The sequence below is a fragment of the Pelodiscus sinensis genome, chromosome 6 (genome assembly GCF_052426305.1).
Source record: "Pelodiscus sinensis isolate ZL-2025 chromosome 6, ASM5242630v1, whole genome shotgun sequence".
In the NCBI taxonomy this organism is placed as follows: Eukaryota; Metazoa; Chordata; order Testudines; family Trionychidae; genus Pelodiscus; species Pelodiscus sinensis.
In genome coordinates this window covers 48,116,053-48,404,410 of record NC_143057.1, presented here as the reverse complement: position 1 = coordinate 48,404,410, position 288,358 = coordinate 48,116,053, and the positions used below count along the sequence as shown (strand labels likewise).

At 41.3% G+C, this 288,358-nt stretch overlaps 4 protein-coding genes and 1 long non-coding RNA gene across 11 annotated transcripts in view; 3 read left to right on the top strand and 2 right to left on the bottom strand.

Moving 5' to 3' along the window:
• The window catches only part of LOC142830054 (uncharacterized), a 14,504-nt gene extending 13,799 nt beyond the window's left edge, over nt 1-705 (top strand). Inside the window, exon 3 of the long non-coding RNA XR_012905080.2 lies at nt 1-705. This exon is cut by the window's left edge and continues 2,186 nt beyond it. This is a non-coding gene — a long non-coding RNA (uncharacterized LOC142830054).
• Nucleotides 706-23,267: 22,562 nt separating this feature from the next.
• On the bottom strand, nt 23,268-25,141 carry GADD45G (growth arrest and DNA damage inducible gamma). Its single transcript, XM_006131884.5, has 4 exons — nt 24,972-25,141; nt 24,688-24,789; nt 24,348-24,561; nt 23,268-23,992 (listed from the first exon to the last, which is right to left on the bottom strand). The coding sequence occupies exons 1-4, from the start codon at nt 25,022-25,024 to the stop codon at nt 23,882-23,884; spliced, it is 480 nt and encodes a 159-aa protein (XP_006131946.1). The 5' UTR covers nt 25,025-25,141; the 3' UTR covers nt 23,268-23,881.
• Nucleotides 25,142-90,753: 65,612 nt separating this feature from the next.
• On the top strand, nt 90,754-212,471 carry LOC102448748 (semaphorin-4D). Of its 6 annotated transcripts, none has more exons than XM_014577956.3 (15): nt 90,754-90,959; nt 176,614-177,008; nt 183,683-183,828; nt 184,532-184,594; nt 192,056-192,154; nt 193,668-193,761; nt 195,470-195,583; nt 197,630-197,781; nt 199,476-199,651; nt 199,746-199,902; nt 200,921-201,143; nt 204,584-204,699; nt 208,870-209,042; nt 209,427-209,470; nt 211,181-212,471. In XM_014577956.3, the coding sequence occupies exons 2-15, from the start codon at nt 176,915-176,917 to the stop codon at nt 212,101-212,103; spliced, it is 2,574 nt and encodes an 857-aa protein (XP_014433442.1). In that variant the 5' UTR covers nt 90,754-90,959; nt 176,614-176,914; the 3' UTR covers nt 212,104-212,471. The 6 variants fall into 6 exon arrangements, with proteins under 6 accessions (XP_014433442.1, XP_075787998.1, XP_075787999.1 ...); XM_075931883.2 differs by lacking the exon at nt 90,754-90,959 and adding an exon at nt 91,041-91,065; XM_075931884.2 differs by lacking the exon at nt 90,754-90,959 and adding an exon at nt 137,746-137,770.
• Nucleotides 212,472-213,636: 1,165 nt separating this feature from the next.
• On the top strand, nt 213,637-238,507 carry LOC149524145 (uncharacterized). Of its 2 annotated transcripts, XM_089779273.1 has the most exons (4): nt 213,641-214,205; nt 229,163-229,372; nt 231,864-231,961; nt 232,848-238,507. In XM_089779273.1, exons 1-4 carry the CDS (start codon nt 214,085-214,087, stop codon nt 232,875-232,877), a joined length of 459 nt encoding a protein of 152 aa, XP_089635399.1. In that variant the 5' UTR covers nt 213,641-214,084; the 3' UTR covers nt 232,878-238,507. The 2 variants fall into 2 exon arrangements, with proteins under 2 accessions (XP_089635398.1, XP_089635399.1); XM_089779272.1 differs by lacking the exon at nt 232,848-238,507 and having other exon boundaries at nt 213,637-214,205; nt 231,864-232,062.
• Nucleotides 238,508-242,480: 3,973 nt separating this feature from the next.
• SECISBP2 (SECIS binding protein 2) lies at nt 242,481-287,464 on the bottom strand. Its single transcript, XM_075931874.2, is given in 19 exon segments — nt 242,481-242,642; nt 242,645-242,728; nt 244,592-244,802; nt 245,466-245,620; nt 245,893-246,113; nt 249,893-250,052; nt 254,773-254,911; nt 256,730-256,899; nt 259,974-260,106; nt 263,333-263,446; nt 264,813-264,917; nt 269,033-269,182; nt 270,077-270,243; nt 275,228-275,309; nt 277,174-277,409; nt 277,840-277,966; nt 280,680-280,938; nt 284,558-284,694; nt 287,315-287,464. Coding segments are annotated over 19 exon segments (2,709 nt in total). The 5' UTR covers nt 287,351-287,464; the 3' UTR covers nt 242,481-242,619.
• Nucleotides 287,465-288,358: the final 894 nt, after the last annotated feature.

The window sequence follows — 288,358 nt, the reverse complement described above, 5'->3', positions numbered from 1 at the left end:
GTTTGCCGTGTGCAGACACAACATCTTCCTACTAGATTAGACCTCTCATCTGACATTTATTGGACTTGGCCACTAAGGGGTACCAGTCTCTACCAGCTTACTCTGAAAGACTTTGATTTTCTGACAGTGGCTGCTTCCACAGCCTTCAGATTAAGAGGTGACAAAATGTTCAACATGGACCAATCTTTCAACTGGCAAACACCACTTACCCAGATTGAACTAACCAGTTCTGCAAAAAAGGTCACATTGCCTTTGGCTTCATTTCAGATCAGAGAAAATATTGTCAATGTTTTAGGTCTACAGTACCTCAGCTTCATGAAAAAGGTTGTAGTGACCCAGACACTTGCCCAGAATATACAAAAAGCCAAAGTCAACTTAAAAGAAATGTCCTAGCCTTTCTCCAACCCTATTCACTTTTAGGCAAGCTTCACGTGTATTACTGAAGAATACATCATGTTCAGACTCTTACAAGAAAAAATACAGACATCTCCTTAGTTAAGCCGTACTGGAATTAAAAATTATCTGCATTTTATTCACATTTTCCAAAATGTCCCATTTGCCAATTCTCTTGAGCTCTTGGAAAACAAAATCCTTTCTGTGTCAAAACATATTTTTCTCTTTCTCTACTCAACTAATAAATACACTGCAGCCAGGAATTTAAATCTGGGGAATACAAGGAGCAAATGGATGAATTCTGAAGTAGTAGTAAAATAAATATCACTGAATTATTGCATTATGTTTTATGCATCGTTTCCAGATTCAAAGCTGTACAATTTTACGTAAATATATGTCAGATATGAACAACTGGTCCTGCATTTCATTAGTCTAACATTTTCAAAATGACAAATGGCAAGGATAGATTAAGACAAAGGTACTATGTGTAAAATTTTCAGAAGTGTCTAAATGATTTAGAAGCCTACATTCCATTTTTCCAAAGAGACACATTTAGAACACTTAGGTATATCTACATAGCAAAAACTATGCACAAGCCAGCCTACACACGCTAGCTTCAATCCAAGACAATGGAACAGAGGTTTCTGCAAGGTTTGTACTAGCCTATACTGGACCCTGAGTACATATACCCAGCTCACTCTGAAGCTCCCCACTGCAATGTCTTCACTACTATTGTTACCTGCATTTGCTATATTTCAGGTTAACTCTGGTAGGCAGGCTAGTCTGTGCATGGCTTTTGCTGTGCGTAGACATACCTTTTGCCTCATTGAAAGTCAATGGGACTTAAATTAGACTCCAGAAAGCCTAAGTTACTTTTGAAAATGGGTGTTCAGCCAAACCTGCACTTCTATGCCAAAGTGCTTTTGCTGATAGTGTTTATTTCTCTTGCCAACAGCAGGTGCAATTATTTGTTGGTGTAAACACTCCAGCTCATCTGAGGAAGTGGGGTTTACCCACAAAAGTTCGTGATTCTATGTATTTGGATTAGTCTTTCAGGTGCCACAGGACCACTCGTTACATGAAGAGAGTTTGCCACCATCACCAATAGACTGACAACACTTTACTAGTCTTAACATGGACATAGGTGCTTTTCACAGTTTTATCCTGTAGGCTCATGCCTTGGACCCCAGTTTCTGGAGTCTTGTTTTAAACTAGACTGAAATCTCCATGTGTATGTCTGTACTGTAGCTGGGAGTGGAAGCAAGCCTCCCAGCCCTGGTACATAAATTCATGCTTGTGGGCCTTCAGCTAGCATACTAAAATCATTGTGTGAACATTGCAGCTTCTGTGGTGCAATGGGTTCTCAAGCCTGCTCAAGCCCACGGATCAGAGCTTGGGTGGCTATCCTGAGCATCAGCGGAAACCAAAACATCGACACTGCTCATTTTAGCACACTAGCTAGCACACCTCTGCCTACCCGGCCTGGGATACTCAATCCCAGTTGCAGTGTATCCATACCCATTTATTTTTGCAGGCCTTCTGCATGGCTCACTGACAGGATCCAGCGTGGGTTTATATTTTATGAATGCATAGGTGGCAAATAACTAATCTAAATATGAAGAATTAATGTGTGGAATGGCTATTTTATAATTATGCTGGGGAAAAGATCACAGCTCATTTGACTATATTTTCTAACGGGGAAATGACTGCACAGTACAGAATGCAAAAGCAGAGTTCACTTCTGCTCAGTTAAGCAGATTTGTTTACATTTCTAGTGCATGTCACACTCAGCAAAGCATTCCCGGGAGGGGGTAAGTATTTCCCGGGAGTAGTATGTCTGAGATTGACAGTATATGCCACATTTTCAGAAATTTGTATGCTCAATTACTGTGACTGCATATGCAAATCTAGTGACTGTGCATGCATATAGCAAGTTAGGTGCTTAAATAACCATTTGCCCATGGGATCATCTGATCCGCATGTACTGTCAAAGTAATTATACATGCAGTTGTAGGCAGCATGCACTTTGGTACATGGACCTTGTGCAACCTTTTACAGAAATGTCTCCCTTTGTATCAGTCTCATTCATATTCCTCCTCTCTGATCCTAGGAATGCATTACTGAGAATTTGTATTCTTGGTAAATAGGAACCAGGAATATACATCTAATTCAGTCATGTTAGTCCCACTCTGGCTTTCAAAGCAAACCTGAACAATTTGCTGAACTGGGGAGAACTAAACCCTGCACTTTGTATTTCTGAAGTTATTTCCCTTCAGTAAGCCCCCAGCTCAGTTGTTGCACAGAGGAATGAGAATGGTATTGAGAATATGCACATGGAAATAAATATGGCTTTGCTTCATACCTCACAACATAGCATGTTTCACTTTCTCATACAATACTTACCACTAGTAATTGATCTCCATGAAGGACAAACTGTACCCAGAGCAGTCTTTTAGACCATACTAAGATTTATCTGGCATTGTTCAGGTCCTTAACTCAAATAAGTTTTGTTTTCCTTCATTTAAATCATTGCTCTGGGGTGGGAGAGGGAATGAGGGGTTCAACGTGCAGGCTGCCCTGTGAAGAAAGGACAACCCCAGCCTTCTCTCACCACAGTAACTTGGGGCCAGGTGAGAAGCACCTGTCCACGGCCACTCCTGCTGCAGTGGGCACTGCTGAAGAGGGGTGCATGTCCCCCGACTGGGGGACAATCAGACACACACACAAACAGACACATTAATAGGTAAGCTCTCTGAAATATATAATAAATACTGTCCTGGTCCCCATCTCTGACCCCTTGCTGCTCCCTGTGGTCATTCTGCAGTATAACTATCCCTCCTGTAGATTCTTCTCTTTCCATTTTATGAGAAACAATCAAATTTCAGGCACCTCCTGTTGTCCAGGCATAATCAAATCCTTGCCGTGCTTTAAGTTAGAATAAGAGGAAGCTGCATACCAAATTTGGTAACCCTAGCTCTTATTTTTTTAAGAAGCTGGAGGTTACAGTTGCATTCTGAGACTCAAACACTGCACTGTCTCTGCAAAAATGTAATCCAAGATTATATATTGGAACCTAAAGCACTCCCCATTAGGAAATAATTTTGAGTGAGTAAAATGGGAGAAAGACGTTATAATGGTCCCCTCTTTCAACTACTCTAGCTCCACAGAGAGAGAGAGAGATTCGGTCCAAAGTACAACTTTTTTCATTGCTACTATATGTGATGTTGTAGTTTTCATGCATGTAACTATATGTTTATCTGCCAGGTCCCAGTTTTGCAAACCTGCTACAATACAAATAAAATTTCCTCTGAAATAGAAGCCTAAGATAGGCAGAACTATCCTAGTGTTTCCCTTTTACTGGGGTCCTTTTAGAATTCTGTCCATTTTCACTCACAAAGAATAGAACACCATCTCACATCTCCTTGTTAATTTTTCCAGTTTTATGGCCTTTTATGTGGTGATGCTTAGAGCCTCATGGGGATACAATCTGCAGACCTGATATACGGATGCAGATATCTGCTGATGTGTAAGGCTCTAGTGATGTTGACTTTTTTCAGATTCTCTCCTGCTACTAGAAAAAGTAGTTACCAGCTGCTCCACATACAGTTCAGCAATAGCACTTGGAAATCTCAAAGGATTTACTTGCAGTTGCAAAAAGGAAGCCCGGTAATGGTCAGTGTAGAGAAAGTGCTGCACATAACTCATTGCTACTTCCAGTAAGAGTGCTCTTAGTACAAGGAAAGGGGAAAGAATAACCGAGAACAAATGAGAAATAGAAAAAGAACAAAGTAGGGGGGCAAAAAGGAGGAAAAAGAGAAGGTATAAGTGGAAGGAAGGAAGGAAGGAAGGAAGGAAGGAAGGAAGGAAGGAAGGAAGGAAGGAAGGAAGGAAGGAAGGAAGGAAAGAAAGAAAGAAAGAAAGAAAGAAAGAAAGAAAGAAAGAAAGAAAGAAAGAAAGAAAGAAAGAAGGTATCCCCTAGATTTCATAATAGTAGGCATTTTAGAAACATGATACAGGAGAGAGAGGAACTCAGGGTTGAGAGTCACAAAGGGGACTTAGACACTGAACTGTTCAGCATTGCAGCACCTATGTTTTAGGAGGTGTACCATCTGGTGGAATTCATAGTCCTGAGTTAGGGGCCCAGACTGCCTGTACAAGACATGGGAAGAATTAGGCACCCATGGAGGGGATTCACCAAAGTCAGCAAGACAATCAGGGAGCCACTTAAGCCAGCCAATAAGAAAGGCCAGGAGAGAGGTGTGACCTGAGCCCCATGGGTCAAATGTATTCAGGCACCTATCTCCAGCCCTGAGGAACACACCTCCCTCCATTCCGGATTCATAGCCATGAGTCCTTTCCTAGAGTTAAGTGCCTAAACCAGGTCAGTTTTTTCAGCAAAAATGGGGGTGGAAAACATGGTATGGTCGTGCCTCTGTCACCCCTTCTTACACTCAATAGTCCACTCATTCAAAACAGAGGGAAAAGGGGCTCTTTTCTCTGTATATGGAACTAGAGGTATGAAGGATGAATATTCCCTATTAAACTTTGAAGTGTAGATATTCAGATTTTTCATACTCATCAAAACAGGTACCCCCTGAAGTTTTAGTCATAATGGCTTTTTTTTATTTCAATACATGTATAGCGTTTTAGCCTCAGCAAAGAAAATGTGTGATTAGGGCAACGTGCACACTGGCTATTTGTTTTTAATTTTTGTAACCATTTTATATTTTTAATTTTTGCTACCAGGCCTCTTCTTTGTCCTTTTCTGGCTTGCATACAAGACAGAAAGAGAGAAAGAGAACATAGCTGGAGTAGCATTAGCATGCTAACATATACATGCCTGTTGCTTATTCTTCCATTTTGAGGTGAGGAAGTGAGGGAGGACAGTGATGAAGGTAACTCTGTAGAGTTTTCAGCATGGGTTTCATTCTAAGGGCTCAGTTCCACAAAAATTTACCACTGATTGTAATAGTATGCACTGCGTTCAAAGGTCAGGCCCTGTACATTTCCTGTCCTATCTTTTAAAAAGTGAGCCCCCCCTTCCCTCACTCTTTCCTTCCATCAACAATTCCAAAGAAATATTTTATCAACAGGTGTCCCTGATCTTGTTCCTAAATATAACATTTCCATAAAGGGAAAAATCTAATAATATTTCAACATCTAGACTGAGGTACCGTCTCTAATTAAAAACACACAGAAAAGGTAAACTGACAGTTCCTGGGAGGAGTTGCAGCTGGATAAAACTCAAGGAAACTAAACCAGGAGATAAAATTCTATGACCCATGTTTTAATACTATTTGATTAACAGAGACAATCTCAGTTTATAACTACTATCTACTGCCACATACTAGCACAACTATGCTTAGATGTCAAGTGTTTTAACTCCCGTGAAATGGACTGCATTGACACAATGGTTACATTTACAATGCAATTAAGAGGCCACACTCCTCATAGGTTACTAATGTTTTACTTGTCATCATACACACAGTAGGGAAAGCCATGCAAGCTATAAATCTTATTGGACTCAGAAGCATTCCATCCTTGCAGACTTCTATGGGAAACAGTCACAATGAACCTAATTCACTTCTGGTGTAACTCTGCTGACTTCATCAGAATTGACCCAGGTTGAGTTTCGCCCAGTATCTTAAGTTAACTATAAAGACCAAGTACAATGTATTTTCTTTTTCAGTAACCACACAGCTCACTGCGTAAGTTGTAAAAGGGTCACAATTTGCAAAACTTCATTCAGTGACTGTTTCTTTTCCCCCAAGGTCTCACTCAGTAATAATATCCCATTATATAAATACAGCCATAAAGGAATTTCTAATCAAGGCTCCAAGAATCCATCAACTCTGACAAAATTTAATATTTCTTCCACATCATTCTATCTTTGCAGTAATTAGCACCTCTATAAATGGTAGTGCGAAATCTTGAGGGTTTTCTAGTCCTTAGATTTTTCTGTTCATTCCATAAGGATGCAGGATTCCATATTTTCAACATGTAGTCAGCTTATGTTGAAAAATAATAATCCACCATGGAAAAAGTAAGGGGTCTTTTTCTTAGTGGAAAGTTTTGATAAGAAGAGACTTGCCCTGAACATATAAAAAATAAGGGCCCCTTCAGAATTAATTCCATGTAGTTTTGTTTGCATCTCTCTTTGAACCACATGATGATGACTAATGTTACTAGTGTTTGTGGAGATTTGTAAAATGATAAGGCCCAGAATAACCTTGACTCTCTTGTATGTTTTAGTAGGAGAAAGAAGCAGTTGAACTCCAGTAAATATACCTCTCCCACCACTAATCACAAAGCATCTAACTGACCTCTTTTGAACATTTGTGTACATAGAACACATTAGCACATATTGGCTTTCACATTAAACATTTCTACTGTTGAACTATTTTCTTTTTGACACAAAATGTGCAATATTTCACTTTCTCACGATGCAAAGAACATCATCTCAACCCACCCTCACACAACTACACTGATTAGTTCCTATCCATTCAATTCAGGATCTAGTTTAAAAGTACAGTGAGCCCTCGCTACTTCGCGGTTCGACCATCGCGGATTCACGACTTCGCGGACTTTTTTCATTACGTATGTATATATTATAAAAGAAATATATCGCGGATTTTCCGGAAATTTCGAAAATAGCCGCGATATATGAAGACCCCAAATATTTCGTTAATTCCATTAATAATTAGTAATATCTGCTAATTATTGTAGTAATATCTGCTAACTGGTTTGTTAACAGTACTACGTAAAGGGAGGGTTTTAAAAGTCTGAATATACATGTTAAATAAATACGTAAATATGGTGTCCCTACTTCACGGATTTTCAGCTATCGCGGTCGGGTTTGGAACCTATCTACCGCGATAAACGAGGGTTCACTGTACCCTCCTTGCTTTTAAAACCAAACATATACTTAGCACAACTAATTCAACATGGTCCAGCTCCTCCTTTGAGTTATTGAGTCAAAATGGTCCAGCTCCTCCTTTGAGTTATATGAGTCAAAATGGTCCAAAAGCCACTGTGGCTGGCCATGGGAGAATTATCCCAATGGAGGAGATCCACAAAGAGTATAAAGCTTATCATCCATCTCCTCCATCCTCGCTGCTGGTATGAGGTCATGGCTGGTGGAAAAGATGGCCAGTAAATCCTACCTTGTTTGACAGTTCCTTGGAGGTATTGGCAACCAATATAATAGCCTTCATGCTGATAAAACTTGCATCAGGGGACTGGACTGACACATTGCCACCTTGAGACCAGAGGGTCAAAACGGTAGGTTATTGCCTGATTTATATCACCTTGTTTTGAGCTTCCCTGTGCACTCCTTAGTCAATAGCCTCCAAGAACAGAAAGTAAATTTCATCACTCCCCCACCCCCCATTTTCAATTTGTTTCATTTTTCCACTGACATTTCAAAGTTCAAAAAATTCCAACTAACATTAAAACTCATCTCTTCTCTGTCCATTACACAACTCTGGCCATCAGTGACAGGAGAGCCTTCTCTTACCAGCACCTGGCACCTAGAATGCCCTTTCTATTTCTCTCTGTGTTCTCTTTACATTTTCAATTTTTACATGAAACCAAATCTTTTTGCCCATGCACAGACTTCTTCACTTCCTCTCTCCCCTTGACCAGTGTTTAATTCTGCAAAGTGTTTCAAGACACAATTTCTATTGGCATGGAAGATGCTATTCAAAATAAAGTTGTATTCTACTATGGCACTATGTATTTGAAGTTAATAATAAAGTGTGACTGACTTATGCTGAGAGCATCAAATTTCACTGCTTTTCCTTGGCAGTAATAAGGCTGCTAAATTTAGCTTTGTTTGCCTCAGTGGTAATAATAAGCATTACACACTACAGATTTAGCCAAAGTTATTACCATGAAAATACACATATTGAAATGCAAACATTGTTATTGAATGAGCAATCCCATACTCCTAGATTCCTAAAATGTGACCTTTATCAAACTAATCTGAAGGTCTTGAATTCTTGGGAGGAAATCTTTATTTTGGGGCAGATGTAAAAGATTAATTTTCCTGAGGGTCCCTTTTAGGGCCCCACATAAGATCTGAGACTGGGCCCTTGTTGTCTATTCATAAGGATCACATAGCATTATTAGTTGGCTTTAAATAAAACAAGCAGGAAACTAAGCATTAAAAATTGATCAGTGAGAAAAAATAACTGGGTAACTCCCATCTGTAGTCAGAGCAAGAATCCAATGACAGAAGCAAAAGATAAAGGAAAAGGAGTTGATTGTTTCCCTTTAAGCTGCTGTGCAAATACAACAATAAATACCAATGGTAAATGTTATTTAAAATCAACAAGCTGTATTAATCATGGCTGTAACTGAAATCAATAGAATTACACCAGGGATGCATTTTGTCCCAGTGGCTGTTGCACATTGCTCAGTCAAAATTCAAGAGATGATTGAAATCATTTTGCCCATCAAAACTACCTATAAGAGATATACTTTTGAGAGGTTTGTGATTATATACTGCTGCAATCACAACTGTTTTGAAGCTAAGACAGCTATATTTTAACTAAAAGCAATAGAATGAAAATACCTATTCACTCATCTCATACAGCTCCTGCCCATGCACAGTTGTACCTTACCATATTGTTCACTGTCCAGTTTAGTTCTGAATATTTCTAAAGACAAGTCATACAAGGCATATCTTTGGTACCTCTCATATGTTGGCTTGAAGAAAAAATATTAAAAGTAAAGACAAACAAAATAATAGTGCAGCCAAACAGCAATGCTTAATTGGAGTGATAACATTCTAGCAGATGACTCTTTCCAGAACAGGCACATTTCATAAATCTTTTTTTTTCTTCTGAAACTGCAATGTCATTTTATAAACTTTTATTTAAGGATCTGCTACTTCAGGAATTAGGTGCCAGCAATGACAGCAGTGGTTGTGGTACTACAGTAAGTCAAATGCTATGATGTCTTGCTCAAAGTTGCCTGGATTTCTTAAAATTTGGTATCTAGTACTTGGGAGCCAAAAGTGCATAAAGAAACATTCTTTTTAAAAACTATAAGTGCCAGCAACAGCATACTCTTAACAGGGATGATTATTACAGGCAATTAGACTGCATAATTGCCCTAAGGGAAGAAATCATCTGCTGCTGAGAAACAAAGAAACCTTAGTTTCTAGTACCAGCCCTGCCAGCTGACGCACATTGTACTGAAAAGCTTTCTCAATGGTTTATGTAAGTATATTTGGTAACTTCCATTGAAGCTAGATTCAGTTTTCATTTCAGTAAACAAAGTGCCTGTGGCAGATTAAAATATTACAGCAAAAGCTGAATCAGGTGGCAACTTTCTCCTGCACTTGCCCAGAAAAACAAATGTATAGCCAGCTCATGGAAAAATTGCATCCTTTTCAACCTTCTCTTATTCTTCAGATGTGCCCCATAGCTTCAGGGACTATTTGGGTTTTCAACCATCTTATGTTTTTAAGGGGCAAAGCCTGTTCCAAAGTATAACAAAATATCAGCTGGAGGAATAGGGAGGATTTGTGGATTTCCATGTGGTCAGAACAGGATCTCTTCAGGAGGTGGACTGAGAGGAGATCAGATCAGTGGCAATTCTGCAGTCTTAGGGCTGGAGTAGCCTGCACAACCCTTATATATCTTCTCTTCAAAGAGCATTGACTATTGATGCATTTGCCAGCTTCTGCCATTCTCTCTTTTGCCCTCTCAAACAGCTATTGTGTGTATTCATGCAGGGTGCCTCCGTTAAGCTGGAGGTACAACTCCTAGGCAAGCTATTGGAATCCTGAGACACCTTCTCCTTGCTTGTCTAGTATGATGGAACTCCACTGATTCCACTGCACCTGAGACTCTGCAGCTGAAGAAGTGACATGTTCGGAATTTTTGCCTATAGGAATCCAGAGAAGGAAAACAGCACTCACCAATTATCCTAAACAACAAAGAACTGGCAGTAACACCACTGTATAACACTAAATTCTGATGGACTGTTGCCCTCAAGCATCATCTCTCCTCTGTAGGGTCCTGGTGGGTCTGGCACATGTGATTTTATTACCATCATTAATCCATTGCAGCCTCGTTTAAAGGACACACCAGAGGCTAAGGCAATTAGTAGGTTATTAGTGATGAAGATGAAAGTACAGGGGGGAACCACGAAATATTTACTCTGATAAGCAAAATATCTTGATGGCTTCAGTTCCATATGGATGTGCATCCTACCTGAGTTTGCAGCCGAACTGTAAAAAAATATGAAAGTCTATCAGGGTATGTCTACACTACCCCGCTAGTTCGAACTAGCGGGGGTAATGTAGTCATCCGCAATTGCAAATGAAGCCCGGGATTTGAATTTTCCAGGCTTCATTTGCATAAAGCCGGCCGGCGCCATTTTTAAATGCCGGCTAGTTCGAACCCCGTGCCGCGTAGCTAGTTCGGATTAGGCTTCTAATCCGAACTAGCTGTACTCGTGGAATGAGGAGTACAGCTAGTTCGGATTAGGAAGCCTAATCTGAACTAGCTACTCCGTGCCGCGTGTAGCCGCGCGGCACGGGGTTCGACCTAGCCGGCATTTAAAAATGGCGCCGGCCGGCTTTATGCAAATGAAGCCCGGGAAATTCAAATCCTGGGCTTCATTTGCAATTGCGGATGACTACATTACCCCCGCTAGTTCGAACTAGAGGGGTAGTGTAGACATACCCTCAGAGATCTTCATTGCAGCAGTTACTGATTGCTTTTTAGATATATATCCTGCTATAACCAAGGCCCCAAGTGATATAAACAATAAGGAGTCCAGTGGCACTTCAGAGAATAACAAATTGATTAGGTTATTAAAGCATAAGCTTTTGTGAGATACAACTCACTTCCTCAGATGCTGAAAAGGAAAGAAAAAAAGAAAGGATACAGAGATGGGGGTGTTAATTAAATCGTAGTGAATGTGGCTCATCTCCAACAGTGTATCTTTTCTACTCCTACATAGCATGAGCATGGCATAAGGAGCTAGTTGCTTCCACATTTTGTCATGCCCAACTACAGCACCATTTAAATGCTGTGGTTGTTCAGGCACAGGACACACTGTAAATGTTAGCACCCTTTTAGATTCTGCATTTAGACATAAAATGGCTATGTAGGAAGTCAAAAATATATTATGTTATTCTAAAATGTAGCAAAATGGGTCACCTTTAAGTGCTCTGCATGAAATATTCTTGCACTGATGCAGAAATTGGGACAATGCCTTTCTCCCATGAGTAGATTCTTTGCTACCCCATCTGTTGCAGTATGTCAAATACTAAATCATGGTCTCTAGTTGCAAATAAATTACAGATTATTGAGGAGCACAGCATGACACATAAATTCTGCTAAACTGGAGTCTAGATCCCATGAGCAAAGATAAAAGTGGGGTAAAGGAAGGTACAAGGATTTAATAACCCTTCTTGTATTTTCCATGTACCACTATAATTTATTATGATGTGCTCAAGAAGGAATTAGTTATGGAGCTAGCATATCAAAACACAATTTCATGTTTTTTAATCTAGCAAAAGATAGATTGGGAAAAGTGGCAACTCAGGGAATTTCATTCTGTAGCAGTTTTTCACCAGTAATTTTTCTTTGTCAAAGGACAGGGTGGGTATTTGCAGTGGAAAAACACCAAATGCTTCTCTGTCTGCAAATTGGGTAATACTGTATCTACTTCCCATGTGCATATGCTGTTATCCATTATGTACAAATCTCTGCTTGCTTTCACAAAAGCTGATTTTTGTATTCATAGTGGGCACACATGCATTTCATTTAGGTGATTGCATTGCATCCTCTGAAAAAATTGTCTGAAATGTGTTTAGCATTATTTAAAAAATATGAAGGTCTATATATGAACTACTGTCATTGTTAATATTATCTATTGTATTAAAACATTTTAACAAAGAGATTTCCCTGTCACTTCTCAGCAACAGGTCCTATATTAGGTAGGAATTTTTTAACAGATTGCATGGTAGTTTTGCAGAACAGACCAGCTGAAACCAGGAAAGACCTACAAAATTCTGAAGAGTTATAAAAATGAAATGTGCGTATGTGATAGAAACATGTAAAATATTGCACCTAACCATTTCAATCAAGTTTCTGCCTGCACTCCAGTGCAGGCCACATGAAAATTCAATACATTTCAAAGACTTTTTGAAATTTCAAAAAGAAGAAGAACAGTATTTTGCTAAAATGATGTTGGTTAAAGAGACCAGATTGTGTGTTGAATCATAGAATAGTATAACTGGAAATAAATTCAAGAGGTCATCAAGTCCAGTCCCCTGCCCTCATGGCAGGACCAAGCACCATCTAGACCATCCCTGACAACTGTTTGTCAAACCTGCTCTTAAAAATCCCCAATGATGGAGATTCCACAACATCCCTAAGCAATTTATTCCAGTGTTTAATCACCCTGACAGTTAGGAAGTTTTTTCTTAATATCCAACCTAAACCTCCCTTTTTCCAATTTAAACCCACTGCTTCTATTGCTTCTATCATCAGAGGCTAAGGAGAATATTTTTTCTCCCACCATTTAGATTCTTGAAAGTTGTTATCATGTCTCCTCTCAGTCTTCTCTTTTCCAAACTAAATAAACCCAATTCTTTCAATCTTCCCTCATAAGTCATGGTTTCTAGACCTTTAATCATTTTTGTTGCTCTTCTCTGGAACTTCACCAATTTGTCCAGATCTTTCCTGAAATGTGGTACCCAGAACTGGACACACTACTCCTGTTGAGGCCTAATCAGTTCAGAGAAGAACAGAAGAATTACTTCTTATGTCTTGCTTACAACATTCCTGCAAGTGCATCCTAGAATGAATGTTTGCTTTCCCCTTTCCCCCAACAGTGTCATACTGTTGACTCATATTTAGTTTGTGGTCCTCTAAGATCCCTAGTTCTTTTTCTGCAGTACTCCTTCCTAGTTAGTCATTTCCTATTTTGTATGTGTGCAACTGATTGTTCTTTCCTAAGCAGAGTATTTTGTATTGGTCCATTTTGATTTTCATCTTATTTAGCTCAGACCATTTCTCTAGTTTCTCCAGATCATTTTGAATTATGATGTCCTATGAAAGATGGTCGCTTTCATAGACGCTGGCTCTAGCCATATGGCCTAATCCAGGGCTGGGCAAGATGCAGCCTAGCGGTGGGACTCATACCACCTAATACTTTGATCAAGGCCATGGACTGCATCTGACCACTTTCTATTTATCCTGCTACCTGTGCCACTGAATTTCCAGGCAGTGACTCAGGCAGCAGGATCCTATTTAAATGTCTCCTGGCTTATGGTCACTGTGCTACCCTGGAAGGGGCCGGAGCCACGAGCCCTTTAAATAGCTGCAACAACTCCAGGTGGCTGCCAGGCAATGCGGTAGTGGCAGAACTGTGAGCCGTGAACCCTTTGCTGTGTTTGTAATTCAAAGCCTCCCACCCCAGACAACTCTAGAGGTAGGCTAGTCCCCAGTCCCGCACCTTCCACCTCAGCCCCCGTCCCTTCCAGGAGTGGGGGAGGGGATCTGACCCATAACCACATAGCAAAATTCATCAATTTGCCCTCCAGTGAAAATTATTACCCACCCTGGTCTAATCCCTGTTTTGACCACATTCATAAACCAGGTGGTTCTGAACCCTGACACAGTTCCTATAATCATATTTAATAGTCAGACAGCATCCTTCTACTAAACAGGCCACTTAAGCACAATAAAGGGCCTGTTTTAAACCTGGGTAGGAGGCTTCAGTTTAACTCAGTGAGCCTATGTAAAGCTAAGCAACTAGTGAAATGAGGCGATTGATTCTTAGAGAAGACTGTGCACTGTTGATCTATCATTTCTCTCCAGCATTCCATAAAATGTAATGTTCCAATAACGTAATAATTTAGTACAAAACATGCAGCCCTAGTTATTATTTTTTCTTGGCAATTTATTTGAAGTACTTTGTAATTCTGCAAAAATGAAACAGTGTGACAAACAGAACATTTGCATTAATGGAGCTTAATACTGACCTTTTGGAAAAAGTGAAACACTCTAGCATCCTTACCCTTCAAATGTATCCAACTTATCCAAATATACATACTACCATTAGCAAATATCGGACATTCAGAGACATAAAAATCTCTACGATGATAGTTTCTATCTTTTTTAGAAAAAAATATAATGATTTGTAACTAATGATATCAAAACAATAGTTTGACATGCATTTAAATCACAGAAATGAACTTGAGAAATTGTAAGGGAGAAAATAGAGATAAACTAGATTTTGCAGCATAATTTAAGTTGTGTTTCTCCTATATACTTACTTTTAATAAGCAAATAATTAGAATATATATGACGCCCAATAAATGCTTATGGCACACATTTCACATTGGGACACCTAATATTGGACCCATACGTTTATATCCTAATCTTTAGGGATCTAGACTTTTAGTGTTTATATATATACACATCTAAATATGGATGGAGGTGCAACTTAAGGTGGCCATATTTGAAAATACCAGTCTTAATTCTTCATTTAAACACTTGGCCTGATGTTCAGTGGTGCTGAGCATCCTTAGTTCACACAGACTTCAATGAGAATTGTGGCTGTTGAGTAACTGAAAAACAGACAATTTTCCTGGTACCTAAATGTGGATTTAGTAAACTAATTTTAGATACCTAAATCTGAAAATTATGGCCTAATCTTCTTGAAACAGAACCCTAATTTCAAAGTATAATCAGGCAATAAGATTTTTTTCCCGATAATGTAATGCTTCCATATTGGGTTTTATTTATTGAGTATTTTATCACATTTACCTGCTTTACAATTTAGGATGTGGAAGTTTCTCCAGAAGCAAACAGAACTTGTTCTCTCATTATCTCTGGGATACAGACCCATAGTCTTCTATAGACAACCATCTAAACTCAGGATGATTCTTACCAACAACCATAGGACATACCACACTAATACCAACCCTGGAACTTTCCCTTGCAACAAACCTCGTTGCCAGCTTTGTCCACATATTTACTCTGCTGACACCATCGTTGGACCTAACCATTCCAGTTATAAGATCAAGAACACATATTTCTGCTCATCCAGAAATAAAATTTATGCCATCATGTGCCAACAGTATCTGTCTGCTATGTATATTGGACAAATTTCTCAGACACTTTGCCAAAGAATCAATGCACACAAAACAGACATCAGACAGACAGTTTCACAAAGAAAAAACAGTTTCTTGCCATTTCAACCAGCCTGGGCATTGTCTCAACAACCTTACTACCTGCATCCTGCTTCAAAGAGGCTTTAACACAAGACTTCAAAGAGAAGCCTCTGAACTGTCATTCATGCTTAAACTTGACACTTTACGAATGGGCCTTAACAAAGATGCTAATTATCTCACCCATTACAAAGATAGCTTCTCCAATTATCACCTCTAATATCATTACCCCAAAGACATTAACCTCCTTCCTCATCCCCCCTCTGTTCTAAAATCTGATTTGTCTATTTTATATGTGTTCACTTTTTTTTGTTTGTATCCCTTTGGTATATATGGTCATGCCAATTTTCTTCCACAATTTGATCTGAGGAAGTGGGTCTGTACGAAAACTCATCACCTAATAAACCATCTTGTTAGTCTTTAAAGTGCTGCATAGTCCTGTCTTTTGTTACCCTTTCAAAGTTCTCTCCCAGAATACAGAAAGTGTATTTACCTGTTCCTGTTTCAGTCCTCTTTTTATAGGTAATATTATAATGTCTTTTAATAAAGCCCTCTCTATGCTTCTAAAATAACCACACTTACACATGAAAGAATATTGTGGCCCAACTGTGTTATACAAAACAGTTTCTAATTGCCAGTGTGTCTGTATCATGTCCCAAAAGTAGATCTTCAGTCTGTCTATAAAGAAGCATTGTCACACTGGGAATATTTAATTCCTTTTCTCATCAGTAAAATTCAGCAATGTGGGTAGGCAAATTAGCCTATGCCAGTACAGGATGAAAGTTTGGGATTTCTTACCAGAGCATATTTATTATGTCTATGAGAATATCCGCATGGAAACCATGTTCCTATTATTATATAAAGACAACACATCCCTAATAAACACTCCATATACACTCTAATACAGCGGGCAATAAAATGGCAGTGATTCTCCAGGGTTAGCCCCTGGTAGGCTGCTGCCACTATATTTACCTGCATGGCCACAGGTACGTAGCTCCCATTGGCCGTGGATCACCATTCGTGGCCAATGGGACTTACGGGAAGTGTTTCCTGCAGCCCCCATTGGTCAGGCACAGCAATCCACAGCCAACAAAAGCTGTAATTGCTCATATCTGATGAGATGCAGGTAAATAAAGCAGCAGTGACCCACCCTGGGAAATCAGATCCAGCTCGTAGGCTGGTATTTGCTCACCCTTGCTCGAAAATCTCAAAAATACTTGCACATGTATTTTGCTGCAGGACATTTCAGAAATAGTAACTGTATTTACCCAGAACTTCCAATATCCTGTCATCTCTTGTCCACATTTTAGCAAACAAGCAAGCAAATCATTTCTGTAATGATGAAGGGGACGGGGAAATGAGCAGGAGTCGCAAAGTCCAATCTTTGATTATAGTCTGCAGAAGGGATGTCACTCATTATATCTCCTCTTGGGATTTTATACCAGCTCTGTATGTCTATGATTTTATCACCCCTGATTTAACATATGCAGTGGATTTGGGATTCCCCGGGCATTTGTAACTGTATATCTGTTCAAGGAGTAGAATATTGCTGTATCCCTTCCCTTTACCTCCTTCCCCCACAACTAATTACTGATGACATGTGATTGCACTTGTTTCCAGTGATGTACATTCTGTACACTTGACACTGTGTAACCTTGCACTTTCTGCTGTTTTCATTTACCAGGAGGATTTGTGGACTGGCAGGTAATGGATTTGCTGAAATGCATCTGGTCTTCATGTCCTGACCTCTGGACATTTTTGCACTTAATATTTCCACAGTGACTGGCTCCTGTCAGAGTATAAGTTAATAAAAATAGCCCCCAACTAGAGTAGTTTAACACCACACCAGTTTTAAAGACTGAAGACAGCAGGATACCCATCTTTGCCTTTTCTCCCAATTGCGTGTCTTTGTACCATAGGCATAACTACAGGTCTAATAGCATCGGCACAGATGGAACAATACACTACACTTCCACAGCAATGTGATTCTATGCTGATCTCTAAGTATATCTCTCATGAGGCAGTTCAATTCAGCCCTGCAAAACTGCCCATTCAATTGCAGAATTAGGAACATTACCTTCAACAACTTAATCCTAAATGCATGTCTGTGTACATGTTCTATATATTTTGATTAGGATATAAAGGTAGTTTAAAGAATTAAGTACCATACATGTAAGAACTGACATACACTAAGGACTATACACATACAGACATACACACACCAGCTGAGCCTCTAAGGCTCTGTCTAGACTACAGGCTTCTTTCAGAAGAAGTTTTCTGGAAGAGATCTTCTGAAAAAACTTCTTCCAAAAGAGAGCGTCCACACAGCAAAAGCACATAGAAAAAGCGATCTGCTTTTTCGAAAGAGAGCATCCAGGCTGAATGGATGCTACCTCACATATAAGCTGTGATTACTATGGCAGAATGGCCACCAAGGCACCTGTGCTTTTTCCTCTTTCGTCTTCTTGCGAAAGAACTCCCTCTTCCCTGTACACACATGTCTTTTTCCGAAAGAGCTCTTCGGAAAAAATACTTCTTCCTCATAAAAAGAGGTTTACCGGTGTTGGGAAAAACCCTCTGTTCTTTCCTTTTCCTTCGAAAGAATGCGATTGCAGTGTGGACGTAATTGAAGTTTTTTTTTCTGAAAAACTCTGTAGTGTAGACATACCCTAAGACAGAAGAGGATGACCATCAATAATTAAATGAGAAGTGTAAACACAAGAAAGAGAACTATTTAGAGTGATGCATAGCACAGATAAGTGTAAAGTGAATGTAGTTAAGGAAAGGAAAACATAAAATATCAGGGAAATTTCCCTGACAGGAAGCACTGGTAGGTGGAGAAACAGATGCCCAAAGGAAGTAAAGAACCCCCATTGCTTTTAAAATCAGACACACAGTATCAAGTGCAAAATTGCACAAGCAGCGAAATGGACTAGATGCTTCTGAGGATGCCCAGAACTGTGAGCCATTGTTACCTCTTTCTGCCTAGCAAGATTTTTACTACTGATTAGCAGGGCTCAACAAACCCATGTATCTACTCGCCTGTGGCAAGTTGATATCAGCCAGTTGCCCCGTTCACCGGCGGCACGTGCATGCACAGTGTGGGTCTGGCGCATGCGCGGTGCGGGGCTGGCAAGTGGATTTTGCCGCAGTTTGTCGAGCCCTGCTGATTAGAATGTGTCAGCTCTGACACACAAGTCTGTGTTACTCACCAGCAAACTCCCGGAGGCCATCCTGGCCCAGGCTTCTGCTAGCAAGTAACAGTCAGTGAACTCTGTTCCCCGAGCTTCTTACAGCTATTTCTCTCCAATACAGTGTCATGGCCACTGTGCATCCTCAAAAGACAAAGTTTGTTGCTTTGTTAAAGAGTCAATACTCTACAGTTCACAAATTTTAACTTCAAACACAGCATTGAACAGGTCTATAGTAAAACTAACACAAGTCTATTAACAAAAGACCATGGATTAAATGATTCCAAGCAGGGCCATCCCTATAATGGCCCACTGCCCAGGACCCAGGGCAATTCCCTGCCCAAGCATAGGGATCAAGGCAACTTCCTCTTGCCCCAGGCCCTGACCTACCCCTTCCTTCTCTGTTCTACCCCACCCTCACTCCACCCCTTACTAATAACCAGAGTTCTACTAGCTTTCATATGATACCTCAAAAGGCATAATTCATACAAATATTATGTCAGGAGCATGTAGGCTGCCAATACATTTTAGTATAATGAAACAATAATACTTATCTATCTTTAATGTTTATGATTATACAATAATATATGTGGATTTGATCATCTTGCAGCACTCAGGGGAGGAGAATTGAAAAAAAAAGTGCAAGGAGAGATTCTCTTCTCTGCCTTCATCTCTTAGCTCAAAACTTCACCTAATACTCAGAACCCCACCTTTTTCATACTGAACCTCCCTCGGGTCAGAACTTTTGGTGCCAAAACCTATCCTTCTCCCCCCTGGAATTTAGTAAATGCCTCCCAAATGTGCTCTCCTCATTAACCCCCTTTTTGTTCCACCCAACACCCCCAGCTCAGCCTATTCATCCAAGCTACCCCAGCCCCCAATGATAGACCAAAGGAGCAAAGACATCAGGAAACTGATTTTACCTCCAAGGCACATGCACAAGGGTCCCCAAATTCAGCCATTGTGGGAGTAACTTGTTGCCCATGTTCTGCAGGGGCTCTCGGGTTTCCAACATATTGAGAGTCCCTCTGTCACAGGCAGATGTACTGGAGTCTCCAAGGATTGAAGCAGCGCCAGACCTCCCTGGAGTTACCCAGTGGCAATAGCAACAAGGAGTCCTATGGCATCTCATAGACTAACAGATTTATTGGAGCATAAGCTTTCGTGGGCAAAGACCCACTTCATCAATTATGCTCCAATAAATCTGTTAGTTTATAAGGTGCCACGGGACTCCTCGTCACTTTTGCAGATTCAGTCTAACAGGGCTACCCCTCTGATATTTGACACCACTGGCAATAAGTGTTACTTAATGCTGCCCTACAGTAAGCCATATTGTGGATACTACTTTGTGACTGACAGATGTATTGTTATTGAGGGGTCTTAGGCCCCCCAACATCTAAGAATATATATACATTGTATCTTTAGAACTATAGTTTCTTCTCGCAGATTGACATATTTGAGTATGTAAAGATGATTACTCAGTCATTACTCAGGCAATTGGTACCAGTTGATGAGGTTTTGCCATGTTAAGTAATGTCCAGTGTGTATTTCATAAGGTGCATATGTTTGATTCCTTTGCAATAAATATTGTTCACTACAGACTATTATTAGCATGCCCATTACCATTTTAACTTACTGCTATTTTGCACTCCAGCTAAATGTAGTAAACCAGAAAGATTTTCAGTAACATACGGGTCAAAACAATGAATTGACATACTTTTTATGAGGCACAAATTGCAGTTTTCTAGACATATAGATAAGGCCATCCCTATGGAGGTGGGGACCCAAGAAAACAACTTCTTCCACCTCAGGCCCAACCTGCTGCTCATCTTTTCCTGTCTCTCCCACTCCATTGCAACCTTTCCCCAAGCCTCCTTCCTCCCCCTCAATAATGCCACTCCAGGGGATTACCAGAGGATGCCTGGTGACAGCAGCAGGGGTTCCCCTCCCGCATTTACCACAGCAACAGGAAGCAGAACTGAAAGAGGGCAGAGCAGAGCAGGCTGCTGGGTAGCTCTACTTCCTGCAGCTGGTGAGTGTGGAGGCGAGCCTGACTCCTGCTACTGAACTCAGGCTCTCCCTATAAACCCCCAGGCTACCCTGGACCTCACAGGACCCCCCAAACTGCAGGGCCAAGGGTGGCTTCCCCAAACTGACGTAGGAACAGGACAGCTCTGCATATAGAGAAGCCAGGGGCAGCCTCTCAATTATAATGAAAGTTAGCATGAAATCATGTAACACTTTTTTCCAAGTGTGCACTTCAAAATTAGAGTACGGATTTGGGCTTGTTTCATTATTGTCCAAGGCTGAGTAATTTTCACCATACCTACTGGCGTACAGTTACAGTTGATTGAATTAGTTTTAAGAATGTTGTTTTGCTTTTCTACCTATAGCAAGATAAACTTTTTTCCTAATAAATACAATCACTTATATACAGTCCCAAACATCAAATTGGTCAAATTACTTCTTCGTTGTAATGCAGTGTCATGTATAACATGAAAGGACTTTGTTCAGTTTTATCTGCTCAACAGCTTGTTTAAACTATTCAAGGTCGTTATTTACTGCTCACACTTTGAATAAAAGTTGATGTCAGGACAGTTCATTTTTAGCTGTTCAAAGCCACAAGCTGATTATATAAGAGATTGCAAAGTGCTATTTCTTAGAAAGCTAACAGACTTGCAAGATTCTCAAAAATGAAAGAGTATGTATTCATCAGAGCAGAAAAACTGACTTGATATTTCATACATATCAAGGTAACTTCTTTAGAAGCAATCTTTGCACTAACGCTGTATGAGCAGGTTTTCTTAACTAATGGGAAAGACACCACTCAGTAAATTTAAGAAAGCCTTAGGTAAAAAAAAAAAATAACTTTTTAAGTGAGAACATGCACAAGTGGATGAATTTAAAATTTCCACCCCCTCAACACTTATTTTTGTCTTTTGTATTTTTAATGCACCACAGTATTTAAATACCAGACATTTACAACTGTGTCCCAAGAGTAAAATGCTTAACAGATGTAGCAGCCTGTAGATGTAACCATAGCTATTCTATTTATAAAGAAGTTACTCCATATTATGGGAAATGAATAAAACCATCAATAGGGAAGAGTAGCACAGAAATAAAAATATTTAACTTGAGTGCTAATGTACACTAGAGTAATTCCTTGCAACATAAAATATGTAGTCTATTTCTTTCCCTGCCAGTCATGCCAGGGATGGGAGTTAGTCTATTTGCATTGCTACTATATTCCCTGAAGCTTATGACAATGATGGTAAGGCATAGCAATGAATACACAGAACATGTTCCGCCATAGGAATAGTGAAGCCACAGAGAATTAGAACTTCCATTACCAAGAACAATGGAATCAACAGCAGATGATGCAATAAAATCCTCAAATACAAGAGCACATGAACTATTCTACTTAGAAATGCCCATCTAATCAAACACTAGTCACTTGCAAAGCAACTAATAGAAGAACTATGCAGATACCTGTGCATTTATTTTCCTGTTACATTTCAGCCTTGTTCTCTCCTTCACATTCTGCCACAGGATTCATTGGCCTACTTAAATGCTATTAGTGTGGCTTGTGTGTCATTTTCCTGTACTCATCTAATATTATCCAGAAACTTCACAGCTGTCTTTTGCAAACATGTAGTAGGAATATCCCCCTAGATATTCACTGTATATTAGAAGCTCCCTGCTGAATGTCAGACAATAGTGTGCATCTGAGTAATGCTTTTACATCACGTAATAGTGTAACAAATTCACATGCACATTTTCCTAGATTGCCTCAAAACAAAATCAAGGTCTGTGAGCTATTGGGTTTAGGATCCTCAGCTTCTATTGTTCCAAACATCTGGCAGACAGCCAAGTCAAATGACAGCTTGAAGCAGATGCAAGCTATTATCTAAAATATGTATGCAACAATAGTTGTGTCTGCAATCTTTTAGGTTTATTTACTTGTAGTCTAAAAGTGTGAAATGCACCTGAAATCTGAAGGGCATGTAGGCTTTCATTATATTTTGTTTCTGTAAAACTCAGGCATGGCTACTGCCAGCTAGTAACTTTTTTGATGGATTCCAGTTATTACTGGCATTTTAAATTGTAACTAAATCTTTTGTATTTTAAAAACCCAGAGGTATGAAACTTAAATTATCTTGGAACACGTGTGGTATGCCTCTAATGGACTACAAAGGCTGCCTACTACAATAACTCAGCTCATTAAGCATGCAGCTCCTCGCATTGCAAGCTGTTGAAATCAGCAGCTGTTGCAAAGGAGTGAAAGGTCAAATTATCAGTGACTAGAAAGCATGGCTATATCCCTCAGAAATAAAAATAAGTATTTTCAAGTAAGGGCACATTACCATGGTCTAGTTGATTATAGCACTTCATAGGAGCACAGGGATATGAAAGAAAATGCAAGTTCTGAACTTTAAAAAGGACAATGAGGTTTTCCCCACACAGTAAGCAAAACACAAGAGTTATTTATATTAAAAAGTTTATTATAAACATTAGAGCTTTCATAGCAGCATAAAGAGTATTATTGCATTAGTAAACCAATGTTTTCTAAACAGCCCAAAGGCCTTTGATAAATTGTGTCTGCATAAGAGTCTTTGCAGAAAAGTCTTTGTATATTGTCACAGTAACAAATCTCTAACAGACCATCAAAGTGTTTTCCTCTTAAAGTTTTGTAGTGCCAACAGTTCCTAGTTACAATATTTTGTCCAGTCTTTCCAAGTTATTTTTGTCCAATTTCCCAACCTTCTGTCCAGCTTTCTTAAACTTCCACTTGACCTGAAAACTTGCAATATTTCTTCAGCTCCTGGAAACTTGCAATACTCATTCAGCTCCTTGGCACGCCAGCCATTCCACTACTGCAAGGTAGTAGGGACTCACTCCTGGCATGAGACATTCCCTTCCTCCCTCACATCTTCCTTCTCCACAAGAGCCCACTGCTTGCCAGTCTGAGCGACTTAATCCGATCTCTTGACCAGGCTAATCCACAGAATCAGCAATGTGTTGGTTCACCCAGGCGTGCAACACCATGACGAGAATGCAACAAAGGTTTCAACCTCTCCAGTGCAATGAATCTTCATCACTCAGGCAGGGTGATAGTGGGCACCCAATCATTGACATGCCGGCTTTCCTCACAAAACAAGTTGAGCTTTTCCAGCGCAGGGTCTTTCCAAGCATCCTCATCTGGATTCTGTGATAAACAAGGACAAAAAAAACCCAAAACACTTCATGAGTTGGTATTACCAAGCTAGAATGCCAAGAGATAGGTACTTTGGGGAAAGGTTTGGTGAAGGGGCTAGCACAGAAAGCAGGACTAGTCTCTTTAAATGAGCAGGTATCTCTTGCCTAGAAACAAGGCACCGTTGGCACTGGGGTGGCAGGGAAACGTGTGGTCTTAGCTGAAGATCAGCAATCAGTCCCTGTACCAGCCATGCTCTGAGACTCCAGGGGGCATGGCATTTGGACATCTTAAGTCCCTGTGGCAGCAGGGGCAGCTGCAGCGGGGCAGGTCCGGGCTGCCCGCAGGCCTGGCAGAGGGCACTCACCGTGATGAGGATGCAGTGCAGGTCACGGGGCTCGCCCGACTCCTCGCTGGCCCCCACAATGTCGGCCAGCTTTGGGATGTCGTGCAGGCGCACAATGTCGATGTCGTTGTCGCAGCAGAAGGCCTGGATGAGGGTGAAGTGGATCTGCAGGGCAATGTCCCCCTCGTCCTCCTCGGCCGCTGCCAGCACACAGAACGCCACCTTGTCGGGATCACTGTGGGGACAGAGCAGCTGTCAGCCCGGGGACAGAGGGTGGTACAGCCCCCGCCGGGCCGCCCCTACCACCCTCCCTCATCCCCCCACCCACCCAGCCACCCAGCCACACAGCTCGGATACTCACACGTTCATCAGCTTGGCGGACTCGTACACCCCGGCGGTGAGGCCACCGCGCCGCTGCGCCGACACCAGCAGCTCGTGGAGGGCTTTGCCCGCGCCCTGCATCCTGCAACACACAACGGGGAGGCGGCTCAGTCCCGGGTCCAGCGCGAGACCCCCAGGTCAGCCTCCCCTCCGGGCTACCCCCTGCACGCGCCCGCGCCCCGGCCGGCATCTCCGAGCCCCGCCACCACCCTCTCCACCGGGGCTCAGTCCCGGGGCCCGCCGCACGCTCCGGCGGCCACGCACCTGTCGCTGCTCTCGGCCACTGGCTCCTGTCCGTGAATCTCCTCCAGAGTCATGTCGCGTCTCACACGCTGTATCCGTATCCACGCGGAGCGGCTCGGCGCTAAGATTCCCCCGATCCGCTTCCCTCCAACTTGCTCTGCTCTTGTCCCCAGCGAGAATGGAGCGAACTGGCGGCGGCGGCCGTATTTATAAGCAGCCTGGCTGCGGGGCCGGCAGCTGGCGGAGTCTCTGCAGCCCTCATTGGCCAGCCTAAGGGAGTATTATTATGATAATCAGGAGGTAGGCTGGGCCGGCTCGTGCCAGGAGGCCACGTGGAGGGGTAGTGGAGAGGGGTAAGGGGGGGCGGGGGATTACATTGCCTTCAGTTTGCTGCTGCTTTTGTTATATTTTGTTGCCAGGCAGACTGCAGATTTAATTGTAAAAAAAAAAAAGTAATAAAAGGGGAATACATTACGTTGAGTTGTCTGGTTTCATTGCTTCCTTAATATAAATGATGCAAAATGCACTAAAATATTACATAGACTAATGCAACTCTTACCGGTTCATTTAGAGAACACTAAAAAATAACTAAGGCAGATATCGCAAAAAGAAGTAAACGGTGAAGAGAGTGTTTTGCATTACAAATACACCCTACATTTACACGTGGGTCATTGTATATCTCGCTCCCTAAGTTTGCATCTTTTGTGTTGCATGTTTTGTGTTCCTATCCCAGCTAACTAGTTATCTTTGCTTTGCAAACTTACTAGCTCCGTAGATGGCTGCAGAAATGTTCTTGCAAACTTTACCAAAATGAGGGCACAAGCCCTGCATAAATAATGAGTCGTTGTGTGGAGCAGATTGTGGATGGCACACGCTGCTACTTTGCATTTCAATAGAAAGCGCACAATAGTGGAGGTCTGGCGTGTGGCAGTTTGGAGTTCAAACAATTGATTCTTTTTCTTCATAGCAACACTGTCCACCTGCCACTGGGGTGGGGATTTGCTGCTGGGGTGGAGGGCAAGAGAGGACAATTGCATTACTCTCCTATCGTCCAATCTGCCTCTGCAGATGAATGTCTCCATTTGCACACGCTTCTGGAGTGCAATTGAATGCCAGGCATTTTGAGCACGCGATCATTAAATAGTTAAATACTTTATTATAGTTCTTTGTTTTAATCTTTCATACACAATACATTTCAGAAAATTACATATGCACAGTTTGCAAGTAAGCATCCAGTATTTCAATACAAACTTGGAAAAGGTAATGCAGAGCCTGCTTTTGTAATTAATTAAAAACAACCCATTAGATATGTATCTATTTCCTCAAGTGTAACTGTTCAATAGTTTTAATAGAAACTAAAAAGTTGACACAGTTTGTAGCATATTATGAACTCACTGTATATTCCACGCACTCGCCCTGAAAACTATCAAGAGTTTCATTTTACTAAGTATCCAAATCAGTGTACTTCATGCACTTGAACCCATTTCTCCAGAAATCCCTGTTGCTTTCTTTCACTCTAAAAAGTCATCTTGATTAGTAGCGCTATCTGCTGGATGTTGAAGCAGCTGCTGCTAAAATGTATCCTCTACTGTCGCCTTGCCCTAGATACAAGTTACTGTGCAGACACTAAAAGGATTTGCTGGGGGAGGGAAGAACCAATACAGGCAAACCAAAAAGGGGACAACACATATTATAAGCCATGATCCATATGTAAATTATCCAAAAGCCTGATGTATAATTCCCTGTACTTGTTCTAGAGTACAGAAACTGATGCCTCTGTACACTTACAATAAGGTTTGCATTTTCTAGCAGAATGGTAATCAGGAATAAAATAGAATTGCACCACCTTGTGGGCTTAATGATTTAGACACTACCTAACAAATAAATGATATAAAATTTTCTTTAGAATGAAGAAAAACCCTGAGATAAAGTATTAAATGCACAATATACAGTATTTATAAAATAAGTGTATGCTAACTGTGTCACTAGACTACATTGACTACAAATAACATAATGCTGATTTAGATTTTTCAAAAGACATTCTAGAAAAACCTCCATCTAAATCAGAATGCAACCCCCATAACATTTCTCTATCTATATTACTGTGCATACACAATATCGCTAATATTACCATAGCCTTAGAATACTCTGTTTAGAGTATTTTTGCCATTTTGCTTTTGGCACCTCTCACAGGCTACGTCTACACTGGCCCCTATTACGGAATAGGCATGCTAATGTAGCACTTTGGAAAAGGCAAATGCGTGGGGGATTTAAATATCCCCTGCGGCATTTGCATTTTCATGGCCGCCGCTTTTTTCCGGCTTGGAGATAAGCCGGAGAAAAGCATCCAGACTGGTGCGATCCTCCGGAATAAAGCCCTATTCCGGAGGATCTCTTATTCCTACTTGCAAAATGCTACATTAGCATGCCTATTCCGTAATAGGGGCCAGTGTAGACGTAGCCTCAGGGTATGTCTACACTAGCCCCCTAGTTTGAACTAGGGTAGCTAATGTAGGCATTCGAACTTGCAAATGAAGCCCGGGATTTAAATATCCCGGGCTTCATTTGCATGTTCCTGGGCGAGTGCCATTTTTAAACCCCGTTAGTTCGAACTGACTGCCCGCGACTACATGTGGCAGTCAGAAGTTAATCCAAACTAAATCCTTAGTTTGGATTAACTGTTACACCTCATTTCAGGAGGAGTAACAGTTAATCCGAACTAAGGATTTAGTTCGGATTAACTTCTGACTGCTGTGTATAGCCGCGGGCAGTCAGTTCGAACTAAAGGGATTTAAAAATGGCGCTCGCCCGGGAACATGCAAATGAAGCCCGGGATATTTAAATCATGGGCTTCATTTGTAAGTTCGAATGCCTACATTTGCCACCCTAGTTCGAACTAGGGAGCTAGTGTAGACATACCCTCACTTAGTAAAAACCAATTATGTCCATTTACTTGTCAAGTTCTCTGGGCTACAATAGTTTGCAAGCCCTGACAGGGAATATCTAGTTTGTTTTTAAAAGTTGTTTCAAATAAGCAGAAATGTTCCAGTTGGGCCAACGTTTATAGAAACTTGATTTTAGAAAATCTAATTTGGGATCAAATTTGCGGATATAGTACCCTTTTAAGTGAATTTAGAGTGAAAGGAGCAGGATTTAATTAACTGAAAACTGAAGTTTTCTATTTAACCCTCCCCCCCCCCCAAGAAGAGCTAGCAGTAATACAGGATTCCCCACAACAATGGCATCAGTGCCAGATGAACCAAGATGAGGGTATTTTCAGTTTCTATATCTATTAAATTAACTGGTATCAATGCTGAGGCTAACAGGGAGTGTTTGTTACATGGAGAGCTGTCCCATAAAAAGTCTGGGGGCGAGGGGAGCTGAGGGCTGAGACCAGTACCAGCTTGTTTCACACAGGCCACTAGAAAGTCATCATGAAGTAATGATATATGATTGCTACTAACTTAGGCAGGATTTTCTCCAGCAACCTATAGACAAAGGAGTCTGTAGCCTCTTACCAAATCTCCTGGGGGCATATAGTCCATCTTTAAATATAATTTGAGTCCAGAACACTGCAAGTGTCCTTTTCAATACTTCACTGCTTCATTTAGGAATCTTAGATCAAGAAGCATCTGGACTAGAAACTCCTGCCTCTGTTGTGGCAATGTATGCTAAATGTATTATTTTATCCAAAGAAAAGTTTCAGCCTTTTAAAATACTGTACTGTAATTTCTGTTCAGTTTGGACAGACTTCCAATGTAACACTTTGTATTATTTCTTTTTATGTTTATTTTTAGTTACTTCATGAACACTAATATTGCTATATCAATGACAAAATCACAATTAAAGTCTAATGGCTGCAATATATTCAGGTTTTGTAAGCAAAAAATAAGCTGTTTAATTTCAGGTCCCAAAAATAATTTCCTATGGAATCTCCATTTAATTTGGGTGTCCAGGAGAATATACTAGATAAACCAACTCTTTCCTGATAGCATTTCTCAGATTACATCTAGTGTGGAATACAGTTCACTAAAGAGACTGCCTGGAATAGTGCTTTGTCTGTATTCTCAAATATTAAATTTAGCCACATTTACTGTAGTAGAATGCTGGCTTTTAGGCACATGCACAATGCCTACAATATAATTCTGCCTCTGCAATGGACTTGCTTGAGAACATCATAACCTCTTAATTTATTTAATTGTAAAAGGAACATAATCATATCTGGTTCACAGAGGGTTTGAGAGAATAAATGGGCAATATTCAGTCCTAATGTAAACAGAGAATTCCAGGTAAGTCAGTACAGTAGTGCCAATTTACACCAGGATCAAATTTTCCCAAGTGTATTCACTCCTTTCCAAATGTCAAATGCTATACATGTGCTAAGTATTGAAAATTATTTGTCTAGCCTATTATAAGAATACATAATCATAGAGAGAAATGCATGTACTGTTTAGAAGAATAATCTGTGATATGAATGACAGCTGCAAGTCTCATATTGAATTAATGTGAATGGGGCAATAAACAATGCTCACAAATACTTCTCATATGTATACTCTGGGATTCACTACCACTAGGCTTCAGTGTCATAGAATCATAGAATAATAGGACTGGAAGGGACCTCAAGAGGTCATTGAGTCCAGCCCCCCGCCCTCAAGGCAGGAATACACATGCAAATACTGTATCATCTAAGTATCCCTTGACATAGAAATTTCCAACTCGGTAGATTTTAAGACTGTCATTGAATATGATAAAATGTCAAAACATATTTTGACCGCCAGGCACTTCAGAGTTAGGGATTCTTAGCCTTACGGCTTCTAGGTTCATTCCATTGTTCACAGGGATTGTAGCACATATGGTTCATAAAAACAAACACATTGCTTCTGTTGCCTGTGTGAGGGAGGAAACTGTGAAAGCCAAGACCTCTAATTTTTGCATTGTTTCCTTTCCACACTGATCTCTATGTGGCATTAGATGTAAACTGAAATGAACCAAGAGCATTTGTTATGAGGGATTTGGGTCAGTGGTTGAGAGATACGAGATTCCAGCTACTTTCTGTCCACAGCCAGCTCATGTGCTCAACCTAAAGCAATGTGGAAGTGCAATGCAAAAGCCAGATGGAGAGGAAGGGAGCAACAGCATGAAAGGGGTGGAGAAAGAAAGGCAACACAAGGGGAAAGAGGGACAATATCATGAATGAAGGGTGAAAGGGTTATGCCTCATTAGGATTCCTATCCAGGTTGAATAATTTTAGAGGGGCATATGCACCAGCAGCATGATGCCTTAATGTATAATGAAAAATATTCCAACTTCATGAGACCTACCCACAAGCCCTCATTTGTTATTCTACCATTTTCTTGTAGAACATTTTTTCCCTTATATGGTATTGCTATAAAAGATTGCATATCATATTCACACTTTAGCTTTATCAAGTCAGTGTGAGTTATGGACCACACAAAGAATCTGAAATTTTACATTTGTGAATTTTAAGTCAAATCTTCCAAGTTATCTTTGTGGGCATTTCTAAATTTTTGGGGGACAGGGAATATGTTCTATGTCTTGTGCAGCACTGACCATTCTTAGCACCTAATACAGTAGACTTCCGATAATCCAGCACCTATGGGACCCAGGGGGTGCCAGATTATCGGATATGCCAGAGTATCAGGAGGTACTCTGGGGGGGGGGGGGCTGTGACGGGTCTGCCGGGACCCGCACTGCGACTGGCTGGGGGGAGGGGCAAGGTCGGCAGGGAAGGGCACAGCAAGGAGCTGCAGGACCTGAGCAGTGCTGCAGGACCAACCCTGCAGCACCCCAGCTGCTGTGCTCCGCCGCTTCCCCAAGTCCGCCACCACCGTTTGTCGCCTGCCTGCAAGCAGTGGCAGCAGACTTGGGGATGCGGCAGGGCAGAGCAGCTGGGGCACTGGCGAGTTGGTTCCGCAGTGCCACCCCTCGCCTTGCTCCCTCTCCTCTGCCGCCACTTGCAGCTCCAGCTGGCCTGTAGCAGGCAGCTGCACGGGGCTTCCCCTGCCTCCCTACAAAATGGTAGAGGGTTTGCCCCTCACCGTGCCATTCCCCGCCGACCCTGCCCCCCCGGCCGGACACAGTGCGGGTCCCGGCAGACACATCACAGGGGTATAACCCCCTTCCCCTCTCCTCTCTTTCCCTTTCCCGGCCTGTGAGCGCACGTGGGGCTCACAGGAGCTCCAGTTGTCTGGCTGGCTGTAGCACTTCCAGGTTCCAGTTGGTGCCGGACTATCAGGAGTGCTGGACCACCGGATGCCAAACAATTGAAGTTTTACTGTACATAGCACTTTTCAATTTCATAAAACTCTGGAAACAATCTTCAATGCATTTGTGTAGTAATTGTTCCCGGATACAAGAAATTACAAATGTAAGTACAATTTAACAATATTAATTTGACTATATTTAATAGTGTTAAGTTAGAACCAATTTCACCAAAGTATTATTTCAACAGCATAAAAGGCTACTTATTCTAAGAATTATTTGATTAAAGCTTTGTTCATTTCACTAATTTTTCTACATTATACTAAACACTGCTTGTGTCAAAGTGCAGTGTTCAAAACGATAGGGTGACCTCTTGTGGTTAGAGAATTTTTTTTGTACTGTACAACATAACCAAACCAAAATACTACACTTAAAAATTCAATTCTGATTCTCACACTGAAAGTTTTAAAATTAAAAATTGACATATATTATAAGCACAATTATTTCTTACAATAAGAGAACTTATACTAAAAAAAGATGGATAATTGATACAGCAATATGCTGTGACCAGGAAAATATATTATGATAATTTCAACCATGATTAGAAGTTACCTGCATTAATTTTTTTTCCTTCTCCCTCCCCACCTTACAGCATTTTGTAAGCCACAAATACAGAAGTAAATGTTTTAGTTTGTGATTTTGGCCTAAGTCAAATGTGAGAAGTGCCTGGTGTCTGCCAAATGAAACACAACCACAATAAACTAAGTTTTTTGGGGTTTCATAATACAAAGTTGGGTAGAAGCCTGGCTCTATCACATTGCCTATTCCTTCCTAAGTCCATATCTAAGAATAATTCTGTTGTGGTAAATTTGAAGGGAATTAGGAAGCCTGTTAATCATAGTGTAAATGGCCAAATTCATAAAAGTTATAACAATAATCAGAAAACATGAGAACATCTCAGAATTCTAAATTAATCCATGAATTGTATTCTCATGGCTGACAAATGACAGTGAAGTTGTTTCCCCTACTAGTACCATTTGTTGCTGCATCTTCATCATACCACATCTCATCTATTGGTTAGACTCCTGTGTGATGCAGCTTGCAATTTCAACCCTCCCCAAGTTTGTTCAACTAAGCACTCTCCTTTCAGCCACACACTCAACATGTGACTTCACTGTACTAAATGGAAAGCATGGGCTCTCCTATTTGCTTAGGGTGTGTCTAGACTACAGAGTTTTGTCGACAAAAGTGGACTTTTGTCGACAAAACTATACCTGCGTCTACACTACCGCTGAGTCCTGTTTTGTCGACGCTGGTAAACCTAATTTTACGAGGCATAATGCCTTCTGTTGACAGAGTTCTGTTGACAGAAGGCGTTATTGAATGTAAACTGTCCTTGCGTCTACACTGCCATGTCGACAAAGCAGCTTGCTTTGTCGACAGAACTGAATGCAGTGTAGACGCTCTTTGTCGACAGAAGCTTTGTCAACAGTATCTGTCGACAAAACTTCTGTCGACAAAACTCTGTAGTCTAGACGTATCCATAGTAGACACAGAAGTGCATCTACCTAAACAATGTTTACATCTACCTAAACATTTATTCTAAATTATGAGCAAGTATGCATCACAATTATCTCATGGAATCATCCCAGGGGGATTAAATAATTACATTCTGCAAATGTCTTGTTACTTAAGAAAGAAGAGGGCATGCTGAATAATCTCTCATATAAAAGTTAGGGGGAAATTACTAATGGAATATAAATAAAGGCTAGAAATGCTGTTATTTACATCCAGAACTGACAGTCAGGTTCTTGGGGGACACCTACTAAGTAGTAAAATGCTAATTTTAGAGTCCAGTCCTGTTTTGCCATTTACTTAAAAGGGAGTCGAATCAGATCTTTATAGAGCAGAAATATTAAGTAGGAAGCAAATGTAACTCAAAATGCAAAGGGTAGCCAGGCTTACCCCATGCTAGCTTCAGGCCCTGCCATGGCCTCAGTATTGTCTACTGCCATGCCAACACAATCACATTCTCTCTATATTGCACCTTTGGGGTGATTTACTGCCATAAGCCTGCCAGCCCATTTTGCCAGGTGCCATTAGTCCTTTCATTTATAAGGGCTTTAGTAGCTTGGGAGTTCTGAAGAACTGAGCCTTGTGCCTTTTGCACTACATTTCCTAGCTCAACGTCTGAAGGAACTCAGGCCATGATTTTGTCTCCCACCAGTCCTTGTTCTTAATCCCATGGGGAGCTGAGCCCCACTCCTTTAAAGTGCTAGCTGACCGTTTGACAGTGTATTGTAATGACCAATGGTACCAACTACAGATACCAAAAAACAAAGGTCCAATACATACCAATAGAAGATAGAGACTTAAATACAAGAAAGGATTCTGGTGAATCAAAGCACTTTTTCTAGAATCATATTCCTTTAATAAAAGCTGTTATGAAAACTGCAAGCAATATTCCTCCAAATAAAACAAAAAGAAAAGCTGTGCAAACAAAAGCAAGGGTTCTTCTTAAAAAATGTTTCCTTGTTTTGTTAAAAATGGAATTCTTACACAAGTACAAAATCCAGGGTTTGTATTTAATTGAAACAATGTTGGATAGTTTTAATTAGATGCATAGAGACATAAAAAAGGGGCAGTACTGCAGCTGAGAAAAAGATGGAGCCTTTGTTTCTGTCATCCCTTTCGTGTCTTAGACCTGTAAAGACAGAATTATCTCCTGAATTATAATGTATGTTTCAACTCATCATGAAGAGCGCTATTATCAATACTTGAAGTAGCTGAACCAACACAGTTACTATGTTCTCCTTCCTGAAGATACTGTTTTTTAAGAGGACAGAGAGAAACTGGTCTGAAAATACTTAAAAAATAACAAATAGTCTCTAAAGTACTGCAAGACTAACAAAAATGTAGATGGTATCATGAGCTTTTGTGGGCACAACCACTTCATAGCTGAGCACCTTTCCTTTAAGATGAGAAATGACATCCTCGAAGATTTGAAAGATGATGGCTATTAATTAGCAACACTTTATCCTTTTTAGATGTGAGAGGTTTGAAAGAGAACTAGTGTTGAAAACCCAGATCAAAAGTAAACAAGATCTTTCTAAGGCTATATTCTTTTCAGAGGGGTGGCCCAGTATAGCAAAGGCTAATAAAGAGGTGAGAAAACACTGGGGTAAGAGGCATACAATGGAGACTCTGATGAATGAGCGTCAACTGAAGTGTTTTGTAACATCTGCATTATGATCTTTATCTGATGCTGTAAAGAGTAATCTTTTGTCAATTTCACTTAGGACAATCAGCTAAGGGTACATCACAGAGTACCATCCTGTTAATAGAATGTAACAGGGAGAACCCCAGTGACAAGCCCTCCTACCAGTCAACTGAGGTGACTCCTTCACTTTCTCCTCACATCTGTGTGCAGGCTAACTATCTTCCACTTCCCCCATCAAATCTGCACTGAGAGGACTGCTGAACACAGGCTGTGGGCTGGTTCAGGCAGTTCCTCCTCTTTATAGATGTTTGTACATACAGCTTGCTACTAGGTGGGTAATACTAGGTGGGTACATAGCATCAGTCAGGCATTAATTGTCCACGTGGGCATGCATGAATCTGATATTTGCATATAATAAAGCGTGCATGTATTTGCTCATGTCAAACACAACACTGACAATTTGGCCCCCCAGGTCACATTCAGTGCCTAAGTCAGCGTGGGCAAAAAGGCCTCTGAAGGCTAGATCCGACCTGCCAAGTGAGTTGATCTGGCCCACAGAACTCTGCTGCTCCCCTGCCCCCAGACCAATCAGGGCCTGGGGACGGGGAAGTATGCAAAGTCTCCTACCTCGCTAGAGGCGCACAGCGCTTAGAGTCAACCACCAGGGGTAACTAAGGGTACGAAAAAGCCTCTTTCAAAAAAGAGCATCTAGACTACAACCAGTACTTTTGAAAAAGAAAGCCGCTTTTTCAAAAGAGAGCACCCCAGCCAGTCTGGATGCTCTCTTTCGAAAAAGCACAGTTTGCATTACATAGCGCCTTTTTTCGAAAGAACTCTTTCGAAAAAAGGCGTTATTCCTTATAAAACAAGGTTTTCCGTGGTAAAAAAAACTGCCGCGTTCTTTCAATTTACTTTCGAAAGAATGCGGCAGCAGTCTAGACTCAGGGGAAGTTTTTCAAAAAAGGCCACTTTTTAAAAAAAAAAAACTGTAGTCTAGACACACTGCACACCCCTTGCAGGGCAGGAGTAGGGTGGGGGCAGGGAGGGTGAAAACGTCACACACTCCCCCTGCTCCCAAGCCCTGACAGACCTGGGGGTGGGGCGAGCGAGCAAAGTCTCCTTCTGCCCTGCAAGGGGCATGGAGTGCTTCCCTAGAGTCAACCACCAGCTGCTGTTCAGCTGGCGGTTGACTCTAAGCGTGGCACCCCTTGCAAGGCAGGGGCAGGAGGCGAGACACTTCTTTTGCTCCCTCTTCCGCAAGGCCCTGATTGACCTGGGAGCAGTGTTTTACTTCAGTGGCTGGCTAGTCAGACTCTGCTCTCAGGTTCGGCGTGTAACCAAGAAGACACAAATCACGTAATGCGAATAAATGCAAAGTTTATTAGATATTACAAGAGATACAAAAAGAAAAGGCAAGAGAAGGCTTATAACCTCCCTTTGGCTTGCTGGGGACTCTGACTCAGCAAAGGATGGACTCCTCGGCCAGGAGCACCTCTGTACAGTTCCAGGTCCTTTGGGAAGTCCAAAGAGCGTTGGCAACACTAAACGATACGTAGCCTGTACACAAAATTCTAGAAGCGGTAACTATCTACGTGCAGAGGGAAAAAAAACCAAAAAACCCACCTGCCTGTGAAAAGATTCCCACAGACAGGCTGTTTACTCCAAAGCTTATCTAAGCTACGTGATGAGCTCAACCACACTGGGCACGGCCTTTCTCTCTAACGAGCGAGGTAGCTGGGAATTTTCCTTGCTAACAGCAGGCCAAAGCCTGTTTTCTAGTTTGCAGACCTGAGAACGGGGAAGATTCACTAGCTCCTCGAAATACAATGGTCTTCTAGTTTTCCAACCACAAAAGGTGGGGGGAAGGGGAGGTCACATGAAGTCTCCTCCCACGTATCTAGAGGGAACTGCCAGCTCTTCAGAACAGCTGTCTGTTCTCTCTGCGGGGGGGGGGGGAGGGGGGAATAACTCCATGCACTCTCCCCACCCCCAGGCCAGTCAGGGTCTGTGGGCAGGGAAGCACAAAAGTGTCCTGGCCCTACCCCTTCTGCAGCAGCCCTGGGACACGTCAAACATTTCTGAAGTGGTCCCTAGGTCTAAAATTATTGCCTACCCCTGGCTTACGTGATGCTTCTCGCTATCTCTCTCCACCAGCTACATACCTGCAAAATTATTGGTATTTGAAATTTCTGCAGTATAAAAGTCTACAGCAGCACATAGTCTTAATATGGCATACCTCTCTGGGAAAGTAACTTAATGGAGAGGTACATTCTAAAACCTGAAAACTCAAGAGCTAATTTTATGGATGGCATTAAGTGAGCTGGGAATGAGGAAATAGCAATTAAAGAGAACCATGTTCTGGAAGGGGAGAGTGATTTTAACAGATAAAACAAGTCAATTATTATTTCAATGAAAGGTCGGCAGGGGGAGGGGGTATTGGGAAAAGACAGTTTTCATGACGACACTATCACCCCATATTACATGGAATTGAGTGCATTGCTTGAAGAAGCCAAGTGTGAAATTGCTGACTTAAATGATTTGCCTTCCAGCACACTACAAGTCAGTAGCAGAGGTAGGACTCAGTTTCTGCAAGTGTCTCAACTCAAGCTCCAGCTTACTGGAAACACAGAAATTCAAGAGTTAGCATTTTTTCTTTGGGGTTGGATTGTTGTTTCTTAAGGGCAAGACCTCAGCCTGAAGCTGGCAAAGAGCCAACAAGGACTCCCCCACCCCGTGCTCCCACGCATGGAAGTGCAATGTTGCTAGAGCACCTCCCTTCCTTGTTTTCACTTGTGGTGGGGGGAGGATGCTCTGATAACAGAGGGATTGTGGCCATAGGCTGGTTTGCTTCCTGTTCCCCTTCGAGAAGCTAGTATCACTAGCTTTACATCACCTTTGCACTAACAGAAGGAAATGTACAGTACAATAGAGTAACCCACTACTAAGAACATACAAATCCAAGCATCAGAACCTGTAAAGGATTAATCTAAAAGGTATTGTATTAAAGATTCACTGAAGCGATAAAAAGGGCACAGAGGAAAGGAAGGAAAACCAATTAGAGCATACATGCTGCAGAGCCAGTTCCTTCCTTCCTAAGTCTTTCTTTTCTTATACTACAATTAGGAGAAGCCTGAGCACTTTTACCTTTGAGCACTAGCTTCTTACCTGGGCATTTTCTCCTAGAACCAGATGAGCCCAATAGTAGTGCTGTGCTGATGAAGTTCAGTTTTTGATCATGTGATGGACTTGTTAGTGCTGTTTATATCTTCACGACACCATCTGGTGCTAAGAAAGCAACATTGCAACTTCCAATTGATGGTGGTAAGGAGGGGATTTTTATTGTTTTGTATGAATTTGGTTGTTGATAGTGGCCTCTTCTTTCTCCCTGACCACACAGGAGATGAAATGAAAAATTGTTAGTTGGGTTTTATTAAATTTTATCACAACAGCAAAAAAAACAAACAGCCCTCTCTTTCAAAAGGAACATTTAAAAATGTACTAGTAGCAGGGCCAATTTGCTGATACCAAAATGAGTACAGGGTGATACTACTAAGTTGGTCTCTAGGGCCAAGAAGCTCAAGCCAGGTTAGAGTTTGCTAGAGATTTTGTCATAGAATAGTTGTTTATGATGGGGGTGATTATGTTATGTCATTTTTGTAAATCCAGTTAATATACTTTCAGGGAGAGGGCTTTGTTGAAGTGCCACACTTTTGATAACAAAAGACAGGACTATGCAGCACTTTAAAGACTAACATGATGGTTTATTAGGTGATGAGCTCTCGTGGGCCAGACCCACTTCCTCAGATCAAATTGTGGAAGAAAATTGGTGTGACCATATATACCAAAGTGATACAATCAGAAAAAGTGAACACATATAAAATAGATAAATCAGATTTTAGAATGGGGGGGGGGGTGAGGCTTTTCTGAACTGTCATTCATGTTTAAATTTGATACTTTACGAATAGGCCTTAACAAAGATGCTAATTATCTTACCCATTACAAAAATAGCTTCCCCAATTATCACCTCTAATATCATTACCTCATAGATATTAACCTCCTCCCCTCATCAGTGTGAGGAAGCAGGGCACGAGCCAGAGGGCAGGACACTGTCAGACGCCAGGTCGCTGGTGTGACATGGCCCCGCTGATTTTAAAGAGCCGCGACAGCTCGGCTCTGTCTGTGTGGCCCTGGGAGCTGGCTGCGGTGCAACCAGGCCCCACCCCTCCAGCTCCAGTCCTGCCGTGTCCCCAACCCCCTCACCGGTGAGAGACCGCTCCCGGCCGACCACCCGGCTCGCTGAACCCGCCCTGCGCCCCTTTGTCTCCACGCTGCCCATTCTCCACGCTGCCCCTGCTCCCCTGTACCCTGGATCCCCTGCTCTCCCTCTTCCCTGCGACTCTCTGGCTCTGCACCGCCCTTGCATCCTGCTCCCCTCTGATCCCTGCCCCCCCAGCTCTGTGCTGCCCATTCCCTGCACTGTCCCTAGATCCCAATCCCTCTGCACCTCCTGTTCCCCGCGTCCTATTCCTTGTGCCTCCACCGCACCCTGCGTCACTCTTGTTCTGTGCCTCCCATTCCCCGCGCCACTCCTGTACCTCCCACACTGTTTCCTACACCCCTCTGGCTCTGTGCTGTACCCTGTTTCCCCTATGAGTCGGGAGTGAGGGGTGCTTGTCCATAGGGCAGGGCTGGACAGGCCAGGGAAAAGGCTGCTGTGATCCAGCAGGGAGTGAAAGGGGGAGTTCACTTGAAGCGCCTTTGCCTTTATGGAAAAAAAAACAAATGAAAATGCTATTTGCTATTTATAGGGCTAAAATGCTGGGACAAAAATAAAGAAAAAAACTCACTGCAAAATGAAAACATGTGTAAAACACAACAAAAGGGGGGGGCAAAAATGTTTTGTTTGGGGCAGCAAAAAACCTAGAGCTGGCCCTGGGGGAGAGGAAGGGGCTGGACTGGACTGTGGGGAGGGGAGGGGAAAAATATGGGGAAGGGGCTTGTGTGGAGGGGAGAGGAGAAGGTAAGAAGAAGATGATAGGGGAAGGCACCAAGGGACAGGGGTGCAGGACAGACAAATCCCACGGGGCCAAGTGCAGACAGTGAGGTAAAGGGCAGGAGGGGAGGTGTCAGTGGTAGGGGAGGCAGGGTGATGCCGGGAGAGGAGAGAGTAAGGGCATTGGGGGCTAGAGGCGGAGGGGGAGGTGCTGGGAGAAGGCTAGAAAGAAGAGGTGGCATGAGGAAGGCGGGGATGGAGCAAGTCATGAGTGAGGGCCCAGGGGTATGAGGGGAATGGGGGCAGAGGGTGGTGAGTGGCTGGGCATCAGGGGAAAAGATGGCAAAGGGGTCAGGGACAGTGAGGGAAGGGGGAGGCACCAGGAGGGTGCAGTGTCCACTCAGCAGCAGCTGGGGCTCCCTGGTTAAGCAGGCCCATCTAACCCTCACCTGATAGGCCCTACTCCCCTAAACCTGGACTCATCCAACAAGCTCCCCACACCCAGACCCCCAGCCAGTTGCACATGGGCCCCCTTCCTATGAAGTCCCACTTCCTCAGCACCTGGGCCTCACACCGAGCCCCACCTCCCCCTGACTCCTCTACTGAATTCACACCCAGAGTCCCCCATTGCCCTACACCAGAACCCCCCCAACGAGCCCCGGTACACCCAGATTTCCCACTGAGCCATTCACACCCAGATCCCCCCACAATAACTCTCTCCACATATGGATCATGCTGGGCTGAGCCTGCCCAGTCACACCTAGTACGCCTGGCACAGTGGGGCAGGGCCAGCCCTTACACCGTGTTAGGGTCAGGTGCGGCCTTACCACGGAGTTCCTATACTGGGGGAAGCTGGGATTTAAGGGTGATCTCCATACCTCAGTGCAGCCGGTGGCCTGTGCTGCTCTCTGCTAGAAATGTGAAGATGAGGAGTTTTCTTAATGGCCTCCTGTCACAGACTTCCAGTATGACATTAAGACTAGGTCTCAAGGGGAGTTTTTCCACCGATTTAAAAAAAAAACCGAACAGTGGATAAAGAACTTAATTATCCTATGCCTCAGTTTTTCCATCTGAGAAAATGGATGATAATAATACTTTCCTGCCTTATAGGAGTTTGTGTAAATTCATTGGGTGTAGTTGGGTGTTTTGATGTCATCAGATGGAAAGTACTGAGAAGTGCAGTTTTGCAAACTGTTTATTACAGTTTCAGAATCTTTCTGCGTTATTCATGCAGTAGCTGCTGCTCTTGGATTACAGGAACATTTCCATTTGGGACTTTATGGGATGCTTCCTCCTTCCATTGTGTGATGCTAGAGCAATTTGCCCCAATATAGTGCTAGGTACCTAATTACCTAGGTAGTAATTAGGTACCTTCTGTATGTCTGGCACATGGTACAAAACATGCTCTGTTTTGCTGAGAAAGAAGTTGCAGAAAAGTGTGTGCACCAGGGTCAAAAATAATTTGCTTGGGTTCAGGGATTTGGCTGGAAGGGACAAGCACACAGTGGGCAGGGACACAGGATGCACGGGGAAGAGAGGAGGGAGACAGTGGGAAAGGGGTGGGGCCTGGGCTGGGAAGGGGCAGGGCCTGGGCTGGAAAGCTACTACATCCTCAAGTGAAAACTTCATCCACTGCCCATGATCGCAGTTGGCAGACTCCATACTTGCTCTTGCCCCATGCTGCTGTCCATTCCCAGGAGTGGCCAGTGTGGAGCCTTGTGGAGAGAAGTGGGCAGGCAGGAGTCCTGGCGGCAAGCATCATCTTTCCCCCGCCCCGCCGTCCTGCCCCCCACTGCAGCCTCTATTGGCTGGGAAACTGTGGCCAATGGGAATGGAAGGGGTAGTTAAATTGCATTTAACAATTGAAATTGAAGAAAAATCTACAATTATTTTCAGTTACATAGGTTACTTTGCAGTTCCCAAGTTTTGAACAAATCATTAAACTGTAGGAAGCATCCCAACAGCCCTTTCTTATCTTAACTTGTTAAACACTCTATTTTTAATCAAAATTCTGACTCCCTGCCTCAAGTGCAAACATTATAGCCTGAGAAAGGTTCACACTAGTATTTTACGGCGCTGTGACTTGTTGCACTCAGGCAGGTGTTTTTTCACACCCCTGTGCATGAAAGTTACAGCACTGTAATGTGCCAGTGCAGACTTGACCTAAGATTTTAACAGATGGCATAACTAAATTAAAGGATCCTGTGTAAATTAAGTGAAATCTTTCTCTTAGGGAAACATACATAATAAAAAAAATAGATCCTTTAAAGCTAAAATCAATCACTTAAAGGTTTTAAAGCATTGCTAGGACATGTTTTCTGAACAGCTTCCTTCTGACTACAATGAAACAAGAACACATTTCTTCTATTCCCCATCTGGTGCAAGTATTGCCCACAAACCATAAACACAGAAGACAGGCTTTTCACAGTTTAAAACTTATCCTTTATCTCAGGGCGATACTCTCTAATGGAACTTTTATTAGCAGAGATGTGCCAGCTGAGCAAAAATAATCTGACCCCTCCTCACAAGATCTATCTTCTGGCATCTGTTCTAGGTCCAACAAAGCAGATAGATAATTTCAGAATAAACTGCTAACTCATCAATGTAAAACTTAAGTATACTTTATGTTTGAGTTGCCCCCGTTATATTTTATTGCTTCTAAAATGATTGAGATGTGTTACATCTGAACAGCTAAAATTATATATGAGATCAGATGCTTTTTATTTGATTTTTTTTCAAATAGAAATTGGGCAAAAATTTGCAAAAATCAAGAAAGAACTTGATTATTCAGAAAGATGCCCAGCAGTTAACTTTGTTCTGTTCATAGTCCACACAAATAGAACATTCCTACTTTCCTTCCTTTTTTAGTAGTAAAATAAAACCTTGATAAAAGCTGGCTCTGACGGGGAGCATACCCCCCACTAAACCAGGCAGGGTTAAAACCCGGTGGGCGGAGGAAGTCCTGCCCCTCCACCCAGACTGGAGAGACTCCAAATGCTGGAGCAGTATAAAAGAGAGCTGCCCAATTCATTCTGGGCTGGCCACCAGGGGAGAACAATCTCCAGCAGGAGCCCCAGAGTTGTGCCAGAAACTGGTGACAACGGCCAGCACCAGAGACGCTCAAGAGAGAAGCAGCTGCAAGAGAACCTGAGGATCCAGAAATTACATAGGACACTGCCCCAACAGTGCTGGTAGGAAGTGACCCAGGGAGGGTGCTGGAATGGTATCTCCCACCTGAGTGAACTCGGCGTGATTCCCCACCAAGCGAGTAGTAGAATGCTCTGCCATTCACAGGGCCCTATGTCAGGACCTGGTGGAGTAGGCTGGGCCTGGTAGAGTAGGGTGGGCTGTTGCCCCCAACTTATTGACTCCGGCCATTAGACCGCATTGCCCTGCGTTAAAAGGCCACTCCCTATTGACTCTGGCTAGTAAGCCACGCTTCCCTGAATGAAGGGCCATTCCCCTTTATTGACCCTGGTTGGTAGTCCGTGCTGCCAGAGCTAAGGGCTCCCCAGTCATTGACTCTAGCTGTTAGGCTGTACTGCCCTGAGATAAGGGCTAACCGCATTGACTTTAGCTATATGGCTATACTACCCTAGAACAAGGGTGGTTGTTTACAGACTAAAAGAGCCCGCTGATGATCAGGCAACTGACTAGGCAGTGTCCACACACCTGAGTCCCCTCAACCCCAGAGTCAAGGTGTGCATACGCCGCAATACTAGCAAATGGGTGTTCTTCCCCTTTCCTCATTCATCCAACCACAATAACTGGATGTTTTCTTGCTGACTAATTAAGTAAATCAAAACATCCAGTTACTGTGGATTGCACAAGAATTATGAGCTCTGGTGTCTCTTCCATTTCATTAGTTATGTGCTCACATACTATGTTGGTATATACAGTATAAAATGCCTAGATTAAGAGAATCCAAATCAGACTTATAAATATTATAAGGTTCCAGAAAGAAAGCTCAGATTGGTTACAAGATTGCAGAAATACATGTTAATGATGTGGTGAGACAGATTTGAGAGTGCTAATGGTAATCTCACTAGAATTTGTGATTGATTTTTAATTATGTGTATTGTGGTAGCATGTAGAGGAGCCTATCATGGATCTACTCCCCCCTGTGTCAGGCACTAGAATTGTTGTTCTATACATGTTTGTCTGATCCATCAGATGTAATAAACAGCCCACGTATCAGAATCACCTTCTTTTCTTTTGGATATAGTCAACAACATGAGTACTGCAAATAAACTGATCTATTCTCCTAAATTCTATACATCCACAGCCTCCTAAACTAGATGTGTTATACACATGAACTCTCAAATCACTGGTACAGTTAGACAGAGAGGCCTATTCAAAATAAGCTAGATAAGGAACAAAACAAAATCTCATAGGCTCCCACTCCATGGGTGCTCCAGTGTTCTATGGTAGCCCTCCCCTGCTTCCTTAAATATGGAATAAGTCCCTCAGAGCCTTCCACCTGCTGGGAGAGAGGGGTCCTGTATACTGACACTCCTGGGGAAGAACAGCCCTTACATTCCTACCTCTCTAGCAAGGAGGAAGCCCCTGACTCTCTAGTAGAGATATGGGGCTACAGCCACCTTCCATCGTGGTGTGCTTAGACCTTCCAGATTGCCTTACTATAACCACAGCTGTATCTCTAATTTTTATTTGGGCATTTATTATATTTATTTGATATTTATAATCATGTCGACAGAATCCATTGCCATAGGATCTTACCAACACTAGTGAATTTAGATTTACAACCCCAACAAGAATGATTATCCTCCTTTCACAGAGGAAGAAGAGGGAGGATAAATAATTTTGCTTACGGCCACAGGAAAAGTCAGGGGTAGGAAGAGCTGGGAACAGAACTAAGATCTGATTCTCAAGCAGTTGCCTTAGCCACAAGACCGTCCTTTCCTTCAGTGTACTTCAAACAGTCATTCAGCAATGAAACAACAAGACAATAGTTTTCCAGAAAGAAAGAGACCAAAATAATTTCCTCCTCTAAAGAAAAAAACCTGAAGTTCCCATCAGAATAGAGGGAAGTAGCACTCTGTATTTCAGAAAGTAGGGAAAGTCCTCAGAACGTAGTGGCAACAGTGATGGGGAACCTCTCCTCCCTAACAACATAATGGCCTGGGCCTTTTCCTGGTGAGCTATGAGAGATTCCTAAATCTCTCCTGTTTTACTGTGGCTATAAAACGAAAGTCACTGCAACAGGAGGACTGGTGGACCTTAGGTCCTAATACAGAATTGTTCTGTCTCGGCCCCTTATATGGCGCTGTCTACACAGCACTTATTTCTAAATAAATCACTAATTCAGTGTCTTCCTTAATCCTTGTGTAAGGAGGTTTACAGGAAGCCAGAATAACAAGTCTGTTATTTTGAATGTATTTTGAAATAATGGGTGTGCTGTTAATTTATTTATTTAAAATATTTTTACTCCGCCTCTCTATTTAAAATACTCAAGGCGGCTTACAACATTTTTTAAAACACAATGCATATATATATATATATAAATTAAAATTCGAGACCCCAGAGGGACATAAAACCTGCTAAAAATGTCTCGAAACATCAGCCTTCAGATAGAAAAATACTAATATATATATATATATATTCTTAAATGTGAATAGAAACTGGCAATTCTGCTACTTTACATCGGAAAGCAAAATTATGCAATCCTCCTGAACATTTTTACTGACAACTCAGACATTTGTTTATGATGCTCCCTCTGGTTGTGCCATGCCCATAAACCTGCAACTCTGACATGGGTCTTAGCATATAACAAGAACTTATATGTACATCCAATAACATCTTGCATACACTCTCTCTGGGTGTGGTACTCAACTAGCCTTAATTACTAGGAACAGTTCAAAGCTATGGAAGATGTACACTTCCTTAGTCTTTTCAAAACTGAAGAGAACGGTTTTGCATCTCAAACTACTCTAAGCAGAGGGTTCCATAGAAATACACAAAAATGCCCTAAATTCCCATTAACACTAAGTTATAGCTGGTGCAAACCAAATAACAATGTGACCATAATAGATGGCTTGGAACATTAAAAGAGAAAATTGGCTACAGAAGTTGACTACAGTCCTCTAATTTCCTTAAAGAGAGGAAGGTTACATTTATGGTTAAGCCTGGGACACAATTCAGGAAATCTGGTTTTCTAGCTCTACCACTGACTTCCTGCACAAATCTGATAGTATGGGATGTCTTTTTCACAGTCACAACTCCTGGAGTCATGTTATATTAGATCCATGGTGTCCAACACATTAGCCACTAGCCATATGTGGCTATTTGGCCAGATGAGTGTGTCTAGTTGTCTACTATAGCAGTAACTACGATATTTACATTTTCAGAATAATGTGGCTAATTCACTAAAGCAGAAGCCACTATATTTTGTTAGGGCAGGAACTCTCTCTTCGTATATATTTGTATATGGCCTAGCACAGTACGATTTTGATGTTGGTCAAAGCCTACTGTAATAATAACAGAAGAAATGATAGCAGAAGAAATAATTCAAAGTAAGGGAGCCAAATGCAAAGATTTCTAAATACTAATAGTGCTTAAACAACTGCAAAACTATAAGGATGTTGGCTAAATTCTGAATGAGAAGCCTCTGTCATATGTTGGCCCCAGTTCCTCAGTCAATGGTTAGCCGTCTAGTCACATGACTGACATGGGGCTAATAACAAGAACAAGTGCTCAGCAACATGAGTGTGGTTGCACGGGGGGGTGGAGGGCTGGATGTTTCCAGTTCTTTAAAATAATGAATTGCTGTAATCTACTCTGTAAAAGAGTCCTCTGAAAGTGGTATTTTGGGGCTCCCTATTTATTGTCTCTCTAATCCTAGATCAAGTTTGTTTTGATTTGAAATAAAAGGATGGGGAGGGGTTATGCCTTTCAGCCATACACATGAAACGCAAATAGAGTTCTCCTTCCTTTTCACATGTCACCACTTATGGCTGCAGGACAAATCATCTTCTTGATCACACCTGTGCACCCTCATTGATGGCATAATAATTGAGAAACAAACATACCAAATAAATCAAGACAGTAGATGAGGCTAAATTTAACCCAGGGCAAATCCACTGACGTCCATTGAATAACAACAGGGTTGAATATGGGTTATGCGATAAAACTAATGGATGCATTTGTATTGTATCAGGATTTTTTCAGTCCTGATTAATGCCAAAGATCAGAGAGCAACAGTACTGAACGTGCTTTCTTAATTTCATTCCATCAGCTTCATCTTTCAAAGCATCTCTCACAATGGTGTGAAACTGACACTACCAAACTAAACTCTATTTTTGTAGTATTTCATTATGTTCAAAACTTTGCTCATTAATAAAAAAGTACAAATTATACTGGACAATCTCAAGTTCTGAAAAAAAAATCAGGGGTATATATTTTTTATTCTAAATTGCTCTTGCTGAGTGTTACTGTCAGCCTGATACTATCCTGTGCGTGTCAAAATGATCTTTTAGGAACAGAATGGAGAGGCATATTCATCATTGAAAACAGAGCATAATTCTGTATGACACAAAACAGGCTTTGTCATCCCTGAAGATGGACTCACAGCGATACCGTAATCGGTGGGATCACCAGGGTGTGGGAATCACTCAACAACAGATGATCACAACTTCTCAAAGCTTCTGTTTTGCTTGGATTTCATTTGATAAAGCTGTGGGAAGTTTGTTACTGAACAGAGACCAGATTAATCTACTGCAGCGGCTCTGTCCATTGCAAGCAGGGGTACAAATGCTTCATTAGAAGAAAGAATCGCTAGTTCTGCGTGCAAGAGAGCAGATGCGCACCCTGCCGTAAGCGGCACATGGGAGTTCAAGGGGCAGAGCTGAAGAGGAGTAATGTGGGTAGATAGCAGATTAGGCCATTGCTAAGTGGAATGCCTGGGAAAGGGACAGTGCAACAGAGCACAAGGAGGATTACTGCATTAGGAAACTCACGTATGAGGGTTCCATCATGCCTAGTCCTAGAGGAGTGCAAGGTGGGAGCCTTCCTCCGTTGTGTATTCCTGCACAAAGGACAGTGGCAATCCTTGCATTCTCCTGAGCACCAGGATCACAGCAGGCTAGTTTCCACCAGCCATGTTAGCTTTTCCAGAGTGGGAATAGTAGGACATATTCATAACACCATGTCCCACTCCTCCCCCAGCCCAAATTGCTCCTTCTAGGTAGGAAAAAATCACCATGCTTACTAATGTCACTGCAACTGCACTCATCCTGTGCTCCCATTAATGTTGTGCTTGCCTGAGGTGCAATTCTTTCTACAGCTCCTGCTGGAATGATGCACCTCCTCACTGTACCCTTTGGAGGCTATGTCGCCATTAGTCCTTAGACTGAACAAAGCCCCAGCAAGTCATGTCTATGATCCTAAACCTATAGTGAACTCAGCACAGGCACACTCCTGTATGGAGCCATACTGACTTCACTGGGACCTGAACCTGCTCACAAAAAGCTCATTCTAGCATCGGAACCTAAATTCTGACTAAGACCAGGTCTAAACTTGGGGGCAAAATTGTACTAAGGTACGCAACTCAGAGTAGCTGGAGTTGATATACCTTAGATCGACTTACCACAGCGTCCAAACTGCGGGAGGTCGATGGAAGAATCTTACCTTACTCCTTGTGACCAAGTGGAGTACTGGAGTCAGCGAGAGCCCAATAGGCAGTTGATTTAGTGCATCTTTACTAGACTCACTACATTGACCCTGGGAGATCAATCTCTGTAGCTTCATTCTCCCAATAAGTGAAGACAAGACCTTAGTTACTATCTTTGGAGTATGGATGAATAAATCATTGTACTCCTTAAAAAAATGCTGTAAGAAGGAAAGTGCATAATAACCATTAGGTGGTGCTATAGCTTCAGGGTCCATCTTCCCAAGAAGCACAGCCATGCTGAAACAATGTACAGTATGTATGCAGACCTAAAAATTAAATCCACAGCGTCAGGTTTAAATTCTGTTTAAAAACATTTATCCTTAGCTGCTCTACCAACACCACCAAAGGATATTAATGCTGAATTAAATGTTTCATATTCTTTCACTTTTCACTATTAGAGCAATTGTCTACTTCACATTTGACAGACCACAGGCAGTGAAAACAGACTTGTCTGTTTCCTGTTCATCTGAATCATCTTCACTTCGGTTCCCAAAGTGACAGGTTATTTCAGTGTTTGAATTGCAGCCACGTTTGTTTAGAGCCAAGAAAACAAATGGTTTTTAAACTTTGAAAAGATACTAAAGTATTTCTATTAACATGTTTTGAGCTTTGAAGTACAGACTAAAAAGCTCAGTCTGATGTCAGGGCTCTGTTATACTAGTCACTAAAACAAGTTCTTACATTATGTGGCTCTACGAATATAGGTTTATGATCATTTATTACACCAAGCTCACAAAAACATCCAGCAATAGATCCTCCCAACTCTTTCTGAATTTAAACATGAATAGAATCATTTTAAACACTTAGCATCCATATATGGAAAGTCCCAAATATGATGGATTTTATATTAGAGAGAGTCAGATATTTGTGGTGCTTCATAAACCAAAACAACACAAAGAGTTGGATTTTCAAAAATGAACAGCATTAGCCTAATTCCGGTAAACCTCTTAATGACTTCAATAAGAACAACGTTAGGCCAGCATTGAGAACACTTCTAGGCTAGAACCAACTAGTCCTGCCTAGAAAAGTGTCTATAGAAGAGGATCTGGGAATTATCGTGGATCTGGGGGTGGGCTGGCAAAAGGGGCTAGCTTATGCCTTCTGCCGGAGCCTTATCCTTCCCTCCCCTGATGGGGGCCAGAAGACCTCCATCACTGCCAGTTACAGGCCACCCAAGTACCCACTCCCTCCCCTGTCCCCAGAGTGACAGGCAGGTGGGGCAGCATAGCTTCCTGTCCATTCCTCAGATAGGCAGGTGGGCAGGCAGCAGAGCACCTCAGGCCACCTGGATCATCAGGCAGACAGACAGCTGACCAAAGTCCCCATCCCCAGTGTGGCAGGCTAGCTGGCAAGCAATATGGCCTTGAGTGCTGGATAGGTAAGCAGTACAGACTCCAGTGCCCTCTGCCAAGTGGCTGGACAGCTTGAGCACCTATTCCAGCCTCCCAGAGTTCCTGGTTGCATGCCAGCTCCCAATAGCCCCTGCCCTAGCCCAGGGCAAAATTGCCAGAGCACTGCCCAAAGTGGAGGGGGCATCTGGGGGCACCCACCAGCCTGAGGTAGAGACAAAAAGTAGCTCACTGCCCAATTCCAGGCAGCTGCCCATGGGAGGCACAGTGGAGGTACCCAGGCTCCCCTTAGCTGCCAGTGAAGCTCTCCCTTACCTAGCTCCGGCCGAGAGGGAAGGGGGGAGAAAGGCTTGGAACCTCAGTCCGGCCACGAGAAGAGACAGGAGGGCAGCTGTGGCAAACCCTCCTGCCTCATAGTCTCTGGCCTGGCCTGCCCCCCTTCCAGGCGCCCCACCTGCCCAAAGCAGGTGGAGGGTCCACGGCTTCTCACAACTACTCATGCAGCTCTTTCTGTGGCTGGATTGTGGCTCTAAAGTTCTCCCCCCACAGCAAGAACCAAGTCTGGGAGAGCTGCATGGGTAGCTGGGAGGAGCCAACATGGAGTCACACACCCTCCACCTGCCCTAGGTAGGTGGAGGGTCTGCCATGGCTCCCTGCAGCTGCTTGGGCTTCCTGGCTAGGCTCCACGCATGCTGGCCTGACTGGGGCCATCAGAGGGAAAGAGGATGGGAATGGGATAGGAGTGCTATGGGGCCCCAGCCACAAGGGAAGGAAGAGCCAAAACAGGAAGCAGAAGGGGATGTGGGGGTAGCGCATGGGCAGACCCCTGAAGGCCATTTGTGGAGGCCCAGGCTTCCCCTGCCTGTGATACTTACCATCTATGAGTGGATCATAAAATTAAATATGAGTTAACTGTGTAATACTGTTGCAATAAAAGCAAATATCATTCTGGGATATATTAGCAGAAGTATGGTCAGCAAAATAAGAACTAATCCTTCCATTCTACTCAGCTGGTCTGAATATATGACCTTCAAGGGAAGATTGAAAAAAAGAGGGGGAGGGGCTAGTGTCTGGAAAAGAGAAGACAGAGCAGAGATGTTAATTAAGTGGAAGGAAATAAAAGGTTACAAAGAGGAAGAGGTTTAATTATTTTCTGTAATAACCACTGAAAAAAAGAGAAGTGATAATGGCCTTAAATTGCAGCAAGGAAGATTTAGGTTAGAAATTAGGAAAAAACTTCCTAATTGTTAGGGTAGTTAAGCACTGGAACAAATGATCAAGAGAGTTTATGGAATCTCCATTCGTGGAGGTTTTTAAGATCTGGTTATATCAGAGATTATCAAGAACAATGATAGTCAGACTGAGGCTTGGGAGCCCCAAGTGGCTCTTTAATGTGTCTCCTGTAGCTCTTTACAGAACATGATCATTAGAACACTGTGTGATTTAATTATTAAATAGTCTAAGTTATTAAAATTGTAATTGATAAATAATAATACTTCTTAGTCATTTTGGTGTGAGAATAATATATTATATATAAATAGTAAATGAACAACAAATTCACACTCCTGTGGCTCTTTTGAGTAATGTTAATTGTTAATTTCACTCCTGAATCATGGAGGTCTAAGTATCACTGTCTAGATAATACTTCATCCTCAATTCATGGCACAGTATTAGAGGACCTACTGAGGTCCCTTCGGGTGTGTCTACACAGCAGGGCTTAACTCAAAATAAGCTATACTAATTGAGCTACGTCAATTGCGTAGCTTATTTCGAAATTGGAAGCATCTACATAGCACTTATTTCAAAATAGAGCACTCTTCCTCCGACTTCCTTTATTCCTCATACAATGAGGGTTAGAGGAGTCAGAGTAGGAAGTGCTCCAGCTTGACACTATTTTGACACTATTTAGAAATACCTGCCCGCTGTGTAGATGCAGACTAAGTTATTTCAGAATAGAGATAGTTATTTTAAAATAATGTTGCAGTGTAGACGTACCCTTCCAGACCTCCAATTCTATGATTCTAAGATATCTTGAGTCCTAAATATAAGTATTTCATAAAGATATGTGACCAAAAAATAATGGCTCAAAAAGTGTATCAGATGCCCCAGTGATGAATGAGGCATAAACAGATATCAGCCTGAACTAAACAGTAATACTGAATATACTGTAATAATAGAGGATTATTAAAGTAATTTAAACTTGTTACAATATAGGACCTTGATCCTGCAATGATTTATGCACATGCTTAACTTTATGCACAGTGAGTATTAACTTCAATGGGCATAAAATTAAATACAGGTCTATGTACTTGCATACTCAAGACCTAAGCTAAAACCTTGTTCCGTCCCATAGTCTTTTAAATTATGTTTTGATTTCTGACGCGTCCATATCATAGACATAAAAAGGTTAATGGCATCCCAGCTGCAGTCAGAAAGTCTCAGATCCCTACAATTAGATGTTATTGTCATCCAGATTAGGCTCATAAAAATATTCAAAGGATTCTATGATTGCATTCATTTGTTCTTGCAATCCCACCAGTGTGGTTAAATTTATACCATGGTAAGAGTATAAATGAGCTGGATACATGTTCCTAACCTCTCCCAAGTGCTACGGGGTTTTTTGTTTTTTAAAGAGAGATGTGTGTTTAATACATCATCCTTTCCCAGGGTCAAAGTGGCCAGAAAAAAAGAGATACATATTATTTGAAAGTTTTAACAGAAAAGATAATTTAGATATTGTTTGATTTATGTCTCCCCCATACGCACTCCCTCAGGCCTCCGCCTCCTCTTCCTTCCTGCCCTGATAGTAGTTATTTTTCCACTTTGCTTGTCTCTAGTCTGTTTCAGATGTTACCATATTTTCACTGGAGAAACACATTCCCTAGAGAAACAGTGCAATCCTCTTCCTTCTGATTTCCTTGGTAACTCCAGCACATATTTACTTCTCTTTATAGAGCTAACTTGACATGCTGAAAGCACTCCACTTGCAAGAAACAGACCTTATACCAGGAAACTGAAAACACAGCTATAGCTTGACTTGAAAAAACCTGAGAAAGATATTTGATGTAAGTAATTGTGCAGACCTATGCTCCATTTTCTGTTGCAACATCCAGGATTCTTAGCCACATACAAACTAAACCAAAACACTCTGGATTCTGGTTTTTCACATTTGAATCAGCAGTTTCACAGAATAGCTTTACTCTGGCTAGAGTATGATATGGCCCTGCAATCTGTTCCGTGCATGCAGATCCTTGTGTCTATATGGAATCTTACTGCCTTGAATGAATCATCCATCCATGTCGCTCCAACTGAAAGACCCAGGCCTAAAACTGCAAAATATTATTAATACACTAAAACGTAGTGGGGTCTCATATTATGTCATAAAAGACCATGCTGATGTTTATAATTGAATTATCACACACTCTTTAAGCCAAGTTTTCTGACCCATTCTGGTTTTTTTGCACTGTGCCAGCAATGTAAAGGGAAAGGAATCTGATCCTTACTACTGGATTGAGAATTCTCCTGGCATAGGAAAGTCCCCTTATCTGTACAGATTTGCCCTCTTCTTCTATTATAGGCCAGCAGGAGAGTTTTGAGGACAGTGAATGGTGTGTCAGGGTTAGGAAGGAGGCATAGTCTGGTTATACACAGCTGACAGACAGACCCTGGAGACTGCTGCCATCTGTGGCTGGGCAGAGAGTCAGGTAGATGTTGCTGCAAAATCTTTATTTTAATAAATGGATTTCTTGGGACAGTTTTAAAATCTGCCCACCTAAATTACACCTACAAATTTGTGTGTCTGACCATTCTGGGCTGCAAAATGAGCACTTAAACACACAAAGCAATTGTTCTTAATATACAGATGTGGATTTTAAAGCCACACAATGAGGGTAAATATATACTTTGAAAGTACAAAGCTTGCAGTGAAAGTTTGGCCTCTTGTTTCATAGGTCTATGAACAAGCCTCTTGGTTTCTATGGGTTAACAACAATGCAGCCTGCATGGAATACAGCACTTTTGGGGAGGAGGGGGCTATTCATGGTGCCATGATCTTAAATAACTGTTTTAAAAGAAAATTGCAGACCAGCAGTATTTTATGAGATATTAAATCTGAAAATAACAGCATTGCAAAAATCTGACTCATCTTTGATTACAGTAGCCACACCAGCTTCATGACACCATGCAGGAAAAACATACTTGCCTAAGGCAGAAAGGCAATTATTGGGAACAGAAAGATTTATTACCAAGCCAGTGAGGATCCAGCTTTTAGAATTAAAAGCATTTCCTATCACCCATTCTTCCACAATAAGATGATGTGCAATTAAAAACTGCCTGTAGAATTAGCCACTTGTTGACTGAGTCACACAATCTTCCCCTCCCCATTAGCTGCTGCTTTTTACAGGCCCATTAACAGAGTGGGAAAAGGGAGGAATTGCCCTGGGACCCAGAGATTCAAAGGGGCCCAGAGCTCCCACCCACTGCTACTGTTAGAGAAGCGGTGGTTGGAGTCCCAGACCCCTTTAGGGTTGCCAGATTATTTCAACAAAAATACTGGACACACTTAACATTACATCACAATCTACATGACATCCTATTTAGAAAATACCAGACATTTATATTGTCTCATTTATATCCTCTCAATTTGTTTCCCAAACAGAAAGCTCAAATACTGGACTGTCCAGTTCAAAACTGGACACTTGGCAACCCTATACCCCTTTGAATTGCCACCAGAATGCAGCTCCACATGGCTCTGAGGGCTTGGGGTAGCCCACACCGCAGTCTGGGCGATGTTAAGGGCTGGCTGCATGAGGCCCCACTCCTTCATCCTATAGCCCCACCCTTTCTGGGGGCATGGAGCTGTTCCCCCTCCCCGACCATTCCCTCCACCTTGCCCAGGGCCCACAATGGCAGCTGACCCCACTGCACTTTTAGATCTATTTCAATAGTTGCAAGTACATGAGAGTATGCAAATCAGTTTTTTAATCCTATTTAAAATTGTAGTTTGGGTCCCATTGACCAGATAGCAGTGTTTACACTGTATTATCAGAAGCCATTTTCTAGATCTAGAAACAAGCACAAACCACAAAGTTAGGATCTGCTGGAACTTCCCCAACGTTTAAGTATGGTCTGATTTAGGATTTCAGCTATGTTAGAGATAGGTGAAGCTCCAAACTGTACATGATGTTTTCCAAAGTTTGGGGGTGTCTGCAATTGAAGTTTGGTTCAGGTCCTTCTCTCTTAAAATTACTATTTTTTAGCATGGGTAAAGCTTCCATGTGAATACTACTACTCATACGGAGGTGTAAAAACAAAGCTCTTGCTGCACTTTTAATTAAACTGCCAATTAGTCAACAGGCAACTTATTTCAGTCAATAGGTGATGTAGGAGCAGAATATAAAATAGTTAATGATGGGGGAGCTCATTTAGCCAGGAAAAGAATTTCACAGGAGAGAATCTGATCCAACATTTTTTGTGATTTTGCATTCATTATTTGATGCAGACTGGTTCAGTAGATAAATCACTGGGCTGGGACCTCCATTGCCCCTCTCAATCTCATTTATCTGATCTATTTAGATCACGCTACGTTCTTGCTAGAAATACTAATATGCTGTACCAGTGTAGACACTTACTAGTAACCGAAGGGATTCTTCTGTGGCAAATCCACCCCTCTCGGAGGCAGTAGCTATCTATTGTCCACAGTGGTACTCAGATTATTTTAACAATGTCTGTCAGAGGTGTGAGCTTTGTCACTCCCCTGAGTGAAGTAGCTGGATCAACCTAGCTTTCTAGTGTAGGCCACCCCTCAGATCGTTAGGAGTGGCCTACTCTAGAAAGCACAGTCCAGATATGATAAGGTTGATGTACTTTATCCAACGTCAGGTCACACAACTATGCTTCCCCCAGACTATTCATGCAAGTGGGCACTTTGGCTGGAAGGCCAAGTGTTCAACACATCAAATCAAAAGTCAGCCCTCTTGGAGCACCAAAGGCTACATGCAAGCTCTAAAACAGACAACTTCAAATGTTGAAGGCTAGAAGAGACCATTCCAGTCACACAGTCTGACCTCCTGAATATTAGCCCAAAGAATTTTACCCAATAAACTCTGCATCAAGCCCATAATTTCCGCTGCTCTTATTAACTTAGTGCTGTCCACAACAGCCCATTTGTCAGTGAATTTTATGTCATTTGGCTGGGGGGAGGTTCCACATCCCTGACCAACAAAAGTTTTATGAACAAAAGTGATAGTGCAAATAAACCCTAAGTGATAGAGACCCTGCTACATCCCCTGGTAAGGTATTCCAGTGTACCTGTATCTGTACCTTGGTAAGATATAGCAAGGTTAATTACTCTTATAAAATTTGCACTTTATTTCTAGTCTGAACTATCTAGTTTAGCTTCAATCCACTGCATCTCTTTGTCTTTATTTTAGCTAGATTAAAGAGCAATCTACTGTCAGAAATCTCTTTCTGCTTGAGCCCTTATAAACCATGATTAAATTACTTCTTAAGCTTTTCTTGGATAAAATAAGTTGAGCTTCTTTAGTCTTTCACCATAAGTCATATTTTTTCAGACCTTAAATGATTCTTGTAGGTCTTTTACAGTTTGTCAACTCGTTTTTGAAATGCTAACTCTGGCATTGCACAAAGAATTCCAGTAATGGTCTGTTAGTGTCCTATATAGTGGTAGATAGTTAATGTCTAGTCTGTACTGAGTAATATTTTGTTGTTTGATGATTAATGATCACACAAATGGTGGTAAATGATACACAAATAGAGGAAATCACTTTGTTTTCAAAATCCTATTTACCATATTTTTGTTTTTCTGACTCTCATGTTTACAAGATCTACCCAGACCACATTTGATAGATCATACTTTTACCCAGCTCTGTTCCCAGTGCAAGCAACACCTGCTTAATCAGTTAGACCCTGCTTTCAACATGCTGGGTTTTCCAGCTGTGCCTGACTATCCATTTTGCTACCTTTACTCATTAAACTAGGCTCAGCTGCTCCTCTTAATTGCATTAAGTGACTGAAATAGAAAGCTTGAATAGTACACTTTCTCCAGTTAACCTTTGGCAAAAAAAAGCCCTCAGTGTGGCCCCATCAGTAGGAACTGTCAAATATTGCTAAAATACAGTATGATGGGCTGGGAATGGTAAAGTGCATTTGTTCCTGCAAAGGAGCACTAAGATTGATTCATAAATACCTTTACCATGTAATGTCCCTCATTTATATCATTACTGCTCATGAATGCTTTATATCCAAGCTAATCCACAGTATTCTCTTTTAAGCATACAAAAGAAATATCCATGTCTGAAGAGCAGGTCTTTGTGTTCCCAGGGATGACTAATTACACTGCAAATAACTCACCAGAAGTCAGTCTGCTAGTCACATGTGCTGGTTTAGGGTGTGTCTACACAGCTGATGTTATTTTGAAATAACAATGCGAGCATCTACACATCAATTCCGTTATTTCAAAATAATTTCAAAATAATTGATGGCTTATCCTGACTTCTGTAAATCTCATTTCATGAGGAGTAACTCCTGCTCTGAAATAGCTATTTCAGAATAGCAGTAGTGTGGTTCGAAAAAACTGCTGTTTTTTCGAAATAGCTCCTCCCCAGGGCCATTCGAAGAAATTGCTCCCCAGTACCTCCTGGGGCTCTAAATCGAGGTAGCATGTCCACATTAGAGAAGCCTGCCTCGGGCTAATTTTGCAGTGTCAGAAGAAAATTCTGAAATATCTTATTTCAAAATAAGTGTGCAGTGTAGACATACCCTTACTAAAAAGTAGGCTAATTTAACCCTAAATCATTCACGAAGGTCAGAAAACATAAGCAATGAAATAGCAAGAGAAATAAAGCTTTGCCTACAAGTTTGAGACCCTTTAAAAAGGCTGCAGAGCAATCTTGTAGCTCTTAGAGCAAATTTTCCTTTTATTACATAGCACTCTCCCCATTTCTCCTGGCAGGCTTGGGCTCCCCAACTTCTGCACCCTGTGTCTTGTGCCGCTTTTTTGCATTAACCCCTTTGCCTCAACCTCTGCACAGTGCTGTCTTCACCCCAACCCTGCACTTTCCTTCTGCCTTTGCCCTCATCCTAGCCTTGCACTGGCAGTGTGCAACACGCCACCACCCTGCCCAGTACCACCCAACCCTGTAAGCCCAGCGGCCCCTGACATAGAGATCTTCACCACACATCTCTATGCCCAGCATCCTCCCATCCACAGACCTTCCTACTGCCCTAGGATAGGGACTTGGCAATGAGATGCCTCTGTGTGCATGGCAGGCAAAAGGCCACAGGGGACCATGTTACAAATGATGGCTGGGATGTCAGCTATGACCCAAAATCTATTTGAATGACTAAAAAGAAATAGCTGATACCAGTGGTTGAGTCCAGCCCTCAGGCCCTTGCCTGCCACTGCTGTGGGCCATTACCTCCCAAATGGCTTCTCATTCTCCCTAAAATAGAGTGTTTCCCTCTAAACCTGAAAAGTAAACAGTTGCTTGGGATGCACAGTTTGATAAGAAAAGGAAGAATTCACCCATACTAAAGAGAAATTAAGCAATGAACCCTCACTGTTTCCATCCTCCTTTTTCATGCCTTTTCCTCCCCCTCCAGCCAGCCCAGCCTATCCCAATCCAGTTCCTCCTCTGCCCCTCGCCGGCTGCCTAGAGAGCCCAGAAGGTGGGTGTAGCATGTGGAAGACTTCTTTAAAAAGATAAAGCAGAAGCTCGGGAATGAAGGCCTGTATTCTGCCTCAGACTGGGAAGGAAGATTCTTGAGGGGGTTGTGTTGGTTGGACTTTAAGACCCTGGAAGATAGAATGTTCTATTTCTTCAGCTGGTAGGCTGAGTCACTTCAGCAACCAAACTATGCTGGACGGCTGGTAAACCAACCTCTATAGAAGGAAACTAAGATGGTGGCTCTCTTGGAGCCAAAGTGCAGAAGGCATGGTTATCACTCCATTGTTGGAGATGGTTATTCAGCCCCATGGTCTTACACAGGTTCCAGTGGTGGCCTTTACTGTTACAGCACTATTCCCAGCTCCATGGCACCTCCTAGGAAACATTGAGCATGCCCAAACACAAGGTCGGGGGCACACCGGATGTGGGGCAGCTGTACGTTGGGTTCCAGTGGGAGAGGCTAAGAACCCCTATAATAAAGTGTCTAATGGCTGCACTGGCGTAATCCAAGACCCTATAATTTACACATAACATGCAAAGTATATTATAACGTTTAAAAAAATAGATTTGTTTTGCAATCTGGCCTTGAGTTCTATGACATTAATGAGTGGCACACTCATGGGATGAGTCATGCTTACTAAATAAAAAAAATGAGGCAGATGTTTCCAGTGAGCTCTATCAAATAATTATATAGTACACTTTGGAGCCAAGGGATCAGATTTAACTTATACATTAGCCTCTCTCTAACACTCAGTATTGATGTTTTGCTGTCTTGTCAAGCTCCCTTGTTTGGTGTTTTGAGGCCTCATTCAGTCCTGATGTAAGCAGCTGCAATTTCACAGCTGAAAGTCAACAGAGTTATTGCAAGGCTCAACTTAACCCTGGAACCATTTTACTTAAAATGCCTTTTCTTTTCTAGAACTCAATGGTGTAAAGCACCTTGACTTTCATGGAAGTTCAGGACATTCAACACCTTGCAGCTCAGATTGGTTTGTTCATTCCACTTTCAGGCTTGGAGTTATTTAACACTCCTACTCAGCTAGTGAGGGTAAACAGCACCTAGATTTAAAAACTGCAGATCTGAAATTAGGCGGCTCTGTAGACACTCAGCAAGGAGCACAGAAAAATAAAGCCATAGGATCTGGACAAATTAGAAATAGATTAAATACACAGGTACAAGGACAGATGCTTGGACCTTCATTCAGGCACTCTGTACTACTAATGAAGTGTAAAAATTCTGGAAAGCTGCCCAAAAGAGGGAGCTGGGAATTCTGTGAGTTGTGTACAGCTGCATCTACACTACCTGCTTCCCTGAACTTCTGTGGTGACGGCAGGAATAGTAGAGGAGTATCAGGCATACAGAAAGGTGGCATAGAGCTGCCTCTTCTTTCCCCTTCAGCTGCATGGTATACAGTGCGCCATGGACACATTGTAATATAGCAATAGTGAAAGAAGAGACACTCAATAATGACAAAAATATCCTCCGGAGATTGCTGCAGATTCTTAACCAGAAATGCAGAAAGCCAAAGCAGAGCCTGCCCCTGGAGAGTCCTTCTCCCATTTTCTCTCCACTGAGTTGAGTGCTTGCTAGGACTGGACTTTAGGAGCCTCAGCTGATGCATTTTAGTAATTCAATTAATTTCCATGTAGCAAAGCTGATTTACACAAGCTAAGGATTGCACCCTATATGCTAGGAGGATATTCAGAGGATGAAACTCACTCCCATGCTGTGGTACCAGGGCTCACATCCTAGCCACTTTACTATCAGACCACTGAGCAATATTGAGTTTAAGTGGAGATGGCATAATGCAGAGGATCTGAACAGATTTTTCTGCTCCAGCATGAAGGCCACTCAGAATGTCAGCATAAGCTTCAGACCTTCATGATAAGAAGCTCCCAGTCACATCACAGTGGAGAGAAAATGGGAGAACCTTAAACTTGAAATGTAACGTGACAGGAAAGAAAGTGAATACTATTAAGTTGTACATCTGAAGTGACTAGATCAAGACCAGGGAAGTGTCAGTTTTGCCTACGTGACAATGGTGAAACAACATCTAGAATGCTGAGCTAGAGTCAGACCTTCAGAGCTTTATTGAAGTGACTGACTACATCATCCCAAACATCTTCATCCCACTGTATGCAGAGTCATTGTATAGACAGCACAGTAGACAGAGAAAGATGACTAAGCAAGGAGTGGGCAATAATTTTCAATGGTGGGGAGCACACCAAGAATTTGGTAAGTGGTCAAGGGCCACACTCTTCCATGATATTAACAGAGGAAGTGCAGAGTCTGAGATGAAGGTTGGGTGCACAAGGGAGCTTGGAGTAGAGAATTGGAGAGGCAGGAGTGGGTGGGGAGTATGGGAGGAAGTACAGACAAAGGAGGAGGTTGTGATTTGAGGCAAGAAACTGGAGTGCAGGGTCCAGGAGGGGATATGGGTATGTATGCAGGAGAGGATACTGACCTAGAGGACAGGTGTAGGAGGGAGTGCAAGGGTTTAGGTTGTGACCTAGGGCAGGGGTATAGGAGGGGTTTGGATTGTGATCTGGGGCAGGAAATTTAGGATACAGGGTCTGGGAGGGGTGTGGGTGCCAGAGCAGGGGTACAGAGGATTTGGGTGGTAACCAGGAGAAGGAGTGCGGGGGGGGGGGGGGGGACAGACTGTGTGGGGGTGGGGTGCACTGGGGAGCCAGGTGCAGGCCCTGGCCGGGAGGTGCTTCCTAGGCAGCTCCTGGACAACAACCGAACAGGACCCTCAGGCAGGCTCCCTGCCTTCCGTGCCCCCTCATGCTGCTCAAAGCAGCCAGCTGAAGGGGCCATGTGCTCTCTCTCGGGGTTATTTCATGCATTGCCCAGGTAGCTCCCATTGGCTGGTTTGCTGCCAATGGGAGCTGCACAATTGTGCTGAGAGCAGGGGTAGCATACAAAGCATAAGTGGCATATAGAGAGTACATGGCCCCCATTGCTAGCCGCTTTGAGCAGCGTGCAAGACATGGAAGGCAGGGAGCCTCCCCAAGGCTCCTGCTGGGCCAGAGCATAGTGGCAGGCCATATTTCCCCCACACATACTCTGAGCTCTGACGCCAGTGGTACAACTGTTTACACCAGCTGACCCCTCCATTTGTTTTAGTGTACCCCAGCACCAGGAAAGGATTGATAAATGGAGAAAATTCAGAGACAACCAACAAAAACAATGGAGGGGAGAGACTGATGTGTAAGGCAATGGTAGAAGAATGAAGTGCCTGATCCTGCTCTGTTTGAAGTGCATTGTCTTGTTCCCATTATCTTCACTAGGACCACGTCCTACTTATATTGTCCTATCCACAGCCTTTCAAAATAACAATTCAAAATATGAAATCCATTAAAAGTATTCAGAGCCTTTGAACAATATTCGAGGGAGGAGAGGGAGGGAAAGAGATTGTATAAAATAGGATAAACAGGTATAGCTAGATGATAGGAATAGAACTCTTCAATCTAAAGGAAAATTTAGACTGAAAATCAAGAAGGAAATCTAAATAGTGAGGAACATGGAATCCCTCACCTCCACCACTGTTGCTTGAGTCATTTCAAACTAGTGGTGGTCATATACTGTTGAAAACTATTCTACCCTGACAAGGGATAGGGAAGATGGATTACTAGATCTTTTTCATCTTGACATTTTGTGATTTAGTGATTTCTTTGTAGGCAAAACTAGATGTCAGCATATGCATAGTGTGGGACCAACATACATTTTTTTCATGGTAGCTAATAGACTTCAAAATGCTGAAATATGTATTTTCACTGCTCCAAAAAGAGAGTGGAATAACTATAAGTATTCAGTGCTAAAGACCATTTTCTAATATTTCATTTTTCATCATAAACCTTCAATCATTGTTTATCTGATAGCTTATAAATGACATCACACAAAATCCATCTCATAATGAAAGGAAATTATTAAGAAACAGGGAGAAGAAAAGGGGTAAGTTTGGCAGATGGATTAGCAATTCTGTAGTGGGCTTTACCCATAAAAGCTCTTGATATATTTGTTAGTCTCTAAGGTGCCATAGGACTGCTTATTTCTTTTAAGTTACAGCCTAACACAGTTATGCCTTTGAGACTTTCTACCTTCCAATAAGAGCTTTTTTTTAAAGTAGAGCATTATTAATTTATAACATTCTTAATATCACAACAAAATCAGGGATGGCATAAAACAGTGATGCTATACTCCTCTCACAGTTAATTCTCCTCCAGGAGGCTGCAGAAACACAACTGACCTTCATGTAAAGCAGACTTTGTGTTTCACCCAGGTTCTCACTATTTCTACCACACCCTTATGGGAAAGGGTGACTGGAACAGATATTTGTATCAGTGCTATTAGAAGCCATAGGAAAGGAAGGTCTGTATCCGGGTTAACGCTTCAAAACAAAGGGCCAGATCTTACACACCTTAGGCTTGACCCAAAAAGGCTATCCCTGACCTCATTAGGGTTTGAATGAGGCTCTTTGTGTAGCCCAGCTGACTTCAGTAGCTTGCATAGGTATGTCAGTACAAAACCTGTGCTTTCAGGAATTTTAAATAACTTCCCCAATGCTGAGTGTCCTCAGTAAAACAAACGGCATAAGTACACCAGCCATCATCTCCACTTCCCTCTTTCCTAAAAAGAAGCACTCTAATCCTCCCAACAGCTACTTAGCTATCCAATGTACCTTTGGGTTCTCCTCAGCTCCACAGTAGAGACCAGCTATTCTCCTTTGGTGCCTTGCCTTCCTGAAGAACCCTCCAGAAGTCTCCACCTGACTCCTCTGTCTGGTGCTGGTCTCACTCTATGCTCATCTCCCTGCTGTCTCCTAATTGTCCTTCACTCCCCTCTAGCCCTGTGTAAGAGGCTACCTCCATCCAATTGCAAGTTCCTGACTGACAGAAGCACAAATCATGTTTGGGAAGTATAGTGTGTAGGTGACTTTTCTCCAGATGTGCCCTTTTCCTGAGGCTGTGCCCCATTTTTCCATGATTGTCAGAGGCTGGAGAATTGTTCATCTCCTTGGTCACCCATTGTCACAATTCCCTGTGCCTCCCAATCCCTCTGCCACCAAGGATGGAAAATGAGGAAGCTAGTTTCCTGTTTCTTTGGGAAATGGTCAGTTTTTAAAAGATTAAAATAGATCCTAAAGGTCTGATTCTAAGTTTGGTGTAAATGAGCATAGCGGCATTCAGTGAAGCAATGCTAATCTGTCCTTAAAATGATTGGAATAATGCAATCATAGAAGTTAGAGACAGAAAAGAACTATTAAGTCATCTCATCCATCCCCTGGGGCCAGTGTTATACTTTGTGCTTTGGCCAGTCTAAAGTTAGCTGTTTCAGACTCTGCTAAGACATTCCATTTCTGTTGTGCTAGCACTTCTGTTCTGTAATAAATGTATTTTGAGTGAATAATTTATGCCTGTGATATTTAAAGCACAGAGACTAAAACTCCATTTAGTGAATTCACAAACTGAAAACTTGGGTAGTGCAAACAGCTGCAATGCTTTATTACCTATTTCCCTCCATTATACTGACCTGGGAAAGGCTTAATCCATACCTAGAAAGTAGCTATGTCAGAACTAATCACATTATTAATTAACAGACTGTTAAAGCATGATATTTAACAGCTGTTAGTCCTGTATGTGTATTATAACCAAGCTAAAAAAAGCTCCAAACCACTACAGTCCTAGGAAAAAACAGGGTTTACTCTTCATGTTGCCCTATTCCTTCCACACACTTGAGCAGACTTCAAATTATGCTGTATGGTGCCATCTGGTGAATTCACAGGGGATGAGCTAACAATATCTAATTCATTTCCCCACTTACTGATAGAATTTGGCTTGTATTCACATTTCTTTGGAAGTCAATGATTGGTATTCTGAGGAAGGAGGAAAATAAAGGAATTGCAAGTTGTAGCATTGACCCTATGGATGTCACCGAGGCAAGATACAAAATAAAAGAAACAACATGATCCATTTGCCTGTGCTCCTGAATTACTCGCCTTGGGTAATGTGAAGAGGTCTGCATAGGCTTTACAGATAAATAAAAGAAATCTCTAAAAGAATGGGTATTACAGAAAATTGGCATTAAACAAAGATACTTTTCCTACTGTGGATTTAAGTGATCATAAAGCTACCACATTGTTTTATTTCAATAAGGTGTAGGCCACCTTCTTTTAACAGTGATACCATATCTGTCTTTCAGCAAGGTTGTGTTTATTTACATTTGCTTTGAAGGTAGCATTTTTATAGCTTCCTCACCCTGAAAAGTTTGCCAGTTGTCTCACCAGATTGTGGATTTTATTCTTCAAAGAACATTTGTCAACTGCTTTCCAAGTGACTTTTTAAACTCTCTTTTGTTGTGCTGGTCTCTTTAAAGGTGGAAAGTGAAATGTGTGCAGATTCCCAATGTAAGGCCTGCCAAGCCACACTGACTTGAAAGAGGCTACCCCATTTTGTCTTAATTTTTAGGTGGTTTTAAAACTACCAGTTTCTGCTGACGAAGACTTTGGATGAGTGAGTTAATAAAACTTGAGACCCTTCTGAATTTCAGTAGCCACAGTTGGACAGCCAGTAGTTTCTGTCATATCTATTTTCTTAACAAATCAGCTGTTTTTAGTACAGCAGAAGTCAAAAGGCTTACTTTTTATTTCTCTAATATCAGCCAGTACATGACTGTACATGGTGCTAAGAAGCCATATGTGACCTGATCCTCTACTCTGTACTCTTGTAAAACTGGGCAAATGTTGCAAAAAAAATTCCCATAGTCAGGATTCACCAAAGTTTAAAAATGACTTACCTTCAGCTGTTCTTACTTCCTTTGGCATTTTTTTGCAAAAATTTGAACAAATTGAGTTTTTCTTAAGGAAGCACTTGTGAAAAGCAAATTTTGTTTCTACATTTGGACCAAAGGAAAATACTTTATATGAGCTGAGAGGCAAGATTCTTCAAAGGCTAGATCACTTGGATTCTGTTCCCTGCTCTGCCACAGAGTTCCTGTGTGACCCTTGGCCACAAAGATATTTATTGGAAGTTTAATAAAACAAGAAGATAGCATTCTATAGCCTGGCATAGAGAAATTAAACTGGACAGACAAGAATCCTATCTGGTCCTTCACAGGTAGGACTATCTGCACACATGCATCTAGTCTGAGGAACAGGATTCCAGAGGAAAACCTATTAAGAACAGTGGTGAAGAGGAAGCTCCAGCTGAGGACTGGAAGTAATTTGGTGGGAGGTGGGGCCAGAGAAGAAACCCTTATTAGGGAGTGGGGCAGAGTCTTTTGAGAAGAAGATAGGGCCTCACAGACAGGCCCAACTGGGGGCAGCACCACCAGGAAGGAGGGGAAGAAATCTTCAGAAGCAATTAGGAACAGGTGCTGTACTGTGTGAGGGAACCCAGTAAAGGCCATTGGTGGGGCAGATGACCATTTCATGGGGCCCTGGGCAGCACAATTTTGCAGGGCACCCATTGGCTGTGCAGTAGCGCCACGGCGCATACGCGGGCCTTCTTGAAGCATAGGCCCCGAGGTGGCCACCCCACTCAACCTGCCCTATATCCGCCCCTGGCCATTGGTTACAGCTGGAGTGGCTCAGGAACAAGAAAAGACCAGGAAGTGAGAGGCAGGGAGAAAAAGACACTAACTGTGCCACCCTCCCAAGTATCCCTTTTCTTCTTGTATGTCACCAGGTGGGGGTGTAAGAAAAATGGGCATTTAAAAGATGTAATCATTGGCCAGGCCAAGAGAGCTTTAGGGATGGAGGTTCAGCACCACTTCCTGTTGCTTGTTCCTTGTGTGCAGTAGTGAAGAATAGGAGTAGAAATTTTCTCTCTCTGCCTCACTGTGGCTATGTCTAGACTGCATCTCACTCTTTGAGGAATACAGAATCTGTCAAAAAAGGGTTTATTTTTCAACAGATCCATGTCTAGACTGCTGTTTTTTTGAAAAAGTTCTGTTTTGGAAAAAAAAGTGGTGACCATGTTTATGCTAATGAAGTGCAGGATATTTAAATTCCTGCTTCATTAGCAATTTCAACGTGCTTGATTTGCATCCCTCTGTCGACGGAGGGATTCAGTCTAGATGTAGCCTGTGTGAGAGGCGATTGTGAACACATGTTTTGCAGCCAGTGGCAACTAGCCTTGCAAAGGGAACTACTTTTTTCATGTTTAAGATTTGATTAAAATGAGACTTGGCTTCTCCAGTGGTTGTACTTCTGTTTATATTCAGCACCAAAATCTCATGCAGTGTTTGCTACAGAATTCATGGATGATTAATTCCTCTAGGAATAATTTCATCAGGCAAACCCTTCCATTGCTCAGAGATATTTAGATTGTACAGTTTATTGTAGAAATTCTCCATGCATTTTCCCATTTCTCTCCCCTGCCCTCTCCCAGTTTTTGTGAACCATTTTCTGTTTGTGGAGGTTGTGTTTAGAGTTTTGAATTACTGTTTGGTTGTAATAAAGATGTGTATTTTTGTGACTCTCTTATATGGCATTCAAAAGACCAGGTGAAATACAAAACAAAGAGGAAGAAATCTGCAGTTTCTTGCTAACATGTCACCAAGCCCTACTGCAGATGTGTATTGATTTTTGAGGGATGGGGAAGTAATCCCTGCAGATTTTTACTTTTGAAGAAAAAAATTCACCAGTTAAACATGAAATTTAAAATGCTAGCAAATTAGCAGCATTAAAGGTGTCACGAGGGAGATGCATTAAAAAGATGTTGCTGGTAGTTAACCTTATGGTCCATTTCTAGAAATAAGAATGACCAATTACCCTGTGTTTAAAACAAAACTGCCTTTGTCCCTTTTGTCCACATTACGGTATAACTGTATGTGGCAATTTGTTAAAACATTTTGATTAACATGTTTTTTAAAATGATGCTTTCCCTTAATATAAATGAGGCCATATTGGCATCATACTGATTATAAAGCATTTAAAAGGTTAGAGCTAAACCTTGAAGTTAACTCTCTAACAAGATGAATGAAAAAAGCTTGATTTTTCTCATAATGCTATTATATTGGTTCAGCTTATCTGGCCACAGAACAAATGAGATAGCAGGCCCACTGTGTAAAAATAAATTGCAGACAGGCATAGTTAAAATAGACAGGTGACCTTTCCTCTTGATTTCTTTCCTTTCTCTGATCCATGTTTTCCTATGTGCTCACAGGCCTTCAAACCAGTCTGTGCAGTTTTCTTCCCATTTTGTTCTCCATCATGCTGCGGAGGGTGGAGAGAGGTTGAAAATAAATCCCCATGTCAGTCCCAGGATATTAGAGAGACAAGGTGGAAGAGGTAATTTCTCTTATTGGACCCACTTCTGTTGGAGAGAGAGAGAAGCTTTTGAGCTTTCATAGAGCTCTTCTTCAGGCTCTGTGTAAGCTTGAAAGCCTGTCTCCTTCCCCAGTAGAAGTAGGTCCAATGAGAGAGATTACTTCTTCCACCTTGTCTCTTCAATTCAGAAAAGCATGTAAGCCTATTTAGGGCAGCTCTTGGGTAAGTGCTTAAGGCAGGCAGGCACACGCTTATTTTTTTTCCTGAGCAGGGAGTTGCTTGTGTGATTTAGGATTAGAGTGAAGCAACAGGGAAGGAGAATAGAGTCTTGCAGTTGTCTGCCTGCAGCCAGAGGTGCTGGAACAATTTGTACAGTAAGGGTGCTGAGAGCCATTGAACCAAACTGTAAACTCAGTGTATAATGGAAATCACTTCAAGCTAGGGGGTGCGGCAGCAGCACTTCTAGTTCCAGACACCTGTGCCTGCAGCTGTATAATGCAAATTAAATACCTTCCTCCCCCTCTTTCCTCCAAACTGCCATGTTCTGATGCCTCCGTACGGGAGCAAACTGTGTTTTCATCAGTTTGTAGACTGATTTTTAATGTAGACAATTAGGTAGGGTGGCCAACTTTCTACTTGGGCAAAAGCAAACACCCTTGCCCTGCCCCTGCACAACCCACCTCTCTGAGGCCCTGCCCCTGCTTGCTCTATCCATCCACTCTCCCTGCTCACCCATCACTCCCTCTCCCCCACCCTCACTAACTTGCTCATTGTCACTGGTCTGTTTCAGGAGACTGGGGGTTCAGGTTCTGGGATGGGGGAGGGGATGATGGATTCAGAGCACAGGAGGGGGCCCCAGGCTGAAACAGTGGGTAGGGATGCTAGAGTGGGGGTGAGGGCTCTGGCTGGGGGTGTGGACTTTGGGGTGTGGCCAGGGAGGAAGGACTTGGGGAGCAGGAGAAGGCTCCAAGCTGGGACTGAGCTCTGGTCACCCAAATTTAGGACCTGACTTCTTAAAAAACTCGTGTTGAATTTTCATGATCATTTATTACAAGTATGCATACAACTTGTATATTTTCACATGCACATTGCCTATTCACCATCACCAGCCAAGATTTTTTTATACTCCTTTTTATATAGAACAGTTGGGTGCTAAAGCTTAAATGAGCTGCGTCTGCATCAGTTCCTCAGCCATTTAAACCTTGCTACTTTTGCTGTCTACCCTAGGAACCTAGTGAGAAAACTGTGTTCTGAGTTGGGGTTTGGCCATACCTGAGCCTCCTGTAACTGCTGACTGAAAACCTCATAAGAACCAGACAGTAGTAATCCCAGTCATACTAGTAAACTTTTGCTATTATTTATGTTTGTAGACTTTGCCTTTCTGACCAACCAAGACCTGAAGCAGACGTGCTAAAACCAAACAAATGAAAAATCAAGAAAAGCTGATCTGACCATGCACTCCAGAAAGCAGGAGTATCAGAAATCTGCCAAGAAAGTTTGTTCTTACACAATTTAATTTGTTGGCAGGAAAATGTAGGACTCAATATGAATTTTCATAAGCTATACTCCTGTACAGGACCAATAGATCAATTTTTTTTCAGAATAAGAGAATGAAGCATAATATTCAGGATAGATGTGCCAAGTTTTTTTTTCTTTACCTTTATAACTTTCACAAATCATGATTATTTTTCACCAGACCACTGGCTTATGGACTATGCCCTGCTAACTTCAAGTTCCCACATCAAACTGCTGGCTTTAGAGCTGTTTGCTACAAAAAGAAATAGCAACTTTTTTTTATGATAAGTGTCCTTGTCGCTCGTCTTTCTTTGAAATGATTAAATCAATCTAATCATTTTATTGGTATTTTCTGGCTCTTTCATTGCAGCTATTCATTTGAGAGCACAAACAGAGGCTGTGTTGTTCCTGTTTTGCACTGCACTAGCCACACTATCAGCATTTAACAAGCAGAAATTATTTGTTAATAATAAATGACATAAGGAACATTGATTTCATGCACCTACTATGGCAAGTGAGAAGTGAAGCGCATTTTAGCCAAACATTTTAGCTGCTTTCCTTTACACATTGCTGACATTGGACACCTTTTCTAACTGGTGCATTACATTATGTGCAGCATAGATCTACAATGGAAGCATGACTTACTGCAAAAAAAACAAGTGCAGCGGACAGTCTCAGATCCCAAGTCAACTGAGTTTAGCCTCATGGGACCTGCGCGGTAGCAGTGTAGATGTCCTCTTTGAGCGAAAGTCTAGGCTCTTTGAGCCCTGACAAGAGGCATGGGCTCCTGCCCAAGTGGGAGCATCTGTGTAGCTATTTCTAGCCCTGTAGTGCAAGCCCCCTTCTGCCTTGAGCCTGAGCCTGACCAGGACTTAAAAACTCACTGTCACAGAGTTGGTTGCTTCGGGGGTTTTTTGCGATTTTTGACACTCCTTTTGTTTAAAGTAAAGGTGTTGATATGTATTGCCTATGAAATGTAAGAACTGTGCTCTGTTTATTTCCAGCGCTCTTTCATGAATCAGGAATTAACTGCTGGGTCATGGTCTGTCATCCCCTCAGCAAGTATTATAGCCTCTGCCATGGCAGACGAGCAATAAGTAGAGCATTCTGTAATGTTAATTAAGGTTCAAGAAGTAATTGTTCACATATGCATGGTGTGGTACAATTAGATTTTACCATAATCCTTGTGGCAGGGACCAGTCATTTTAATTTTTCTATGGTTCTGCAGTGTTGCATAAATAATATCTTAATATAGCTTGTTTTTACGTAAATTGATCTTATTTCCTCTCCTGAACCATAGGCCTGTGCTGTTTCAGATTACCCATAAAAGAGCAATGTACTTGTTGATGGATTCATCCACTGTGCACAATGCTGATTTTTTCATCTTCCTTCTATCACATTCATTTTAGACATGAAAACATTCTCGAAAGCTGGAACAGCAAAGGAGCTCATCAACTATCAGGCAGCCAGTCTGGTTACAAAGTTCTCTCATGTGGGAGCTTATTCCTATTAATGACTGAAACAGGACCCCACAAGGCAGGTCCAAACTCTTCAGGAAACATGAAGAGTGCCCAGGCTGTGAAGAGCTGCAAGTATTTGCAGCTCATGAACCCTAGTAACTTCAGCACTGTGCTATTTACAACTCTTACTTTCCCACCTCCTTTCAATGTCCACAATAGAACTACATGCAAAAGTGAAATTATGTCCATAAAAGTATTTGCAGGATTGGTCCCATCTATCACAAGTTATTTGAAGAAGAAACAGACTTTATTTTGCATAAAGATACTGAGCACAGTGTTGGCACTAAACAACTAATAATAGTAATAACATTTCCAGAAAAGATAGGTTTGCGTCGTCTTAGATCAGTAGACCATCCAGTACCCCTGACACCTTTGTACCAAAGGATTTATTTTAGTTCCTTCCTTTTTTTTTTTTTTTTTTTTAAACTCTCAAGCTTGATTGGTATTTCTGTCTGCTAGGTTAGAGTCAACTATGTATTAGCAACTATATTGGCCCTTTACTCTGATTACGTTAATACACTGACATTTTGGCTTTGTAAGGCACTTTACCTAATGAAAAAGGAAATAAGCCTTTTTATATTACTATAAAGTTTAGCCGGAGAGAGGAGCTGGTATTATCAAGCTTTGCTATACTACAGAGCACAGTTGCTTTCAAGAAAATTATTTTTTTTCAAATGGTGGTAAATGACGCTGACCATGGTAAACAGAATTATGACAAGTAATTCCACTACATTTGACTGAGTCAAGACTGCCTGTGTGTACTGATAGCCTCAAAAACAAGCAAGTATGTTGGCTTTTAATACTATGGTACTGCAGTGGAAGAATTTGAAAAGCTTTGTGTGTGATTGCAATTTTTCTCAAGCTCCATAAAAGAGATATCAATTGTTCTTTAGTCAGTCACACCACAGTTTAAATAGATGATGTGCTACTGTGAGTCTGAAAATACATTAATTATCACTTGGGGCAACGCTGCCCACTGGAAGCTCTTGAAGAATTAACATATATATCGAAAATCTATTTGGTTCCCATATGTTTGGCTTTCAGACTTGCTGGCTCCATGAAAAAACACATAGTTCCCTTGAGGTTTGTGATGCACTATTTTAATGCAGGCAGCCTCTTTTGCCTATCAAGCTGTATATTTTAGTATGTGATTTCTCATGTATTCTAATACTTTGAAAGTAACAGATTTTAATATCAGAGGTGAATGATAATCACACATGAGTGAGTGTGCATGTGTAGACATTTGTATGTCACTGTGCTCATGAATGGAGCTGAACTGATAGCAATGAACGCTAGCTACATCCTTTGCCTTGCAGAGGTATTTTGTGAATCAATTAATGCCCATAAAAGCACTTCATACATCCAAATCACTAAGCATTTGGACTGACGAGTTGCACAGCAGCAGTGTAAGCTTCCCTAGATTACCTAGCCATTGTGCCTCAATTATGACCTAGAGGAAGATTCACCACTGATAGCGGTGACCTAGCAGTTCAGTCGCCAGATCCATTCAATCCTTGGTAACGCTGTTCAGACTGTGAAAATAAGATTTTCGTTACTTGTATTTAGTGGAAAATATAAATACATAAAGTGTAATAAGTGCTTTTCAGATTTACTAAAGGTAATTAAGAGCTGCTAATTGGGCTAGCTTGCAGAAACTGGACATTTCTAGGCCCATGTTATGCAAGAGGATAGACTAAATGATACAATAAGTTATTTCTGGCCTTCAAATCTATGAATCTGTGACTAAAAAGGCAGGAGCTGCTCACTAAATAAGAGACATCCCAGTGCTAGTAATGATGTAAATGCTGGCAGGGCTGCCCATGTGGGACAGAGGGAACAAAAGGAGCAGATGTCCTGGGGGCCCAGCAATTTAAAAGGGCGCACAGCTCCTGGATAGACCCATTGCTACTGCAGCTGTGGCAGCGACTTGACCTCTGGGGCTTTTAAATTGTCACCGGCGCCTCAGTGCAGTCTGGGCAGTGCTGAAGGGCTGGGTGAGAGAGGCTAACTCCCACCCCTGCCCTTTCATGTCTCTTCCCTGCAAGGCCCTGTCTCCATTTCTACCCACATGGCTTCTCCTGTCACTAGCCCTTGAGGCTTTTAAAAGTGAAGTGATAGGGCCAGAGGTGGACGAATTCCCCATAAAAATGGGTGCCCATGGCCACCTGCCAGATGCTTACCAGGAAGTGGGGTTAGGAAGCTCTTGCTGAGGGGCGTGGCTGGGACACACATGCTTTTCCTGCTCCACCCTGCATAGGCTTACCGGGGAGCTGAGGTGGGGGCTAAGGAGCATGGCTGGGAGAAGGGTTGCTTGTCCCACTCCACCCTGCTTGGTGCTTACTGGGGAGCAGGGTCAAGGCATGTGTGCTTATCCCACTCCCCAGGAAGCACCTAATGGGATGAAGCAGAGCAAGAACCCCTAGGGGACACATGCACATGCTCCTCCTGGGAGCGAGACACTGCAAGACCACTTGCTGCTGCAGAGATGCAGATGCAGATGTGGATACACATGAACGGTGGGGAGCAAATTGCAGTTTGGATGCACGTTGTTTCCAGTGAGGTGGATAAGATGTGGGTCCACATTTTTATATCCATGTAGGGCTCCCCAACTATGCAATAGCCTATACCATACTGAACTGTCATTCACAGAATTTGGGGGCCCCCAATATATCAGTTGGTGACTTTTTAAAAAAAAAATCTGAGATTTTTTCTGAAATGAACTTGGGGTTCAAGGATATTTTTATCTATACTCCAAAGCTGCCTTTATCATGTCTTTTGTAACATACTAATTGCTATAACTAAGTCATAAGAGTTTCATGTATAGCACAGTGAAAAGTGTCTGCTTCAATTTATTAGTTTGTTTGATTGGTTCTAGAACATGAAAAAACACCCTTAAAAACTTGGGCCAGATTCTGAGCTGATGTAAATCAGCATTTTATATTGATTGATATCATCTGAGGATTTTAACGCTATCACTTTCATTTTTGTCCACTAGAATTTTGCAAGACATTAAGGGGACTGACAGTATTCCTTATTAACTCAATAGCACAACTACAGCTGGTTTCCAATAGTGCAGACTGGGAGCCAATAAGCACAACATTTGAAAAAAAGAGGGAGGGAATAAGCAGACACATAAAAATTATGGAACAAAATGAGCCAACCTATATATTTGGCTAGATTGCCACCACCTGTGGAAAAAACATGAGGAAAGGGGGCTTTGCTGAGGGAGGAAAAATATGAACGTTACCCAACTTATGCAAAATTTTTGCAAAGCCATTTTGTTGGGAAGTTGGAGTTCATCTAAAAAGTATACATGATCTCAAAAGTGCAGGAGACAAAGGTACCCCAGGGAAACCTTGTGCTTCAGTACCAGCTCTGCATCCTCCTGGAATTGCTTTGAAATAGGAATTGAGATACTAGGGCTTTGACCAGTGGCGGCTGCCCAAAAGCCTCCATGAAGAGGATCCATAGGATCCTGCAATATTTAGGTCATACATAGTGATTACAGCTCCAGGCTATAATTTTTTTTGTCTAGGAGACAATATGTATTCACTAGGTCTGACCCCTGGTCTCACACAAAATCTCCAGATGCACAGTGAGCTTTTTTCAGGGCCTCAGGCAGGTAAGAGAGTGTTGTGGAGGTGGTTGACTGGTCATCTCCCACCCTGCTTCAATCCAGGGGGATGAATCATAGAATCATAGAATCATAGAATAATAGGACTGGAAGGGACCTCGAGAGGTCATCGAGTCCAGCCCCCCGCCCTCAAGGCAGGACCAAGCTCCGTCTACAATGGAGTTTTCCTTTCCATTCTTTTGTGAAATTATGAAGCCTAGAAAAGGCCAGATTGGCCCTTTTCCCTTTCAGTGGTTAACCAGTTAGTCAACATTTCAGCCAAGACTCAATAAAGGCCTGTCAGAAAAAATACTGACAGACTGTAAATCTACAATTGAATAGCAATTATTATGTTAAAATCTATTCTAGCAAAACCTGGATATCTGTAAAAGACCCAGCCAATCCAGTTTTTGAGAATGTTAAATGGTTTCAATCAGATAATGCTGCATTATAAAAGCTCTATAAGTGAATATTTTCCCATCAATCCATCATGCCTAAGCCTCAGGTAATCTAGCCTCTCTTTCAAATCCAATACAGCTTCAGGACTGTTTTCGTGATATAATAACATTTTAGTAATGTATCACATAAATTTGCATTCAAAGTTTGCTGTTGCATCTTACTTTCTCTACAAATATTTGTCACATAATTTTATTTCAAGAGTTTGTTGGTGTTTCATATCTTTGCATTTGAGCTTGGTTGTTTGGCAGAGAACGTGGTTTGGTTCATAGAGAATGAATTAACAAATGTGTTCCTTTTATCATTTCCAGTCGTCAGCAATCCGACATGCTCTGACATAGATAACTCAGTTTCAGAACAGACCTGATCTTGAATCTCCTGGCAGCAGGTAAGGTTGTGTAGGCAATGCCTCTGGGCTTTAGAGGTGAGTGTGCCAGCCTGAAATTCACACTGTTTGCAGACTGACCCTGCCATAGCATAACTTCAGCTTCAGAGGAGGCTGCTTGCCTACCCCCCTTTTGAGTGCACATATGTCTGAAGTGAGGCAGAAACTGAATGGAATTGATATGATGAAGACCCTTAAATCTTCATTCATCCTAGATTTTGAATCATGCATAAGGTCACAGGAAAAACTGAGTATAGACAGAAATAATGACCACATTATTCCTCTATTGGAAAGGTCATTTATTTTCTTTCTTTCAACAAAGAAAAAAAATGTAATAATTAAGATAGACTGGGCATATAGATATTCATTGACTCAAAAAGATCTCAGTTTGAAACTGTTAGACTCTAGGCATGTCATATAACAAATCACAAGCAGGTTTTGGGAAGCTGAATCATATTGCACATGTTTTTGTTGCATTAGGAAAATGTACCAAGCTAATGTGCCAAAATGATATTTTTGAAAATCTAAGGTTGTCACATGGCCAAATTCTAGCTCAAGTAATTACATTCTGTTTACCTGGTTTCCTCCTGTGCACTTATTATACACCTTTGACTAACTGTTATGCACCTCTCTGCCCCCAATTCATTGTATAGGGAGGTTTGTGTCCACTATTCCTTTAGGCTAGCATCCCAGACCTCTAAGCAGCTTAAAACAGATGCCAACCATCTGTTCCCTTACAAAGCCAAACTCAACACATTTCTCTCAAATGTGGAATTTTTTCACCAAATGGTGACACAAAATTTAAGAAGAGGTCCAAAACATTCACATATTACCTCTCACTTAAACAGAATTGGACTCATTCTCCAGCATACAATTTATTATTTCCTTTCCTTTCTCCTCCTCTCATTGGGCAATACAAACATCATTAATGGGATGGTGCCTCCTTTATGGATTAATAAGTTTATATTAAAGGGATCGGTGTTGACATCAACAAGTGCTAGTGACCTTTTCTTTGGAAACAAAAGAAATTTAGCTCTCTTTCCCCGCTCATTTTTTTCTTCTGCTGGAGACAAACAATCATCTGGAGAAACATAACCCCTTTTTATCAGAAATAATCTGATCACACGCAAACTCTGGAGAAGCCAGAAAGGTCTCTCTCTATGCCAGGCAGCAGACACATTTAAATTATTTCAAACTGTGCAAGACACATGGCAGCTTCAGAAATCATGATCTCAGTATTAAAGCATTTATTGGAACATTCATTCAGCCTTAATGTTTGGGCTGCTCCAGAATTGCTAGACTTCTTAAAACTGAAAGGCAAACACCAGAGGCCAAAAGTCAGTATTGTCCAGATCCACATAGGGAACCAGCTCTTCTCTTAGGGTATATCTACACAGCAAAGTTAATTCAAAATAACAGCCGTTATTTTGAATTAGCTTTAATAGTGTCTACACAGCAAACCATTATTTCAAATTAAATAGAGGAGAGCTTATTTCGAATTTGGTAAACCTCATTGTATGAGGAGTAACACCAAACTCAAATTAGCTAATTCGAAATAAGTGTTGTATAGACCCTCAAATCAAAATAGGGGGCCTCCAGCCTTCCCAAGGTGTTCCGGTGGCCACTCCGGCCTCAACCAAGAACACGTCTCTTCGTCCCCTCGCTCCCCGGAGCCCTTAAAGGGGCAGACTCTGGCCACAGTGCCTGTGCCAGCTGCAAGCCTGCCAGCCCAGAGCCAGCAGTCACTGCCCCTGACCCAGTGGCCCCAAAACATGAGCCAGCAAGCCACTGGCAGCCAGCGCTCCACCGCTCCCTAGGAGCAGTCTGCCAGCTCCCAGGAGCCTGCCAGGGCCCAGAGAAGGTGGGCACCTTCCTGGTGGCGGAGATCAGGGTGGACCTCACTCAGGTTGGGGGGGGGATACCCCCAACGTCCATGATCTCTGTACTAGATGGAGGAACACGGCCGTCTATGGCAGGACAGCTGGCAGCCTGGCCCCCAAAGGCCACATGCGATCCCAGAAACAGGTTCGCATGAAAATCAAGATGGTCTAGCGAGATCCTCAACCCTGAGCCCTTAGCTTCCCCTCCCCCTTTTTCCCCTTGTTTCCCCCTCCCCTCTCCCGCCTCCTTTCCCCAGTCTCACCAGAGTTTCATCTCTCCCCACAGTTTTGATAAATAGAGTTTGTGTTCATGAAAATATATGTATTTTATTTGACATCAGGAAGCGGGGTGGGGAGGGGGAGGGTAAGTGGAAGGACATGAGGGAGGAATGAGGTACAAGCCTCCAGTGGGGCAGACCAGGGAGGCTCTGAGTGCTCCTCAGGGTGGATGCTCTCCCGCAGGGCCTTCTGGATACTGACAGCCCCCCAATGGACCTCCCAGATGGCAGCCAGCAGAAAGTGCAGCCAGCCTCGCAGCAACATGTTCACAAGAAGCACCAGAGTGCCCAGGGGCAGCTCTGGTTCCATGTTGCAGAGTGCTGTGGTGTCCCGAGTGAGGGCAACCAGAGCACTCCAAGACACAAATGCTTTTCTGTCCCTCAGCGAGGTAGGCAAGCAAGCAGGGACACCTGGGAACCGGCTGCCCGGGTTGTGTGTGTGTGTCTCTTTAAACACAAGCCTCAGATAGCCTCAGGCAACAGTGACACAAAGACACTCCTGACTTGATGCCCTACCCCTGATGTGGTTCCAGCCAGCCTGAAATCAGAATCAGTGCCAATCAGTGTGGATGCAGTATTTCGAATTAACAAAATGCTAATTCAAATTGCAATTTGTGTGTAGATGCGTTAATTCAAATTAGCTTAATTCGGATTAACTATTTCAAATTAAGATAACTCGAATTAATGCTATAGTGTAGACATACCCTTACAGAGAAGCAGAGTTTAGGACACAATCCTCTCATTGGTATCTCCTATTAGCTAGTTTAGACATTTCCCCAAATAGTATGCTTTTGTGGATCACATTCTTAGGGACTTCTCTTCCCCATGTTCATTATATAGGGAGCTTTGGTGCCTAACACAGGCTTTATGGATTCCAATGATTTTTCAAACACTGAGCATTAGTTTTTTGATATATGCTCTAAGACAGCCCTGGGGTGAAATATTTTTGGAGAGATGTGTGTGACAGAATACATTTTATTTTATTTATCAATATTCACTTTAACACTTCAAACTTTCAATTGAGGACTCGTACAGGTAAAATTAGAGCTTATTAATGCTTACAAACCCTATTCCTTCAGGCTAGTTTTTTAGTCAAACCATTTATCCCACAAAGGTGGAAACCTTGCTCCTCTCTCTAGACTAGAGACTGATACAGTCACCAGAAATGGCAGCCCTTAAAACATTCATATATAAATGATTACAAGAACATGGAGGTTTTGGGTCAATTGGTCTCTGTTGCTCCTAGTTATAGATTAAAAATTAGCTTTCTTTGCATAACATTAGAAAAAAATTATTTTAGGTATAAGCAGCTGGTAACCAATATTCCTACTGGGTAATTATGATTTTTTAACATCTATCCCTTTGCTTTCCCCCCCCTTTCCACCACCCGCAGAATTCACAAAAGAGGCACTCTCCTCTGCTTGTCACACATTTCCTGACCTCTAGAACTTTCTGTTTCAGTTCATCTTCATTCTTACTACAAAACGTACACCAGTGATTACTCCAGGTTGAATCTCTCTAGTCTGGCATTCTCTGGTCTGGCAACATCCATGGCCTGGCATGATTTTAGTAAGCTGGATATCCTCTTATCATGGGTGTGGCCAAGTTCCCACGGTCCCATAAAGCTTGTTTACAGCCACCAGTCCTGGCTCTCTGTGTTCTGTACTGTGATTTAGCTCTAATTTACTCCCAAATATCTTCTAAGGGTATGTCTACATAGCAAAGTTATTTTAGAATAACAGCTGTTTTTACAAAATAACTATGCAAACGTTTACACAGCAGTAGCATTATTTTAAAATAATATTGAAATAATGGATGGCTTATTCCGAAATCTGTAAATCTCATTCTACAAGGAATAACATGTCTTCCAAAAGAGTTATTTTGAAATAGGAACTGTGTAGACAGGGCAGCTCAAATTATTTTGAAATCAGTGGCCTCAGGCCCTTCCCAAGGTGCCCTGCTGGCCACTCTATCTACACTTAGGAAAACTCTATATTCCTCCCTTTCCCATGGAGCCCTTATAGCTGTAGCCTCAGGGGAAAGGGTTTGTGGCAGACAGGAGACCACGACAGCCCTGAGCCTCACAGCAGCTGCCACTGCCTCGATTTTTTGAAAAATGAGCTAGTCTGCTGATCCCAGTCAGCCCTCTACTGCTCCCAGGGTACAGTCAGGCTCCTCACAGGAGCCTGCCTGGGCCCAAAAGAGGCATGAGCCTTCCTGGTGTTGAGCAGAGATCCTGGACCTTACTGAGGTTTGGAGTGAGGAGACGAAACCTCCAGGATTTCCACACTATGAATATAAGTGACTAGTTGCTTCCCTCCCCCTTGCTACCTCTATCACAGAGAGGCAGCAAGGGTGGGGAGCAAGATATGGGGGAGAGAAGGGGCAGGAATGCAGCAGGAAACTGGTGGAGCTGTCACCTTTGAAATGGAGCACACAACACACGTCCACCACATGAGGGATGTTACAGTCCCCGAGGTCCAGCCAGGTGAGGAGGCATCTGAACTGCACCTTCAAATGCTCGAAGGTGCCCTCCACCACCATGTGGGCCCTGCTGAGCCTGGCAGTGTAGCATTCCCAAGAGTGGTTGAAGTGGCCAGTATATGGCTTCATGAGCCAAGGCAAGAGAGGATAGGCTGCATCCCCCACCATGCAGATGGGCATGTCCACATCCCTGACCCTCATGGTGTGGTGGGGGAAAAAAGTTCCAGCATGCAGCTTCTTGAAGATGCTCGAGTTGTGGAAGACGCAGGAATTGTGCACCTTCCCTGACCATCCAACATAGATGTCTGTAAACTAGTCCCGGTGGTCTGTGACAGCCTGAAGTACCATCAAAAAGTATCCCTTCTGATTGATAGAGATGCCAGGTTGTTGGGGGCTCAGATAGGGATGTGGTACCATCAATGGCCCTCCTGCAGTTGCGAAAGCCCATGTCAGCAAAGCTGGTGACAGTGGCATCCACGTTGCTGAGGTGAATGACTTTGCGCAACAGGATGGTGCTGATGGCCCACACCAACTGCAGAAGGAGACAAAAAAAAACAGAGATTCCCAGAGTACCAGGGCCCTTGGGAGGTACCCCAGTCCACCTCCCTGTTCTCTGCTCACACACCAGAACTAATCCCACTTACCCCATCTCCCAGCAAGGCTTTGTGAGGGCAGGACTGAAAAAAACCGCCTGGGGAGGGGGCTTCAACCCCCACCCACACTTTCCGTAGGGAACCCCATTCGAGTAGTCCACCCCCTCCCAGCCAGAGTATGCCATACTTGCATGAGTAAGGCCCGGTGGTCCACCTCCCCACACTGAACTGGTTCCCAGCAGATTGGTAGCTATCTGGCATGGTGAGCTTCCAGAGGGTGATGGCGACAGACTTCTGGAGGGGGATGGCAGGGTCTCATGTGCATGTCCCATCACCTGAGGGCAGAGATGAGCCATTCACGGAGTTCCAGAAATGTGTCCTTTCTTATCCTGAGATTCTGGAGCCACTGCTGGTTTCCCTTCCGCTCCATAAGGATCCGGTTCCACCAGTCTGCACTGGTGTCCAGATGCCAGAGGCGGTGGTGCATGGTGTGAAGAGGAGGCCGGGTGAGATCCAGCTGCTTGAGTCATGCCCGCAGAATTCCAAGAAGGGACTCCGAGAGGAACCGGGGGGGTTGGTTTCCTGCAGAGTCTGGGCTGCAGCCTGCAGAAACTACTGTATGAGTTGCAGCACAAGCTGCAATAGCCGTAGACTGCCCAGCAGCATCTCTGGTTCCACAGTTGGAAAGCTGAGGTTTCTGCAAGGGCAACTGCAGCAGGCAGAAGAAAAGGCTTTGATGTCCTTCGAGGAGGTGGAAAAAGGTAAAAAGCCTGAGACATTGCTGTACAGGGGGGTCCCTTTAAGCAAGAGTCTCAGACAGCCTCAAGCAGCAGCCACACAAAGTAACTGCTGACCTGATACCCTGCCCAAAGTGGTTCCGGGAGACCTAAAATGCGAGTTGGCATCCAATCAGTGTGAGCACTCTATTTTGAAATAGCAAAGCAGCGTTGATAATGCTGCTAGATAGTATTGACCTCCTGTGATTCGGCAAATTCTCTGGTTCAGCTCTGGTCAGGTCCCAAAGGTGCTGGATAAGAGAGGTTCAACTTGCAGTTGATGTCACTGGATATATCTTTGGTTCTCTTCTTTGGAGTTCCTTCCTTATTTTTATTCTAAAATGATCAGAAAATAATACATATTTAATCAATTAAAAGAAGCAGCTCTAGCCATACTGTTCCCCTTCTCCCCACAACTCTATTTAAGTAACAACTCAGAAGAGTCAGATTGGGTCTGTCTCTGCAACCTAATCTAATTTGTCACATTATCATGAAACATTCATCATTAATTCTTCTTATCCCATGACTACCCCCCTTTTTTGCAACATACATGTTTGGGTCTGGGTGGTTATCTAGGGAGCTGAGTGAGGAAGCTGTAAAGAGTGGGTGGATTTGTCAGCTAAAAGGTTTAAGTCTATAATTTTTGCAGGTAGAAGGAGGATCAGCTAATGATAGGGTTAAGTGCTTTTTGGGGAGATTGCAAATTGTTTCAGCAAGTAAAAGGAAGTGCACATGTACCATGCAGTACTCATAACCCCTCTGTCATTTTTTCAGTTTTCCTAAGACACAGCTGTGATATTTTGCACTATAACTCACTGAGGCCTTTATGTAAAGTATACAAAAAATAAACATATGTTTTGTTCAGGCTGCTTGCAGTGATCTTTTATGCCTATAACAGCCTGTTAACAAGTCTGTCCTTGATCTTTATTCCTTTCTATGCTGCTCTTTATGAGCCTTTTCTCATTCTCTAGAACAGAGAATGATGTTCTCATGAGATCTTTGTGTTCTGAATTTACTCATACCTTCTCAGAAAATCCTGTTCTTTCCTGTACTGTGTATCCTTTTATTTAATGTATAATTGTGAAGCAATTGGATCCTGAGCTATTATTCTCCATCTGAACTAACAGAAATTCAATAGTAGCAACTGCTGGAAAGTAAAACCTCAAGGCTGGACAGGAAAATAACTCCACACTTCAGGGAATCATGACCTGCTTTAGCTTCAGCAAAGGGATTCAGTTAATAAGGTAGCAAGTTACATCAAGTTTTTACATTCTTTTAAAAGAACAAAGGTTGCAGGCAAGAAAACATTAAAGAAAGAAAAAAAGAAAAAAAAAAGATGAAGAGGAAACAGAAGGAGAGGAAGAGTCTACTTTCATGTTTCATTCCAGGAGTATTTTAGATGATGACTTCTTATTTTGTGGATTCATGGTTGACTGAATAACTACAAGAATTCAGTGGTTTGTGTGTTACTTGAAACAACTTGAGACATGGAGCCAGTTCAACAACAGGAGCAGCAGCACCTACAATACAAGTTTCACAGTTAACACTTTCCTTTTCAGTGTTCTGATTTGGCGCCTGTAACTCTCACAGGTAATTCATTCAAGTGAAGCTACTCACGTGGGTAAGGGCCAAAGTATGTGACTTTTAAATTGATTAAATGAGTGCCAAAAATAGGGAGGAGAATTTTGTTCAACCTCATTGGCTGAGCACTGAACTACACCATAATCCTATGAATCTGTTAACCTAGATTGTGAGCAAGAATGAGGGACACTTCATCTTTGGATCCCTTTTCGTGTTCTCTCAGTTAGAGCCAGAACAGAACCGCAGGCTAGGTAGAGGTCTATGCAACAGCTGCTCCACCACACAGCCATCATAGATAGTACAGGGGCAATTACAAGCACCTGGAACAGGCCCTCTGCCAAAGATAGGAAGAATTTAGATAAATCCCCACATCCCTGGGAAAGTATATCCCTTGGCTAATATTTAAGTTATATAGCCGCTCTCATTTTATGGAGCAAATGACAATACATTTTATGTGGTTTAGTGGGTAGGGCACAGTAGCATAAGTGCTTGAGTTTGTTCCTGGTTCTGCCACTGAAGTATTAAGTAACCTTGCAGCATAAGTCATATCTCCTCCTGGTACACCAGTTTACCCATCTGGAAAATGGAATAATTTACCTATCCAGCTTTGAAAATTTATCTGAGTTATATATATATATATATATATATATATATATATATATATATATAATGTCAAATACTATTATTTATTATAATTATATTGCCTTTGAAGTTGTTGTTCAACAATGTAAGCCTGTGGAAAACCTCTGCCTATTTAAATATCTTTCTCCATTTCTTAAATGTACGTATTATAATTTCAAAAATGATTTTTCTTGCTGGTTTCAGAACTTTAAAATGCATTTAAATACTTTATATTAAAATGTATTCACTATGATTTCCTTTTCATGATGGACAGTTAGAAATGGCTAGTTAGAAATGCATGTAATTTTCTTCTTCCTCTTATACAGCACTGATTAATTGACAGTGAAATGCATGGCAATAAAGTTATTCTACTATATATTGTAGAGCAGGGGTGGGGAACATAAGGCCCGGGGGCCAGATGCAGACCCCAGCTTGCTTGGATCTCGCTCCTGAGGCTCGGGGTTCCCCCCACCATTGGAGATCCCATGCTGGTAAGGTGTGTTTTTTTCCTCTCTCATTTGTATGCAACCCCTGATTGATTTTTCTGTGGTTCCTCACCCCTGTTTTAGAGCATGTGAGTGTCTGTTGGTCTGTCTGAGTGTTTTTGTTCAAGAACTCCTCCTAAACAGTAAGAGCTAGGACCACCACATTTGGTATGCAGTTTCCTTTTATCCTAACATAAAAGAAGGTCAGGACAATGGGGTGTACATGGAATGTGGATTGTTTTGCATCAAACAGAAGGGGATGGGTGTGATAGCAGGGACAGCTATACTCACGAATGACCACAGGGGGACAGCAAGCGCCCCAGCCCTGGGAAGTAGCTGCCAGCTGGGCAGTGCAGCCCCCACCTCTTCAGGCTGGTTCTGGTGAGTCTCCAGAAGCAGCGCCCACTGTGCCCAGGCTGAGCCTGGGGAGAAACCAGCAGGTGGCCTGTATGGTCCTACCATACCCTAAGCCAGCCCCAGGAGGAAGTCAGTGGGTGGCCTATGCAGCACCCCCCAGCACCAGGCAGGCCTCAGAGAGAAGCTGGAGGGAAGCCTGCACAGCTCCTCCCTCCCCTGGGGGAAAAGATGGCAGTGTGCACCCTCTGTTGTCCCAGGCTGGCCCTAGACCAGGGGAATGCCAGGTAAGTCTCTTAATATAATAATATAGTCTGGGGACTTTGAATATATGCCAGTTTGGGACACTAACCTATTCAACTATACATTCACTTACTTGCTTATCTTGACTTTCTCATCCAGTTGCCCATTCACCCATTCATTCACTCACACATTCTGCTACTGATCTATTAATTTTGTTATCGACTTGCTTGTAAACCTCCAGACACATTTGTTTTCCCTTTCACCAACTTGCCACATACCTACCACCTGTTCACTCACTCACTCTTGATCTTATCCTCGGCTCCAGATCCAAACTTCTGGGCCAATTTAAATCTTGCTCTGACCTATCACTGCTCTCTCCAATCTCTGCTACTACAGCCTATTTCTTGTAGGATTAAATATATGGCTTTGTTTCTGAGACCACAGTCAGATCCTACCGATTTTGTTAACTTAGTTTTTAATTATTAACTACTTTTCTTTCTGGGGTTAGGTGCAGATTGCCGTGTAATTAAAATGTTCTTTTGATATGCTGTGGAGAGTAATACTCTTCTGAACATGATATCAAAGCAGTCGCTATGTTAAGACTGAGACAGACTTTGTTTAAAGTTTCTTCGTAGCCTATAGTAATGTGTGTTTATAATATTATGCTTTGCTTATAGCAGAGTTATTTAAAAGTCATATTTCACCCATTATATTTGAATCCACATAAGAAGTCACTGCTGTAATCATATATTAATAGTTGTTTATTATATGACCTAATTGCCACAACACATTTTATTCATAAAAAGACACAGCTTTTCCTTTTGTTTAGAAAAAGTGAAATGCATTTCTGTTGTACATTTTTATTTTTCTCTTTACTTTCAAAATAATTTTGCTTTCAAAATTCATTCATAAAAATTGTAAAAGTGTAAAATTAATTCAGTCTCAAAATTTTCACTAAATAAAACTGTGGGCAGCACAATGCCTTGAGGATGAGAAATACAGGACTATGTAGCACTTTAAAGACTAACAAGATGGTTTATTAGATGATGAGCTTTTGTGGGCCAGACCTACTTCCTCAGATCAAAGTGGGTCTGGCCCACGAAAGCTCATCATCTAATAAACCATCTTGTTAGTCTTTAAAGTGCTACATAGTTCTGTATTTTGCTTCAGCTACACCAGACTAACACGGCTACATTTCTATTACTATTCTTGAGGATGAGATGTAGTTTCATTCACCCTACAACATTATACGTTGAAATACAGTCCAGATCAGTTGTCACCAATCTTCTGAGATAATTGGTAGTTTTGTGTGAAATTAGTTTTAGGTCAGGTTAATAGGTAGGTATCCTCATCACAAATTATCTTAATAGTACTCTTGTTTCCAATCACAGGGCTGAATGAGCCATGGAGGTTAGGTCTGAGGCATATTGGCAAGGTGATATGACAGCAGTAGTCCTACTACCTATAGGCTGTGTCTAGATTGGCCAGTTTTTCCGGAAAATCAGCCGCTTTTCCAGAAAAACTTGCCAGCTGTCTACACTGGCCGCTTGAATTTCTGCAAAAGCACTGACTTCCTACTGTAAGAAATCAGTGCTTTTTGTGGAAATACAATGCTGCTCCCGTTCGGGCAAAAGTCCCTTTTGCGCAAAACTGTTGCGCAAAAGGGCCAGTGTAGACAGCTGAGATTTGTTTTGCGCAAAAAAGCCCCGATCGCAAAAATGGCGATCGGGGCTTTTTTGCGGAAAAGCGCATCTAGATTGGCCACGGATGCTTTTCCGCAAAAAGTGATTTTGCGGAAAAGCGTCCGTGCCAATCTAGATGCTCTGTTCTGAAAATGCTTTTAACAGAAAACTTTTCCGTTAAAAGCATTTCCGGAAAATCATGCCAGTCTAGACTCAGCCATATTGTATTTGTTCAGTGGATAAATGGCAGACCTTAGTTTTTAAAGCTATAAGTCAGCACCTTTTGCCAACACTGTGTTCACTTAAGCATAATACTGCTACTTGTTTTGAAAATACTCTGAAGGATGCTATTTGTAATGGGAACTTTGATGGAAATTTACCATGACACAGATACTATTACTTGTTACCTTATGTCCCTTAAACTCTGTTCTCATCAGTGGCCATTAGGCATTTCTTGCGCATCATTTTGATCGCATCTCTGACAAGGAGAAGATCTCTTCCATGCTTTATTAACTAAGAAACTCAAAGTGCATTGGGTCCAACAAGCTTTCCTCTGTTTTACCACTCAGTCTGCTAGAGTTGCCTGAGCTCTACCCTAAAATGTGAGTTAAAATTTGAGAGCAGAGATGAAAAGTTTTAAATAACATGAAATAATTATTTTTAAACTCTGTGAAAGCTAATCTGCATAGAGGAGGTAGCAGTGAAGAAACTTTTGGGTTGATTTCTGGTTCAGGTCTCATATGTTGCTTTGAATATTTTACACTGAACAGCCAGTCCATGGGCACCTCTGAGGAGGCTGCCAGAAGTTAGAGTGACGCTATGGTTGGCCATCTTTGTGTCACTTTCTTTGAATTGTGCCTTTGGTACTGCACCTCTCAGGAGATGTAGCAGCCTAGTCAATAATCAAAGGCCTCGTCTGAAATAGAAAAGATGTCACTGTACTGGAAAAAGATACTTTTGCTTCTATCATTACCCCAAACAAAATAAGTTATACTAGCAAAAAGACGACTGTGCTTTTGCTTGAATAACTATGTTAGTTACGGGTGTTTCTTCCCACTCCACACAGACATAGCAATGCCCACAAAACTTTGAAGTCTAGACTAAAACTTACACTGCTAGAGCACATATGTTTTCTCCCCACCTTGTCCTGCTATCAGACTCTTAGACAGGCAGCCTTTCAGAAATTACTCTAACGTCATGTATCATTGAAGTGCTTTATAGTCTGTGACTGTTTTTGATGTTAAAGGTGTGACAGAATCCATTATTGCATCAGACATGCTGACTTGGATTAAATGGCATTTCAACAGTGTAATGTTTGATCAGGTGCACCATCCTAAGGGAATTAAATTACTCACAGTGCTTTGTATAATAGCTAATGTTCCTAGTAACATTAGTATCTAGTAACATCCTACCACCTCTCTCAAACCCTAGTATTTCAAATACTTCTTATGTGTACATTGTAGTCCTTACAGCAGCATAGCTGTACCTTTGCAGCTGTGCTGCCATAAGGTCTCCAGTGTAGCCACTCTATGCTGATGGGAGATAGCATCCTCAGTGAACATCCCTTGCTAACATAATGGTGTCCATACCGGTGCTGTCAGTGAAACATGTTGGTCTGGGGTGTGTCTCTTCACACTGCGATCCTGATCCACAAAAAGTGCTAATGTAGACAAAGCCTAAGTCACAGTCACCCTTCAGCAGTGTTTCTCAAACTGTGTTCTGTGGCATCCCAGAGGCTCCGCGAGGTTGACAAACTGGAAACATCGATAGGTACAACACATATAATCAGTGGACTGCTGGGATGCCGCATAAATTTTTTCACATGTAAAGGGCTCCGGAGCCCATAAAGTTTGAGAACCGCTGCCCTAAAGTGTCAAGGTGGCTGGAGGTTTTAGTCTGAATCCATATCTGGCTCCAGTTTCTTAGTAATTCAGTTTTAACAATCTCTCTTTTCTATTTTCTATATCTAACATGAATTATAGGCAGATTAATAGAGAACTGTGACATCGCTATGCTAAACCACACACATTTTGCAGTGCTTGGTCTACAAAGCAATATGAACATAAAGCAAAGGATGCTGTAATTCCATACTGTGGTGATGAAGAAATTATTCATGTGCAATGCTTGGATAACAGTTTTCATTGCTTTGCATAGGGTATAGCAGTAATCAAAAACTCATCAATGACTCAGCAGAAGCATCCTGGGTCTCAACTGCATAGTCATTGGCCTATTTCCTTTTTTCTGACATGTCTCAGGTTACAGATAAAGTCATCTAGACTTAACTGGCAGTATAAGTACACTAGAAGATTTAGCTGGCATTGTTCAGGTCCTTAATTCAATTTAATTTTCTTTTTTTTTTTGGAAAACAAAATGAAAATGCACATGCATCATTTGAATCATTGCTCTGGGCTGGGGTTAGGAATGAGGGGTTCTGTGTGCAGGCTGCCTCAGGGAAAGAGGACTACCCCAGCCCTCTCTCACCTCAGCAGCTTGAGGCCAAATGAAAAGCACCTTTTCATGGCCACTACCACAGGAGGGGTACATGTTCCCCAGCTAGGGCAGGGCAGGTTCATTGCTCTCTGCGCTCCCTAGCCAGAATGAGGAATGCAACAAACTGTGCACTTTCTCCTCACTCCCTGATGAAAGGGAACAGCCAGCAATGTCCCTGTGCAAGCCAGGAGAGGAGAGCTTCATCCCCCTCCAAAGAGTGCTTGAGGGGGAGGTTTGGGACTAGGATAGTCCTTTAGGGGGAGTGCACCCTCCCCATCCAATCCCTTTCACCTGCCTGGTGAATCTGTCTCTCTTCTGTACGGTTTTATGAGAAGCAATCCCATTCCAGACCCATCCCATTTTCCTACCAAAACCAAACCCTTCCCTTACTTTAAGTTAAGATAAAAGGAAGCTGTATAATGACCGTTTAGGAGAAGCTCTTGAACAGACAAACAGACTCAAATACATAGTAGATTAAGGTACTCTCAAATGATACACCACAGAATAAATCAGTGATTGATTAATTTATTGTATGCAATTGCTAATGTTTTCATCAACAGTGGCTGCATTTGGGTTGGAAAAAGGAAACCCGCTATCCTTTATATAGCAGATAGCAAAGCACAGACATAAAAAAAAAAAGGAAAAATGATTAATTGAAAATAACTAAAAAGACAGCAAAAGCATTCCATCCAGATGCTGTTTTGTCATGCTTGCTGTCTCACCTGGAGCTTATTGTTGGTCAAAACCATTGTGGTTACCCTTTGCCAACAGACCAAAAGAGTGCAGTAACTGAAGTAGGTGAGAAGGCCAGCTGTGGACAGATATGCCTATATCAGTGGTTTTCAGCCAGCAGAGGTCTTCCAGAAGCTACATCAACTCATCTATATATTTGCCTAGTTTTACAACAGGCTACATAAAAAACACTGGTGAAGTCAGTTCAAACTAAAATTTCATATATAATGTGACTTAATTATGGCGCTGCATATACCATACATGGAAATATAAGTATAATATTTATATTCTAATTGATTTATTTTATAATCTATGGTAAAAAGTTGCTGTGACACTTCCTTTGTATTTTTGTCTGATTTTGTAAGCAAATAATACTTAAGTGACATGAACCTTGGATATTGAAGACAAATGAGACTCCTGAAAAGGATACAATAATCTGGAAATGGTGAGAACCACTGGCCTAAATGATTTGTGAAGGGAATTTATCTAAAACTACAATGTATGCATGATGTTCTTTCCATTGACAATAGAAATGCATACATAAAGCATCTGAAGAAGCCTTGGCTTCTGGTTCTTCTTTCATATCTAGCCACTGTGTTCCAACATCTAGGACAATCTTAGGGTACGTCTAAACTGCACGGCTATTCTGAAATAGCGTATTTTGAAATAGCACATCTACACTGCAGGGAAGCCTCAAAATTAGTCTGAGGCAGGCTTACCTAATGTAGATGTGCTATCTCAATTTAGAGCCCCAGGAGGCACTGAAGAGAAATAACTTAGAATGGCCCTGGTGAGGGGCTATTTCAAAATAGCAGCCACGGAGCATCTACACATGTCTTATTTCAAAACAGCTATTTTGGAATAGGCGTTATTTCTCATTGAATGAGATTTACAGATTTCAGAATAAGCCATCCATTATTTTAAAATTATTTTGAAATAACGGATTGGTTGTGTAGACCCTTGCACAGTTATTTCGAAATAACAGTGCAATGTAGACACATTCTTACACATATGTGTACACACTGGTATACCCTTTCTTTCTTTCTCACTCTCTCTCTCCTGTTCCTTCTGTCTCAGCTACAGAATTTAATTCTACCTACAGGAAATGACACAGTAGTCAGAGCACTTGTAAATATTCAGCAGGGGCAATCTTGCCTGGCGTGGTTAGTCAGGTTATTGTACAATGTGGGTGAGAAGACTGACACCTCCTTCCCCCAGCACTATAATTGAAGGCCGGATAAAGTAGCAGACAAATGAGAAATCACGTCTGTTTGCAAGTGGAAAAGCCTCCCTTTGGGAGATTTCCATTTCCTGCCCTGATACTTAGAAGAGGAAGGGTCTTCTCCCTCAGTCCATCAGTGCCTACAGCTATGGAAATGTAACATGGTGTCTGTGTATAAACAGGTTTGAATCCCCCCCCACTGCCATCCCCAGACTTGCTACTAAAACTCCATCATCATAGGGAAGCAGGTCTTGCAACTGCCTCCCCTCCCCCAGCCCGGGGCTGGCAGGTCTTTCTGTGCCTGCCATTGACCAAAATCTCCCTCTGAAAACGGCTATCAAAATCTTCCTCGCTTGTCACAGCTTGAGCCCCGGCTGCCTCCAGTTCCCCTCCCCCAAGGCACAACCCAGCGCATCCCCCTCCCCCTGGAGCTGCTCTCTGCAGGGCAACAAGCCTCGGGCTGCTGCACTGAGCTCCCTCCTCCTCCTCCTCCCCCTCCAGCAGCAGCCGCCGCCATACTGCGGGGCAACCCAAACTTGTTACACACTGGCACGAACTCCTCCCCCTGCTGCTGCCCCCTGTTGCAGCCGCCGCAGCAGCGGCACGCAGAGCAGGGAAGGCGGCCCTGCAGGAGCGCGTCTGCCGAGGAGTTGCAGCCGTGCAGGTAGGAGCTGTTGCCCGTGCACATTGCACGCCCGGCGGCTGCCTGGCCGAGCTCCGTGCAGCGCTGGGGGGACGCGGAGAAGCCGCCGCCGCCGGCTGGGGGCTCAGTGAGTGGCCTCTGAGGTTCCAGCACCGGGCTGGGATCCGTGTCTCGGAGCCCGGCTCCGGTTTGTGCTGGGGAGAGGGGGGTGGTTTGGCTGGAGGACTAGTTGCTGGGGCGGGGAGGGTGTTTGCGGAGGCAGCGGAGAGTGGCCGTATCTGTGCGGAGGGCTAGGGGGATGGTAGGTGGCTGCTCGGGGAGGGGGGGGGGGGGAAGGGACCGGCGTTGGCCGCTTCTCTGGGGTGAGTTTTCCGCTTCACGGGTCGCATTTTGCAAGGCGGCTCCGGTTCTCCCAGGCTCGCCGTTTCCCCGCCACCCTTCCCCCTAAAGCCGCCGCCGTTTCCCTCCCTGCTGGTGCTCAAGCAAGCGCTCGGACTGCCAGCCGCCCTAGCCTGGCGGGAAACCGGGCGAGGGTAGTGAAGTGACACCCCGGGGGGTGCTTAGTCCGAGCCCTGTGTGAACGCGTGCACCTGCCCTCGGCGGGGAACGTGCGGCCAGGAGCCCCCAGCAGCTGCAGCCCAACCACGCCCGCTTTGTTCCAGCCCCTGTGCGGGTTGCATGGAAAGAGGCAGGTTTTCTGCTTGCGTTTCCCCAAGGGAGCGCGGTGAAAGTGCGGATCCTCCACCCTGCGAGTCCTTTTCCCCATCGGATTGTGGGCAGCGGCTTAAGGGAGCGCTCGGGGTCTGGGCAGAGTGTGAGGCGAGGAGAGGAGTGAAGTCGAGGCCAGGGCACGGCTGCTTTCTCCAGCTGTGACACCGAAGGCGGGGGAGAGCTGGAGACCAGATGAAATAAACAGAGCTCTACGCTCTTATCAGGCCCATTGCAAAACTTCTGCCTTGGCGTGAGATGCTTTGGACGAGGCGCCTCCCTTCTTCCCTGGCCAAAGGAGTGAGGCTTGCCAGCTTAGTAAATCTTTCCCCCCTCCGCAGGCTGTTGTCCCCTTTTCTCCGCCTCTGCAGTCCCAAACCTGATTCTCCCTCTCCCCAGCTCCACTCCTGCTGCCCGGGGAAAAGGAGAGGCGCTTGCTTGGCATAATGGGAGCATGGCAAAGGTTAACCTTGCCTGGGAGGCCTGTCCTCAAGCAGTTGGGGTGGGGGTAAAGCAATACACTTTGTGTTGTGGGGCGTGTCTTCTGGTCCCAACCTAATTATTTGGTTTTGTTATTCCAAATGGAGAAAGGTGCTGTTGGTCTGTGCTGCTGCACCTGTTGTAAGAGTTTGGCTGCACTGAGTTGAACCTCTTGGTATATTGCCAGTGTAAACATGTAAAGGATATTTGAGCTGACTACTTGTTTTTGGTAAATATGAATCAGAGACATTTTCATTGACCAGAGAAGTGTCTTGTTTACATCTCATCAGAAGTTGTAGGTTGCTTGGCACTACTCTTGCGGCACCTTAGTGCTTCAGTAGAGACTTCTGTTTAAAATCTTATTCATACATGAAACAAAATTCAAGCCTGTATTTGATGCTTAGTGTTTGGAAGCTTGCTGCATATGTCTTCAAAGAATCCCTGTGTATTATTTCTCAGCTGTCATAAGATTTTATGTCAGCTCTTTGTAGTGATGCTGAGGTTACAAAAGATGCTTGGAATGACACCAGAATTTCTTGTTAATTCTTATTGGCCTCAGGCTAATTATAGATGAAAATCTTTTGTGCTGTCAGCCTAAGGTCTATGTTGTTTGATGATATTTTCTGAGGGACACACATGATACCATGCAGTCTCCAGCGCATAATTCTTTTGCATCAAGATAATGCGCTGATCATAAATTTTAGTGGCGCATATGGTGACTTTGGTCCGTGATGTACAATATACTAACTACTAGCCATATGTGGCTATTTGGCCAGGTGAGTATGACTGGTTTGCTAGCCACAACTGGTTGGAAACCACGGGCTTAGGTCTTATGTAGTAATAGTATTGATATTAATATATAATGCATTCTGTGGGGGAGGACTGTACCTGTCCTAGCATCATGATAGATTAAGTAATCTAATAGTTCTCTTCTGCTTTATTTTTTTGTGTGTGTGTTGATGTTTAGTTCTCTTTTTCCCATCTTCTCTTTCCTTATGGACTATGTCTACACTGAAGGCTTCTTGTGCAAGAACATCTTGCACAAGAAAACGTCCACACTGCCATGTGCGAGCTGTGCTTTTGCACAGGAGCGCCCATGGCAGTGTGGATGCTTTCTTGGGCAAGAAAGCTCTGATGGCCATTTTAGCCATAGGGCTTTCTTGTGCAAGAAATCCCTGCCCAGCATCCACAGTGCCCTCTTGTGCAAGAGTTCCTGCGCAGGAGGGCTTACACCTGTTAAAAAAGAGTGTAGCTGTTGTGCAAGAAGCCCTCTCTTCCCATGCTGTACTGTAAATCTTCTTGCTCAAGAGCGGGTGGGCAGTGTGGATGCTCTGCGGATTCTTGCGCAAGAATGACAATACTTGCGCAAGAAGCTGCGAGTGTGGACATAGCCATGGAGACCACTTCCAAGGAAAAATTCCAGTTGAAAAATTTAAACTGGATCTGCTGGTTTCAGGGACGGAGAGGGTCTAGTTTACACTTAAAACTTAGGCTGACCTAGCTATGTATGTAGAAATGTATGTAAACCGACCTAAGCCTTGGTAGTTGAGAGACAGATCTATCAAATTAGCTCCAGACTATTGAGAGGGTGGATTTACTACAGCAGTGGTTCTCAACCTATTTGTCATTTTGTGAGTTGCGTATGCAGCACTTTATGCGTGGGATGCTCCTAAATTCATGGCCTATTTTGGTCAATTTCATGGTCATAGGATTTTGAAAACAGTAAATTTCATTTCAGATTTCTATTTAAATCTGAAATTTCAGGGTGTTTGTAATTGTAGGGATCCTGAACCAAGAAAGAGTTGTGGGCATGGTTTCAAGGTTATTGTAGGAGGGGTTGTGGTACTACTAACTTTATTTCTGCCAGCAGCAGCACTGCCTTTGGAGCTAGTCAGCTGGAGATCAGTGGTTGCTGGCCAGGAGCCCAGCTCTGAAGATAAGCTGCCACCAGCAGCAATGTAGAAGTAGGGGTGGCATGGAACGGTATTGCCATCCTTGCTTCTGCACTACTGCATGCAAAGCTGGCCCCTCAGTCAGTAGCCAGCACTGTCTGGCCACCCCATTCTGAAGGCAGCACAGAAGTAAGGGTTTTAGAAACTCTGGTCTTCACCCTGAAATCTGAATAGTACAGGGTAAAAGCACACACAAGACCAGATTTTGGGAGCGGGGAGGGAAGGGGGAACCAGATTTTACAGTCAAGACACATTTTTCATGTCTTTAAACGTGGTAGGGCCTGTCAAAGTTAGACAGGACTCACAGATTTGTCAGACCGCTCTGTTTATTCAGCAAAGCTGCTCTGCTAAATTAACCCAGAAAATGTGAGTACCATACACAGTTCAAACCCCTTGATTTATACAGTCAAAAGAAAACCAAGTTAACAGGATTAAAAGGAGGGGCAAAACTTCACATGATTAGTGTGAGACTTAGGGTGTGTCTAGACTACCTAGTTTTGTCGACAAAAGTGGACTTTTGTCGACAAAACTATACCGGCGTCTACATTACCGCTGAGTTCTGTCGACATAACTTCGACAGAACTCAGCAGTTTTGTCGACGCTGGTATACCTCATTTTACGAGGCATAACACCTTCTGTTGACAGAACTCTGTCGACAGAAGGTGTTATTGCCTGTAACATTGTGTCCAGACTACGGAGTTCTGTCGACAAAGCAGCTTGCTTTGTCGACAGAACTCAATGTGTCTGGACGCTCTTTGTCGACAGAAGTTTTGTCGACAGTATCTGTCGACAAAACTTCCGTTGACAAAACGCGGTAGTCTAGACATACCCTTAGTCAAGTATCTTCATTTCAACATCAAGCACACAGCAATCTCCGGTCCATATCTCCCTGGTTATTTTAATTGCTTTCTGCTTAACATTTAATGTTCCTTTTCCTGTTAACTCAGGCCCACCTGGCTAGCACATTGATCTGCATACCTACAAACAACATTAACATACTTTTCTTCTTCCTGTTCAGAGACAAACAGTATTCCTTCAACTTATTCAATTATTACAGCACAATTCATCTTTCTCTACATTATAATTCTTTCTACTTTCACAGGCCCTACCTATGTATTATGTGGGCCACATCTAGACAATACATATACTACCTATACTGCTCGAGAGAACATGACCTATGAAAGAAGACTGAAAGAATTGGGCTTGTTTAGCTTGGAAAAGAGAAGATTGAGAGGGGACATGATAGCGGTTTTCAGGTATCTTAAAGGGTGTCACAAGGAAGAGGGAGAAAAATTGTTCTCCCTGGCCTCTGAGGATAGAACAAGACGCAAAGGGCTTAAACTGCAGCAAGGGAGGTTTAGGTTGGACATTAGGAAAAAGTTCCTAACTGTCAGGGTGGTTAAGCACTGGAATAAATTGCCTAGGGAGGTTGTGGAATCTCCATCTCTGGAGATATTTAAGAGGAGGTTAGATAAATGTCTATCAGGGATGGTCTAGACAGTACTGGGTCCTTCCATAAGGGCAGGGGACTGGACTCAATGACCTTTCGAAGTCCCTTCCAGTCCTAGTATTCCATGATTCTATACCTGTGTGGCCCTGATGATGTCACTTGTGCCCCAGTTGGGAACCATTTACCATAGTGATGGAAAAAAATCTTCCATAGTTGCAGTTTTATGACGGGCTGCTCAGGTTAGCTCATCAGGGCCAGCTGTGGGTGTTTTATTGCAGTGTAGATATACCCTTAGTGCCCAGGAGAGCTATGAAGCAGTCTTTCAAATCTGAGATGCATCTACTTTTCATTAGGCTGTGGACTGAAAAGGTCATTCTTTGTGGGAGGCGCCATTTTCCTTCCTTCCTTCCCAGCTAAAATAACTATTATGGCTTTCGCTATTTAAAAAACAATTTTTTAAAATTGTCCATGACCACTCTGCAAAACCTGAGCAAACAAATTTTGCGTAGGTTTGCCCTTGAAGAGCCAGATTTTCCTGCTCCATTCCAAGAAGCAATAGAAATGCTCAACGCCCACTACTGAGGCCCTAGCTTATATGACACCTGTTGACCAATGTTTGGCTGCAAATCCTCTGACACCTAACTTGCTTCCAGTGCATTGCTACAGGTATAGGTGTCAGAGTGCACTCAGTGTACCTCTCTGCAGATCTGTAATCTGCTAATCTCACAAAGTGGAACCCACTATGTTTAGTGCCAGCCTTTGATGCAGATAATATGGCAGTGGCACAGTTTTGCCCTTGGAGTGTTACTGCTGTTGCCAGGGATCTCTGCTGTTGCCATATTTGTTTGTTCTTGTTCTGGGACTCTCTACAAGATGAAACAAAATACAGGACTATGTAGCACTTTAAAGACTAACAAGATGTTTACTTTAGCCCTAATTCTTTAACTGCATCCATACCGGAGGATCCCAGGATAGAATAATGCTGAAGTTGGTGAGTTTCATACAGGAGCAGGGAAAGTTTGCATTTTTCTAACTAGAAACAATATTTCAGCAGTTCTCTAGGAAAGTGCTAACAAAATTTCAGATAGATTGAGAGGCGATAACTAAATTTACGTGTCCGATCTCAGAAATTTAGTACTTGTAAAAACGATATATTGAAGAGCCACCACTCTGGCTGATGAGAGCTACCAGCCCCATGTGTCTCTGAAAAACTGGATATTAAGAGAAGAGCTAGGTGAAATTTTTCAGCTGAATTTTTTTTTCTTCACTGAATGAGGATTCAGGTAATCTGAAACAGTTTGAGAATTTGTCAACTTTGCCAAATTATTTTGGTTTAAAAAAAAAAAGCCCTAAAAAAACCCTACACATTTAAAAAAAAAAAACCAAAATGGCTTGACAATTAAAACAAAAAAGATTTTTCAATTCAAAAAGATTTTTCGATTTCCTACAATTTTATTTAAAATAATAAAAAAGCTTCAAATTCAAACACAACATTACGTTTCAAGTCAAACAATACATTTCATTTGACCCCAAACTAATTTTATTTATATTATTAAGAGCTGCCAGAAAACAAATACAGGTGTGTGAACAACTGATTTTTCTAAGTGTCAAGTTGGGCATTCAAAACTTAAGATACAATCAGTCTTCAGTTTGGAAATTGATGGACTTGCTATAAAAAAAACCCTCAACATTGCTAAGTGGAACATCAGAACCTAGCATAAACTTCAAGACTCTTGTTTTTTGTTTTTGTTTTTTAATGGAAGGCCAGGATTTGTCAGAGACCAAATGATCTTGGGGTCCCTGAGCCTGGCCTGGAGCCAGAGCCCAAATGTCTACACTGCAATTCTGCAGCATCATTGACTGAGACCCAGGAGTCCCAGTTCGCTGACATGGACCAACCAAAAGTGTCTTATTGCACTGGGGAAAATTTGCTGGGAGACTTACTTTCATTTAGTCCACCCTGTTGCTGCTATCTGCTAGGAATAGATGGGTCATTTAAAAATGCTTTAACTGTTGTGTTATACTGACATTTGTGAACAGTAATAAATATGTTGCATGAGTACAACTGCCCTGTGTCTGAGGAGAATGGTTTTGAACTTCTGGGGCGTTTTATAAGAGCTTCCATAAAGACTGCCTGAGAATTGCGTGAATCAGCAAATCCACTGGATGCCCAGGTCCTGCTATTGCCTGTTTACTTGAATGTTTGTTCTAGTAAGAATTTTTGTCTTACAAGATTCACTATAATGAGTATTGCAAAGTAGAGCACAGCTAGCATAGTTAACAGATTTTAGTGAAAATAATGAGGAGTTCTTTGAATTACATGCCATGTTGAAGTAGCCTACTTGTATTAAAGCCAAGAATCAATTACTTTAAGATCCAAGACTTGTACATAGTCTGCAGAAATTGCGGTGTAAATCGACTGATATGCTTTGACTCTAGGAAATACTTTAACCAAAGAGAGTCTTTTTCTTGTTTTGGTCAATGTGAATGGCGCGGCTATAAAATAATTACTTTGGAATATGATTTAAATTCTAAACTATTCATAGATCTCTTAGATTTGTTTGTTGGCTTTTAGAACATAACTGATTCTAAGAAAAAAATTAGGAGTCCTGTGGCACCTTAAAGACTAACAAATTAATTAAGATACCACAGGACTCTTCATCATTTTTAAGGATACCGATTAACACTAGTTAGCTCAGTGATAAGTTCCAAGATTTTTGTGTGTAGTGTTGGAAAATGAAATCTTCTCTGATGAAAGAATACTGAATATTTCAAATGTTCAAGGAAAATACCTTTTTTCAATAGTATTTGATGAAATAAGTTCAAGTACAGCCGCTCCCTGAGTTATGACCACCTCCACATACAACCATATGCACTTACGACCAAAGCGGTCATAAATGTGGATCCGAGTTACAAATGGCGATCTGCTCTTACGAACAGTGCGGTCGCCACGTAACTCTATGGGATCTGAGTTACAAACACTTCGAGTTACTGACCAAGTGTTGATCCGTAACTTGTTCGTAACTCGGGGAGGGGCTGTAACAGGAAGCTACATTTACTAAAGTTGATTGACGTGTACACTAAGACTTAAATATATATCATTATAACAGCCAGAATGTTCTGTGATTTACATGAGTTTAAAAGTGATTTCTCAAGGTGCAAGGCCAATCTTGTTATTCGTAAACCTAGGTTTTTTCCCCTAGTTTTAAATTAAATCTTAATTACTTATTCAATGACTGATTTAATATTTCACTATTTATTTTTAGAGAATGCAAGAAGTAGTAAATGCATAAGACAATATGCAGTGATGAAATGGTTCCATAAAGGAAAGAGTTGTGTCCTGTTTTATTACTTTGTAGACTCATGGATTCTAATGCCAGAAGAGACTACTGTGATGATGTAGGCTGACATCCATTACGACATGCCCTATATAACCTTCCCAAACTAATTCCTAGAGCAGATCTGACATATCCAATCTTGATTTAAAAACTGACAGGGTTGGAACCATTGGTGTGAATCATGCTATATAATGTTATGGTGTAATCAGTTGACCTTTAAGACACTTGTACACATTCATTCACACAATTCTATTTGTGTTTCACATTCAGGTTTTTCTAACGCAATGGTGGGGCATCAATTTATCGGTTAATTAGTTACTCTCTAACATCTCTATTAGAAACTTCATTTTAAAGTCTAATCTTTACAGTTTTCAACTGAAAAACAATATCATGTAAAATTTGGCATTTGTTTGTGCTAAATGTTAGGCGTCTGCTTAGCTACATCTTTGCTTGGGTTGATAATATGCGAGTGTGGTTGATGCCGACAGTACTGGGTACTGTGGATGACTGATAGACATGGGTACAGAGGAATGTTTGGGATCTTCATTTGCATTTTAATCTTGACACCATTGAGTAGGCCAGGCTTGCTTGCTTTGGTACCTAGGTTCTTAGTTAATAGGGTGGCTCTTTCAGTGCCTTCCTCTGTGATCACTAGTATGGAGCCATATGGTGGCTAAATTAGGGATGTTAAGGACTAGTCAACTATCCAGTAAGCAAATGCTAAGGACTAGTCGATTCCCCCCTTTGCTGCCTCTATCAGAGGCAGCAAAGTGAGAGAAGAGGAGGTACTTAAAAGCAGTAGCGCCGCACATGGAGCCTGGAGTTGGCTGGGGACTCCCAAGCTGATCCTGGGCTCTAGCGCAGCATTTCCATGGAACTTGGGATCAGCTGGGGAGTCCCCAACTGACCCTGGGTTCTGGGGAAATGCCACACAGAACCCAAGGTCAGTTGGAGAGTCCCCAGCTGATCCTGGGTTCTGCTAAAATGCTGTGCGGAGCCTGGGATCAGCTGGGGAGCCTCCAGCTGATACAGGCTCTGTGTGGCATTTCAAATCAGCAGTGCCGCATGGAGCCCGGGGTCAGCTGTGCTGCCGCTTTGAAAATGCACAAGAGCCCCCTCTGGAGACTCCCATTGGGGCTCTTGTACATTTCAAAGGAGGAATGCGGAACTCTGCATGCAGCCTGGGACCAGCAGAAAGTCCCACTTACTCTGGGCTGCATACGGCTTGCCGGCTTTGAAATACACAAGAGTCTCCAGCTGATCCCATTATAGCAGAACCGAAGTTGATTAACCATTATTTAACATCCTTAGGCTAAATCTGTTTTTTGGATAGAGCTACAGGTTGAACCTCTCTAGTCTGGCACCCTTGGGATCTGACTGGTGCCGAGCCAGACAATTTGCTGGACCAAGGGAGGTCAACATTGTCTAGGAGGTTTATCAACTAGGGATGTTAAAGTCAACTAGATTAATCAAATAATTGAATAGTTACTGGAATTTCCATCAACCATTCGATTAGTCGATAAGGGTGCTTCCGCTTTGAAATTTAGCAAGAGCCTGCCTGGCTATTGCTACATTTCAAAGGTGGTAGTGCCATGTGGAGTTTTGCTTTTGAAATGTACAAGAGCCTCTTGAACATTTCAAAGGTGGAACGCCTCTGCTATACTCTTGCCCCCTCATAAGGAGCTGGGGGAACCGGCTTTTAAGTCAGCTCCCCGCAGCACCACATCCTCTTTCCACCCCCTTTCTTCCTTTTGCTTATCAGATAGTCGACTAGTTGATTAGTTGCTTACATCCCTATTAGCAACATTTCCACTGTTTACTGGGCTCTTACAAGACATTTAGGGGTAAATTAGAGCTAAATAATAGCACAGAATACCAAGAGCCAGGAATGGAGGCTATAATCAGACTTCATGGGACCACAGGAAACTTGGCCACACCCATAAAAAGTGGACATCTGACTAACTAAAATCATGCTGGACTATGAATGTTGCTGGACTGGAGAGTGCCGAACTAGCGAGGTTCAATATGTACTTGAAAGTTTTTACAACAAAAGGGATATATTCTTCACAATACATTCTGTGAAAGATTCATTGATTTTTTTTTTTTTTTTGACTATGACTCAGGAAACTTTTTGTATCAACTGGCAGAGGGCGTGGGAGAGAGGCATAGAGTTTTACAGAGATTCACTCGGTCAAACATATGCACAGTAATTCACCAAAGGGTGATGAGCATTCTGTACTGAGAGCTGGAAACCCATTGGTCATCATAATCATTGCAAAATGTATGTATGGATAATATGGAAGGAGTTACTTATCTATACTGGACATTATGTTTTCAAAGCCTTGGCATTGTCAGGTAAACTGGGTGATATGACTCAGACTTGTGTTTTGCAAGAAGTAGATGGTTTTCTCCTTGGCTGGGCACTGTGTATTGTCCCTTTTACTATACAGGTCAGTTTGCATTTAAAGCCAAAATACTCATCAAGAGATGTTCAAGAGGAAATTTACAGAAAGAAATAAAACTGCAGGAGGGTTTATGAATGAAGACAGTGGGTTGCTGGAGAATGTGTCCGGGTGGTGGGTGGTACCCCACTGGATTTTTCTGCTGAAAAGGCAGGAGGACTGTATTGCTTGCTTCACAAATGGAAGATCTGGCTGTTGTGCACCATAAGAATTTTGAGTAGGCTTATGCTCTGTAAGACATTGCTGTAATTAAGTAAGAGCCTAGAATGCATGCTATAATCATTTTATTTCCAGTATTACTACTACTTTTCAATAGCATTTCTAATCTTTGTCAAATAAGCTTTTGCTTGTTTTACTTGTTTAATATTAATTGCAGTGTGGTAAGGGGAGCTGAGATCTGAAGTGTAATAAGTGGAAGGATACTATTCCTTTGGGAGTAGTGAATCTTGACTGAGTTTCCAGTGTCCTGAGAGTGGGACAGGGGCTGGGTTGTTTGAGCATCCCTATTGTTAATGTATGGAATGTGCAAAGGCTGAGCTCAGAGCTTAAGTTGCCTGTGGCCAGAGAAGTTGGAGCTGAGTCACGGCAGGCGCACACACTTCCTCACACTAAGTGCAGGTGGTAGTGAGATGCCCCAGGGGTATCCCTAGGAAGTGTCACTCTGAGCAGTTATATCTCTGGCCATTCTGGAATTGTGAGAAGTCATTCATCCCTTCTTCTAAGTATTTGAAAATTTTCGTTGGGTCAGTAGATTTTCCTCAAAATGTGGAATTAGGCTATTACATGTCTATTATCTCCAAAGGATCATATAATTTCTAGCTTCTTGCAGGAAAGACTGTTGAATCTCCCTTTTGATATCAACTGTTATCTGTATATCACAAATGTAGCAGTATGTTGTCTTAATTAGCAGCATTTTAAGTTTCCTATAGGATTTCCTGTATTTGTCACTTGTCATAGATTTGTGTTTCAGACTTTTTCCTTATATGTTGCTTCAGTTCCAATGCTTCCTCCTCCACTTAGATCTTTTCTGACTTCTTACAATTTTCGAACTTTATCTGTATATCTTCTGATTGATTACTTGCATTATCCTGAAGAGACTGGTGTAGGAGGGAAGGCTCCAAGCTCTTGTGAGCTTAATTTTAATTAATCTTCAAATTACCCAAGAAGGGTATTTTGTTTGATTCATCCATATTTACATTGTTTTGGAAGAAAATTATGAAAAGAACATATACAAAGACCAGCTGGACAGTTGGAATGTTTTGTTGGTATGGATATACTGGCATATACTGTACCAGTAATTGCTCCTAGAATTGTACTGGCAAAACTGTGGTTACTTCAGTTTTTGGTGGCATAGCTATGTCAGTTACAAATCACATCTCATTGCACCCTTAACCAGCAAGCCAGCAAACATTTATAGGGTAGGCCTGAACAAAATCTACTTACTTACAGTCTTTCAATGTGTGTTTGATGACAGGTCACTTGACTGCCAATTTTAACTCTTTGGCCCATGAAAACAAGGCAGTTGTTTCTCTTTATGCTAGTACATTGTTTTGGTTTTGCAAACACAGGGGGAGTACTTGTTAAAAGAAGAAAATCGTTCCTTTGGAATCAAATAAAAGCAATACTTGGGAATATGTATATTATGTCTTTAGATTTTGGTAACATCTAAATGTGTCAAATTTAACTGTACAATATCCCCTTAAGTGGTTTTATTATAATCCTGGCATCTCAAGCGTCTGAAGAAAATTCTTAAAAAATTAAATACATAACGCTATTGCAGTTAAATGCTTCCCTTTGTTTCAATTTTGAAATATAGCTTCACTTGTGATAGAAATAAGTATAGTGGGCAGTTTAATTGGTCTCCTAGATTGACTTCACGAAGTCAGCCTTGTGTTTTCATTGTGGGCATTGCTAGGTCCTGATCCTGCAAGACGTAGCTCATTTAAGTAGTTCTGTTGAAATCAATGGGGTTCTCACATGTATAACTTTGGGCACCTGCTCAAGCACCTTCCTTGTAAATTGGAATCTTCTTATTACCAATATGTAGCAAATGTGCCATATTGATTATTTGGCGGTAGATTAGAGTCTACTAGTATCACTAGCTTGCTAGAATTGATAAGCAACATTGCATAAAGATTTTATCTTTTTTTGTTCAATAAAGCTTGGTAAGAATGGCCTACTTGATTGCAAAAGCCTGTAGGAACAGATTGGAAGATTCCGTCTAGTTCTACACTGAATATTTTGATAGATGTCGACTCTGATCCTGCAAGTATAGGCAGATCCCTGTGCACACTCTGAGCTACACTGAACTACCCACTGCATAGATTCACTTGTAGGATTGAGGCCTAAGGCAAGGCCATTGCTCTGATTTCACCAATGGAAGTTGCTGCAGAGGCAGTGAAATAATCCCAAGAAGGGTGGAATAGAAGAATGGAATGAAATGGGGTGGGGAGAGGGAGAGAAGATCCATTTTGAAACAGGAATACTAGCTAAATAGGTGGGTTATACTTTGATAGGACTTGCCCATTTGGTTTTCTCCAGATGCGAGAGGAAGGATAAGTTGCACAAATCCCCAGGAGGCAGAATTATACATTCCCATCTCCACACAGTGCTTGCACAACTACTCAGTGCTCGCTAAGAAATCATGCATATGTACTAGTTTTTCGTTTACCTAGTTGTAACTGGAGAACCGTCTTATCAGAAACTTGACCCTTCTGTACTGAAGAAATGTAGATGTGTTGGAAAGGAAACATTGCTTAAAAATTGAAGTGAATGTTAAGTGAATGAGTGTAAATAGCTCTGTTAAATAGAACGATCACATTTTATTTTCAAATTTCAAATAATACGACTTTATTTCTAAAGCTCCTTTTCATCAGCTTCAGGAGAAAAATGTATATTTCTGCTTATGTTTTTTTTTAAATTTCAGTTAAAATTAAGCTAATTTTCATACTCTTCTTTATATGTAACTCCATCAAAAAAAATCTCTTAAAATGAAAAGGAATGGGGAATCCTTGGTCCCACTGAAGTAAATATAAGTTTTGCTATTCAGTGGGATCAGAATTTTACTGACTGTCAACAGAATTATTAGCAATAATAATAATCAGCAACATGACATGGATAAAATGGACTGTCTCCTAAACTGAAACGAGGTAGAGAAAACAGTGGTGGTTTTATTTCTAATGCACATATATTTATTTTGAGGGTATGTTGTGCTGGGTACATAGGAAAATAAAAAAGTGCTTCTGACTTTAAAACCATTCAGTATTAAACATGCTCATTCCCAGTTCAATGATACATGATATCTGACTTCACATGGTTGAATTTTTCTATCTAGATTCAATTTTAGAAAGATCTCCCTGCATGTGTGCTTTTAAAATGGGCCTTTTATATGTACATTTATCACACAGCAGATCATACATGTTGATCTTTAGGAACTGCTTTTTTTCCTACTTTTGAAATCACAGACCCCAGGGGGAAAGTAATCATTATTCTGTGCATGTCTCCTGTTCTTTAAGAGTTGACTTTATAGCCTTATGGTTTTATGCGTGCCTCTGTTTCATTTTGAAGTCTTGGCATATCATCTGAAATAAAATGCAAGTTCATGTTTGTTTCTGTGTTTTGCCAGTTGTTTTGTCCTGCGATTACAAAATAATTAGCATCTCACTGATTTCTGTTTAGTAAGAACAAAAACATAAATCATATTACAAGATGGGAACTGTATTCTGAAAAGTAGTGACAATTAACATTATTTAGGTGTAATGGTAGATGTGTAGACTTGGAGGGGTCAGACAATGACAGTAATTGTTGATATTAAAGTTAGAGCTTTGTAACCATTAAAACACAAATTGTATATTTCCAATTATGATGTTGACAAAGTAAATATCCTTAAACTATAATTTCTCATACAGCTTTTTTAATTCTTTGTCTTCAAATTTCAGTAGTTATCCTAGAATACTAGAACTGGAAGGGACCTTGAGAGGTCACCAAGTCCAGTCAAGCATTATCGATCATCCCTGATAGATCTATATCCAACCTGCTCTTAAATATCTCCAGTATTGGAGATTCCACAATCTCCCTAGGCAATTTATTCCAGTGTTTAATCACCAATAAAGGAAGTTTTTCCTAATGTCCAACCTAAACCTCCTTTGCTGCAATTAAGACCATTGCTTCTTGTCTTAACATCAGAGGCCAAGGAGAACAATTTTTCTCTCCCCTCCTTGTAACACCCTTTTGGATACTTGAAAACTGCTATTATGTCCCCTCTTAGTTTTCTCTTTTCTAAACTAAACAAGCCCAATTCTTTCAATCTTCCCTCACAACTCATGTTTTCTAGTCCTTTAATCGTTTTTGTTGCTCTTCTCTGGGCCTTCTCCAGTTTCTCCACATCTTTCTTTTGAAATGTGGTGCCCAGAATGGGACACACTACTTCAACTGAGGCCTTAGGCAGAGTAGAACAGAATTACTACTTCTCATGTCTTGCTCACAACACTCCTGTTAATTTATCTCAGAATGACATTTTTGGCGTGTGTGTGTGTGTGGGGGGGGGGGGGGGGGTTTGCAACAGTGTCACACTGTTGACTCATATTTAGCCTAGGGAAATATTTTTTTCATCAGTTTGTGAAATCATTGTTTACTGTCATTTACTGATAAAAATCTATTTTTTCAAATCGACTGATAACCGGTTGAACAGGAGCTGCTAGTGTGGTGTTGCAGCTGAAAAGGTGAACGAACCTTGGATAGATAAGCAGGGAAATACCAAATACAAGTAAAGAGTTGTATTACTTCTGACGATAACATTAGTCAGACCATTACTGGAATACTGTGTGTGTCTTTTGTTGTTGTCTGCATTTCAAAATTGATGTTGATAAATTGGAAAGGGTTCAGAGAAGAACTAAAGGACTAATTCAGGATTTGGAAAGCATGCCTTTTGTTCATCATATGGCAATTTTGGTTCTGATCTTGCAAGGAATTACACAAATCCTTAATGTGCATAAGTACTTCTGTTATATAGGTGGTGGGACTGTTCATGTTGTTAAACTTAATCTCACACAGAAGTTTTTTGTAAGATGAAGCTCTTTAGGGCTGATCCAGAGCTCACTGAAATCAATTAAAGACTTTAGTGAGCTTTAGATCAGGCTCTTCTTGTGTACTTCTGAATACATTTATGATTCTATATACCTGAACAAGACAGTGCATTCTGAATTTTAAGACTTTACAGATTATAAATTGGACAAGCTGCTTGTTTAAAATGTTTGTTACTTAGCTGTTATATTTCATCATCAAGGCAGTATACTAATGTTACCTACGTACTGACTGAAAAGATGTGAAATCTCTACCAAGTATTTCTAGAAGTATGTGGGTTGAATTGATTAAAAAAAAAAATCTTATGGTAACGTGTTACATTGCTTAGACTCCAAAAAGGTAGCGCTCTATTGATTTCAGCACTTAGGTACAAAAATGCAAATAATTTTGTACCACTCTGTTAATCTCAGCAGGCCATGCCTTGGGAATAAATTTGAGGCTGTGTGTGTGTTCATGAATGCTGTCAGATAGCTAGTGTTGATATTGAATAACAGCTGGTTTATTATTGGCTCATAGCTTCCATTGCATATAAAGGCAGAAAACTGAGTTTAAAACCAAATGATGAAATTTCTTTAAATTAAAAAAACCAAACTTTTTTGGTTGCTTTTTGAACGGCTTTTCTTCATTTATTATTGCTTATTTTTATATAATTGAGAAATGCATTCTGGACGGTGGTCTATTTTACTTATAAAACATACAAGCATATTTCCTTATAACAGGGATGAGCAAAAAGGCCTCTGCAGACTGGATCTGGCCCACCAAGCGGATTGATCCGGCCTGCAGATGTCCTGCTGCTTCCCTTCCCCCAAACCAATCTGAATGTAGTGTTTCATAACTCCAATTATGTGTACACAGATCCTAGTAATCACCGTAATGAACTGTATGTAAAAGTTGCATATTTTAGTGTTGCTTTAATGGTGGAACTGCTACATAGTTTAGAAGTAAAAAATGCACAGAGACTAGGGATATGAAAGGTTAACTTGTTAACCAGTCAGCTTAATGGGTGATGCTGCATATCGTTCTGGTTAACTGGTAAGGGCTGGTGCAGCTGCCCACCCAGTGTGGGCAAGGAGCTGGTTGCTCCGGACATCCGGAGCTGCCCCAGTCTGTGGCAGGTCCAAGAAGGCCAAAGGCAGGGACTGCTCCAGATGGCTGGAGCAGCCCCTGCCTGTGGCGCCTCCTGGCATATCACAGACAGGGGTTGCTCTGAGCATCTGGACTTGCCCCTGTCTGTGGTGGGGATGCTCTGGATGGCAGGGGTTGGAGCACAGGTAGGGGCTGCGCCTGTAGGTTGCTCTAGCCTGTTTGTGGCAGGGGGTTAAGTTATCACATAGCTGTTCCTAATCAAGCACATTTGTTTTAAGATAAAAGCATTGTTCTGGCAGGGGGACATTTCCTCAAATCACAAGTAAGGGTTTTTCTGTGATGACTAGCTCATAAGAACCTTGGCTCAGAACAAGCACACACATGAACCTGAGTCACTCCTTTATACTCTGAGTCTCTGAGATTGTCTTCATAAAATAGGTGTTTAGCTACATTGGGTTTTTGTATAGCCAGAGGAGGTGGAGGTGCATTGTTTAAAAGGGTCTGTTGAAGCTTGTAACACTTGCCGAGGTTAACATCCACCATCTCTTCCCCTCTTGAGACATTATGTACAATTCCACAATAATACATAAGCATTTCTATTTTTAATAAAATTAACTCCTGAGATTCTTAAACTGAATTCATTTAGTTTGATCCAGGATATTGGAGGACATTGCCATATCTGCCACAAGTGCATCAGAACAGTATAATGGCTTTGGAAAATCTATGCCATCAGTAGGATGTGCGCCAAAAAATATTTTTTCTTGTGATGTCAAGGGGATAGTTTAGAGAGTTTTGTCATGTGCAATATTTTCTACTTGAGCCAAATATTAGTCTTTCCAAAGATTTTGTGCAGTCTCTCATATTACAGGAGAACCTGGTTTAATCTGGAACAAATTGGGACTGGAATCTGATTAGATAATCAACAATTTGGATAATCTGGGAAAGTGCAACATTACGGCGCCATCTAGGGTCCGCCTACTTCTGTATTTGTGTGCACTGGTTATTTGGTTAATACAGAGAGCTATATAGTGGCGATTGGATGAATGGCGGCCCACTGTACATGTATTAAATTATGAGGGAAATAAAAGTGCCAGGATGTTCTTAAATTATACAGTATAAGGCACATTCCTGCAAACTCACATATGTACCTCTAATATCATTGAGCTTATTTGCATGAGTAAAATTACTTGTGCATATTTGTAGGATCAGGTTGATAGTATTTAAACAGCACAGTTCATTAATTCCAGATTATCTTTGTTTAGAGACTTTTTTTCTATAGAGACTCTGGAATGGTTATGGACTTTGACCATGTTGCTCTGTCTACCTCTCTGGCAGGAAGACAAAATAACTGTAGAAAATCCTGAATTCAACCACTCAAAAACTGTTTCTGAGATGGTCACATGCTGTCAGAAGTCCATTCAAGGAATAAGGAAGAGTAGAAAAGCAGCTGGGATAGTAGTTGAGCATTTCTTTTTCAGACCTCTGCAGAATAGAAAACATGATTCTTAATATATTATTGCATAGCAGCTTCTTGTGCATTAAGGTTACTATCTAAATACTTACACCATACAGAAATTATTATAACGGAGTACCAGCTCCATTATCAGTAAAGTTTGTTGAGTAGTATCTGTTTAGAGGATAAATCTGAATTTTTTTCTCAGATTGCCTTGAAACGTGCTGTGCGTCACATGGACGTAGCGTAGGGTTGGTGTTCCAGGTTTAGTTATTTGACCAAAGGGTTCCCATGGATATCATCAGGCCCCAGAGGGTTTCAGTTATTCAGTGTTTATTTTAGCTAGTACATTACACCCACTACCCCTTTAGGCTACATCTAGACTGCAAGCCTCTTTTGAAAGAGGCTTTTTCGAAAGATACTTTTGAAAAAGCCTCTTTCGAAAAAGAGCGTCTAGACTGCAAAGAGCAAGCCGCTTTTTCGAAAGAGAGCACCCAGGCAGTCTGGATGCTCTCTTTTGAAAAAGCCCAGTTTGCATTCAAGAGCACTTTCGAAAAAAGGCGTCGTTCTTCGTGAAATGAGGAGTACCGCTGTCGAAAGAAAAGCCGCGTTCTTTCAATTTAATTTCGAAAGAACGCGACTGTAGTATAGATGCAGGTGAAGTTTTTTCAAAAAAAGGCTACTTTTTTTGAAAAAACACTGCAGTCTAGACACAGCCTTGGGGAAGCAATATTCAAAATGTTATTCAAGAAAGAGTTAAATTGTGCAGATTGACCATCAGTCTTGATCTCAATGGATTACACTGCAGATTTGCAGATGTACAGGGTAGCCAGTAGCCAGTATTAACATGAGCTGCAGGGAATAAGGGGACATACTGACCTATGCCCAGCCAATACCCATTTTAATCCTACTCGTGGCAAATTCTTCGCCTGTTTGGAGAATTGGAAGTTATTTGGGGGGAACTGTAATCTGAATAAGGATGTAATTTTTTTAAAAAAACATAATTACACAGTGACTGGGTAACTGATTTAAAATTTAGTCAGTTACAAGGTTAAATGTTTTGTGGGCTGCCGGCAGTTCCTGGCATCACTGGTCCTGTGGGCTCCCTGAGGTGGTCAGAAGTTTAACTGTGAAGGTTATCTTAATAAGATAATGCAAATGCTTATCGGTTAACCGGTTAAACTCTTACATCCCTAACTAAATACATTAGATAATTCAGAAGATGCCCAAGCTATTTCCTCCTCTCCCCAAAATAGATGACAAATGAGAGTGCTTGTTCGGAGGGCAGGGAGATCAGGGAATGGGGGAAATGGAGAAGAGAGATTTGGGGATAGCAGCAAGGTATGAGGGATAATAGGGATGGGAAAAGGAAAAGGGTTTGGGGAATTAAAATCAAAGGGAAGGTTGGGGGATTAAGATGAGTGGGTGGAAAGGGTAGAGATGGGACACTGGGAAGAGGGCGTGGGTGTAGTGAGGGAAAGTGGGAGAGTTGGGGGTAGAGGAGCCTGTTAGCTCCTCATTCTTCCCTTTCACGTAACACTGGATCTAGGGAAGCCCTGAAGGTAACATAAGTTTAAATATCTGAAAACCAGGAAATATAGTAAAGGTACGTGCCACTCTTGCATGGGGAAGGGAGGGTGGCCAGAGTTGTAGGGAGGAGGCTGGCTTAGAGAGGGGTAGACTGGGTGGACATGTCTAAAACAGAGGTCAGGGGAGATAGAGATTTTCAACTTGGAGGGGGGGAGGAGGTACAGTGGGAGCAAATGCAAGAGATTTTCAACTTGGAGGGGGAGAGGGGGTACAGTGGGAGCAAATGCATGATCTTCCAGCAAAGTGCCATTTTGATATGTACAGAGCAGCAAAGGTGCCAGACATTAAAGAGGAATTTTTTAATGTGGAAATGGGTTCTAAAGTTTTAATGGCTTAAGTAGATGAGAAGGGGAGGTGGTGAGTGTGGGAGGGAGTGAAGAAGGGCAAACTAAACTCAGTGTTTCTGTAGCTACTGTTCAATAAAACTGTCTAGCTTTTGGGATCTAGGCAATTTCTGTGATTTGTCTCACTAGTCCTCACAATCCAGACATTTCAAATCAGGACTATAATCCTCATTCCATTATAACAAAGCGTATCAGAGGGGAGAGGAGCCCTTTGGAACCCATAGTATCCTTTACCTAGCTACAAAATGAGATTAAACTAGCTAGATATATAAACAGTAACAAGAAAATATCCTGCAAATACATTAGAAGTAAGAGGAAGACTGAGGACAGCGTAGGTTTATAACTCAGTAAGGGGGAGGGAAAACAATAACAGAAAATGGGGAAATGGTAGAAGTGCTAAATGCCTTTTTTTTTTTTTTGGTTTTATTTCATCAAAAAAATTAGTAGCTATTGGACATCTAATTTAATCAATGCAAGTGAAAATGAGGTAGGAATGGAAGCTAAAATAGGGAAAGAAAAAGATACAAATTACATAGAAAAGTTAGATTCTTTAAGTCACAAAGGCCTGATGAAATGCATCCTAGAATACTTAAGGAACTGCCTGTGGAGACATCTGAGCTGTTAATGATTGTCTTTGAAAAGTCATGGAAGATGCGTGAGAGATCAGAAGAGTGGGGGGAAAGGCAAATATAGTTCCAACCTATAAAAAGTGGAATAAGGACAACCTGGGGAATGACAGACAAGACACCTTAACTCCAATATGCAGAAAGATAATGGAACAAATATTAAAGCAATCAGTTTGCAGACACTAGCAGATAAGATGAGTAACAGCATGGATTTGTCAAAAACAAATCCTGTCCAGTGAACCAAATACAATAGCTTTCTTTGATAGAGTAACAAGCATTGTGGATAGGTAGGAAGCAGTTGATGTAGTATATCTTGACTTAGTAAGGCTTTTGATACTGTTTCACATTCCTCGTAAATATGGTCCTACCAAGTTCACAGCCCTTGTGAAATCTGATGTTCCTTTATTCCCAGGAGCACCCATCAAAAGTGAGCTTCCGATCTCCAACTGAGCAGGGGAAGGACATGATGTGTCCCACCCCTGCAACTGCTCAGGAGGTGGGAGGGGGGGATCTGATCGGACTCACGTTTGGGTGCCTCCTTCTGATGCAGGATGCTGTCTGGGACTGGGCAGCAGCTTGAGGAGGTTCCTGCATGCTGGAGTACACTTGTACAGTTGGAACATATCTTCCCTGGAAGAAATGTACCTGCATTTTAATCTCTTGATATCCATCCAAAATGAATGTATAGCACATGATGATTGCTATTAGTAGATGGCTGATCAGTTCTTTTCATTTTGATTCAGATATGCCATTTCTTGGTAGATAAATTCCACTGGTAACAAGTTGCCTGGTTTTTTCCTTCATCAGCAAATATCCAGAATTGTTTTATGAAGTACTTCCACCATGTATATCATAGGAATGTAAATTCATGTTTGAATGCCTTTCATTGTAAGTTGGGGTCTATTTTATGGATCTATTGTTTTACTGGTGTCTGGTACCACTAGTATGTGAGGTTTGTATCTGTTTTGTCTTGTTATCCCAATGGAACATCTCGATACCATAGTTCATTTTCCAACATGTTTTATGCCTTCCAGTCATCAGCATGTGTTTGTATTTCCTCATCTTCATGAAATAGCTTTTTTTGTTCTGTTCTCCAAGTAGTTTTCATCTGATATTTTATACAGATCAGACATTTTATTATTTGAAATAAATTATGTATATATTTAAAAGTCTTACTTAGTGAGTGGTCTAATGATTATTGCTTTATTATTTTTTGCTTATTGAAATAATGAACTCTTTTCTTCATAAAGGTACAGTATTTAAAAATTCATTGAGGCAGTGTGCTTACCCCAGGGAAAAGTTGGAAGTTTCTTTTATCACTCAACCATCCTTCCATTGATTTGGGAACGACATTGACTACCTCCAAAGGGAGGCCAGGCAATCATTTTCAGCCAGAAATAAGTTAATTGTGAAATGGGGCCTTGCAGGAAAAAAAATAAAAAGTATAAGGCAAAAACAAATAAAATCTTTTAACCTTTCTCTTCCTCCCCCAGCAGAAATGCAGTCAATCCCGTTTTAAAGGATTTTTGATTTGCATAATTAATCATTTACTTTGTTTGATTTACATTGCAGATTTAATCATATATAAAATAAAAAATGTTGTGTTTCTACAGTTGGTTAAATAGAAATTAATCTAGTGTTACTCTGCATCCTGTTTTACAGTTATAATGTGAACTGCATATATATAATATATATTGCGGATGCCTTTATCTGCAGATTATACTTGGACCTTTCTAAATACTATTAGATTTGTTTTGTGTTAAAGAATATAGTATTGATCTTAAATCCAGTTTAGGCTGCATAGCGATTTAAGTGCAGCAGGCCTCCACAGAGTTGTCATTCTTTTCTTGAAGGACTTATTACTTGATACCTAATCTCTCGGTTGCCTAGAGACATGGGAGGCTTTTTGCTTACATTGGTGTGTAAAAAGATGTGACACCAGCTATGCATCAACACTTATGTGAGGTAAATTAAGTTTTAGGTATCTGCATATGTCTGCTTGAATTGAAAAATCACAGTCAACTACTTTATCTGTTAAATTAGATCTGGCCTAATTGGCTACTATATATTTGAGAGAATTTGTGAGCAGGCAAGCGAGTATGTCCAAGAACTCCTCCTAAAAGGCAAGATCTAGGACCACCATATTTGGTATACAGCTTCCTTTTATCATACCTCAAAGCAAGGTAAAGGTTTGGTGGTGTGGGAGAGTTGGGGGTGAAGTCTCTCCCCCTCAAGATGCATACAGGGATGCATAAAACCATACAGAAAAGAGAGAATCACCAGGCATGTGCAAAAGCTAGTTGAGGGCGTGTCTCCCCTCTGTCTGGGACTGCCCCAGCTCCGATCCACCCATCCCTCAGGTGCCCTTTAGGGCAGGGGTGGGGAATCTAAGGCCCAGGGGCGAGATGTAGCCCCCAGCTTGCCTGAATCCAGACCCAAAAGTTTTGGGGGAGCCTGTGCTGGTTCCCTCAGTGCCCCTGCTCCCCACCGTCCCACTGTGGGGCTGGAGCACACAAAATGTACTAGTCTTGGTCTTCCTAGGCTGTGTGAAGGGAATGTGGGGAGTCTCTTTCTACTTCTCAGTTGGGGGCCATGTCAGTGAGTGTGTGGTTTTGGTTTTTGCTTCTCACTTGTGTGCAGTCCCTGACTGAATTTTTTTTTGTATGTGTCAGTAGGTCCCAACCCAAAAAAGATTCCCCACCTCTGCCTTAGGGAGAGTGGAGGTGGGCTACAGTCCTCCCCACCACTCATACGGAATCATTGCTGGCTGTTCTCCTTTGTCAGGGAGCAATTGAAATGAAGAAAAGCAAAAATTAATTGAGTTGAAGACCTAAGCAATGCTGGGTAAGACCTCTATGAAGAAATAATTCAGTTGGCAGCATAGGGCAGATGTCTTAACTTGTAAAAAGTCTTATAATTTGGGCCTCATTAAAGAGAACCCGTGTGCTGCTTTTACTGTCACTTAAATTGTTTTAGTAAAGTTGAGTCAATACACAAATAGGAAAGGGTACCTGCTGCTAATAGAATTGTTTAATCTATTTAATAGATTTAGGATCTGTTAAACTAACTTGGAGTCTTCAAATAGACTGTATACATTGGTTCACTTCTCCACTTACAGCTGATTACAAAGCACTTGAACCATCTTGTGTGTGTGTGGTAGAGTGAGATTTTTCCTTTCACTTATCTTCATCTGTGTAATATTGTCTCTATTCGGAGGTCCATCCCTATTCAACAAAATACTTAAACCTTTGCTTAAAGTAAAGCATATGCTTAAGTCCTTTGCTGAATATGAACATATTTAAACATGTGCTTAAGGCGAGGCTTTGTTAAGGTGAGTCTTATATACATGTAATTTGCATATATTTTATATGACTTTTAGCATTAAGTTAAATAACAAAGTTTTTAAAAAAATATTCAGGGCATGGTCTTAATTGGAGTTGAATGTGGTAGAGTGGTTAATGCAGAGGTTATCTCCTGAATCTAACTTGTTAGAGACTATAAAATTGTTCACTCTGAACAGCAGGTTCTAACGGAAAGAGGCTAAATTTAATGCATGCCAGAATGATCTATGACTGATACTTAAATATTATTTTTAAGAAAGAGAGTAGCCTAAGCATTTACTTTAAAAGGTTAATTGGAAAAACCACTTAGCTGTGGTTGTGCTTAAGATTGTATTTTGGGGTATGGTTACTGTAGCAAGTTTATACACTTGCTCATACTATACTGTAGATAGATATTGAATAACCTGTATATGTATTTCTATTTTTAAATGTTTTAATTTGAGTAGACTGCAGTTATTACTTTGGTCGTGGGGCTTATCCTGTGCTACTGTGATGCTAACATTAACTAGACTTTAGTCATTTAGCTGTTTAGCTAGAGGAATTTGCAAAAGTAAAAACTGTATTTATGGGGCCATCAGAATCTTCTATAATATTACTAAAACATTTTATTCCCTTGCAACAAGAACCTGTTAGAAAATTTAAATATTTTAAATGTGTGATTATGTTGATGTTAATTCATCTAGTCGGTGCTGATGATACCACATTACTGCATAGTTACAGAATTAAAATAAAATGTAGAGGTATTTTGAACAATTTAACTTGAAGTTTGAGCTGTGTAGCTTAAGCTGTCTATTGAAAAATACTTTTATTTTCCCCATTTGTGTGTGTGATTTCCAGCTCAAAATATGAACGTGGCTGTTAGTTTTAACTAAGCCTTTCTGTTAGGTCAATTCTTCAGAATTCAGTCACAACAACCTCAAAAATACAAACAACGGCATACAAATAAACTTGTGTTGCAAAGGTAGATTGGTCAGTGAGAAAGAGCTCTAATACATGTGCTGTTAAGTCTTGAGATGTTAAATATTCTCTTTTTTGCTCTATCATTCTTCTTTAGTGCTTCATATTTTAGGGTTCACTGCAGTTATTAGAAACAAAATCACAGAATATGGACGGACAAATTAGAGCAATTAAATTAACAAGTAAGTATTGCAACATTTTCTGCAAATGATAATTCTTGCTTGAGACAACTTATATTTGTTCATGACAGATTTTTGCCAAAGGGCTTCACAATTTAATGTTATGAATCCTATGCAATGAGTAGCAGGAAATGTCCAGATAGGAGTATGACTCTCATCTGAGTCTGTGAAGCTAATGTCTGTACATTAATTTGTCATCCTCACTTATTCAAATATTGTGCAGCAGATGAAGGCTTTTTTCTCTCTCTAATGATCCTATATATTTGTTAGTCCTAAGGTGCCACAGGATTACTAGTTTTTAAAGTCACAGACTAACATGGCTACCCCCCTGAAGCTTTTGCACCGCTTGCTTGCCCTTGAGTCTCCCACTGGCTCCGTGATACCCACAGTGCTTCCGGAAGCAGGGCTCTTACTACATTTTGAAGGTGGAAGTGCCTTTATCGACTAATTGAATAGTCGATGCAAATTGTATTGACTATTCAATTAGTTGATTAATCTAATTTTAACATTTTTAGTATCCGCATCTGTGGATGCCAATATCCACGGCTCATTTTTGCAAATACAGATGTGGATGTGGATATAAATTTTATATCCATGCAGGGCTTTACTAATTAACCTGATCCACTGTTTGACCTCTATGTTGGGTGATAGGGATTAGAATTAACAGGTTCTGCAAAAGGAGTTTCCAGTCTTCATTGACAAAAATTGTGTGGAGTTTGAGCTCTTCCTTTGTTATTTGAGTGGACTATTGCTGGTGTAATGTTCCATCTGTGCTCATTTAAATTAGTTCCTTCTACAGGCAGTCCCCGGGTTACGTACAAGATAGGGACTGTAGGTTTGTTCTTAAGTTGAATCTGTATGTAAGTCGGAACTGGCATCAGCCGCTGCTGAAACTGATTAGTTTAAACAGCGGCTGAATCTGGACGCCAGTTCTGACTCACATACGGATTCAACTTAAGAAACCCAGGCATCCCCAAGTCAGCTGCTGCTGAAACTGATCAGCGGCTGATTCCAGGAAGCCCGGGGCAGAGCAACTCTGCCTCGGGCTTCCTGTAGTCAGCCCCTGGTCAGTTTCAGCAGCGGCTGACTTGGGGACGCCTGGGGCAGAGCAGCTGGGGTGCCCCAGGCGTAGGCAAGAAAAGCCTGGTCTGCTGGGGGGGCACTAGCTGCACCCCCCGCCCCCCCCAGCAGACCAGGGAGACGCGGGTGGCTGGACCGCCCGCGTCCTCCACGGCTTTGCTCCGTCTCCCTGGTCTGCTGACCAGGGAGATGGGGAGCAAAGCCTTGGAGCACGCCCGCAGCAGGACAGCCCAGGCGCGCCCGGGCTGTCCCACCGCGGGCGTGCTCCACGGCTTTGCTCCCAGTCTCCCTGGTCTGCTTGCGGGGGGGTCCAGCAAAGCCGCTGGACCCCCCCCAGCAGACCAGGGACACCTGAGCAAAGCCGCCGCCTGGGCGGCTTTGCTCGTTTGCCCGGGAGCAAAGCTGCCCAGGCAGCAGGACCCCTGCTGCCTGGGCGGCTTTGCTTCTGTCCCCTTGGTCTGCTGGGGGGGGGGGGTCCAGCGGCTTTTCTAGACCCCCCCTCCCCCTCCCAGCAGACCAGGGAGACCGGGAGAAGCTTTTCTCACCCCGTAGGACATGGGTGGCAACCCGCCGCCCGTGAGCTCCGGGGCGAGAAAAGCCCTGTTCGTAAGTGCGGATCTGACATAAGTCGGATCTGCGTAAGTCGGGGACTGCCTGTATTCACAGAAAGCAAAACTACAGCTTGTTGCTGAAAACAGTCACCTTTATGAAAGATTTACATTTTCTCTTTGTGCATTTTATCTCAAATATTTGTCATCTTGCCTAGTCATGGAAATTTTCTGTGACTATGAGATCACTGTGACAAATAGTTAAAAATGCAAAGTTTTAACAATTACCATGATGAATAGATTGACCCAGATGTTAACATTTTGCAAGCTCTCTAAAAAGAGCTGTTCCTTAGATAAGGTAATATATATGCTTTTTTCATAAATAAAGTGTGACTAAAACCACCAGTATCTCTAATCTGCATCATAGTGAGATACTAAGATAAAATGAAAGAAAATTCTAGGATTAGTTCTACATTTTTTGCATTGTATGAAAATAATTGGTGTACCAAGGGGGAAAAATAGCAATTTAATATGGTCCAGATGTTCTTCCCACTGACAGTTTGCCTTCATCAGTACAAAATAACATCCAAAAGAACTGCTGTGAAACTAAGGGTGCCCTTTGAAAGAATCCCAAATCTGTGGGATTAGTCTGTTTTTGCTTTAACAGTATGAGCAAGGACCAGATGGGAATGTAAAACGCAGCAAGCCAAAGCAGGATCCAGTGGTTCATGCTGGCTTTAATAATTAAAATGGTTTGTAAAAATAGTTCTGACATTGTCACCCAGTTGTGCTAGGTTCCAGAGATGCTAAAGATCAAGGAGCCTGAGAAGAATTTCATTGGAAATGTGTTGCATTATTGTTCATCCTTCTGGGGGAATTACAGAGTGGATGGATACAAAATGAGGAAGATGTTTAAGTGTTTTACAGCAAGTGTTGAGCAAAGTAGCTTTGTGGAGCCTCCGCTGGCATGGGGTCCAGGGCAATTGCCCTGCTTGCTATCTTCTAAAGCTGACCTTGGCTTTTATATGCAGAAGACCAGTTGTTGTGGCACAGATGGGCCATGGAGTTTTTATAGCAAGTTGAGGGGAAAGGTGGAAATACAAAAAAAGGTTGAGAACCACTGACTTAACTGACTGTGGGTTTCTGAAGTATGGGGGTTTAGGGTTAGTTTGCTATTCTTGAAGGTTTTTTATCTTTACAAAAATGTGTTTGCAAGTAATTCCAGCTTAATATAGGGGTTTTTTTTGAGTGTGTGTGTGGGGGGGAGGTCTGGGAATCTAGTGGAGACTGGGGCTTTGCTGAGAGCTAGTTGGCTGAAGATGGAAAGTGATATTGTTGAGGTCAGAGAAAACTTCCAGAGCACATAATGGAGGTTGTATCTGCTACCTTGATTTGGGAAGGATATGCCTAATGCAGGGCTACTCAACATCCTAATGCAGGATATGCCTAATGCTCAAGCCTGTTTGTTTGTGGCTTGAGGTGCGGTTTGGGTTTACATGGGGCTCAACATGTGGCCCACGGGTGGGATCCTTTGAACAAGGCCTCCATTGGGAACACAATTCACAACAGTGAGGTGTTTCCCAGGCAGGGTGAACATTAGAAGATGTAAATGGACAGGCTATCTGGAACAGTCGGGTACAGGGTGCCGGCATTTCTAGCCCCCAGGGAGGAGGTGCCAGGAGCGCCAGATGCATTGTGGGAAGTGCTGGCTGCTTAGCCTTGTGGGCAGAGCCTGAGAGCTGTTGACTGGCTCAGACTGGCCATGTTTGGGTCTAGCACTGCAGCCAGGCAGACCTGCCTCTGTCCCGCCTGGATCTATGGACGTCTGTGTGGGGAAGTCCAGCCCTGCTGAGAATCAAGGACTAGGCTCCTCGGCATCTGTCCTTTTTTTTCCCCTCTCATGACCAGCCTGACTAGCCCAACTTTCCGCCCGCCAAAAGTTGGAGAGCTCTGGCTTGGAAACTTTTCTTTTTACAGTAAAATCACTCCAAGGAACACACAACCTGAAGCTTCAAGCTAAACACCCAAAACACTGGTATACAATTTTTTTTTTTTTAAAATAAGCATTAAAAATGTCAACAAAGAGGAGAGGCTTGTTGGATGAACACAAGGTTTGGGAGATGGAATTCGCTTTTGCAGAGATAAATGGAAAACCAACATGTCTTCTTTCTCAAAAGACTATTATTGCATTTAAAAAAAACAAACCTTTAATGGCACCATGAATCTTGTCACCCTGAGTTCCAAGACTTGTAACCACCTGACAGCAATTTAAGAAAAACTAAGATGTGTTCCTTACTGGAAGGTTACAGTATCAACAAGTTATGTTCCTTTTCAAATTGTGATGCCAAAACAAAAAAAATAGTCAATATAATGATCATCTGTTGATATACATTTTAGTAGTTAAATTCCTGGACTGTCATTGCTCATTAAAAGTGCTGTCATATGTCTGCAAATCATTGCATTTTATTAATATCAGCGGAACTGACTTAAATGGGGTCTTCATGTTGTGTAGTCTTATCTTCATCTCTGTGTTCATGCCTGTCAATATAAAAGAAGCTATTTGCATATATTTACATATATGTTTGCATGTATATGCAACCACAGTTAAGTTGCAGCCCTCAGAATGTGTTGAGTATCATTGTGGCCCCTGGGGCTTCCAGGGCTAGCCTTACCATGAGGCTAATTGAGGCGGCACACGCTGTGTGTGTGTGGGGGGGGGGAGGGGGAGAGGGTGCCATTAGGATCCAGAGTGTAGAAAATTGTGTCTGCTGCTTGTGCATATGTATTCTCTTTGCTCTATATGCAGAAGATGGTAGAGTGCTGTGCTGGAGGAAGGAGGGCACAAGAAATATAACAGGCAGGCAGGAGAAAAGGTGGCATGGGGGTGTCATTTGAGCTCCTCGCTTCAGGTGCCAAAATGTGGGCCAGTCCTGGCCCTGGCCTAATGTTTGTTAAAAAGTTTTGAAATCAAGGGGTACATCTACTCTGCAAGGCTTAACTCAAAATAAGGTATGCATATTGAGCTACATCAGTTGCGTATCTTACTTAGAAATAGCTTATTAAACTAGGAGCAGCTTAGAACTCCTAGGGTACGTCTACACAGCACTTATTTTGAAATAGAGCACTCTTCCTCTGACTTCCCTTATTCCTCGTACAATGAGGGTTATGAGTGTCGGAGCAAGAAGTCCTCTAGCTTGACGGTATTTTGACACTATTTTGAAATAACTGCCTGCCGTATAGACACGGACTAAGTTACTTCAGAATAGTGCTACTTAGTTCAAAATAGTGTTGCAGTGTAGACATACCCTAGGAGTCCTAAACTGCTCCTAATTCACATACCACGGACCTGAATATATGTATATATTCAGTAGACAAGAAAAGTATATTTATATGTGCATTATTTCTCCTCATCTTGCAGCAGAGAAGTGGGCTGCAACCTCTCTTCTAGAATACAAGACCTCTTCTTAGATGTTAGACATTTATTATCCCCAGGTTGGACTATTCCAGTGTGCTGGGCAGAGGACCGTCTTTAAAGATCTTTTGAAAATGTCATCCACATCATAATGTAGCCAGCTGCTTACTAAGAGTGCTTTTCACACAGAATATTATTCCAATAGACTGCACTGGCTTCTCATTTGTCAATAGGTATTTTTCAAGGTGTTGATTTTAATCTCCCAAATCTTACATGATTACACAATCATTTTTAGGAGGAATCTGCTAGGGTTGCATTACCCATGAAGTTCCATTAAGTGCAATAATGCTGAATCATGTAGGACAATGGTTCCCAAACTTTTCGGCATCATGCCCCCTTTTGGATTTTTGAGACCCCCCCCCCCCATAGCAGCAAAACTTGTTGAGCCCCCCCCCCAAAAGGAACTGACGGAAAAACAAAATAACCGGGGTGGGAGTGGGGGGGCTGCTGGGTTGCCTTGTGCCCCCCCCCCATGAATTTCTTCACTCCCCCCAGTTTGCAAAAGCGACGAGGAGTCCTGTGGCACCTTATAGACTAACTGAAGTGTAGGAGCATAAGCTTTCGTGGGCAAAGACCCACTTCGTCAGTTCCCCCCCAGTTTGGGAACCCATGATGTAGCAATTCTACGAGATTTCCTCAAAAATATTACTGTAGCAAGTCTTAAATACTACTCTCCTTATACAGGCTGAACCTCTCCAGTCCATCAACATCTGTGGTCCATCATAACTTTAATTAGCTGGATGTCCACTTACCATGGGTGTGATCAAGTTTTCCGCAGTTCCATAAAGTTTATTTACAGCCAGTGGTCCTGGCTCTCATTGTTCTGTGCTGTTGTTTAGCTCTAATTTACTCCCAAATACCTTCTAAGAGCCCAGTAAGCAGTGGAAGTGTTAATGCTGTTCGACAATATTGACCTCCCATGTTTCAGCAGATGCTCTGGTTCGGCACTGGTCAGGTCTCGAGACTGACTGACTAGAGAGGTTCAACCTGTACTGCAGTCCAGCACATGAGGAGTTCTGGGTATTATGGAGACTGTCACAAAGACAAGTAAAGTTTGAGGGACTGCTGGTAAGCATGGTCAGAGTGGGTGTGTCTGGATAGTTCTCACCTCTGAACTTTGTTTTGACAGGTTTTTTCCACTTTCCTAACATATTAAAAGGTCTTTGTCCATTCAGGAATTTTTTGTGGGGCTTTTAATTTTCTTGAGCAGCATTAAAAGATTCCCTCCAGTGGACACTTCTATTAGAATACTCACATTTGTAATTTCTATTGTTTTATAATTGCTATGTGTATGCTCATACTTGTTAGCACATTTTACAATTTGAGAAATAAGTGACATGACACAGTATAACAACAGTGTTGAAACAGATACATACATCAGCATTTTCATTGCATTATCTTTGAATGTATCTTGCTAAAATATTCAGAGAGAGAGACTCTTGTATGATTCTGCTGAATAGTACTAATACAGAGGAGCTGTAGTGAAATATATTAAAACACTGTAAATCAGGTCAGCTTTGGAGATGTGTATTTTTAAAACTCTTCCTCACAACTTCTTATAAAATGTCTATGCAGGTAAAAAGGGACTTAAATACTAAGCATTCCTTTAAGGGGATTTTATGTATCTGTGGGGTTTGCAGATAGGACGAACACAATGTGGCTATGTGCTTTGGTAAGAGAGTGCTTGTTTTTTGATCATGGATTTATGGCCATGTGGTTAGCATTTTGCATCAATTTTCAAATTTTATGTTGTATGGGTTGAGAGAGCATAGTAGAAGTTATTGGTAAAAAGTCAGGCCATTCCAGGGTATGCCCAGCTAATTAGATGCAGGGTGACATAGTTGTATGGTGCTTGGCCAGTGCTAGGGATGTAAGTGACTGGTCGACTATCTGATAAGCATGAGCTTATCGGATAGTTGAGTAGTGACTTGACTAGTCACTCCCTTTCCCTTCCCCCTTGCTGCTCTATCACAGAAAGGCAGCAAGGGGAGGAGCAGGAGCTGGTGCTGGTGGGAACTGGCTAAAAAGCCAGCTCCCCCAGCACTGTCTCCATGGGGAGGGCTGACAGTGGAGCTCTTGTACATTTCAAAAGCAGAAGCACCACCCGGAGCATGAAAGTAGCAGGGAACTCAAGCAATCCCCTGCTCCCCTGTGTTCCCACTGTGACCGCTTCAGCCTTTGAAATGTACAGGAGCCCCTTGCAGCCAGCCTTGTCTGCTGTGAACAGAGGCTGCTCCAGCACCAGCCCCTGTTTGCAGTGTACAAGGCTGTCTGCTGCGAACAGGGGCTGCTGGACTCAGTGCGAGCTGAGACTGAGGAGTCCCGGCTCACGTTGATCACTGTGCCTCTTCATTTTAAATGTAGTAAGAGCCCAGCAGCTCTGTCCCAGCTCAGGTTGGCTTCTGGAGCTACCCCTGCTGCTGCTCTGCAGAGTGGTCCTATCGATTAATCGTATAGTCTATACAAATTGAATAGATTACACAATTAGTCTGATAAGTGCACTTCAATATCCTTAGTCAGTGCTCTAGAAGCTGCCTTTGAAGTAATGTGAAAGATATGCGCTGAGAGAAGAAGAGAGGTAGCTGAGTTAGTCTGTAACAGGAAAAACTTAAAAACAACGAATAGTCTAGAAGCACCTTAAAGACGAAAGCTTCCATCTACATGTTTTGTTAGTCTTTAAGGTGCTGCTAGACTATTGTTGTTTTTTAAGAAGAAAAAGAGTTAGTCCAAGAGAACATGCATAAAGGTGTGTGGTGGTGGTGGTGTTTTTTTGTGTGTGTGTTTTGTTTTTAGTTTTTGTATCAAATGAAAGTGTGACCCATGGGGAGGGAGGTAACAGAAGTAGGAGGGACCAGGTTAAAAAAGGTTTGAAGTTCCTGCATTGAGGGAGATGGTGAGAGATTAAGATGCCACCACAAAAGCATGAGATGTACCCATTGGATGGGGCCTTATAGAATATGCCCTTTTCAGCATATCTTGCCTTCCCCATTTTTTGCTGTGTTCTGCAGCTTAGAAACTGTGTAGGGACATAAGAGGTGGGTGAAGGTTTGTGGTGTGTCTACTATTGCCAGATGTCTGACACAACATAGCATATGAGAAACAGATTTTTGAGTGACATAAGGGGTTTGTGACTCAAGCTCAGTAATTGTGGATGACCGAATGAATGACTTTTAGAAAAATATTCAGGCCTAATTTAAAGATTCAAATAATGGAAATTGTGTTCCAGTAGTTAATTATTCTCATTGTCAAAAAAAATTGTCCCTTATTTCTAGCTTGAATTTGTCTAGTTTCAGCTTTGACTCTTGTTATGGTCTTTGGTAGATTAGACCTCTTTGCTATCGGATATATCTGTGTCTTTGCATGTTGATATTATTACAAAAACACATTACAAAACTGAAAAATTTCAAAAACCGCAGAATGAGATTACATAGAACAGCTAAGCATGTAAACCCATAGGGTATGTCTAGACTACAGGGTTTTGTCGACAAAAGTCCACTTTTATCGACAAAACTATACCTGCGTCTACACTACCGCTGAGTTCTGTCGACATAATGTCGACAGAACTCAGCAGTTTTGTCGATGCTTGTAAACCTCATTTTACGAGGCATAACGCCTTCTGTCGACAGAAGGTGTTATTGCATGTAAACTGTCCTTTGCATCTACACTACCATGTCGACAAAGCAGCTTGCTTTGTTGACAGAACTGAATGTAGTGTAGACGCTCTTTGTCGACAGAAGCTTTGTCGACAGTATCTGTCGACAAAACTTCTGTCGACAAAAGCCTGTAGTCTAGACGTACCCATATAGTCCATACTTACAGGCCTATGCTGGAAAGCAGTGATTCTGAAAAAGTTGTGATGGATAATCAGTTGAACATGAGCTCCCAGTGTGATGCTGTGTCCGAAGGAGATAATACAATCCAGGGATACATAAGGAAGGGAATCTGTATGTGCCACTGGTGTGATCATTTCTGGAATATTGTGCCTGCTTCTGATGCATACAATTAAAGAAGGATGGCGATAAATTTGAGAGGATTCAGAGGGAGACGTGTGAATGTTTAAAGGAATTAGAAAATATGGCGTCGAGTGACAGACTGAAAGAGCTCAATCTGTTTAGTTTAACAGAGAGAGGATACAGGGGTGACTTGATAACAGTATAAGTTCCAATGTAGGGAACAGATATTTAATAGGTTCTTCAAGCAGAAAAAGGTGTATAACATGATCCTATGGCTAGAAGATGAAACTAGAAATAGGGCCTAATTTTTTAACATTGACAGTAATTAGCCATTGGAACAATTTATTAAAGGTTGGGGTGGATTCACTATCATTTATAATTTTCAAATTAAGATTGAATTTTTTTTTTGTAAAACATATTCTAGGAATTATTTTGGGGAAGTTCAATAGCCTGTTTTGTGCAGGCAGTCAGACTAAATGGTCACAGCGGCCTCTTCTTGCCTTGGAATCTATGTATCACACTATTGAGTAAAAGTTAAATTTGAAGATTGCTTTTTCCCTTTGAGTTCTTAAAAAAAAAAAAAACAAACCACCACTTGATTCACTACAGTTGTTAAGATAATACCAAGTTCTTCAGAGTTTACAGTGTGGTCCAAAAAAGATGGACTTACTATTTTCTCAAAAAAAAAATCTCATTCTCGGTATGTTTTTAAACTTCTATAAGAGGATTGAGATAGAGGGACGAAGGAGAAAACTGTATAAATAACTAGTGCTTCTTTATTTCATGAAGTGTATTACCGTAAAATCGCGAGTATAATGCGCACCCTAACTTTGCTGTGTCAAAATCATGGAAAAAACTGAACACCTATGTATAATGTGCACACCGAATTTGCTGTATTTCCTGCCCTTTTGTATTGCTGGTCGATGGCATGTGAGCACACGAGTATATAATGCACGGCGTTTCGATGCTTTCTTTGTGATACCATGAGTTATTTATCATAAACAAAAGTTTATCATAACACTATGCAAGGAGCACAGGTATGACCTTTCCTTAATCGATAATGCAGATCAGACACTTTTAAAGGTGCCAAGACCGTCTCAATTGCTATCACAAGGCATGAAAAGTTGAGGTTCACCGTAACACTCGCTTGCATGGCCGACGGAATGAAGCTGCCTCCTTATATTGTCTTCAAGCTCAAGACAATGCCAAAGAATGTTATATTCCCGAACACTGTTCACGTGCGTGTTCACCCTAAAGGCTGGATTGACTAAGCTTTTATGCTTGATTGGCTACAGACGGTTTGAGCGAAGTGGCTGGGTGGACTTATGAGAAAGCGGTCTGTAATAGTTTTGGATGCATTTCGTTGTCATCGTATGTCATCCATCAAGAAAAGGCTTCAGCGGGACAAAACAGACGTGGCAATTATTCCTGGTGGAATGACCAAAATGTTGCAGCTGCTTGACATGACAGTTAACAAGCCAATGAAAGATGCACTACTCAGGAAATGGAACACCTGGTTGTTGGAAGGTGAACATACATTTACTGCAGGTGGACATATGCAAACTCCGACGCTGCAAGACGTTACCCGGTGGATAGCAGATGTCTGGCTTGAATTTGATCCTGCCATCATAAAGAAGGGGTTTCTGAAATGCAGCATCTCTGATGCTATGGATGGCGGTGAGGATGATGCCCTGTGGATGGATCCGAGTGATGATGAATCGGCCGAGGATGAATTATACGAAGATTACAATTACTTGTATTACGTGGATGAAGATGTCAAGGGCTATACCCTGGAAGATATTGCTCGTCTGTTCGAGGGTGATTCTAACAACAGTGAATTCGAGGGCTTCGAAGATGAGTAGAAGATCAGTTAACATATTTGCGTGTTTGAGCTATTGTGTTGATTTCCTTACTTTTACTTACTTTTTTGAAAGTGTATATGATTGCTTGTCTATGCTAATAAAATTCAACTTAACCTCCAGTGTCCAGTAATTAATTGACGCAGAACTGCCAAATGAAAACTTTAAAAAAATAACTCCTATAGATAATGCGCACCCAGTCATTGACTCTAAAAATACGGAAAAAAATGTGCATTATACTCGCGACTTTACGGTATGTTATAAACTCCTAACATTGTTTTTCCCCTATCACATGCAAAGGATCAATGCATCTTTAGTGTAGTAAATTTAACATGAAAACAGTGCTTAAATAAAGGCAAAGGGTATATAAGCTGATAAATGCAGTTAGTTGAATTAGTCTCTCACTCCATCCTTCTTAGGCAGGTCACTGTGCATATGCTACACAAGATCATTCACTAAAGGCAGGTCTTTTCACTAAACTTAACCCAATTGCATGTCTTAAGGCTGAAATAATAACCTTTATTCTGAATTCCTTCTTATTTAAATAAACATGGTTAAATGAGGAAGATGTATGCATTTTTTATAAGCATTTGCTATTTAAATTACTTTACCTCAAGCTGGGAACATTAGTATAGCAAACATTATTTTCTAATGCATTTGTTTATTAAACTAGAGTAGCACAACTCTGAAACATTGTAAAGATATGAGTTGGAAAGGAAAAATATTTATTTTACAAGGCAATATGGAGTAGAATGTTTGAGAAGACATGACTTTGTTGTTTTTTAGAGAGGCAAAAATAAACACTTTTTTTCCCCCTCCCTATCTCTCTTACTCCAGTCTTTTGGGGTTTTTTTTTTTTTTTGAGTTGGTAATATTCTGAACTTGAGAGCTAAATTCTGATGCCAAATTTAGTTTGTTGACTTGAAAAAATAAACTTTTTAAAAGAGGTTTCAGACTTTAACCATAACTAAATCATCATTGTAAAACTTGATTGGGAATACATATAATTTCTTGTGAACAGGAAACTTGTTGCTAACAATCATGAAAATGTCAGTGTACTGTAGATGATGATCGGTTATCATAAAAAGTATATACTCTTGTATTTATGTTCTTAATTCAAGAAATACTTCACTTCTATGAATCTAAGTGTTAATCCTCATGAGACATATGAAGTTTTAAGTATCTCCTTTCACAAGGTCTTTTTGTTAAATACATTGTGTACTTCATTGCAATTTATGTTGACAATTAGTAAAATAGGCAGTAGTGTTGAAAAAGAGATTTTAGCCATCTCATAAGCTTCACAAAAGAAATGAGTTTAATTGCTCAGATTGAATTGCTTTTTCTGTTTCTTCTGCCAGTGGAATGTGTTAATCTTTTTTTCAGTAAAGACTCCTGATACGTTTCCTTTTGCGTTAACCAAGCCTCTGGGAAGAAATGCCTTTCATGGAGAAATGAAAGATTTTTCTCTATACCCTTCTCCCTTACAAATGCATAGAAAATAGATCTGTACACAGAGTATAATTTTTTTTAAAAACTATAATGTTTGAGCACATCTTAAAGAGATCTAATTGAAAAATCATATGTATTTTTATTTCTAATCCATATGTTGTGCTGGTGATTATTCCCAAAACAAGTATTTAAAACTATTTTGGCTCCACAATCTTTGTCTGCCTTTTCATTTTTTATCAGCAGTATGTGGCTAGTCAGCCAGAAAATAAAATTAAACCCCTTGTGAGATTACTATCGTATTCTTAAGGTTTGTCTTTACTGTTTTAGTACAGAATCATAGACTCGTAGAACACTAGGGGTACGTCTAGACTACATGCCTCTGTCACCAGAGGCATGTAGATTAGGCTACCCGACATAGTAAAATGAAGCGGCGATTTAAATAATCGCCGCTTCATTTAAATTTACATGGCTGCCGCGCTGAGCCGACAAACAGCTGATCAGCTGTCTGTCGGCTCAGCGCGATAGTCTGGACGCGTGGATGTCGACGACTATCGCGCTGAGCCGACAGACAGCTGATCAGCTGTTTGTCGGCTCAGCGCGGCAGCCATGTAAATTTAAATGAAGCGGCGATTATTTAAATCGCCGCTTCATTTTACTATGTCGGGTAGCCTAATCTACATGCCTCTGGCGACAGAGGCATGTAGTCTAGACGTACCCTAGAAGTGAAAGGGGCCATGACAGATCACTGCCTTCCTGGCGGGATCAAGCACCATCTATCTCATCCCTGATGTTTATCTGATCTGCTCTTAAATAGCTCCAATGATAGAGATTCCAGAACCTTCCACCCAGTTCATTCCAGTGTTTAACCACCTGACAGTTAGGAAGTTTATCCTAATGTCCAACTTAACTTCCGGTCCTGCAATTTAAGACCATTGCTTCTTGTCCTATCATCAGACATTAAGGAAAATTAGGGGACTGTGCCCCCTGCTCGCTATGCTCACCAATCAGCCTCTCGTGCGGGGTAGGCAACCTTGGCTTTCCCCCTAGCCACCAGGGAGGTCTGGGTTGCAGCTGTGACAGCCCAGGGCCCTTCCTCCCCTTCCCCTCCCCCGCCTCACCAGCCTGGACCCCTGCTCCCTCCCCCACACCGCTGCCACAACAGTCCAGGCCCCATCTCCCTCCCCTCTTCAACTGTGCCAACCCAAATCCTTACTCTCCCCCCCACATGCACCTCCCTGCCACGGCCTAACCCTAGCCCCTCCCTCTTCCCGGCCAAGGCCAGGTTCAGCTCTCTCCCCCTACTATCTTCCAGGTGTCTGCAGATGGATTCCTTAATTATTTTCTCCATTATTTCTCCTGGCACAGAAGTTAAGCTGACTTGTCTGAAGTTTCTGGGTTGTCCTTATTTCCCTTTTTTATAGATGGGCACTATATTTGCCCTTTTCTGAAATCTCTCCCATCTTCCATGACTTTTTCAAAGATGGGCCACAAGCTAATGGCTTTTAAGGGTTGTAAAATCCTGTTTAATAGGTTAACTAGGTAAACGTGATATTTAACTGGTTAAATGGAGATGGATGGCAATGGATTCTCTCCTCTCCCGGCTGTGGACAATGGGTGTTTCAGCAGGCCCTGCAGGGCTGGAGCTCCCTGCCCAGAGTGAGGAGCTGTTTCAGCCCCTACTGGACCAATAAGCGTCCCCTGTTAAGGGTGAGGCTTACCATTCACATCCCTAGCTAAGACCTTCTCAGTCAGCTCGTTTTATGATCTCTAGGATGCGTTTCATCGGGCCCTGGTGACTTGAAGATCTCTGTGTACAGAGCTGGGGAAGCGGGGCTGGCAATTGTGCTCTTTTCCCTGTTGGGAGGGGCAGCAGGAAAAGGAGCAGAATGCTCAGCCCTGGTCTGGCGGTGGTAGGTAGGGAGTCTTTTTAGTGTGCTCTACCAGCTAAAATAACTTGCTGGTGCCATTTAACCAGTCCATACCAGTCTACTTGTACCACTGGTTTGGACTCATGGTTTATTCTTCTGTTTTGTTCAAGGCAGGCAACAGTTACTAGTCTTCACTTTCTCAGTTGTCTTCTCTCTTCTTTAACTCAGCTGTGTTGCTTGAAGTAATACTTCTGTATCAGCTGAGATGAGCTTTCTAAATGCTAATTTTCCCTCTGTTATCCCTCTGAAAGTCTTCCTTGCTGCCATTCAAACTAGAACTCTAAAGAGAAAGATCATTCTTATTCTCCAAGTTTTCACCAGAAGCTAAAGCAGGGGCCCACAACCTTTCAGAAGTGGCATGCCAAGATTTAACTTATTCACAGATCTATCTGTGTGCTGGGAGGAGCGGGAACAGAGGCAGGCCTGGTATAGTGACCATATTAATTTAAATTTAACTTTCTCATGTTAGTTTATCAAACTTAATTTTAAATAAAGTAAAATATGATGTCCAACACCAAAGGTTTCAATGTTTTCTTTTTTTTATGGTAGGGGTGGAGAACCTTTTTTGGGCTGGGCGTCACTGACCCACAGAAGAAACAGTTGGGGACCACACAAGTAAGAAGCAAAAAAACTCCTCTAGCAACCCCCAACCCTCACTAATGTGGCCCCCAACTGAGACATCTCACTCCTCTGGCGCTCCAGCCCCACAGGGCTAGCAGAAAGGGACAGAGAGGACTGAGGTTCAGGATTTCTCATAGGCCAGATTTACTTTTCTGGGGTTCTGGAGTTAATATATTTTATGGACCCCCTTAGGCTCTAGGTATGGACAAAAATGAGGGGTTCAGTGTGCAAGACGGGGCTGCCAGTGAGTAAGATAGGGATGGGGTTCAGGATCTGGGAGGGAGGTAGGGTGCAGAAAGAAGAGAGGTTTCAAGGTTGGGGTAGGAGGTAGAGTCCAGAAGCAGGCTGGGAGTAGGGTATCTGGCCAGGTGAAGGGAGCAGGAGCAAGGGAGTGTGAAGGTTGTAACCAGGAGCGACAGTGGGTGTAGGAGCAAGATGGGGATAGGATGTCTGGCCAGGAAGGAGAGTGCAGGAATAAGGGAGGGTGTCAGAGCAAGGTTGGGGTGTGGGTCTTGGCAGAGGGGAGGGGAGTGAAAGGCATTGAGGTGGGGGGTCTGGACAGGAGAGGGAATACTTACCTGGCTTAGGGTCCTATTTCAGAAACTGCTGTAGCCATGCTGCCCCAGAGGCCCCGCTGCCAAGGCCTGTGGCCTCCTGGGGCAGCCTGGGACAGGGTGGCTACAGCAGTCTGGGACAGCCCTGGAGGCCCTGCTGCTGACACAGTCCGGGGCCAGCCCTGGAGGCCCCTTCTGCTGCAGCCCGCACAGTCCAGGGCCATATTTGGACACTGCAAAACATAAGGGCTTTGCTAGCTTCAAAAGCCTTGTTCATTTTAAAAATACATGGAGATGTTCTCTTAGGAAAGCTGGCTTTAAAGCAATTTTCTGACCATCATAAGATCAGACAAATATTACTGTATTAAATATTTTACGTTATGGTGAAATATCAGTGTAGAACATCTGGTTTCTAATCTTTTTTTCCTGAGGAAGAGAAGACATTTTAGGCACGATGGGTTGTGAATTTACCTCATGAGGAATGCCTGAAGAATGTAATGTATATAATTAAGTTCAATATGTGATTTCTCCAGCACTTTAAATTTTTAAGTGGCATGATCAGTGTAATAAAATGACATTTAAGGAACAAATAATGCCTGTCAGATCATATTCCATATTGTGGAGTCACATTTGCAGTTTTTGTGGTAGCCCATCTGGTGGATAGATCTCTGCGAAAGGTATAATTGTTTCAAAAGGTGTAACTATATATTTCTGACCCAATTTGAACTTTATATTTCTGGCTTCTGGAGAGCACAGATTGTTATGGATCCTCCCTGTTAATAAAATATATATGCTCTGATTTAATTTCCTACTCATTAAAAGAATAAAAGCCTGAAAACAAATAGGAATTCCTTTGTGAAAGTGTGTGGTTTTAGGCTCATATTTCTGTTTAATGTTTGACGTTGTTTATAAAAGTAGACTCTGGAAGCTTTTCCCTTTCAAGTAGGTACATGGTATTTTCTTTTATGTGTGTGGCTTGGATGAACTCAGGTCAGTTGATTTTCTAAACTATAATGGTATAATGTGGGATTTATTGCATGGATTGAAAGAGCAAACATAAACTCTTCATAATCAGTATCTACTCTAGAGAAACTTGTACAGACAGTACATAGATACTTAATACATAATTATGCTACTTTCTATTTGCTATGTCTGTAATTTGTGTGTCTAGAGCAGAAAGGAGCTGACCCTTAAGTCAAACAGATAGATCATTTAATGTGTTCAGCATGGGTAACATACCTTTTAAGTTTTAGATAAATCAATTACACAGTTAACGTTCAACAAAGACAGCACTTCTTAAAATTATAACACTGTTTAGAATTGTGCTTTAAATTATGTATAGTGGATACGTAGGGTAGGGCGATAGATACTAAGGCTGTGTCACCTTGATGTTTTTTTAGCAAAGTTTCTAATGATATTTACCTTTCTTTCATTATTTTTATATAGAAAATTAATAAAGAATATTTGTGGTTATTCCAATAGATGTTAGACAGAATCAGCATGTCTGTAATATTCTGTGTAACACAAATACAGATAATTTGCTTTTGGTATTCTAATTCTTATAAAATCTGAAGACCACTTTTAAAATAAAACCTTTAATGGAGCCTTTATTTATGTGTAGTTCATTGCTATTTTTAATGTGGTAGTTCAACCCTCCATTCCCAATGGCTTCATATAGATGTTGGATGATACTCAGGAGACACATGATAGAGCCCTATGGGATTCTAAAAGTGAGGACCTTGAAACAGAAGAAACAATTGCCCATACCAGCAATCTGGGTTTTGTTTAAGAGGTCATTTCAAGGTTTTACTGTGAACCCCATCAGTATTCTGGGCAGGCAGGGCTGTCCCGAAGGGGGTACAGGGCCTGAGACATGTCCCGGTGCCCCAGGCGCAGAGCCTGAGGCAACCACTTGCCCTCATTCTGCCTCTGCTCCACCCCATCCCTTCCCCTGGTCCTGCTCTGTCCCTTTGCTTTGCAGCTGTCACTACAGCTTGAGTTAAGACTATGCCCATTAGTTTTAATGAAGAATTTCTAATTGCCGTGAAGTCTGGCTATTTAGATATTACAATTCATTTTTGTTTCTCCTTTTGATACTGGTTAACAAATACAGTGCGTTCTGAGAAAATGCACATCTAGCCAAATAATGATGAGATCAATTACAGGAGATGGGGAAAAGCAGAATTTAGGATCTGTTGTTCTCAGAGTGATATTATCTAGGAATTTATTCTTTAAGGGGTTGAGTGATGCCACTAATTCAGACTTTGTTCATTAATAATTTTTCCACAGAGTGTGTGCATTTCAAAATTTCACCCTACTCTTGTAATCCGATGAACATAAGAATGGCCGTACAAGGTTAGACAAAAGGTTCGTTTAGCCCCATAACCTATCCCTGCCCATCCTGGCTAATAGCCATTGGTGGACAGATCCTTCATGAACTTATCTAGTTCTTTTTATCCTGTTATAGTCTTGATCTTCACAACATCCTCTGATAAAAGAGCTTCACATGTTGACTTTACATTGTGTGAAAAAATGCTTCTGTTTGTTTTAACTCACTGTCTATTAATTTCATTTGAGCAAAATTAAGATTAATTCACTGTTTCACTTTTCTCTCTTTAGTATCACAAAATTTTGTCCTTAAAGTACTTAGATTAATTTTTATGCTACAGCTTTTTGTAAGGTATTACCGTGTCATAATTTGAGTACTTCCTGGAATAAGATAGTAGCCAGATCCTGGACTAAATAAACACAGAGACTTAAATCTTCACATTCCCTTAAGTCCTTAGCTTCATGGTATATTTATTGCATTGAGAAAATCAAGTTACTGTATGATATTTTAACAAAATATTCAACTTTTAAACAAATCATTTTACACAAATCACAGTGGTCTATCAGTCTGCTGAAACATAATGTTTAAACAAAGCTGTCTTGCTCTCTAGTCTTATTTTCCTTATTGCCTTTCTTTTATTCCTGATCCTTTCAAGGTTTTTGTGTCCAATAGAAATAGAATTGTTTTCTGTTTACATCATGTTCTGAAATGAAATTGAGAAGATATATTTGAATTCTTATAGTATAAGCAATGTAAACAAAAATATACTTCCCTGACTTTGGGAAGTGCAGATACCAACCTTTCTGATATGTGTGTTGGGGAAGAGAGGAAGAAGATAAATGAATCAAAAAGGTTTTCATTGTTTTTACTAGACTCCTGGGCTCTTTACAACCCCTTTTTCTTTTTCTCTTTTGGGGAATTTATCATGTACACTTTTGAAATCATACTGTTTCTATTGAAGGGAATGAAATGTTTGTTTTTGTTGCTGTCAAACATTTTGAAAATTCATAGTAAAATCAGTCCTAGCAGAGAAATGTGCATGTTTTCAGTATAATTGAGAAACCACCATAGAAATGATTATGCAAGTCAATCTCCCAGTAACAATCAAAGGTCAGAGTTGCATAACTGGAAGAATCTGTAGTTATGCTTCAGTAACTGTCCAGTACATGTGCACTCTAGCAGAGATAATTGTTTTTCATTATAATCTCTTATCCAGATAAAGACATTTCTTCCCTGGGAGGCAAAGTAAAAAGCTAGATCTTGGTACCCTGCCAAACTATATGCAGGGGAGCAATGGAATGCAAAGATGCCATAAAACGTACTTTGGTGTCCCCGATCCTGAGACCACTTTGTGCTGGGATGATCCTCCCCATAAACTTGCACCATCTGCCAGTGACCCGTGGGTGCTGAAATAGTAGTGGAGGATCAGTAGGCCATAGGGCAGTGGTCTCCAAAAGTGATCACTTTTTGAATTTAAATGCAATCCAGGATCTACCTCAGACCCAAATACTCTTGCCCCACCTCCTTTGTGCCCGTTCTCTGAGGCTCTGCCCCTGGTCAATCCGTCTTCCCTCCCTCCCCCCATTCTTCCTCCCTTTTACCAGGCAGGGGCAGAGGGTTGGAACACAGGCTGTGGTCTTGGGCTAATTGATTTGGAGTGTGAGAGGGGCTGTGAGCTGAGCCTGGGGCAGGGACTTGGGGTGCAGAAGGGGGTTCATGATTGGGGCAGAGGTTTGGGTTTCTGGATCCAGCTGGACACTACTTACCTCAGGTGGCTCCTGGGTGGTGGTGCAGTGAGGCTAAGGCAGGCTCACCCCTGCCCTGGCCCTGCACCACTCTGAAAAGCAGCCAGCAAACTCCATCCATGCCCAAGCCGTGTGTCCTGCCCATCTGTTCTGTGGAGATAGAGTACAGGTGGGAGGGGGACACCCTGGCATCAGCACTCCCTCCTTTTCCTTCCCAAGAGGCTTGCGAGTAGGCGCAGCTCCAAGGCAAAGGGCAGGAGATGTGTAGCAGTGGGGGAAAGGGCAGCTGAATAAATCATAGAATAAATCAGTACCATTAAAAGCACTTCTGTTGTAGGGATAACATATTAACGTATTAAAAATGATTCCCCCAAGTGGAAGTGACTCCCCATAATTTGTTCCCCACAACTAAAAGTCTAAGTAGTATAAGTTTAAGTAGAAGAAGGATATAAGTGTTTAGATTTATTCTTGTTAAAGTGTTTAGATTGTGCTATCAAGCTTGATAAGTGTTTAGATTTTTTATTATTATTATTTAAGATTGTTAAATGTTTAGATTTATTACTATGTAACCAGAAACAGCTCCCCTCTCTGTGTCCCAGGCTCAAGCTTTTGCAAGGGGCTGCTTGAAATTGACATTGCAGCGATACATTGTAACAATGCATTGTCAAGCCACTAACTCTGCTCTGGGAGCCAAGCCCTGTAATTGACTAAGGGCATTGTTATAACTATAACAGTAACTAACTCAGCACTCAGAGAGAGAATGTTTTAAGAAATGCCACCCAGAAACTTGTGACTTTTTGAAACTACAACTCTTGTATATGTAAAGTTATTATTATACAAAATACTATATGGGAAACATTAATTAGGGAATGTATGTAAGAGAGAGAGTGCTTGGACGATGAATGAATGGTTTTGAGAGGTGCCAGCCTGAGAATGCAGCAACAAAGGGCTGAAGAAGGTGTCAGGTGCCAGTGCAACCAAAAAGTGTCAAGTGGAGAAAACCAAGTACTGGAGGTCCACCCTATGAGATCACTGACGAGCACCTGACAGCCACCCTGGAGACATCAGCATGATGCAATTCTCATAGACGGGAATAGGAAGAAATTCCTATAAGAACTGGACTAAAAGACTATGGAGTCAGAGTCCAAGGTTCTGCTGGCAGCCCACCAGGAGCTTCAGATACGCATCTGATCAGGACTTCGCTCCCCACTACCATCGCTTGTGTACAGAATACCTGGCCAGTATTCTGTCACAAGCAACTTCCAGGCTGGTAACTATAACAAGTACACAGAACTTGGATGAATGATTGAATGAATGTTATATATATATATATATATATATATATATATATATATATATATATATATATATATATATATATAAATAAAGTGTATAAGGGTTAAGTAGTGATAGGAATAAGTAGTTAAACAACGTTGTTTGCTTTTATCTTTTCTTTATTCTTTATTATTATCTTTACAATAAATGTGGCTTTTTGCCTTATCCCCCTCATAAGATCCTGCTTGCTTTTATTGGTACAACATTGTATCTTGGACTGTTACATTCTTTAGCTTTGGTGAAAGAAGTTTTCCTTTCTCTGTCTCTTCATTCTTTGACTCTTCCTGTACTTGTATATTATTTTTCCCCACGTATTTTTGCTGTATGATTTTGCCATTTGGAATTGGTTGTACATTACAATCAGGACTATTTTTTGGATGTTAATGTTAATATATATTTTTAAGCATATAAAAAATATAATTCTCTAGGAGCAACATTACATATTAAAACCTCCAAATCCTTTGTTACTGGAGTTCTTGTTCTGATAAAAATGTCTTCCATAATGCCACTGTAGTCTTGATTTGATACTCTTTATAAACACATTCTAAACTAGAGTTGGGCAAGATAGATCTCATGGGCTGGATTCTCCCCACCAAGCCACCAGATCTGCCTGTGGACCACCCTGTTGGGACCCTCAGGCACACAGAAGCTGTTATTGTAAGCGCTGGGCTGCTGTGTGTGCCTCTCTGCTTGGGGGCAGGCTGTGTGTGATCTTCTTGTCCCCAGCCCAATCCTGAGCTCCTATTGGCCAGGAACAACCAGGACTTGCAGCACAAGCCTCTTCCCTCTCCTGGAGTTGAGAGCAACATGGAGAGAACAGCCTGCAGTGTTAAGCAGTCTAGGGCTGCAGCAGGCACGGAGCCCAGTGTGCCTTGGGGGTGCTGCAGGGCTGCTGGCCAGGAGAAGTTTAGGTAAGTGTTTCCCAGCCAGAGCCTGCCTCTGGCACCCCTGTCCCTCCTACACCCCAATTCCCTCCCCCAGGTCACCATACAAATCCTCTGCACCCCCTTATCCCACGTCACAGCTCCCTTCCAGCATCTGTACTCCTTCCTGCACCCCTCTACCAGGCGAGAATCCTCTCCTGCACCACAATGCCCTGACCCAGGTCACAACCCCTTCCTTCACCCAAACTCCTCCTCAGACCCCACACCGTTGCCTGCACCCCAATCCCTTACCTCACTTGTGTGGTGTGTGGGAAGAAGCTAGTGTTTAAAGGATGCAGCTTCCACTGGTGCTTTCAGCAGCAAACTCTTCTAGTTGTAGACTTGTTTGCTAAAATATATGGTAGTGTAAATCTTACTATATGGTTGTTACACTGGTTCTGCCGTTGTATTGTTAAATGGCCGAGACACAAATTTCTAAAACCTGTTAAATTTAGTTTGCTCCTTTCCAGAGTTTCCAACAATCCAGCACAGCTTTGTTTAAAGGTTATATAATCCAAATGTGGAGGAAAGACTGACTGGCAAATGGCCTTATTATAGAAGGTATTGTTATTGAATTGAGAAATTGATTGCCAAAGATATATACAATGGTGGAGCCGTGTTGGTCTTGGGATATTACAGAGACAGGGTGGGTGAGATCATATCTTTTATTCAACCAACTTGTGTTTGTGAAAGAGACAAGCTTTCTATTTTACACCAAAATAGGTCAAAAATTTCAAATTGATGATCAAATATTAACTACTTTGAGGTAACAGCTATTGACCAATTATAATCAGGATTCTGTTCTGCTAATATACCTCAAATAAGAAGGTAGGTTCTTTTTGCCTTAAGGAATTCACTATCTAATTACACTATATGAAATGTAACCTTATAAATCTACTGTGTCACAGATTTTGGTTGATGCCTGTCATTTTGTGTCTATATTCCTTCACACGTAATTGCATTGCACTTCCCTTTAGTTTTCAGTGCTGCAGTAGGCAAGTGAAATATATAATTCAACCAGCATCTGAATGTAAATGATGTTTTCTATGCTTTATCTGATTTCAGGTGTACTGAATTTTCTGATAAATGTGAATGAAAATGATAGAAACTTTTTCTGTTAAAATGGTAGTTCAAGGGCTTGGTTCTCTTTTACTCTGCGCAGTTCAAATCAAAATTAACAACATTGAAGTCAGTGAAGTGGGAAGGCAACAAAAATAATATGAGTGCAAAAAATTCCCTCCCTCATTTTTTTAATCAGATGACTTGTTGACGTTGATACATCAGGATTTATATGGCTTACACATGATCTTTTGTTGTTCTCACTCTGTCAACGCCACATCCCTCCAGTACGACTGGGACTAATGAGTATAGATTTATTAATCTCAGTGACTTGGGTCTAATGGCTTCTTAATTGTTTTTGGCATTGTGGGAGCTTATCCACTGTAAAGGGGCTATAAAAGTCCCAGTTCTAACCACAGAGGGTTCTCCCAGCACAAGAATAGATAGCAATAAGAATTCCCTGCAGGGATGCCCTCACAGTCCTCTGTATGTAGGACATGCCTGAGAGTGCAGGAAGGTCATGCCAGAGGTGACAGTTATTTGACTTGATATTTCAAAGTCACTCTCTTCATAATGGTCTCTATAGGTATTCATTGTAAGGATGTGAAAATGTAACCGTGTATACGATAAACTGCTGAGTTCTCCCCCCTCCCTAGTGTAACTGTGTAACCACTGAATTTTTTTCCAGCGGTAATGTGTTTGCTTAAACACATTTTAAGATCCCTAATTCATTGTGTGCGCACATGTACTCCTTGTGTCTGAGACCAGAAGGTTTTTCATTGGCCATATCTGTTGGTCTGTGCCATGTTCTTGCATATCCTCAGGCTCTGAACTAAGGGTAAAAGGTACAGCATTGTCTGGCCACTTCTCCAGTTCTGCTCATAATTTGAGATGGAACCTCCCAATGTCCCAGGCTTTGCCAGAATTTCTGCTCTAGTGTAGGTAGAGTTCCTGCTCTGCGTCTTTAGAGGTCAGACCCAAAGACTCATTCAAACAAAGACATGATCAGGGTAAGGTCAAACACGTTCTGAAGAAATGGGAGAAATCTCCTTCTAAATACATTAGCTTCCTGCTTCATGGTGACTTTGTTAAGACAGAAGTTTCATGGCTGTATTCCTGGGGGATTCCCTAAATGGTAGAGGATCTCCTTTTTCAAGAACAACAATCATTCCATTGGGAAAACAGATCTTCACAACATCCTCTAGCAAGGATGTTCTACAGGTTGTGCGCTGCTATGAAAAATAGTTCCTTTTATTTGTTTTATTTGTTTTAAACCTTATACCTATTGTTTTCTTTGCTCCCCCCTCTCCCCAGTTCTTGTATTATGAGGACTAAATAATGCTTCCTTATCACACCAATCATGAGTTCATAGACTTCTATCTTATCTCCTCTTCCTTTGTCACATCTCTTTTTCTCTTTTTCAAGCTGAAAAGTCCGTGTCTTATTCGTCTCTCCTCATATGGCATTCGTTCCATATTTCTAACAGGATGGATAAAACCAATGATTAAAAAAATTAAAAAATCTTATTTAAATTTTAAAAAATCAGATTTTTTTAAAAAAATTAAAAACCATCAATAAAATGCTAAATTTCGTATTAAAAAATTACAATTAAAACTCATCGCAAACATGCTACACCTAGTCTCACACTAGACACTTAGTTTCATAAAATGTATCAATGACTCTAATCTGTCCAATCTAAAACCAACTCTTGCTGCTTGAAAGTTCTGGACTTTCAGTTTCTGTTTCTCAGAAGACTAACATGTACCAAGATAGACACAAGCTGGATAGGATTCGCTATTTTTTCCCCTTTCTCCTCCCTCCCCCTCTACATCCCCTATTTATTTTGGAACTGGACTTTTAATACTCCATTAATCAGAAGAAGTGGGTTGTGCCCACGAAAGCTCGTGATACATGTTTTGTTAGTCTTTAAGGTGCTGCTAGACTATTGGTTGTTTTTTTAAGTTTTTCCAGTTGCAGACTAACTTGGCTACCCATATGAAACTTTAGATGGGAAGTAATTCTACGTAAAGTTTTCTACTTTCTTTATTTTTGTTCTGCTTCATTTTTATTGTTCAGGAGACAGTATTTTCGTAAGAGATCAGAATGCTCGGAAGGTGTTCCTTTAATTTGTGGTACCATCTTTTGAAATTATTTTCTCTTATCCATAAAGGACAATCAGTGTCATAATAGCTGTGATTTGCTTCTGCCGGCATATTCCAGTTATGTCATATGCTGGTCTTGTCCTGAGATCCACACACATTTGTTTTGAATTTTATTCCTGGGGTAATTGTCACTTCTTGTGCACAGAATTCATGTGCCCATCAGATTTCTTTGTTTCCCCTCAGAAAAATGACTTCTGATAGGGAAGCAAGCCACTGTCCCTCCCTGGCAGTGCAAACTGGTCGGTTCCAGCACCTGGAACAGCCAGTAGAGACATGAATCACTACTGGGGGGGAAGGAGGAGAGGAGAGTCTGGCAGTCATACCTTTGTGTATGAAAGAGAGAGAGAGAATCAATCTGTCCCTCTTGCTATTGTGGCACTTTTGGCATGAACAGGCAGGGCTTCAGGGTGTTTCTTTGGATGTGGGGGTGAGGTGGGCTCAGTTCCCTCAGGCAGAACAGAATGTAGAAGCCTGCCTGCTTAGTGAATTGTTCCCATTGTTTTTGTGAATTCCTCCAGTACTGTAGTATAAAGGTGTAAAAGTTTCAAGCCTCCTTTACATTGTCAGAGTGTACCTTTCTATACTGCTTGTACCCCTTTCAGGAGTCTGATTTGTCCTGTGTTCCCCCAAGTTTCATCTCATGTAAAATGTACATACTTAGAAAATCAAACACAAAAATACAAGCATCACACCACACTATTACAGACAAAATGTTTACTTTCTTATCAGAGCATTATGAAATAAATCAATTGGAATACAAATACTGTACTTACATTTCATCTATAGACTATAAAATTGTAGTTTGTACTGATTTTTTTCAATGCATTTTGTATAGTCTGTTGTAAAACTAGGTGAATATCTAGATGTGTTGATATACCTACCTGAAGATCACTGCATACCCCCAGAGGTACACATACCCCTGATTTGAGAACCAGCGGTATAAAGGACAGTATGTTTTTTTTAAAATGTGCATGGCCCTTTAGTGATTAGAACTGGTTTCAATTTTTTGGACTGAAAAAATATGTTCCATGAACTGTTTGCTACTGACCTTTCTGGTGATGGTCAGCAGCCAATGTAAATTAAGAGTTTGATTTCCCAGCTCTCAATTGTCTTTCAGTTGCCTATGATGTGATACTGAGCATACGGAGTAATTGAATTTGGATCTCCTATGGTATTTTAGAAATGGGATGATGGAATACTTGTAAACTGAAAGAATGTGTACTTTTGGTTCTTAACTACAATTAATATAATTCAGTCCTACATTTCTATGATTCTTTGATTATTTTAAAATGTGTTAACAGTTGAAATTAAGGAATCTATTTAACATGCTGCATAAACATTTTTATCTTGTAATAAAACAAGTTCTTTCAACAAAAACTTATTATGTTGAGAGTTTAATTTTTATCATCTACGTACTGTGACATGCTACTTTTTTGTTTCTCCTCTATGTAATATATTTTTGTTTTGAAACCATAATATGTAGTAAATTATTGATGGTAAAAAATGTGATCAGTGACACACAAAACTTTTATATGCACTCTTGTTTCTTGAATTGCTGGTTATAAGTACAGTCTTGGGATGCTAGCAACTGGAAAGTGAAAGAGAACAAGCAGTGGGACAGATGGCTTCATTACATTTTCTTGATGAATGAGGATAATAGTTGTTGCTTGAGAGAGAAAATTGTCCAGATCAAACTAGTTTGAATTATGGATTGAACCTCTCTAGACCACCACACTCGGGACCTGACCAGTGCTGAACCAGAGAATTTACCGAACCATGGGAGGCCAATATTGTCTAGCAGCATTACTAGTGACTCTTAGAAGACATTTAGGGGTAAATTAAAGCTAAATAACAGCACAGAACAGGAGAGGCAGGACTGGTGGCTATAAACAAACTTTATGGGACCATGGGAAACTTGGCCACACCCATGATAAGTGAACATCCGTCTGTCTAAATCATGCTGGACTATGGATGTTGCCGGACTAGAGTGTTCCAAACAAAGAGGTTCAACCTGGAGTATTCTGTGACTGAATGAATGGAAGGCTTCAGGCTTTTATGGCAATTCTGTTATAAAAGTTGCCAGAAATACAAGTGCTTTATAATTTTTTTTAAATACAGAGTGAAGGAGTATAGAAGCTGTGATGTTTAAAATGAACACACTAAGAGGATAGCCTATTTCTTTAATTACACTTCTGCACATGTGTAAGTTATCCCAAAAGGAGATAATAGATTCTGACAGTTTTATTTTTGTCCTCCTTAGCCCTGAATAATTTGTCAAGGAGACAGATTGTCTGTATTTTCCTCTGGTTGTTTTCATCTTCTGCTGTAATAAAGTTTTTATATTTCCTTCTTTTTCTGGAAAGCATGAAATAGTGCCTTTCTTCTAATTATGGTAATTTAATTTCTGAAGATAGGAGAGGGCAGAATCTAAAGTGTTGTTTTTCCTCCTCCTCTTCCTCCTCCTCCTTTCTATTCCTGCTATATGATATTCTAGTATATTTGTCTAGACTGCTGATGAAAAATTTTCATAGTGATGGGGTCTTACATCAGAACTCAAGTCTATAGCAAAGCACAAACACATGTTTAACTTTAGGCACTTGAAAGTTAAGCATGTGCTTCACTTGGAGCCAAACCACATCCCTGAATTATATAGTTTTACCATGTTTGATTTTTGAAAAGAGTGATGATGAGAGGTTCAGATGTTTGGTTCAGGTATGTAGAAATTAGCTGTAATAAAAGCCTCTGGTGTGATATTTCAGTGGTCCTAATCCAAGGGTGTGTCTAGACTACAGGGTTTTGTCGACAAAAGTGGACTTTTGTTGACAAAACTATACCTGCATCTACACTACCGCTGAGTTCTGTCAACATAACGTCGACAGAACTCAGCAGTTTTGTCGACGCTGGTAAACCTCATTTTATGAGGCATAACGCCTTCTGTCGACAGAGTTTCTGTCAACAGAAGGTGTTATTGCATGTAAACTGTCCGTTGCGTCTACACTACCATGTCGACAAAGCAACTTGCTTTGTCGACAGAACTGAATGTAGTGTAGACTCTCTTTGTCGACAGAAGTTTTGTCGACAGTATCTGTCAACAAAACTTCTGTCGACAAAAGCCTGTAGTCTAGACGTACCCCAACTGAAACAAGAAAAGGAACATTGGCCATACAAATGGTACTGGACTGAATGAAGGGCCACATCCTCACAAGTGGGCCATTGGTGGCCACCACTGGTGGATATGAGCACCTCCCTGCTCCACTCTCCACAGATTGTAGAATTCAAATAGTGTTTTTCATCAGAATCCAACATTAGTTCTTCGACACTGGCACCAGGAATTAGGTTTCCTTCAGTAGAGATGGAATTGGAGCTGTTGCTTGTTTCTTCTGATTCTTCTTCTGAGTGTTTATGGTGAGGTTCCATGGTTGGCTTATGCTTGCACAAGACTTTGGGCATGGATTTAAATGGGTTGGGTTATGTTTGGGGCATTTTAAGAAGATCATCTGAATGTGTATTGTGAAAGGGGGCCAACACCAGTAATGGTGGCAGCTGTTGCACCAAATATCATGTACATAGCTATATATGAAATCTTTATACCAGCTAATTGTGGATCTATACACATATAACAATATTGCACCAAATACTTGAATATAAGAATTCTGCAGCAAGTACTGCATATGCTAAATACAGTACTACACCTAAATTCAATAAACCAGATATGCTTTACTGGTGCACTTACCTGTGAAATTTCCAAACATTTTTTAAAAAGTCATTTGTATTACATAGAACGTAGTATTTTAATAAAATGTTTTTCAAGGATGAATTTGCATTGTGCGCTGATTTTCAGAAACCCTATGACCCAGACATTACACTAACTACTGTTGCTGCAGGAGACTGAGCGCTTAATTGGAATCAATAGTTTCCACAGTCTGAGAGAAGAAAATGACCTTGTATTTGAAGGATAAATTACCAGGATATTACTGATCTCATTCTGGGAATTCCAACTATTACCTTCCCCTGAGTTTTCTCTGAGAAGTCTTATGGATATACTGTATAGTTTATTGCAGTTACTGCAGACACTGCTCCTGCAGCTCCCATTGATCAGTAACAGAGAACTGTGGCCTGTGGAGGCTGTGCGGTCAGGACTTGTGGATGAGGGGTAGATCTTGGTGTCACTGCTATACATGCCAGGTACTTTCGGGAGTGGTGAGGGCCCAGGGCAGGAGTGAAAAAACTTAACAGGCTAGTAGCATCTTAAAGACTAACAAAACACCTGTCATCTGAAGAAGTGCGTTGTGCTCATGAAAGCTCATGATACTATCTACATGTTTTGTTAGTATTTAAGGTGCTACTAGACTATTTGTTGTTTTTTTAAGTTTTTCCTGTTACAGACTAACTTGGCTACTCCTCTGAAGCTTTTAAATAAAGCTGTCCTGTTTACTTTCCAGTAATATGTTGCAGTAAGAACTGGGTAGTGGGTATTATTTATTATAGTAGAATTAAAAGTGAGGTAAAATGATAAAAAGACTTCCAGTTCTATGAATAATTTTTATATTAGTATGTAATTTAGGAATGTGAAAGATATTGGATAGTTGACAAAATAGTCGACTAGTCGCTTAGCCCCCTCCCCCCTACTGCCTCTATCAGAGTGTGTAGCTTGACCTACAGCTTTATTACAGAATGGCAGGACCTGGACCTGTGTCACAGCAGAGACCCCAACCCCCTCAAATCCCATTTCCCTTCTCCCAAACTGGGGTCTGGGTTCTGAGCACTTGCTGACCTAAACCAGGCTGGTTTGTATGTGGATGGAAGCAGCGAGGGAGGGAGGACTGGCTTGTGCTCAAATCCAAAACAGACCCTGGGCTTAAGGTAAATATATCCTAAGGGCCCCCATCCACTTTAAGGCCTCTATAATGGTTCAAAATGGCCTTAGGGTCTGTCTCAAGTTTTGAGTGCTTGTTTCTTTATTTTTGGGAATTACCTGTCTTTATTCCTAGATCAGTTTCCTGAGTTTCAGTCTCTGAAGTCTGGGAATAGATCTCCTTTAGTTATGGTCTATCAGCTTTTGGTGAAGGCTGGGTTTTGAAAGCCAGTGGTGGATTTGGGGATGAGGGTTGGTTGAATGGACTTATGTTTATGAAAGAGAGAGAGAACTTTAAACATTTTGTGCACTGAGTTTTGTCTGTATTGTAGCTGCTTAAGGTCATAACCTGAATCAAAGATTTACATACAAGATTGTCCTCTAAATGTTCTCTCATTTTTTCTTATTTTGAAAATTAATAAGAGCAAATAGTGGCAATAAATGCATGTAAAGGCATTATGCTGCTTAAATACTAACTGCTAGGAGACGGGTGTTCATATTAGAGATGTGAACTTGTACTCATACAGAGGCAGCGGGGGTGGGGAAGAGGTGGGAGCAGGCTTTTAGCCAGCACCCTCCACACTCCAGCTCCTGGGTAGCTCCCCCCTCTGCTGCCTTCCACAGAGTATATTTATTTTTAGTATCAACAGAGGTACTGAGGATTGAAGAGAGCATGGAGATGGAGGCCTTACTTACACAAATGGGTTGTGCCACTTCAACTGTAAGCATAGCTGACGCACATGGCGCAAAACACACAACTCCCCCAGTGTGGACAGTTGTACCTGTATACAAGTGCATATACTGGTATCACTTATTTCCAAACAGGAAGGGAAATACGCCCTACTGTTATAAGCACCTCTGTAAAATTACACTTCTGAAAGTAGGGATGTGAAAGTGTAACCATGTACATGGTTACACACAGTCTCCCGGTATGCGCTGGGAACTCGCTTAAAAGCCAGCTCCCAGTGGTGTTGTCCCCCCCCCCCCCCGCCGCTCTATCAGAATTTTCCAGAAGATACATCTTTATTTAAGTAAATGCATTTTAACATCCCTACCTGAAAGTGATGTGTCTGTACTGGTACAAAAATTGGGTACAGACCAGATTTGAGCTACCTTCTTAATCCCCCGAATGGGTAGTCCAATTCAATAAGGATAATACTCTCTTAAAAACCTTTTAATAGGTTTTGCATACTCATTCAGTGTCTACTTTAAATTGCATTAAGTATTGTTTACAATGCTTAAAATATCTTTTACAAATATTAGTTAATACATTTCTAAATCATGGCATATGTTTTGTGCATGTTTACTATAAAACTAAAAACCAAAGTGTCTGTAGGCCAAGCTCCAAACCTTGGTTAACCCTGTTTAATACTGTTAACTCTTTGGGCCCTTTATTCCATCTACATGAATACAACAGAGCTGCAGTGAACTGCTCCCCATGCCAGTGCAATTTAGAACTCTTATACTTGTCTTATGCTGTAAACAAAGCTCTCAAGGGAACATTGTTTTAAACATGTTACTGTGCTATAATTATCACTGTATGCTACACAAAGAAACACCAATATGACATTTTCAAGGCCTAAATACATTTTGTAGGAACCTTGGGATAAGATGGTGTGATGGATGTTTACTTTTTGATATTTTGTCAACGTCTTCTAACAAAGACTATTAAAGCCATACACATCTGGGCTGAATCATATTTAACTAGCTTATGTGAGCAAATGTTATCTATCAAGTCAGCAGTATTCTGCCACAAAGAGGAACAGCTTAGCATGGTTATGGTTAAATACATTCACTCATTTTAGAGGTTTTTTTTTTCCTGCCCACAAGTGCAGAAGTGATTATTAAGACCCATAGATATCTTTACATTTTGCAACCATTGTGCTGAGCATTTGTGAAATATGGTATGTATATGTTTGAATAGTGGTTATACCATATTTCACAAATGTACATGTGTTTGTACTATATGTCAGACTCTTCTTTGTACATACAGTCAGCACTGACTTGAGACTTGTCTTGATGCGCCCCTGCCCCCGAGCTGCCATCCTCACTCTTGGCCTCAGCCCAGAGGTGCTGTGGGATGTGAGAGATACTTCCCCACTAGAGATAACAGGTAACTGCTTAACCGGTTACTCAGTACCTGGGAGCAGTCCCCTGCCCACCATGAGTGCAGGGGCTGCTCCAACCTCACAGGAGGGTGTGGGGGAGGGAAGAAGCGAAAGCAGGGTGGGGGGAAGCTGTTGACTTGGGAGTCAATAGTCTCCTCTCTCCTCTCTCCCCCGCTGCCTCCCCTCTCAGACTTTTCCCCTACACAAGGCTGCTGATTCCCAGTCTGCATGAGCTGGGAGCCAGCAGCCTTGCAGAGCTGGACCTGCCCCTGACCATGGTAACCTTTCCCTCCTGCTTGCCCCTGTTTAAACAGAAAATCAGTTAAACTTAACATGTAACCAGTTAATTAATTAAAGAGAATTTAGCATCCTTATTCCCCAAACACCCGGCCCCAGCCCTGGAGTTGCCCAGGATGGGGAGAGACGTTCTCCCCCAGCCCAGGTGCTGCAGCAGGGACAGAATGGTGGGAGTGTCTCCTCTCTCTGCCACATACCTGGGGCAGACTTCTCCCCCTGCCCCCGAGCTGCCATCCTCACTCTTGGCCTCAGCCCCAGAGGTGCTGTGGGATGTGAGAGATATTTCCCCACTAGAGATAACTGCTTAACCGGTTACTCAGTACCTGGGAGCAGTCCCCTGCCCACCATGAGTGGAGGGCTGCTCCAACCTCACAGGAGGGTGTGGGGGAGGGAAGAAGCGAAAGTGGGGGGGGGGGGAGAAGCTGTTGACATCTCCAACTCTTCATCCTCGGCCCCTCACCAAAGCCTACGCCCTCAGATGAAACACTCACACACACCCCCACACACCTACCCTCTGCCCTTGAGTCTTTTCCCACCCTCTTATTGCTGCAGTCCCAAAAACCACATGAATTTTGTTATGTGCATCTATATGGAGATGATGTATTACCTCCATATTGGTGCATATTAAAAATTAATTCCTCACATACACGGGGAAAGATTAGAAGGAATGTTGCTCTGTGCCTCAGCTCCCCATCTGTAAAGTAGGGTTAGTACCTCCCCTTCACTTCCCATGTTTGTGAAACATTCAGATACTGTACAGATGAGCACCATAGAGAAGTCCGTGAGGAAATGAATAATTCTGTCTTTGTAGTCATTTTAATTGTGTCTGGTAAATAAAGACAGCATGGACAAAAAATATAAAATAAAGTATTGAATAACTGCTTCTTAGGTGAGCATCATCCATTCTGTGCAATGCATGAGACTATGTTCCTGTGGGGAAAAAAGAGTATGTCTGCATATGTGTAAATCGGCTGAATTAAGATTGTATAGGCCAGTCTTCAGTTCTAGCATTTTTCCAGCTTAGATGTGTTTTTACTTAATTCTTTTAAGTGTGTGTATACGTACATACTAGGGTTGTTAAAATGCATGTATTCTGGTAAACATGAAACCACTGAAAATTTCAGCAGTTACATGTTTACATGTGGCGGGATGAAGGTAGCTCCCCAAGAGCTGGTGTGCGCAGGGAGCTGGGTTTTAAGCTGGCACCCTGAGTGTACTGGTTCTCAGTGTGACAGTAATGCAGGAGAAGACAACTCATGATCTTTTCTCCAGGAAAGGAAACAATGTATTAGAACAGCAAAAGGAGATTATTGTATCTCTCTCTATATATAAAAAAGTTTTTCCTGTTGGGTGACAGAATGCATCATCACACTCTCTGGCCGCAAAAATGAAAGCAGCCAGAAAGGCAGGGTTGTCCAGTTTAGTGAGCACAGGACACGGCCTGCTAATATTGGGGAAAAAAAACAAACAAACCAGAAGGTTGACTGGCAATATGTTACAGTTAATTACATGTAGAGAAGAAGCAATGTACAGTTACTTTATTCCTGTAAATGGCAGGGAAGCATGGCCTTCAAGTACTTTGCCTGACAGATATTAAGCTGTTGGCATAGCCTTTTTGTTGGTAAATGTTTTGAGTAAATTTTCCAAGCCTGTTCAATATAGCTACAGAGAAATTCTGAATAAATGCATTAAATTGTATGCTTCTTTTGCCATAGTTTTCAAGTAATGGGTGTGTTTTTATGGGGTTTTTTTTGTTGCTGTTTTTTTTTTTAATTCTAAGCATGCTATGCTGATAAAAATAATGATCTATAGTTGTTTGAAGAATTAAATCAAGTGGTTGATACTGCTTATCAGGAAGAGATTGAAGAAGAGGAGCCCTTATTTTAATTTAGCTTCAGAGTGATTTATCTTTTCACAGAGGATAGCAAGCTCCCCTAGGAGAAGGTGGCCATCATACAGAGAAACCTGGCTTGGAATGAATACATCTCTTACCCACTCCTTCACCAATATGTTGCCATGCTGAAAAGGGAAATAACCGAAAGATTGATTGCCATAGCTATGGTAGTTCTTAGTATAAATGTTTGTCACATGACATACACCTCCATTGCTGTATTTTAATATTGCAGAGCTCTTTATGGTGTTGAAAACTACCACTTCTCCAATCTCAACTCAGTTTCTTCTGCTAGAGATACATCTACTTGTCTTTTGGCTACAAACTTAACTGTGAGGTTTTTAGAGGGGTAACCGTGTTAGGCTGTAACTGTAAAAACAATGAGTTATAAAGATGAGCCACTTTTGTTACTCTAGTACAATAAAATAACCATCTTTTGAAATATGAAAATACTTGGATCATTCAAAACTGCCTATTTGTAAGATACTGAAAATAAAGTATTTGCAAACTCTCAAGTTATTCAGTAATGATTTTGTATTCAATTTAAATGAAGTAATTTAATAAAAAAATCCATTGCTCTGCTTTTACTTTAGGGTTTTGGGCATCAATAAGGAGAAATTTTAAAGACTACTTCTTTCTACATTTTTGGATTGTCAATATAATTTTCTGTTCAGGAATAATAATAACATTCTGCATGCTCCCAGGATTTAAGTTATTCTGATAATAAACAGAATTTTTCACCTGTTCTGCCCCATTAAAGATGACTTTAATATTCGCAATCTGGTTATTTGGCTCTGTTTGGAAGGTCAGTTTGGCAGTAATAGAAGGACAATGTAGTTTTCATTTTGTAAGGCTGTATTCAGAGTAAGATGGCCTGCCCCCATGTTTTTGGCATGCATATCTGTCTTGCTCATGCACACACACTTCAGGGTGGACACACATGTCTGGGTGGTCGGTCATATGACCATCTTGTATTATTTTGGAAGTCAGTCTCTCTGCTTGATAACAGAATACAGGATTGAAAAAGCTATAGTTAACCAGCCTGCAGACTAGTACAGGCGTGAGTGGGCAGCAGTGACTGCTACTGCTGCTGCTGCTTGTCAGTAGCTCTGCAATTTATCACCAAGCCAGGAGTCAGAACTTGGAAATGAGACGCTGCACAGTGCGGTGGGAGATGTCTGGTTACCTGGCATTAGTCAGCCTTTGCATCTGAGTGCGTGAAAGGGTGAGTGGTGCCCTTGCTTGCACCTGTGTCACTCATTAATCTAAACTGTGTAGAGATGTTTTATTTACAGCACGGTGTGATTTAGTTGGTTCTGTTTTGAACTATAGCCACTTGAGAAATGGCTAACCTTTCATCTTAGCTACCCGGTTTAGAGGTATATATTGTACAGATCAACAGAGGAGAAAATAAATGAGATGTACTCAAGTTGTTCGGGCATAATTTGATCTCGAGCTACTGAGGTATATTTTTGAACCATATTAGGGTGCACTTAGTTTGATTTGTGTCCATAAATAGTTACAACAATGAATATTAATGAGATATTAATGTTGCAGTTTTGAAGATGAGCTATGCATAGGACCATCATCTCTAAAAAATTTTACTGCTTTCTAATCTTTTTATAAAATCTCAGAGGGGGTAATCATAGAATACTAGGACTGGAAGGGACCTCGAGAGGTCATCGAGTCCAGTCCCCTACACTGACGGCAGGACCAAATACTGTCTAGGCCATGTTAGTCTCTAACTTTAAAAATGACAAGTAATCCTGGGATACTGTAGAGACTAACAGATACGTTAGGTCATGAGTTTTTGTGGGTAAACCAAAAGCTCATGACCTAATGTATTTGTTCGTCTCTAAAATGCCACAGGACTGCTTCTTGTTCTTTATATAAAATGTTCAAAGTCCAGTGCTGAAGTTCTGCAGGAGACTTTTTCTACCTGAAAATATATTTATCATACTACAATTAGTATGTAATTCTACATTTTTATTTTTGAAACTATGCAAAAACATGTTATATCTGGAAAGAAAGTTTAACACGTAAGTACATTCATTCCTGACAGAAGCAGGAATTAAAAAGGCAGGCAGCCAAGCTCACCAGGTGATCAGTAATGTTGTCTATTACTTGTATTGGACCCAACAAGTTAAAGTTCAGTTGCAGTCTGAGCTGCTCCCAAGCTGTGTCCAGAACTCCAGGAAGGGAGATTTAAAAGGGGACACAGCAAGTCAGTGCTTTTTTCAAGTTATGCATTTTCAGTGGTACGTTAATATTTTTGTGTGGCTTCAGGTTTCTCCTGTGTAATTCTTTGTTAATTTTTTTTTTTATTATTAGACTGTTTCCTGGTTGTTGAGAGCAACTTTTGTGCGTTCATTATGTTGTCCTTATTTGAGGATGTTAATTGTGGATGGGAGAACTTGAAAGGAGGGTGTGGCAATTCTTGTAAGACTGCAAATGGTTTTAATACTGATACAACTACAAATTAAAATTGGGGGAAGATGAGGGCATACCTTTTATTCTTTCTTTATAGTGAGATAATTGGAGGTCCAAAAGAAGACACAGATTTATTTTCTAAATATATTTTTAAGGTTTAATTAACAAACATTTTGAAGCCTTTCCTCTCTCTCTGACAGGCAAATTCTTGAAGTTGTCAGTGATTTTAACCTTACTAAAATATTTCATTCTCTGGAATTGTTAGAATGCTGTTCAGGCAATGCATTTACTAAAGTCCTAGAAATTGTTTAAGATGCGTGGAAAACTTGTCACAAGAATTATCCAATGTTTCTCAATTGAGGCTACAAGAATTGAAGTATACTCCGAGGCCAAATGTAGTGTAATTTAATTAGATTTTGGTGAAAACTTTAGATTCTTTTTTTTCTTCTCCATTTTTGGCCTTTTTTATATTTGCTTTTATATATATCTTTTATTTTTTAACTGTTTTAATTATTTAATCTTTTTCATTATGAGGAACCAGGGAAAAAAAACAGCTTTTAGCTTTTACCTGATCAGGATGAAGTACAGTAAACCTACTTTATTATCTCCTCTAATGTATTTGGTACAGTTAATTATCTTGCTGATGTTTCATTTAAAAAATAACATTGAAAAATGTTGTAGATAGTTGAATTCCTTTCTGTAAGCTTTCCAAGCGTATTTAAGCCAAGTATTTTTATTTATTTATTGCTTACAAAATGTTGATGTCAAGGAACATCAGCAGATATACATCCATCTGACCGTAGATTTGCTAGAAATCTTGACAGTTGAGTCAGTTTAAGTGTACTTGCACACTAGTTGGCTGTCAATTTAACCTTCATGGTTTTTAGGATGGATTTTGTAGCCCTTTCAAAGCATATTATATAGTTAAAAATTATAGTCTGTTTTGATGTTTTTCAAGTGTCCTTGCTCAAAAGAGCTGGTGGTAAAACATATAGTTCTTGTGTGGACAGAAGATGAATGCACGGACAGTCAACTTTCCTGTTGAACAGATATTTATTTAATTTTAGGCCAGATCCTGGAGAATCTGTGAGCCTGCTACATTTTCCAGGATTAGGCCCATTATGTGCAGCTTGCTTTATGCATCGAGGTACTTAAGTCCACAGTCATTGCTACTAAGCTTTCAGTCTCTGACATGCAAAGTGTCACACAAATGTTTTTCTGATTTAAAGGTACACCAAAGGTGATAAACATCTTTGCCCAGTGGAAAGAACAAGCTCAGTTGAAACTTACGTTATAAAGTGTTTTATACTTCTACCTAATATATTCTGAGCATTGACATGCTGTCAAATGGATGAAGGGTTACCTAGCAACAAGAGGTAGAAGAGATGGTAGCCTGGTTATGAAATTTAGCCTTGGTGAAAGAAATATAAACTTACTAAAATATACCTTCAATAAATATAAATCTGTAAGGCAAACATTTACATTATTTTAAATTAACCTGAGGTGACAAATGTTGATTTAGATAGCAGATTGCTAGTTTTATTACCCACTTGAGGACTGCAGATTTGTCCTCACTGTACTAAGAGAAACATGTGGTGCCTGGGTGTTGTTTTTTAAAATAAGCATGAAGGGTATTGTTGTGATACTCTTATGTCTTGAAGCTGCATTCAGCAAACATTTTCTCTTCAAAGTCCTCAATTGGATATAGTTGCTTGTTTTCTTTTCCCCCTAATGTTGAGATTATAATATATTTTTGCTGTTTCTCCTAACCATACCATACATGAGTTCCTTTCCCCACTTCGCATTTCTTGATGCTGAGATGTGTACACAATTTCTGTAACCTTCTGAATTCAAAACTCTAGGAAGGAACTGGAAGAGAAATGTGACTTGGTGGCTTAAGTACAAGACTTAGACTCCACTTAGTTGTGTTGTGTTCCTAGCTTTGTTAAAGGTGTTTTTTTATTACCTTGGACAAGTCTCAGATCAGGCACCTAAAAATCAAGACATTCAAAGTTAATGGAGAGTTATTTGAAAATGTTGACCTAAACCTTGCTATTCTTGTTTCCCCAAATGTAGAAACAAGTCACTGGGTGGTTGAGAGACTTGATTCTTTTTTGTCATTTTTAGGAGGTCTTTGAATGTTTCAGGCAAATCCTGGGTCATGTGAGGTTTTGGATTGAAACCATAGTATATGTTGTATATGCATTGCTGACAAAAATAGAACATTGTTTAACTGGATGTGTGAATAGGACCAAACAGTGTTAGGTGCTTTTTTCTGAAAGATAAACCCCATGAGGACTTTCTGTAGTCCTTTTCCTGACAAAAACAGTGGAACCACTAAATGGACCCTGTAGTTGTAGGGTGGGAGGGGGATCAGAAGTCAGAGACTTTGGTAGGGACTCTTCTCCAGAACAGAAATGGATGCATTTGATTTTTTTGGAGAAAATACTAATATAGTATTTTGCAGGAATGGCCAAACTTCCTGGTCCTCGGAGATACAAATGATGATCTTCAGAAGTTCGAGAGCCAGGCATGAGTGCCATGGCTTAAGGCTTCTGCCCTGTGGTTAGATGGTGGGACTAGAGGCTTCTGCCTTATGGGCAGGGGAATCTTGGGGCTTCTGCTATGCAGAAGGTACTGCCAGGAGTCAGGGCTTCAGCCCCACAGCAAGGTGGTTGGGATAGGGGCTTCAGCCGTATGGCGGTACCCCTCTCCCCTCAGGGCAGAAAAACTTGGTCCCCACCATCCCGCAGTGGGGCTGAAGCCCCAACCCACAGAAATTGCCTCCTGCAGGGCTGAAGACCCACAGGGCAAAAGCCTCTAGCCGAGGGGTGGGCAATAATTTTTGCAGGGGGGCCACCTAATGAATTTTGGTACGAGCTCATGGTCCAGCACCATCCATCTCCTGGAAGGGGTGAGGTCTGAGGTGGAAGGGGAGGGGATACGGACTAGCAGCCCTAAGAGTTGTCTGGGGCCAGAGGCTTTGAATTAAAAACACAGCAAAGGGCTCGCATCTCCCGGCCCGCCACTACTGTGTTGACTGGCAGTCTCCCAAGGTTGCTATGACTATTTAAAAGGCTTGCGGCTGCAGCCCCTGCTGGGGTAGCACCATGACCAGAAGCCATGAGCCATTTAAATAGGATCCTGTTGCCTAAGCCACCGTCTGGAAATTCTGTCTCAGGCAGCAGGATATAAATAGAAAGTGGCCAGATGCAGTCCACAGGCCAGATCAAAGTGTTAGGGAGGCCAGATCCGCCCCTTGGCCACATCATACTCATTTCTGCTCTAGCCCCACCACTCCATAAAAAGGTCAGAAGGTCTGAGTTCCTCACAATCTGGTAGGTGGAAGATGGGGGAAGAGTATGGTGTGCTTCATGAGCCACACTTTAAATGTAAGAAGAGTTGTGGTTTGGTCATCTCTGGTATATTGTCGGACAATGTAGCACTTTAAAGACTAACAAGATGGTTTATTAGATGAAGGTACCAGGGTTGGTATTAGTGTGGTATGTCCTGTGGTGGTTGGTAAGAATCATCTTGAGGTTAGGTGGTTGTCTATGGGAGACTATGGGTCTGTCTCCCATACAACTATGGGTCTGTCTCACCTACAACCCCCAACTTAAACCTGTCCAACACATTATCAATAAACTACAGCCTATACTGGAACAGGATACCATACTCAAAGAGGCTCTGGGAGACAGACCCATAGTCTCCTATAGACAACCACCTAACCTCAAGATGATTCTTACCAACCACCACAGGACATACCACACTAATACCAACCCTGGTACCTTCCCTTGCAACAAACCCCGTTGCCAGCTTTGTCCACATATTCATTCTGCTGATACCATTATTGGACCTAACCAAGTGAGTTATAAGATCAAGAACACATATTCCTGCGCATCCAGAAATATAATCTATGCTATCATGTGCCGAAAGTGTCCGTCTGCTATGTACATTGGACAAACATCTCAGACACTTCGCCAAAGGATTAATGCCCACAAAACAGATATCAGACAAGATCACAAAGAAAAAACAGTTTCTTGCCATTTTACCCAGAAAGGACACTCTCTCAATGACTTAACCACCTGCATTCTGCTACAAAGACCTTTTACATCTGCACTTGAAAGGGAATCCTCTGAACTGTCATTCATGTTAAAATTCGACACTTTCCAAAAAGGACTCAACAAACACTTGAACTATCTCACCCATTACCAAGATAGTTTCCCCAATTATCACCTCTAATACCATTAACTCACAAACATCCCACTCTCCCTACCTCTAATATCATCAATTCACAGACACTTACCTTCCTTCCTCCCACCCCCCCCCCCCGCATCCCCCTCCTGTTCTGCAATGTGATTTGTCCTTTTCATATTTGTTCATTTTTTAATTGTATCCTTTGGTATATATGGTTGTGACTACTTTCTTCCACTATTTGATCTGAGGAAGTGGGTCTGGCCCACGAAAGCTCATCATCTAATAAACCATCTTGTTAGTCTTTAAAGTGCTACATTGTCCTGCATTTTGCTTCAGCTACCCCAGACTAACACGGCTACATTTCTATCACTATGGTATATTGTCTGCATCCTTTTATTTTTAAGAATCGAATGGTTTATAAATCCTGAAAATTTTAGCTATTTAGCCACTGCTTTGTGTGGAGCTTTTTGATTGCCGTAAAATATATTCATAAAAAACTAATCTTGGATGACATAAAAGTGAAACTGAGTCAGATCAGTGGTCCATTTAGCCCACTATCCTGCCTTCTGAGGGTGGCCAGTGCTTCAAAGGGAATGAACAGAATAAGCAATCATTGAGTGATCCATCCCTTTTCATGTACACCGAGCCTCTGGCACTGAGAGACTAGGGACACCCAGAGTCTGTGGCTGTGTTCCTGACCATCTTCACTAATAGCCATTGATGGACCTATCCTACATGAACTTACCTACTTCTCTTTTGAACCCTTCTATAGTTTTGGCCTTCACAATCTCCTGGCAAAATGTAATTGACTGAAATAAGTCTTAGTTTTTTAAAAGAATATGAATTCTTCCACAAGTCTGTCTAGACTACAGTTTATTTTTGCTTATGTCTTGGTTATGAATTTAGTCATACTTCTGCTTTCTGATCTTGATACTGAAACTTGACAAACTGCAGTATTTCCACTTGGAGATAAGTTGTGGACACTACAGTTCTTATATATTGTCAGCCTCTTATTTCCCACTATTTGCTTTTATATTTGTGAGGAAGAATGTGAACAGAAGTGTGCCCTCAACTAATAGTCCAGTGGTTCTTTTGACATTTTGTAATGCTGGAAAGTTCTTATTTCTTTCCCTTTGCTTGGCATGCATGGACTAGAAAATTACCACAAAAGCCGTCGATGTTGCCCGCAGACTTGCTGAGACAAACCCTCTCCAGTGCCTCTGACTTTCATGTCTACCCTTCCCCTTACAAAATGTGATGAAATCACTGAACCAAGATGATTGTAAAAAGTTAATCATCAGCTATAATAATGATTTTTCTCATGGCATTAAACTCTTATTTGAAAAAACCTGTGTTTAAGCTTGGCAGGGGTTAGAATCCTAGTATTGCCAATGAAACTGTTGGACAACCAAAATGCCTATTAATCTTGTATGCTCACATAGTTCGACTGAAATTTGAATTGCCTGCATTGAAAGATCTGCACCTGTGTTTTTGAACAAGGAGTGAAAGGTGGTAATATGGTACATATACACACCTCAGATTTCTGATACACTGTTGTTAGTGTAAAGGTCGCAAAGTGACCTTCAACATTGTTAATATCAACACACAGGCTTTCACAGAGATACAGATAGTTCTTCTGTAATTGTAATGATTCATGTTTACCGTTAATGGAACAGATACATTCACACATGACAGAAAACATTGTTTCTGAGACCTGTGAGCATACAGTCATTTTAGCATTTGTTTACAATTATGTTCACTTAGTTCAGAGGTGAATTATGCATATACTAGAAGACTTCCCTGGTGTTGCTAGGGTCCTTAACTCAGTTAACTTTTTATTTTCTCCATTTAAATCATTGCTCTGGGGTGGGTCTGAGGATGAGAGGTTCAGTATGCAGCCTTCCCTGAGGGGGAGAAGACAACCCCAGTACTCTCACGACAGCAGCTTGGACTCAGGTGGGAAGTGCCTCTCCATGGCCACTGCAGTTCCAATGGGTGCAGCTGGGGGAGGGAAGATGCATGTCCCCTGGCTGGGTCAGTTCCAAGTTCATCTGCCTCCTGCGCGCCCCAGACAGAGTGAGGAATGGCACAGACTGTGCACTTCCCCCTCACTCCTTGACAAAGGGGAACAGCCAGCAATGGCCCCATACAAATTCTCTAAAGGGTGATGCGCGGAGTGAGTGAGCTTGGGGCTGGGGCAGTCCAGGACCACCCCAGCCACTTTCACCTGCCTGGTGACTCTGTCTTTCTGTAGGTTTTATGTGCCCCATAAGGAGAGAAGCTTCAGCACCACTCCTCCTGTCCCCGCACAACCAAACCCTGACCTCGCTTTAAGTTTTATAAGAGGAAGCCACATACCAAATTTGGTGGTCCTTGCTCTTACCGTTTAGGAGGAGTTCTTGAACAAACAGATGGACAGACTTACTCGTTCACAGACAAACTCTCTCAAATATATAGCAGATGAGTATAGGCACATGTGTGCTCTCTCTCTCTCTCTGACACAGAGGAAAATTTAAAAAGAAAATATAGGTGACAGTGGGAAATGTTATCAGTAGAAGATGGTGCACTTACAGTATAAGATTAGTGTATGTACAAGCCTCAGTTAACCTTACCTAAGTTTAAATCAGGGATGATCATTAATAGTGTTCTAGACCTTGAGGTGATCCTTCTTTTGTCATTAGTTTCTTGGGATGTAGAGCTTTGTTTCTTACAGGACTTAACTAAATTCCGTTTTTGGACAGTAATCACATTTTTTTAAATACTGCTGCAGGGGTCCGTTTTTCTGAACCGAGGGCAAGATTTGTCTATTACATGCAGTCTAATAAAGTGAGTTATATTGCTTGCTTCTTTTGAAGAAACTGTACCAGATTCTTTACTAGTGTTAGATGGCAGGGCTCCCTTCAAGTCAGTGGAGGTATGCCAACTTCTACCAGCAGAGAATTTAACTTCATAGGTTCAAGTTATTTGTTTTAACGTGTTCAGTGGATCCTTGAATTTGATCAGAGATATGTCCTTTCTTTGAGAAACTAAAACTCTTCATTCCTAAAGTGCAAATAGGTATGTGCAGATGTAGTCACCCCTCAAAAAAGATATATTGGAACTGAAAAAAAGAAAAGGGCAACAAAAAATGAATAGGAGTATGAACATGTGAGGCTAGATAATAAGACTGGGACTTTCAGCTTATAAAAGGGACAACTAAGGGGGAATATGCTAGAGTTCTATACAAACCGTCTAGAATGGAGAAAGTAAATAAGGAAGAGTTATTTAGTCCTTCTTGTTCTCATAACACAAGAATCAGGAGTCATCCAATTAAATTAATAGACAGTGGGTTTAAAACAAACAAAAGGAAGTATTTATTTACACAATGCTCAGCCAACCTGTGGAGCTCTTTCCCAGAGAATGTTGTAAAAGCTAAGACTGTAACAGAGTCTAGGTAATTTCATGGAGGATTGCTCCATCAATGTCTGTTAGTCAGGATGCACAGCAATGGTGTCCCTGGCCTCTGTGAGAAGTAGGGATATAGAGGCAGCAGCGCAGGGTGGCAGGGGGCTCCCTGGGAGTTGGGCCGGGAGCACACTGGGTGCTTGCCCTGCCCCCAGGAGCCATTTATTAATTGTGTAGCCACTAAGACTTGGTGCGGTTGCATGATTATTAAATTAAAAGATACTTAACTTCTCTTGTGAGAAGCTGGGACTGGACGACAGAGGGTGGATCACGTGATGATTGCCTGTTCTGTTCATTCCCTCTGGGGCACCTGGCATTAGCCACCATCAGAAGCCAGGATACGGGGTTAGATGACCTTTTATGTCTGTGTTTATGTGCAGCTTTCTTACACCAGTTTTATTTTGTATATTGAAATTACTTTTGCCCTCTCCTCCTTCCCTCACTCTCTACAGATGCCATGAGAGCACTTCAGATTTTAGGGATTTTTTTAACAATATTTCAGGTATGTTCTTTAAAAAAAAAAATCAGCAACTTCAAGGTCTCTTCACCTTTTTAAGAAAGAGGGCTCATCATAATAGTATTTTCCTTGGTGGGATTACTTCTGTTTTGTTTGGTGTCTTTTCATCATCCCTACTTAAATTGGTTTCATATCGCTTTTCCTGGAGGGAGCAGGCAGTTTATTCAAAGTGGATTTTTGTTTTCTTTTTTGTTATTGCTGTTGTGATATGCGTTTTTTTTTAATACAAAGAAGAATGTCCTTTCCTAATAGAGTTGTCTTCGGGGCAGATGGGCTTTGGATGCTGGGGTACTGACAGCATTCTGATTGCCATGGCAAATGGTTTGAGTGTTTGCCAACTGTGAAAGACATGAACAATTCAGGGTCTGCTAATTGATGAACCACTGGCATAATACCATGTAGCCTTTTGAAAAAATGTGGAATTTTAGCTGTCTAATGATATATAGCAGTTTTTTCTGCCCCAGTATTTGATAAAATATTGGGCCTTTGACATTACATGGAAATTCTTTGTCTCTCTCCCCCCCCTCCTCCCATCATCTTAAGAAAAGAATTTTACATACTTTTCAGCTCTGCTATTACACCTGTTACTTAAATTTAAGCAACACCAAAATATTTTTGAGCCCTTCCTCTGGCTTCTGTACGGTGAGGTTTTGGTATTTCTATGTGTATTGATTGAGACATCAGTTTTAGAAATGTGTGGCTGATGATGTTGGAGCATTCATACATGTAGGTAGCTGGAGGGTGCACAGACACTCCAGTATATTTTGTTCCTAATGAAGTGCATTGCTTTGTGACCACAAAAATGCTTTTCTGACATAGTTTCTGGAAAAGCATCTGCTGCTTTAAACTGTCCGTGATCTAGTCATCACAGTTTTTTGGAAACAATTGATCTAAATCCAGAAAATTACACTTTTATTTTATAAGTGAAATCTGAAGCCAAGCTGGATTTGTTGTTTCATTTGCTCAGTGTTGGATGAGACCTCGTGCCCCCTACCATCGGTTGTAATCTTGGAATTCTTATTCTTTGCTGAACTTTGTGATATGAGACGACTTAGTGTGTTTTAACTGACATTGTATTGAACTTTTGGAATTAATATTTACTATTGTATGTTAACACTTAAATTGCAGTATAATCACTCGTTTAGGCAGAAAATAAGATGAAATCCCTTTTCAGAAATGTTTTTAATATATATACATCACTGAACACACCACTCTTGATATGGAATTCAGGTTGCTCAAATATATTTTCTATCAACACAGTCACTAAAAATCAAATAAATCGCTAGTTAAGCCTATATTAATATTCAGACCATCTTCAGCATTTCTGCTTTACCACTTAGTCATTCGAATTAGAACATTCATAGACTCTTTCAGTTTCAATGTATAGCCATTCTTGGTGCATGTGTCTCTTTCCTCACAAACACTAAAACCATTTGTGGGCAGATAGGAAATGGTGGGGAGTGGAAAATTGAATACATCCTTTTTGGCCATGCTAAATTTAAATTGAGAGCAATGCACCAGGAGGAAGTGTCCTACAGCCAAGTTGAGATTCAAAATTGGACAGAGAGACTAGAAAGGTACAATTGTGATTCATCTGTTTAAAGATAATCATTGAGGCCTCATGAGTAGATGCAGTGACCCAAACACAAAATGTATTTTGTTAGCTATGAGCAGGAAGTTGGTTCTGCAGCTAGTTGTGGTGGTGTGTTCTTTTGTATTCTGTATTAAACCTATGTTGGTCAACTAATAGGTCTAAAATGTAACTGTCAATGGAAAATGTTTCCAATAGGAGCTCACAGGGATGACTTCTTGACCCTGTGCTATTTAACATTGTTGTCAATGACCAGAAAAAAACATAATCATCACTGATTTGCAAATAATACAAACAGGGTGGTAGCAAATGAGGAAGAGATCAGGTCCTTGATTCATAAACTGGGTGCAAGTAAACCACGTTTCAATAAAGTTAAAGTAAATATGTGATATTGAGCTGAACATGAGCTCTGAAGTTGTGGCAAAAAGGGCTAATTCAGTTTTGGGGTGCTTAAACTGGGGAGTCTAGAGTAAGAGTAAAGATATTTTATTTTACTTTGATATTTGACACTGCTGTGATCAGTACTGGAATAATGTGTCCAGTTCTGGTGCCCACAATTCAAAAATGATGTTGATAAATTGGAGAGCATTTGGCGAAGATGCATGAGAATGATTCAGGGATTAGAAAACCAGCCTTAGAGTGATAGACTCCAAGAGTTCAATCTATTTTTCTTAACAAAGAAAAGATTAAGGGATGACTTGATCACAGTAATATAAGTGCCTATAAGGAGAACAGATATTTAACACTAGCAGAAATACCTGGCAGCGTCCGGGGAAAATATAGTAAAAGGTGTGATGAATGAACTACATCAATGACATTAACATAGTATATTTTATTGGAAATACTTTTTTCTTATATATTACTTTAAGAAATTAACATAGCCAGTACTTTTTCTGTTATCATAGGGAAAGGATTTCATAGTTGCAGTTTGACACGCTTAACAGAAGAGTCCAGCAAATGCCTATGATCAGGTGCTACTAAAAGCTAATTAGTGGCCCAATTGGGGCTCTGGGGGAACTGATTTCAAGCTATAAGCAATCCAGTGATTGAAGTTAGGAAATCAGGAGTATCCATTCAAAATTTGGTGTTTCTAGCACTTACCGTTTCGGAGGTCTTTTGGAATTATCAGTGGGCCCAATTGGGGCTCTGGGTGAACCAGGGGAACCGATTTTGAGATATAACCAATCCAGTTATTTAAGTTAGGAAATCAGTAGTATCCATGCAAAATTTGGTGTTTCTAGCTCTGTCCATCCTGAAAGATCTCCAAAACGGTAAAACAAACAAACTTTCGGAAATATTTATAAGATTAGGTGCTTCAGTCTGTAAGAGAAAGGTATAATATGATCTGACAGTTTAGAAGTCAAAGCTAGACAAATTCAGACTGGAAATAAGGTATAGATTTTTTTTTTAGCTGTGATAGTACATAACCATTGCAACAATTGACCCAGAGTCATAATGTATTCTCCATATGCCCACAAAAGTTCATGATACTATATATATTATTTGTAGTTTCTAAATCAATATTGAATGTCTTTCTAACAAATATGCCCTGGGAATTACTTTGGAAAAGTTCTATGGCCTATGTTATACCTGAAATCAGACTTCAATAATTACAGTGGTTCTTTCTAGCTTTGGAATCCATGACAGTGTGGGAACAATAAAAGTGCACCCAAGTGCAGTTGATTTAAGAGGAATAATCTTAGGGCATTTGTCTGGGGAGTGCTGGGTTGTGGGTTTGAACCCTGCCCTCCCTGGGAGCAGCTGGAAAGCCAACAGAACTGTAAATAAATTACTGAATTGTAATAGACCAAGGTAGCTCTCAATACCCTTTCAAAAACAAATTATTTACTTATCTTTTCAAAAAAGAACACCTGTGAAGCACAGGATTTCTGCAAGCTGAAGACTGTCCACTGAAAGCCATAGATGTGAAAGCCATAATTGTTACTTGTAATTACGTGCAAGGGTGATGCCACTGATTTCTCCAAATTGGTCTCTTGTTTTCATAGTTCAAAGGGCTCTCTGAAGCACTACCTTTTATTTTTTTGGCTGTCCAGGATATAGTTATATGAGCTAAAATGTAACTAGCTTAGCAGATATGATACTAGATACTGCCATGAAAACAGAAGCTTCAGGAGCAGTGAATTAGCAGCAGATTATTTTTGCATGGATCTTTATTTATAGCCCTACCCCTTTTGCTACTCTATCATTCTTTCTTTCTTTCTGCCTCTTGGTCAGTCCAGATATGAACCAAATTAGGAGATGTTATAGAACTCCAGCATAAGATGGGACAGAACCACAGAAACAGATGTAGCAGCAAATATTATTTTGATATGCCAGATATCCACATTACTAATACAAAATGCTAATTATGTGTATTAAACTATTTCAGTTCAGAAGCTCTAACCTACACCTTTTTTATATACTGACTTCTTCTATTTTAGAACTCTTAAACCAGACAGGCTACATATGAGAATGCATTCTGAAAACAATGGAGACATTGTATGCAGTTTTGGTAGCTCAGTATTATTTGGTTATTTAACATTAACTTGTGGTTTGTGTCTGTGTGTTAAAATAAATTCACTGATAAGACTTAGACTATATAAAGACTGTGTGGCTGGTTTTTGTATGTGTGAAGTGTTTGTATTAACAGCAAGCATATATGTGTGTTTCAGCAGCTGACCACTGGAATGGAAACTCTATCTTGGTAAGATAGATAAGTGGATGATTTTGTTAAGGTAATGGTAGCATCCTAAAATAATAATGCTGTAAAAGAATGTGGAGAGTTGCTTTTAAGTTTGTTTGGAGGCGTCTACATTTCCTCCCTCTTCCCCCCCCCCTTTCTGTTAGTCCTTCAACAACTCTTTCAGTTTCAAAAGGCTGGTTACAGGAAGGGGCACACAGGAGTGAAAGACTAGGTATATAAGCCCCTCTGGTTCTATTGGTAAATGATATAAAGAGGAAATAGCATGGTTATTTTTAGTCAATTATCTCAGGTTCTCAAAGTACCTTTCAGTAGGTTAATGTTTCATACAGTTTGTTTTATAGTAGCACTTTCTCTTTTATAATACTGAAAGATTTATATTGAATTTATGTAAAAGAATTACAAGTAAAAAAGGAAGTTTCCTTTGGAGATGAATACAGTATAATGAACTTAACTTAATGTTTCATTTATCTGTTATCTAGTGGATATTTTCTTTAACCTTTGATGATTGTCACAGTTGACAAAATAATTTGTTGGGGGTTTTTATTGAAAATTTACAAAGAATGATTGTTCAGACTGTAACATTTTTTAGTCACCACATTAAATAACTTCTATCAAAAGAAACCATTTTCAGCACGACCTTGAAATCTTAGCTGGTTATAGAAGAATATAATATTTTAACAGGTTGAAAATATAAAACAATCTCTACAGAACTCTTGTATCTTGTGGTTTTAAGGCTTTTGTGAAAGATTTAGGGCAGATGGTAGATCCTGAGGCATGCCTGGATTTATTTGAGTCTGTGGAATTGATGGGAATGTCAATTTGATATTTGAGTTCCAGTGCTCTAATGTGTGTAACTGTGTCATAGCTATTGGCAAACTATGAATAGCAATTTATTTGTGTGTCTCCTTGACAGGCAGGGAGCCAATAGAAATAGGATTAAAGAAGAAAAGTCCATGCAAGTTTCTGCAGAATTAATCCTAACTACTGCTCCATTGTATGCAGAATCCTGTTCTAAATTAATAAACTTCAATTTAAGAATAATGTAAAACTATTTTAAATGGATATTTTTTTCACCACAGTAGTGTGCCGTATAATGCCGTATAATTAAACAATTATGAGAAAAACCCGTACAATTAAACAATTATGAAAAAAACCCCAAACCCTTGTTTTACTCAGTTGTCTTCAAAAGCTTACAATACAGGCAGTCCCCGGGTTACGTACAAGATAGGGACTGTAGGTTTGTTCTTAAGTTGAATTTGTATGTAAGTCGGAACTGGCGTCCAGATTCAGCCGCTGTTCCCCCCCCAGCAGACCAGGGAGACGCGGAGCAGCTTTTCTCGCCGCAGCGCATCTCGGCTGTCTGCTGGGGAGGGAGGGCACAGCTAGTGCGGGGTTCCCTCACCCCGTTCATAAGTAGGGATCCGGCATAAGTTGGATCCACATAACCCTGGGACTGCCTGTACTTACACCATTCTGGCTGCCTGGGTGATTTCCCAGCAGCTAATGTCTGGCTGGAGGAAATACTCATTTTGAAGCTCTTAACCTCTCTGACCAACAGCTATTCAGATATGCCCAGTGTGAAGGTCATTGGTGCAAACTTAGAAGATATAAAAATGTAAAGAAAAAGTAATCACTTTTCTGTGGACTAGAGTGATCCTTTAGGTTCAGCCCAGAGCATATGGGAATTGTGGCTCTTTTCTGTTTATGGTGATGGTAGCCAGGGCAAAAGTAAATAACTGCACCCCTGAAAAAGTTACAGAGGTTGCCAACTCATTTTGCCTGTGTTAGGGAGTAGAGGTCATGGCCCTGCTGACTCTCCTCTCACCTGCTGTAGAGGAAGCTAGAGCAGCTGTCTGTCTTAAACTGTGCATGACCATTTTAGAGATAGCAACCATGTAGCTCTTAATGTTGAAGGTTAAATTTTTAACTACATCTTGGCAGGTATATGACAAGACTCTGTTTATAGTAATGGTCTTTCCATTAAGTAATTAAACAATGAACTACATCTTTGCTTGAGCAGAAAAAGGAGGAGTTGTTTCATGGTTATAAAAATAATGGAAATTGTTCATTGATTGAAGGAACTCTTGAAGTGTTTGTAACTCAAACATTTCAGTATTTTTCCAGTTTAGGTGGACTTGTAAGTGAAATTGATCTGAAACAGACATGAACCTGTTTCCATCCTCCAAGGTAATTCAAGCAGGGGAAAAAACCAGTTCGGTGTAGATGGTTAAAAAATAAATGTGTGTTTTAAACAAAACAAAAAACCACTATGTTACACTCTATTGGATGTTGTGAGGGCTGATGTAATCTAATGTGGAAAGTAGGTATGTGAAAGTTAACCTGTGGAGGCTAGAGCAGCTCCTTGCCCACTACAGGCAGGGAGCTGCTCTAGCTCCACGGGGCCTGCCTTAAGAGAGGGACGCTCCAGCCCCAGGGTAGGCCTACGTTCATTCCAGCTTCATTATTACCTGAATTATCATAGCTATGGCTGGCAAACATTCCCCATAGCAGCTAAATAGAATTGAATTTGAAGCACATGTTGTTGGCCTCAAATCTTTTATAGTCAAAAATATCCGATACAGATACCTGACAAAAAGTACTCCGTAACCCTGAGGGGGACACACATAAACTCTGGCCACAGGAGATGCCAGATTATATTTTATAATAAGCAGTCGTCTAGCAGAAGTGAATGCCACTTCAAAATTACTATCAATTGATATAGTGCCACAGTTATACATGGGGTTTTACAGATGCCTACCCCAGAATGAGGCTACAGCTTAATGCTCTGTGTACTCCACTACACTGCAAAAACAAACATATTCATAGATTGTGTTGTAACATGTTTCTGACTCCTGTTTTATGGCTGAGTCTCACTTGTAAGGATGTGTGCAAGGGGGAGGGAGACATGATGAAATACTCAAAGCCATGTTAGTGAACTGGATTTTAGGCTAGCAGTCTTCCAGGATTAAAGTGCAGTTCTCTGAGATTGTGACATGGCTTTATTTTTGTGCACATAGGAAGCCCATCATTTAAAACATGGTGTAAACAGGTCCTAAATTAGCCATAACAGAGGGAACTTCAGTTGAATGTATGAGAGGTGGATTTACATAGAACAAAATTGAGATTATTTGTGGCATAGCAAATGGATCACAATAGTCCCTGTTTTTGTAATGTAGTTTACACAGATTATTAGGTTTAATTTTTATTCAAATTGATGTGAATATAGAGTCAGCATTTACTAAACATTAACCTAATCATTAGCTGTTTGTTAGGGGTTTTTTTTTTTTAAAGGAGATGCTTCATGAGATTATGGGGCAAAGAATGTCTTCACACACTAGTTGTGACCTGGCAGCGTCATCATCTGTATAATAATTTCCTTCTGAAGAACGTTATACTAACCAACAGTCCCAGTATTATGTAGAGAAGGCAGTCACTTATATGAACATTTTAAATAAGCATTCCTTTCTTTAGGCATCTCTCTTAAAAACACGAAGTTACCTAGCACTGTCAGCTGCCACCAGCTGTATGTTAGCATGGCACGTACTAATTTCTCTAGACACAAAAATTATTGGTGCTCCCCCTGAACTACAGCACAGTAATTAAGCCAAACATATTTTTAAATAAAAAGGAACAAATGTTCCTTATCCATCTGTTTTACTTCCAAATGTGTGTGTTAGGAGTTTGGAGAACTTTAAACTACTATCACAAGATTGGAGACTCTCTGAGAAGCTTTGTATAGTGTTGGGTTTTGTTATTTGTTTGCTAAACTGTATCTTTCTTGTTTCATACAAACTCTACCACGTCTGATAATGCTGATCTTTCATTATCAGTTTATTTTCCCATTTCACTGCAAAATACAGAGGTTTACAGTGTGAGCGTGTTTACCAGCCAGGCAGTACGCAACTGCGTACTGATACTCATGATGATGATAAAAGTTGTTATACTAAAAATACATTTTATATGTCCGGTATTTTCTCAATTTGTTTCCCGGACAGAAAGTTCAAATACCGGACTGTCTGGTTCAAAACCAGACACCGAGTAACCCTATAGGGGCTATTGGTGCTGGAGAGGATTCTGGCCTGGGGAAGGGTTGTACGGGGGAAGGGGGGGGTAGAAGGTCAGGTAGGGGGAGGAATTGTGACCTGGGTGGAGAGGAGGGTGCAGAGGGTTTGGTTGTGACCTGGGGAAGGCATTGGGGTGCAGGTTTCAGGGTACCATAGAAGATTCTGGCCTGTAGGAGGGAGTAGCAGGGTCTGGGAAGGAGTTGGGAGATGTGAAAGGGTGGAGTGCTAGAGGCAGGCTCTGGCTGGGAGGTGCTTAAGCAGATCCCAGCGCCAGCAGCAGCAGCTGTCTGTCTGTCTCTGTCTGTATATGTGGCTCTCTGCATTGTGGGAAGGAGGAAAGAAAGGGAGAGGCTTCACATGCTGCCCCCACCCACAGCAAAATCTCTCAATACCTATTGGCCTGAAACTGGTCAATGGGAGCTGAGAAATTGTGCTGCACTGCTTCAGCCCCCAGCATAGGAACTGAGAGATTTTGTTGAAGCCTCTCCTTCCTCCTCCCCACAGCACAGAGAGCCATAAGGAGCAGCTAGCCGCTTTGATTAACACTGCTCCCTGCTGCAGAGGTGGGGTGGGAGTGGGAAGTGGATCAAAAAGCTTGGTGGGCCAAATCCAGCCTCTGGGCGGTATCTTGCCCACCCCTGGTCTAGACAAATGTTTAAAACATTGATGGCCTGTCTGCACTAGTGTGCCCAGGGCGTGTCTAAGCTATAGGGTTTTTTTTGTTTTTTTAAAAGCGTTTTTTTGAAAAAACTTCACCTGTGTCTAGACTGCAGCCGCATTCTTTCGAAAGTAAATCAAAAGAACGCGGCATTTTTTTTATCACAGTAAACCTCATTTTACGAGGAGTAACGCCTGTTTTTGAAAGTACTCTTTCGAAAAAAGGAGCTATTGAATGCAAACTGTGCTTTTTCGAAAGAGTGTCTAGATTATCTCTCTTGAAAAATCTGCTTGTAGTCTAGACACTCTCTTTCGAAAGAGGCTTGCAATCTAGATGTAGCCCCAATATTGCTCCCACTACTAGTGAGAAATATTAAGAGAAATGCTAGATTAAATGGACTGTGGGCTAGTTTTGCAACAAGACTGCCCCTGCCAGGCTGTCATTGCCTGATGCATGACAGTACGTCATAATGTTAAATTAGCCTAGAATGTTCTGGGCTTTATAATACTGCATCTTTTAAAGTAATCCAAGAACAGTCTGTATCACACAAAAGTCTGCATGTCTTAGAATTATTGTGGGGTGTGTGTACATGTTATAGGCACTGCAAATATAATTTGAAAATTTCCCTTATAAGATCCTGTTCATAATTTTACTAATTTTCATCATTTGAAGTGAAATATCCCATGTGGCTTTCTGCATCAGGGTGAACTTTTTGGGAAAATTTCAGCTAAAATAGTTAATCAGTTTCTGATAATGAGAGTGGGGAAAAATACCGTGTTTCCTGGTACTATGCTGCCCACATGCCTCCATCAAGCCAGGAAGAGTAATAAGAAGGCAATTTGTCTTCCAGGCCCATTCCATTATTGGTCTCCCTGTTAAGTGTGCCAGCAATAGTACCAGATGTAGTGGGAGCTTTTTTGTAGGCACAAGTTTCCACTAGAAAATGGCCCGAGAGACTACTACATTCCATACAGTCCAACAAGCGTGCTAACATCACTACTAACCTATGGCAAGTTCAAGCTGGTGACATAGAGATGTATGTGTCTTTATGTGTCTACTAGAAGATTTACCTGGCGTTGCTTGGATCCTTAACTCAAATAAGGTTTTTTTCTTCTAAATCATTGTTCTAGGTGGGGCTGATGAGAAGTGTTTGTCCCTGGCTGCCTCAGCTGCAACTGGCATGGATGGGGGAGTGGTTCATGTTCCCCAGATGGGGGACAGACACCCAGACAGATGCAAACAGACCAGCTCTCTGAAATATAACGCAAATAGCTGTCCCCTTCTCCACCCTGTCTCCTCCTGGCCCAGTGGGATTATAGCTGTCCCGGTCCCCATCTCTACCCCCTTGCTTTCCTACATCCCCATGCATTCTGCAGTACAACTGTCCCTTCTGCCAGACCCCTCCCTTTCATTTTATGAGAAATAATTGAATTCCAGGCACATCCCATTATCCTGGCACAAACAAACCTGTCCTGGTTTTTAAGTTACAATAAGAAGAAGCTGCATACCAAATTTGGTGGTCCTGGCTCTTACCATTCTTGAGGAATTCTTGAACAAATGGACTCACAGACAGAGACACAGATGCACATTTCTAAAATACATAGTAAGAAGAAGAAAACAGTACTTTAAGCAATCTAGCTCCCCATATTGTAGTTTACATTTTACTATATTATTCTCTATTGTCTGTAATAACATTTTCAAGCCACTGAAGCTTTTTCTTTTATCTATATTGTAACCCCTTTTGAATAGGTCTTTTACTTCACTATTTTTCCCTTTTTTTTCATCAGAAATTGACATCTCTTATTTCTCAGTCTTTGCACTAACATTATTGATGAACACTAAGAGGTTTGCAGCTCTGGAATTCCAGCTGTGCCCTGGCAAACTGCCATGTACTCTGTTAATTGTTTGTTTCTGGTAAAAAGGTAGTATTTCACTCAGCTGTTGATACAGAGCATTATGGAGAGATCATACAGGCAGTGAGCCTTTGTATTGTGATTAATTGCACCCCAATGATGACTTTGAAAAAATTCTTGGCAGCAGAGAGTATATGCTTTAACATTATGTATTGTTACTTTAAAGATGTCTGCCATTGAAAACTTATCAGCTGTGTTACAGAATGTAGAGACATTCTTTGCCCTGAAGAACATAGTTGGAATATTGGAAGTTGATAGTGTACTTAGGGTCTCTAGATTGTTTTATGTATTAGTCCTAATATTTACTTGTTTTAGGCAAACTGTGCTTCTTTTTAGGATTAAAGCTCTTCAGCTATCTAACTTTTAGAAGTATTGAACACTCGTTAATTCCTATTGAAGTCAATGGGAGTTGAAGGAGCTCAGCAGTTTTGAAAATAAGGCCACTGGTTTTGTATATTCCGTGTTATTTTATTTCTCTCCCTTCAGTTACATCATACTGATTCCTTGTACTCTCAGGATAAGTTTCTAGCAAGTGTTAATAAAACCAGTCCTACAAGCAATTTTATTTTCAACATTGCAAAAATAGTAAATCCTGAGCTTTTTTTGTGTGTATATTGTATATACCATAATTTTTGTTGTGTTAGGGTTTGGTCAGGTCCTGTCTTCCTCCAGTTCCTATTGAAGCTAATGGGGGATGAGCATGCACCATTTTTCAGAAATGGGTCCCTCATTACAGCCCTCAATATCTATCTATGTATGTTTAATTGTGTTGTAAATTGGCCCTAAACAGATTGTCCTATAAATGAAATTTATTTTGTAATAAATTGGTTCATTGGCAGATCAACACAGGGAATATAAAATGTCGTCTTTGTGCTGTGCAGCCAGAAGGCTTTTCAGTGAACATTGAAAAATGAGCATTTCATGAGCCAGTGAGACAGTTTTTATTCTTCTGCAGTTGGAGAAGATAATGCAGTTTGTTTATTCCAGACTTTTCTTGTCATTTTTCATCCTCTGAGACAGGTGAGCAAGCCCAAGACAGTAACCATGGCAACTAGTAAGCATCAATATTTTTCCATCATGGGGTCATAGGATTAAAATAATTCTATTTTGGGACTCATAAGGTTACAGGACCCTAACAGTCTCACTCTGGAGATCTCTCGTTCAGAGAATAGGAGGGTTAATAGGTCATTGCATTTTCACCTACCTATTAAATAAATGGCAGAGAGAAATGATTGCCTCTGTGCTCCTGCGATTGGTACTATGTAATTACAACCAGAGAGAGCAAGAAAGGAGAAGGGAAAACTAATTAACACGTGGGGACATATTACGTCTCTTCAGCAAGTTAAGCGATGACATAGAAGAAATTAACATTTAATTGAAATGGTAACTAAAATGTTTTGCCATTTTACAAATATATTTGCTATGTTTTTTGCGTGTTTATTAAATTACATATATAAATATACGAATATGGTTCATATTAAGTTAAGCAGTGCCCTAAAACACTTCTACTGCAGCACCTAGTATCCACCTCCTGTGAGGAGATCAGTGCTTAAAAGTCATTAAGAATGGAATGGATATTACATAGGCAAGCTCTGGAAGAAGAATTGTTTACTTACCCTACTGTAACTGTAATTCTTCAAGATGTTTGGAGTGTGCATATCTGTTTGTCCATCTAGTTATCTGATCTGTCTGTGCACTTAGTTGGAGGCATAGACATTAACCTATAACAGCTATGGCTGCCCAAAAGAATCAGTCACTAGTGCATAGTACACACACCCACCAAGTGTAGAATAGGCATATGAGCAAGGCATCTTGAAATGCTGAAGTTACTGTAGGGTAAGTAATCTTTGCTTTTACTAAAAATTAAACATTTGTTGATAAGTTTCCAAAGATGGGAACCAGAAGGGAAGTATATACTTATTAAAAATGCTTTTCTTGCTGTATTTTAACAAGGTTAATTTCTCTGATATCCTGTGAAGTCTGAACTGTAGACTACTTACTGGTTTGTTTACCACGCTGCATGACATCACAAGCACTGTACTATAAACACAGAGAATAAATATACAGGCTTAAAATGGAAAGGATTTTTTCACATCTTTGTTCTGGTTGCAATGTTATTTGCTGTGTCAGGGAAATGAGAAGGTTAATAGCTAGCTAGTATTTTCTCAGGATTTTTTTTTTTTTTTTGGTGAAGGCTAACTATGCTTCCTTTTATTCCTTTATGGAATCTAATGGGTGAAGGGGGGTTTAAAACAAAATCAGATAACCTTTTCAGATCACCTTTAACATGTATGATGTATTAAGTACTATGGTACTATATAGATGGTCTCTTAAGGGCATGCTGTCATGTTTATTATATTCCAAATATTAATGCCCCATAAAAGGTGCTTAGCTCAAAATATATCCTTAATATCAAAGGAACTAGCAGCTCTTCAAAAGGAAAACTGCAGTCTTTAAAATTCTGCTGTTTAATCTAAATGTGATTTAATCTGATTACATGGATTCAGATTCATCTGCCACTAGTGCAAAGTCAAACTTGACAGTTTTTCCCTAGGGGCTTCCCTCAGTCTCACAAATGGGGTGGGGAGGGGAGAGAAACAGCAAGAAAGGGAGGGTGGAGAGAGAGGCTTGGAATCTTTGATTTTTGGTTTGGTTCAAATGCTTCCATAGCTCCCATTATATCCTTAATTATCGTAGCAAAATAGTGCTGAACTTGTCAGATATAGCTAATGTTATCTTTGTGCTATTGAATGAGTAACTTCCTAAACTAGAACTGCTTATACAGAAATGAAGTCTTTGGGCACCATAGTGTTTTTTGCCAAGGATTTCACATTTACCACATATCCCTAAAGTTGTGTGTATCTGTTAGATTTGATCAGGACTAGTAGTAATCAGAATTTTACTATGGACTAGGGATGTGAAAATGTAACCGTGTACACGATTACATGTAGGGCCCTTTCTCCCCCCCCTCCTCCATACAGAGGCAGCAGTGCAGGGAAGCAAAAAGTCATGAGCCAGTGCGTATTGGGAGCCAGCTTAAAAGGAGCTAGCTCCCATAGAGCTGCCCCTCCCATCTTGGTGTGTAACCTCTGAAATTTTCAGCGGTTCATGTTTACTTGAATAAACACATTTTAACATCCGTACTATAGACAGGTTCTGATAACTTTTCCGTGATGTGGCATGCCTCTATCCCAGTCAGAAGACAAGAAGCTCCTCATGACTCTTTGGGTATGTCTAAACTACACTTTATTTTTGAAACTGCGGAATTTGCATATCTTCTTCCTATATCACTTTCGAAAGCGGGTCTTTTGAAAGTGAAAGTAGTCTGGACGCAGGGGTTTTTCGGGGGAAAAAAAACCTTTTTCAAAAACCGCTCTTTCTTTAAAAATAAGGTTTAGTCGGTTTAAAAAAAAGGAGAGGGTTTCCGAAACCCCGCCCCCATGTCCAGATTACTTTCACTTTTGAAAGACCCGCTTTCGAAAGTGAGATTGGATGATATACAAATTCCAGCAGAATTTACATATCCTCTTTTGAAAATAAAGCGTAATCTAGTCATAGAGTTCCAGTAAGAATTCAAGCTAAAAAAGGAAGTTGGGGCAACCAGGAAGGAAGCTGCTGTGCCTCAGAAGTAGCTGTCTCTTTCTTCAGAGAAGCATAGATCACAGGGTTTAACAGATGGGTGATGACTACAGGGTAGAAGGCAAAGATAAACCCTGATCTGGAGTCCAGCCTTGTTGGACTGCTATAAACAAACAAGGCCTTTAAGAAACTGAGACTGAATGTTAATGGAAGACCCCACACCTGAGAACCTGGAAAGGTTGTGTTAAGGTTCCAAAGCAAGAAAAGGATTGTGGGAGGAGAAGAGCCTCTGAAATTAACCAAGTGTGATCCCAGCCCATTTATTACATTTACTGACATTGGCTTTTGTGAAACCACTTGTGGAAGTATTATGATTTCCTTTGAGTGAAGATACGAGAATTTAGCTCTGGTTTTGTGTGTCATGGAGGCACATGTCTTTGATGATTGATTTAGTGCTTTTGAGTGGAAAATATATTGAACATACAAATTTAAGATTGTTGAAAGAACAAAAACATTTCATTTTGGGTGTATACAGATGTCTTGATTAGAGCTGTGCAAATAATTTTTTTTTTTTGTTTGCTAAGAATTCTGGAAAATGAAGAAAATAAATTTCCCTCATATTGAAAACAATTTATGTTTAAATATTTCAGTAATTTTAAAAAGTCAAAATTATTTTGTGTTAGGTCAAACAAAAATATTTCATTAACTTTTTAAAATTAATTTAATTTTTAAAAAATACAATTGAAAATAAACAGTTTCTTCAGACTGAAACATCAAAAGATTTCATTTTGAAAACATTAAAACAAAATGGTTTGACTTTGCTAGAATTTTTTCTTTAAGCACAAACGATTTGAGAGAACATTTTTCCAATCTCTAAACTCACCATTACATTTACTTTTGATATTTCAGAGAAAACAGGGTTTTTAAAAAACACATTTAAAGGCAGAAAAGGATAAAAATTAAAGTAGACTTTAATCTCTATATAAATGGCAGCTCCATGTTCCTGAAAATATGAATAATTGTATACGATAAATGTACATTATCAAAATTAGTGACAAGTTGCCAAAAATTGCTTGTAATTGCTTAAATTTCAATTACACTACCAATAGATAGACACTATATATTTTTACAGTACATCTTATCATTGTTTAGGTTTGGAAATTATTTTTGCCAATAGTAGCCTGTGGTTACCATATAAAGTATAATTTTATAATCATGTAATTTGTGAAAATTACTCTTTATAAACTTTTCATAGTTTTATAAAGTACTTGCCAGAAACACTATGAAATTTGTAAGTCATTAATCTTTTTGAAAACTCAACCCACTTCCTTCTTTCTTTTTTCACCCTCTTTCCCTGTGCAGTTTCTTTTACTACTAAGACTAAACAGAAGAATGTTCTCAAAATGCAGAATAGTTGCTGAGAAACGCTGTGGAAAGTGTGGACAATCTCTGTATTCTGCATCTTGGAAAAAGTGTGTTCCCTTGGGGAAGTAACCTATTGGACGCATAGGCTTAGGAACATCTTTCCAAGCTGTTTATTGCAACGTTTAGTTCTACAATGTCTACCCTGTAACATACTATCTGGAACCAGAGGTTTCTTCAGCAAGAGGAACATTAGGTGTTGCAGTTATCTTCCAACTTCCATAGAGCAAGGACTCTTAACATGGCTCTCACTGGTTTGTATGCAGCTTTGGGTTTACTGTTTGGAGCAGCAACAGCATTTGGTCCAGTACCAAGAATTACATGGGAACACAGAGGTAAGAATAAGGATATATGTAGTGAAATGTACAGAATCTCTATAGTTTGTGGGTGTCTATGTAATTTTTTAAAACAGTTTGTAGCAGGAAGCTGACCTGATATAGGGTCTGCCAGCCTCTTTAACTCCCCAACCTCCAATTTAACAGAGACTTTGGTTAGCTGTTGCTGTTTATGAAACTTGAATGATCAAGGCTAAATTTTTTCAAAAGTAATTTATGATTCTGGGTGTCCAACTTGGGATAATTTAAATGGGCCTGGTTTTCAGAAAAAAGCTAAAACCTGAATACTAAGCCTCCTGAATTTTTCATTTCAGTACCCTAAATAGGAACCCAGAGTCAATAGTCACTTTTGAAAAGCATGGGCTAAACTTTCACCATAGAGGAAAAAGAACAATATTAAAATGTTTAATTGATTTGTGCTATGAAAAATATGCTAAAGCTGCTTGTTTTGCTTCTTGATATGACAAAAATTGAAAATTTCCTATGATGTGTCTTCATATGTTACAGAAGGTGACACCTCCATGTATTTCTTTTATCAAGCATCATTACAGAAATAATAAGTTCTAGAATGTCAAAGTTTTCTATACTAGCAAAAAGATTGACGCTGCAGTGGTCAATTTATATTTGATTTAGAGGGTCTAATAAAGACTCTCTAAAACAAATGTGAAGGATGCTCCCCATTGATTCCGGCACTCCTTAATTTGCGAGGAGTAAGGGAAGTCAACGGGAATGGTTGCTTCCATTGACCTCCCACTGTGAAGCCGGCGTGAAAAATCGAGTTAAGGTACTCTAGCTATGCAATTGATGTAGCAGGAATTGCATAACTTAATTTGAACTTCAGGATAAGTATAAACATGACCTTAGAGCATTTAATAGGTAACCTGTTAATTCAGATGTTTGCTGCAAAAAATCTGTAATATACAACTAATATGGATTTTTTGTTCAACCCACTGTTATCTCTAACGTGACTTAGCTGAGTACGGAAAAGTGGCTGCTTCCTTTCAAGAGAGTAAATCCTTGTCTGTCAAGTGTCATAGCCACTAAGCTATTTGTGTTGATACATAGACAAAATTGAGTTTAGGGAGGCCCTGGCAGGTTTTTTTTGGTTAGCAGAGTCACTGGGTTCTTTTAGGGAGACCTATATACTGTACATTTTCCGAGCAATGATGAATCCTTTCGCAGGATTGACAGGGAAAAGAGACTAGATAAGTGCATTTCATGAACAAATAGTAATGAGAAATTGTCCATAGGTTTAGTTGGATATTGATAAAATAAGATCCCGGACAAAACTTTTAAAGAATTATTCACATTCTTGTTAACTAGCAATCATGTACAATAACTCTGGTTAGATCTAAATCAAATCCTGTCAGAGATGTGTGGCAGAATTTTTCAGACAAGACCTAATAGTAGTGCTATTTTAGTTTGTGGATGGAATTGTAAAATCAGTTCTCTACAAAGCAAGTTGCCCTTTTTACAACTCTGGAACATAGCTTGTTGTCCTTGCACAATAAATATTGTCCTTTTAAAAAAAAAAAAAAACACTTATACTTACATTACATAATATAACTTTAAGTGTAGTGTGAACACAAGACAAAGTCCCGTTGATTGAAATAATACCACAGTAGGCATAATGTCATGTGAGTAGAAATATTTTGTCAGTGCAGTCATCTTACCATTCAAAATCTTTTAGCAACTGTTGGAGTGTCTCAATGTGTAGTATTGTATGCTTTGCATAGCCATTTCATTTACAATTTCAATTGGTCCTAATCAGTCCCAAAGTCTCTGAGATCAGTTCATTGTTCATTGAAGCATTGTTCCTCCCTTCATATTTCTCCTATGTTACTGTTGATGAAAAAGTAATGCACAAAGTTAAATTCATATTAAGGGGAAATCTTTGTGGAAATGTGAGGGAAGGGTGACTTTGCAGGTGCCTAGATATGCATCCCTTTTTGTACTTGAAGCTAAAATTCTTAAAGTCCATTCTTAAAGCCTGATGAAATAGAGGTTCTTATAACTCATCTGGTTTGTGAACTTGGGTAAAAATCCATATCTCAGTCTAAACTAGCAAATACATATTTGATACTTTCCCTATCTGCCATGTAATGGTATGGCACTGGAACATAATCCAACTTCTTCATTGAGCTGTATTTTGTATATCCATTATCACATTTAGTACTTACAACCATTCTGATTTCCATTAGCAAAAAAGGAACAAAAAATGGGGTAAAAAAGTAAACCCGTGGAATTCTACATATTCTACATATTGCCCAGGGCTTGAATGATTTTTGGAACACTGATAGTAAGACAATAAAATATGTTGAGCTGTTATGTGCAATATCTATTTGACATTTTTCTCTTAGATAACATAAAGATTGTATTTATTGGGCAAGGAAGGAATCCTGAATGAAGAATACCATTGAGTCCTTGACTCCTCCTCACTGCACAACTGATAGTTGCCTGCAGTGTGTAGCAAAGCAAACTTATAGTGATGGAAGAAATATCCATAAGCACAGATAACAAGTACAAATGAGTTTATTGTAGGAAAATATAAATGGACATTAGGACCACAATAAAATGCTGGCATAAGGCTCTGGAAATATTTTTAATGTTTACTGGTATTAAAGTGCCAGGAAACACTCATGTATACAATTTATTACCTTGGAGGGAAAAAAATGATGTATGAAAGCTTTTGTATCTCTCATTTGGGCACACAGGAGCTCCCAAATAGCAGTCACTACAGTTGTTTCCCATGGTTTGATTTAGCACTGATCTATATCCCTTGCCTTGAACACAACTGCTCCTCTGTTTCCTGTCTAATACCATAGTGCCTTGTTTTTCCATTAGGCACAAATCACTTTTAATTTTACATGTCAGTCTTGGACATGTTGTATGGAGACACATTCTTATATTCACATTTCACTAAGAAGGGGAAATGTTAGTTCATTGTGAGGGGGCCCTGGGACATCCTTTGAGAAAATATTTGAAGCATCAGATTCAGTTGTCTGCATTATGGAAGATACAGATTGAACCTCTAAAATCTGTGATTCTCTGGTCTGGCAACATCCATGGTCCGGCAGGATTGTGAGAGAGCCCTGGCTGGCCTGGTTCAGAAGCGCAGCTTGGGGTGAGGAGAGCAGCCCCAGCGGGGCATGGTGATGGTGAGCACAGCCCTGACTAGGGCTGTTAACCAGGAGCATAGGGCCAGCTGTAGCTAGAAGCCCCGGGGCTAGCAGCCAGGAGTGCAGCCATGGCCTGGGCTGGTGAGGTGCAGGGGTACAGCCCCATTTGGTGCTGAAGGTACAGTCCTGGCTGGGGCTGACGGCAGGGCTGGAGTCAACAGGGCCAGCACACTGGGTGCAGCGTGGGGGAAGACGCGGCTAAACTCAACGCGGCAGGCAATACGGAGTGCAGCCCCATTTGGGAGCAGAACCCTACACCAGGGTAGGAAGCCTTGACCTCCCCTCGTCTGGAAAATTCTGTGGTTTGGGACCACTCAAATCCCAACGGTGCTGGACAAGGGAGTGTCGACCTGAACTTTAAAGCCAATAGAAAACACAAGTTTCAGACAATAATATGTACAGGTCCATACCTAGTGTTTATTTGGAATTTTCTGCTTCATTGCTAAATTAGGTTATGTTTAAATATAAATGTGCACCAAAGTCATATGGCCCCAACCAAATGTGCACATTTCAGTTGAGCTCCCAGTTCAAATACACACAACAGCTATACATTAACATTGAGGAATATGTTAAAATAAGACAGGTTAATTTCTCTCCATCAGTAATTAATGGAGTACTTCCATGTTATCCTCCTATCTACAATAGTTTCCCAAGTCAGCAGACCTAATCTACAATGATATCCTCTATATTTAAAATCCAATAATTTTGTATATTGCTTACTTTTCATTGACTTTCTCCAAAATCATTTACAAATTCTCATTGGTTTTATTCCTTATTCCACTTCCTTTCCATGTTGGCCTGTTCTTCTACTTCAGACTTTCATATTGTTTTCCCTCCAGTTAGCTTTTCTTTCCTACATTTTTCTTCCTTTCTTCCCATTGCCAGATCTTTACCCCAAACTCTACTGCCAGCCCATAGTCTGCAAAGGGTGCCTTTTAGCATCTCTTCCCTCTTTCTCCCACTAATTGGGTTAGGGATTGCTTACAATTTCTTCTAATAGGGTGAGGGATTAATTCTCTTGGTAAAGATTTATGTAGTAGGGAATATGGCAACTTTCTGTGTCACTCAAATACAGAGTGAAAGTGAGGAAAAGAGGGATAGAAGGAAGGATCTACTAATAAACATGGGCTATGGTAGAAAGGGTAAAGCAGAAAAGGGACAGAAGGGATTGGAAGAGGGAAAAGAAATGAGAAAGAGAAGACAAATTCCTAGGAATTAAACATGAGCTTCAATGGTCATTAGTTCTACACACAGAAAATTTCTTCATTATGCTAAGGTCCACAGAGGAAATGTTTTTCCCATCTCATGAATATTTTTGAGAATTGGAATTTTTGTTCTCAGTCTTTCATAGAGACAAAAAGTTAAAATCTTTAAATACCACCTTAGCCCTATTTGAGTGATTTAAAATGTTTTAATAATTTTGATTTTGACTTAATGGTCTAATTAGTTTACACTTTGAAACAAGTCATTCAGAACCAGAAAATGAGAATATTTTCATTGAGAAAATGTCAAAATGTTTTAGCAATATTAGAAATGTTTTCTCTATGCTATTTCAAGTTAAATAATTAATTGAATACAGGCAGTCCCCGGGTTATGTACAAGATAGGGACTATAGGTTTGTTCTTAAGTTGAATTTGTATGTAACTCGGAACTGGCTTCAGATTCAGCTACTGCTGCTGAAACTGACCAGGGGCTGACTACAGGAAGCCGGAGGCAGAGTTGCTCTGCCCCCAGCTTCCTGGAATCAGCCATTGATCAGTTTCAACAGCGGCTGAATCTGGAGCCTGAGACAGAACCAACCCGGCAGCACCCCAGCTGCTCTACCCCAGGTGTCCACAACAAAAGCTGCACCCCCCCCCCCCAGCAGACCAGGGAGACCCGGAGCAAAGCCGCAGAGGCGGCGGGGTCCCGCGCCTCTGCGGCTTTGCTCCGGGTGTCCCTGGTCTGCTGGGGGGGGGGGGAGGGATTCCCAGAGACATGGGACACCCAGAACTAGTTACAAATTTTACAATAAATGATTTTTGCTTTACACCCAAAATGGTTTGTGAAAGTGGATCATACAGCAGTCCCCGACTTACGCGGATCCAACTTATGTCGGATCCACACTTACGAACGGGGATTTTCTCGCCCCGTAGCTCGCGGGCGGCGAGACCGCCCAGAGCGCAGCGGTCCCGCCACCGCGTCCTCTGGGGCGAGAAAAGCTGCTCCGGTTCTCCCTGCTGTGCTGGGGGGGGGGGGAATCCCCCCCAGCACAGCAGGGAGACCCGAGCAAAGCCGCACAGGCGGCGGGACCCGGAGAGCAGGGAGAACCGGAGCAGCTTTTCTTGCCCCGGAGGACGCGGTGGCGGGACTGCTGCGCTCTGGGCGGTCCCGCCGCCCGCGAGCTCCGGGGCGAGAAAAGCCCCGTTCGTAAGTGCGGATCCGACATAAGTCGGATCCGCGTAAGTCGGGGACTGCCTGTATGATCCAGTTTCACAAACCATTTTGGGTGTGAAGCAAAAATCATTTATTGTAAAATTGGAACTAGTTCTAACCCACAAATCCATTACAGTGCTCCTTTAGCTGTTTGCATCTTCTGTGTGGACCAGGCCTGTCAGCCACTGGGAGATAAGGAATGCCCTATCTCTGAAATATCTGCAGTTTTATCTGCCTCCCAAGCAGCAGGCACCTCAATTAGGCTTCTGTGCAGCAGAGTTTTCTGAGAAAATTCCAGCTTTCTGACAAGTTGGCTCAATAGTTTGTCTACTTCCTGACAGCTCTCATCTCCCTTCTGAGGAGTTTTTGCTGATTAGGAACCTTCAGGTCTCTGGAGGAGATTTAGAAAGCTGAAGGCAAAAGGAGTGGCCCGTGTCTTCTCCTGACTCCCTTAGCAAGTGTTTTGTTGCACAGGCTGGCCATGTTGAACTGATCACTTACTTTTGGATCAGAGAATTACAGCCTAATCCATTTCACTTGCAGCATGCTGACAGTATAGCATGTATAACTATACATGATAATAGTTCTCTGTATTGATGGTGGCCCAAGACACCTTGTGGATGCAAGTTTGTTGCATGGGGTAAATCTAATTTACTACCTTTCCCTATCAAGATGCATCTTGTTCCAGTTTGTTCAGTCTTGAATGAAGCAGAAGGTTAATGTCATATTTTACATTGTGTGCATGCGTATATATACATAATCTGAAATAAAGATGGAACAAATGTGAAGTACTTTGAAATTGCAGATGTAAATTAAACTGAAATCAGCAGCACAAATCCCAGATATTAATTTAAATTGAAATGTAGGAAAAAAGCTATTGTATATGGCTGCAAACTCCTAATTGAATCCATGGTTTAATTAAGCTTTTTGATGATCCTAAGATTTTTAATATAATAGGGTTCTATGATCAGTTTTGCTGCTTTTAAGTTGTCAAAGAACTTCTGTATCAGATAGTTTAGGGGGGAAAGTCCTTGCATGATTTTCATTCTTTACACAGGACTGTTTGTTTTATTTTAACAGAAGTACAACTGATCCATTTTCAAGAACCGGAAGTGTTTAACTATTCAACTTTATTACTAAGTGACGACAAAGATGTTTTGTATGTAGGAGCTAGAGAAGTGATATTTGCATTAAATTCAGTGAATATTGCTGAAAAACTTAATGAGGTACGTATGCATTTTTAATTTCCTCTTCACCTTTTTAAAAAAATTATCAGAATTTTTTGGGGTAGATGCGTTTTTCTAATGTTATAGATAGAATGATATTTCATGTGGCTGTAGTGTATAGACTACAGTAAATATATTTGTGTTTATGTTGCACATATATATTCTTCAGGAAACAAAAGTAACTGGTAGTTTTGTTGTTGTAATTGAAAACCTGAAAGGTGAGAAGGCAATTAATTTTAAAACATTCTAGTAACGATGCATGGAGGTATTTTATGTCTGGAACTGCTTTAATTGCACATTTTTAAAAATTAAAAACATTTTTTATTCTTTAAGGGATTCATTTTTGGCTTTGCAAAATAGGTGATTTTACCTTGTGATTCTTATGAATATTAGTGGCTCCCTGCACATTATTCAGATCATGAAAAAGTGGGTTTTGCCCACGAAAGCTCATGATACCATCTACATGTTTTGTTAGTCTTTAAGGTGCTACTAGACCATTTGTTGTTGTTTTAAGAAAAAATATAATCAGTCTTCAGCAGCCATGAGTGAGGTGTTCAGCGGCCTTTCTATTTTGCTTACATATATTTGTAGCATCCTTTTAAACATCATCTGCTCTCTGTGTTATGCATTGTGCTTAATAATAGCTTTGATATAAATGTGAAGAAGACTGAACTTGTTTTTTGCTTTGGTTGTTTTTCCCCAGTTATATTGGAAAGTCACTGAAGAAAAAAAAACTAAATGTGCAGACAAGGGAAAATCCAAACAGGTAAATGATAAACAAATTCAACTTTCATGAAGGCATTATAAATTGAGTTCTCTGGAAAGCTTTTCAGCACTGTGTTGATTATAACTATTTGGAAGAAATAATTTTAAAAAATCAAACAAATGGCTAATTGCAATAGCTTCTGTAAACTTCAATGTTAATTTTGTACTTTACTTAGTGCAAAACTGGTACAGTTTTTTCCCAACTTTTTAAAGATGGGAGTTCCTTTGCTTTCTCTCCTTCTCCGTCCCCTGCCCCCACGTACGTGTGTGTGTGTGTGTGTGTGTGTGTGTGTGTGTGTGTGTGTGTGTGTATTTCCCCCCCTGCAGGATGACAGAGTGACATAATCACGTCACTCTGCGTTGCTCCTCCTTCCCCCCCCACAGAGTCAGAAGGGGAAGTGGTGGTCATGGCTCGGGCTTTCCCCCAACCCCACCTCAGGGGGTGCCCGGGTGCCCTGAGCTCCCCGCTGGCCCCCAGCTCCCCTCCACCTCCAGCCCCACCTCCTGCATCCTGGGCCCTGACACTCCGAGACCCAGTGAGGAACTACCGCCACCAGCTGCCTCACCACCTTGGCACTCCAGCCTCATGACTCCCCCCACAAGATTAGAGCACCAGAGCTGGCTTCCGGGAGAGGGGGAAGAGGAGAAAGCCCTGAAGCATGTGCACTGCTGTGGGGAGGGGAGCCACCAGGGAGAGATGTGCTACAAAGCTTGCCTCTGAAGTTAAGTTGGGCCCCCGCGAGATCTCCCCAGCCAGCCCAGCCACATGCGCAAAGGCTTTTGTCCTCGCGTGCCGCTCAGAGTGCTGTTCTCTCCCCTGCTGCTCTTTGCTAGACCTGGTTGGGGAGACGGTGAGGGGAGGGTGGACAGGGGGAAGTGGCATTGGAGGATAACGAGCAGCCCCCACGTGTGGGGCAGAGATCACAGCACCAGCCGGCGGTGGCCGAAAGGGAAAAGTCTCTCCCAGTAAAGGAGTCTCCACGGCCTGAGGCACCCCTGCATTCACCGCCCCTAGAGTGGGCCAGCCCCATCTCCCAGAGCTGCCTGCTGCAGGGTGCAGCAGCTGTCACCCCTCTACCCCCACCCCCATTCTCCTGCCCAGGTGCAGCTGCTGCCTGGCTCTAGCAATCTCCTAGGGGAACAGGTTCCCTCCTCTCCCGGGCTGCCCAGACACCCTACCTCAGCCCACTCCTGCACCCTCTCTCCTGGAAAAACACCCTGCTCCCAGCCTGCTCCTGCACTCTCCCCCCCTAGCCAGACACTCTGCCCCCAGCCTGCTCCTGACCCCTCTCCCCAGCCAGACCCTCCTCCAGCCTGCACCTATCCCTTCTCCCGCCCACCCCCATACAGATACCCTGCCCCTTCCTCTCTGGCCAGACACGCAGCCCAATCAGGGCCCAGCCCGCATTTGGCCACAGTGACCTATCTCCAGCCCCAATCCTGGGGCAGGCCCTATGGTCCAGCCCCCATCTGGCCACAGGAAGGGCTAGTGGCAGGCCCCCTGCTGCTGCAGCAGGGGTAGGAGGGAAGGCCATGAACCAGCTGCAGAAGACAGATGGTGGATTGGTGAGCATAGCAAGCAGGGGGGCTAGAATCATAGAGCTGGAAGAGACATCAGGAGGTCATCAAGTCCAGCTGCCTGCCCGAGGCAGGACCAATCCCAACTAAATCAACCCAGCCAGGGCTTTGTCAAGCCAAGACTTAAAAACCTCTAGGGATGGAGATTCCACCACCTCCTTACGTAACCCATTCCACTGCTTCATCACCCTCCTAGTGAAATAGTTTTTCCTAATATCCAACCTAGACTTCCCCCACTGAAACTTGAGACCATTGCTCCTTGTTCTGCCATCCCGTCACTACTGTGAACTGCCTTTCTCCAGCCTCTTTGGAATCTCCCTTCAGGAAGTTGAAGGCTGCTATCAAATCCCCCCTCACTCTTCTCTTCTGCAGACTAAACAAACCCAAATCCCTCAGCCTCTCCTCATAGGTCATGCACTCCAACCCCCTAATCATTTTGGTCGCCCTCCGCTGGAATCTCTCCAATGTGTCCACATCCTTTCTATAGTGGGGGGCCCAGAACTGGACACAATACTCCAGATGTGGCCTCACCAGAGCCGAATAAAGGAGAATAATCACTTCTCTGGATCTGCTGGTAGTACTCCTCCTAATGCACCCTAATATGCCATTAGCCTTCTTGGCTACAAGGGCACATGGACTTGTATCCAGCTTCTCGTCCACTGTAATCCCCAGGTCCTTTTCTGCTGAACTGCTACTTAGCAATTCAGTCTCCAGCCTGTAACTGAACTCTACACTTGTCCTTGTTGAACCTCATCAGATTTCTTTTGGCCCAATCCTCTAGTCTGTCCAGGTCACTCTGGACCTATCCCTGCCCTTAAGCATATCTACCTCTTCCCCTACCTTAGTGTCATCTGCAAACTTGCTGAGGGTGCAATCCATCCCCTCATCCGGGTCATTAATAAAGATGCTGAACAAAACCGGTCCAAGAACCAATCCTTAGGGCACTCTGCTAGAAACCGACCGCCAACTTGACATCAAGCCATTAATCGCTATCCATTGGGCCCGACAGTCTAGCCATCTTTCTGTCCATCTTTCAGTCCATTTATCCAATCCATACTCCCTTAACTTGCTGGCAAGAATATTGTGGGAGACGGTATCAAAAGCTTTGCTAAAGTCAAGGTATATCACATCCACCGACTTTCCCATATCCACAGAGCCAGTTACCTCATCATAGAAGCTAATCAGATTTGTCAGGCACAACTTGCCTTCTGAATCCATGTTAACTATCCCTGATCACTTTCCCCTCTTCCAAGTGCTTCAAAATGGATTCCTTGAGGATCCCCTCCATGATTTTTCTGGGGATTGAGGTAAAGCTGACTGGTCTGTAGCTCCCTGGATTATCCTTCTTCCCCTTTTTTAAAGATGGGCACTGCATTTGCCTTTTTCCAATCATCCTGGATCTCTTCCGATCTCCATGAATTTTCAAAGATAATGTCCAAAGGCTCCGCAATGACATTTGCCAACTCCCTCAATACCATGGGATGCATTAAATCTGGGCCCACTGATTTGTGTATGTTTAGCTTTTCTAAATAGTTCCTAAGTTGTTCTTTCCCCACCAAGGGCTGTCCACCTCCTTCCTATACTGTGTTGCCTCGTGCATTTGTCTGGGAGCTGACCTTGTCTGTGAAGACAGAGGCAAAGAAAGCATTGAGTACTTCAGCTTTTCCCACATCTGTCACTAGATTACCTTCCTCATCCAATAAGTGTCCCACGCCCTCTCTGATCATCCTCTTATTGCTAACATGACTGTAGAAATCTTTCTTGTTATCCTTCACATCCCTTGCCAGTTGCAGTTCCAATTGCGCTTTTGCCTTTCTGATAACTCCCCTGCATTCTTGAGCAATATATTTATACTCCTCCTCAGTCATCTGTCCAAGTTTCCACTTCTCGTAAGCTTCCTTTTTGTGTTTAAGCTCACCATGGATGTCCCTGGTAAACCAATCCGGTCGCCTACCATATTTGCTTTTCTTGCTGCGCAGTGGGATGGTTTCTTCCTATGCCTTTAATAAGGCTTCTTTAAAATACTGCCAGCTCTCCTGGACTCCTTTCCTCTTCATGTAAGCATCCCAGGGAATCCTGCCCATCAGTTCTCTGAGGGAGTCAAAGTCTGCTCTTCTGAAGTCCAGAGTGTGTATTTTTCTACTCTCCTTTCTTCCTTTGGTCAGGATCCTGAAATCTACCATGTCATGATCCCTGGTGCCCAAGTTGTCACCCACCTCTGCTTCCCTACTAGTTCCTCCCTGTTTGTGAGAAGCAGGTCAAGATGCACATGGTCCCTGGTCGTTCCTTCAGCACATATACCAAGAAGTTATCCCCAATATTCTCCAAAAACTTCCTGGATTGTCTGTGTACTGCTGTATTGGTCTCCCAACAGATGTCAGGGTGATTAAAGTCCCCCATGAGAACCAGAGCCTGAGGTCTGGAAGCTTTTCAGTTCTTCAAAGAAAGCTTCGTCTACCTCATCCACCTCATCCGGCAGTTTATAGCAGACACCAACCACAACATCACCTCTGTTGTTTCCACCTCTAAATTTAACCCATAGACTCTCAACAGTTTTTTCTCCCTCTAAATACTGGAGCTCCGAGCAATCATACTGCTCTCTTACATACAGTTCAACTCCTCCTCCTTTTCTCCCCCACCTGTTCTTCCTGAACAGTTTATACCCTTCTATGACAGTGCTCCAATCATGCGAGTCATCCCACCGACTCTGCATTATTCCAATCAAATCATAGTTCTTCACCTGGGCCATGGCTTCTAATTCTTCCTGTTTTTCCCAGGCTTCTTGCAGTGGTGTACCAACACCTTAGATAACCAGTTGGTCGCCTTGCCTTCTCCATCCGAATCAGGGGTTGTCCATTGTTCCTCCATTCCTCCTTGTGATTCTTCCCGGTGTCCAGCTTCCTCATTTACCTCAGGGCTTTGGTCACCGTCCTCCAATGAACCTAATTTAAAGCCCTCCTCACTAGGTTTGCAAGCCTGCCTACAAAAATGCTCTTTCGTCTCTTAGTTAGGTGGATCTCATCTCTTCCTAACAATCCTTGTTCCTGGAACAGAGTCCCATGGTCGAAGAAACCAAAGCCCTCTCACTGACACCACCAGCGCAACCACGCATTTACTTCCTCAATTCTACAATCCCTACCTGGACCTTTTCCTTCAACCGGAAGGATGGACGAGAACACCACTTGTGCTTCAAATTCCTTGATCCTTCTTCCCAGCGCCACATGATCTGTTGTGACCCGCTCAAGGTCATTCTTGGCCATATTGTAAGTTCCTACATAGAGAAGCAGGAAGGGGTAGCGATCTGAAGGTTTAATCACTTATGGAAGTCTCTTGGGCACATCCAGAATGCGAGCTCCCAGTAAGCAGCACATTTTTCGAGATGGCAGATGGATAACTCAGTCCCTCTTGGTGGTGGTTGGGGACTCCCTCCTACCTGTCTTCTTTTAGGGATGGTGATCGTGGAACCCTCATCTCTAGGACTATGCATCCCATGCCTTCCGGTAGATGGTGTTCCCTTCTGATTTCTTCTCTGAGAGGTCCTTGCCAAAGCATTCTCCACCGCAGTGCCTGTGGAGAGAGCCTGAAAGTGGTTACTTACCTCTACAGGAATGGGGGATACCTGAGTTGGCTGCCACCTCCTTCTAGAGGTTACGTGCTGCCAGTTTTCTTCCTTCTCATGTACTGCCCTGACTGGCTGTTCAGCCTTCTGTGCCTGCAGGATTAAATGCTGCCTTCTATCGAGGAAGTCTTCATCGTCTCTGATGGAACGTAGGGTCGATACTTGGGCCTCCAGTCTTCTTATTTTTTCTTCCAAAATGGTGACCAGCTTGCACTCAGTGCATATGAAATCCCTTCTTTCTTCTGGGAGAAAGACAAACATGGCACAGCATGTGCAGGTAACAACAGCAGAGCTATCACCATCCATACTTGCCTTCCTACTGAGAGATTCCTCAGTTGTTATTAAATGCCTCCTTGAAGGGAAGGAGTGTAGTGAGAAGATGTTAAGGGATGGCGAGTGTATTTCACCCCCTTCCCAACTCCCTCTCCAAACTCCCTGTTAGCAGTCCCTGTTCACAAGCTCCCTGGTCGCTGACTCACTCCTTTATAAAGCCCTAGACTGCCTGATAGCCCCTCCCCAGATTAAGGCTCAACCAATGGGCAGAGGCTTCTGAAGTTTTCAAACCCTGATTAGAAGCTCACAGCTTCTACCTGCCAGCCACAGCACTCACTCCGTGGGAGACGGGGGAGAGGGAAGGTAAAGGAAGAAAAAACCCCCCGCCAAACACAAGCTCGGTACACAGCAAGAACCCCTCCTCTCCCCCCCACACACAGTCTCTCTCATTCTCTCTTTCTCTCGCTCCCCTACAGACAGCCACTTCCCTCAAGGGTCCTGTGGGAAGGTTTCACTAGCCCCTTAGTGAAATTAAAATTCATGATCTGCTGAAATTTGTTACTTTAACTTTTATAGTAATTGTATTTATGATAGGTCTGTACTCTGCGTCTGTGTATGGGGTTGTCACAGGTGATAGAGAACATTTGCTTTTGAACAGAAAGGATGTGCAGGGAGCTGGAGGATGTAGTAGTATATTGCAAGAGAGTCACTTGGGCTCGTATGAAAGGAGTGAAGCTGCTATTGTTACACTGTCTATTACGTTTTACTCCACAGATTTTGAAGGTTTTGTCTGTCCCAAAGTTATTTCATTTATTTTATTTGCTTTAGAACTGTAGTAGAATTCCCAGGGCCTTGCGCTCTCCCTGATTGCTTTTTGTGAGTACTCTGAGAGTTGCTGTCAACCATTAGAGAAATATTGCTCTCATTCACATAAGTTATTTTGGTTCCTTAATTAAAGAGTACTTTAGGCTAGCGATGTGTAATTCACCTCAGGGTATTTGCCTAATTTATGCTGTCACCCTTTTTTTTGTTCCCTGCATTTGTTAGTATCTCTGGGGCTTTCTGTGTGTATTCACTGTTATTTGTGTATTCATTGTTATTTATTCCAGTCCAGGCATGTTTTGAACAATCATGGTATTTTTCTGTGTTCCTACAGGAACTAGCCAAATGATGCACACAATACATCCCAAGATAGCAGTTATTGATTCAGTACCTTTTTTCAGTCAATAAACATAGATGTGTGTTCAGAGTTAACAAGCATTTGGAATCTGTATTGTTTCCTTGACTTTTGAAGCTATGTCCCAAATTCCAGTTTCATTCCAAAGCTAAAGGAATTAACTATTGTAATTGGGTGTTTCTTTATTTTTTGAGTAAAGAGAGTGCTGCCAGCACCAGAAGATAGAGGAAGCTATAAAAGCTACTAAACTCAAAGCATGACATCCAAGGTTATGGACATGGCAACTCTAAGAGCTGTTTATGGTCATGAAGATTTCTGCCCACATCAGAGTTGCAATATATACATAAAATCCAGGAAATGATCATCTGAAGTAAAATGACATTTACTGTGTCACAGATTAAATTCTTTACTTCCAAACTATGACATATCATTTTAGCTGAACTAGACCTAAGACAAAAAATATGAACATCCAAGAGAATTAATATGTTAACTATTTTATATGAACATACTACTCCTGAAGCAAATTTGAGCACTTGGGAGATGATGAGCATATTAGAAACATAGCAATTGATGGACATATTAGAAACAAATGTATACCTATAATGTAATTCTGAATGCCCAGAGAGGACTCTGGTCTCTGTGATCACATCACATAGCCTTATATATTTTTTTAAACATAGGAAGTGCTTCTTGTGATAGTGTGATGAGGTGCAATGGAAGAGCTGACAACAGAGCTTGTTGTCACTTGCATTGCTATTACGATGTTGAAGTTGTGGCTGATCAGAATGGATTTATTTTTTCCTTCTATACTATAGACGGAGTGTCTTAACTATGTGCGTGTCTTGCAACCGCTGAATGATACTGTCCTCTATGTTTGTGGCACAAATGCATTTCAGCCAATCTGTGATCATCTGGTAAGCGTGACTATATGCATTCTTTTAATAACTTTTTAAAACCAGACAAAAGTGATCATTTAAATAATGAGGCAAATAAGAGAAAAGTATATCTGATGAGTTAATTTTTGTTTTTAAAGGCAATTGAAATTCCAGTACCTGTAATAGTTTTTCAGTGGGTGTGATACTTTCTCATGATAACCACAGAATCCAGTAAGGATATAAGCGACTAGTTGACTGATCAGCTACCCAATAAGCATAGCCTTATCAGGTAGTCAAGTCACTACTCAACGAGTTGCTCTCCCCCCCACCTTGCTGCCTCTGTATGAGAGACAGCAAGTAGAGGGGGAGCAGGAGCTGGTTGGTGCTGGAGGGAGCCGGCTTAAAAGCTTGTTCCCTCCAGCACCATCTCCATGGGGGGGGGGGGGAGGGGAAGGGGAGACAAGGGAAGCAAAGTAGGCGGGGAACCCGAGGCAAGTGGAGAGTCAAGAAGTCCCTGCTTACGCGGGCTCCTACTGCTGTGTGTCTGCCTTTGATCCCTGCGGGGATCCCAAATGAGTGTGAACTCAAGTGAGCCCCCCTCCCCCCATATCAACTAATTGAGTAGTCGATGGAAATTCCATTGAGTACTCAATTAGCTGATTAATCAAAATGTAACATACTTCCTATACAAAGCCTTACAGAATATTAATCCAGCTTGGTTACTAACAGAAACATATTTACTTTACAGCTTTGCTTTCATTATGTTCTATTGATGTAAATTTGCAACAGCAGAAATACATAGTTTTAAATTGTATTGACACTGAGAATGATACCCACTTCTATCTCTCCCTAAACCATCTCAGATTCTCATCTCTGCCTATCTTGTCTTTGTCAGCTCCTGTGTATTGCAGAAATTCATATCTCTGAATGCTTCGGAGTGAAGTCCTTTTTTCTAGATTTGAAATAAAAAGTCCTCTACATCTCTCACTCCTTTATTGCATCCATTAACATGGATTTTACATTGTTCCCAAGGCTAGAAATCTAGGAATTATGTTGGACTGTGGCTTTTCTTATCTCTCTCTTTTTTAAAATTTTTAAAATTTTTTTATTTTATTTTATTTATTTTTTTGCTCCTATTCGAGCCAGACTATTCCCACATTTCCAAAAATAGGATCATACCATACCCATCATATGACAGTTTCACTGTTCTCCTGTAAATCTCTGATTTTCAAAACTCTGCATGGACATTCCCCAGACTAATTCTCTCCCTGCACCTTTTCATTTGGGATCATGTTCAGATGGCCCTCCTCATTTGTCTGGAACCCTTTTCTTCCCTCCCACTACCCTATGCTCCCCTCCCCTTTGTGCTCAAAAACCATTGGGTCATTTTTTCTATCACTTAAAGATTTGTTTGTTTTGTAATTCAGTATATTGCTCTTAAAACTCAGTTTTATATTTTATACATCTGTCTTTGACTGCATAGAAGTTTTATTTGAATTAGAAAGTAAAAAATGTAACTCTCTTTATTTAACTTAAAATTAATTCTATATAGAATGTAATGTCATTTGAACTTGGAGGTAAAAATGAAGATGGTAAAGGCAGATGCCCATTTGACCCTGCCCAAAGCTACACCTCTGTTATGGTTGGTAAGTTCAAACTTTAATAACGTTATTAATAAAATATCATTGATTCTGTCTCCTCCTTCACACTCTAACCTTTTTACCAGGACATAACAGACTCTGTTATGTTGTTTTAAAAAAATATGTAATGTATTTAGACAAAATTCAAAATATTTGTATTCAATATTTACAGGCAGTCCCCGGGTTATGTACAAGATAAGGACTGTAGGTTTGTTCTTAAGTTGAATCTGTATTTAAGTCGGAACTGGCATCCAGATTCAGCCGCTGCTGAAACTGACCAGCGGCTGACTACAGGAAGCCCGAGGCAGAGTTGCTCTGCCCCGGGCTTCCTAGAATCAGCCTCTGATCAGTTTCAACAGGCTGATTCTGGACGCCAGTTCCGACCTACATACAGATTCAACTTAAGAACCCCAGGCGTCCCCAAGTCACCTGCTGCTGAAACTGATCAGCGGCTGATTCCAGGAAGCCCGGGGCAGAGCAACTCTGCCCCGGGCTTCCTGTAGTCAGCGCTGGTCAGTTTCAGCAGCGGCTGTCTTGGGGACGCCTGGGGCAGAGCAGCTGGGGTGCTGCTGGGTTGCTGCAGCAGACCAGGGAGACGTGGAGCAAAGTCACGGAGCACGTGGGCAGCAGACAGCCCAGATGCGCCGCGGCTGTCCCGCTGCCGGCGTCCTCAGAAGCTTTGCTCCCCGTCTCCCTGGTCTGCTGGTCTCCAGCAGACCAGGGAGACGTGGAGCAAAGCCGCGGAGCACGCAGGCAGCGGACAGCCCAGACTTGCTGTGGCTGTCCCGCTGCCGGCGTCCTCAGAGGCTTTGCTCCCCGTCTCCCTGGTCTGCTGGTCTCCAGCAGACCAGGGAGATGGGCAGCAAACCCTGTTCGTAACTGCGGATCCGACATAAGTCAGATCCGCGTAACTCGGGGACTGCCTGTACTGATTATCAGTTTCAAGAAAATGATACCCATTGCTATAATCATTCATTCGCATGATTGTCGCCATGCATTTCATCACGTATAATCTGATGAAATTGTCAGTGAAATAAAATTGTACTGCAGAAGAATCTGTATATAAATGTAAATAATTTAAAATTGTGTGTCATTAAATTATCGGGTGAAATATTACGTGGGCTGAATATTTCCTTTTTCTCCAAACAGAATGTTAAACCACACTAAGTCTTTGTTTGGGGAAACCATTGACATTTTTGCTTGTATGTTGATATTGCAAATCCATGAAAGAGAAATTTAAATGAATACGAAATGGAAGGAACACACTGTATTATATATAATCCTTAAAATATTAACTGATTCGCTATGGGAGGAAAACCCTAATTTTTTTCCTGAATAATTTCTAAGAAATTAGTACATTCTAAAAATTCAGTGGCATAGTGTAGGTTCATTTATATTTATAATATAAATAATTTAGAAGCAGATATGTTCACTGTTACTGCAGGAACAATACTGGTAACTGCCATTAAAGTTGTATTAGAAGAGTAACAAATTAGATATAAAAACATCATATCATCTTTAAAGAAGATCAGAGGGGAAACATAAGCCATAAAAATATTGAGTTTAATATAGACATTTTTGCCATCTTCCCTCAAGAGAAGTTTAAATTACTATATATTCTCTTGATAACTTGTCTTGAAATATTTCTGTACATTTTTGTTACTTAACCAGTAGCATGGCTTGAAGTATTTATTTTGTTTTATTTATATGAAAGATGGAGAGCTTTATTCGGGAACCTCTTATAACTTCTTGGGGAGTGAACCCATTATTTTTAGAAACTCTCATCAGAGCCCACTGAGAACAGAATACGCAATACCTTGGCTTAATGGTGAGTACACACAAAAGCAATTGAACTAATTTATTTTACTGAAGGCTTTTTTCCTTTAAAAGTTTTAACTCCTTCACATTGCTCTGTATATCTTCACTAAAACCTTTTTCTGTTCCATAAAAGGATAATGGGTATTTTTGGCCTTCTGAAAGTTCAGATCTCTGAGCAAGTCTATGGATATATTTCAAGGGAAAAAAACAATTTTGTGATGGTTCTGAGGTGCTGTTTCTTGCTATATTTTGCTTTTAGAAGAAATTGTTTTTTAATTGTTTGTGCTTGTGAGGGAGAAACACTTAGTTTGAGATTTCTAGCGTCTCTGTGGCATTCACTCTGAATCATCTGTAGGGCATTCAAGTTTAGACATGATCCAGAAGCTGTGCAGTATATCCTGTCTCTTTTTATCTTGCTTAGTCATGACAAGCCAGACTATTAGGTGATAAGGAAGAATGTGTCCTTACCTTTCTTTCAGCATGTTTTCAAGTTCAGTTTAAGGACTGCATGAGGTTGCTCAGTTTCCTCTTTAATTTAGAAAATGTATTGGGGTTTGAGAGTATTCAAAGAAGTTTTTGAACTTCTGTAAAAACGAAGGTTAAAAGAGAGAAGTGGCAAAGTCTACAGAGTGTAAATTCAGTCCTGTTAAAAATCCAGGTTCTGGTTGAAAACTGCAGTTCATTGTTGCTTTTTCTTTGTAGGGCTTTTTGTAGTACCATTATCATTTGTAGTGTTTCAGCTCATTGCACACAGAATAGCATTCATGTGTTAGTTGCATCTGTTTGGTTTTTTTAAAAAGAAATTTGGAAACACTAAGTTGCTTTTGGAAGTTGTAATTGAATTAAATCTTAAGTAAATTTCTTCACATTCCACTTTGTACCCAAGGATCTAGTGGCAAGAAAATGATTTTGAACTAAGGATGTTGAGGACTAGTTGATGATCCAATAAGCAAATGCTTTATCAGGTAGTCAAGTCGACTAGTTGCTTCCTCTCTTCTCTCTCCCCCCCACTGCCTCTATCAGATAGAGTCCCCCACTGATCCCAGGTACCATGTGGGCGCTTCACCTTGAAATACACAAGAGCCCCTGGAGGGGGAAAATCCAACTCTCAAATCCATCTGGCTTGAAGTGGAGGTCCAAATTAAGGATGTTAAATATTAATTTACTAGTCGAGTAGTTGATTGTTTCCATCAGCTAGTCGATAGGCACTTCCGCATTCCTCCTTTGAAATGCACGAGAGCCGCAGCAGGGGGATCTTGAGCATTTCAAAGTGGAAGTGTCTGTGTGGAGCCCAGTGTCAGGGGAACTTCCAGCTGACCCCGGCCTGCACACAGAGTTCCAACTTTGAAATGCACAAGAGCCCCCGCTGGGGGCATTTCAAAGGAGGAATGCAGAAGTGCCTATCGATTATTCAAGTAGTCGATGGAAATTTCATCGACTACTCAACTAATAATTTAATCAATATTTAACATCCTTAGTTTGGACCTCTGCTCCAAGCCAGATGGATTTGTGAGTGGATTTGGTGGAGTGCAAATATGGTTGAATTTATGAAAGGATTTTCAAGAAATGGAAGCTGACCAACCCCTACAGCTTTGATTTTTGGTTCACATTTAGTTAACACAGACCTCAAAGGAGCATGAAGCGTCAGTACTCCACTTTCCCCTTCTTACTTGCATTTTTTCCAGCCAGTCCCAGCAATTGTTGGCAGAGGAGGTGGAAGCTAGTCAGGAAGGTTGACTAGATAGATGATCAAATAAGCAAACATCCTCAGATCATGCTTGTCAATCTATTAGGTGTGGGCCTATGAAATCATCAGATTGCAAACCTATAGCTCCATTCCATGCTGTTTGTCTCAATGTAAATATTCCACACTGCTGTGCTCTCCAGCAGCGGTGTCCTAGAAGGAATTGATGGTCTCAAGAAGAAGCTACTTCTAGGCCTTCTAGCTGGAGGAGTTGTCCACAACATGGTGTTTGGAAGAAAAGATGGCCCTCGAGAACCCCAGAATAATGAAAAAATAACAATGTAGAATGCATCTTTTTATTTGTATCTGTAGAGCCCAGTTTTGTTTTTGCTGATGTGGTGAGAGCAGATCAGAACAGCACCGAGGGAGATGACGACAAAGTGTACTTCTTTTTCACCGAGATGTCTGTGGAATATGAATTTCTTGGGAAGTTGATGATTCCAAGAATAAGTAGAGTGTGCAAGGTGGGGGACAATTTAATAATTGACTTTAACCAATATCTAGACAACATCTGCAATATATGAAAAATGTTTCATATTGTGTTTTATCCATAGCATTTAGGAAGTGTCCAGATCTATTCTTAGCAAATGAAATATTCATATGAGCCCTCTGTATGTAAACATAGTTACTCAGAGAACCTCTTACTGTTTGTGAGAACAAATACTTTTTTTAGCTCCCCCCCCCCCCCCGACTGAAGAGAGTAAGATTTCAGCATATGTCCCAGCTGGAAAAGTAATGATGATGATGATATAAGACTTTTTTACATAGAGATGGTTAGTTTCTTTTCTGTGGTGTGACAGGTGGCACTTAAATGGACAGGTGTCAGAGCCTTAAAGAAAACAGTCACCAGCAACCTGATTCTGTCACACTGAATGTGTTTAAACCTGGCTATTACAGGCTGAGTTGATTCTCTGCTTGTTAGAGCTGACATGAAAATTTTCTAATGGAATAGAAAATGCTCATTATACATTCCAGCAAAAGATTTTGTATTTGTATTGATTTAATCAAAATTGCAAAAACATTTTTCTTAAGGTTAAAGTGTTTTCTACTTTATTGTTTTAATGTTGGTTACATTATTTTAATTTAATTTAAGCACCAGTAACAAATGTTTCCTTTGAAGCGTCTATATTCCAGCTGCTTGAGGCAAATTTACATTGTTCTTGTAGGTATGCTCTTTTGTCTGCTGATAGTTTATCAATGCTTAAAGGTGAAAGTACTATAAAATTTGGAATAGCTTTTTAACTATCTATTTGGATTCAGTTGCAGATAGTGCATATGTATTCAAGTGCAATCTTAAAAAGAGGGGAAAAAGTACTTGATTGCCTTTTGGAACTAATACATTTTGCACAATAGTCTGTATAGAAGCCTTGAATAAGACGCAAGAATTTCTGGCAAATATTTTGATTTAAGAAACCAGCTTTTAAAGATTAATAGCACAACTCAGGTTAGAGATCCAGAATATTGTGAAACTTCTTGTAGTCACTGCACAACTAATTTTATTTCTGGAAATACAGTCTAGGTAGTTGGAATGATCTTACTTGTTAAGGTCTAAATCCTGCAAATTCTTATTCATGGTACTTATCTTAATTTCAGGATTGAGCCTTTTGAATTAAACAATACATTTATGTTTGCCAGACTATCTTAAGTTAATAACATTTTGAAGTAATCACAAAATAGACACAATATTCTCTCTTATATAAGAACAGTTATAATAATGAAATATTGTGTAGGTTTTTTAAAGCTCTATGCTCGGCTCAATTTACTGCCTGTTGTTTTAATACAGTTCTTTGAGCCTTTCATATGTCTCATCTTCCCTCCAGAAAATCTGTACTGAGACTTCAGCAAAGCTACTACAGATCTGCACAACCTAACTGAAATTAGCATTTGGCCCCCTAACACTAATTTATGTGCTGAAAGAAACCACTGAAGTCATTAGAAGACTTCTTATATCCAAAAATCTCGTCAGCATTGTTAAGTTTGTTGTTGCATCTTTTAATTGTTTTCTGTGCATTATATTTAAAAAATTATTTGTGACTATTCAGTTTACATTTTAGAAAATACATACCAGAACCAATAGACATTATAAATGTTGACCCTTTATTTAAAAAAGAAAATATGCCTTATGTTTTTCTTCTTTTTCCCTCAACCCCTCTGAAAGAGGGACCAAGGAGGATTAAGAACTTTGCAGAAAAAATGGACCTCCTTTCTCAAAGCCAGATTGATCTGTACAACACCCGATAAGAATTTAATTTTCAACATCATCAATGATGTTTTTATTCTGAAGTCCCCAAGTCTGCAGGAACCAGTGATTTATGGAGTTTTTACCCCACAACTGTGAGTATCATTTAAACTTGTCCCAGAAATGTAAATCTCAGTTGGTTTACCACCCCGCAGTAAAATGCTAACGTTTTCCATTGTTTAATTTTAGGAATAATGTAGGACTCTCTGCAGTGTGTGCTTATAGCTTATCTACTGTAGAAGAGGTTTTCTCCAAAGGAAAGTATATGCAAAGTGCCACGGTCGAACAGTCTCATACAAAGTGGGTCCGATACAATGGGGAGATACCTAATCCTCGACCTGGAGCTGTAAGTTTGAATAAACTCAGAATGACAGCAGTTCCTTTTCTCTTCCACCTAAGGAAAAAAAAACTATAAAAATTCAGGAAAAATGGTAGAAAATATTAACTTCGGTTAATATATGTGTCCTTATGCAGATACCTTTTCTTTTACTCACTGTTGTATTGCCACCTGATCTTTATGTTTTGTATCTAGCTACCAAGTGTTTTTTTTTTTTAATAGTACAGAGTTGGTTTAGATCACTATCTTCATAGTCAATGTTCATTTTTCAATTTTTGAATTGTCATATAATTAAATTGGTACAGTAAATGATGATGATGTAAAAGGTATTATAGATCAATAGAAAGACACTGTGTGCATCATCCTGCAATCCTTTGTTTTGTCATCTGATTGCTCACTCGAAAGCTCTACTCGCAGTAATTAGTGTTTATATGATTGGTCTTTACCATTCTCTTTTTCTGCTTTCATATTAGTTAATTTTACTAACATGGTACATTGACTGTAGCTTAGACCTGGATGGAGGTTTTATACATACTGATATGTTCACCGATTTATTCACTCATCCTTCTACAAATTGAGACCGAATTTTTTGCAAGTTAGGAAGCTATAGAATATGAGTATGCACCTGAAAATAATGCTGAGAAGTATGTTCAGTTATGTTTGAGTTTTATTATTTACAGATATCCTTCCATAGCTTTAGCCAAGCAGCTTCTTTCAAAGATATATTAAGCATTCTTTTTGGAAGTTATACACTAAATACATGACCCATCGCAAAGATGGGCCAAATCATACTGTGTTGTCAAGATCTTTTTTAAAACAACTATCTTTTGAAATATTTCTCTATTTTATTTAGTGCATGCGTGTGTACCTGGGAATTCAATGTGAGGAGTTAGGCTATGCAATGGGGCCCATGTTCCTACAGTGTTTTATAACTTTGAAAACATATGTTTGGAAAAAAGCAGGGGTATCTGCTGTCAACAGTGTACAATATGGTAAAAAACAAACGATCTCTTTGTTCTTCCCTCAGTGTATAAACAAAGAGGCAAAAGCAGCAAACTACATGAGTTCTTTAAATTTACCAGACAGAACACTACAATTTGTTAAAGACCACCCTCTGATGGATGACTCAGTGACCCCGATCGGGGACAGACCCAGATTAATGAAAAGAGATGTGAGGTATACACAGATCGTAGTAGACAGAGTCTCAGCACTCAATGGCAGTGTGTACGATGTTATGTTTATTGGTACAGGTGAGTTTGCATTACACTATTTTAATTATCTGTTAGTACAGTATGGTGAAAGGTACTGTCAGCAAACAGAATGAACACTTACAATGCTTTCATACCAATTAGTGTCCACTCTTTTTAAAAAGTATGTGCCAGGATGACTAAATGGCCAATCTTGGTCCATTTAATAAACAAACAGAAAAAATCCCCACAAACAATTTAACTGGAGATGTGCTGGGGTCTCCCAAACTGATCTCCTTAAGCTTTTTGTGTGTGTGCAAAGCAGATCCCTGTATCAGCAGCAGGAGGGGAAAGGCCAACAACAGTAATATTGGGCAACTGCTGTTTCAGTTAGCAGCAGCCGCCTATAATGTACTTCTGTTTGTCCCTGCTTCCACAAGCAGTATGAGAAGGGATTGAAAGAAGCTCAAGGAAGCAAACAAGCCCTAAGTCTTCCTGATGGCAGATGGAAACTGGTGGGGAGCAGGTAGCTCTGCAGGAAGGAGATCAGCCTCTGCAGAGATACAAATGGGTCAGGAGTAGGGGAAGTTCAGGTCTATTTCTCTTCTTCCTCCTCTACCCAGGTGTCTCCAGTAACTGCTATGTGAAACAACAGACAGTTTTATCTGTAGGTACCAAGTTCTGTCCCGCCTGCTCATGCACTTTTAGAGGAGATATGTAGAAGGGCATCTACCTGTCAAAAGAAAACGTTTGTTAAATCTAACATCAAAATAACTGAAAAGACTAAGATTAGCCATTTGACAATCTTCTTTTAAGAGTATGAATTTAAAGAGTGGGGAAACTCCCAATTTAAAACCAACGACGACGAAAAGGAATGCTTTGGTAGTCCAGTATTCATCACAAAATTGGCATTTCTAATTTTAAAAAGGGTCATTGGTAAACCTATGAAACTGAAAGGGTAGTTGAATAATTTACAGAAATCTGAATGTTTTACTGAAAGCTACAGAGTTAATTCACTTTTTTGTAGTTTCATGTTTGACTTGTGAGAGACACTCCTCTTCCTTCCTCCAGTTAATTTCCCTGGAAAGCCTTTTTGTAATGCTAGCAAAGGGTGACTTTAAAATGGCACACCATAAAGGCACAGTTATATTAATAGGTTTCTGCAACTTAGAATCAGTTATGACCCACACCTGGGGCATTTTCATGCTCTGTTGAATTTAAACTGATTTAATTTAATTTAAGCTCTTTTGACCTTCGATGCAAAGATCACAATTACAAAATATTATAAGTACATATTAGTTACTTGAATCAAAATGTCCCCACATTTGAATTTCAGGAGAATAAAAATTATATTTATATTATATACATATTGACATGATCAGAGCTTGACAAATGGCGGTGAAATCTACTTGCCAGCCCCGCACTGTGCATGTACAAGACCCACATTGTGCATGCACGTGCTGCTGCTGAACGAGGTGACCGGCTGAAATCTACTCTCCATGGGTGAGAAGAAACAGCGATTTGTCGAGCCCTGGTCATGATAAAAATGTGTCTCATTTAATGCTTAACTTCCCCTGTTAGATCTGGATCTATGTCCATTTTAGAGGGGTCCTTCCCTTCTCCCTATCTGCCTGACCTAACCAAACTTTCATGAATAGTTTTAATTAACTTGCCTTCTCTGGTACAAAATAAAATAGCGAAGCAAATCCAATTAGGAAATGAATATGCCACACAAGAAGATTGGCTTAGTTCACATGTAATAAAGATAAGTGATTTAAGGTTAAAAACCAGTAGAGAATGGGAATTTTAAAAATACAGAAATAGATACTCCAGAGATTTAAAACTGGGAGGCATGGATCATATTCAACAAGACTCTAGGCGTTCTGGGACAAAATAGAATTTTAAAATGAGAAAATCCTTTGTGCTTTTAGCACAATACACCATCACTTAGTTGCCAAATTGGCCTGAGCATATTTTGGAATGGACTCAGTTCAGTTGGTGTTATCAATTCTTTCCCTTTGTTTTCCATTCAGATTTTCTACACTTTCTTCCACAGTTGTGCTACGTGGACATTTTTTCTTTCTCAGTACAATAACATGATCCTGGCAAACTCAGTTACAAGTCCAGCAATTATGTTTGGCTCAGTTGTTCAAATTACAGTTTGTGCTAAGTATTAACAAGTTTTGCAATATTTTGTGTTTCATACTGAACATTGAAGTTCCAGGATTTAAGTGAGAGAACATAATTAACGGAACATTTAAAGGGCTGCACTGGAGTTTTAAAAAAAATCAAATTTATAGCTTTCACATTGCTATTTAAATTTAAAATATTATCAATTAAATGCTTCCAGCAAAATTGTACCATAGATTTTATAGAACAGTTATGATGGTTAACTGCCAAAAGTTTTCTAAGGCATGGTTCTTTTAGTCTGGTCTAATGGCTAAATCATAGGGATGGATATGCTAGAACAGTGGTCCCCAACCATTTACGGTTGCCGGGCGTCAGGGGGCGTGGCCGTTTGCCCGCCGAGCGCCAGAGGGTGGGTGCCCAGGAGCGGGGCCCCCCCACAGCCGTGCGCCCGGGGCCAGTGCCCCCCAAGCGCCGCGCGCCCGGGGCCGGCGCTTTCCCACCCCCCCCAAGCGCCGCATGCCCGGGGCCGGCGCCCCCTCCAAGTGCCGCGCGCCCGGGGCCGGCACTCCTGCCATGCGCCACGCACTCAGAGCGCGGGTGGCCAATCTGCGGCTCTCCCGGGGCCGGCGCTCACCGTGCGCCACGTGCCCAGGGCTAAGCCAGTCCCAAGCACTTGGCAGGCGCACACAAATGCGGGCACTGTGTTGGGGACCACTGTGCTAGAAGGAATATGATTTAAAATGAAAGCATGTGAGTTGGACAGGAAAAGATCTGGGTTCTGGGTTCAGCTTCTTACATTTTAGTTGTGGACTTGGTTACTAAGTGTGACCCTGAGCAAGTCGTTTAGGATTTAATCCTATGGTTGGTTGAAAATTTTCCATTGTAAACTTTAATTTTGTTTATGAAAAATTGAGTTTTTGACTAAATAACATTTTTGGGGGGAATGTCTACTAGTCTAAAAACTTCTGATTTTTTTCCATTGCCTTTCACCCTCCCCAAATACAATTTTCAGATTTGGGTATTTTTTTCCCCTAAAAGCCAAGAATTTCCACAGGAAGAAAACATTTTTCGGTGTTCTGTTTCATCCTTCTGCTGTTAAAATCAACAGAAGTTCTGCCACTCTGGCTATTAAACTGTTTGTGCATTATTTCCTCTCTTGGTAAAATGAAGATTGAAATACTGATGTTAGTTGGCTGTCATGGGGCCTGATTTGTTCATATTTACAGTGTACTTCAATACTGTCTGATGGAAGACAAAGTATTATCATGCACGAAGTCTTCTAGTGAAGATCATTGATGCAAGTTATAGCAAACACATTTCACACACTGTCCTTTGAGGTTCTTACTAAAGTGTATATTGCTTGGTTGTTTCAGATAAAGGAGCCCTGCACAAAGCTATTAGTTATGAAAATGGAGTGCATATTATTGAAGAAATACAGCTTTTTCCAAATTTTGAGCCAGTTCAGACCCTGTTGCTTTCATCAAAAGAGGTAAGCAGCACTGTGTGAAGACATTATGTGGGAGATTTTTTTTTTAAGGTAATTCCCAGTAATATGAAGAAAGAGAAAAGGACGTGTTGGAAAATGTGACTATCAATGAAATAATACTCAGAATATAGGATATAGCCTGAGGCCATAACATCGTGTCCTGTGCAACTGTCTGACATCACCAGATAAGGAGAGACAGGCTGTTTGGTATGTGGATGGGAAGCTTCTAAAAGCAAATGCATAGGTAGTGAAGCAAGATATTAGTGTTTCAGTAGGTTGTATTTTTTCTCCCTGAATCTGTACTAGAACCAATTCCCCAATGTGATGTTCCTGGAGTTACCCATTTTATGAGTAGATGTAGAGCACAAGTCATTTTCCGTTATGGAAAAATTCTATAGAATTTCAGAGAAGGGTATGCTTTCAACCAGGGCTACTCAACTTTGGAAGCTCCGGGGGCCACAATGATACTCTCAGCACATGCTGAGGGCCGCAACTTAAGTGTGGTTGCACATACATGCAAATATATATGCAGATATATGCAAACAGCTTCTTTCACACTGACGGCCATGAATACAAAGATTAAGACTAGACTACACAACACGCAGACCCCATTTAAGTCAGTTCTGCTGATATTAATAAAATGCAATATTTACCTGATTTGCACCCATATGATAGCACTTTTAATGAGCAATGACAGTCCAGGAATTTAACTACTAAAACGCATATCAACAGAAGACCATTATATTGACTACTTTTTTGTTTTGGCTCCCACATGGGTCATGTATTGAGCCCTGCATAAACCCAAACTGCACCTTGGGCCGCAAATAAATGGGCTACAGGCCGTATGTGGCCCACGGGCCATGTGTTGAGTAGCTCTGCTTTAAACCAACAAATAGTGTTGTGTAGCAGGGATGTCATCCTGCAAATTTTATAGATAATAATGTTTCCTTTCTATTAGCTTAAATTCTATCAGACTTTAAGTGGATTTGTCATGGGCAGGGCTCGACAAATGCACTCGCCTGTGGCGAGTAGATTTTATCAGTTGGAGAATGCAGGGGCGGACTGGCCCGGTGGGCAGTTGTGACGGGCTGGCCAAAGCCCGCACTACGGCCGGCGTGGCCCTATCCGATCCGCTGGCGGAGGAGCGGAGCGCCGCCGGGAAGGGGAAGGCACAGTCATTCTCCGCGTTGGGCTGCCTGTGTGCAGCTCTGGTGCAAGGAGGCGGGGCCAGAGGGCGGATGCTGGCAGACGCCAGGACGCTGGTGTGACATGGCCCCGCTGATTTTAAAGGGCCACAGCAGCTTGGCTCTGGCTGCGTAGCCCCAGGAGCTGACTGCGGCGCAGCCAGGCCCCACCCTGCCAGTTCCAGTCCTGCCATGGCCCCAACCCCTTTGCCAGTGAGAGACTGCTCCAGGCCGACCACCCGGCTCACTGCACCTGTCCCGTGCCGCCCTTTCCCCACGCCACCCCTGTGCCCCCCCACTGTTCCCTGCACCCCTCTGGCTCTGTGCTGTCCCTGCATCCTGTTTCCCCTGTGAGTCGGGAGTGAGGGGTACTTGTCCATAGGGAGGGGCTGGACAGGCCAGGGAAAAGGCTGTTGTAATCCAGCAGGGAGTGAAAGGGGAGCTCGCTTGAAGCGCCTTTGCCTTTATGGAAAAAAACAAATGAAAATTCTATTTGCTATGTATAAGGCTAAAATGCCGGGACAAAAATGAAAACAAACCAAAAAAAAAAAAAAAAAAACCCCCATTGCAAAACGCAAACGTGTAAAAGACAACAAAAAAAGGGGGGGAGGAGAGCCAAAAATGTTTTGCTTGGGGCAGTAAAAAACCTAGAGCTGGCACTGGGGGAGGGGAAGGGGCTGGACTACACTGTGGGGAGGGGAGGGGAAAAATATGGGGAAGGGGCTTGTGCTGAGGGGAGGGGAGGAGGTCAGGAGAAGATGATGATGATGATAGGGGAAGGCATCAAGGGACGGGGTGTAGGAGAGACAAATCCCAGGGGGCCAAGTGCAGACAGTGAGGTAAAGGGCAGGAGGGGAGGTGTCAGTGTCAGGGGAGACAGGGTGATGCCGGGAGAGGAGAGAGTAAGGGCACTGGGGGCTAGAGGGGGCAGGGGAGGTGCTGGGAGAAGGCTAGAAAGAAGGGGGGGCATGAGGAAGGCAGGGATGGAGCAAGTAATGAGTGAGGGCCCAGGGGCAGGAGAGGAATGGGGGCAGAGGGTGGTGAGGGGGTGGGCATCAGGGAAAAAGAGAGCAAAGGGGGCAGGGGCAGTGAGGGAAGGGGGGGCACCAGAAGGGTGCAGGTGCAGAGGGATTCTGGGGGTGAAGCAGAAGGACAGTCACCTGCAGGGGAGGGACCATCACTAGAGGAGAGAGGCAGGGCAGGTGTGTCGAGGGAGGTGTCAGGAGAGGGGATGAGGATCTGATCAGAGTGGGGCTACTGGAGGAGTGGGCACAGGGGGGAGAGAAGGGCTGGTGGAGGGGGGCAGGACTCAGGAAGGCTGAGGGCAGTGAGAAGGGTAGGAGTCAGGACAGCAGGGGAAGGTGAGGGGCAGCAGGCACCAGGGGAGCTAATGGAGCAAGGGGAGGAGACATGGCAGCAGAGGGAAAAGGTAGAGGCTTATAAGATAATTTATTAATAACTTATTAGTAATTACTGTTCTTATTCTTATTAGGAATTTATGCTATTAAAAAAACACTTTTTGGGGGGGAGAGTGGCAAGTCCCTGTTTTGTCTGGCGAGTAGGGTTTTCCAGAATTTGTCAAGCCCTGGTCATGGGAATAGGTTTTAATTCCAGTTTCCTGGCAACATACCAGCATAGGTCATAACATTCTGCCTACTGAAATTCCCTTGCTGTTCCAACTGAGAAATAGATTTTTCGCTGCATGTCCTAAACTCTAGTGTAGTTTTGCTCTGTACTGCTAAACAGTTGCTAAGTGGTTTTCTGACAGATTTGATGATGATTCTTCATGCAGTGTGCGCACTAATTAGGTATTGGGTCCTGCAAATCTTTACTTGTGTGTGTAATCTTTACCCACAGTAGTAGTCCCATAAAAGTCAGTGGAATTGCTTGCATTTGTCATAATTTTAGGCTCCTTGGAAATGAAAGGCTCTTTATAAATGTAGGATCATTATTCTAACATTTAGCATTTTGTGATGAACTAGTGCTCATAGACTAGTGACTGGGGAGGCTACCACTGTATTTGAAAGACAAGTGCTGAGTCTGATAGTTAAGTACATTTTGCTTGTCAGCAGGACTGTGTCTTTTCCACAGAGCCCTGAACACTACTTTTTCCAGCATTTCGTCAGTGGAAAGCTTTTCTGTTGTTCAGGAAGATGAAGAGGAACTTTGTAAATTCAGAGAGCCCGCTTTTTTGTTTTAGTGGATGGGTCTGCAGTGTAATAAAGCATTCCCAGTCCATAGGTTCCTAGTTAATTGTCCCGTACCCTACATATATACAAGTAGAATTTCAAAAGCAATATGAGGTTTCCACTCTCAAAAGAAATGTAATGAAAAAAATTCTTTTCTTACTCCAATTATTTGAGCGATAAGAGCTCATGTAATGAAATGGGGCATATAAATGAGAAACTGTCATTTAAAAAAAATCCTTTTAATTATATATTTAAATGCCTTTCCTTTTCACTTTTGCCTTTATGATTTTTGTTGAGATGTTAATTATTTAAATAATGCAGTTAAAATAGTTCCCTGAAAACAGCCTCCTAATGCAGCACTGATAGAAGCTAGCAGTGCTAGAAACTGTTAGGAAAGAGAGAGAAATAAAACAAAATATACAACATGCCACTATATAAATCCAAGATATGACCACACCTTGAATGCTGTGGGCAGTTCTGGTTGTCCCATCTCAAAAGATAATTGGAAAAGGTGAAGAGAGAGGAAACAATAAATTTCTTGGGGAGGGAAAGCGCGATAGCTTGGTGGTTTGAGCATTGGCCTGCTAAACCCACGGGTGGTACTTGGTCCTGCTGTGAAGGCACTGGACTCGATGATCTTTCAAGGTCCCTTCCAGTTCTAGGAGATAGGCAATCTCCATTAATTTTTTTTCCTCTTGTGTTCTGCCTGCACATCCTAAGAATTTGGTTAATTAATATAATGTGTTTGTTACATGATTTCCTGTGTGATTGTGGACGGTTTCTCTCTGTTACATCCACAGGGAAAAAGAGATCTCTACGCAGGTTCCAATTCTGGTGTGGTTCAGTCTCCCATTGCATTCTGTGACAAGTACAGCACTTGTATTGACTGTGTTCTAGCTAGAGATCCCTACTGTGCTTGGAAGTCACGTGAAGCTTCCTGTGTTAATATTCTTAAAGAAGGTGAAATTGAAAGGTAATAGCACTTGTTGAGTCTTCTGTGATTAGCAATAAGAGATTCTACATTTGTCGTTTAGATAGTCCCTGAAAAGATTATGTAATATTGATACATTTGTTACCTTATTAATCATTTATAATGGTTTTAATTTTAAAAAGTCCCGTTGACATGAATGACCAAGCACACTATTGCAATTTACTTACATTGTGTGCATGTATCATATTTATAACTTTAAACACTGACTTTCCTATTAGTTGACTACAAGATGATATGATTGTCTGCCTAATTTAAGCTTCGTCATTATTCTGTTCTATTTAAATGTGTGTTTGGAGGGGGAGAGGTTTGGAGGGAGTGGTGAGGAATATATGATTTCAACTTCTAATGCTTGATTAATTTGCATAGGGATTGGATTCAGAACATAGCTGGTGATGCCTCTTCTTGCCCTGGTAAGATTTTTGGTTTTTATAAAAGCGATTTAAAAAAAATAATAAGTAATGCATTTCAGTTGTCAGATTTATTCAGCTGTTTTTGTATTTTTATTTATCATTGTGCATTCCCATTTCATGTGTGTCAACTTACGGTTGTTGTTTTTTTAATTTGTGTATCTGCAGTATACATATTATCTTATAATGTCTGTATTGCCAGGCATACATTGCATAGTGTTACACTCAGTGTACTAAACAATAAAATGAACCTGGGCCACGGAAGCTCTGCTTATGAAAGAGAATGGTGTTTGCCATAAGGAATTAGAGTCCTTAATTACATTCGATACGTATTCGGTCACTTGAGAATTCTAATGGCAGTGTAAAGAAATATCTGATTATTATTGTTAGAGCAAAGAAAATGATCTTCAGACAAATTGATTTATGGTTGGGAGAAAGGATCAGAATACAACAGATCAGGTTTCTAGAGTAGCTGAAATAATGCTCCAGAGTATTGACAGCTCAAATAGCCACAGCTTTTCCTTTTCTGAAATGTGTGTGTTGCTATCATGAGATCAAGGAATCCTGGGGGAGCAATAGGATTCCAGGAGACTCACACTACAGTAGTAGAGGCTTTCAAAGGGTTTACTTGACCATGTTTATTATTAAATCAAGCACTGTATAGGCCACTATAAGAATGCTGCTTGCTAATTAATTAGTTTTATCATGTTGTATGTGTTGTGTATATGAGTTCGAGGTTTTTTTATTGTGTTTTTTGGAATTAGATCTGTGGTCCAGGCAAGCAAGGCATGAGGGACCTTTTTTGGATGATAGGATGTAAAAGCAGGCTGGGGGTGGAAGGTCTGGGAGGTATGGTGTAAGAGGGGTCTTGGTGTGTAAGGGATTGGGGTGCCTACCTGATGCAAATCTCAGTCAATCAGAGCAATGGGAAGCAGTATCTGCAGAGAGCGCTTCCCAGCAGCACACAGATACCCTTCTTTCCCCCTGCCAGGCAGAGAACCCAGGCTGGATGCTGTCCCAGCTTGTCTGATCAGCCAGGAAAGGTTCAGGCCTCCCTCCCCACTGCAGGGAGCCAGTGCTAGCGCTCCAGCCACGGCATGTGTACACACAAACACACACACACACACACACACACACATGCGCAAACGCTCATGCACAGCTGGAGCACCAGCACTGGCACATCACTGCAGGGGTCAAGCGCCGAGTCTTGCGGGCTGGATCTGGCCCACAAGCTAAATTTCCCACCCCTGCTCTAAGTCAATATCCTGGCAGTCTGTAAAAGTGATTAGCATTAGGTCCTTTGGGTGTAAAATGCTCCTTAATAGGCTGAAGAAGTTAGTGTAAATTCTAAAGCCTGAGGTTCTATATCCCTCAAAATCTTCAGTATCTCTGGCATAGCTGTTGTGTGGTGGCTTGTTCAGGCTTTCATGGCCTTGGGGCTTGTCTACATGTCACTGTCGTCTGGACTATGTGGGTATGACCTGCAGAGCACTCTAAAATGTTGCTCTCTGACTTTCCAGTGTAGACCCTGATGGCATGAACTAAAATGTATCTGGTTTGTGATGATGTAATCCTGTTTCAAACTGAGACATAGAGGTGAACTTCAAAGAGTAAACTATATTTCCAGTATGACTAGCAGAATCATTAAATGATAAGGATTAATGCAAACAAAAATCATTGCTGATACTTTGCACATTTATTTTGATGTTCCAGATAAAGTAAGAGAGCATTCTCTGCAGCATACATTCAAGCATGGGAGCACAGCAGAACTGAAATGTTCTCAAAAATCCAACCTGGCCCAGGTAGTTTGGAAATTCAAAGATGATGTATTGAAAGTTGAGCGCCCCAAGTATCGTCTTCTGGAGAAAGCACTGCTCATTTTTAATTTATCAGAAGGAGATAGTGGCATTTATCAGTGTTTGTCAGAAGAAAAAGTGAAGAATAAGAATTTTTCTCAAGTGGTGGCTAAACATGTTTTGAAACTGAAAAAAATCCAGCCTAGTACAGTGGGCCCAACCCAGACAGCAGCACAGACAGAAGGTAATACTGATGTAGCAAAAATGTCAACTGTACCAACAGAAGGGTCGACTGCTCAAACTTCGACCACCCAGATTATACCAATAACAACAGGAAAGATAATAACAAAGCCAATTGGCCCCATCCTAACAAGTGCAGACTCCAGTCTTGAAATCTTCAATTCTGTTCCTGACGACGTCCCTCAAAAGACATTGTTCTTAAAGTCAAATGATAATTTCCTTTTAATGTTTCTCTTTCTGTTCTTTTTTATTCTCTTCCTAAGTCTGTTGTCCTACAACTGTTACAAAGGGTATTTACCAGCCCAGTGTTTGAAATTCCGCTCTGCTATGTTATTTGGTAAGAAAAAATCCAAATCAGATTTTTCTGATTGTGAGCAAAGTGTAAAAGAAAATCTTGTGGAGCAAGGCAGTATCCAGAATCAAAATGGAGAGCAGCCAAAGCCAGCTCATGACACTGGGTATGAGACTGAACCAGACTGTGGAAATGGTCAGATTCAACATGACAAGGACTCCTTACAGGCTCACAAAGAAGTCAAGGACAAGCCTTTTGATGTTAAGTGTGAACTAAAATATGCAGATTCAGATGCAGAGTGTGACTGAAGGAGAAATTCCTCCACTTCAATCATTAAAATAACTGTTTTTTACAGCTAATTATTTGAGCACGGATACTTTGGATGTGACAACTTAGCCATAGAGGCTTATGTGCGTTTAAATGAGTCAGCGTGTCAATTTCAAACCTCTCTAGAGTAGAAAACAATGTTTTGGTGTATCCACTAATTGTATTTGATGTTTTTTTAAAAATGGCCAGTGGCAGATCACCATTTGTTTGTTTCAGGATCTTTCAGAGTACTTTTAACATTTGCAAATACAGTTACTGATTTATTTAATCCCCTTTTCTTCTTCTATAGAATAAAATGACTCTAATGCAATCAACTAAATAAAATACTTCCCGTCTGCACATACTTTAGCTGCCATTTAAAAAAAAAAACTAATTTCCTTTTAATTCCAAATTGGAAATGAAGTTTAGTTTATCAGATTGGTAAATTATAGCATTTTGTCCAGATTGAGACATTTCTTTGATTCTAGTGATTCTTAATCTGAGTATAATGTTTTGTGTCTTTTGGCAAGTTGGGTAGCTTTTTGGTTTAAATTTTTTTTTAATTTGTTGTTTGTATATCTTTTAGATTTAAATGTACATTGGGAAAGAGCTGGCTTGTTTTGCTTAAGATTCTCAGGGATAATCTTTGCTTTAAGCGCTTTTTGCTTTCTAGAAACGTAGGTACATTTGAGTACACAATGTAATTTTGTGGGGATTGCAGGAGAATAGGTAAGATTAAAAAAAACTAAGATGGACACCATCGTATTCTGTTTCTATATGAAATGGGACTTAATTTCTTTAAAAAAAAAAAGAGTGACATAACACAGGAAGAATTTGTCACTTAACCATGAAGCTTAAGGGGGTAGCTGAGTTAGTCTGAAGAAGTGGTCTATGCCCACAAAAGCTCAAGATACCATCTACATGTTTTCTTAGTCTATAAAGTGCTACCAGACCATTTGTTGTTTTTTAAGTTTATCTCTTAACCATGTCACTCAGAGAGGATTTTGCACTGTGGAACTGATACAGAATTAGAAGAATTTGCTGTAATAACTGGATAGGGGTAAACTTGCTGCAATAGATAGCTGAACAAGAAAAAAAACGTGCATTTTTTTTTATTCAAAAGTAACTGAACTTCTCCTTAATAACAAAGCCTTTACAATTTTTCACTATTTCTGGATAACATCTACCAATCTTGTATGCAACTGGAGACTGAAACTGGAGTTGCTCAAAATAATTGGCTAGCTGAATTGTCATGTGACTCACTTGCAAGTGAAAAAGCGCAAGCATTCTAAACCTAATTCATGGCAGCACTATTTATCTGTAAAAGTTTTTTGTGCGGTACAGTTTAAGAATTGTTTCTTCCATAATGTCTTTCTATAAATGTTGTTAGAAATAGAATGGTAATGGTAAATAGCAGCATGGCTGCTTTTTGATGTTGTTTTTTGTTGAACTCTCATTCAAACATAATATAATTTAGTTCATCTTAGTGTAAACAGTTTATATTTTATAAGATTCAGTTTGGTTTTATTTTTCTATTTTAATTATGTACATACAAAAAGCAACAGAATAAATATTAAAATAAATTGTATTACATCCTTGATTTTGAACCAGCTTACAATAGAGAAACCCCTGTGAATACTGAAAAACCTAAAGTTGTGGTTTTCTTTAAGAGGAACAATGAGACTTCTGTAATGGATTTCACATGGGTATTTCCTCCAGTGTTAAATTTGGGGAAGAGTGAATAGAGCTCATTTCTAAGAGTCTAGTGATTTTCATTTGTCATCCTTCTAAAACTCATTTGTCCTTTTTGCATTATTTCTTCAGTGTGTTATATATTTCTTACAACTTTTTTCCTTAGCACTCTCTCTTTTCTTTTCTGTCCTCTTCTGTGTCACAGCCTCATCTCCTATACCTTTCCCTCCTACTGGTACCTCCTTTTTGTCCTGTGTGGGAAGTGATTCACCTCCTTCACCCACCAATACCATGCCCGATGTTTGGTCTAGCACAGAGCTTGTAATGGTCATGTTGTTACCACCTTTCCTAAGTGACCAGGCACAGCATGTTAGTGTCCAGGGATCCTTTCACCTCTTCTGTCAAGCCACTGGTAAGTAAGAAGACCCTCTGTAAACCAAAACTTTCTTCATTGCATATTTTGTATCCATCCTCATGTCCTGATTAATACATGTGATGTGGAAGATGACCATCAATGGCAGTTTAAGGATGTGTCCTGAAATCAGTGGGTATTTAGTATCTTTCAGGATTAGGCACAAATTCTGTACTACAAATACCTCTGCCCTAACCCAGATACTTTAGCATGGGCTTATCATTAAGCATGTAATAGTCCCTTGACGTTTATTAAATTATTCATGTGCTTAAGTAGTTTGCTGAATCATGGCTTTACATATGTAAAAATTATCTTACATGAATACACATTTTTCATTCCCATAGTTCATATAACCTTCCCCCCTCTATTATGTCATTTTACTGACCTGAATTTATTTGAGTTGAACATTACGTAGACTTGACTAGTTATTTTTCATGTTTTTTGGTCTGGTAAAATTCTTATTATTTACTATCTTTCATTTCACAATGTATATCAGCTGAGAACTATAATTCTGAGGCCAAAGTTATTTTTCCCCCCTGAAATGTATAGTTTCTCTTTAACAGGCATTTGGTACAGAATTTGACTTGTTTTGAATACTTAAACACCTTTACTACCTAATTTGAAGAAGAGATTCGAAAGCGTCTGGTATACTGCTAACCTTAGAAATAAGGCATTTTTTCATGTTGCTGTCCTTCTGCATATGTTTCACATTTCTTAATGGACAACTTTCAGATTAAATATGGTTAAAATATTTTAGATTTTGTAAAATAAACCTTTATAAAATTGAAGGCCATACGTCCATAAGTTAAAAAAATTAGTAGAAACCATTTAACAAATATTTCTTTTGGCGTTTGGTGTAGAAATATTGTAGCAAGTATAAACAAAAGTGAAACAGACAAAAGTAAATAAGTAAAAGTATAAACAAAATTATATGGCCAACATGAAGAACTGCAAAGAGCAAAACAGCATAAATAGTAAAAATAAATGTATAAATATTTTGTGTGTCGTTAATCTAAGCTGATGTTAATAATGTAGGTAAGAAGCTTGTTTATTTTTAAAAATTGCTTTTTAACCAATGTACCGATGTAGTGTGTCTTAAATTGGTATTTGAAAATGTGTGTTCTTGCTTGTTTTCTTGGGCTTTCTCTCGCAAATATAAATTATAATTTTTTTTAAAAAAAATTGGTAATACAGTTAAAACAAAAAGAAATGTTTCTTAAAGCCAATCTCTGGAATTTACAAAACATAGGGTATGTCTACACTGCAAAGTTAATTTGAAGTAACAGCCGTTATTTCAAATTAACTTTAATAGCGTCTACACATGCAAACCGCTATTTCAAATTAAATTTGAAATAGCGGAGCCCTTAATTTGAATTTGGTAAACCTCATTCTACGAGGAATAATGCCAAATTCAAAGTAGCCCAGAGTGCAGGCACTCAGGGCACTCCAAGACAGGACTGCTTTGCTGTCCCTCATCGAGGTAGACAAGCAAGTGGGGAACCCTGAGAACTGTCTGTCCGGGGCGGGGATAGGGTTCCTTTAAGCACGGAGCTCAGTTAGCCTCAGGCAGCAGACCCACACACTAAGTCCTAACCTGATGCCCTGCCGGCACCGGTTCTGGCCAGCTTTAACTTCAGTTCAGGATCCACTCAGTGTGGATGTGCTATTTCGAAATAGTTTTTGTGTATAGATGCGTTATTTTGAATTAGCTTAATTTGAATTAACTATTTCGAATTAAGTTAATTCGAAATAGCACTGTAGTGTAGACATACCCATATAGACAAATAGTTTAAAAGAACTGGATAATGGAAGAATCAAATTTTACTTTTGAAATTCTTCTGATTAAAACAGGAAAACTAAATGTGTTTTTAATTTGGAGTGTCAACTTAGCCACCTGTGGGTTTCAAAAAAAAAAAAAAAAGGGAGAGTATTTAATTGTTGGGTTATATGTGGCAGCTGGAGCTGTTTCACTTTCCTCTGAAACATTAAGAATCTTACAGGAATCTTCTTCTGAAAAGATTAATAAAATCACAAGTCTGAAGCAGTGGCCACAACTTTGTAGGACCTTCTGAAAACTCTATGTGCTGGTTTTACTGCTGAGCAGCAGCAATCTAACAAGCTTTCTATTAACAACTCTGCATTCTTACAGAGAATATTGGTGACACTTTACTTAGAAGTAACTATAAAGGAGCCATGTTGCCTGCAGACGACATTCAATATAAAATGTGGTGTTTTGCTATGCAGAGAAGAAGAATATGGCATGGATGGAGAAAGAAATGCTATAGATTCTAAGAAGCAAGAGCCCATGTATAATTCAGCCACATAAACTAGAATCTATGCTCTAATTAAAAAAAAAAAAAGTTGTGAAGAAAATTTTTGAATGTGAATTCAGTGTAAATGATGTCTAAGTCTGCAAATAGTTTGAAGGCATGAAGGTTCTAAAAAATATGAACTTCCCCCAATTCATTTTGCTGATGTGAGGAAAGAAGAATTCCATATCCCTATCCGAAAATTCATGTCACCTCTGCTGTGTCCAGTAGGAAAAGGGATGCATTTTTTACATTACCAAAAGCCTAAACTGCCTACTTGTAACCAAAAGCAAAGCCTCCTATGTTTTTCCAGGTCCTAGAAGACCAAATGGTTGATCACCAATCTGCTGAATATCCAGCTTCCCTTGATAATCTCTATCATGCAGGTACTCACTGTTGATGCAGAAATGTTCAGCATTTTGTAAGCAATATTTCATCATCATCAACAGCCATGGGCTCAGTGCCCATTGGTGTCCAATGCCTCCCTCACTTTGGGTCATATTAAACTGAATTTAGTAACAAGAATGCTATGCTCCAGTGAGGGGAGAATTGGCAGGGGGAAGGGGTTTAGTGCTACATTACTCTGGAGGTTCTGATGAATAATTCAGGCCTAATGTGCTGCATAAGTCACACGGGATATGGCTACTTGTTTAAAAATATTAAAGTAACCTCATAAGTACAACAATTAGAGTTCCTTTTCCTTCACTTGTCCCCACTCCCTGCCACAAAATGAATTTTTCCATAATATTCAATGAAGTGTCATGGTAAGCTGCCCCAAACACCAGCCCCAAAGAAGGGCAACCGACTGAAAGGGTATTTGTAATTGAACTGCCACTGATGCCTATATCAGGATCTGCTAGTATGCATTTCTGCACAGCTGCAGAGTCCTATCCTAGTCAGTAGGACTTCCCATGGATCCGAGGGATGCGAAAGGTTAACTAGTAACCAGTGGGGCTGAAGCATCTCCCTGTCTGCACACACAGCAGCTGCTCTTGTCCGGAGCAGCCTCTGTCCACAGAGAGCCCAGCTAACAGGGACTGCTCTGGGAGGGGTTGGGAGCCGGCAGCCAGCTGCAGCATGGGACTGGGAGTGGGAGCCCCACAGGCTAGGGTCTGTTTGAGCTGGGCTGAAGCGGTCCCCATGCCCAGATCCCACTTAAATGGTTAATCAGTTAAACATTAGGCTAACCCAACATTTAACTGATTAACCCAGATTTTACATCCCTAATGGATACCGAGGTCTGGAAGAATCTAGAAGCACACTGGTCCCTAACTTTTAGATAAATAAACTATGTATCAGAATTGGCAGGGCAGAGTCCATGAAGATTTAAGTGAGTCTAGTGGTAAGTGGGAAAAGCCTTGCGGTGGTAGCCTTTAGGTTCAGAAAGTACTGCTTTCCATTGTCTTGAAGATTCTATCTTTCCTAGAGGTTTTTCTCTGAAGTTGAAGGGTTCCCGTTACTGTTCTTCTCAGCTCTCCTGCTTGCGTGACATACCCCCATGTAAATGACAATTAAAGCTCCCAAATTTCAGCAGTAGATTTTAAAGAAGCTATTTATATCTTAATCGGGTAATAAGCCCTATAATTACTTTGTTCTTATTAATGGCATGTCCCTATGAGGGACATTTTATCAAAATATGGCACAACCAGTTTTTCCCCCATTAAACCCTAATTGTAGCATTACTGGGGGGGAAAGGGGAGTCCATAAATTTTAGAATCAAAATCAAAAGTAACTTATGAAAGCTATTCTCTCTCACTTCTCAGAACAAATATTAATCTACTGAATTATGGCTGCAAACATTTTCTATGCTGTCTATTTTAAATCTGTATTCTTTTTTAGGGCATGCATACACAGGCAGGTATTTCAACCAGGATGGACAGACTTGAGTTCACACTACCACTCTAAAAATAGTTGCATAGACAGCACTTTGAAGTTGTGGCTGAGGCTGGGAGCTCTGGTTGTGAAGCCTGCCTTTATCTCTTCAAAGGACTGCGCTCCAGCCCATGCTGCAACTTCAGAGTGCTGTGTGGGCAGCTATTTTTAGAGCATGAGTGTGAGTCCCAATAGCCAAGTTCATTGACCTGTGTTGGGAGGGTTGTTGCTTTAGTCTGTGAGCGCCTCGGATATCTCTGGATGCAAAGTGGATAACTGCAAATGTGCAAGGTTCTAGATACAAAATCTGTATCCGCAGGCTGCATCCATATCCTCAAAAATGATCTAAAGCAGATATTCATGGATTTGCAGGACTAAAGTTATCCATAACTCTGGAGAGAATGTATATCTATCATACTCAACAGGTTACACCTAAACTAGTGTGCAGACAAAAACTTGAGGTTTGGCTTTATTGATAATTCAAAAAAATAAAATAATATAAACCTCAACATAAGTTTTCTCCTTCTCTGAGACTGGCTCTTCCTGGAGTTTACTTCTCATCAGTGCATTGTTTTAAATTATTACTTCTGTGGACCAGTTGAAAGGTCACTGGATCAGAGCTTGAGACCAGCCATCACATGGCTCATGAACAATCTATTCCAAAATCAAATTTATAACTTAGACTAATTTATAACTCATTACATTTAGAGTAATCCAATCCGTTAAAAACAAATATCTGAATACGTCCTAAAATGTTTTATTTGTACAGGAAAACTTCAGTTACAAATACAAGAGTTACAAACTTGACTGGTCAACTACATACACCATTTGGAGCTGGAGGTATGCAATCAGCAAGTAGCAGAAACAGAAAAGCAAATATAGGACAGCACAGTGTTAAATGTAAACTACTAAAATATAAAGGGAAAGTTGGAAAAAAAAGATTTAGCAAGTTTAGGAAGCTTTTTCTGTGCTTGTTTCATTTAAATTAAAATGATTAAAAGCAGCATTTTGCTTCTACATAGTAAAGTTTCAATGCTGTATTGTCAATGTTCAGCTGTAAGCTTCTGAAAGAACTAGCATAATGTTTTGTTCAGAGTTAAAAAGATTTCAGGGTTACAAACAACTTCCATTCCAAAATTGTTCATAACTGAGGTTTTAATGTAAAGTTTTTATGGTTAGTAAATTAATTTTAAAAGTAAAATAATGTGGTGCTATTGCTTTGTGAAAGCCCCTACCCTTTAATCTGTACAGTCATTATTAAGCCACGCTTGGTTTGTTTTTATCTTCATGTGGGGATGCTGAATTTGAACTATTCTCTTTCTTATATTAAGTTGTCCATAAACCTTTCCTTTCTAATCTGAAGCTGTCTGCCCAGAACTATTTAATATCAGTATTTGTGATTATAGTAATCTGATGGATCTTAATAATACCTTTATGCCTTACATATAGATCTGTGTCCTTTTATTTCTTTCTCGTTTTTAATACCCAAGGTCACTGCAAAGCTGCCTTTAGAACACTACTGTCCTTATTACATGTTTACAGACAAGTCCTTGAAACTGGTCACTCATGCTTACAAAACCAACTAAATTCATATCTGACAGACTTGGTCAAAAGCATGCAGTCATGTTTAACTAGACTAAGGATGTCTTTGCTTTTGTTGATTTCTGTCTCAAATTTATGGAGAGCTACAGTTGTTATTGGCTCATTATAATGTTAAAGAAGCACTTCCTCTTTCAGAGATCAGTGCTTTGACCAATGTATGCAAAACAGTTCTAAGTCCTGTCATGTGAAGTAGTGGGTAGAGCCCATGAAAGCTCGTGATACCGTCTACATGTTTTGTTGTTCTTTAAGGTGCTACTAGTCTATTTGTTGTTTGTTAAGTTTTTTCCTAAATACCAATGTCATTACGTACACACACTCCATGCCCTTTTTGGGAATATACATAGTCAGTTAATAGCATCTCCAGGGACGCCTTATTGTTTTTAAATTCTTGGTGATAACAGTAGATCTAAACAAACAGAAAACAGCTCCCTAGTTAGACTGATATTTACTGTGCATTGATACACTTGAAGAGAAAACGGAATATAGTATAAACTGCAACCCTAAATGTACTAATTGCCAGGGCTTGACAAATCCGTTTATCTACTCGCCCGTGGCGAGTAGATTTCAGCCAGTCGCCCTGTTCACCAGTGGTGCGTGTATACACAGTGTGGGTCTGGCACATGCGCTGTGCGGGGCTGGCTAGTGGATTTCGCCGCGGTTTGTCGAGCCCTGCTAATTGCAATAAGGACAATTACCATTACTGGTTCATTTTAAGTGAATGCTTTCTTTAAAAGTGTGTACCATCCTTCACCCCACAGATGGTTGTTCACAATTTTAGCCTGGAGTACATTAGGTCTAAAATGTATAAACTCTGAATCGGTAGGGTGAGAATGATAAAGGTTAGAGCATCCCTCTTCAGAGAATTATAAATAGGGCACTATCAAATTCATGGTCCACTTTGGTCAATTTCATGGTCAGAGGATTTTAAAAGTTGTAAATTTCATTATTTCAGCTATTTAAATCTGAAATTTCAGTGTTGTAAATGTAAGGGTCCTGACCCTTCACTGCTGCTGGCAAGGAGACCAGCTCTGAAGGCACAGCCACTGCCAGCAGCAGCACAGATGTAAGGATGACATGGCATAATATATTGCCCCTCTTACTTTGTGCTGATACTAGCAGAACTGAGCTCTTGGTTAGCAGCCACCATTCTCCAGCCACCTAGCTCTAAAGGCAATAGCCCAGAAGTAAGGGTGGCAATACTCCAACTCCCCTGCAACTCCCTTTTGGATCCAGTTTCCCAATTTGAGAAATTCTCATCTCTCCTGTAAAATCTATATAGTTTAAGCAGGTAAAAGCATGCAAAAAAGGCCAGATTTCACAGTCAGTTACATGTTTTTTTTCTGTCCATGAATTAGGTAGGGCCCTAATTTTAAATCACCAGTTAAGATCTGAGAGAAATGTTTTCTCCCATAGTATAATGTGCTATTGGCTAGAATCAATGAGATTTTCCCCTCCTGCTGAATCATTAGGTAAAGAAGTAGACTACATCATTCTAGTAAAGCATGCTTATGTTCCAAACAATTATCTTTAGCTAGCATATTGAAAATGGTAATCCTAAACAATTTTTTTTCTCAAGTTAGAACAGGTATTTTATTTATAATAGTAATTCTTAGCATGTAGGTAATACTTTACATATTTTCAAATGTACCTTACTAACAGTAATTTTTTTTTGTATTTCCGTTTTTGTCTAAGGATCAATGAATTGTTTGTAAGTTGTATGCACTTTCATTGTTAAGAGACTAGATGATGTAAGTTGGTACATCAATCTAGTGGGTTTTTTGTGGGATTCTTTGAATTAGGACAATATCACTGCAAAATTGATCACACTTCAAAAGATCTGAAATACATTTTTAAAATAAAATTTTGATTGTGCGCTACTTTATTAGGAGATCTCTACTGTCTTTTGGCATAATATCTTGTTGAGTTCTCTCTGTAGGAAGTGAACAATCTCCTGAGGCTCAAATATACAGCAAATGATGTGTATCTTCTAACTTGAATAGGAAACGTACTGCTGGATACCTGCATGAACTTACCACTTTGTTGCTTACTGCATTACATAATTAGAGCAATACTTAGGATCAGTAAGCAGTAAGGTCTCTAGTGTAGGCTCTCTAAGCTGATGAGAGCTCTTCCATTGGCTTGATTTCTCCAGCTGCTGAGAGACACAATAGCTATGTTGGCAAGAGAAGCTTTCTTGCCAACATAGTGCTGTCCACACCAGTGCTTAAATGAGTGTAAATTGTTGCCCTGAAGGGTGGCTAATACACAATCCAGAGCAACATAATTTGTCAATTTATGCCAGAGTGGAATTATTTGTCGCCGTTTTATATAAGTTGATCTGATACTAACCTAGCAGTGTTCCCAATGCCAACTTAGTGTGTGTTATTTAAAATCAGTGATTCAGTCTTTATTATAAGGTATTCCAAGTGAGGTATTCCAAGGAAGTGTGTTTTGAGCTAATACGCAATGCAAGACATAAGAATAAGTTGTCTCCAAAACAGCTGTGGTAAATTTATACTGTGGCAAACAGTAAGACACAAGTACCCAGATATACTGAATTTAGCTTGTAAAGTCTGCGCTTCTAGTGATCTGGCGGCATGCCTTTGACCAAATACGGTCTGTAGAGTCTTGCAGTGGTCTCCAAGACTCTCAGGTTCTTTGTAGATAGTGTGTTCTGAATATTGGGAGATTGGTTTTATTAGACTTGATATCTTTTTCTTTTGTAATACAAAGTTCTTAAATATCAGATGGGTAGCCGTGTTAGTCTGAATCTGCAAAAGTGATGAGTCCTGTGACACCCTATAGACTAACAGATTTATTGGAGCATAAGCTTTCGTGGGCAAAGACCCACTTCATCAGATGCATGACATTCTTAAAACAATTCTTGGATCTCTTCTCCCATGTCTAATGTACCTTATGGCTACGTCTACACTGGCATGATTTTCTGGAAATGCTTTTAATGGAAAAGTTTTCTCTTAAAAGCATTTTTGGAAAAGCGCGTCTAGATTGGCAGGACGCTTTTCCGCAAAAGCACTTTTTGCGGAAAAGCATCCATGGCCAATCTAGACGCGCTTTTCCGCAGAAATGCCCCGATCACCATTTTCACGATTGGGGCTTTTTTTGCAGAAAACAAATCTCTGCTGTCTACACTGGCCCTTTTGCGCAAAAGTTTTTCGGAAAAAGACTTTTGCCCAAATGGGAGCAGCATAGTATTTCCGCAAAAGCACTGACAATCTTACATGAGATCGTCAGTGCTTTTGCAGAAATTCAAGCGGCCAGTGTAGACAGCTGGCAAGTTTTTCCGCAAAAGCAGATGATTTTCCGGAAAAACTTGCCAGTCTAGACACAGCCCATAAGTTCTGCAGAGCCTTAGACCAAACTAGCAAGTAAAGATTTATAGGTAAGCCCCTGTAAGAATTTGGATTTCAGACCTAGGCTGTAAAATGCATTACTGATCACTGATATGCAGCCCTTATGTTACAGCAATGAAACAATATTAAGAATATTCTAAGACTATAAACAGAATATATTTTGTCAGTTGCCTGCTCTCTCTCTCAGAAGGTATGATTGGTTGTCCTTGCTTAATGTTGGATCATGCATATTAATGAAGACCTAATTTTCTGTTTCCAGCTAGATTTCAATGAGAAATCCTTACCTGTCAGATTTCTGGGAGGCTAAATAATTCCCATTAACTTTTGCTATTGTGCTGATATCACCCATCTCTTGTACATAGATTTTATGTACCTTCTTCCCCACTCCTCCCAACCAAGTAAGGATCAAACTTAATTTCTACTGTTTTTCCAGCCTTCTTCACATCATATCCCATCTCCTCCAAAAGATCAAGGTAAAATATTCAGTTGTTCACTTTAGAGCACCACAGTTATAGGGTTTTGATACATGCTTTTCTTCCTTAATTACCTCCAGAGAGTGGCTATGTTTGTTCTTGGTAAACTATCTGGCAGCTCAACTTTATTTTGCTTTATCTCTAAACTAAGAAATGAGGATCTTATTCCTGGTACTAGGTGCACAATGATACCAAACTGTTAAGAATAATTTAAATTAGAAAACCCACAAACTGGAAACTAAATAGTCCCATTAATCCATAGTATTCAGCTTTCTTACATTTATTAGCTTTTATAGGCAACTATCTAGTTTCCTTCTGAGACCCTTCTTGGATCCACCTAGCTGATAAAACGTGCTATTATCAGAATAGGCCATACGTGACTTTTCCAGCTTTATGGACAGGTCCTCTGGTTTGCTCTTTGCATTCTTACTATCTTCAGGTCACATGCTTGGTCTTAAATCTATATGTGTTGTGCAGTGGTGACTGGATTTTTTTCCCAAGACTTTTTTAGTTTCCTTATGCAACATTTCACGTGCAACCTGTTTAAACTTTCCCATAAAGCTGACAACACATTTTCAATGTTGCTATTCTGGACATTTAACAATAATTTAACAATCCATTTTTGTGTAAGCAGCAAGTCTTGCTTTTTAGATAGGATCTGACTGCTAATTGAAACAAACAGCATCTTGTGGCACAAAATGAGCCTTCTGTCAAGGACTTGGAGAGATCTGTTTCCCATGTTTCTTTTTGTGACAAGCTGCTATTCAAGCTATTCCTGCTTTCTCTCCCAGAAGGGTAATGAGCTTGTACCTCCATATAAATATCTTCCTTATCAGGTGGAAAGCACAACAACGGGTCATACTAAATTCTTTCTTTGCCCCTATTCATTGATATCCCAGCTATTTTTTTATAAAACTTGAGGCAATATCTCTGGACTTCCTGCAATCTGTCAAGAAACTTTCTTTCGGCAACTGCCCTGTTTTCTTATGTCTTGCTCACAGGTTTCGCTGGCTCACATCTCTTTGCTGTGAACACTCCTGTCATCTGAAGAAGTGGGTTGTGCCCACGAAAGCTCATGATACCATCTACATGTTTTGTTAGTCTTGATGGTGCTACTAGACTATTCAGGGGTTTTTTAAGCTCTTTGCCAATTCATTATCAGCTAGCCTGTGACTTCTGCTTCTCATCATACAATTTCCAAATAAAGAATCACTGAGCCCACCACCAGTTTTCATTCACCTATTGTTCAAAGTATAGTATTAGCACGATCTCTGTTACATTAGAAAGAAAACTGCTATCTGCACAATGTTCTTTTTTTGTTCACTGCTCTGGAAGGACTAACCTTGCCTTTCCCTTTTCTGACCTGATTTTTTCTGTGCCTATTTATACACTTTTATATAATCCTAGCTTTGGATAATGGATTCTTAAATGGTCCTGATGGGTTGGGCTGGGGTGGGTGTGCGCGCGCAGTACTGTGTTTCTACTTCAAAGCAGGCCAGACACTAGGTGTTGCTCCAGATCTCTCATTTCTGAGATTAGGAAATGTCCCGGTTTGGCTTTTCTGAACTAGTTACTTTGTTGCCAGCTCTATACCATCTATCTGTATATATTCTCTGTTTTAGGATAGCATCTTCCATATCAGTAAACCAGTAATGAAATCCATTTCTGTTGGCTCTCTTTATAGTGCTTTCATCATTCCAAACATCAGTACAAAGAATCCCTCTTGTTTTCCTGCTTTAGCGCACATGAATTGCATACATTTTCATTAGGCTAGTACAAAAATCCTTCTATTCTGAGATGAAGGCGCTCTAATGCCCTTGCATCCAGTGCTGATTAATCAGTAAAGTTCATTGGGTATCAATTCAATGGTGACTTTTAGATATTAGCTAGATACATCTCTAAGCTGTTTATTCCTGCTAGCAGTTCACTCTTTGCTTTTACCTGATTACAAGTCAAATTTCTTTCCTATTTAATTTCCATCCTTGGTAATCTTAGAGTTACCTTCAGGAAGACTTGATCTGAACTTTGTCATTTTAGCTCCAGGAATAGTATGACTGTGGAAAATACAATAAGATCTGTTGTGGTAGCATTTCTGGTGCTCTGTACTGTACATCTTTAAGGGGTTCATTAAGTATTGGACACTCACTTTCTTCCCCTCTTTTGCAAGGCATGGTAGCATTTTGGCCACAGGAGCCAGGATTTTCCATTAGTTTCCTTCAGGCAATCCTCCCCCTCACCCCACCCACTGCTGTACATAGTGTCAAGGAAACAGCTAATTTCAATGAGCTTTTTGGAAGCAATCTCTACTCTCTTTCAGAATTAGGTATGTAAACAGGGAACCCTTAAATTCTGTCAATTTCTAGATTGGAAAAGGCCACAGTACTCTGTCTATTTTGCATGTTGCCAGTAGAATATCTGCAGCTGTATTATTCTTAGATTTTTTTAACTCTGCTTTTTAAGGGAATTTAGAACAACCATTTCAAATTCCAGTGACTAAAGGTAGGCACCAAAATCCCTATCTCAGTACCTAAAAAGTAACCTGAATTGGGAATGTAAAAGAGTAGTTGATTAGTTGACTACTCATGTCACCCCTCCCCCCACCTTTTCTGCCTCTGATATATATATGCAGCAAGTGGGAGCAAAGCTGGTTCTCCCACACTGACTCCAACTTCCCCCCTCACACACACACTCCAGCAGCAGCCCCTGTTGGCAGCTGCTGTGACGAAGCAGCCTCTGACCACAGAGGAGATGAGTGTCCCGACCCCCCGCGGACAGGGGCTGCTGGACCTGCTGCAACTCTGCAGTTTAAATGTTCTAGGAACCTGACTTAGGAGGTGGTGGGGATCTGCAGCTTCCACTGATATGAACAAGAGTTGGAGAAACTGAAGTTTCTGACTTTTCAAAGGTGTTAAGTCTGAAAATGTTGGTTTTGTGTGACATGTACAAAGATGGCAGCCCTGGAAAATGGAGTCTTGTATATACACATACAAGCATAAAAAAGTAATATAAACTTCCTTTCACTACTCAGAACAATGACTCCATATTGAATGAGAGGAGGTTTCTAGAGGAAAAGAATAGTAGTCTAAAGTCTTTGTGGCTTTTTTTTATTTGAATATATGACAAGATAATTAACTTGACTCTTTTCAAGTAATTCGCCACGTAGTTGTCCAAATGTTGATGGCTTTCAGGAACTTGGTGTCCTTGCTTGAAACAGTGGCTTTGAGATGACATCCCTGAAAAATCCAGTTCCTAAGGTTGGTTTTACTGTATTGATGGTTACACATGCACAGGGCTCGACAAATAATACAATCTACTCACTCGTGGCGAGTAGATTGTAACCTGAAAGAGCTGGGTTCGGGCGATCTGCGCATGCGCAGCTCGCTGGACAGTGCAGCTGGCGAGCAGGGCTTGCCACGGTTCGGCGAGCCCTGCATGCAGAATGGCTTCTGATGTATATTGTACTCTTATTATGCATTAATCTGATCCTTCTCTTTCATTGTATAATTTTTTTTTACTCTCTCAAGCATTCATAAAGAAAGGATAACAGAATGTAAGTATTTGTTTAAATGTTAGAATTTCATATCTTGGGGTCTTCAGTGTCACTCAGTGATCATTTCCCTTGTATTCAATCTATACTGTATCCAATTTATAGATACAAAATAAACCATACATTTTCTAGCGATAGCACCTGATTGTTACTACTGAGAAATAGTTGGCAATGCTTCTATCCTCTGGTACAATCACCTAATTTAAAAAGAATAATCTGTTTTATTGGATTCCTCGGCACAGGTCAGCAAACAGCTTTACCATTGTTTCACTGAATCCGTTAACTACAAATTATAGAAACAAGGGTACCCCTGAGGAAATTATGGAGAGTTAAAACTAGATTACACATAATAGGTGTTTGAATCAAAATGTATGCAAATCATAATAATGTAATCCAGAAATCTGGGGAGATCAAAATGTTTCATAGCAATTTTTTTAAACCTTTTTGATGCTGGGAAACTGAGCAAATAAAACTAATCAGGACTAAACTACAGTGCAGAAAAGTCAGTACTGATTTCTTTCCCAAACAGATCAAAAAGGACACAAATGTGTGGTCTGAATCCTGTTTTGTTGTTACAAATGTTTGATGTGTAAAAAATCTTGCAGAGTGTGTTGGAAAGTCCAGGACTGCTGACTGTGCATAAGATGGATGTTTGTGGGAAGCCAGCAAAGTAACTTGGTTATCACTTGTTCAGTGACTTGCCAGAATTCTGACCCAGAGCCACACTCCTTGTGCGTGCCAGAACATGGAAGTTTCTGAAGAGATTGCCAAACCAAAGTTTGTTTCGAGCTTCTTGAAACCTTCTAAGACCATTATATTTTTTAGGTACTGAGCTTGTTCTGGTAATGAAAATAGAGCAGGCATTTGGCAACTCTTTTGGTACTTTGTTATGAATGGGAAATTGCAGGGGCAGGGGAAATCACACTGATCTTTTAAAAAAAATCCATCCTGAAGTTGTTAGATATGGAAAAATGGAGGTGGCATACAGCCCATTTTCTTTCTGAGCCATAGCTGTACACACCAACCAGAATTGTGTTTGTTTTTCTTTGATAGCAACTAAAAAAACAAAGCAAAAGGGGGCAGAGGGGGGCTATCTGACACCATCCCTATCTTTGGTTTGATTCCTCACTGATGGTATGAATATTTGATTAGTTGAAAAGACTAGATGACTGTTTGCACTCTGCTCCTCTTACTACTTGTGTAAGATGCCCAGTTGTTTCATCTAATCACAAATGATAGTATGGCAATAAGATGAATACCTCCTTTGTGACATCTGAATTTGATTTCTTCATTATATCCCCTTATCTTCAGTTCTTGAGTGCCTGGCCTTTTTCTGCTACCAACTCATACTCTTCAAAAACATTGTTACATTGCTTTCACATGGGATTACCTAGGTTCCCCCTTGCAGTCCAGTCTATAATCAGGTTACTTTTTCTAGGGGTGGTTTCTGCTTGTAAAAACGTCAGAATTTAGGCAGTTCTTTGTACTTAATTTCTTGAGAATCATTTCTGATTGAGTCCTAGGCTTTATTCCTGCCTAATCACCATTGGCTCACTGTGCCCAATGTTCTGAAAACATAACACTCACTCATAGGATCAAAGAGAATCCACAGAACAGGCCTTATTTTCAGCCATTTAGGTTCTAAAATCCAGAATTTTTTGCTATCTAATCACACAGGGTTTCATGACAATGTTCCATTACACTTTAATCTACATTTTAGACACTCTTCGTTTTTAAGTTCTCACAAGTGGTTCCTTCAGTAATGAAAATAACATTTTCACAGGTCCCAGTGATGCACGATTTGTCTGGAAGAAGAATGGACAGAAAATGGAAGTGTGTGTCAGTGAGCAATCTCATGCCCTGGCTGATGGCAGAGTGCACATTCTAAGCTGGGTGAAAGATGCTGTAGCAGAAAACTCAGAATACCATTGTTCAGTCCTCTCCAAAGCTGGAAATAAAACATCAAAAGTGCTCATCACAGTGGAAGGAAAAGGTAGGTAGTTGCCTCATGTACGTACTACTGACCCTGGGCCTCATACATGGAGGAGAGCTTTAAAATTAGCTCACACAAAGATTGTACACTCATAAAACTGACACAGTACTCCTCCCTAGACAGTCACTTCCCCTCTATTAGAAATGAGAGGGGGGGTTAAAAGTAAATTTAGTATCTACTAGGAATATGAAAGGTTAACTCATAAGCATCATTCTAACCGGGTGATGCTTAGCAGTTCTGGCTAACTAGTGGGGGCTGGAGCAGCTATCTGCTTGACCAACCCCAGTCCAGATCCCACTTCTAGTTGGTTAACCTAATGTTTAACTGATTAACTGGGATTTTACATCCCTAGTATCTCTTTCAGATGTTATTGTAGTAGAGGGTCTCCTATTCAGATCTCAGTTCGCAATATTTAAAAGGCTGACTTATTCCCATGGAGATTGTTTCTGGAACAGCATACCCCCATATTTGACTCGTGATTAGTATTGTGGTTTCATTTCTAGACTACACATTTGCTGAGTTATGAAAACAGGCAATTTCAAAACAAACATGTGCACTTACATAAGCCTGGATTTTTAGTTTCCTGGTTGAATACAGCTGTCAGCTTTCTATATTCCCCTTCTGATTTACTACATTTAGTAAGAGAAAGAGTAGGGGTCTGAAGTATCTACACTTGAAATTTCCAAAATAAGCATTTAGTAAAGGTTTTCAAAAGTAAGTGCTTAAATCCAACTGTAGGTACTTAAATAAGGAGCATAATTTTCAAAAGGCTGAATGCACCCCTCAGCTCTCCCTGAAGTCCGTTCTCACAGAGTAGTTATTAACGGTTCACAATCCTGCTAGAAGGGCATAACAAGTGGGTTTCCACAAGGGTCTGTTTTGGGACTGGTTCTGTTCAATATCTTCTTCAACGATTTAGATATTGGCAGGGCTCGACAAATCGCTGTATCTACTCGCCTGTGGGGAGTAGATTTCAGCCGGTCGCCTCATTCGCCCCCTCCAGACAGTGCTGGTCTGGCGCGTGTGCTGTGTGGGGCTGGCAAGTAGATCTCACCAGCCCTGGATATTGGCATAGAGAGTATGCTTATTAAGTTTGCAAATGATACCAAGCTGGGAGGGGGTGCAACTGATTTGGAGAAGAGGGTCATAATTCAAAATGATCTGGACAAACTGGAGAAATGGGCTCGGGTAAATAGGATGAAGTTTAATAAGGACTAATACAAAATACTCCACTGAGGAAGAAACAATCAGTTTCACACATGCAGAATAGGAAGTGACTGTCTAGGAAGGAGTACGGCAGAAGCGGATCTAGGAATCATAGTGGACCACAAGCTAAATGAGTCAGTGTGACGCTGTTGCAAAAAAAAGGAAACATGATCCTGGAATGCATTAACACATAGGTTCCCAAACTGGGGAGTGAGAGGCAACCCAGCCTTTCTTTTCCCCCCCACCCCCGGTCAATCCCCCTGCAAGTTTTGCTGCTATTTTGGGGGGAGGGGGGGACCCGAACGTGAAGGTCTCTCAAAAATCAAAAAGGGGCATGATGTCAAAAAGTTTGGGAACCACTGCATTAACAGGAGTGTTGTGATTAAGACACGAGACGTGTCAGAGGGGTAGCCGTGTTAGTCTGAATCTGCAAAAGTGACAAGGAGTCCTGTGGCACCTTATAGACTAACAGATGTATTGGAGCATAAGTTTTTGTGGGCAAAGATCCACTTCATCAGACATGCATCTGACGAAGTGGGTCTTTGCCCACGAAAGCTTATGCTCCAATACATCTGTTAGTCTCTAAGAAGACATGAGAGGTCATTCTTCTGCTCCACTCTGCACTGATCAGGCCTCAATTGGAGTATTGTGTCCAGTTCTGGGCACCACATTTCAAGAAAGATGTGGAGAAATTGGAGAAGGCCCAGAGAAGAGCACCAAGAATGATTAAAGGTCTAGAAAACATGACCTATGAAGGAAGACTGAAAGAATTGGGCTTGTTTAGTTTGGAAAGGAGAAGACAGAGGGGACATGATAGCAGTTTTCAGGTATCTAAAAGGATGTTACAAGGAGGAGGGAGACCAATTGTTCTCCTTGGCCTCTGAGGATAGGACAAGAAACAATGGGTTTAAACTGCAGCAAGGGCGGTTTAGGTTGGACATTAGGAAAAACTTCCTGTCAGGGTGGTTAAACACTGGAATAAGTTGCCTAGGGAGGTTGCAGAATCTCTACCTGTAGAGATATTTAAGAGCAGGTTAGAGAGACCTCGATCAGGGATGGTCTAGAATGGTACTGGGTCCTGCTGTGAGGTCCCTTCCAGTTCTAGTGTTCTATGATTTTATGAATAGCAGTTGCATTCTCAGCACTTGTGTAAATCTGGCCCTTTAAGTTTCTGGGGAGTGAGAAAACACCAGCGCCCCTGACCATCAACCACCTACCTTTGGAGTCAATGGTTATTTGATCACAACCTATGCACATAGTTTGTTTCATTACTTACCATTTTCAGATAATACAGGTCAGGCTGGATGGATAAAGGAGTATGACCTCTGGAGAAGTGCAGTCAGTGAACATGACACAATGATGCAAAACTGGAAGATGACCTGGGTAAGTTTCTTTGGTGCAGACATGCATGTGCTTGTCTGCTTTAGTGTGTGAGTAGGAAGAGCCAGAAAATCCTTATTTTTGACTCAGTACACTTGTGGAGACGGAACAGAATAGGATTCCATGTATAATATTGCTTGCTTGTCATTGTTAGATCTAGAAGCACTGCCTTCTTCTGGGGGAGGTTTAAGAAATAGTACCATAGGGATTGATGCTGGGAACTGAACCGAGGCTCCTAGAAATGACACCAAATTGTCTCCGGCTACTTGAATCATACCTGGAAATGCTGTTATCGAAAGTATCCCTGTTGTGCTCAGACTCCATTAATTTGTCTTGACCATATTTTCTTTCCCTTTTCCTCTTCTTTATTCACTGAGCTTTCTTCTCTTTTGACTCTATGAAATGGATGGTATTAAGAGTAGGCCCAACTTTCCTTGATAATGGACCAGTGTGGGGATGGAGCGCTAAAGTGGTTTTACACTACCTTTACATTTATTCCCTCCTCTAAAATGTGTTTGGACCAGGGACTTATTTGGTTCTAATGGCTGCTGATAAAAGCTGGAGTTGCAGGGATGTGTCCTGGTTGATCCCAATTCGCCAAGCTTTACCCCCCTCCCTCCCCAAAGATTATAGGTATGTCCCTTAAGTTGGCATAATTGCCCCTTTGTGCCATCAGTGCAACTACATGAGGCCAAGAATCTGGCCTTTGAAGTTGAGAAAAGAGCAGATTCAGTCACTGGCAAGTGACTGAATTGCCATGTCTATAGCAGTATGTTTTATATGCACTGGCAGTAGCTATAGGACAGGCTGTATCTAGAATCAGCTCTTTTAATATGAAAATATTAATCTAATTTTCTAAAGTAAACTGAAAACTATCTTGTTCTTGCAGGAGAGCTGCAACAAGAAAGATGCTCCCTAATGGACAGACAGAAGTAAGACTTGGCAGATAAGGAAATGTCTGAAAATTACAGCTTCCAGTACTCTAACCAGCGCATTTGAAAAAGGATTCAGCAGGTGTGGGTAGCTGGTAGTGGGGCTTGCTGTTCAAGAGAATCTGCTGAAAATTTAGGCAAAGCAAGATTTCCTCATTGCACTGAAGAATGTTTCATCTACTACCAAGCCAATCCTCCTCCCTTGGAACAATCTGATACCAGTTCTTTTTCTACTAGTTATTCAGGACTAGAAAGTGCTTTGACTTGTGATGCCCTAGATCCTGTTTTAAGCAGACCAGGTAATTTTGATTACAGCATATGAATTTATTAAAGCAGTGGCAATTTAACAAGGATTTGCATCACTTATATTTTAAATGTTTTTCTGAAATGTAAAGAGTAAGGTTTACCTTCAATGTCAGTTCAAGACTTTTAAAGAACATTCCTTCTTGTATGGGCAAATTCACTTTTTGCTTGTGTAAACGGGTAGCAAAGCTATAATAGTATTTCAATGAGAGACTAGTGTGTGGTTCATCTGGAATGTAGTACATGAATGCTTTTCATCAAGTAGAGAGACTCTAAAATTAAAAGTTGTTTTTGAAAAGATAAATTTCTATTACACAAATTTGTGTATCAAATATAATTTAACAAGGTACAGTCAATATTTTTAGATACAGGACTCAGAGTCCTGATTATGCCAACTATAATCTACCAAATTCATAGTTGTTAAACATGAAATCTTGTCTTTGTGTACTTGTACTATTCAGATTTAAAGGGAGAGATCAGCATTTTTCAAACTCAGGGTCCCCAGGTTATTGTAGGGGAGTCATGGTATTGCCATCCTTACTTCTTCACTGCCTTCAGAGCGGGGCAGCTGATGAGGATCAAGCACTGAAAGCAGCAGCCCAAAAGTAAGAGTAGAAATGCAATACCATATACTCTACCATACCATCCATACTTCTTCTATGTTGCTATCTTCAGAGTTGGGCTCTTGTTCAGCAGCTGCTGCTCTCCACCCACCTAGCAGCAAGGATGACAATACCACAACCCTTCCTTCCTAATAACCATCTTTTGGGTCAGGATCCCTACATTTATACCACCATAACATTTCAGATATCTGAAATAATGAAATCTACTATTTTTAAAATCTTGATGACTCTGAAATTGACTGTGAATTTGATAGGGCGCTAGCAATAATATAAACCACAGCATACAACGTGCTACAAAATGTGCATAATTTTTTGTGCTTTGAAAGATCAAGTTTGTTTTATGCTAAACATCTCTAAACAAATTCAGCAAATGATTAGGGCTAAAGGTGAGACCAGAATTGTTTGTTTTTATTGTTCCCCGTAAACTCAGACAATAATATTAAGATAACCAGCCAAGTTTTGGGTACCTACTTGTTCCACAGTGCTTTTGGTATTTTAAAATAAGGTTGTTTTTATTCTTTGCAGAAAGATAAAAGTTTGAGACAAGTTTCATTCTTCTCTCTTCCTCAAAATTCCACTATTAGTATTATGTAGAAAGCCCTCACTTTTAGCTTTTCTTGATTGTGTTGGGAATGGTCTTTCCAAAAAACCAACCCCCTGAATTCTCTCCATAATCCTGAATGTACATAAAATACATTTTTTTCCACACTTACCTGAAGAATTCCTTTCTTTGAGCAACAACCTCTACAGATCTTTTACAATGGTACTTCAGTCTTTCTGGAGCTCAGAGACTAGACCTGTCAGCAGGGGAATATTGCAAGCTTGAAGTTCCCTTTTGTTAAGCACTTGTACAGGTAGGATAATTCTAATAAGTCTCACACTGTTAACTATATTTTGAGGAAAAAACCAACAATTTCTCCATGTAGTGCATGGTGGGCTTGTCTTCACTAGGGATGTAGAAGTGTAACCATTCAAATAGTTAACTGATAAGCATGAGCGTAACAGTTACATGCTGGGGAAGGCGGGGTAGCAGGCAGTACATGCCGGGAGCTGGTTTAAAAGCTGACTTCCGGTCTGCACAGCAGGCTCTGCAGTATAAAACTTATACTCTGCCTGCAGCTCAGTCATCTTCCCAGCGTGCACTGGCTGCCGGCCCTAATCCCAGGAAGCTTTATACTGCAGGGCCTGCAGTGTGTAACTGCTAAGAGATTTAACAGTTAACATGGTTACCCTAAGTAATGGCTTTTTAACATCCCTAGTCCTCATTTGATAAACTTAGTCCTTGAATGTTAATTTCCATCTCAGTTCTGGATGATCCATTTGTCCCTAGGCTGGACCAGCTCTGTAGACCTTATTACTTGAAGAAAGTAACTTTCAGGATGGCACAGATAAGTTTTCAGACTAAGGTTTACAGACCTACTAGAATGGGATTTTCATAGCAGGACATGGACATTTGCTCCTGGAGAAAATACATTACTTTTGGCAAAAAAAAAAAAATAAGATGACTAAGATGCAAAATTTGGTGAAAGCTATGTAGCAGCTCTCAATATCAGAGACAATGCTCATAAGGACTGGACTCCCTCATGAGGCCTACCTTCCAAATTAAAAATACAATACCAGGTCTTATGTGATAAAGCTCCCTATCTCCACCATATTTCACACTCCATTTCCAGCTGTCAACAAATAGATTTGAGCTAAGGATTAAGTCCTATATACCTGCCTGAAACCTATTTAATTCCTTACATCTCTCCTCTCCCTACCTCAGGGATAAGTCATGTGATTTTTAGGTTCAGAGACTATACTTAAAATACTGTCCACCATTTTGCATAGCTTGTGAAAGAATGCAAGGGCACGTAAAGGAGAGTTCATACTTTTTTTTTTTTTGGCTTGAGTTTTCACACCAAAAGGAAGGCTGAGAGATGCCATCTTAGGCTTAGCTACCTGTGAAGGACCTGTAAAGAAAGGAGGTTACATTTTTACCTGAAAGATTAACCTGTCAGAATTGCTGAGCTCCTGACCACATGGGCCAGAAGAGGGTTAAATGTGGCAACAGGGTCAGAAAGCCCCTTACAATGGAATTGGGAGCAGCTATGCTCTGTCCATGACTCACAGGCATGAGGTAGCTGAGCTGTAGTCAGAGGCATGGCTGGATCTTCCAACTGGTGCACTTCCCTCATGGAGATAATACTGTTGTTATCTCTGCCTGGCTTTTTCTTGCCCATGGAAGAAGAGGTAACTCGACTGGGCCTGAGTGGTGAGAAAAATTGTCCTCTACCCCAGAGCTGGCAAAGTCCTGCCACAAGACAATTGCTAAGGACAGGGATTTGGAGCAATTACATTTTTGAATTGCTCCACTCCAGCTCTGCTCCATGCTCAGACTCAAATTAATTTTTAACTAAATAAAGTGCATACTGTAATTTTGAAAAAACATTATTTTTATTCAGAGTTTTAAAACAATTTAAATGTCATCAACAATGATACAAACTCGAATCATTCATAATTCAATCTGTAAAAAATTATTGCAGCAATCAAGTCTTTCATAGCCTGCCTCAGATCATTTAAAATTAACTTTAAAGCCGAAAACAGTCACTCTACACTAGCTTGAGTTGTTGGCATCCTCAAAGCAATTCTACAGGCAGCCTGAATGCGGTGTAGGAAGTAGTGAATGACCTCAAAAACAGACTTAACTTTTAGCCTACCAATAGGCTCCATCACCTCACAACCTTCCCGAAAGTTTCTCTTGAATAATGCTTCATTACAATTATGAATCACAGAAACTCGCCAGCGTCTTTCTTGTTTATCCAATTCCTTTCTGAAGTTGTCATCTTCGGAAGAATTGGTGCTTGAATCAACTCTATTTCCCTGTGACGTCTGAAGACGTCTCAGGGATGAACGCTCGAACACAGCCTGCTATTTCTGAACGATGTGAACTTTACGAAACCGCAGATTTGATTGTTGATGACTCCTTTTGTTGTGTTTTGTTTTCTTCAACCTCTTTTGCTGAGTTCAAATGTAGCAATAGATTTTGTTTTTTGAGTCATCGAGCAATATCAAGGAGCCCTTCCTTTGCCTTTGGTATTTCCCTTGAGGTAAGAAATCGGATACCATGGGTCAACACAAACTCCAGCAAGGAAATGAATATTGTCAAAAAGCTTCTCTGCATTTCTGTATGGAGGATAGAATTCTTTCTGCAATTTGTCCACCATTTTCTTGCAAGAATTTTGACAGTTGCCATTCCTTCATTAAAACTCCCGAAGTTACATCAACAGCTTGAAGATTCACAGTTGTTTGGTTTGGCTTTGCTAAGAGGTCTCTCACGTTCTTCACTTCATCCCATTCAGCTTTTGTTAACTTGAGTTCTCTTGTGCCAGCAGCAGCCACTTGTTCATAGTAAGATTGAAAAATGAGAAGCCGCTCAATCATCGCAAATGTTGAACCCCAGCGAGTCACAGTATCCAATGATTGAGTTACCCCATGTAGATCAAGCAGAACACTGGGGGTTCGTAGTTTGACAACGACTTGTCGAATTTTTGCCAGAAATTTCTTTGCATGTTTTTTGTTCAGTCCATCCCAGATTGCCAACTGAAGAGCGTGAATGCCACACCTCATCAGTTGGACTTTTGAGTTGTCCTCATGAAGCTATGTTGGAAGTATGAGGCTACAGTCATTAACCCATTATGCAGCAGCATCCATGTTGAGTTAGATTTCATCCATTCCTTTAGTTCCTTCATCAGGCAAAATAGCTTCAGTTCTGTCCACATCCCTGTTCTCAAAGGTAGAAATGGTTTCATTGTCCTCGCTGAAATTTTTGACGGCACATCATGTTTGCTGCATTGTCAACGCAGATGCTCAGCACTTGCATTTCACTGATCCCAAATTTTTCTAAAGTAGCTTTTACTTGACTTTTCACGTAGGAAGAATTGTGACGCCCTTCAGTGTCAATTATGTCCAAGGTTTTTACCACAGCTTTATCTTTTCCTTCTTCGTAGTACTAAGCATTGATTGCAAGGAAACTTCTGTTTCCATGGGTTGCCACATCCATTTTCAGGTAGCACAATTTCTGCTCCAAAGCTTTCTTGAGCTCTTCGTGAGCAGACTCAGCTGTGCTGACAACTAAATGATGAACCACATCGTGCCCTGTCGAAACGCCACACTGCCGACCCATTCACCTGCAATTTTTTGGAATCCTTTGTTCTTTAGCCTGAAGGTAGTGAGTGGTGTTGAACTCAAGCAAACCATTTCCATCAGCCCTTCACGGAAAGTATTGGCATCCAGGGTGACTGTAACCTTTGAGGACTTCAAATATGAGTCAAGTTTTGTTTGCTCAATTTTGGGTTTCTTTTCAGATGAAGCTCTGCAAAAAATCTTTTCTCCAGGAGTTTTCAGAGAGCCACATGAACGTCGTTTAGCTGCCTCATCTTCCTGGTTCTTTTTTGTAACCAAGGCCGCATAGTTTTCAGGATGGTTACGTTTTACATGCCACCAAAGGTTAAAATTTTTCATGGCACTTGCTTCACTTGTCTTGAAGCTACAGGGTTTGAGCTTGCCATTCACTTCCTTTTCTACCTTGCACGTTGCCAATTTCTTCTTTGCTTTTCCCAAAAGCCCAAATTTGGACTTTTCAAATTCAAAAGTAAAGACATCAAAGAGATCCTTTTCCGTAAATCGGATATCAATCATGGGGGGGTAGATTTGATTTTTTTTGTTGAAGCCATGGCCAAATCTTCTTGTGCTGCTACCGCATCCAAATGTTTCTTATGATCTTCGAAAAGCAATGAACAAAAGCATTACATTTTTTTATAATGCACCTGCTTGTGATATCTTAACCACTTAAGGTACTTCGAATTTATTTTGGATTTTCTGGACAATAATGATAATTTTCTTTTTACACAATTATTAAAATATATTTTAACATGTTTCTTGCAGTTTTAATGAAGTAAGAAGTATTTATAATACACATAATTATACATTTTTATTTATAAATTGCGAGTTCGTTTTTATGAAATTTTGCGGTAAAATATTAATTAAACTTTAAAATTTCGAATATCTCAAACACTTTAATATAGATATATCAATGAAATTTGGTATGTGCTGTAGCGTTAGGACATGCTATCACTGTTCTACAACATTAATTTTTGGGAAGTAATGAGGCTGCACATTACAAGTTTGAAAATAAACACATATTAATCTAACACATGAGTTCCCAAACTGGGGGGGGGGGGGGAGAAGAAATTCCAGGGGGGGTATGAGTCAACCCAGCCCTCCCCCCCCCACAAGTTTTGCTGCTGGGGGGGGAGGGTTTCTCTAAAATAAAAAAAGGGGGGCGTGATGCCAAAAAGTTTGGGAACCACTGATCTAACTAATCTATGTGAGTACATACTCGCCTAACCTTGGCACAAGGGGGGGGGCAGTTTGCAGTGTTGCTGAAGGTCTGATAATTATCTGATTCTTTAATAAAACATACCTTCAAAAACTTTTGTAATTTTGTATCTGTACATTAAATCTTGATTTTGGCCAAAGTGAGAATAACTGTGACATATTACGTAGTAAATGTTAATATCAATTGTTATACAATCTGAAACTTTTTGGCACCTTTAGGACTTTCTTGCTAAAATATTCATTTTGGATTGAAAATGGAAAAAAACCTGGAGCAGTGAAGATTTTCTGTGCTCCAGGCTCTGCTCCAAAGCCCTGGCTAAGGAGGAGGTAGTTGGAGACACAGGCCTTTCTTTTTGCCTCTGGCTGTGAGAAAGAACCTTTACAACTGGTGAGGCTGTAATTCAGCACACCACACATAAGTGAACACTGTGGAGGAAACCACTATGAATTTATTAAAATCAACTAAAAAAAATTAAATGTGTAGAAGTGATTGTTGGCCCAGCAGAGGGAGCTAGTTGACATACTGCTTCCTGCAATTTGAGAATCTGTTAAGTTAAAGACAGAACATATTGTGGTGGTGCACACAGTAAACCACGTTGGAAATGAAGCAGTGGGGGGCAGTGTCCAGCAGAGATTCTCTTACAGGGATGTCCGAATGATAATGACATTGAATACTTCACACTCTTGAAACACATTCATTACTTTAATCATCTTCCACACACTAATTCTGCTTTCATCAGCTCTACCATACACACAGTGGCTGCATCTAGACTGGCATGACTTTCCGGAAATGCTTTTAATGGAAAAGTTTTCCATTAAAAGCATTTTCGGAACAAAGCATCTAGATTGGCACGGACGCTTTTCCGCAAAAGCACTTTTTGTGGAAAAGCGTCTGTGCAAATCTAGATGCGCTTTTCTGCAAAAAAGCCCCAATCGCCATTTTTGCGATCGGGGCTTTTTTGCAGAAAACAAATCTGAGCTGTCTACACTAGCCCTTTTGCGCAAAAGGGACTTTTGCCTGTACGGGAGCAGAATAGTATTTCTGCAAGCACTACTGATTTCTTACAGTAGGAAGTCAGTGTTCTTGCGGAAATTCAAGCGGCCAGTGTAGACAGCTGGCAAGTTTTTCCGGAAAAACTGGCCAGTCCAGACACAGCCAGTGGGCTTGTTAGAGAGGGCAAGGACAAAAGTTTGTTACAATGAAAAACTGTTAAGGACACTAGCATTAGGAATAGGTATGTTAAAATGTGGATAATTGTGTAAACCTGTAACCACTGAAAAACTCAGCCATTACATGCAGTCAAATCCCAAGAAGCTGCTGTGCTGTCTTTTAAGCCAGCTTCTGACATGCACTGGTTCCCAACAGCAGCCCTGCTCCTGGAGAATGGTTTACTGCCTCTGATACAAAGGCAGCAGCTCTGAGTGGCAGCCAGCACCCCAAGAGCCTGCGTGTAACCATGAATGTTAAGCCCAGCCTTATCGATTAACCATTTACACAGTTATGCATTCACAACCCTAGTTAGGACTTGACAAAGTCATTTTTGTGTACTTTTAGGGAAATGCAAAATGAGCTGTGCAGACTAGTAAACCTAGAGCATATAGAGTCTCTCATCTATGCAATAACTTAGCTGCCTCTTCAGCTGCAAGCCCCTTTCCATGACGCAGTGACAAAGGGAAAAGTTTAGCCTGAAAACTTGCTCACCCCATCTCCCCCAAAATCCATCAAGGCCTTTCCTATAGTGCAGGGGTGGGGACCCTTTTTTGGGTGACAGGGCTGCTCACAGGTGAGAAAAAGTAAAACACACCCTCACTGACATAGCCCCCTGACAAACATGAAGAAAAATTCCCCTCACAGAACTAGAGCTGGGGGAGGCCCAGGCTAGTAGATTGTGGGCGGGGGGGGGGGGGGCCCTGGATCCAAGAAAAACTAGGCTCCCCAACCCTGCTATAGTGGTTATATGCACCTCTAAACATTCTAATACTATGGTTCTCAAATGGTGGTCCATGGTGACATTTTCAGTGGTCCATAGGAACACTGTCCAAAGTCACACAGTGTTCACAAGCACGCAGCGCGTCATCCATAGCGTCACCTAGGATGCAACCGCGTTGTGTTGCCAGGAACTTCCGTCTGAGGCTCTGAGCATCAGTGTAGCTGCCGCCGTCATGCTGAGCAGTTGCTGTGTCGTTCATCCTGTGCTACGTGTGCTTTTTTTTTGTTTACAGGTGTGGTGTAGTTGGTTTATAAGGGTAATGACAGGAAGAAATGTCAAGCACAAGTATTCAGAGGACAACATCAAATTCGGCTTCACTTGTCAAGAAAAAGGCCGTGTGGATTTGCCACAATGTATTGTTTGTTTCAAAGTCTTGGGGAATGACTCAATGAAGCTGGCTAAGCTGAAACTCCATCTCAAAGTGTCATCCCAACTTGTTGCAAAAGAATGAAGATTATTCTGAGCAGCAGTTATCAGGTCTGAAATGGCAGCACCTCGACTTAAGTGCATTCTCAAAAAGGAGGTGGTCCACGAATATTTTTTCATTGGCCTGGTGGTCGTGCACTGAAACAAATTGAGAACCACTGTTCTAATAGCACAGTGCAAACAACAATCACCTTCATACACAAACATTTGCATTGCTGTGAGAACATAGCAAACATTTACTGGGCCAGGAATGTCCGCTGCCAGCCCAAATCCTCTTTCAGTTTTGGACTCACACAGGTTAAGGTTCAGCTGCAAATTATAAAAACACAGATCTCCTATCCAATGATCTGTTCATTGTCAAAGCAAAGGTGCTTTGTTTCCTTTACTGACAACTCCCCACCCATCAATCTCATGCTTTCATTATGTTCTAACCATAGGACACCAGGCAAATAAACAAAAACCCCAAACATTTTGAGAAATCAACATATCTTACACAGTATACAATGACATTACTTAATACTGTTGACTTCATAGGTGTGGCTTTTGGCTCATTTGCATAACACCCCCTAGCAACTGCTTTCCAGGGGACTGCTAGACAAGATGAAATAATAAAATCATAGAATATTAGGACTGGAAGGGACCTCGAGAGGTCAGAGTCCAGTCCCCTCCCCTCGTGGCAGGACCAAATACTGTCTAGACCATCCCTGATAGTCATTTATTTAACCTACTCTTAAATATCTCCAGAGATGGAGATTCCACAACCTCCCTAGGCAATTTATTTCAGTGTATAACCACCCTGAAATGAAAGTTGCTTTGAGCATTTAGAAGCAGTGCATGGTGGAATACACAAAAAGGTACTAATTGCACCTGGGATTTATACCTATTTTATTTTTCATAAATAAAACGAGAAATTGTATTTTTCATTTTTATCCTTATTCAAATTAAATATACTATACTTTCCTACACCACAAGTTGAGATTGGGTCATTTGTTTTTGATAATTCAGCTTTACCTAGGCTCTTCTAAATTCAGGTCAGTATTTCAGTAGTTGCATTCTTTTCTAATTCCAAGGCATAAGGGTTATACTCCTCCTCAAGCTTTCTCTTCCAGATTTTGACTGTAAACAAAGAAAAGAATAAGGAAAATCACTTTAATTTCTCCCAGGGTATCGTACAATTCTTCTTCTAAATTTAGTATTCATAGACAACCCTACTGCTCAATCTCACAGAATGAAGGCCAACGTAAGAACCGAGAGAGAAATCAGCATGTAAAGGACTCAGACTAACATACTTGGCAGCACCTGCTGGGAGACAGTCCCCGCGGGCCAAATTTCAAATGATCTAAACTATGTTAATTGTGTCAAGTTCCCAAAATGCAGCAGACTCATTTATCTACTGCTGTTTCAGAGTAATGGTCTGAAAGACAAATTTCCAATGCTGTATCATGAGCACCTTTTATAGATACAGGTCCTAAATATGCACACACAAAAAGTTATACACCAAGGCTACATCTAGACTGGCCCCTTCTCCGGAAGAGGCATGCAAAGCAGGCAAGTCAGAATAGGGAAATCCGCGGGGGATTTAAATATCCCCCGCGGGATTTAAATAAACATGGCCGCCGCTTTTTTTCCGGCTTGGGGAAAAGCCGGAAAAGAGCATCTAGACTAGCGCGATCCTCAGGAATAAAGCGCTTTATTCCGGAGGATCGCACCAGTCTAGACGCTCTTTTCCGGCTTTTCCCCAAGCCGGAAAAAAAGCGGCGGCCATGTTTATTTAAATCCCGTGGGGGATATTTAAATCCCCCGCGGATTTCCTTATTCTGACTTGCCTGCTTTGCATGCCTCTTCCGGAGAAGGGGCCAGTCTAGACGTAGCCATACAGGGATCATGCCTTTAGTCCTGCAAATGCAGTTACCTACTAGGGATATTTATGGTTAACCAGTAAGCATGACCCTTAGTGAGTGAGACTTACCATCCTGGCCAAAGCAGCCACCACCCATAGCAGGCCCGGCCAGGGTGCACCGCTGGCAGGGACACTATAGCCCAGATGGAGCAGCCTCGACTGGGCTCAAGTGCTCCCCCACTGCCACCCTCTTTCCCTGCTCAAGTTAACTGGTTAACTAAATGGGATTTTACATCCCAATTACCTATAAGGTGAAGACCTTCATACAGTAAAGAAATAGTTTAGGAAAGGAAGAAGAATCTTATGCAACTGAAGCTGCAGTATCACATTAAGAAACTATTTAACCAGAGTTTAGCCAGACTGCTTGGACCAATTAGTCTTATAAGTGATGCCAGTGGATTTTAAGAACCACAAATGGTTGGGAGCGCTTATTAACAAAAAGCAGAATATGCCATTTACAAGCTGGACTATTTCAGAAAGTACTTAGAAGGTTGAGTGCCATCTCCTAGGGGCATGTTCGTCTACACATCAAAAGCCTACCCGAGCTAACTTAAATATAGCTAGTTTGGGAGACGCAATAGAGAAAACAGCATAGGTAGCATAATCCCAGCATAGACCAGAGTACACTTGGCTTGCTAGCCAAGATCATTACCTGTTCTATTCATTCCCTCTGGGACACCTGGCATTGGCCACTGTTGGCAGACAGCGTACTGGGCTGGATGGACCTTTGGTCTGACCCAGTATGGCCATTCTTATATTCTTATGACTTCCTTGCTATTGCTACCAGCGTTAGCTGTGTTAAGGCTAGCTTAGGTAGGATAGCCAATGTAGAGCTTTTGCTGTACAGATGCACGCAAAAGTGTCACCAGTAGAATTTTATGAAATACTAGGTTTTCCTTGGATGTTTTTCATTCAAACAACAACCAAGTCTGACTTCGGTGTAAACAAAGTAAGGTCACAGGTCAAGGCGATATGGTTTGCCCCTCCTAACCAGCCAGTGGTAGTCTGCATTGTCTCAAAGATTCTGATCAAAGGAGAATTTGAGTAGGAAAGAAAACTAACAACCACTCAATACTCACTGTAATTTGGTACATCTTCATCAGATTCCACATGAGGCGTTTGACCAGTCTTAGGCAAGCTCTTCTCTTCACATTGAGTGGATAAGATAATGCTCTGTTTTTCTTTTTCACTTCCTCCTGCTTCAGCTGCCTCTTCCTCTAAAGCTGCTACCATATCTTTATATGCATGCCTGGCTTCCATTGTCAGTTCCACCATTTTATGAAAGTGGTCCTAACATTGGGGGGGGGGAGGGGAAGGAGACAGGCCAATGGTAAGAAAACATGAAACACTATTATGGTTCAAACCAGCGATCTAGGGTCACCTGCGGTGCTGGGAGCAGGTGTCAAGGGTCTACTACTATAAACCAAAGAGCAAGTCCAAGGATGAACTTGCTAGCTAGCACCCAAGGCAGAAATCCACAGCGTAAGCCCTGTCACTTGGGGCTGAAGCAACAAAGCTTCAAGGAGTCCACTGTGTTGTGGGGACCCACACAGTTGCCTTGCTTGCTGTCTCCTAATGTCAGCCCTGGCTTTTAAGCTATTGGATATGCAGAAAAACTCTTGTGACAAAGATGGGCAGAGGAATTTTTATAGCATGTTGGAGGCCTTGGGGGGGGAGAGGAGGGGGGGAAGGTCAAGAATCCTTGGTTTAAACCATACCTCTGCTGAAATGTGTAAAGATTTAAGGTACAATTTTTGCACCTCTTTTACTCAGAATATTAAACAAACATGTGGGCTATATATAATGTACTGGGATTTTGTTTAGTAACCATTTCTTCTTTTTTTTGGTTAAGAATGGCCAAGAGGGAACTAGTTCCAACAGTCAGCCTTTACTGTTTACCCATGCAGAGTAATATGAATTTAAAATATGGAACAATAACTTTGTTCAACTCACCTGAGCACCATCGTAACTGAAAATTCCTACCACACTGACAGGCACTGCTTTGTTCACACAACGTCCCAGAGCTTTCCGATTCAGAGCAAAGACAAACGGGATATTCTGTTCACAGGCACAGTCAATAATGGCATGTAGAGTCTCATCCAACCCACCTGGAACAGACAAAGAACTGAGAAGGAGACTATTCAAAAAGTATAATTTATTCAATACAGTTATAATTAACAAGGCATTACAGCCAGAAGTTCATTAGTTAAAAACTACAGGTTTAAAATGCAGCAGTTAGAAATGCCAAAATGTTCAGTGCAGAGAAACATTACTTGAAGCTTAATAGCATACTATAGGATCTGCTCATCTTTTTCAAGAAATATATGGAGAAATTGGAGAGGTTGAAAATAAACCTTTTTTTTTTAAATAAAACATTTACCTTTTGACTGAATCTTTTCACAGTTTGGAGAGATGATGACACATTTCAATTTTTTCAGCTTCAGGTGTTTCAAAACTTCTCTGAGCCCCATAACAAGTCTGCGTTTTGTCTTGGCCTTCACTGGGTCTTTTTGATACAAGCGATCTTGGAAACGAACCAGTTCTTTTAGAAGATCTGTCACACAACTGTCAACTTCTTTACTAAGTACCTGGCTACAGTAACTAGAAGAAGGAATCAGTTGTTTAAGTGTTAAATATTCTGCAATTGCAAGCAGAATACTATACTCTCATATACATGTTTTGTATACTGGACAATAAAAAGTTATTCAGGTTTTCCAGTGGATTACAACGTATTTATTTCTTGATACTCCAGCTCCCTTATCAAGTTATGCTAAGACATGTACGTCAAGACAAAAGATTGGTTTTGCTAATAAAAGTTTGTCAATGTATTTTCACTCATTAGAACCAAGAGGTAGCAAGCATATTTTAGTACTGGTAGTTGATTTGTATAGCAATCATCTATACGAGATTAAAAAGGCAAAGTTGTTGCTAGAGTCAAAGTCAGCTGTATCATTATTTTAACCATGTCCTTGTGATCTGTCTGTGGAGGGAGAACCACAGAAAGAGTAAGATTTACCTCATTCCTCGTAGCACTGAGTGGAAATCAGTGTGGAAAGTTAAACTACATCTGCATTAGAGACTACACAATGGCACAGCTGTGATGCTGTAAAGCCATGGTCACCAACCAGTAGATCGCGATCTACCGGTAGATCTCAGGGGCTCTAAGAGTAGCTCTTGAGCCCTCTCTGAACTGCGCACCTGCGCAGTACATTTACATTAGATGACCTCATGTCCATCAAACTGTCCTCATGTAATGTAGGCGGGGCTTCAAGGAAGGGGCGGGGCAGTAGATCTTCGCCTGTTCTGAGACTTAAAAAGTGATCTTGGGTGTAAAAAGGTTGGAGACCACTGCTGTAAAGTCTCCCTCATGGTCACTCTATGCAGTCAGGCAAAAGCTCTCCCATTGGCATAATTAAACTTCCCTCAACAATTCTCTCACCAACATAGCATTGTCCACACCAGAAGTTCTGTTGGTGTAAGTTACTGTAAAATCTCAAATATAATGCACATTTTTTCCCAGAGTTATTTTGGGTCAAAGTCGGGGTACGCATTATTGTTTAATTATTTTGGCAGTTCCGTGTCAGAAGACAACGAACCTCCGCTATGCCGACGCCACGCTAAGATGGCAGCAAACATGAAATCAACATCAACTGAAATGGTAGAGATTCCCAGAATGCTTTAAAATATTTAAAAACAAATAATATGAAATAGTTTATAGTTAATTAATTGCTGACATTTATGAAAATAAATGACGTGTATTCTATAGTTGTGCGCTCACATGCAATCAACTGGCAATATAAAAAGGCAGGAAATACGACATGCCGGCATACCATAGACTTGCAATCTAATAGACTAAATTTAACAACGCTTTCATATCTATGACGACAGGTATCATAAAATACATGTACAGTGGGCAAAGTTGGGGTGCACATTATATATAGGAGTATAGATTTTTCCATTATGATAAAAGTCAGGGTGCGCATTATACAGTGGTGCGCATTATATTCGAGATTTTATGGTATATGTGCCAGGAACGGGTGATTCCCCCCTCTACACTTCTAAGCAACATAAGTTTTACTGGCAAAAGTGTTAATGTAGATATAGCCTTAGCTTTCCCAAAGACTCCTCAACACTGGTAGCCACCTCCTCTCCCAAAAACCTGAAGGCATGGAGCCAAGCTACCAGAAAGCAGGGGAATAAGTGGCTACATATTGATAGGGTATATTTATATGGATAGTCCTAAATCCCCATAGATCTAAGGCTAGATCCATGCTACGGGGGAATGTGTTTTAAGGTATGCCATTCCAGCTATGTAAAAAAAACATGTACTTTAAGCTGAGCTTTTGCATCGTCCTTACAGCAGGAGGTTGTTATTTGAAATACTCCAGTCAATTTCCCTTTCTCCTTGTGAGGAGTAGCAGTACCAGCACTGATGAGGGTGCCCTCAGCATTCAATTTGGCAGGTCTTTACTAGATGCGCTCTATCAAATGCCAGAAGATCCAATGCCGCAGCGCCAATCTTCCCACAAGCGAACACATGGCCTTTAGATACACCAAGATCTCACACTTTGCAAGTCAGAACTTTGCTTTGTTCCGCTGGAGGAATACTGGAGCCAACCAGTTATTCCCACACTAGAAGACTAGAAAAGTGGCGAGGAATCCTGTGGCACCTTATAGACTAACTGAAGTATAGGAGCATAAGCTTTCGTGGGCCACGACCCACTTTGTCAGATGCATGTAGTGGAAATTTCCAGAGGCAGGTATATACCTTATTGTTTTAATGGACCTGCCTCTGGAAATTTCCACTACATGCATCTGACAAAGTGGGTCTTGGCCCACGAAAGCTTATGCTCCTACACTTCAGTTAGTCTATAAGGTGCCACAGGACTCCTTGCTGCTTTTGCAGATTCAGACTAACACGACTACCCCTCTGATACTAGAAGACTAGAGGGGTCTAATAAGGGAACCAAAAGGAGTTTCTTGCTCTTCCCTCCAGGTATTACCATAAGAGATGATATCTGGACTCCTAATTCTAATAATTATTAACGTTAAAACTGAAACTATGTTTCATATTGATTAGTTTTTAATTTCAGTGCGGGGATCTTTGGATGTGTCAAGACTACACTGTTTTTTCAAAAAAAAAGGCCACTTTTTTTTTTAAAAAAAAAAAAAAACTTCCCCTGCATCTAGACTGCTGCTGCATTTTTTCAAAAGTAAATCGAATGAACGCGGCAGTTTTTTTGACCGCAGAAAATCTCGTTTTATGAGGAATAATGCCTTTTTTCGAAAGCGCTCTTTCAAAAAAGGGTGCTATGTAATGCAAACTGCTTTTTTGAAAGAGAGCATCCAGACTGCGTGGGTGCTCTCTTTCGGAAGTACTAGCTGTAGCCTAGACGCTCTTTCTCGAAAGAGGCTTGCAGTCTAGATGTAGCCTTTGGTAAAAACTTTATTTATCATTTCAGATTTACCTCAATAACAGCTTAATGGACTTGTCCATTAAAACAATACAATGGAAATCCAAAACAATTGTAATCCAGCTGCAGAAAAGAGAGTCCTTCAGACCCTGAATGCCAATCAGTAGACGACCTCTATGATTGAGCGGCCCTGTGCATATGCAGACCTGTTTGCCATTTTCAGTGAAATATTATTGGGGTGCGATGAACAAAAGACATTTGTTCATAAAAAAAAGAAGCAAATGTTTACTTTCACTTTTATCTAGGGTAGAAGGAATACCAAAAGAATGACTCTTTTTACAGTTATGTCAACAGCTGTTTCATTTTTCCTACAATGGATATCTGACTTGTTATTCAAATATAATAACCAAAATGTCTCTGTTAAAAAGAGAGAATGTACACAGAACTGCTATGATAACATTTCAAATGTTCATATAGAAAACTTTTTCCCTTGATTTCTCTGTGTGCACAACACACATAAACATGTCATTTGACTAAACGCATGCCACTCTCTGCACCTCTATCATCCTGCCGGCAGCAGAAAAATGAAGGACATATTCTAACCATAATGAGTGTTTTTGGAAAGGTGAAATAGCCCTAATTCTCTCTCTAAATGATTAATTTCACGTTATAAGCAAAGTGTTTGTTTCTAAGAAGTGGCTGCTTCTCCTTAATCTGCGCCACTAAATCCTCCTCTTCTGGCGATCGTGATTTGCCTTTGTAATCTGACCAACATGTTAGTACTATATTTGCTGCTTACTGAGATGTCGCTTATCAGGTGCCAAACTGCTGAATAGTTGAAAATAAGAATTGAGAATGTAAGTCAGTCAGAATTTCACAGAATGATACTGTTGTAACTTACCTCTCTCAAGCAATGCTAGTGGTATCATAATATAAAGGAAGTGCCAATACTAAACAAACACTTACTCTCTGAATTTCCTGCTATGAATTTTCGGAAGGCTGGAGTTGAGCTGTGTTAGAGTGGAGGTACTTTCTGTAGAATCCGTGAGCTCTTCATGTTCCAGGAACACTTCTGTTCTAATCTGAGCTACAGCAACTGAGGTTATGGGAACATCTTCCACTAGGTCTAAACAAAGTTGTATTTATTAGAGATGTTAAGGAGGGAGTAGAATTGTTATCGACTACACAATTAGTTGCTAAGGGAAGTTAAAGTGCTCAGTCCTGGCTCGTGCCAGGTCTGGGACCTACCCCCATTGCAGCTTTGCAATTCAGTCCATAAATAATAATAGTCCAATAACTCAGAAGTGTAAACTGATCCGTTCATCTTAAATAGGTTTTCTCGTCTCCCACTATCCTCAAAAACTACCCCAGCCTCTATGGAGCTACTTCAATTTTCAAGACAATTTCACTATACTCATGAGCGATGGAACTCTTTATGCAGCGGCTGTACCTGAGAACCCCCTTGATAAAGTTAATCCCAACTTGCACCACTAACTCTATCCCTGACCCTAACACAGCACACTAATAGTATGGTTGGTAGCAGTGCTTTTTTTCTTTAAAAAAAAAAAAAAAAAAAAAAACTGTGCCAGTACTCCGGGGAAAAGGTGTTGAGCTCTGACTGGAGGTGCCGGTATTGCGTACTGGGCAGTACCGTCACAAAAAAAGCACTGGTTGGTAGTAGCACTGTTGGTAGCAACAGTAACTGTGATGGAAGCAACTAATTGACTATCCAATAAGCAAAAATTTATCGGATAGTCAACATACTTGCTATATCTATCAGAAAGATTGGTTGGCAGAGACTGGATTAATTATTATGAGCTAACATTTATGGTCTTAAACTTTTCTTGATAAATAAAAATTACTCTTACTGATGCCAGCATTATGGTTTTACAACAGGAAATGTAAACTTCACATCAATGATTAGCATAGGGGTTTCCATTATGGGTTCATTTCCTGATGTTCAGCAATCACTTTGATCATTTTGACACTGATGAACTCTGAAGCCACTTGGTTTTCTTTGATTACACTCAAGCTATTCTTATGAGAGAACTGTACTTGATATAACAACAGCCATTTGGTACACTCTGGCACCATTAACTGGAAGCAAGAATATCACAATCAGGAATAACTTGACCTTTGCATAAGCATATGAAATAGCTGTAGCTATAGCTTTGCTAATAAGGACAGAGAAGGCAACAGATTCAGAAGAATAGGAGGAAGTGTGAACAACTAACCTTGAACCATGAGTTTCTTGCTGCTGTTGTGACTACAAGTAGCTATGCTGATAACCAGAATTATTATTTTTTTGCTCATGTTAGCAAAATTGTTAACCTATTAGGATTTACTCAGGTTGGCTATGTCTTCACAGCAAGCAGTTATTTTGACATAATGTTGAAATAATGTCGGGCTGGAGGACTTCTTACTCCGACTCTGGAACCCTCATTTCACGAGGAGTAAAGGAAGTTGGAGGAAGACTGCTCTCTCTCAGACTTCCTGCTGTGCAGACAGCACCAAAAGCCAAAATAAGCCTTTTCAACTTAAGCTATGCAATTGACGTAGCTCAAGTTGCGTAGCTCATTTCGGCTTTAGCCCTGCAGTGTAGACGTGCCCATCATGTGCTTTGTTTTGAGCAACCTATGAAAAGATTAGCATGTGTAATTTGGAGAAGTGTAAAGAGGATTTCTACAAGTTAGGAGGCTGATATATGATTCCCCAGCAGCTAGTAAAAAGGATGGCCACTGTTCCTCATCATCTCAGATTTTGGGAACTCTAGACTTTTGGTGTTTTTGATGTGTGCTGTAGACTCAATGAAAAAGGATGTTTGAGTAAAATCACTTTTGTGCATACCATTCATTTATCAGACGGAGGGGCTGTCTCCCCCACCACCACCCTCAACTGATTTGTTTCCTGAGACCAATCAAGAAACAAAGATTAGTTATCATAGTTTTGGGTTCAGAAAACCGTAGGTAACATTATGTCCTGCACTTACGTGTACCCATTCATTACAGCAATAAGAGGGGGTCTTCCATTGCTGTAGTTAATCCAGCTTCCTGAGGCCACCCTACAAGATACACTTACTTTGATGTATCTGTTGCTCAGAGGTGTAAAAAATCCACACCCCTGAGTGATGTAGTTATACCATCCTTAATTCTCCATGTAGACAGCACTATGTCAGGGAAGAGCATCTCCTGCTGACACAGTTATTCTACTCCACAAGAGATGGAACTAAGAGCTCTCCCATTAAGCATCTTCAGCAAAACACTGCAGCTTTTTGTATCATAGAACTGTCCTGAGACCTATTGCTGTCTATAGAAGGGTTAGGACAGCTCATCTACATTGTTCACAAATGTGGATTTTCACCTCCCTCCCTCCCACGAGCAACGTATCTGGGTCAACTTACATTTTTAGTATAGATTTGACCTCAGCTACATTTTTCAGGGAATGGGTGAGGAGCATGCGGCATGATTACATTACCCTAAGGCTGCTGCTTACTAAAGTCTTCCATCTTCCTTCTTGTTAATACTCAATTATTCTATAGCAAAATGTAAATATGCATATAGGATTTTAGAACAGTTTGAAATATAAGCTCTTAAAACTATAAACTTTGCTCTCAGGGTAAAATTTCCAAAAGGACCCTGGCTAAGAGTAGACAGGCAACAATGTGCACACCACTGTCTCAAGAGACTACCAAAAGCAGGACTCAAACTTACAACAGTGTTTACACCACCACTGAGCCACATATTTACTATAATATCAGACTACCTTGAAAAGCTTTGGCTTGCAAGAAAACACTCCCTGCTGCACATGAGCAAATGTTTTTCTGTAACTAGTCAACTTGATGTGGGCAACAATGTAGATTAACTTTTAGCATATAACTTAAAGCACTGGTTCCCCAAAGCAACAGTGTTGCCAAACATCTGAGATCACCTGCTTGAGATGGATCTCAGAGTTGTAGTGTGCCCCAAGTGCATACAACTTTTTTTTCCACAAGCACCAGAAAATTCTGTCGTCACATGATTTTAGGGAGACTGTATTTCTGGAAACTCTTGCTCAAACAACCTCTAAATTAGACAACTAACTCTACCTCAGGCATCCACATGGCACCACAATTTTGAAAACAATTCAAGCAAGCATGTGGATTTTGGAACACTTGGAAAAATAGCTGTTAAAACAGCTAAATAATCTCAATCTTCATTATAATAAATAAAAAAGCCAATTACAAAAGGACAGGAAGTTAAACTTTAAGTATTCAATATGCTCAGAGAAATTCTTCAAAAATTGAAGTACAGGCAGTCCCCGGGTTACGTACAAGATCGGGACTGTAGGTTTGTTCTTAAGTCGAATTTGTACTTAAGTCGGAACTGGCATCCAGATTCAGCCACTGCTGAAACTGACCAGCGGCTGACTACAGGAAGCCCGAGGCAGAGTTTCTCTGCCCCGGGCTTCCTGGAATCAGCTGCTGATCAGTTTCAACAGCAGCTGAATCAGGACTCCTGGGGCAGAGCAGCTGGGGTGCTTCCGGGTTGGTCCAGTAGCGCCGAAGAGCGGCGCTGCGGGACCAATCGGCAGCGCCCCAGCTGCTCTACCACAGGCGTCCGCGAGAAAAGCCTGGTCTGCTTGGGAGGGGTGGGGGGGCACTAGCTGCGCCCTCCCCCTCCCCCCCCCAGCAGACCATGGAGATGCGGGCGGCGGGACCAAGACACACTGCGGTCCCGCCGCCCGGGTCCTCCGCAGCTTTGCTCCACGTCTCCCTGGTCTGCAGGGGGGGCCCCCCAGTAGACAAGGGAGACGCGGAGCAAAGCCGCGGAGGACCCGGGCGGCGGGAGCGCTCAGACGCGCCGCGGTCCCGCCCGGGTCCTCCGCGGCTTTGCTCCGAGTCTCCCTGGTCTGCAGAAAAGCCCCGTTCGTAAGTGTGGATCTGACGTAAGTCGGATCCGTGTAACTCGGGGACTGCCTGTATTCAATTCAAATTTAAATTCTTAAAATGTAAATTCATAACATATATAAAACATATCTCCCAATACTCTGCGCAAATTTAAACTGGGAATAATGGATTAAAGTTAGTAAGGTGGAAACGTGTCTGATATTAAAATAAAACCCTCACAAACAATATGATTTATTAGCCTGTGTGGAGTAGTTTCCCTTTGAATATGGTAGAAGTAGAAGCCCCTCTGAATAATCCAGACTAGACAAAACAGTTAGTGTAGTGGTCTACAATGGCAGAAAAACAGATCAGAGGACCTTAAGGAATCTTTGTATCTCTAGATTCAAGTTAGGTAGTACTGCAGGAGACGTGTAGAGAACTGTATGACAATTTGGGCAATCTATGTACAATTTATAAATTCTATTTGATGCTGGGGATTCTAGGAGACTGAGTCAAACTTCAAGCTCCATTTTCCAAATACGGCAGCACAACGAGTATCCAGCTAGAGGAGCTTTACTAGGGCTATGACATAAAGTTACAAATACAGTAAATCCAGTGTGCGTAGAAAAGGGTTAGACTGGACTCCCAATTACCCAGCAGCACAGACACAGGTTATCAGCTCTGATGCACTCTTCTAACAGGGCTAGAAATGTGCTCAGCAAAAAATCTTTTAGAAAACCCGTAGTGGAAACCTGATCCCTACACTAACCTTCATTTCACAAGGATTTTGTACAAGTTTTTATAAGTAGCATGTGCAAGTGCACCCATATGCCCACCTACACATCATATTGTCTACTCATCAGAAAGTACCAGTGCAATGTGATATTCCTGGTGTTAAATCCAACTAGCTGGCTCTTTAAAAATAAATAAAAATCCTCCCACATATCAATGCAAAACAATGACATGCAGCATCAGGAAATACCTGTACTAGTATCCTGAGAATGTGTCTGATCTTCAGTTGCGGATTCTTCACACTGATGAACAGTGTCTCCATCATCTTTTGGAACTGCTTCCTGTTCTAACAGGTGCTGTTTTCGCTGCTCTCTCTCTTTCAAAATAATCTTAAAAATTGAACAATTCAGTATCATGCAGGCACCAATACAATGGAATGTTAACATCAGGCCCACAGACAAACATTAATTTCTCCATGTCACTCATGGTTTGAGTTTCATTGTAGGCATATCCCCTCACACCAAGCTCAGGCAACCTGATGCCAGTAAGAGTAAAGAATCACACCAAAAGCTACATATGCTCTAGCCTGCCTCTTTACCAATGGGGAAAAGATGGACTTTCTGCACCTGCATTAACACTAGTGCTGTCTAGTGGCTACCATCATAACTGGAAAAAAGAGCCCTCTGGTGGTCAATTACAAGGACTAAGAGAAAAGCTGAAGAGCAGGGATGAATTAGAGCAAGAAGGTGGCAGAAAACAAAGAAGCAGATAAAAACACTTAGGTGTGAACATAAAATGTGGGCGTAGTCCAGCTGCATACACACTTAATGTACTTTGCTGGATTTAGGCGTTACCACCTCGCTGTGTAAAATCCAGTCAGTCTGTAACACAGTGTTGCTCCCCACTGCAGGAGGTAAAGGAAGAGAAATCTGAAGGGGTACAGAGAAGAAGGAAGAGTAACGGTACAGAGTAATAAACGGGAATACTGGGGATGAGGACAGTTATGTAACACAATCTAGTTTGATGAATCATTACAACTCTTTCTACAGCAGCGGACAGCTACTTGAAATCAGTCATCCTTCCTTGTATTTGCAACAGTCCTCAATGTAGCTAGCTATTGCTGCAGGTAACATGTATGGGGTTACTGGCTCCTTTGACTTATCCAAGTTTGTCACTACAGGTTGGACCTCCGTGGTCTGCAGCCTAACTGTGGGGAGCTGTGCTCTTAGCCCTTCTGGTAGCTTACTGCCAGCAGCCCACAGCTCTACCAGCCCACAGAGCTCCTAGGCATCAGCGCTCCACTGGGACTCACTGGTCCAGGAACATCCGTAGTCATCCTGGACCAAGGATGTTGCCAGACAAGAGAGTATCAGTTTACACAGGTTCAACCTGTACTCCCACCACAGAGCCCAGTTTCAACAGTCAAAAACAAGTCTGTATAAGAGAAGCATCAAGAAAAAGCAAAACCCGACACATCTATTACAACAGGTCTAAAAAACAAAAACAGAAACATGGAGAACACACACACAAAAAACATGGTTCCCTGCCCTTAAATTTAGTCTGAAAACTGATGAACAAAGGGAGGTGATGTCCAAGGGAACACACAGGAAATTAACTATAGTTTTTATACTGTACAATTTTCAGGCACACTTCAGCAGTGCAGAGCAGTTACTAAGTCATTCTAACAGGTTCCATGAGCACTCTCGTTGGGTGAAACTGAACTATGCTATGCCACTGTCCTAGCATAAAAGGATGCCCAACAGCTATAGGAAGGGGCCTGGAGATCTTTATATCTTCAGTTTCCACAAAAGCCCCATAGCCAACCAGACAGAGATTGGAGAAAGCTCCATGCTGCCCTGATTTATGCTTGAGATGCAATCACCCTGTCCAAACCTGTACGCAGCACTGCTTGGCTAAACTAGAGAACGTGGTACTTAATACACTTCCCCATCCCAATGATCTGAATGCCTTTTCCTACACACAGTCCTCGTGCTACGAAGTGGCTGGAGTTCAGAACAGAGAATGATTATTTGGAACAATGATAAATATATTAAGCTTGATCATATACAGAGACTTTAAAAAAAAATCAAGGATCTCTAAAACTGAATTTGAGCAAGGCTGAAATCCAGATTAATAGATTTAACAGATGATGATAGCTCAATTAGTCTCTATAAGCATATTTAATAAGAGGCAATAAATTAGAGCACCTTTTTAAGAGATGTTGGTTTCTTTGCTTTGGGGACTTCTCTCTGCTTTCCTTTCTTTACCAAAGGTGCACTGGAGTCCAATGGATTATGTGGTGTCTTCCCTTGATTCAATTGTTGATTTTTTGTTACTGTTGTAGGTTCCTTTGAAAGTATTGGTATGGCTCCACCAACTGAGGTAAGAGAGAGTTTTCATCACACACCTGTAACTCAAAGTTAACATCTGAACAAAATCTAGGCAAGTTTAGGGTTTATCTATCATCAGTGTAAATCCCACAATTCCCTATCAAATAGAGACACTTTTATGCAATTGAGTCAGGGGGGCAGGGAAGGCTTAGTCTGTGCCAGCTCCTTCCCAAAAAAATATTCTACCATCCATCTATATTATCCCATAAATCTCAAAAAAATGAAGAAAATTTCAATCATGGGAAATTTTAGGAAGTTCTACGAGACCTGCCATTTGGGATGTTATCCGCCCCCCCCCACCCTCTATAGTTTCTATGAGGGATGTAACATTTCAATTAATCAGCTAATAGAGTAGTCGATGGAATTTCTATCAATTAGTCAATAAGGGATGGGGTGGAGCGCTCGCTATCCCACCTGCGCCTCTGTCTTTTAAATGTAGTAAGAGCCGCCCGTGCTGCTTACTACATTTAAAAGTAACAGGAATTCAGGGCTGGCGGGGCCTGCTTGAGTCCCCGCTTGCCCTGAGTTCCCGCTGCGCGGCCTCTGCCTTTGAAATGTAGCTCTTGCAGAGGCACAGCAGTCGGACCAGTGCAAGTAGGGACTGCTTCAGTCCCCGCTCGTGCTGTTTCCCCCTGTGCCTCTGCCTCCCCTGCCGCCCCCCATGCCCAGCGGAGACAGTGCTGGGGGGGAATTGGCTTTTAAGCCGGCTCCCCCCAGCACCAGCTCCTGCTCCCCTGCCTCTGATATAGAGGCAGCAAGGGGGAGGTAATGGGGGGGAGAGAAGCAACTAGTCGCATCCCTAGTTTGTATCTTACCTTCAATTATGTGCTAGAGCTTTTAATATACTCCTAGTAAGAGTTTCTAGCTGCATAAGTCTGTGAAGCTTTCAGGAACAGCACAGAAATCCTTTTACCTTAATATTTTGCCACATATTTTTCTGAAAACGTTGCAAGCCACTTTTTGTATCTTTCAGATGCCTCTACTTAGAAATTTTAAGGGATCAAGCAAGTTACTCAGAGCTGATTAGCTCCTGTGCATTCAGATTACTTAAAACTGCTACAAGACAGCTTCTCTTCTCAAGCTAGACTTAAATGAGAACTCAGTTGAGAACACAGCCAAGGAAATTCCTCAATATAAACGCATATGTAGGTAGAGCTAAAGATTATATGTTGCTTCAAATTTAATAATATGCATAAAATCCTTAAGCTCCAATATGTCTGTAACTATGTATTCATACCCTGGAGAAAAATAATTGAATTTACAATACTGAAAAATTTCTTACTGAGCCCTTGCTAGTGCTCATGAAGACAACAGTATTTTCATTTTGGCTATTTATATATAGTTACATCATTTCCACTATTAGCTTTTAAAAATCAAACATTTTACCTTCATACCTTAAATAAATCCAAGTGTAATTGTCTTACCTACTAACAATTACCAGTTATAATAAAAATAAAAATACTGCTCAATGTAACTACTCAAGAACAAATTAGTTGATGATTTAAAACAAACTAGGATGTAAGGCACAGCATTACAAGAGATTGCTATTTGCTGTTTCTAGGACAAATTAACACATTTAATAACCTCTACAGTGTCAAACAACTCAGTAACTTAACATAATTAAGATATGATCTCCTTCCAATTCTCTTTAAGACGACAGACGCCTTTATATAGAAACATCTTTATATATAAAACATCATTTTAAGTTTAATTACCATGACTGAGCAACTCTCTTGCTTTTCCTGTACTTTGCAAAAGAAGTAGAAAAGCAATAATGTAGATAAACATGATATTCATAACTATTAGAATTCTTTGACTTTTCCAATTTTTTTTTTTTTTTTTTTTTACTTTGCAGCTATATTAGCAGTTACCATAAGGGTATTTCACAACCTATAAGCCAGGCTCTAATTTTGGCTCAGTCTCAAGAGAATTATTGGGAGCACTTAAGACTCAAAAAGTTCTTGATAAAGCAATTGCTTTATCTTATCCCTTCTAGGTACAGACAAGACATTCTCATCTCTCTTCCATGACAATTGCAGACACAAGTATTCCAATGTAATTACTACTACAGAAACAGAAGCTATGAGTTCCCATAATAGAAGAACTAGAGGACATCAAATTAAATGAATGGGTAGCAGGTTTAAAACTAATAAAAAAAAAGTTCTTATTCACACAGCGTGTAGTCAACCTATGGAACTCCTTGCCAGAGGAGACTATGAAAGCTAGGACTATAACAGAGTTTAAAGAGAAGCTAGATAATTTCATGGAGGTTAGGTCCATAAAAGGCTATTAGCCAGGGGATAGAAATGGTGTCCCTGGCCTCTGTTTGTCAGAGGCTGGAAATGGATGGCATGAGACAAATTGCTTGATCACTATCTTCGGTCCACCCCTTCTGAGGCACTTGGTGCTGGCCACTGTCGGCAGACAGGCTATTGGGCTAGATGGACCTTTGGTCTGACCCAGTACGGCCATTCTTATGTTCTTATGTTATGAGTCAAATGTTCTACCTCCTGCTTCATCATTCACCCTGTCCCCTTCCCTCCAAGCCACTCTTAAAACGTACTTATAGAAGGATAATTTTATAGAAGGATAAACTATTCTGAGAGTTAGGATTAACAATTGTAGCTGCCCTTGGTTGAAGGAATAAGATGGAAAGATTTGAATCTATACCAGAGAGTTTTATTCTCAAGTGTTTGAGGCGTTTCAATCAATATTCCAAAAAATTAAACTGATTGAAATTCCTCTTCACTTTCATTTGCTCAGGCTCCAATTTCGCCACTTGCAAAGGAAGACCAAACTGCTTTTATTTTAAAAACAAAACCAAAATGCCAAGCTGAAATACACTTTGGCCAAGTCTTTACATCATAAAACTGAAAAAAGGCCAAATAGGTCAGCATGGGAGAATGGCACACATCTGAAAAGATAGTTTCCAGCTAAACAATGTGGGGCTGTTCCTTTAATTACCACTCATTAAAATTGAGGCTATTTTTTAAATTTCCCATATTTGAAACTACAACAGTTGATACGAAGAAAGGAAATCTAATCATAGCTTGTCTTGTACCTGAAAGCACCACAGGCTTGGAGGACTGTTTCGATTTCTCTGCATATTGCTTCTGCTCCAATACAGCCAGCATGCCTCCCAAATCCAACTGCATTGGAATCTGACTCTTCTTTCCACTGCCCTTAGTAGCCTCCTAAGGAAGACAGGAATAAAACTGGGATTATCCCATTTTAGATTTTAAGAGGCTGCATTTCTTGTGCTCTACAATCTACTATGGACACATTAATTCAGGAATACCTGTGTTTAAAGATCAGAACAAGTGGAAAAATATCTTCAAATCTTTTGAACAATGATTGTTTTGGTTTATTGATGTACATTTTTGACATCTACTAAAACCCAGCATCAAAGAAACCTCTTTATACTAGCATCAGCAGAAATTTCAGGACTGAACTGGCTTTTGCTTTAGGAAGTATGGGTATGTCTACACTTGCCCCCTAGTTTGGTCTAGGGAGGCAAATGAAGCATACCGAAGTTGCTAATGAAGCGCGGGATTTAAATATCCTGCACTTGATTAACATATTCGCGGCTGGTCGCCATTTTAAAATGCCGGTCGCCCGATTTAGCTTGCCGCATGTAGACGCGGTAGTCCGATCCAAAACCCTTCCCTTGAATTAACTGTTACTCCGCAGCAAGCTAAATCGGGCGAATGGCATTTTAAAATGGCGACCAGCCGCGAATATGCTAATCAAGCACGGGATATTTAAATCCCGCGCTTCATTAGCAACTTCGGTATGCTTCATTTGCCTCCCTAGACCGAACTAGGGGGCAAGTATAGACATACCCTCTATCAGGTACCTTTTACTAAGGCTTACTGGAGTTATTAATTTTACTTCAGAAATATATAGGATAAATATTCAATCCATTTTTATTTTAGAGAGATAAAATTAATTATAGATCTAAATGTATAGAAGAGTTATGGTCTTGATTTTATTATTGCAATTTAACAACAAACACTTCGCATATCAGCAGAAGGGTTCTTCCACTGATATACTCCAAGAAGTGGCAGTGAGGTTTTCGTGAATGGGAGCCGCAAGGGAGAGTCTGACTTACCTGGAGAATGAGGAAAGGGTTAAGCTAACTTGGAGCTGCACATGAGGGAGGGGGCTTTGGGCATTCAGTCAATGAAATGAAGATAAGGAATTACAAACGAGATTTTTTTCTCCTTTGTTTTGGAGTCAGCAGTAGTTTTTCCCAGGTACAGAGCAAGAGAGACTGACTCTCTCAGGAACAGACTCCTTAAATCCATTAACATGTGTAAGTAGGAAAAAGTTTAGATAGTCTGTCAGGTTTTATTGTTTTCCTTGTTTTGGGGTCTGGAAATCATATCAGGGCTGGTTAATTGCTTTTTCTCTTCTCTTTTGTAACTAAGAATTACAGCCTAGGGAGAATCCTTGGGTCTATTTCAATCCATGGCTTTTAACACCCAGTCGTTTACTATGCTTGCAACAGTAGTCTTGTTTTAATAATAAAAGTGTTTTCTTATTGTTTTGGTTAACCAGTATTGGTTGATTTTTGTGTCCTTAAACCTAATGCCTGAAGTGCCCAAGTGAAACCACATTAACAAAGAAGCAGACCCCATTGTTCTCTGCAGCTTATCTCTGTTTTCCCAACTCCAAGCAAAACGGAGGTTGCGAAATGGGGGACAGCTTTGCCTCAGGGAAGTGATTTCAATTGGTTTCTTCTCTGGAAAAGGTTTTATTTTATATTTTCAGGGAAACTAGGGAAACTGAGACTGGACAAGTTTGTCTCTGGGAGTTGAGAGACAGGTTCTTATAGAGTTGACTCTGCTAGCCAGCCCCCAATATCTACACTCGATGTGCCAGGTTGGGGAACTGAGCTGGGACAGAGGTCAATTCATCAATCTTGCTATTTCTACACCAGGGTCGAAGTCAACCTAACCACATATGTGGGGTGCAAAATTTGTCATAGCACTTTCTGCAACCTTAGGCCTGGCCTACACTTAAAAATTAAATTCTTATTCAGAATTATGACTCCCCTGTCATTTTATAGCTACCAAAATAAGACAAAAAGATTGCTGCTGGATCGTGGCCCTCCATGATTTCTGTAACAAACAATGCCAGAGTAAGCAATGCCCCATCTAAAATCACTTTCCTGAATCACTGTTACTTTTTTCCTTCAGAGCCCCAGCCATCGTTTTAATAAGGTACCAAACCAATAACAAGCCAAGCCAGGGAGCAGGACACTAGGGAATTCGGATTTACTTCTATTACCAGGCCATGCTACAGTCTAGCTCTGCATGGCTGGTTACAAGTTTGCCTTATCACCTGTTTGATAACAAGCTGAAAATAATTTTGAAGAGCCCACTGAACCACTGAAAGCATTTTTCAAAGTTTATAGAGAACAATACAGACCCGGTGACGTGCTAATGAATCCTGGAATGATCCAGGAAGATTTTGGGGGGGGGGGATAGGAGAATAAGTCAGCATACCTCACCTTCTCTTAGGGTATGTCTACACTATCACCCTAGCTCGAACTAGGGAGGTAATGTAGGCAACCGGAGTTGCAAATGAAGCCTGGGATTTGAATTTCCCGGGCTTCATTTGCATATTGCCGGGTGCTGCCATTTTTAAATGTCCGCTAGTGCGGACTCCGTGCCCCGTGGCTACACGCGGCACGGACTAGGTAGTTTGGATTAGACTTCCTATTCCCAACTACCGTTACTCCTCGTGGAATAGGAAGCCTAATCCGAACGACCTAGTTCGTGCTGCGTGTAGCCACGGGGCACGGAGTCCGCACTAGCGGACATTTAAAAATGGCAGCGCCCAGCAATATGCAAATGAAGCCCGGGAAATTCAAATCCTGGGCTTCATTTGCAACTCCGGTTGCCTACATTAGGGTGGTAGTGTAGACATACCCTTATATCTTAAAAGGTAGCTTGGGGGCAGCACTGCTGCCCTAAACAAAAGTTGCTTTTCTTCCACAGCTTAAAAATGACATGCCTACAGCTGGATGTAGAAGAGAAGATACAACATCTGGACATGCAATATCCTTAAGGCTTCAGCTTCTGAATTTTTAAGACACTGGTTTAGGACAAGGCATGTCATGATCAAGTCAGATGAGCTAAGGGGATGATCATCAATACTTAAAACATATACACTATAAAAATAAGTGAAAAGATGCATTAGCCAATTTTTCCCCCACCTGAAAACCTAAAGTACCTTGATTTTCACAGGTGTCAAGTGCTTTCAACTAAAGAATCAGGCCATTTACTGCAGATTCAGAAATAGAAACAAATCTGCATGTAAGATCGAAGCTCTTGGTCCTTATTGCTAAATATGTTAGGGGTTTTTTTTGCAATTTCAGCCTGTGATCACTTAGTTGCATGGGTATTGGTTTACCTGGGTTTTTTTCCTTTCCAGTGTAGCAGATGAAGCCTGTTTCCCTGGTTTTTTCCCTGCTATTACAGGGACTCCAAAATTGGATGCATCACAGGACTCTCTGGTTAGAGGTACCTTTGAAATTTAAAGACAGAAAGACTTAAAACACCAAAGTGTAAGCAATGTGAATATATGCCAGGGGATAAAGGAATAGGCCAGTTTACCTACACTAATAGGAAATGAGACACTGAGCTGAAATAGCGAACAGTAAGTTTCCCTAAGAAAGTGAGCATTTATTGGCTGCTACACTGGTCAACTCAATCCAAGCTCTCTATCTTCCTTCAGTAGTTCTAGTTTTCCTACTATGATCATATCTAGGTTCTTCCAATTCAATGCGTCAATCTTTTCTGGTTGGTGATGAAAAATATTTTTGTGACTCCTCTACATTTGTTGCAACACAAAAAATGATAAGCCTATATGATGTGTGAGAATTTTAAGAGCATGTTTTAACCTCACAACCTTTGAAGGTTCGAGCTGCCTTGATGTTACTTTAGGAATTTTGTAGGTTTGAGCTGCCTTGATGTTACTTTAGGAATTTTGTAGGTTTCACTTTGGAAGAAAAGTTTTAAATACTTTATCATATTCTTCACCCCTTCTTGCAGGTCACATACCAAAGGTTGAGAAACATTACTCCAGTGTAACAAAGAAATGGCTTCAGGATTGTCTAAACTCACAGTGCTACCGTGACACTTAGCTAAGACGATACCTATGCAGACAGGAGAACTAACCTCCTATCAACAAAGAGCTGTCTATACTGGGGGTAGGCTGGTATAGCTACATCACTTGTCCTCACCCCGAGTGATGTAATTGTGCAGACATAAGTTGAAAGTATAAACTGAGCCTTAGATTTGCTCCTTCTCTGCAGAATGATTTTGAAGTTGGAAAATAGTGAAAGGAATTCATATGCAGGTAGATTGCTTTTACCGAAAAGCAGCACAGCTCTTGCCCTTGCTGCAGACTGGCACTGGAATTTAGGATTCCAGTTGCCCTAGATATATATTGAGTGTATGTATCACTGATCAGGCTGCAAAGCCGGAAGCTGAAGATAGTCTCATGGGTATCTGTTGCTGAGTAAGTGGGTGAAGTAATTTATCTTTTATTAGACCAAGTTCAAATGGTGAGAAAGATAGGTTTTCTAGCTTACATATGGCATACAGAAGAGCTCTCTGAGTTTGAAAACTTGCTCTCTCGCCAACAGAAGTTGGCCCTATAAAAGATATCTCACTCACACTGTCTCTCTAATATCCTGTGACCAACATGGCTACAATACTGCAATAGACACCCAGTCCATTTTCTTTTACACATTCCAAGAGTAAGCTCGTCACCAAATAGAAGCACAACTAATAAGAAAATCCAACATTTTAAAGTTTCCATTTTTTTCCTGTTTGGTTTTTGGAGATACAAAGTAAGTATATGGGAGTCATCTAACAAGATTTCTTACTTCAGGCTGTATTCTGTTCACAGGAGGAGTGTAAGTGGATTTCTGAGTCCCCACTCTGTTTGTTCTGTCAGAAGCAGATGCCAGATCCGGAAATTCTTCAGCATCCTAAATAAAATACAAGCCATCATTTAAAAAAAAATCCATTCCAAATTCCAGCTACAAATTAAATATACATTCTCTTCTTCCCTTCCACATAAAGAAACATACATTATATATTTTGGAGTATAAAGGTACATGGAAAAATCTAAGTGTAGCTCCTTCAGCTATTAACAACTTAATACTTAAAAGCTGCAGAAGACTCCGATTGTGCATATGACTGCAAATACTTCAGAAATGAAGGATTATTTTTTTCAAAATGCTTGCATTAACAAATGCCAGATCTTGAAGCTTTCCTAGCACTGAGTGCAGTCAGTACTGCAGTCAACTAGTGTAGACAGTTAAAAGTACCACCACCTCTATTCAGGAATGAATGACTCCCCCTCTCCCTCAGACAACAAAACGACGTCATCGCGCTCTCCAGCTGCAAAAGCTGCCAGAGAGAGGGGGGTTGGCAAGTGTAGCTAGCATGGGGCGCAGCCTGCTAGTATCATTTAAAAGCATTTTGACTCCATAGCCCCAATTTCCCACTCTACCATCAAGTTATGTAGTCTTGCCTTAAATAAAGCGTGGGTGACAGAGAGAAGGGGAACAAGAGAGGGGAGTGCCATGAGTTTTGGACTATAGAATTGTGAACATTCAAAGAAATAAAAAGAAATAAGTATATGCGGCTTTTGATACAATTCGCTATGTATCTTTACAGAGAAACAGCAGCACAAAGAATGCATGTATATACATCAATATTCAACAAACTAGAAGGTCACACACTTGTTGCTTCTGCAGAAGTGGTGAACAACCTAGGCTAGTGAGTGGAATGTAGGACTGGCCCTCTTTCACCTCAGTGGGCTGAAAGATTTTCATAACCCTGACGGTCTCCCGGGATAGAGCAGTTTTGCTAACTGTACTTGCATATCTAGAATTTGCAGGGCATGCTAACTGAACCATAGCAGCACTTTGTAGGGGACATGAATGACTCTCTTGGTCAATTTTGTATGCAATCAGCACACACCTCACTTCATGTACCCTTGATTTATGTACATGTCACTTCAATAATACCAATTGGGGGAAAAAACGACATGGATGGAAACGAGCAAAATCTAGCAATCCTGTGCAGCTGTAAACAAAACGTCTCATGGGCCACACACAGAACCCCAATGGTACACAAGCTGCCCACCACTGTTTGATGAGAGCATAAAGAAGCACACCATAGGCTCTTTGACTCCCTTCATTCCTCTGACAAGCTCCCTGTATGCCATGCTTCCATCTTCCACAATTTCATGGACCTTCTGAAGCCATCCCCATTCTCCATCTCAGCCCCCCCCCCCCCCCCCCCCCCCCCCCCCGCCATTCTCTCCATGCTATGGGCTCTGTGTGCCTTCCTCATTTCCCCCTGCCACATGCGAGGACTTCTGTGGGCCTTCTATGTTTTATTTGTCCTCCTCCCCCATATCACTGTCTCACCTTCTTTCCCATTTCCCCTCCCCAGTCCAGGGGTTGTGCTCCTGGTCATTTCCCCACTCTGCCACCTGGTAGGGATCTGTCTCTCCCATGCTCCCTTCCCCACCATACCATTTTCCACGCTTTTCCCACCCACCACAAAACCTAAAGTCCCCAGTCTCTGTATGTGCCCACATTTGTAAGGGGGCCACTCACATATTCCCAGGATACCAGACGTTTTGGTACTTCCGGGAATGGCATAACTCCACTCCTGCTGGAGGATGCATAGCAATGTGCTGTCCAAAATGTGTCCCCTGCCCAATACCAACAAAGTCACATCCAAATCTGTCTCAGTTTTGGATAGGGACAAAGTGCCAAAAAGCAGGAATGTTCCATTTAAAGCCAAATGCACTGCTTACTCATTTTTCCCTAAGCCCTCTCTCCCAATTCCTATTTCCCCTCTCCCCATCTGGGAGGCAAGTGGTTTAGAATGTCAACAATTTTACTAAACTTCTCTGGTATTAATGAGTAGAGCTGAGATGGGGGATATAGTTATACTGGAAAGCATTAATGCCTGCCATCAACTAGTTCTTCTATCTAAAAAGGTAGTTGAAGCTGCTGCAAGATTTAAGGAGCCTTATGGCTCTTCTATTTCCCCCTTCATGTTTTTTTCAATTTTCACCCACTGATGCCTAGAACATCAAGTATTGGAACTGACCAGATTTGGTTTTCAAATATCTGGTATGAACAGATTGACATCACGGAGTTGAATGAAAGACTTCTTTGCTCAGCCAATTAGCACCACAACGTATACATAGTGGAATTTTTGAATATGTTAAAAAAGTTTTCAATCACAATGTACTTTAAAATGCAACTTACACTAAGTAATGATAAACTGAATGTTAACTATGAAAATTCATCTCTCAGTTTTGTTGTGCAATGTAATGTCTACATGACAAAACAGATTACTCTAACTTCCTGTTCTGGATTAAAAATAATGCTGAGTAGAATTAATCATTTTCTGGAAACAGACAAACACAAGTTTACATTAATGAGCCCACAGTAACCTTAAATTGCTCAAATTACTCATATATTTGAAGTAGCTCTATTTGACGTATTTACTATTTATATAAAACAGGAGTACTTGTGCCTTCATACTGATCAATTTCAGCAGGAGTTACACAAATTTGAAGACCCCACTGAGTTATATCAGTGAGGGGCAACCTAGACTACTCCGTGGGCCACAAGACAGTCATAACCAAGATGGTCTCCCACAATAGGGTAGTTTTGCTAACTGCACTTGTATACCTAAAATTTGCAGGGTATGCCAACTGAATCGTAGCAGCACTTTGATTGTATACCGAGGGAGCACACTGCTCTCTCAGTGTTGTGCAATCAGCCTGCACCTGACATCACAGGCCCTTGCTTCAAGTGTGTCACTTCTGTAATAGTGGTAGGAAAAAAGTTGTGCAAACGAAAACCAGTAGAATCTGGCAACCCTGCATGTGGGCAATGATAAACAAAATGTGTCCTGGACCACCCAAAAATCTCAATGGGCTGCATGTGGCCCTTGGGCAGCAGGTTGCCCACCACTCGGTTATAAGTAGGATTAGTGAAGGAGTTAAAGTTAATAAGAAAAAGGGAAACCAATTTACAATCTAGACAATTTTTTAAAAAAACAGGATATTCTAAGGCCCTGCACATGTCCTCAAAATAATATTTAATCTGAAACACATGACAAACTTTGAGCTGTACAGTGTAACGCAATAGTAAGGATGTTAAGGACCAGTCAATTATCCAATACCCAAATGCTTATTGTCGAGTCGACTAGTTGCTTACCCCACCCCCTTGTTGCCTCTATCAGATAGAGGCAGCAAAAAGGGGGGGGCAAGGAAGAGGGGGTACTTCAAAGCGACAGCGCCATGTGGAGCCTGGGGTATGGGCTCCATGCTGCACTGCCTGTTTGAAATGCCACATGGAACCTGGGGTCAGCTGGGGAGTCCCCAGCTGACCCCGGCTCTGTATGGTGTTTCAAAGTGGCAGCACTGCATGGAGCCTGGGGTCAGCGCAGGACTCTGAGGGGCTCTTGTGCTTTTCAAAGCAGAAGCACCCGCGTGGAGCCTAAGTCAGAGGGCCATCCCACTGGCCCCAGGCTGCACATGGCATACCAGCTTTGAAACGTACAAAAATCCCCAGCAGGGGCTTCTGTGCATTTCAAAGGAGGAATGCGGAAGTGCCTATCGAGTAGTCGATGGAAATTCCATCGATTACTTAACTAGTAAATTAATCAATATTTAACATCCTTAGTAAGAAGCAGATTGCTTTCTTTTGCTTACTCCTTGAAAGTTTTTGTTTCTTCTAGTCACAATGCACATTACAAACGTGTATCCTAGGAACTTACTAGTACAAGCATGGAATTCAGTGGGACTGAATACGGTAGATACAAGTGTTGTTCTACCACATCCTGTTTTTTCCTCTAATCTTTGTGGTCTTACAGGGTCAATTTTCCTAAATACTTAAGTTAGGGTTTTGTAATATGCTCTATTTTGGGACTAGGAGTAAATTACCTTGTAAAATAAATGCATAGAATCAGTCTACACCACAAATCGAAATCCATGATTCTACAAATTAGCAATTCACATGCCAACCCCTGAACGTGCACACATTATCAAATTTTTTGACTGTACCTCAATCCTTGGTGGTTCCTGTACTAGAACGCTTTCATTCTGAGGTCTTTCCACGTCAGGATTTGATTTAGATTTTTTTTTCTTTTTTTTCTTCTTCTTTTCTGACGCTGCCTCAGCCTCAGTTTCACTAGCATCATTTCTTGTTTGTGACTATTGAAAGATCACAATGAGTGAGTAATCACCTTCTTACAGATGAACAGTACCAGAATACAAGTAAAAATATTTTTTTTAAATCAAAACGATGCAAATGATCAAATGTACAATAAAGTATACCCTAATCACTCAATATTGTGAACACATGGGCAGAGTTTGAGCATCATTTAAGACCCAGCAGCAGTGAAAGCATAGCAGATAATAGCTGTGCAGTGCATTTACTGCATTATAACGCAGCATGCCTGGGATACAGTGATTTGGACAGAAAAACTTTGCTAAGGGAGGTCATGTTTCAACTTTAACTTTTGAAGATAGCAAGATGAGAAAAAAATTGTAACTTAAAATTATTGTATTAAAATTAGCAACCAATAAAACATTCAGACGTAGATAAAAGGAAATTATCTAGATTCCTGTTTAATACTATTCTAATTTTTTTACTATGCTAGACAAAAAGGCACATTATGCATGACACTTCTGCCAGTGTAAAATTACACGTAAACTATCTTAGCAAAGAGACATTTGGTTTCCAGATAATATTTAAAAAGACACTGAAGTATCAATGGATGATGTTAGGAGTTCTCAAAACTTCCTTATACTACAACCCCCTTCCCACAACAAAAATTAAGAGGAACTGAAGCCTCAGCCTGCCAGAGCCCGGCTGTCCAGCCAAAGGCCAAACCTCACTGTCCCAGTTGGGGGCACGAAGTCAAAATGTAAAGGGCTTTGGCCCCAGTCAGCAGAGCCTGAGCTTTGAATTCAGCCCTGGGCCCCAGCAAATCTAATGCCAGCATTGGCAATCCCAATAAAACAAGGCTGCAACTCACCCCAAGGTCCTGACCCACAATTTATAAACCAATCAATGAAGCATGTAACAGACAATTGGCTGAATACCTTACTACTGGTCTGAACATCTTGTTTTTCTTTCCTGTAAGAATGGTTACTGGAAAGAAGTTCACAGGCTGGCGAGGAAACAATTCTCTTTGGAACCTGTGATAGTATGGTGGCCAGAGATAAATGCGACTGAGTGGAATGAGATGCAGATGTTGGAGGAAGTTCTGCTGGAAAGAAAATAACATTCAGAGCTATCCAATGGCAAATTATTTCTCCAGCTGCATAACATTCAAAAGGTTTAGGAATGAATCAAATACCACTACCTCTACAGTTAGTGACAAAGTATTCTGAATGTTTTTAATTTAATTTATTTGCAGGGGTTGACAAATTATGGAAAATCCTACTCGCCAGACAAAAAAGGGACTCGCCACCATCCCCCACAAAAAGTATTTTTTAATGGCATAAATTCCTAATAAGAATAAGAACAGTAATTACTAATAAATTATTAATAAATATAATCCAGGTTATTAAAAAATCTCTTATAAACCTCTATCTTTTCTCTCTGCTGCCATGTCTCCTCCCTTGCTCCATTAGCTCCCCTGGTGCCTGCTTCCCCCCAACCTCTCAACCTCTGCTGTCCTGACTCCTGCCCTTCTCACTGCCCTCAACCTTTCTGAGACCTGCCCCACTCCACCAGCCCTTCTCTCCACCCTGTGCCCACTCCTCCAGTAGCCCCACTCTGATCGTGTGAACTACCTCTCCTCATCCCCTCTCTTAAAACCTCCCTCTACACACCTGCCCTGCCTCTCTCCTCTGGTGATGGTTCCTCTCCTGCAGGTGTCTGCCCTTCACCCCCAGAATCCCTTGACACCTACACCCTCCTGGTGCCTCCCCTTTCCCTTACTGCCCCTGCCCCCTTTGCTCTCTTTTTCCGATACCCACCCCCTCATCACCCTCTGCCCCTGTTCCCCTCATGCCCCTGTGCCCTCACAGATGCCTTGCTCCTTCCTCATGCCCACCCCTTCTTTCAAGCCTTCTCCCAGCACCTCCCCCTCCCACCCCCACTGCCCTTACCCTCCCCCCTCCCACTGACACCTCCTCTCTTGCCCTTTTCCTCACCGTCTGCACTTGGCCCCCTGGCAGTTGTCTCTCCTGCACCCCGTCCCTTAGTGCCTTCCCCTTTCTTCTTCTTATTCTTCTCCTGACCTCCTCCCCTCAGAACAAGCCCCTTCCCCATATTTTTCCCCTCCTTTCCCCACAGCCCAGCCCAGCCCCTTCCCCTCCCCAGGGGCCAGCTCTAGGTTTTTTGCTGCCCCAAGCAAAACATTTTTTGCCCCCACCCTTTGTTGTTGTCTTTTACACGTTTGCATTTTGCAATGGGGTTTTTTTGTTTGTTTTCTTTTTTGTCCCGGCATTTTAGCCCTATAAATAACAAATAGCATTTTCATTCGTTTTTTTCCATAAAGGCAAAGGCGCTTCAAGTGAACTCCCCCTTTCACTCGCTGCTGGGTCACAGCAGCCTTTTCCCTGCCCTGTCCAGCCCCTCCCTATGGGCAAGCACCCTTCACTCCTGACCCACAGGGGGAGCAGGGTGCAGGGACAGCACAGAGCCAGAGGGGGTGCAGGGAACAGTGGGGGAGTACAGGGGTGGCGCAAGGAATGGGAGGCATAGAGCCAGAGGGATGCAGGGATCAGGGGTAGCAGGGTGCGGTGGAGGCACAGGGAATGGGACGCGGGGAATGGGAAGGGCAGAGGGATCGGGGTCTAGGGGCAGTGCAGGGAATGGGCAGCACAGAGCTGGGGGGGCAGGGATCAGGGGAACAGGGTGCAGGGTGTAAGGGCGGCGCAAAGCCAAAGGGTCGCAGGGAAGAAGGAGAGCAGGGGATCCGAGGTGCAGGGGAGGCGTGGGGAACGGGCGGCGCGGAGACAAAGGGGGGCTGGGGCCTTGGCAGGACTGGAGCCAGCGGGGCAGGCCCTGGCTGTGCCACGCGCCGCAGGCAGCTCCCAGGGACACGCGGCCAGAGCCGAGCTGCCGCAGCCCTTTAAAATCAACGGGGCCAGGTCATGCCAGCGTCCTGGCATCCCACCCCGCCTCCTCGCGCCAGAGCTGCACGCAGACAGCCCGGTGGGAAGAATCACCACACTTCCCCCTTCCCAGCAGCGCTCTGCTCCTCCGCTGGCCGGCGGATCGGATGGGGCCGCACCGCCCGTAGTGCGGGCTTCAGCCAGTCCGCCCCTGCACTCGCCAGCTGGAAAAATCTACTCGCCGTGGACGAGTGCATTTGTTGAGCCCTGTTTATTTGTGTAAATTGATTGCTTGGCAGCTAAAGACCAAGGTGTTTTCTTACTATATTTTACTTCCACTAGGCATGCACGCTTGTTTGTTGTTTTGTAGATTCTAAGCTTTGACAGTGATTTTTATTTGCAAAAGAGAACTGAAAATGAAATTTTGGAAAAACTGCAGTTTCATTTAAGAGGAAACCCTCTCCCAATTATTCTACTTCTGTGATTTGAAAGCTGGTCTTTCAGAAGTTGGTCCACTAAACGTTACCATCTCATGTGCCTTGCCTCTCCTACTATCAACACATTTGTCAAAGATGTCTTGACAGCATTGGCTGGGTTGGGTGACATCAACTCAAACTTCTTCAACAGCCTACCTAAGGTTCAACACTTACATATTAAATATAGGAGTGACAACATAGATGGTAAGAAGAAGGTTACCAAAGAGCAATTCCTACTACTACTGCTGGAGTTCAGACACAAGACATCAACACTTTAGATTTAAATACAGAGACAGAGCTAATATCAACACTGACATGCATCAAGGAGATCTAAAGCCATGTGTTCAGAGCTGTCTTGCCAAAATACTGTATGATATTGCTAGTAGTGGCTTTCAGCAGAAACCACCAGTCTATAATTCCTAAAGTAGGCTCACGTGACCTCTGCCAATAAAATGAGCAAGTTCTTTCATCCTGGCTTTCAGCCAGCATATGACACAGGTCATGACAAAAATTGTTCGCAACACTGCTGCCACCTCAGAGAAAGAGAAACTGTCCCCCAAACTCAAGCAGTAAAGACCTTGCATTTATCTGCTGGAGAAACTGCTCTGCAGCAATAGAAATAGTGAAGTCTGAATTGGTTCCACTTTATCTGCAAAGCCCCAAGAAACATAACTGTAATGATGATCACTTAATTAGCTTCTGAAAGAAGACAGCGACTAACAACTAAGTAGTCAACTACTCAAAACAAGTTTGCTTACCAAGATTTACTAAATGCTGTTAAGGGTACTTGTAATTTGCTATTTTTTAAAATAAAAAGCTAAGTACAGTAAACATCCGATAATCTGGCACCTTTAGGACCCAGCGGGTGCCGGGTTATCAGATATGCCGGACTATCGGAAGGGGGGGCCATGCGGGAGGTGGAGGGGATGCCACCCCAGACCCCTCATAGCCCCCCCTTCCGATAGTCCGGCTCTGCCGGGTTGGTCCCCGCAGCGCCGCACCTCGGGGCTGCGGGACCAACCCGGCAGCATCCCAGTTGCTTTGTCCCAGGTGCACCCAAGTCAGCTGCTGCTGAAACTGACCAGCGGCTGATTCCAGGAAGCCGGGGCACAGCAGCTCTGCCTCGGGCTTCCTGGAGTCAGCCACTGGTCAGTTTCAGCAGCGACTGAATCTGGAACAGCTGGGGTGCTGCCGGGTTGGTCCCGCAGCCCCAAGGGGCAGTGCTACGGGACCTACCCGGCGGCACTCCAGCTGCTCTGCCCCCGGCTTCCCCAATTTAGCCGCTGGTCAGTTTTAGCAGTGGCTGAATCTGGGAAGCTGGGGGCAGAGCAGCTCCAATGGTCCGGCTGCCCAGAGCACTTCCGGGTTCCTGATGGTACCGGACCATCAGGAGTGCTGGACCATCAAATGCCGGACCATCGGAGTTTTACTGTATTCCTCTTAAGGAGTACCCTTAACATCAGAAGACAAAGATCACTAAACTTCAGGTTGCGAAGTATCTGATCATGTCTTAAACAAAATACAAAAAAAACAAACAAAAACAAAAACACAACCCCACACACACACACCACACACCTGCAAAAGAATCAATACATCACCACTACTCTCTAGATGTCCACAAAACCATAGAATGGGATAATTAGCTTGTGAATTCTATATACACCAGTTAAAACATTTGTGGTTACCTCAACTGACAGAGCACCTTTATCTGTTAGAATACAAATGGATATAGTTCTGAACCATATAAAAATGATCCATTAATATACAATATTGGTAACTCCTTGAGATAAGCTAATACATAAATCTGAGGAAACCTAAGACCTAAAATAATTAATATATTAAAAAGTGGTTTGCTTTGAACAATTTTCCTTATGCCATTTTTGCTTTTAACAAATAAATTTAAAAAATTAAAACTAGCAAGCTCTTACAAACTAAGAACTCCTCTGCATTAGAAATCCATGATTTACATATATTTTGGAAATAGTTTGTAGAAGTCAAAATATTTACATAGCAATTAAAACAACTATTTGTCCTCTAGAAGCACTCGAATATTGCAGTGAAGAAGGAATCTTTCACGTTTGCCTCATTCTCTCTCACTGGATAGTTTTCATACTGTAGGTTTTTATTTTTATATGTATACATTTATTTTATTCTCAAGAAGCACTCAGCAGCACTAACTTTTCTATTAAGGAGAACCAGAAACAAGTCAAACCCAATAGGTCAGAGGTGGGCAATAATTTTTGTAGAGGGGTCACTTCACCAATTTTGGTAGTGGTTCCTGGGCTGATCCTGCTCCCAAAAAGGGTGGGGCAGGCACCATCCATGCTCCCCCATAGGCTAGGGGAGCATGCGAAATCTCTCAGCCCCCACCTCTGCCATGCCAGGGGTATGGAGCGCCCAGAGGGAACCACCAGCCATTTTGAACAGCTCTGGTCCTGCACACCCCTGGCAGGGGGAGGAAACTTCATGTGCACCCCCACACCCAGGGGCCAAATGGATGCATGGCACCTAGAGGGACATGCAGTGGTTTGAATGTGTGCCCCTGGTGAGGGGAGGAGACTTTGCACCCTCCCCCACTTACGGCTGGCCTGGGAGGTGCAGCAGGGCATGCCTAATGAAATGGTTTGGCAGGCCAGATGTGGCTCCCCAACCATATCTTGCCCACTCCTGCAATAGGTGATTGATATTTTAGGGTTTCTCCAACACTTACCTCTAGTATCAAGTGAAGAGGATTCTGAAACTACTTCTGCATAAATTTTTGATATTGCTTTGTCTTCCACTAACGCTTCATCCTGAAAAACACCACCGCATTATTTTGTATTCTTAAATACAGAAACAGAAAACTCCCAATGTACATAACTTTTTAGAATCATCTGGAACAGAATCATTGTGCCCAATTATGCTATGCAATTATACCGAGATTCAAATCTTAAAAGGGGTTAAAAATGATACACTAAGAATGCCTCCTGTGCAGAAGACCTTCCCAACCAGCAGACATGACAGCTGTCTCAGATTCCAGCTAGTACGTGTACAAAATGCAAATCAGAACAGACTTACCTTAATTTAGCAATAAAGAATGAGGTGCTGAGGATTTCCTGGGAATTAATGATTGGCTGAACCAGATACATTTCAGTCATTAATTCACAGGCAACATTATGCAAAAAGGTAGTTTTTGATGACTTATTTCCCCATCTCTCCCCCACACACACATGAAAAATGGATGAAGGGAACACAGAGGGGATACATTAATGAAGCATGTAGGCTCACAGTTGAGAGATTCACATGATGTTTTGCTGCATGTGGGAAAAAATATCGGTCTACAAAAAATTCAACTTATTAGCAACTTTTTGCTAGTACCTGAGATGCAGTTATTCATTAGTGGCTAATAAGTCTAAGCAGTCTCACTCCAGGGCTCAGAGTTCCTCTCCCAGCTCTTCCTTTCTTATGCATAGTCCCCCAGCAGGGCACAGCCTGGAGAGCACAGAGATGTACTGTGCAGATTCAGGCTGTAGACATCTTTATCTGCTATTGCTCTGTCCACAGCCTCACCTCCTCTGTTCCCAGCCCACAGTCTCTTATGTCCTGTGTAGTTAGACCCTGTTTGCAGGCAGGTTTGCCAGGCTGCTTCCTTCTGGGGCTGCAGCCTAGCAAGCCTCCTTTTGCCTTTATTCCAAAAAAGCTGCTAATAAGCAGGACATCACTGATAACAGCCAAATCCCATTAACACTAATGTTAATGACCTGAAATTGGTTCCCAGCAATGTGCTGCCATTATCCAGAAGTTGTTAATATCAGGATTTCTATTCAGCAGTAATCAACTGTACAATAGGCTAGATACTAGCTGTTCTAGTATAGTCATGGGGGAATTCTGTGCCTTTATGGGCTGCTGGAACTGTAGAACTCTGCTCACTGTGAGTTGTGCAGTGGCCCAGCTGAAATAGAGGTTGCCAGGTTGATCTTCATTCTCCAGGGGATGGGAGAGAGCCCATGAGACCCAGCTCCAGAAAAGGGCGAGAAAGGGTAGGGCCACACTTCACCACGTCACATCTCCCAACAAGACAATGAAGAAACTAGGGAAAGTGAAGGCTCTGAAGGTGCAGATGTCTGGGCTGAAGGAGCCCTGTGGCTGGGGAAGGGGTATGCTGATCGTCTGGGCTCTGGAGGTGCCCCACTGCTGAGCGAAGGATGAGGGTGTCTGGGATCTGAGGGTGCCCCAGAGCTGGGGTTCAGAGTGGTGGTCATGGAGATGCCTGTTTTCCCCATCCACAGCTCATTCCTGTATCCGCCACTCCCCACTAGAACTGAATTGTTGTAGAGATTTCAGTAACTCTACTCCTTGGGAATATTTTCTTTTGTTTTGTGGGTATTGTTGATATACCTGTTAACATGTATTTTGAAATAAATTACCAAAATAATTTAAACTGGAATGATATTGTTATTTTGGCAGAATTTTAAAATAGTGTGCATAATCATTTAAATTCTTATTCTTGAGCAATTTTCTCCTATTTCAATAGAGTGACTATCTTTTCTCTTTTTCCTCTACAAACTATTTATTATATCATCATCCTACTAGTGATACAAGTTGTTTAGTGATTCATCAAACCAATCATTTTTTTGAAACACTCTACGAGGCTCCAAAATGTAAACATTAGCTAACCTCTGTAGTCACCAAAGCAGAAGTCTGCGTTCTCACTCGTTGTCTCAAGAATGCAGTACTGCCTTCAGCTGAGCATAACGGTCCCCGTTTATGTTTGTGTATGTCCAATATATCATTGTTTTCCAAACTCTGCAACTTAGGGAAATCCGAAAGGGTAACTTCAAAGGCAGGTTTTGGAAGAGACTCGTTTTTTGGAATCGGTTTTGATTTCCTGTTCACAGCGTTATTAGACCTGTCTAATTAAAACACATAAAGTCAAAGAAGCCAACTATCTTTTTATAATCGCTAAGTTATACCTAGAGTTTTATGTCACCCCAGCTGTCATGATATCTAAGCATACTGATTGTCATAAAAAAGTTTTAGGTCATTATAATAAAGATGCAGAAAGAGTAATTTAACAGTGAATCTAGGAGTAATTTTAAATTTAGTTGCTTTCCAAGGAATTTCTTCATATAAATCTACTTTATGCTGTGGAATCAGCAAATAAGGTTATTCATGGTCCTCTCTCAATAAGGGAGTCACCAAAGAAGTATTCTCCCCATACTTCTTGGCTTGGCATCTCTACATTCAGAAACGAAGTAACACTTGACTAGAAACTACTGAATAGTAAACAATTTCAATCTCTACTGCCTATGTTTTAAGTCAGTCACATGTTAGGACCTGTACCTGGTTTCAAAGTATCTCGGCCGTACACAGAGGTATGAAGTGAACTTCTACTTGTTCTTCTGTCTAATGAGTCACTTCCATCAAGTCTTTTATTGCCCAATTTCTGCTCATCACCTTTTGATCTCCTCTGTAGGAAACAATGAACTGAAAAGTTAAATCAAAGCCTTCCAGAAGGTATTTTAGTTACACTTTGTCAGATCACCATATTTGCATTACCATAACTTAAGTTACATTTAAGTAAATAACCTTAAGATTTTTAACTTTAAATTAGTACACAATAACCAACTGATTTTGATGACCAATAAAAATCAGAGGAACATCAACTATTAAATCTGATTTACATTGTGTTATTTGTGCTTAAATAGTTTTTGCATGTCTCAGTTTGGAGAACAAAGCCAAGTTAGGCCACTTGTTTCTAATCAGTTGGACTGGTAATGCACACTGAAGTCTTTGTCTACATTGCCAATTGAAGGACACAATTTTTTCTCCACAGGTGCTTCATAAAGCTCCTCCTCCAGACAAAAGTTTTCCCTCAGCAAGTGGCAGTGTGAATGGCTCAGCTCCTTGTCAATCAGGAGTACTGTCCAGGCCACAATAGGAACCTGACTCCTATGGGGTGGAAATATTTGGTCAGCAAAAGTGCTAACAAAAGACTTTTTATGGATATGGTAATTTAATCTCCCACCTATGGCCCCAGGATCACAAGGCTCTTAAGTCTGCATCAAGAGAGCCTGGAAGCTGGTCAACTAAACAAAATCAAATAGGGAGTCACCTGAAGAATTCTCCCCATACCTGATGATTTGGCACTTGTAGGTTCAGAAACATAGTCACACTAGACTAGAAACTACTGAATAACAAACAAGTTTAATTTCTACTGCATGTGTTTTTAAGTAAGTCACATATTAGCACCTGTGCCTGGCTTCAAAAATATCTCTGCCATGACAGAAATATGAATTTCAAGCAATGCCTTGATGTAGGTATAAGACTAGCATGTTGTACTATGCTTTCATTTTTTAGAACTTTATTTCATTGTACTTTGCATTTGTCTCAGTTAAAATGTCTCATTTAAGTAACTGGTTTTTTTGCAATTAGATACAAGACTATATGGCTAAGTTTAGACCTACTGGAAACCATAAAGTCTAGGGTATGAAGAAAGGGCAGTTGGGCCAGAACAGAGGAGGCAGTGGCTGCCTTATTCACAAGGGGTCTGGTGAGGAGGCACAGGAGGGGTACAAACATAGCCCAGAACAAAGGGCTGCTGTGAAGTGAGAGAGGAGATCATGCAGACTGGGGTTCAGAAGGGCTAGTGTCAGGGCAGAGGCACAGGAGCTAGTGGGATGCCAACACACTGAATCAGAGGCTTAATGGGAGTGGGGATGCAGAACCTCATGAGAGCAGAGACAGATATACCTAACTAAATGGAAGAGCCATGGGTTAGCATCTCTAAGACTCTCCACCACCTCCCCAAAAAATCCCTTTGTTCCATACTTCTCCCATCCACAGCCCAACAATCCTCCACATTCACTCCCAGGCTCCTTCCTTCTCCCTCAGCTTTTTCTTTACCCCAGATTCCCACAAGACTTTGCACTGTTTCTGGGGGGTGCAGGAAATCTGTTTCTGTGTATGAACTACTCAAACTTCTGTACTAGTATGTCTAATAGGATTTCTTAATATACACAAATAGATTCCTTACTCTCTAATGCTTGATTTTTTTTGGTAGTCTGTATTATTAGGCATACTTCCTGACAGGTATTTTGACATATATTACCAAAATAATTCAAACTGGTATGATTATATTACAGGCAGTCCCCGAGTTACGCGGATCCGACTTGTGTCGGATCCACAGTTACGAACGGGGCTTTTCTCGCCCTGGAGGACTGGAGCGGCGGGACGCCCAGATGTGCTGCAGTCCCGCTGCCCCCGTCCTCCGGGACGAGAAAAGCTGCTCCACGTCTCCCTGGTCTGCTGGGGGGGAAGCCCCCCCCCAGCAGACCAGGGAGACGGGGAGCAAAGCCTTGGAGCATGCCCGCAGTGGGCGTGCTCCAAGGCTTTGCTCCCCGTCTCCCTGGTCAGCAGGCCAGGGAGACGGAGCAAAGCCGTGGAGGACGCGGGCGGTCCCGCCACCCGCGTCTCCCTGGTCTGCTGGGGGTAGGAGGTGCAGCTAGTGCCTCCCCTCCCCCGCCCCCCCAGCAGACCAGGCTTTTCTTGCCTACGCCTGGGGTAAAGCAGCTGGGGCGCTGCCAGGTTGGTCCCGCAGAGCCGCTCCTCGGCGCTACTGGAGCAACCCAGCAGCACCCCAGCTGCTCTGCCCCAGGCGTCCCCAAGTCAGCCGCTGCTGAAACTGACCAGGGGCTGACTACAGGAAGCCCGAGGCAGAGTTGCTCTGCTCCGGGCTTCCTGGAATCAGCCGCTGATCAGTTTCAGCAGCAGCTGACTTGGGGACGCCTGGCTTTCTTAAGTTGAATCCGTATGTAAGTCAAACTGGCGTCCAGATTCAGCCGCTGTTGAAACTGATCAGTTTCAGCAGCGGCTGACGCCAGTTCCGACTTACATACAGATTCAACTTAAGAACAAACCTACAGTCCCTATCTTGTATGTAACCCGGGGACTGCCAGTATATTATTTTGACAAATAAAATATGCACCATTTTAAAATATTATGTATATTTGAATTATAAGAGTTTCTACTACTCTTCAATTTTATAAGAAAAAAAATCTTCTAGTTATAAAAAATATCTAAATCTACATTAGTGTTAACATGGTTCTCTTTAAATGCTGTTTGCTATTGCTACAAGTAGTGATTATTAATTTTAAAGCTTACAGAAGAAAGTATTCACTTACCTTAGGAGTCTTTATAGTTTCTTGTCTGATAGGGCAAGTGTGTTCACCACATTCACTAACTATCCTGGAATGACTGTATTGTTTAGAGTTGTTACAATTATACCGAGTTCTGGCTAGTGGGTATATTTTTGGTGCAGCATCAGATGAAAGCGAGCTAGAGCATTGCTCAAGTGGAGTATATCCCATAATGCTACCAGATATATATTGAGAAAGAGCTGAAGCGCCATTCCAGGACTCATCTTCCGCACATATCTGTTGCCTAAATAAATACACCATTCTTTAGCTGAAGATTTTGTTCAATATTAAAGAGGCATAATACGTTGTATGACAAGCATTCTCCATAAATTCAACTAAGTAGTTACTCGTTGCTTTCTAGATAACTGTTTTAAGCATAAACTTCAAGTTATTTCTTCCAACATGATTAAAATATTTTATTTAATGTTTCTCTCCTTTATATTTAAACTTTCATAATGTTTAATTTTTTTAAAACTGAATCTGCCTATAGTCTGTTTAAACTATTCTGCTTTACTTAAAGTTATACTTCCCCATTCAAACGTCACCTGCTAGCAAGTTCTTTATTATTTTGCTAGACTTCCTTGTGATAAAGTGGGAGCTTAAACACAGATAGAGGCTCGAAAGTATAATACAACTAAAAAGTATACGTGAATGCACTTGGCTACAAGGAAAGGAATATGAAGTACTGAAATTTTATTTTAAAATACAGTTTAGAAACCGGAGTATAATGCAGTAATCAATGGGACAGAATGCATCCTAATAATACCATACGAGGTTATTAGATGGCAGATATTGGGGTTGTGCTTAGTGGCTAAAGGAAGCCTTAAATATAGCTTCTGCAAATTTCACATGTCTGAAGGTTTCATAAGGAATATATTTTTCTACATTAATATCAGTAAGGTCCCAACCACTTTAACCGGCCCTCTGAAACTGAAGACCCACATTTTCCACAGAAATTACTTTTACAGATACAAAGTGAAACTCTCAATTTGAGCAAACAGATGTTAGCTTATGTATATCCAACTACAAGTTTTACCCAGCGTTGCTCAGGTCCTTAACTCAATTTTTGTTTTTTTGGAAAATAAAATATTCATTTAAATCATTGCTCTGTGGTGAGGCTGAGGATGAGGGGTTCAGTATGTAGGCTGCCCCGGGGAGAGAACCAGCCCCTTTCACCTGCCTTGTGATTGTTTCTCATCAAACCATGCAGAAAAGAGACAGAATCTCATTCTGGTACAGCCAAACTCTAACCTTGCTTTCAGTTATGATAAGAGGAAGCTGTACACCAAATTTGGTGGTCCTAGAACTTACAGGTGGTCCCCAAGTTACGAACGCATCAACTAACGACCATTCGTCCTTACGACCAACCTCCCATTAAGCCGGTCCCCAAGTTATGAACGCGATCCGCGCTTAGAAACAGTGCAGTCATTTAAATGAATGGGGTCCGACTTACGAACAGATCGAGTTATGACCAAGTGTTTGATATGTAACTCGTTCGTAAGTTGGGGACTATCTGTACTCTTTAGGAGTCCTTGAACAGACAGACAGCTATTTATCTACTACATTTTAAAACTGGTTTACTTTGGCCAATGTCTATCAGCTTGATGTTTTCCTATTTTCATATATTTATTCAATTCTGAAATAAGCAAATACTTCAGATATGCAAACAAATAGTAGGAAATGCTCTCTCTCTCTGGTCATAAAAGTTGTTTTGACTTAAGCCTATCCTAATTCATATGGAGAAACAGGCAGAATAGTGCCTCAATCCTTAGCTCTGTTTTCTGATTTTAATCCCCAACAATGCAACCTTAATCACAATATTGGGGCTTCTCACTATTTCTTTAATGATGTCATATTCGGTCATAAATCAGACTGCATTCAGCTCATTAAATAGGTTACAACACAACAATGCAAAATACAAGCTGAATACAAAGACAATTTTGTAACAATTCTGAGATCACGTGTTGGAAAATTCTGTTAAGGTATTAAAAAAACCCACAATCTTTGGGGTGCAGGGAGTTCTTAAGGAGTAAATGAGTTACAGGACAATGCAGTTCTGCCTCAAATGAAGGAATTCTTACTAAGAAGCAAACAAAAAAGTTAGGACATCTACTGATTATCCAACAGAACCCGTGGAATTGTTAGTTATTTCCTATGCAAACATACAGAAGATGTAAACACATCATAGGTTTTTATTTCTGGTTTTAATAAAATCTAGATTAGAGATTTAAATCTGGTTTAATTGGTCAAACATATTGTTTAACCAGTTACCAAATCCCCCTTTTAATTGGTTAATTGGAGGGGAGGGTCACTGGACTGTGCCTGCTGTGGACACGGCAAGCTTTACTGCTTAACTTTTTAAACGTTCACATCCCTAATCTACAATGGGGAGTCTTGAAGAATGCTACATTAAGAATAGTTTGGTTGTTTTTTTGCAAATATATTTTTTTCTTACTAGCTTTATATTTTAAAATAAGATTGTTTGGGGCGGGGGGGGGGGGGAGGAGAAAGAGGAAGGAAGGATTCTGAAGATTCCTTATATTTAGAAAGAAGGCATTTAAAATAGGGAGTATCCTCAAGTTATGGAGGTTCCCTCTACCCCACGATCACGGGTTCTCCTTCCCCGTCAGTACATACCCACTGTTTCTCCCATCCACATCATAGTTTGTCATCCTTCTACCCCAGGTCTACTTCCAGAGACAAAGACCACTCTTGAATCTGCTACACTAGGCACTGCAGAGTGATATGGCTCCTCTTTGGCCTCCTCTACCATAATACCAGGTCTTTGGATTAACAACCTAAATACCAAATCTGTATCACTCAGAGAGATAGGCTAAACCAGTGTTTCTCAACCTCTTTTTTTTTTTTTATAAAGTACCCCTTTAAAAAAAAAAAAACTATAAGCACCCCCCCATATCTACAGTTTTCAGACACACATTTTTTTTCCCCTACCATTGCAACACATTTGTTTAAACAACTTAATCGTAGCCGGGTGGGCGATGACATTTTTCAGTGTAAAAAGTACAAAAAGAATAAAGCACTGTAAAACTTAAAACAAAAATTCAGTTTTCTCCAAATTTCAATTGTGTTGATGTACCCCCCCAGATGTCTCTTGAGTACCCCTAAGGGTACTCGTACCACTAGTTGAGAAACACTGGGCTAAACTAGGGGTGGGCATGATGTCCTTTGTGGGCCGGATCAAGCCCACCAAGCCAGTTGATCTCATCTGGGGCCACCCTGCTGTTCCCTTGTCCCCAGGCCAATTGAGATTGGGGGACAGGGGAGCGTATGAAGTCTCCTCCCCCTATCAGAGGCATGTGGCACCAGAGGGAACTGCCAGCAGTTCAAAACTTCGCTTTCTGATCACTCCCAGAGTTGGTGGAGGCAGGACAGAGGCAGGGGGCAAGAGATTTCACAGGCTCCCACACCCTCAGGCCCTGCTTGGCCTGAGGGTAGTGTGCAAAGCCTCCTCCCACTGCCAGGGGCACATGGTGCCTAGAGGGAACCACAAGCTGTTCAAAACAGCTGGCAGTTCTCTCTAGGCACCTGGGGAGATGCAGGGGGGCCCAAGACTTTATGCACACCCCCACCCCCAGGCTAATCAGGATCTGTGGGAGGGAAGAGCACAGGAAGTTTCCTGGCCCTGGCCCTTCCACCCGAGACCTCAGCCCTTCTAGGGTGGCCTAGGGCCACTTAAATTATTGCCCACTCTTGGTCTAAATCATCCATCCATTCAACAAGGGCTACTAGAGTTAGAAGAATTAAAGTGCTTCTTCAATTCCTACTTCCATTTTGGAAGAGTAGTCAAAGAAAAGGCACTAGAAGATTACAATTATCCATATGAAATTCAGAAAAATACATACTTATCGACAGATGGTTCCTGAACAAATGGATAGTATGTAGTTGGAAAGACACATGCTTCTGAGGGTTCTGACCATGGCACAGTTACTGTTGTGTATTTTGGGACAAACGGTTTGACATCTGCTGAGAACTTGAAGCCCTGAGAAACAAAACGTTTTTGGATACATGCACTTTGAGATTAAACCAAAAATAAGTGGAGGACAGGAGGAGAGGAATCAACCTCATCTATGAGAGCAAAATAGTCACAAAAAGAGTTATTTGTTCTAATAACATAGTTGTGAACAAAATTCTCAGAAGTGAAAAGGAAAACACAAAACAGCAAAGGTTTCATTGATTTGCAAAATTATTTCCCAATAAATGCCTACATTTAACAGAAAATACACAAAACCACACTCCATTACTAACATGCTGGGATCCTGCTTAACATGAGATGAATAATTAGAATATTCATTTTCAAATTTATCACTGAATCAGGATAATCATCTCAGCAGATAATTAGTATTATTGTAGAAGCCATCTCCAAAGATACAATTGTGACTATGGTGATAAGCATGTTTTTTGTTTTTTTTAAATGTGGATCAAACCCTAAATTCTATACGTTTTAATGAGATTGTCACCACACTAATATATTCATTCTGACATGCCCAATTTTAGAGGTTTTCTATATTACTAAAGATATGTAAAAAGTTAATTGGCTAAACTTAATGTTTAACCAGTTAACTGATAAAATGGGGCAGACAGTAGGGGAGGGCGTCCCCTGCTAGGTTGGAGCAGCACCCCCTTGTCCCACCCAGGGTACAGTCACCCCCCCCCCCCCCGCATCATGAGTAGGGGCTGATCCAGCCCAGCTGCTTCCGACCACACTCTGGACTACCAGTTCCCAGCCCACACAGGCTCAAAGGATAGGAGTCAGCAGCCTTGTGCTGGACTGGAAGTGGCAGCCAGCCAATCCCCTCCTACTGCCTTCCCACACAAGGCTGCTGACTCCCAGCCTATCCACACAGGCAGGGAGACAGCAGAGATCCCCCCATGCAGTTTACCATTACCCTGTAAGCATTACCCATTAAGAGTGATGCTTACCAGGTAACCGGTTAGCCATTCACATCCTTACTTTACCAGTCTACTGCTGTCTTTAATAGGCCTTCTGAATGTAAAGAAGGCTCCCAAGTTAGAACCAGAATTTATTTATTGATGTTACTTGTTGCTGGCATTTCACAATTTGTGCTTAGAGAAAGAAGTATGTCATAATTCTATGCATTCTAATACATGCAGTAAGCATTTTAGAACTGATTATATATTTCTTCATAACTAAGACTATGGGAAAACTTCCTTTATTAGTTTTCATTGTGCAAGCAATAACATAAACTCAACTTCATGAATTATTGTATCCATGCAAGGGCAGATGGTGTCTTGTTTATAAAAAATGTTTCAACAGTAATGTCAGTGTTCACAATGCACCTATTGGACTAAGAGCACCCTCTGATGGTTAACGGTGCATCTGGAAATTTGAAGTAAAATTTATTAGGGTAAAGTAGCATTTAGCATAAGCTTTTGTGAGCTACAACTCAATTCCTCAGATGAAAGAAAAAGAGACTATTTGAGCTAATTAAATTGGAATGGATGTGGATAATATATTTACATAAATTTTAAATTGTCTGCAGGTAATTAATAAATGCCATCTTTAAAAATGATTAAGACGTTTCAGATACATGAGCTCCTGACTCACCTATGTGTGAATATACATTTCTGATCATAAAAGGTTATCTTTTCCTTGTTATTGCATAAAAGCCTCACACAAGCAACAGAGAAAACCGTTTAGAAGTCTCTATTCTGTATAGGCATATGCATACACTTAAATTTTTGCAGGAATGATCTCTCAGGTCCCTATATAGTGACTCTCAGAAGTCAACAGTTGCATGGTCCCAGTTGCAGAATCAGGTACAAGCACTACCAGAGCAGATTACATGAGTAAAGTTACATACACACTTGAGTGCTTTCATTTCAACTATGATTCTGCAATCGAATCCCAAGCAACATCCACTAAATTGAAAAGAGCTATTTATTTACAGCTGAATAGGTTATGCCAGCACATCTATATTGGTTTATATGCACACCTCAACTTACACCAGTAAGGATTTGTCTGCATGGGAAAGCTAAAGGAAAGAGTGAAATTATGGCACACTAAAGGGCTGTGGATCCCATCACCTGTAGACGGCTCTCAACAGGCTGGGAGCTCATCTGCGTGGGCCTGATTGTAAGATCAAGGCTAAAGGACTATCAAAATAGCTGAAGAAACACAGAAAGACAAGCTGTCCTTCCACCCCGCTCCCCGTCAGCTTCAGGAATACGGATGGGGTAGTGCAACCACAGGTGACATATTATCTTCAGTCCAAAGTATCAGTTCAAGCTGATGGCCCCTTAAAAAAATAAGCCCACTGGACTCAAAGGCCAGCACAGAGCCCGACACAGACAGGGCCACGGCAGAGGTGGCCTCTGCTTGCACACACACGGCCCCCGCCCCAAGGCAGAGCCGCAGGGCGCCCGAGCCTGCAGGGGCAACCCAGCGCCGGGGCAGGTTCCCAACCGGTTCCTGCCCTGCAGGGCCGGGGCGGCTTCTGCGCGTCGCGTGTAAGTGACTCGGGAACCGCCCGATGGTGCAGTCAGAGCCTCGGGACTGGGCGAGGCGCCTGACCCCGGTACAGCCCCTCCCCCCCCGTTATGTAACGGGTTGTGGACAAACTGCGGCGCCGCCCCCTTACCTGGCCGGCTGCACCCGGCTCCCGCTCCGCGGCCATCGCCAGTCGGTGCAGGGAAGAGCCCGCCCCCCGCACGACACCTGCTCTCCCCCCTCCCCACCCCCCCAGCTCGCGGCCAGCCGGCGCTCGCCAGAGACGTCAGAAGAACCGCGGCGCAGCGCGCTTGACGTCACCCTCCAATCAACGGCAGCTCGGAAAGTCCGAGGAAGAGCCGCTTAGTCTGGTCACGTGACAGCATTGCCCAACCTGCCCTCCAAGACCCCGGAACCGAGACTCCTACAGGGGTGGGCAGAGGCCGCGGGAGGTCATGTGATCCGGCCTTCCCCCTCCGCTTTTGGGCAGTGCCTCAGGGAAAGCTGATAGAGATGCAGCCTTGTTAGTCTGGTGTAGCTGAAACAAAAGACAGGACTGTGTAAAGACTAACAAGATGGTTTATTAGGTGATGAGCTTTCGTGGGCCAAACCCACTTCCTCAGATCAATATGTGGAAGAAAATTGGCACAACCATATATACCAAAGGATACAATTAAAAAAATGAACACATATGAAATTGATAAATCAAATTTTAGAACAGAGTGGGGGCTTGTGCAAAAAGCCTGCAGTGTAGATGTAGCCCTAGTGTCCAGAACAAGTGTACATAACATACGGGAGTTTACCACTAGGGCAGCCTGGGGAAACCCTAGGGCAGAAGAAAGGTCAGGGGAAACTCTTGATGTAGTGTCCCAGGGAAATCTGTTGCAGCTGGGCAGCGATTCTCATTCCTGCCAGAGAGCAGGGGGTTTCTTTCCTGAAAAAGTGTACTCTGTGCAGGTGTAACTTGGGAGAGCACTGCAGGGAAGATTGAAAGTTAGTAATGGCCACTCATTTCCACAGACTGTGTTCATCCTGGAAGACATTTCACTGTTTAGGGTGATCAGGGAAGTAAAGAAGGGTCTTTTACTTGACTATGGGGTTCCATTCAAGAACCTTTGTCTTAGTGCAATAAGAGTTCCTTCCTCCCCCTGGCTCACAGCATGGTGGTGAGGGAATGTCAGCCTTTGGGACTAAA

Excerpts from the sequence above, each read along its gene's own strand:
- GADD45G (XM_006131884.5), bottom strand. The coding sequence starts at position 25,024 with ATGACTCTGGAGGAGATTCACGGACAGGAGCCAGTGGCCGAGAGCAGC. Across the intron at positions 24,790-24,971 it reads GTGGCCGAGAGCAGCGACAG|GATGCAGGGCGCGGGCAAAG; the intron begins GTGCGTGGCCGC and ends TGTGTGTTGCAG. Across the intron at positions 23,993-24,347 it reads TGCACTGCATCCTCATCACG|AATCCAGATGAGGATGCTTG; the intron begins GTGAGTGCCCTC and ends TGTTTATCACAG.
- LOC102448748 (XM_014577956.3), top strand. The coding sequence starts at position 176,915 with ATGGCTCTCACTGGTTTGTATGCAGCTTTGGGTTTACTGTTTGGAGCA. Across the intron at positions 195,584-197,629 it reads CGCAATACCTTGGCTTAATG|AGCCCAGTTTTGTTTTTGCT; the intron begins GTGAGTACACAC and ends TTGTATCTGTAG. Across the intron at positions 199,652-199,745 it reads GGAGTTTTTACCCCACAACT|GAATAATGTAGGACTCTCTG; the intron begins GTGAGTATCATT and ends GTTTAATTTTAG.
- LOC149524145 (XM_089779272.1), top strand. The coding sequence starts at position 214,085 with ATGCCCGATGTTTGGTCTAGCACAGAGCTTGTAATGGTCATGTTGTTA. Across the intron at positions 214,206-229,162 it reads CCTCTTCTGTCAAGCCACTG|GTCCCAGTGATGCACGATTT; the intron begins GTAAGTAAGAAG and ends ACATTTTCACAG. Across the intron at positions 229,373-231,863 it reads CATCACAGTGGAAGGAAAAG|ATAATACAGGTCAGGCTGGA; the intron begins GTAGGTAGTTGC and ends TACCATTTTCAG.